The 230784-nt window shown below is 39.4% G+C and overlaps 21 protein-coding genes and 1 long non-coding RNA gene across 27 annotated transcripts; 9 read left to right on the forward strand and 13 right to left on the reverse strand.

Annotated features, from left to right (window-relative positions):
- Positions 1–435: 435 nt before the first annotated feature.
- On the reverse strand, positions 436–13209 carry LOC146488964 (cellular tumor antigen p53-like). Of its 2 annotated transcripts, none has more exons than XM_085115191.1 (14): positions 13119–13209; positions 10611–10686; positions 10423–10522; positions 8358–8419; positions 8006–8052; positions 6857–7202; positions 6200–6313; positions 5761–5871; positions 5565–5670; positions 4252–4553; positions 3316–3419; positions 3114–3214; positions 2401–2488; positions 436–2207 (listed from the first exon to the last, which is right to left on the reverse strand). In XM_085115191.1, the coding sequence occupies exons 3-14, from the start codon at positions 10518–10520 to the stop codon at positions 2067–2069; spliced, it is 1620 nt and encodes a 539-aa protein (XP_084971317.1). In that variant the 5' UTR covers positions 10521–10522; positions 10611–10686; positions 13119–13209; the 3' UTR covers positions 436–2066. The 2 variants fall into 2 exon arrangements, with proteins under 2 accessions (XP_084971317.1, XP_084971309.1); XM_085115183.1 differs by having other exon boundaries at positions 6857–7205.
- Positions 13210–25401: 12192 nt separating this feature from the next.
- On the forward strand, positions 25402–34768 carry LOC146488965 (E3 ubiquitin-protein ligase MARCHF4-like). Of its 3 annotated transcripts, XR_014865766.1 has the most exons (4): positions 28683–28972; positions 29126–29685; positions 32310–32867; positions 32945–34768. XR_014865766.1 is itself a non-coding variant. In XM_085115208.1 (3 exons), exons 2-3 carry the CDS (start codon positions 29158–29160, stop codon positions 32631–32633), a joined length of 852 nt encoding a protein of 283 aa, XP_084971334.1. In that variant the 5' UTR covers positions 25402–25528; positions 29126–29157; the 3' UTR covers positions 32634–34768. The 3 variants fall into 3 exon arrangements, 2 of the variants coding, with proteins under 2 accessions (XP_084971334.1, XP_084971328.1); XM_085115208.1 differs by lacking the exon at positions 28683–28972 and adding an exon at positions 25402–25528 and having other exon boundaries at positions 32310–34768; XM_085115202.1 differs by having other exon boundaries at positions 32310–34768.
- Positions 34769–35004: 236 nt separating this feature from the next.
- Positions 35005–46209, reverse strand: LOC146488966 (von Willebrand factor A domain-containing protein 5B1-like). Its single transcript, XM_085115201.1, has 5 exons — positions 43366–46209; positions 39673–39787; positions 38039–39276; positions 37011–37189; positions 35005–36587 (listed from the first exon to the last, which is right to left on the reverse strand). The coding sequence occupies exons 1-5, from the start codon at positions 44601–44603 to the stop codon at positions 35914–35916; spliced, it is 3444 nt and encodes a 1147-aa protein (XP_084971327.1). The 5' UTR covers positions 44604–46209; the 3' UTR covers positions 35005–35913.
- Positions 46210–50176: 3967 nt separating this feature from the next.
- Positions 50177–52657, reverse strand: LOC146488967 (solute carrier family 25 member 35-like). The gene is made up of 2 exons (XM_085115225.1): positions 52183–52657; positions 50177–51358 (listed from the first exon to the last, which is right to left on the reverse strand). The coding sequence occupies exons 1-2, from the start codon at positions 52570–52572 to the stop codon at positions 50837–50839; spliced, it is 912 nt and encodes a 303-aa protein (XP_084971351.1). The 5' UTR covers positions 52573–52657; the 3' UTR covers positions 50177–50836.
- Positions 52658–52664: 7 nt separating this feature from the next.
- LOC146488968 (uncharacterized) lies at positions 52665–54998 on the forward strand. The gene is made up of 2 exons (XM_085115235.1): positions 52665–52800; positions 53029–54998. Exon 2 carries the CDS (start codon positions 53052–53054, stop codon positions 53655–53657), a length of 606 nt encoding a protein of 201 aa, XP_084971361.1. The 5' UTR covers positions 52665–52800; positions 53029–53051; the 3' UTR covers positions 53658–54998.
- A 658-nt stretch (positions 54999–55656) lies between these two features.
- Positions 55657–82138, forward strand: LOC146488969 (coiled-coil domain-containing protein 150-like). The gene is made up of 27 exons (XM_085115247.1): positions 55657–56489; positions 56882–57128; positions 57407–57450; positions 58477–58569; positions 58699–58931; positions 59559–59643; positions 59766–59858; positions 68243–68311; positions 68426–68518; positions 68998–69081; positions 69755–69805; positions 69968–70024; positions 70663–70725; positions 71511–71639; positions 72132–72301; positions 72724–72817; positions 73143–73312; positions 73630–73759; positions 74826–75032; positions 75384–75452; positions 75888–75964; positions 76919–76982; positions 77116–77202; positions 77824–77903; positions 78826–78934; positions 79970–80104; positions 80708–82138. The coding sequence occupies exons 1-27, from the start codon at positions 55887–55889 to the stop codon at positions 80777–80779; spliced, it is 3408 nt and encodes a 1135-aa protein (XP_084971373.1). The 5' UTR covers positions 55657–55886; the 3' UTR covers positions 80780–82138.
- On the reverse strand, positions 81988–101037 carry LOC146488970 (armadillo repeat-containing protein 3-like). Its single transcript, XM_085115257.1, has 26 exons — positions 100880–101037; positions 98935–99052; positions 97676–97801; positions 97321–97389; positions 96985–97035; positions 96758–96846; positions 95350–95422; positions 95042–95131; positions 94863–94930; positions 94471–94542; positions 94222–94302; positions 93389–93419; positions 92529–92596; positions 91612–91696; positions 91324–91432; positions 90276–90385; positions 89281–89347; positions 89113–89185; positions 88360–88496; positions 87376–87544; positions 86814–86914; positions 85656–85751; positions 84615–84818; positions 83935–84097; positions 82941–83033; positions 81988–82402 (listed from the first exon to the last, which is right to left on the reverse strand). The coding sequence occupies exons 1-26, from the start codon at positions 100925–100927 to the stop codon at positions 82292–82294; spliced, it is 2502 nt and encodes an 833-aa protein (XP_084971383.1). The 5' UTR covers positions 100928–101037; the 3' UTR covers positions 81988–82291.
- Positions 101038–101106: 69 nt separating this feature from the next.
- Positions 101107–107604, forward strand: LOC146488971 (selenoprotein K-like). The gene is made up of 7 exons (XM_085115272.1): positions 101107–101152; positions 101229–101313; positions 101458–101476; positions 104247–104305; positions 105069–105121; positions 105537–105579; positions 107397–107604. The coding sequence occupies exons 1-6, from the start codon at positions 101134–101136 to the stop codon at positions 105572–105574; spliced, it is 273 nt and encodes a 90-aa protein (XP_084971398.1). The 5' UTR covers positions 101107–101133; the 3' UTR covers positions 105575–105579; positions 107397–107604.
- Positions 107605–112439: 4835 nt separating this feature from the next.
- LOC146488972 (uncharacterized) lies at positions 112440–115587 on the forward strand. Of its 2 annotated transcripts, none has more exons than XM_085112731.1 (2): positions 112440–113493; positions 115457–115587. In XM_085112731.1, the coding sequence occupies exon 1, from the start codon at positions 112440–112442 to the stop codon at positions 112911–112913; it is 474 nt and encodes a 157-aa protein (XP_084968857.1). In that variant the 3' UTR covers positions 112914–113493; positions 115457–115587. The 2 variants fall into 2 exon arrangements, with proteins under 2 accessions (XP_084968857.1, XP_084968865.1); XM_085112739.1 differs by having other exon boundaries at positions 112440–113452; positions 115457–115478.
- Positions 115588–119528: 3941 nt separating this feature from the next.
- LOC146488973 (DDB1- and CUL4-associated factor 10-like) lies at positions 119529–122904 on the reverse strand. Its single transcript, XM_085115296.1, has 2 exons — positions 121812–122904; positions 119529–121014 (listed from the first exon to the last, which is right to left on the reverse strand). Exons 1-2 carry the CDS (start codon positions 122779–122781, stop codon positions 120686–120688), a joined length of 1299 nt encoding a protein of 432 aa, XP_084971422.1. The 5' UTR covers positions 122782–122904; the 3' UTR covers positions 119529–120685.
- A 1422-nt stretch (positions 122905–124326) lies between these two features.
- On the reverse strand, positions 124327–127427 carry LOC146488974 (transcription initiation factor TFIID subunit 10-like). Its single transcript, XM_085115302.1, has 4 exons — positions 127180–127427; positions 125496–125560; positions 125110–125221; positions 124327–124502 (listed from the first exon to the last, which is right to left on the reverse strand). Exons 1-4 carry the CDS (start codon positions 127393–127395, stop codon positions 124413–124415), a joined length of 483 nt encoding a protein of 160 aa, XP_084971428.1. The 5' UTR covers positions 127396–127427; the 3' UTR covers positions 124327–124412.
- A 54-nt stretch (positions 127428–127481) lies between these two features.
- LOC146488975 (uncharacterized) lies at positions 127482–146326 on the forward strand. The gene is made up of 9 exons (XM_085115284.1): positions 127482–128454; positions 128935–129118; positions 129658–129733; positions 130333–130439; positions 131488–131622; positions 138247–138943; positions 143091–143515; positions 143873–143949; positions 144680–146326. The coding sequence occupies exons 1-9, from the start codon at positions 127970–127972 to the stop codon at positions 144888–144890; spliced, it is 2397 nt and encodes a 798-aa protein (XP_084971410.1). The 5' UTR covers positions 127482–127969; the 3' UTR covers positions 144891–146326.
- Positions 146327–146445: 119 nt separating this feature from the next.
- On the reverse strand, positions 146446–159369 carry LOC146488976 (uncharacterized). The gene is made up of 14 exons (XM_085115310.1): positions 159241–159369; positions 158384–158561; positions 157162–157336; positions 156140–156310; positions 155634–155747; positions 154579–154689; positions 153974–154070; positions 152737–152958; positions 152286–152665; positions 149366–149533; positions 148173–148289; positions 147461–147583; positions 147082–147172; positions 146446–146661 (listed from the first exon to the last, which is right to left on the reverse strand). The coding sequence occupies exons 1-14, from the start codon at positions 159299–159301 to the stop codon at positions 146654–146656; spliced, it is 2016 nt and encodes a 671-aa protein (XP_084971436.1). The 5' UTR covers positions 159302–159369; the 3' UTR covers positions 146446–146653.
- A 1077-nt stretch (positions 159370–160446) lies between these two features.
- Positions 160447–164149, forward strand: LOC146488977 (uncharacterized). Its single transcript, XR_014865219.1, has 4 exons — positions 160447–160586; positions 161412–161528; positions 162417–162632; positions 163365–164149. It is a non-coding gene; the product is annotated as an uncharacterized LOC146488977 (long non-coding RNA).
- Positions 164150–168121: 3972 nt separating this feature from the next.
- On the forward strand, positions 168122–177282 carry LOC146488978 (UDP-glucose 6-dehydrogenase-like). Its single transcript, XM_085115320.1, has 13 exons — positions 168122–168379; positions 168465–168566; positions 168690–168725; positions 170155–170270; positions 171113–171158; positions 171612–171687; positions 172059–172180; positions 172838–172985; positions 173616–173841; positions 175084–175179; positions 175325–175365; positions 176193–176284; positions 176954–177282. Exons 1-13 carry the CDS (start codon positions 168218–168220, stop codon positions 177140–177142), a joined length of 1452 nt encoding a protein of 483 aa, XP_084971446.1. The 5' UTR covers positions 168122–168217; the 3' UTR covers positions 177143–177282.
- Positions 177283–180287: 3005 nt separating this feature from the next.
- On the reverse strand, positions 180288–193280 carry LOC146488979 (uncharacterized). Of its 2 annotated transcripts, XM_085115327.1 has the most exons (15): positions 192936–193280; positions 192234–192332; positions 190891–191156; positions 190114–190230; positions 189481–189645; positions 188912–189025; positions 188152–188277; positions 186855–186951; positions 184812–185030; positions 183710–184083; positions 182948–183115; positions 182114–182230; positions 181561–181677; positions 181199–181289; positions 180288–180636 (listed from the first exon to the last, which is right to left on the reverse strand). In XM_085115327.1, the coding sequence occupies exons 2-15, from the start codon at positions 192298–192300 to the stop codon at positions 180620–180622; spliced, it is 2055 nt and encodes a 684-aa protein (XP_084971453.1). In that variant the 5' UTR covers positions 192301–192332; positions 192936–193280; the 3' UTR covers positions 180288–180619. The 2 variants fall into 2 exon arrangements, with proteins under 2 accessions (XP_084971453.1, XP_084971460.1); XM_085115334.1 differs by lacking the exon at positions 188912–189025 and having other exon boundaries at positions 192936–193214.
- Positions 193281–193791: 511 nt separating this feature from the next.
- LOC146488980 (uncharacterized) lies at positions 193792–205116 on the forward strand. The gene is made up of 16 exons (XM_085112756.1): positions 193792–193931; positions 194497–194686; positions 195199–195367; positions 196425–196607; positions 196822–196935; positions 197483–197605; positions 198097–198193; positions 198975–199193; positions 199606–199979; positions 200301–200465; positions 201096–201206; positions 201713–201832; positions 202417–202507; positions 202700–203037; positions 203827–203962; positions 204898–205116. The coding sequence occupies exons 1-16, from the start codon at positions 193859–193861 to the stop codon at positions 204903–204905; spliced, it is 2511 nt and encodes an 836-aa protein (XP_084968882.1). The 5' UTR covers positions 193792–193858; the 3' UTR covers positions 204906–205116.
- A 290-nt stretch (positions 205117–205406) lies between these two features.
- Positions 205407–210224, reverse strand: LOC146488981 (uncharacterized). The gene is made up of 4 exons (XM_085112181.1): positions 209610–210224; positions 207996–208249; positions 207107–207227; positions 205407–206666 (listed from the first exon to the last, which is right to left on the reverse strand). Exons 1-4 carry the CDS (start codon positions 209731–209733, stop codon positions 205543–205545), a joined length of 1623 nt encoding a protein of 540 aa, XP_084968307.1. The 5' UTR covers positions 209734–210224; the 3' UTR covers positions 205407–205542.
- Positions 210224–211747, reverse strand: LOC146488982 (contactin-associated protein-like 2). Its single transcript, XM_085112766.1, has one exon. It carries the CDS (start codon positions 211721–211723, stop codon positions 210608–210610), a length of 1116 nt encoding a protein of 371 aa, XP_084968892.1. The 5' UTR covers positions 211724–211747; the 3' UTR covers positions 210224–210607.
- A 241-nt stretch (positions 211748–211988) lies between these two features.
- On the reverse strand, positions 211989–213363 carry LOC146488983 (uncharacterized). Its single transcript, XM_085112778.1, has 2 exons — positions 213041–213363; positions 211989–212293 (listed from the first exon to the last, which is right to left on the reverse strand). The coding sequence occupies exons 1-2, from the start codon at positions 213344–213346 to the stop codon at positions 212162–212164; spliced, it is 438 nt and encodes a 145-aa protein (XP_084968904.1). The 5' UTR covers positions 213347–213363; the 3' UTR covers positions 211989–212161.
- A 2419-nt stretch (positions 213364–215782) lies between these two features.
- On the reverse strand, positions 215783–219342 carry LOC146488984 (uncharacterized). The gene is made up of 3 exons (XM_085112791.1): positions 218868–219342; positions 218028–218142; positions 215783–217392 (listed from the first exon to the last, which is right to left on the reverse strand). Exons 1-3 carry the CDS (start codon positions 219105–219107, stop codon positions 216263–216265), a joined length of 1485 nt encoding a protein of 494 aa, XP_084968917.1. The 5' UTR covers positions 219108–219342; the 3' UTR covers positions 215783–216262.
- Positions 219343–222892: 3550 nt separating this feature from the next.
- On the reverse strand, positions 222893–230756 carry LOC146488985 (uncharacterized). The gene is made up of 4 exons (XM_085112803.1): positions 228187–230756; positions 225547–225800; positions 224329–224443; positions 222893–224238 (listed from the first exon to the last, which is right to left on the reverse strand). Exons 1-4 carry the CDS (start codon positions 228263–228265, stop codon positions 223097–223099), a joined length of 1590 nt encoding a protein of 529 aa, XP_084968929.1. The 5' UTR covers positions 228266–230756; the 3' UTR covers positions 222893–223096.
- Between the last annotated feature and the right edge of the window lie 28 nt (positions 230757–230784).

Consider the following 230784-nt stretch of genomic DNA (forward strand, 5'->3'; position numbering starts at 1 on the left):
ATTTACAGGGCACAACAGATTGGCCAGGCCAGAGAGCCTGAGCACATAAGGTACAAAATTGAGGCCGCGTACAAGCCACTTCATGATCACGTGAGCAGTATCGAGTGATATGAAAACCAGCGATATTTGTCGCTAGTACGATATTACCGGAATAATAAATTGGTATCAGCATAGTCCTATTCTTAAGGCTGGTTTCCATATGATCGCGGATCGCAGATCGCAATAAGGTCTGCGATCATATGGAAAGCAACCTTTAGATAGAACATGGTTCTATCTTCTGCGATCGTCTGCGATCGCGATCGCAGGATCACAGACGATCGCAGAAGTAGTTTCCATATGATCGCAGACGATCGCAGACCTTATTGCGATCTGCGATCATATGGAAACCAGCCTTTAGTCAACTCTCGCTGTGAATAAACAAAGGGAAAAGTGACATGTTTTAACAAAATAATTTTAATTGCACTTTTTTTGCCTTTAGATTACCGTATCATCCCGTTACTAATTGTACCCCCATTTGAGTTGGCACAAAATATCTAAAAACTTTCAGCACCTATAGTGCATGGCGCAGCAACTGGCGCTGTACTTAATGTTAACTGTTAACAAAACATCTTGAAACAAAACCATTGTATTGTACAATTTATACACATCTTGATCAGTTTCTAACCTCGAACGGGTTATGACCTCGTTATTTTAACAAGAAACTAATTATTTTCCTACTTAACGTCTGTAATTGGTATCTGAGGGAGGAAGGCCAACAACAGTCAATATTTGCAGCCCGTTTTTAGCCTAAAATCCTGATACATATTCGCTCGCTCCTGCGCTCGCGTAGGCAAATTATAACTGCAAGGGTATCATTTTACACCAAACTCCTACTCACTGAAAAGAAAGCTACATCTATACCTCTAAAATCGGCCCTGATTTTTTAAAAATCATAAATTTTAGACACAAAACAAAACTTCCTATATGAACCATCATGAACTGGAACAGCACAGCAACAGTACCGGTAATACATTTTGAACTGAAACAGAACTACAGCAATTCCTGCCATCCCAAACAGAAACCTGTTTTTCTAGGATACTGTTTAAACCCTGCAACCCCTAATATCTCCTCACTACTGTCACTTATTGCCTTATGCTAGAGGTTAGGAGAATTTGTTTGCCAATCAAGATATTCTTTTGTGGTCATTTCCCTTATTTTCAAGATCTGTAAGTCTTGAAATGTAAGGAGAATTAAGAAGCTGATCACTACTGGGGCTCAATGGGTTGAAGTAATATTTGCTGCTCTGATAATCTCATTTTCTCAAAGGAATTCTTGACAGTTCTAAATAATTGTTGCCAGAGACTACTGCGTGTTGCATTCCTGAAAGCTCACTACATTAAATACACACACCTTGTTTCAAGGCAATTTTTCGATAACTGTAACCCAACAAATACAAAAATAATCTGACCAGCGACTATGTAGCTCATACAAGCCTTAAAAAACTACTTGACTTAATATTTCACATACTATGTTAGGCTACCTCTCTCTGACAGGGTTTGTATAGAGCTTTGTTTTTAAGTGGTACTTCAAAGTACATTGAAAACAAAATGAACTAAAAAAATAAAAGTGAACAACATGTACGATTGGCAAAATTCCAGATAGTTTTGGATCTCTGTATTTTATAAACTGTTTACATGCATTTACGACTCTGCACAAACCTTAGATTAGGCTTATTATACTCTACCATGAAGCTACATCACAAGTGACCAGCATTTCAAATATATGAATAATTCGAAGTGGCAAAGGACAAGTGAAATTCTAATTGGCAACACTCTAAACATCACTGAATCCGCTGTACTTTAAATTGAACATTGAAAGTTTTTATTGAACAAACAGTGAAGTTCTTCAAACCTATAATTTTGTAGACTCAATATAAATATTTGTCATACTAGTCACATGTGATGTAGGAACAGCTATACATGTAAATAAAAACTCTCTGTAAGATCTTGAAATTCAAAACTACAGTAGCGTTAGCCATCAACAAACGAGATATATCTCTAATTTCCCACCAAACAAATTAATGCACATCAAGTGTGGTCGGCCAGGTGATGGTAACCTTTCTTTTCTAATGACACAGTCCTCCTGAGTGTAAATCTCACGGCATTGATGGAGCCAGAGTCAGACCGTGAAAGTTGTGATGAAGTAGGTGGTGTTCCAGCCAACTCATCCTACAAAAACGCAGAAGAAGAAAAAGACAAAAAGTTATCTGGTTCGTCACACACACACACACACACACATAATGATACATTTACAAGGTTGGTTTGATGACAGGAAGCCCTGAACTGGAAGCATAAAAATATAACAATACAGTTTAGTTTGTGCTAGACTTACAGTAACTTAAAATCAAAGAAGCTAACTTACAGGTTGTGAATCGGTGGAACTTTGAGAATCAGAGTTCTGTGAATTCTGTGAATTCTGAGATGCCTTTAATTTTCCACATGGAGGGCAGCTGTTGGTAACAAGCAAATATAGAAGTCTTTATTAACTCAGTCCCAACATAAGTGTGACTTTACAATCAATAAACCAATCATATCCAGAGGGTGATATCCGACGTCAGCATATCCAAGGCGCCTCTGGCTGCCACCTTAGTCCATATGTGATCTAACCCCACCCTCCCAGACCAACACACACAAAGACCAGACCACAACAGTGGGAACTACATTCCCTACTCTTTATGAACAGTGAGTGGGTTCTTAAACATCCTACAGAACAAGGGTTGTTCCTTATCCGAGAAGACTAGAAAGTCTAACCATGCAGATGTCATTACAAAGGCAGCACATTCTCCTCAGTTATTTTAAAGACACTGGATGGTGGTCCGCCGGGGTTTGAACCCACGACGGTGGTCCCACGACCTCCCGCACGGTAGTCCGGCACTCTACCGACTGAGCTAACCGGTCTGCAGTCTGTTCAGTCAATGAATCAGTGGAAAGCAATCATTAATAGAAGCAGTGGCAAATGGAAAATGAAGACCTTGAGAGCAGTGTTCTTTTGTACATCTACAATTCCTAAGAGTCGGATAATGTCCATTGACTGTCTTTTATTTCAAGCATTACTCCACATGTAAACTTTCTCACCTCGCCCTGTAGTTGTCAATATGTGCCTGAGGCACCATGTCCATTATATCCAAGCTTTCTTTGATCTTTAGAAGCATTTCATACTTCTCACGACCTTTAACCTAACCAGACAAAAAGAGTACAGTACTTACTGATGACTGCAAAAATACCAGTCCCATTTTTATACAAAGGAATGTGAATACCAATGATCAAATAAACCAACCTGTATATTGAAGATTTCTTCATCCTGTGCCTTCAGTTTCTTGAGGGGATTTTTATCTACATTTATTTGTCGCACCTCAAACCCGGAAGACATGTATATATGTGCTGAAAGATGAGGAAAACAAAGGCTTACAATGGGTTGTTATAAAAAAAAAAAAAAAAAATTCAACTGGAATCAAATGAACAAATGGCCTGAAATACTTTAAGTGTGCTTGATAATTACTGTTTATTATTATTATACATGTAACTATTTATGGTGGAAACAATCAGTGTTCCTAAGGAACATCCAGAAATGTTCTTTAGCCAGTATCCAGTACGAAAAGCATCGATTGATCACCCAAATAATTATTGGTAGCCCGTAATTTCTATGATGACACCATTTTCTATTGCATGCCAGGTATTTAAGGGTGTACATGTAGCTAAATACAAGAAAAAAATATCAAGCAAAGCTGATCAAATTTATCAGCCTTACTGCTTAAATTTGGATAACTAAAAGCAAGGTTAAAAGCAAATCTTTGCTCTCTAGTAAAATTTCAGCCAATGGTAACAAGTTACCTTTTGGCTAATGAAATTTGCAGCTTTAAGTTACCTAGTAGCTGTCTGATTTTTCCACATAACGAAGCATCCCTGAAGTCACTTTCATGTCATGTATAGAAATCTTACTTAAGCAGAGGATTCATGAGTTTATTGCATTCAACATAGATAGAACGCACCCCTAACACAGATTGGAGTCGAGATTTTATGGGACAACATTTATTGCCGTGAATGAATGGATCTTGGGACATGTATCTGGCATCCCCCGCAGATTTTGCAGGGGCAGATGACATCATCACCAACTTGGCAAAGGAGAAAGAGCCTGGAATTGAGATCATTGAGTGAACTCCCTAATCATTGATTATTACTAGTTAATATTTAAGGAACTGATTTTCCCACTCACATCTTTTCTTTGTAAGTTTTGGTACTTTAAGGCTGCTGGTTTCATCTGCACCTGCAGATGTTGATGCCCCCTCATGGGGAGACTGAGGCACAGAAGACACCTGGGGGGTTGGGGGTGGGGTGGAATTTGGCGTAGATGTACCAAGTGGCTGCGCGGCGTGAGAGTCTGTGTTTGCAGGTACTACATCATTTGTTGGTTGCTTCTTTGATTCTGCCGCCTCTTTGGCCTCTTTGGTGGTCCTGTCTCTTCCAGGACATGCACATATACGAACATCTTGAACTTTTCGTCCCAGTACTTGATTCCTGAAAGTAAAACAAGTAAGAATCACTTTAAAAGACTGCAATAATCATACTGTAAGTTAAAATGATAGGACAAACATGAATACAACCCAAGTAGCCTAAACTACACTATGGACCAGAAGCCTAACACTGCTTTCATTACGCGGGATGCCCTGAAGGGGCATACCGTGTCTAAAAACGGGTCGATTTCTTTTTTTTTTTTTTTCTTCCTCGTAGCTACAAATCGGTACATTAATTTATTCATTAAACTCACCCCTCTCCTACTCGGGGTGTATTGTTCTGATTGTCTTCAACAGAAGCAGGCCAATCAAAATCCATTCTTGTCACTTACATCGCGAGGGAGGGGACCCACTCACCCCTACCTGTGTGACGTCAACGTATCATTTGATATATTTATTAAAAACCGATTAAATTGTAGCGCCATATTGTTAACATGTTCTGGACTCAAGTGTGCCGTTTTCAAACGGAAATTTCACCATTTTGAAGCGGTAAATCGAAAGAATAACTTCTAAGAAGCATCCAACATTTAAAGCGGTGGAAATTGGTGACTTCATGGCGAAGGAATCGTGCTTTGTTTGACAGTCTTAGACCACGACGCGAGACTGAAAAGAGGTCATTGAGAAGCTTACGTTATCGCAATGGCATTTCACAAATTTCCGAAGATAGTCTGAGTCGCGTAACACAAGAGAAACAACGTAACGCGATCGTCGTGACTCAAACTATTCCATTAGCAAGGATAGTTTTATCAATCGGCGGAGCATACAGTTGGAATAAATGAATCAGCCCCAGCATCACGCGTAATGCCAGTATAGCAGGCATCTTGTTCTGTTCAAAGAGTAACCTACACATAGCACTGACACTGTAGATACCATTCTAACTAATACCAAACCCAGTTCTAGGCAAATAAAGAACAAAAGAAAAAAAATTACAGCTAGAGCAGTCAAAACAGCATACTTTGTCTGTTGTCAAAATACACACAGTAATACATTGAACAGTATGCACACAAATTCTTACGCATATTCCAGCGTAAAAATCACCAGGACGGGACGTCTGTTCAAACCTCCGGGACATGAATTGAAGCACATGAACTGAAACATCTCGGTGATGTAGTCACTTCCAGCTACAGAAAAGAGTAAAAACCATAATTAATCCATTAAATCGGAAAAAACCAAAGGAAAGTTAATGATGGTCTTCAAGGTGTTTTACGTACCTTGAGGTCTAGTCAGTGGTATTTTCAAACTGTGTCTGCCAGTCTCAGGGCATGTCACATAAACTGTTTGTGGATTTTCACATCTAAGCAAATGCTTGGGTGCATGATGACCTGATAAAGAAAACAAATCCTGTTAAAACAACCTCTACATTTAAGGCATTTCTTTAATGTCGGAACTGCGACAATTCACAGCAACACTAGTCACACAAAGATGTCTCTTTACAGACTAAAAGAATTTATATGGATATTTCTGACATTTGAGGGAGGGGACAATTGAACAGCTGACAGCATAACTGTCTTATGTCCAAATTTAGGTTGATTTCTCATTTTGCGCAAATTAAAGTGCCTGAATTTTTGTGGCCAATTATTTGAGGAAGTATGGCATGTTAATTATCATAAAATTATTATAACCGTTACGGTAATTCTATTATAATCTCACCATCCTTGTGTTTGGTAATATGGTTCGGACATCTTTCCACAATTTCACGATAAAATTCTGGCTGTTTGTAGATCACAACGACCCTCACATAGAAACCAGGGGCAGGAGGGAAAACTGCAAGAAATGTTACGAGATTTACAAAGAGTTTTCAGGAGCTCAACAGTTTTGACAGAAGAGAACATTGTTGTGTAGAAAATACAAAAGATTCTCCTAAAACCTTAAAGGAAACTAGGAAAAATCATTACTGTTAGGTAAGTCAATGTGGGTGCTCTAACTACAGGTACTTGCTGGCTACATTTTGCAAACTGTGATTTGTTTATCAGGTGATGACAAACAGGAAGGTTTACTGTAAACTTGGTTGAACCCAGAAGTCATGTCATACACGCCCTGTAAGTATGTACATGTAAATAATACATGTAAATATTATGATCATCCAGGTGAGTGCAGTCCTGAGGTGATGTCCACTGACGTACACTTATGGGCAGGCTCACATCAAACTGAAAATTAAGGTTCCTTTTGCAATGGCAAAAAGATACCCAGGCTTCTGAGGAGTGTATCTTTGGTTAAAAAGCAATTTTTTTTTCAAACTGCTTATTAACGAAACCAGGCTTAGATGGGACCGGCTGAAATAAGGCACATCAACAATGTTGAACTAACCTTGCAGCTTTAATCGTATGGGCACAATAGTTCGCATTTTTAAAAACAGCTTTTTAAGGTAGGGAGAGTATGTCCAATGCACTGACTTGGTTGGAGGGCTCTTCTCTTCCTCAAATCCAATACCAAATCCATATGTTCCTGGAAAATCAGTATTGGACACTATCAAGGGCTGTGGAATGGGTTGCTCTGGAGGAGGAGTAGGCATTGCAGATGGTACTGGTAGGAAAGTGTTATTGGCGTCTGGTTCCTGTTTGAACGCCACTGGCTGCTGATTGAATGGCATGGTTTCTGCCCTGCACATGGATCTTGTAAAGCTCTGTTCTGACATAAAAGGTGGAAACTCAACCTGCTGATACAAAGCAAATCATAGATTCTTAGCACAGTAAATTTGCCTGAAGAAAACGGTAAATTTTGCAAGTTAACAGCTCTTACAGATAGTCAGTGAGCATTTCTCTGATCAGAACACAATAAATATTTTATTGAAGAGGCCGATGACATGGACTGTAACAGACAAGAAAGCTCAAGGAAATCCTATGTAAGCCTAAAGATCGACTGGAATGGAAAGAGGTCTGTGGCCCCATTTATAAGATTGTGCGTGGAGGAGGCAGAAGTGAGGAATGCAAGGAAACCTACATTGGAAAAACAGAAAAATCACTCAAGGCATGTTTCTTAGAACATAGAAGACCGAGCTTCACCTCCTTAGAAGTGTCTGGACACATCAACAAAGACAAGCCAGAACACATCGACGAGGAGCATAATTTATATTGGACAGAGATCCAGACTGGTTTACGAGAGGAGTTCGGTAGGCAATTTACATCAGAGCCCACAAGCCGACCCTAAATAGAGATGGGGGGAGACACAACCTTCCAGCGATCTGGACAAGGCTGGTCAGGTCACATGTCACGTGACCTGACCAAATCAATGTGAACACGACTCAAGCAGGGTTGAACACTTAGAACAATGGGGTAATTGAAACAGAGAAGCCTGCCTGTCTTGCATCCACTCATGGAACACTTAGAATTTTACTTTCATACAGTGTAGAGTCAAAATTTTATAAATTCAACCAAAATTATTTTGATACATGTAGTAATACTGATACATCAGCTGCTGAGCAGTATTATAAGCATAACCATCTAAAGTTTAGTTCACCTCTGGCCTCATAACGCTTATACTCTCCAATTTCAGATCAACGTTTTCTGCAATCAAAAGCATCTAAGTTAGTATTTGGTATGTTCAGGGTAATAAACAGTGTTCCAGATAACTTTCAAAGCCGGAGAGTCAATGAAGAATTGAGGGGTCAGTAGGTGTGGGTATCTCCAAATCTTCTTAAATTTAACATTCATTTCTCGGGTCAGGAATCCAGCCTTCCTGGGTTACTAGCGACCTGTTACTAGCGACTTAGCTAAAAAGTTAATCTCGACCCTGAACATGGAGGAGTCTTGTATTAAAAAAAACACACTAAAAAAATGATGAAATAATGCTAGTGAGATTAAAAACATACCATGTAAATTACTGTCTGTAATCTGAACAGCTGTTGGTGCCATTTGGCACTCCGTCTGAATTCTGAAAATAGACATTTGCAATCAAATCAGTCTACATCTACTGCAATTTAGAGTGTGTATGACTTTGCTTGAATGAATCTGATGGAATCCTGACATGGCTATCAAAATAATTTTTGATAGCAATTTTTTCTTCTAATAAGATTAAATTTGGAAATACGGTTGACTACAAAAATAAGCGAAAAAACGGAACCATGTGTCGGTGTCATCTCTTAGTCTTAATTTAATTTATTCTATTTCACACCTTTACTTTATGTATAAATTATCTTCTCTGTTGCATTCTTTACTTGATAATCATGCTAAGATGACACCGAAACATTGTTCCGTTTTTTTGCGTATTTTTATAGTCAATTTTTTCTTCACTGCTTTTCAGCCCACTGAAAACATGCAATTTTACTTCTGGTTTCGTCAAAAAATGTGGTGACATCAAACTGGGAAGCTGGCCAGGTCCTACTTTCTTTATTTTTGTTCCCAGTGACCTCACAGTCTGACTATCCCAGGGTTTCCCTTTTGCACAGTTCTTAAAGTGACAGGAAGTAAAATTTCACCTTTTTAGCCAGCTGATCATGAAAAGCATAACTCTGTCTTCGTAGAGAAATAAGTTACAATACAATGCTAAGGCCGAAATACTCTTTTCGATAATAAAAGGGTAGAAACCTATAATCTTCCATAATGTATATGTACTGTATTTAAACAAGCACATTAAACTAACAGTATGACTTGAGATAATTTCGGAGTTGAAACTAGAGATCACAAATTGTCAAATTCAAGTTCCGCAGGGGATGTTTTTGCAAACCACAAAATACATAATTTTTAGCTGTCTCATGTTGATTTTCCCACAAAATTTTTCATGGAGATAAAAATTCTGAGTTACTTGTATCTTGCTAAATACAAATCCCTTGATGTGAACAAATGTGAATGAACTTATTTTACAACAAACTCAAAGTTGCCTTGACATCAACTGTTTTTAAAAGGGTCTCTCCAGCTTCCGGTACCACATTAAGGTGGCTTACTACAGTTTTAATGGAGTATAAGGGCACAACTTTTAACTCTTTTAAAAAAGGTTCCAAGCTGTTTTTCCCTTCACTATTTACTGTTTGCTTAAGTCTTTTACGATTCTATGTGAAATTTGAACAATTAAATGTCAACAAATAGCCAAAATGAGCGACCGAGTATCCAATGAGAGACTGGGCACTAGTAGGTTAAGTCACGTTTTTCTCAAATTCTACCCGTATGACCCCACCTGAAAATTTCAGGAATAAGAAATTGGGTCTGATTTAACATTCATGCAAAGTAAAATAAAAATCTGTAAGACAGTTTTTGTGCAAACCAAGAGAATGTGAAATCAAAAATAGCTCAAAATCTGTCTTACAGATTTTTCAAAAATTTTGGCTCCAAACGTGATTCACCCAAACAAATCAACCGTGAAAATTTCATCATAAGTTGTACGGTAAGTTTTCGAGCAATCCTCGATCAAAGACAGGTTTTTACAACCTCGGACGAGAATTGAATTGCGCATGCCCTTTATTTAAGCGCGCGCTCATGTAACGCCATATCTCGCGTGCGAGAAAGGTACCGTAAATTAGAGCTCTTTTACCGAATGTTTATCAAACTATTTTGCCATATTTTTTGGCCCTAGGCTTGATTACATGTTTGAACGGAGTTTTGAAACTATCGCTACATATACCAAAGAGATTTGACGCCTTTCAAGTGCTGAAGTGGTTTTTGTTAGTTCTTGAGGTTACTTGCGTCATTTTTGCACGCGCGACAAATACTGACGTGTGGCAGGCTATCATAGCGCGCGCTACTAAGTCTCGGAAAAACTGTAGTAAGCCACCTTAAAGGCTAAAAAGGAAACTAGGTATGGGAAAAGGACCACTTCTTTCCTGGGCTCTAATACCTGGCTGCTTCATGCTAGCAATCAAACTGAAGCTACATCTGATCAATATTAGTACCTGCAATTGTCTTTAATCTTTCTAACACTTTATGAAAAATCCATTCTTGTACCTGTGTAACTCCTGTTGGGTCAACAAATCCTCAAAGACTGCATTCAAAGTCTCTTGACTTAACATCGGCTCTAACGAGCTGTTTGAGTTTTGAGACATGTCTGAAAAGAATCAAGACCAAGTTAAATTCTGCAAGAAAATTCAACAACAAATATATAATGTACAGTACAAGAAAATATCCATAATTACCTCTCAATGGAAGGTCCCTGGAAATTCCAGGGGGAACAGAGTTAAATTTTCCCAAAGCCCTTTTTAGGATCCAAGTCTGTGGAATTGAACGACAATAGTAAATTAAAACGTTAAAGCTGAAATACACTAAATGAAAAAATTAAAATTCGCCAGGAAAGCACTCGAAAGCCACCTTATGACTATTTCATTTGCTCTCAATGTTTTCTGGTAACTTAATCCACAACTCCCCAGTGCTCTGTGTAAGAAAGAGAGCTGACTTGCAGCTGAGCTGCACAAAGGGATCTGTAACATTTGTTTCTACTATTACAAGGGTGGACTTCTGACCTCATAATTCACCTGTGCTGTCACTTAGGTAGTGATAAGCATTTAGTGTTAACAAATGACACACAGGCAGCCAGTTCGGCTGTCTTGCCTCCCAACACAGAGGTATTTTTCCATGATTTATGACTATGGGGAAAAAGCAGATTTCAATCAGCAACTGCAAGGGCATTTGAAATTGAAAAAGGAAATTGGGGTATAGCCATGGATGCATTTTTCAGAGATAATAATTATTATTATCAAAGCCACACTAATTCCCAAAAAGCTTTAAAATACAGAGTAATGTATATGGTATTTTTTCCATACATGTATTTGAGCTTAATCATCTCTGAAAATGCGTGATTACCTCAATTTTCTTTTTGGATTTCAACAGCCCTCCTTAAGATCTGCTTTTACTGCAGTCATCACTGCGCAAAAATATCTTAGTTTGTATTACTGGACACCATCCTTAAGAAATTCAAGTTTCTTGGACCATTCCGAGAAGCGCAGAACATGTATATGTTCAGTAACGAAAGGAGGAATATTTTCCAAAGGGGTGGGACTAAAAAGGTCCTCCATGGGAGAGGCGAGGATCCACCTAATACTTCCCTGTTTATTAACATCCCTAAAACTTGATCAGCAAAACATTTTATACCTGGTCCAGCTACTATAAGTTGGCTAAATTACAGAATGCTTGTATAGACCAAATACCTGTATCATTTTACTACTAAAGCAAGCTACACTAAATTTCCAATATATGTCCCACTCTTAAATTATATAAACCCAGCGATTTTTAGATTTAGGTTAGCTGTTTAACTCTGATGAAAGTGAAATATATGAAATTCATACAATGTATGTATTTCATCTTTCAGGTGAAAGAATGTCAGAATATTAAGTTAATGACCATAATCTATGTTGCAGTTATGGACGCAACTTATGCAGTTGTGAAAAGGAGGCCTGAAAAAAAATTCAGGATTGAATGGGATTTGAACCCTGTGATATTGGTACAATGCTCTACCAATAAATTATTGAGTTATCAAGCTCACAGAGGTCATAGGTTTGTCAATCCCTTTCAAGCCTGAATTTTTTATCAGGCTTTCATCTTGCAAGTGCATAAGTTGCATACATTTAACTGCAATATAGTTATTTGCTTATTCAGTATTTTCCTCTGTTAGTTTAGTGTTTCAAATTGCTTTTCTTATCAAACCCTAACAATTGCAAAATTCCCTCCAATATTGACTCCAATAATATGCCCTTACCAAAAATAAGTTCCACAGAAAAGTCCTTTGAATGAATACAAGCCTTATGTTTGTATAATTCAGAATTTTACAGTAAGCCAAAAATGTGGGGCATGGCTTCTTTCCAATCCTATATTATCCACCCAAGCTAACAAAGCCTCTTTCAAATTGAATTTCCTTTTTGCCACACAGACTGTTTTAACCACTGCTGGCCAAGTTTCAAGAAACAAAGTGTAAGAATTCAAGTTATCAGAAAAAAGACTTACACATGGCATGCTAGCTTATCTATTTATCAGATAAAAAATGAGAAGAGACAATACTCAGTTTTGAGTTCCCTAGTCCACAATGAAGCTGTTGTGGGTCTTCGTTATGAAGAATTATTGTTAATTATCGTTTGTCGGGTCCATTTATTTCTGCTGTGATTTTGTTCCTGTCAAAATGTGACATTCTCCATTACAAGCAAATTATGGAAGGTATTTACCCCCAAACTTCCAGGCATAAAAATAATTTATCAATATGGCCAATTTTAGGGGGGAGAGGCCAAAATTATATCGAATAAAGAACACTAAGTTGATGGGATCAGCGACACACAAGCGAGCGTAACTTCCGTTATAAACAAAGAAATTCTTCGATCCAAACGAAATCTTGTTTACTCGATGTAACTATTTGTAAGCCTAGGCCAACATCCCGGTATCATTCAACTCTTTTCAAGCCATGAAACTTAATACTGACGTCTATGTATTTCGTACAGTAAATATCCTTAGGTTTAATGTGAGACCGAAAAACTTGAAATGGAGGAGAGATTCATAGAACTTGTTTATCTCGATCATATGTTCTGTCAACTTCTGTGACCCCGAAAATGGCATATCAGAATAAACGCCTTTTTTGCACGTTTCCAGCGCATCAAATCGCTGGATTTCTCGATTATTTCCTAGCCAGGCTCACCATAGATCACTACAAAGGCACTACCTACCTGAACACGGGCAGCCTTAGCAAGATCCAACGCTTTGTTGCCGCATGAGAAGTAACCAGCGACCGTCTTCTGAACCACGCGCGCTCGAACTTGCAAAATCAGCATCAATATATTAAGCGGGAAAACTGGAGCGAACCAATCAGCAATGCGATAAGATCAAACAATTCCATTCCACTAATGGGAAAGCTCCATCTATCGAGAGACATTTTTCCACGTGGTTCAGACCGTGGTTCACGGTTCATGTTTTCTCAAACAAGGCTAATAGAGTTCTAATGGCGGCTAATGCCTGGATAATAACAATCGTATTTTTATTACATTTGATTGATTTGATGACAAAGTCTGCTCTTTACCCTTGAATTCAAGAACAACCTCTCGAGTAAATTGCCAGCCTCAAGTCATTCTCAATTATTGTATAAAAGGGTCAACTGCAAGGCTGATCGGACAGGGGCAAATTTTAGCTGTCCGATCAGCCTTGCATTTGATTTTACGTTTTATTCAACATTGCTGATCCTGATCTACTCAAAGATCCGGCTACACTTTGCTGCTGTTTGAACAAGTGGTCCTTGCACTATTCAAGAGTTTCATTGTATCCCTAAATCACTAATCTACAAACATGGAAATTTGATTTGATTTTGAAGATAAGAGAAGCTCCATGATCCGAGTTCAGATGTCCATGAACCAAAGCTTTGCACATACCGCACCGGAAATTCACCGGGTCAATCATTTTGTCGGCGTCGGTTTCAATCGTCAATTTTGGCGGGAAATCAAGCATGCCCAAACTTGCCCGTCTGTTTCTCACGCATAATTTATGCTAACTTGCTGGAAACACAATGGGTTACTGAATAATTTAATTTCCTGTTGTAACAATGAATTGAGTTACAAAGGAAATCCGAGACATCTTGTCGCATGTGATGAGCCCGATAAGGCCGCGGTAGGAATAAATTTGATCTTTGCGTTGAGATAACAATCCTTGAGTTTTGACCTTGCACGGTTATACCGGTAATCCACTGTAAAATCAAATGCAAGGCTGATCGGACAGCTAAAAGAAATTTTATTGCCCAATATTTTAGCCCGCGAAACGCCCATCGCGGCCGGGAGCGATGAGAGGCGGCTGTATTCGCAGGCTACCAATATTTCGGTTACTGTAATACTAACCTTCTTCGGGGGCTGCAAAAAGCTAAGTAAAAATTGGAAATAAACAAATAAAATAGAATAAAATAATTGGAAATGAAATAAAATAATTATTTTAGCTGTCCGATCAGCCTTGCATTTGATTTTACTTTCTATTTAACATTTCTGATCCTGATCTACACAAAGATCCGGCTACACTTTGCTGCTGTTTGTACAAGTGGTCCCTGCAACTGAATATTCAAGAGTTACCTATAATCCACGAGCACACATCGATTTTTCTGTGGCAAGAAGTGGGATGTCCGGTCCATCATAGCGATACCAGTACCGGGGCGGGGGGGGGAGGGAGAGGGGGGCTGGGACACGTACTCCTCTGTATAAGCTGATATAGTTAAAAGCGGTGGCAAAGCCGGTATACTGGTGGAAAGGACTGTGAAAGAAAATGCTGCTGGTATTTAGGACATGGTCATGGCAGGAGCTGAGTGACACTATACCAGCAGCAGGTCGAAACAGCTGTCCAGACATTGTTTTTTTGGCTTTCAGTTTGGACTCTATCATGTCGCCAGTAAGTAAGGTTGTCTGCCAAAGGGTCATTGGTTTTTGAGCCGTTTTAGTCTGGAATAAGGTATAGATTTTAATCATTTTGGTCTGAAAGTCTGAAAACGGGTATGGATTCTGGATGAACTACAATCTTAGACAATTCAAATGAAATGTTAAGACCACCTTCATCCACCCCCCCCCCCCCCATCCCCCTTCCTCAAATAATCAATGATGGAAAAATGGCGCGTTTTGCTCAGCGCGTTACGAGCGGAGGAAGATTGTCCAAGATTGTGGTCTGAAATGGGTATGAATTTTTGAGGCCGGGTCTGAAAAGGGTTCAGAGTTTGGAAAGTCTGCGAGCAGTCATACTTTTTTCCTCAGATGGTGCGTGCAAAGTGACGATAAAATTATGCAAACAAAACGGAGGACCGAGCCATTTACCCAACCTCGTTCCCACGCCTTTTCACATGTAAAAAGAAGAAGCCATGGGAGACCATGGCGATGGAGTTTTCAGGAGTACCCAACGACACTTTTAGAGAAAATTAACCGCATGTTACACTTAACGCAAGCTGAGTGTCCCTACGTCGATCTTGGTTACTATTTAACGTTCCTGGAAAAAAATAGCCACTCTTCACTGTCAGCGAGCATGAAACTCTGCCAGCTGCAACTGTGGTGTCTGTCGACTAGCCAGGAAGCAAGTCAGCTTGTAGGTACGCAGCATCTTCCCGAGACTTAATTTGTTTATATATCTTTGTGTCATCGGCAAACGTGGCAACATGGCTCGCCAGGACCGAATCGGACAAGCCGGTTAGTTACATAGATGAGAAATAACATCGGGCCTAAAATGGAGCCCTGAGGTACTCCGGAGCTGACAGGCAGAGGATCAGAGGTTTCACCCAGCACTGTTACTCGTTCAGGTAGCGACCCATCAGGTAAGAGCTAAACCACTGCAAGACTCCGCCTCCAAATCCGAACTCGTGCAACTTTTGCAGCAGGCAGCCATGGTTCACCTTATCGAAGGCCTTAGACATATCCATACAGATCATGTCCATCTGTTTTCCGTCGTCGAGTAGGGAGCCCACGTGGTAAAAAACTTCCAAACGGTTGGAGATGGGAGGAGGGCGGGGGTTGTCATAGGCTAAAACTGATGCGAAGTAGGAGTTAAACAGATTGGCTATTTCCCGAGGATTTTCAGCTGAAGATCTTAACGGCGTACGATTACCTGGGTCAGCGAATGTACTGGCCGATATTGGCGTCGAGACTCGATCAGGAATTGCATGCGATTTGGAATTCAGCTTTAATATCGACAAAAAACGCTTTAGGTTTGTCTTGAGGTCAGATTCGACGGAACCAAGTAACTCATCACGGCTGTTCCGCAGCATGCGCTTAACTCAGTGTTTTGCGTAAGTTTTTTTTAACTTCTCCCTTAGGTTTCTCGAGGGAGATAATTTCAGCTATTGTCTTGTAGATTCTTTTTTCTTGATCAAATTATATGGCACCAGACATCTAAGGTATGGGATTCCGTCCCTTAAGTCTCTTGGTCTGTATATATATAGTCAGAGGCCGCTGCAAGAAACGTGTCTTTCCATTGATGCCAGTCAGTATTTATATCGTCATTGGCTATGATCGAAAGTTAATTGCTGACAGCAGACCCTCAAAGTCGCCTTTTGCATAATCGTAGACAAATCTCGGGGTTTTTGGTAGGACTTTAATAAAAGTGTTGAACTGGAAAATAATGACGCTGTGGTCTATAAACAAATCCCGTATCTTTTGTAAACAATCAGTGTCGGTTACATTGACACGGTTCGGCACTGCTCGTGATCATGACAAGGTCAAGTATGTTGATGCCACATGCAAGTGCGTTGTTTATCATTGAGTTGTGTCAAGAGGTGGTCGTGAAGGGTTTCAGTAAAGGTTAGTTCGTTAACAACCGATGCGCTGTCAATGCAGTCCCAGAGGATGTCTGGCAAATTAAAGTCACTCGAAATTGACCATATTGTCGAACTGGTCACAAACTTCATGCAGAAAAATAACGAATATGTCCATCCAACTTGGGTCTTCATTAGGTGGCCCATAGCAAAAACAATAAAATTCTTTGACCAGTAAGAGTAGTAATTTTGGCAAAAATTATCTCAAGCCGTTGCAGCTCGGCTTCCGATTCAGGTTTAAATTCTTTGACAGCTTTGAAGGAGGCTGTTTTGATTGCGATAAGAACTCCATCACCACCTCGATCAGACCGATCTCTCCTAAATATTGTAAAGCCAGAATGCAATATTTCAGAGTTGCTGATTCAGCCATGTCTCATTGACGGATATAACGTCAGAGTTTTCGGCGTACACCAGGTCCTGGAAGCGCGATGGAGGTTACGCACGGATTGCCAGTTTATTGTGTTGTCTTTGTGATAACTTTTTAAGTTTCTGGCATTCATCACGAGGCAGTTGATCTTACCGGCAGTCGAAGCAGAAACCTGTCCAGAGTTAGGATTGATGTCACCAGACCTCAAGAGGCGAAAGGTAGCATTTGAGTTTTTGTAGTAACAAACGTGGCACATTTTCATTACATGGCACAGTAATAAGTGTTGACTTAATAGCCAAAAACAGAAAAATAGCAACGGCTTTCACAGAGCTCTTCGAGTGACGACCTGATTCCCTCAACAATGTCAACAATCCATCGAATGAGCAATCGTTTTCGGGAAAAGGGCAATAAAAAAATTGTATGAATGAAATAAGGTAAAAGGAGTCCAAGACAAGCGGTACCTCCAAGACGGTCGTTTGACCACGAGTCATCCTTCTGTCGTTATATCGTTTTAGCCCGTGTGCATGCTCAAACCTCAAATTAAACGTACCACATGGAAGACAAAATGACTACATTGTCATATATATACATGGCTGAATCTCAGTTTAAGTCAGCAAGGTGGAACTGAGGTGCCAACGAAAGGAATCTGTCTCATATGGTCTGGAGGCCGACTTTTCTCTCCCTCACTGTCTTGTCGGGGACAAGGTATCGGAAAGCAGCACGGAACCATCTCCAGCTGGCATAAGCGAACCTCGGGCCGAAATTTTGTGGTGCATCGTCATGGTACAACGCTCCGGTAAAGTGTCCAGAGGTACCGCTGTCGGCTGTTTTTTTTCTCTCCTTTTCAGCCATTTTGGTATTAAGGCTGGCAAGTCGCCCGAAGACATCGTAGGGAAAGAAGCGTTTCATTCATGTCCCTTGTCATGTCCTTGTAAAATCGTCGACGGGTGTTGTGTACAATTCATAGCCTTTAAGCCAATTCTGCACATTAAACATGTTCCCTTGAAAATAACATAACATCAATAAATACATTTACGAGCAGGGAGGATTGAAACCCTTAGGTGTCCAAAATCAAGGGCCTGTTTCACAGAAAATTCCTCTGCTCGGAGAGGCAGTCGTAGCCCTCAACCTCGGCCGTAGGTTGGATAACAGGGAGTATGAAAGTATTAACATTGAATGGCCACCCACAGTCACAATCTCTTTATACGTACAAACAAATATTCAAAGTTATTTATCGGTGAGCTCGTGGATAGAAAAAGGTTTCACTTGGTACTTAGACGGCTCAGTTGAATACTAAGATGAGAAAGCCCTCATTTGAAATATTTGCTGAAAACATCGAAGAAAATGCATACTTCTTACTAACCGAGTTTGAGGTCCGTACTGTAACTCACGCATCGAGTTTTTTCCCGTTGATTTAGGGAAAAAACAAGGATCCGTCACTTACACTGCGGACCGAGTAAACGAGGTTAGAAAGATATTTATTATATCTCTGAGGTTACTGATCAGGAGCTCGGGAAAGGAAACTTCGTACAATCACAACGCGCGTACTAACAGAGATATATAATAAAAGGAGTATAAATTTAAGCTTAATGTAATATCACATAGCTGTACATAGCAAATTCCTTTGTGTCTAAGTGCTATAAAGAAAAACAGACAAAAAGATTTCCTAAATGAAAAATTTATTCAGATCAGCGTTCATTTACATGTAAAAAGTGAACGCGTACAATTTTCGCGTACCCAAGCGATTTGAAAGAATTGAGAGTCAAATTTGAAAGAAATATATTATTGACCCGTGCAGAGCACGTTTTTCAAATATTTCGCGAAAATTGTTAGGAAAACGAAAAATCAGTCAATCAAAATAGTATTTTAGTAAACGTTGACAATGAAACCTGAAAGCTTTTGTGAGGTGGATTCCCAGCAACACCCAAGCATTTTCGACAAGTCCGCTCTTTTAAAGTGCCCCTAACCCTTCAATTTGTTTTCTTTTGGTAGATTTCCACATCTTTCAAGAACTCATTTTCGAAAAAAAATTTGAGAAATATTGAATCCTTTTTTAATAACGAGCGCTAGAAGTGAATGCAGTTTTGTCGATATTTTCACCTATCGTTCGCATTAGTCCCCCACTCGGCCAAATATTGAGCGTGACGTAAGAAAAGGACATCGTGCAAAAATATCATAAGATTCGCGGTAATGCTTCAATTATAAACAGAGAAAATGGTTGAAAAATGTGTGGTTTTTGGATGCAGCAACCCTCGAAATGTAGGGAAAGGAATCAGCATGCATACGATTCCTTCTGAATCCTTCTGGTGTCCTTTTCTTACGTCACAGCTAAGAAAGTGTCAAATATCGGACGCTTCTCATTGGCTTGTTCCTAATGAGCCCACGAGACAAAAATTTGTCCAGCGGGGCTTAAAGCGCGCAAAAATTTAAAAATTTCAGTAACTTTAAATGCTCGTAAAAAGAAAAGGATTCAATATTTCTAAAAACAAAATTCGAAAATGAGTTCTTTACAGATAGGGAAATCTACCAAAAGAAAACAAATTGAAGGGTTAGGGGCACTTTAAACGAAGAAGAGAGAAAGGGATAGGGAAGAATTGACCGGCCTCGCTCCCAGGCCTCGTCGCTCTTATCTAGCGAGATCGGACACGAGCTGCAAATCAACTCAACGAGTGACGTCACATTCGACCGTGTGCCAGGGAAGACTTGTGACGAGCATTCGACATCATAAAGCGCGATTTAACGCTTCATAGAAGCAAATATCTGAACTAAAACCGGGTCAGTATTGAAAATCATGTATTTTGATCTGAAAGTAGTCTCTCACGTCCTAAAAGCGGGTTCCTTTAAAGCTACAAATGCGAACATTTTCTCGGGCCAGCTCGTTTTCCAAACGACGCTTTAACCTTCAACAGGTCAGAGTTTCAGGGAGTTTAACCTCGTTCGACTATTCAGCTTGGATGGTGAACAGTTGTCAGCCTCCAATAATACACCAATACAGGAGCTCACGACCAATACGTGAGCCATTATCCTTTTCTATACTGAGAACGCTTATCTGTATTTTTTTTATGGTTATATTGCACTGAGAGCTCTACAAGCAACCAGACTGTCTGCAAACTAGAGACGATCCAATCTTCACGAGTCGACCACTTGGAAATGTTATCAAAGCACGCGAATAATCCTGATACGGTTACCATGTGCGCGCATTTCAAAGTCTGTTTTGTTGTTCCGTTGCAAGGGTAACAAAAGACAAGTCGTAAGAGCTGCTTCAAGTGAAAATTTCATAACTAGTTCATAGTATACTTACTTTACTGTTCCAAGCAAAGGAGAAGCAGTACAACATGGTGCTAGGCTTTTGTCACAAGTAACTTTCAGAGTACAGAAATACGTAGTACCCAAAAGCCTTTTATATTCGAGAAAACATACGAAACGTTCCAGTGACTTTGCCATCAAGCATGCAAATTTCTTCTTAATTCGTATAACGCATTAAGCAACTTAAGTACCACACGCTTTTGACACGACTGAAACGTAAAACAAATCAAAGCGAAGTGCGCCGATGTGCTCCGGGGTATTGACGGTGATTCAGCACGTGCAGTGTAATGGAAACCAGTTTCCTTCACGACTCATTGCAACACACCTTGCTCAACATCAGTGTGAAATGATTCCCCGCAAATTCTGGCAAATTTTATGAAGAACATGAAATCCTGCATGTATCTTTAAATTTCCAGTTAAACCAACAATCAATGCATAGTTAGCTAAATTTTTGTCGAGAAAGCTGACAGCATATGAACTAGCAGTCACAATAATGAAGTCATACACCTTCCTGCCGTCAGTTACGCGCAAAAAGGAAGAGCTCTGGAGTTGAGGATGACCGACCAAGTGACAAAAACACATCGCGATAACTCTTTCATTGCGCATGCGCGCATTCACGAGTTAAAAACGGATCAGTGTTGAAAATCGTGTATTTTGATCTGAAAGTAGTCCCTCTAGCTACTTTACTCACGTCCTAAAAGATTCCTCTAAAGCTACAAATGCGAACATTTTCTCGGGCCAGCTCGTTTTACAAACGACACTCTAACCTTCAACAGGTCAGAGTTTAACCCCGTTCGACTATTCAGCTTGAATAGTGAACAATTGTCAGCCTCCAATAATACACCAATACAGGAGCTCACGACTAATACGTGAGCCATTATCCTTTTCTATACTGAGAACGCTTATCTGTATTTTTTTTCATGGTTATATTGCACTGAGAGCTCTACAAGCAACCAGACTGTCTGCGAAGTAGAGACGATCCAATCTTCACGAGTCGACCACGTGGAAATGTTACGAACGCACGTAAAGAATCGTGATACCATGTGCGCGCATTTCAAAGTCTGTTTTGTTGTTCCGTTGCAAGGGTAACAGAAGTGCAAGTTGTAAGAGTTGCTTCAAGTGAAAATGCAAAGAATATAGCGATCTTGAGCAAAGGAACGACAAAAGGTTAATTACTGTCCGCGTGGAAAACCTAGTAAAATGGCTGGTATTGTTAGCAATTTTTTTTTATCTATTTCAGTATTGCAAATTAATTTGACTCTTCTTCTGCAGTTCAAAGTCAGAAAATACATTCCTATTCTATTTTTCATAGTTTAAGATGCTTCTCTTCAATCTTGAATTAGTAATCCGCTGAAAATCATCACCATACCATTACGATACCGTAAACTCACATGTTTATCTTTTTCCAGTGCACTTCAGGTCTTCAGTATCGCGAAGTTCATAAACTTTTCAAGTATCAGCAGTGATTATCTGAAAGTTGACGAAAACCCAATATTCAAGGCCGCAGCCTGCGCGCCTGTAGCAAAGGGGGCGCCTTCCGTTCAGCTCAAATTTTCGGTTGGGAACTCGAACGGTGTCAAATTCAAAGGCTCTTTTCCAGTCGTTCCAAAATTGCAATCTCATTCGTAGATGAAAAAGTTACTTGATAGTGCAGTGATGGCGCAAGAAGACAAACGAGAACGGAAATGGAAATTTTGTGCAGATAAAACAGTAATTTTCGTTCCAACCGGTTGAAAAGGAAAAAAGTAGAGCACTTACAAACTCAAATGCACGCGAGTAAAAGAGTTTGCTTCAAGCCAGAACGAATTCATTAAAAATCAGCGTCAAGGCTAGCCGATAGTCTGATCACAACTTCATGCAAATGAACTGATCCCATTCTTCTCGTACTAAGAGGTCATGATTTGATACGTAATAACAGTGAACTTGAAACTTAAGGAGTACTTTCGTCGAACGTGAAAACTCAACCCTTTTTTCAGTTTTGTTCAGCGATGAGGGACCTACCGTCCCTCTCAAAACTCGTATTAAAATGAGAATTTCAGTTCGCTTTAAAACACTTTTTATTCAATTGTTAAGAAATTTTTACTAGTGACTTTTTAAAATTGGAACTTGCGGCACAATCCACTTATTTATTTTTAAGATGCCATTTGTGATCTTGTATACACTTGTACACGAAAACACATTTCTGATATTTAAACTGTATTTCAAGTTTCACTACCACATATGGATGTATTTATTCAGTTTATCGGAACCCCAACAGTTGCCTCAGCTCAAATAAACTTAATGCAGTCGTTATACTGCGACGATCAAGCTCAGTGAAATTCAAAGTTATGCAGTTAATATTTATGCAATGATCATCCGGACAGATGAAGGGCTCATTCCTGAATTTTGTTCGAATCACGTTCTGAACTGTTATTTTACGTTCAGGACTCCTCAGATATTGACAAATATATCATATCGCCACTCAGCTAGGCTCACGTGTACCGTAATGCAATTGAAACAAACATCACAATATTAAAAAAAAAAAAACATTTTAAGTTTTTACTGAATCAAAATTCCATGGATCGAGTAAAAAAAGAAAAACATTTTGACACCGGATGTTGAAAAAAAAAAATGATATGTAAAGGATATCAATATTGCATAATTTTGTTTTTGATTAGTTTTCTTAAATAAACATGGCAACTAAGGCTTTCAGATTTTTTGGAAAACCACTTGGTGCTATTGTATCGATTTCAAAATATAAAATACAGCTAAAACTATCAGTATTTAAAAGCGTGATGAAGTTAGGAATGTGGGCGTAAAAATTGGAGACGCCAGGAAACTGTACTGAGTTAGAAATCATTGATTTTACACCACTTCCTTTTGCTGGGCTTTTGCCAAGCCTAAAAAAAAAAAAAAAAAAAGAAATCATTGATTTTACACCACTTCCTTTTGCTGGGCTTTTGCCAAGCCCAGTTTTAGGCAAGCCTTGGAGTTACTAAATACGGCAATAATTTAATCAGTTGATATATTGCCATCAATGAAAATGCTTTATTTTTTTCACCGTTCACCGTCGATCACAGTATTATATCATGGGTCAAGACCACGAATATCTGATGTTGTGATTTGTTGATGGTTGTCTAACACTTATTATTTTGTTTGTTGGTTTAAAATGTCGATCACGTTGTTGAACGGAATAGGGCTTCGGCCTGTTTCGCTGATCGATATACAGCACGCGCCATCACTTGAAATAAATAGAGATGGGATCTACTCCTTTCAAAAACGTTCCAAAGTTGAATGTATCCCACAAAATTTGTTGTTGGGCACCGTGTTTGTTTTTGGAGATAAAACTGATTTTTTTTACTGCACTTAAGTGTTGTACAGTTTCTAAGCTTTGTTTTGCTGGTATATAAGAATATCGCGAAAATGTAACTGGGGCGTTTGAACTTTAGAATATTTCAACATTTAAAAATGGCAGAATACTTCAAGCGATTCGCAACGTTGATAATCAGAGGGAGGGAAAGTCAAAACGGGCGAAAACATTTCGGCGAAGAAACTGCTCTGCTTTCGACTTTTCTTCGCCGAAATCAGTTTTTCTCGCGTATTTGGCTTCCTATGGCCCGGCTATCTGTCGTGACAAATGTTTATTTGCAGTGTCTCGTTGGTTTCAATACTTACTAGTGAAGACCAATAAATTATTGAAAACTTTTTAGTGGTTTCTTTGCATGCTTACTGTCTGAGTTCAATCGCTTTACGAACACTTTTCTCATTGCATATCGCCAGGGCCATCAAGAACGACCGTTCATAATTTCTGTTAATGTTCCAGTTTATTAGTTATTTCAAAACCCTCCAGTATAATTATAGCACTAATGGTTTTGTCAATATTCCACTTTAAAAATTAATTATTTTAGCATCGCCTATGTGATAACTTTGTACTATATATTATAGACTATTTTGTAGACATTTAACTGCAAGTAAAGTCTCAATAAACCTCTGGCATCATTATCATAAGTTTAGAAATATCCTCTAGCCACTTCACCCTACTGCGATATTACAGTACAATGACAAATATCATAATGTCAAAATAAACTGACTAAACGTAGAAAACAATCTTTGAGTTGCTGTCTTACAAATGGTTTGAGACTGATGAGACGCGCTGACGTCACAACCCTGGGCGAATTCTGATTGGTCATTAAATCTCGTTAAAGTATCACCAGCGAAAGTGATTAGAAGTGGTCACACTTGCGCGTGGCGTCAAACTATGATATAATCCCTGTTTATGCTATCTTATATAATCAAAACATTCTGGCACGGTACAAATCCTGTATTTTGAATTAATCTTACGTACTATGTCTTATTATGGTGCAGGCTGCTAACAGTTTTAAAGGCTTATTTCATTTGGTTCATAGTTTACGTAATTCACTGTTCCAAGCAATTGGAAAACAGTACAACTTGGTGCTACGCTTTTGTCACCAGTAACTTTCAGACTAGAGAAATACATAGCACCCAAAAGGCACTTTATACTCGAGAAGACATACTAAACGTTCCAGTGACTTTGCCATCAAGAATGCAAATTTCTTCTTAATTCGTATAACGCATTAAGCAACTTAAGTACCACACGCTTTTGACACGAAACGTAAAACAAATCAAAGCGAGGTGCGCCAGATGTGCTCAGGGGTATTGATGGTGATTCTGCACGTGCAGTGTAATGGAAACCAGTTTCCTCTACAAATCACTGCAACACACCATGCTTAACATCAGTGTGAAATGATCCCGCGCAAATTCTGGCAAAATTTATTAAGAACATGAAATCCTGCATGTATCTTTAAATTTCCATTTAAACTGACAATCAATGCATAGTTCGCTAAATTATTGGCGAGAAAACTGACAGTGTATGAACGAGCTGTCACAATAATGAATTGTACAGGTAATACAAGGTGTTTGCATGTGCTTGGTTTTTCCAGTGCTCTCCCCTATTGACACTCCGCGATCGACCATTCATGACGCATGTAGATGCCACCTGTACTCATGACCAACCGCTTCATTTGCAATCAGTAATTTCAGAGCGCGCTAACATCTTGCATACCTTCAATCCAACTTGTTTAAATAACTAGTATTCAACTTCGCCCCTTAAAGCGTTACCACACGGACGGCACTCCAGCAAGGTAAGGATCACTTCTAACAAACACACAGATACTTAAAGCTTTGTTGCCAAGTGCACTTTTGAGTAAAAAAGAAAATATTCGCATACCCTGGTGTACCATAGGTATTTCACTTGGCGCGCGCTTTTGTGCTTAACTACGAAAACAAAAGGAATATCTCAGTAGAGGACACGACAAAAGAGCAAGAAATTACTCTGAAATCCAGGGGTATATGGCAAAGAACTAAACAAGAAGACTGCTATGGTTGGATTTATTTTCATTGAATTAATTTAATATAAAGTTTCTTTCTCCGTATGAATAATTTAATTTGCAACTTGTATCGGTAATATTCTCGTGTAAAATAAGACCATATCGAATTGGCCTAAAATAGCTCAAAATACGGTCATTACCAAACTTTTTTGTTATTTCTTGCCCGAAAAATAATATCTAAAAATGGAAATTCTTTGTTTTGTAGCTATTTTAATTTAGTCTGCGTTAGCGAATGAATGTCTGGAGAATGGGATGGTTTATAAATATATTGGTAAACCGCTGTTACTCCGCCTGTTCGACCGCGAAAGGGCCCCTAAAAATCTCGCCGTATTTTATATTAATGTGTTTGGAGAACCGTAAGTTAAGAAGTTTGTTTGATCGAAAATTCTAGTAACTACAAGGTGAAACTTGGCAACTGTGAAAATGACCGCGTAGACTGCCGGGAAAAATTTACATTGGATAGTTGCATGGAAAATGAAAATTTACGTTTTCTATCGACGCACCTTACTTCAACAGAAAACTCTTTGGTTCGGCAGCGTAAATTTAGAATTCATTGCTTGTTTTAGATTTCCAATATATTGCGGGAATCACTCGACGGCGAAACCCAATTAGAACTGAAACCCTGTTGTTTGCTCCATCTTCGAATTTTAACGCGGAAAGGTTAAGGTGGTGATCTACAGGTAGGGTCTTACACATTATGCTTGAATTTTTTTTTACTATTATACTTATACTTGGTGCTAACAAACTAATCACTATTATGCAAGAAGGCAGCTCTATTATACATTATGCTCACATAAAATCTCATGAGTTTTGCTTTACAGTAACATACTTTTCCGCTTGTTACATTGAAACATGAGCGATGCCTCGATGCAATCCTCCATCGCTCTGGCTTGCTTACCATGAAACGAGTTTTCTGGTAATGAAAAAAAAAAAAAAAAGCCACTCGCTCTCTGATGCATCTGAAGAGGGTTGCATCAGAAAAAGAACTAGAGTACTTAATTAACTTACAGCTACTTGTTTTCTTGCTATGATTCAGGTGTGTACTCTCGACTGGATTAATATTTAGTTTCACTTCCAGTGAAATTGGTAAGCGATCCTCTCGGTTCAGAGCTCACTGAGTAACTGCCTGGACCAAACTGGCCTTGAGAACCCCATTTTGTACCTCACATTACATCTCTTAAAGGTCTTCCCCCATTTCTCTTTTCCTCGAGTGGCGCGTGACGTCACGCGAAGTTTCCATAGCGTGACGATCCAAACAGCGGCGGCGTGGGTAACTGGTAACGAGGGGAGCAAAATGGGGGCAGGTTTTTGGAATTATCTGCGTCTTAAGGACCGGGCGGTTCGTTCTCTAAAATAAAAAATTGTTCCTGATGTTGCTGCTAATATCTAACCAGTCGTAACGACCTGATGATGGCCATATCATAGATGATCATGTTTTTACACCCCCGTTATTTCCCTTGTTGTGGTGGCAAGGTCAAACTTGTGGTTCAGCTGCATTGCAGTGCTGAAACGGGCTTCAAATCGCAGGTAGTTCCTCCAAAACTATCACGGAAGCGTCACTTGCTCCTTGAAGTCTAAACTAGTTGTATAGAATTATTTTCGTGAGGTGTTTGGATATAAAGAATATTTAAAATATCCAATAGTCACTGGGGCTCTAAGCCTCGTTAAAACACTGGTACTTGAGAGATCAAACTTGAGATAACAATATGGTATTTTTACACGGCGTTGCTGTAGTAACATGACGCTATCAAAACACAGAAACACAAGATCACGTCATTTTGTATTTAGTTTGGTTTCAGCCGGCATTAGACGGTTTTATTGACCTCCCCTGAGGTGCACGCGGCTGATCCTGTTTCCCAAAGGAAAAATTCTTTTAAGAAGATAGAATTTAAACAAAGAAGGTATTTCTTTGTCTACGAATGTCTGGAAGACTGTTGATTCTTTGTGTATTGGCATTATTGCCATAATTACAGAACTGATAAGCATCTTTATCCGGTAACAAGCCAGCAACTGAATGTTCGCTAAAAGTTCCTTGTTCTCCCACAGTTCATCCGATCAGGAAACCGCGAGAATTTGAACGCCCTGCTCAGATGTGCTTCGTTGAAAAAAAATATAATTTAACGTTCCCTAGATTTGCTTTTCGTTAATTAAAAGAAGATTTAGCTCCAGGCTAAAAATTATATACTTCTCGCATGATCGGAGAAATACACAGAATAATGATTCACTAAACCTATTAAAATATTAGCTACGATATCAAACGCGAGCTTAAAGTCTTGTTAAGGCGTTAAATTCCTGCCGAAATAGGTTTTTCCTTTGTTCTGCGCAAAACGTGATACTGATGTCGTTTTCTGTTCCACGTTATCCGGCTTTCGAGTGAATTTTTTTGCGATTTGATGTCAAGGCTCACGCACGTATTAATAAATTTCATTTGTTTGGCGCTCATTAACACGTTAATGAAATCGTTCAAAAGATGTTGGAAAAAAAAATGCCATAAAAGCAAAGTCTGTGCACAATCTTAACGCGAAAAATAAACAATCAAAAGTCGTAAACCGAAATATCAGTTTTTTTTGGCTCAACCCACGACGTCGCGTGTAAACCGGAAATGAGCTAGTCGAAAAAACTAGCCATAACTATAAACCTTTTAAAATTTTCCCCCGAGGGCTGAAAAAGACATCTCTTTACACGTGCTGTGAGCAGGTACTAAAAATCACGAAAATTGTATTTTTTCATGTGGAGTTGCTTTGAATAAAATTCGCGGGGTTAGGTTCCCTGTTGGAAAAACTACAACCATCTTTGCAGCAGCAGGACTTCCGATTGCTCCTTAAACAGTCACACAAAGTCAAACGTGTTTTGGAATGGGTTCTGCTCACTTCCGGTCGTCTTTGTTGACATTCGCTAGCCAATCAGCAGCTGTATAAGCGTGTGAATTTCCCGCCTAGGCGCGCAATTCGCAAACAAAAGTCTCTTGAGTCTTGAACACGTAAGAATCCTTAGGTAGGTTCTTTATTGACACTACTCTACAAAACTCAAAGAGAGTCTTTGGCAACTGAGCATAAGTTTGATGTGAAAACATGCTACCCTCGCTTATCGCTGTATTATTAAACATCATCATTTGGATGATATGTTGAAAAAGGTGATGGTTTTTTAACAAGCAACAAGCGCTTGAAAGAACCTGGAGTGACAATCAAAGAAATACAGGTAAAATATAGTTAAACGACCCGACTGTCTAAGCGTCGTGCAGTCTAGATTATTTACTAAATATATGCCACCATTACGCGCTCATGTCAGCCTCTTTTATTGGCAAATGGACAATTTCTCAACCATCATATGGTATTCATTTTCTCCGTCTAGGATAACGGTCTAAGTCATTCGACGGGTAAGACATGGACGTATCTACTTGTGGCACGAGGTCGACTGAAGGTATCTTCACAGATAACTGTTCGTACGAGATGATTGTTGCTGTACCGCGTGACAAAACTGATATAACAGATGCAATTGGGTTGAATGAGCCGACTGTACACCAAGGACTTGAATCAACAAAGGAACATCATTTACAAATTGCCATATCACCAGAAAACGGCGAAATTTGTGATACTGACTCAAGGGACGATCCCTGCGTGAAGTCGACCGAAAACCGGAAATGCGACCGCTATGAGAATTTAGCGCAGAGTTTGTCCTCAAACGGCCACGAGCAAAAAGCCGGCCGGTACACATTCATCTCCGAAGACGAGTGCCGTATTTGTCAAAGTGGTGGCGAAGAGGCCCTGATCAGTCCGTGCAAATGTTCTGGGTCTGCCAAATGGGTTCATGAAAGCTGTATTGTGAAATGGTTCCAAATTTCTGAAACCTCTTCATGCGAACTATGTGCTCACGACGTGTCGATCAAGAAGAGAACAAAACCGCTCCACCAGGTAAGCGTAAGAATTATGAGCTCGGAACTTTTATTATCGATTAAGGCACATGGGTGCCACGTTTTTTACTTTGTTTGTAAAATTATAACCATAACATGGTATCAGAGTGAATATCATTTATTTTTATTTTATCTTGTAAATTTCATTGTTTACACTCTCACGCCTGATTGATTTCATTTCAGTCGTTCGCAAAACGTGGGAACCAATGACCACTGTTGAATGTAGCCAATTTGTGGTCAATTTGGCAAGGAAAAACGGCGGAATACCATATTTCCGGCCATTTTTTTGAGGAAATATTTTCTATTTCACCCACAAAAATCTCCGCGATCCTCAGTTTTATATTACTGGTTATTTATAGAATTCATCCCGAGTGGGGTGATGTTTCTGCCCGATTTCTTTCATTTCAATCGTCCACTAGCTAGCGACTAGCAAGTTATTGTTTTCATTTTGTTTGTCACGGATCTGCTTTAAAAACAAATAGATGAAATAATATTAAGATGATATTAAAACGACTGTTGCGTTTTGCGACCTTTTGCTTTGAGCTGCTTATTCAACCACAACTGGGTAGTATCGATTGCACGGTTAATGCTCAGCTATTTATCATACTGAAAGACGATAATCGGTTACATAATGTTTCTTTTCAAAATAAAATGAAGACCTTTTTTCATGTTTGGCGAAAGGACAGATACGTCGCGAAAGGCAAACAAGAAAATAAATTTGTAATCATGCCAATAAAAGATAACAAAGTTGAACAAACGCGCCAGATAGCCTCTTGATATATATTCTGATATAAAGCGTGACGAGTGTTTGAAAGCATTAATCAATGGCATTTGGAGCCAATGAACAAAGAAGGCTGGTCCCTTCTCTTGTAATTTATCAACTTTCGACAAAATCGAACGGCTTCAAAGCAATAATTTGTGTCGATATGCCTAAACACTTAATTTGCATCAGATAATTATCTTGTTAAAAAATTCATAAAATTGTTGCCAATTTATTGTTCGAGAAACATCAAAGACACAACAGAACACTCCCGTTTTGTTTTTACTCGTCCCACTTCTCGCTGGAGGCGAATTTTGCGTGCGTTCTCCATTTTGACTCCCTCTTCTATCGCTGAGAAAAAAATATGTAACTCGCATTCTAGTGAAATATTCGTGTATTATATCAGTCCTTACTTGGAAAATTTCCACAGTTCTTCGCTTCTGATGTTTTTGTGTTGAAAAATAATCATAATATTATTGATAAGACTAAGAATATTGAAATCGGATCACCAATCCACAGAGCAGACCGGACCAGACTTGTATCTTTAAGCTCCCAAGGTGTTAGGAAAAAAATAACTACAAACGAGTATCAAATTTACAATCTCATAAAAACAATATTTTGGTATCCAATTTTAGTTTAGCATTCGCAACGAGTTTCTACAAACAATATTATTTATTTATTTATTTTCTAAGCGCTTATAGAATGCTCCAGTCATAGCTAGTAAAATTTTTCTGACGGTTGATTGGTTAAGATCGGTCACGTGGCAGATCTCTTCTGCCAAAGGTCACGCGACGTTTTGCCAGGTGCCCGAAAGTTTATTATTTTTCTTTCGCGTAACGATGATCTGGTAGTTTCTAGCTTCCATTGCGATCGTTCTTTCCACGTGTTTGATTTGGATTCTCGCGTCTTTGCATCAACGGTATAATCTCATCATCCAGTGATATTGCGCAACCGAACTATCTACGGTTCACGTGATTTTGCTTAAGGCCAAGGACAGAGTTGTCGCGAGCCCATCCTCCTTTGAACACAGAAATTTTGTTATGGAAAATTATTGTCTAGGCACGGCAGGGTGGGCATCTGTAATTACAAGTTCACATAAGCTTGAAAGAAAAGTCTGTCTTGTGGGTGCACACAGCAGGCGAGTCTGCCTACATTTCGGGTCTCAGACTGTTGCTTGGCAACAAATGTGCAAATGATATATTGCTTATCTGCTTCAAAACGTCTCGACCGAGAGATTGCTGAAAGTTTGCTTGTTATTATATAACGCGTGAAACCAGTCGGCTAGGAAATAATTAGATGAAAGATTTAACTTGGTCTGGTCGGAAATAAAAATGGTTTGTCGCCATCGCGTGCCAAAGAGCCTGTAAATTAAAGTGAAATCAACCATCCCAGTTTTTCTAATTTCTTGTCGCTTAGAAACATGATTCAGAGCAGACAGTATGTCGGCAGAATTGGTTATTTATACACCTCTGTTCGCAGAGAGAATACGACAGTTTGCCAAGCAGAAACCTTTCCTCTGTCGACAAGCATAATACGTCGACATCTTACGAGCAGAATTCGTCCTCTTAGTTTGCAAGCATACGGCATTAGTTCTAATCGATAACCTATTTTCACTTGCCTGCGATTGGTCAACACGTATCCGCTTTTATTTTATCGCCCTGAGTCGGCTTCAGTGCGATAAAAGACGTTTATTTGAAAGTTCCCTGAAAGCTCACACTGTTCGCTTCTCGAAACAGATAAACGTCCGCGGAGAAGTATGTGGGATCGAATTAACAGTTTGCTATAGGCCGATTCTTTTACACAGATCTACAAATAATCAATGAGATTTCAACCAGTAATATCTGTTCTTCCTTCTTACGTAACAGTGGCGCCTACCCCGCGGTGACCTGGGACCGTGCAGCCGAGTGGACCTGTGGTATCTGTTTGTTACGATCTTTAGTATTTCCACCGTAATCGCCTTTGGAATATTTCACCTGCTTGTCAAGTCAAAGGAACCTGAAACGACGGCCGTTTTCTGTGCTATCTATGCTCTCTGTGGTGTGATGATCGTGTTGCGGATTCATTACTTCTACGTGTGGTTTACGCGTCGGAGCGGCTTTTGGCGAAAATGGAAGAGAATGAATCGGGTTTGGAAAGTGGCTTCACCGGGGACAGTGCTGAATCTCAACGAGGCAGCCACGATGGTTTAGAACTAAACGGGTTTAAAGTGCTTTTAGACTTAGCTACGAAGAATAATTACTTAGTTCAGGAGGGAATAGTGCTTTTTTCAATTGATGGTTACAATCCCAAATCTGGCCAATCACAACAGATGCAATACAATACAAAGAAACAATGAAAACTCGATGCGGATACATGTAAAAGGCATCGTTGTGTATTTTCTAGCGCTTGGTTGCTCGGCAAATGTTTTCCCGCGCTTGTTGCATGTTTTCCCGCGTTTGGCACCGGTTGCATGTTTTCCCGCGCTTGGCACCGGTTGCATGTTCTCCCGCGCTTGACATAGGTTGCATGTTTTCCCGCGCTTGGCACCGGCTGCATGTTTTCCCGCCCTTAGCACCGGTTGCATGTTTTCCCGCGCTTGGCACCGGTTGCATGTTTTCCCGCGCTTGGCACCGGTTGCATGTTTTCCCGCGCTTGGCACCGGTTGCATGTTTTCCCGCGCTTGGCATCGGTTGCATGTGTTCCTGCGCTTGGCGCCGGTTACATGTTTTCCCGCGCTTGGTACCGGTTGCATGTTTTCCCGCGCTTGACATCGGTTGCATGTTTTCCCGCGCTTGGCATCGGCTCAAAGCATTTTTTTGTTTCAAAGCAAAAAATGCGAACATTGGAAGCACCGGAAGTCGGTTGTACCAGGTCACGCTTGTGTTTGATTGGCTGAGAAGACAGCCTCGCTTTGATTATTAGCATCCCGTACGCTGAGTTCCTTGAATCAACTGAATCGATATTTATTAGAATAAGTAAACTAATTTTATTGTTGCAAAGTTCCTTCGCGCCTATAGAAGTTGAGAAGGTAGATCATACAGTTACAGAAATTATAGCGTTGCTAGGCAGTTTTGTTGCAAATAGATTAACTTTAAAAAGTCATGTTTTGTCGTTGTTGTACATTCAACTACAGGAATTTGATTAGAACTTTGCAAACTTTACAAAAGAAATATATTTAAAAACGAATCCTAGGATACATTAGTAGTGCATTAGTGTCGGTCATAAAATGCATCCAGACTCATGTACTTCGTTCTGGGACACAATAGACGTTTTTCGCAATATATTGTCTATTTATTCAACAAATTTTATTATATATACAATTGAATTTAAAGCTTTAAACTGACGAAAGGTCCTGTGTGTTCATGATGTGCCAGAAAATTTTCTAGTTTGCAACTTACATTACTATTCTTGCCTTTATAATCAGGGGATAGTTGCAAGATATCAATGTCACTAATTCTAAAAGAAAGTGTGTGAAAGTAGTAAACTGGCTACACCGATTCTCCCTTGGCCATAAATAGAAAATTTGTAAATAGTTCCACAGATTTGTTTCGCAATGGCATTGCACTGTAAGTTGCAAACTGGGAAAAACTTTCATCAACAGGACTTTAAAAGAAATGACAACGCTGTTTATTGGCTGAGCGGAACAATTGAAAGAAAATAAAGAAATCATACAATTACCGCAATTAAGGCTGCGCTCTATGTACAGCAAAGGAACTTTAAAAATATAGCCACATTAGCTGCGCAGGCAGAGTTTATTTTACATGGCAATTGCCGGATAGAAATAAAGTTTTGTTAACTTTTTCTGAGCTAAGACTACTACTTGTAGTACTATACATATACGGTTTCAGAAGACTACCGAATGATACGTTTTGTCTTGAGCGCACCATAAGTTGCCTTTTGCATAAAAAAAGTGGGTCGTTCCGCGTCTGCATCGCAAAATGAAGACGTGCTGTGCTTAGAACGCTCGTCTTGAAAACCGGGCTGCGGTCTACTTCACTTCCTTAATAGAACATTTAGCATCGCGTTCTCAGCAAATTAATTGAAAACGTCGACCTGCAGTTTGCCTTATGAAACTTAAAATTTGGTTTTAAATCCCCTTACAACTAAAATACAAGTTCTTTTTGCGTTTCAATCGCGAACGACATAATGACTTGGTTATTTCTATCAACCGCGTTTGCGGCGATCGTGATTCTAAAAATCTCCAATAGGTTTAATGGCTGGCCTCTGTACCCAGAATCAAGTAACTAGCTGATTTAGAGCGCGTTCTTTTGGTCTCTTCTGGAATGAGATTGAACGGAATAGGAATGAGGAGAATAAATGGAATATAAACGAAGGAAAAAAAAACCATTCCGAAGTAAGAATGAATGCTCGTCTGCCGCAAATAGTAGAATTTGAGGAATGGCATGGACTACCAAATAACAACACGGGACAAAACGCCATACCAAGTATTCTCAGACAAGGATGGTCTCCACAAGAACTGCCCTAATTTAGTTCCCAATCCTTATTGCACGGTTGTCCTCCGAAAATTTCTTACGCGGGGCTCGCGATGTTGCACAGCAGACCCAAAAATACGAAAGGAAATTAACAAAACAGTTTATTTACTCCCGAACATATTTTACGGGTTAATTAAAACCACCCTAACTAGATAAACAACAAGGATATCTTTACCAGCGACGCTAGTTTAGTTATTTAGTTATTATACTCTTCATTAAAAAAACTAAGAACTTAAACACGCTCTCCAACATGAACGTCTACACAATTAGAAAGTGAAAAGGTTATCGTCATATTTACTCGACAATTAAAGCTCGCGGCGCTCATTAAATATTTCAGTGACTTCTCTATTCGGGGCATATCCGAGGACGGCGTTTATTCGAGGAAAGGGCTTATTAAAACTACTTACAAAGCATTTTAAACTAAAAAAGTAACTGCTGGTTCTCTTTTTCTTTTTTACTAAACTAAAAACAACGACAACAACAAACTCAGTTTAAAATGTGAATGTCAGTCTCCCTTGCAGGTGGTTTATACTACAAAACAGCTCTCTTGCGTTGATCCGTCATAAGGACGCGCGTTGCCTTCGAACGATTTAACAAGGGGAGGCATTTTCTTGAGTAATTTCGGTATCTCCAAGGCTTTCGTCCTGCTATACTTGTTTGCGAAGAGCATGAAATTGTAATGTCATGGAGATTTTAAAGTTCCTGGGCCAAAACTGTACAAAGATTCAGTAAGTACTATCTCTTGTATATAAAATATACAAGAGATATTCCTGCTACTAGATCACAAACAGGAAAATATCAACTGATTTTTTCAAAGGGCGAACTGGCCACATACGTAATCAGTTAAGACAAAAAAAGGCCAATTTTTCAAGCGGCAATCCATTTTCAAGAAAACTAGTTTACAAAAATGAACTATTATTTAAGTTTGCACTGATGAGGCTTTTGGCTGCTCCAAGGGTGAAAACGACCAGCCGACATTGTCTCTTTAAGCTGCTCACTAGTCGCGAAACCCGCGCCAGTCGCAGCCTCCAAATTTATCCTGAGGTGTGACGCACATTGAACCTGCAATGCTTGTTCTACGCGTTTCTGCTTCGAGTAACAGCAGTGCTTGGTAAGCGAGTGCTTTCATGTCCTCGGGTAAAAACCCGCGGGGGCACTGGATCCCGCGCATCCAGTCCTCCGCCTTCTTAGCTGCGAGGAACCACTCAGCTTCGAATTGTGGCCTTTTTCGATAGAACCAGCTCAGTGCAAGCGCAGTAGCCCACAGCTGCGAGCTGCTGTCGCATTTATCTGAATTCATCAACTCTTGAAGATCATCTGTGACGTACACCGAGTTATCGGCCAGTGGCGATGCTAGTTGTATACCGGTCAGCGGTAAGCCGAGCACTTCCGCGAAACAGTAATCCAGATTCCAGTTTCCTTGAGCGGATTGTAAACTAATCATGCGTACAAACGACAAATGCTTCCTGGTGCCAAACGTCAAGAAGCTATCGAGGCTGTTGGACGTGAGCAGCTTCGCTCTAACCTTGGACGGGTTTTGCTGCCTCTCACCAAGGACGCACCTGGTAGACAAGGGTGGAATGTGCTTACGAGGGCTTTTGCTCGGGGAATTGGTCGAAGACTCACAGTCTTTCCGCCATCCTCCGTCCTCGTTTTGGCTCTCTGGGGTTCCTTAAAAGAGACGCGTGATATAGTGTTAATAAATCATTCTACACATCCATGAAACTTGTCGTCATAAAGGCAGCCTGAAGTTGTTGGTTATTCAATGCGTTCGTTTTACAATAATTCGCACAAGCATAACCGCCGAGCAAAGCTAAAGTAATTGACTGTTTTCCGCGTTTATTTTGGTTTTGCTTTGATTGCTATGCTATGTGATTGGTTGGAAAACTCGCGCCACTTTCCCAGCTAATAAGAATAAAAAGCAAACTTGCTCGCACACATTTTCCCGCGCTCGGCGCTGGTGACACGCATTTGCTTCGAATTCTGATTGGTTTATTACGCTGTTTGTGTTTGTTGCGATTGGTTAGAGTAATTAGTTTTGTTTTGGGTTTTACGACACACAGTAGGCTTCATGCTTTTAATATCATTACGTACCCGTCCTCTCGAGGCGATAAAAATCCACTGGCTCTTCCCCAGATTCCTGGGCTGGATCATTTCCGCCCTCGGCAGAATATGACGACATATCATGGTCACTTCCATCTGGACTGGGGAGACGCCGGCCCAGGCCCACCGTGAAGCCGGAGCTTCTCTCTAAGACATTTACCTTTCTGTTGCTATGATTAAAGAAACGGAAAATGTAATTAGATAATAATGTCTCTGAGCTGCGGAGTTTAAAGTGTCGGTTTTGTCTCTTACACTCTTCCAAACTAATGGTTATCAACGGTCCTTATCGGCTCTATGAGATACACTGGAAAAGCCTCGAATATTAATATAATTCACCTTACAGAAAAAGATGGTGGCTGAAAAATTTACCACAATTGCGAATCTCATACAGCCAACGAATTAGGCGCATAGAAAGCCACATTTTTGGCTAAGTTCGTCCTTGTACTAACAACAATGTGTATGCTAGGATTGAAGTTTTTAGAACTTTTATGTGTATTTTTATTCGGGTATTTTGGGTTTTCGTACGCAAAGATGGGTAAATGTACCAGTCTCTCTTATACGGGCACCAAAGGGACACAGCCAAGTGTCCGTTATAAAAAGGAGCCTGTGCCCGTCGCGGCTCAGTGAGGTCAGTTATTTTAAACCCTTCACTGACAGCATTACGCATGTCATTTCCAGCTTTTCCCAACATCCCCGGTCCGATTCCCTGGCATTAGGATTTTTTGAAAATCAACCGGCAAATGCCCCACGGCGGGAACAAAAGAGCTGTTCAAATGCCCCATGGTACAGTTAAAATTAAATTGATTTCTATGTGTCTGTGCTTATCATCATTCTAATTAAAGTTAATGCGCGCCAAACTACGTCTCAAATCAGTTTTATTTTTCATTATCATTGCAGTAACCGTCTGTTCTGCGCATTTACCATCTCATTTCTGTCCTCCTTTCGTCCAACTTTAAATGTTGACTTAATATTTGTAATCAAAAATAGCTAAGCAAGAAAATGTGCCACGTTAAACTCACCCCAAGGCAGGGAGATTTTCCTTCTGAGGAAACTGCAAAGCGCTTAACACCTGGTCGTCATAGCAATACTGGTCACATGCCACCCGTGCTGTGTATCTAGAGTGGATGTTTGACAGCTGACTGATCCTCTTAATAATCTCAACAGTCTCAGAATTCTTAGAATCAAGCGACGCCTGCAGTTCTCTGATAAGCGATCGCGCTAAGAGCTGGTGGATTGTGGGACGCTTTGACGAGCCACCACTGCGATTCACCGGAAATGGAATCACTTGTTCAACTTCCTCTTCTCCAACATATCCCCGAATGTTTACGGCACCGAAGTCGTCGGGTACGCCGAGCTGGGAGAGAAATTCGCTGTTCTTGTAAATATGGACGGCGACTTTTCTTGTGTCCTCGAATTCCTCAAAAGTTGGGCTATCGTTACCCTTTTCCCTGTCTTTTGTTTCGTCTGCCAAATCTGTCTGCATTTCAGCCATGGTTTTCTTGCTCTCATCTGGACTCTTATCGTTTTCCTCCATGCTGAATCCAACGCCACTGTCCCGTTCGTGGGCTCGCGCGAGTTTTGGTGATCGCTGGCTCTCTTGGGAATTACTATCGCGTATGAAGTCGTCTTTGATGTCATTGAAAAAGCTACCAAAGTTAATCTCGAAAGAAACGTCGTCTCGCACTGGGGTACCGGGTGGTTTGAAGTTGTCGGAGTACCTAGTGTTGTTGTTCGCCTCGAAAGGATCGCCGTTTTCAAGTTCACTTTCGCCAGCGGTTTCTTCCTTATACCCCCCGCACATGCGCAGTAGAAGCCCATCGGCAATGGCTTCTATCGTATCTGGCTCAGGTACGTTCGCCATCTCGGCGTCAAAGCTGTCTTGCGCGGTAAACTTTGCTTCGTTGTTCTCTTTCTCAGACTTGTCTTCACTCAGCCGTTGCGTTTCACCATCCGCTTCCATCAACAACTGGTCTTCAGACAGCAGATCGCATTCGTCTTCAAACCAAAACACTTTAACAGAGCTGTTAGAGAACGACCGCATGCTCCAATCCATTTTTCGTTTTAACGGTGTCCTTGGGGACTCCTTTTCCTCACCAGGAGGGCGATATAGAATCCCATAGATCACCAGCCGGTTATTATTCTGCACAAACGGCTGAAGCTGTGGCGTCTGTATGACGTCATAGCCTTCAGGGAGGTGCCAGCTGACCTCTATGTCTGCGATTGCGGGCTGAAGCGCTTCTGCGAGAGCTGACATTACCTGGATAAACAAGTCAAGTCAAACTGTCAGAATTACCAGAAATGGCTTAACAAAAGCACACTTGAATGATAAAAGCCCACTGCGTCAAAGTATAACCTTATCCGAATGCTATGCAGCCAAACTTCTTTGAAATAGTTAACGCGTTTTACAAGCTGCAAACTGCAATAAACGTCAACAGTTATCCCAGGAAAGCAGCCGAATCTGCACGTGACAGACGTATGGATGGAAATACAGTCGAACGCAACCCATTCTAGGCCGCTAAACATGTTGCCTTTCCAACTTGCTGGACCTATTGTTTTGTGGCGTTCTCGTCGTTACTTAATATTCATGGGGTTTACTGAAACACAGTTTGGGGAGAGGAGTTAAACCATTTATCTAAAGGAAGTTATCCTTTACCTTTACAGGCATCCTTTCATCATCAGCTATGAAATGCGCCTGACCTCTCCCAGCTCCTGCCACGCCCTGTACTAGGTTGGGACATGCTTCAGGTCCAATACCAAACGTGTAAAACCTAGCAAACACACACAAAAATAACAAATCAAGGTGTTAATATCGTCTAATTCGGATTCTTGTTCACATCATGATCAAACGAGTTGAGCCCACTTGAAATTAGCCTTGCAGTAGGCACAACAGCGTAGGAGCAGTACTTACCTGTAGTGCTGTTTATTATGCTGTACAAGGTGGTTCTAACTCGTGAGTCTATGAACGAAATCATAAAGTGTGACCATTCAAGTGAAAGCTACTGGGCAGTACTTTCCTGTGGTGCTGTTTGTTATGCTGTACAATGTGGTTCTAACTCTTGAGTCTATGAACGAAATCTTAAAGTGTGACCATTCAAGTAAATGCTACTAAGCAGTACTTTCCTGTGGTGCTGTTTATTATGCTGTACAATGTAGTTCTAACTCTTAAGTCTATGAACGAAATCTTAAAGTGTGACCATTCAAGGGAAAGCTACTAAGCAGTGGTTTCCTACAGTGCTGTTTATCATGCCACATACGGCGGTTCTACCTTTTGTGAACGCAGATAAAATCCTAAAGTGTGACCATTCAAATGAAAGCTATTGAGCAGTACTTTCCTGTGGTGCTGTTTATTATGCTGTACAAGGTGGTTCTAACTTTCGAGTCTGTGGATGAAATACCTCAGTTCTGTGGTGCTGTACAAGATTCTAACTTGTAGTCTCAAAATGAATTGATCCTAATTGTGAAACCGCTACTACGCAAAACTTTACTCATCGAGGTACTGTTTATTATGTTGTGCAAATTTAAACGTGGCTCTAACTTTCGAGTCTGTTGATGAAAGCCTTAAAGTGCGATGTTTTTAAAATGAAAGTTCTATCATGTGGTCCACTTGTTTTTTTTTTTTTTTTTTTCAAAATGCAAGTTGCATTTTGTTTTCAAAATTTTAGGCTACCTTTACTCAGAGTGAATGGCAAATAGAAACTAAGAAATGACGAAAAACATAAAAATGTTGAGCCGATTTCATTTTATTTAGCCGAAAAAAGGTGCTCATTGATATCCGCAATTCGGTACCATTACCTAAATCTGTTTGCAGCTGGTTTTAGCTTTTCAACTCGCTGTGAAAATTGAGAATTTGTTCCGTGCTGAATACGTCACTTTCCTTTATAAATGCGGCTTTTGAAGGTAGGTGATGGAAGACAGGCCTTACAAGAATAGTTCAATTTAAACCATTAAATTTACTGCCTTAAAACTGCCATTGAAGCGGCCGCCTTTAATGACGCCGTCTGATATCTTTATGTCGGTTGTTGTAATTTTTTTTATTGCGCCAGAAACACGGAATCTGAGTTCAAAACTGGCTGATTCCCAGCGTCATTCGAATGTGATCGAAATTCTTACTATTTCGCGCCTTCGTCAAAAACGGAACCAAAACAAGCTCACGGATCGAAAGTTATAAAGGAAGAGTAACATATAGAATTTTGGCAAATCATTGCAAGCAGAAAAAGATCCGTGCTTACAAAAAAAATCGGATTTGGCCGTAAAGTCAATGCACGATCACGATTTTGAGACAGTTGCAACAACTCGGAAGTTGTGGAGGAAAGAGGAAATGCAGTGTAAAAAGCAACTTTTAGAAAGTTTATGAATAAGTTCATTTTCTTTTAAACACGACAGATAAGCAATTGCGACAAGCATCTTAGCGAGTCGTCTTTTCATGTAAATTAGCACTTCCGGAGTTTCACTTCTATTTTTTTGCTTGAACTTTGAAATTACCACCTGTCTTTGCTTTCTTCCTTTGTTTGCATTAATTGATATGCTAGTGACAGCATCACCTTATCCGACGAAAATTTCCCCCTACCAAGAACTGGAAATTAGTTTTATTTCGAAACGATGGCAACACACAGACAGAGCACCGTAGAAAACTTCTCAGGCCATTTAGAGTAAACAAACTCCTATTCACCATCCATATCCAATATATACACCCGACGCAGTTTGTAATCCTACCGAAATATATGCGAAAGTGCATAATACACGTGTTTCATTAACTGAAAAGTCATCCAAAATTATTTACATTTATAGTGCTGGCCTGCTTATTGGAGTTTTCGAGATGATTTGCAGGCTTTGTGTATCCGAAATTGCTTTAAAATTTTGAAAATTATTTTTTATCTATTCATCGGCGCTACATTTTTCATTACTTAGATAGTGAGCGATATCGTTTAATATTTCTGTACCAGTAAGTGTTAATTCAAATTTGCGGCAGTAAATTAAACGCCATGAAAAAAATTCAAAGTGTTTGTACGTTGGGCTTTAAGTTACGCTTTAAACTTTGGCCGCATAGCGACTCCGCTGAATCAAGCTTTCAACTTGTCATTTCAACTATCTTTTGTTTCAATTTTCCGATTAAATATACCCTGAGTAAATGAAAAACTGCTTCAGATACGCGACGCCTCTTCAGTTAAATTTTCTTCAAATCCTTTTCCGGCTAGAGCGCGGCGAGTAATTACCCAAATATAAAAGCATAAAGTTATGGATGTCGAAAGAAATGACAGACACTTTGCTTCAAGTCTGTGCTTTAATTTGAAAATGCCAAAAACTAAAATCCTACGTTCAAACCCGAGTTTAATAGGTTTTTAATCTAGATGGACGAAAAATGAAAGAATTTAGAAGATATATTGTTCAACAAATGAACAGAATGGACTTTTCTACTTCAAAACATGTAGTAGATTAACAATACTTAGTAAATTTGTATTTTAAATTCAAAGCAAAGTTGCTGTTTTTTTTCTGTTGACGGAAAAGGGCAAATATTAAAACCAAAATTCTACTCGAGTTTTCAAAACAATATCTTGCGTCCGTAGCTTGAGAGGAAAACTATATCAACATCAGATTACAATTGGCCTCGAAGAAACTATCAAATATGAATATAGACTTTGAACAATCTGTAAAACGCCAAGTTAAGGATCTTAGCAAAATATTGCGATATGTTTACCCCAGCATAATGAGAAGTGTATATTGATTTGAGAATCGAGCACAATGTACAGGAAATAAAACTTTTATCCATAGTCAAAAACATGAATGAAGATGTTTAACAGTAAACATTGTTACTTCTTAGAGCAACGGGATGAGTTTTCTACAAAGAATTTTTAACCGCGCAAATTTTGTTTCACTGAGTGGAAAGTTATAGTCATGCACGGAAAACAGGCCATGTTTTGCGATTCTGTATACATCGAGAAACGCGGCTTTATTTTGAACAGAGGAATATGTTGGGCTTTTCATTTCACCAGCTAATTATTTTTAAGTTTGTAACTATATCAGTAGAAGATCACGTACCGATAATTTTCCAATTCGAGATCTATGCACAGGCGAGGTCAACTGACAAAAATTGCCCGCCAGAAACGCAAAACACTCTTATAACCTTGGCAACACTGACTCGGAACAAAATTTTAGACACGCACGGCAACACAGATTTTCGCTAAAAAACGATAAAAAGTACCACATTATATTCTGCCAATAACTATAAGAATAACCGTTCTCAGAGTTTTTTTCTCTGCCTCGTCAAAAACCCACAAGCATGTTGCAGAAAGAAATGAATTTATGACCAAAGATGTTTTCATAAAACGAATGAACATTGACAACTTACCGAGTTGTATAGGAATTTCGGCGGACAAAATCCACAACTTCAACAGTGTTTGATACTCCACCGTCAGTCAACATGAATACTGTTCTGCCTGTCCCGGGTCTGATGGGTTTTTCAAAGATGAACTCCAAAGGGAGCAATAGATTCGAGCCACCGAGATCCGCTCTCATTTTGTGAACGTAAGCGCAAGCCTTTCCTAGCGTTGTTTCGTTGTACGGCTGACTTTCTTGGAATAGACTTCGATAATATGAACCGAATCCGATGATATTAAAGTAGCAACTCGTGGGTAAACTCTTGAGAAAAAGTATCAACGTTTCTTTGACATGAAAAATATGATCTCCGCTCATACTTCCACTCCGATCAACAAGAAAGATGTATTCCCCGACAGCAACAAGGTTGGAAAGTCGCGGGGTGTAGTTTATCATAATGGCAGCTTTCTTGTGAAAATCTTCGATAGAATCCGACTGGCTTGCGTTATCCATTTTGTCTTCAGCCGTCGACGAGTTGAAATCTTTCTTACCTTCCTCGATCAGGACGTAGGGATCAAATGGATGCGACAGGTGAAGAACAACTTCTAGTTCGCGATCGTACGTGTGCGCTTCAGCGATTGTAATGTGAATTCGAGAAGCGTTTACAGCTCGACAATCAGCGTCAACTTGGATAGCGTGCGTCCGAGATGAACACCCGGCTAATAAACAAGGCGCGGAGACTTCCAGTTGAAGTTCAAAGCTGTAAGGTTCTTGCGTCTTGCGTGGATGGTTGGAAATGAGCATTTGCGAACCGTAAATTTCAGATTCAACGTCTTCCTCGCTTGCCAGCCGCGGCGTGAAAACGGACGGCAGAATAAACAGAGAGCCACCGGTCGCTTCGTCAGTTCCGAGTTCTGTAATCAAAGTCACTTGAACAAATACAGAGGTAAGTGGAGGAATTCTTCCCAAACTCAAGGAAAATAGATCATCGTCTCGCTCCTCTAAAGCGAACGTGTGTTTCTCGGTATTTCGAGTAATGATCTCCGAGACTTGTGAGCTAACATGTCGCTCTTCTATAGTCGCTTCGAATTCTACCACAGTCGCCCTCTCATCTTGCGGAAAAATAAATAAACCTTCCACATCGTACTCGCAGTCGTTATAATACGTCAAGGTGGCTAAAACACGCGCCGCAAAACCATTCACTTCAGCAAAAATACTCGAGGCTTTAAGCTGAAGGTTAGAGTTTGTGTGTCGATTCACGAGGCCAGTCATGTTTTCATTTCAGCAGCAGACAATTTCGTTATCGATTTGCTCAAATTCATCAATTCTCTCCTCCAGCAATCCAAGCTGTTTTTCAAATAATTTATTCGCGCGTCGAGTTATTTCGGAAACAAAAGAAAGACAACAAACGCTGAGGCGAATTGCGGCTCTCTGTCGAGTTGGGGTTTATCTCTCCGACTATTTAAAAAAAAAATCCACTCTAATATTCATAAACTCCAGATGTACGTCTTATTCTAATTTCACCGGTGCGCCTAAGGTTTTTGACTTGAACACAATTTATTATCGAAGACTTTGTTAGGCGCAACATCCGTTTTAAACTCACTGACCAATAAATGAAGTTCGCGCGCCACTCAATTAAGGCGGGAATCCTTTAAAATTCACGCGCGTGACGCACGAGCTCACAAATCAGCCAATCAGCGCGGAGAAATTGACCAAAACTATCCCCTTCTTTCACGCATTAGCCAATCACGTTGCTGTTTCATCTCCAATTGTGCACGCTTTTTGTAATTGACAAACAGGAGTTGAAACATGATTGTTTCGTTTCACTTCTGAATATATTTTTTATTTTTAGATGATAGCTTATTTTTTCCTTAACACACGAAAAGCAGCGATTTTTTTTCGGCATCGATTGTTGGCGGTTTCGTCTGAATGATTTTGTTCGGGTAGAAGGTGTGCATTTATAAATCAACTTTTACTATGTTATGAATCACAAATTTTTGCGATATTATTTAAGTAAATTGTTTACGTCTACCATAATATTATTCAGAAAACCTACAAAATTAAATCTTCTTTAAAAATTCTAATCTCGATCAACATTCAAAACGTGAAAAAAAGAAAACAAAAGTTGCAAATATTTCTCGCTTTTCGTTTTCGTTCATAATTATTCAGCTTATGTAGTCACTAACTCGTGAAAAACAAAATCATTTCCTCGCCGGTAAAATTAAAGAAATGACTTCGCTTCGTTTTACCACAAATCGGATCCGGCAGAACACTAAAAGTAAAATTGCTCTGGATTTCATTGGTTCTTATCGCATTTTTAACGCATTGACTAGTCAAAGTTTTGTTTCGTGGGCCGGATGAAGGAAAAAAATGGCTGAAAACCAATCAATTTTGTTAAAAAGAAAATTCCTGTCATCTCTAAGTGCCACAATTTTTTTTTCGTGAGAAGCTACCGCGAAAAGCGAACCAGACACCGTCTTGGTCACCGAGCGTCTTCAGTTCGTATCATCATCCTTTTGCTTCAAGGCCGCTCTTCCCAAAGAAAAAAAAAAAAACTCTAACCTCTGGTTCTCACGGTATTTGAACCTAACAAGTAATATTGTTCAAGACAAATCAATGTAGACCTAATTTAAAAACCTTTCAGTCGCGTCGCAATTTCAAGTTCTAGATAAGAATCGCCGGAATCTGCGCTCTTGTCAAATTTTATGCCATTCACGTTTCAAAGTGAGCTGTATTACTTGTTGATGGATTAGGGAATTAACTTTGTAGTGTATGATGGTGTTAAATTGAAGCCATGAAATTCCCACTGAGTATTAGGGGCTGTTGACATGGAGGGAGGAAGATCCTAGTACTAGGAAGATCCGAAAAGGCGGGAAAAACTGTTTGCTTTACATGCAGAAATTTCGGCCGAGGTGGTTACGAAGTGGAGAAAGAAACTAAGAAGAATAACTGTCGGCCTTGAGCAGCTGAACGCCCGGCTGTCGCAATGTTTGTTCTTTTTTGTCCCTTGTGCTGGGATCTTCCGAGCGAAAGTAGTTTACATGGTGCTTGGATCTTCCAAGTGCTAGGATCTTCCTATCTTTCAGCTGAGAAGTTCCTATCACTAGGAAGATCCTAGGGCTATGGCCAAGTACACCTTTTTGCATGTAAACTGAATAGAGAAAACATATGGCGCTAGGATGATCCGCCTTCTAGGATCTTCCTAGTGCTAGGATCTCCCTCCCTCCATGTAAACAGCCCTTAAGTCCTAGTAAGGAAATGGCAGACCGCAACGACCAAAACACTCTTAAGAGTTCAACGTGAAAGCATAAATCCACCGTCAAACGCGGGCGGGAAATTTAGCGGTTCGTTTAACTTCCTCTGATCGTTTTTACTGAAATGAACTCGTTTGTGGCTTCGCCTCGATATTGAACGAGCCTTTTTCGAGCCCCGGTCCACACAGCTGCGGCTCAATCGTTTTTGCCGGGCCTATCATCTGAAGAACACGGACACTGGTAAAACGCTCCAACTTTTGAAAATGTAATCTCGTCAGCGATCGTTGAGATATTTTCAAAAGCCTGGTAGAGTTTTCGATCATTCGATGAGCAAAATCTTATAAGTAGTGTGGGTTTTGAACTGTAAACACCAAAATGTGAACAAAAATATTTTGCTATTTTTGGCCTAACACCGAAAGGAGACTATTCTTAAGAATTTTGAAATTATTGATTGATGAAAAAAAAAAACCTTTCAATGTCAATTTGTGGCTACATACGTGACCAGGTTGACATTAACGAGGTGAAAATTATTGACAATCTTGAAGCACTTCGTTTTGCGGTGTTAATTAGACATCGCTCTAGTTTAATGATTTTTGGTCACATTTCCGATTCAGCAAAAATTAAACTATTAGGCGCGTTCTTCCTACTTCTGTGTTTCAATATATAGAATTGTCTTCACATTTTGTTTGTTTCACATCTTCACATCCTGTTTGTTTTTGAAAACAAACAGGAAATGAGGTCAGTGGAAAACACTGAGTTGAAATAAAAATTAATAAAAATAAAAAGTTATAATCAGAGACTAAGCGACAAGATTAGTACAAGTCGATGGGAAAATTAATACGTTTCTAATTTTGAACTTTTTCAAAGAGACTAAGTAAAGCAAATGTATTTGACGATGCAAGCTACACTAATGGACTCAATTCGCAGTCACTCTAAAATGTTTTCTTTTCAGTTTGTGTTTCAGTTAAAAGTTGCTCTTGAGTATTTCAAATCGATCGTCCCTCAAAACCTTCACCTGTCCTCCTACGGGATTTCACAGGCATCCCACCTTCCCTTTACGCTGGAGCAGGTAGCCCACTTCTCAGGGGGCAAATTTTATAACAAATGAATGAACTATATGAGAATCGATCGGACTCGGTCGAGGCTTTCATGTAAATGACAGAAGTCTCAACTGCAAGGTGACTGGTCTAGTTGAGACTGATTCAATTATAATTTACTGTTAAGAACTGAGCAGAACGTTTTGTTATCAACAAAGTAAATTCTCTAATTCTGACATATTGAAACGTTATCCGACGTTTTCTAAAACAGATATCATCTTGCTTGAGATTAAAAAGCTTATTCTCAGCAACGACTAATATACGAACGCGTGAAAAGTCATTCACTGGCACGTAATTAGAGAAATATGAGTTAAATAACGTACATTATTTCGGTTTCGTTTTGTCTCAAATCCGCTGCTTTAACTGAAAGTAAAATTTTTTGGATTTCATTGGTTCTTATCACATTTTCATCGAAAATGATTCAGTACCGAAATCTTTGTTTTATCATAAACGCGATTAAAAGCAAAAGACGAAGATGAAAAGAAAGCTAGTTGAAAGCCGGACTTTTGTAAAGGGCTTCTTCTTTGTGGCTATCATATGAACCTAAATAATAATGCTATGTTCCGAAAACCACGCATGTCAAGAAAATAAGGAAAAGTCAAATGATGCATGAATTGCAACTAATTTGGTTTAAATTTAGGATGCTCCGTTAAGTAATATCGACCGCTTTTTGCAGTCTAAGCCGGAATTTAAATTTACAACCAGAAAAAGTGCGATGTGTTTTGATTGAAATCCAGAAATTGGAGCAACTGATGTCCAAAGATGCATTAGAAAGAGTTTCGTTAATATTTAATTTAAAAGGTTAAAATAAACATGAACATAACTTTTTTTTCCCAATCAGTAGTACAGTATAGGCTCATGTAAATTTATCGAAAGTCAATTTTGTTCATTAAAAGACAATTCTTGACGACGATCTGGGATGACCAACTCCGCTTTCTTGTCAGTCAAGATGGCTGAAATTCAGTGAAAGCCGCGCTACTTTGCGACCATCTGCCGGACGCTGGAAAAACCTTCAAGGAAGCTCGTCACCTTTGATCAGTCCATCTTCTATCTGCAATTTTATGACTGATAATGAAACGCACTTCTCTGCAAATATACACCTGTCACCGGGCAAATAGGAGATGATATTATGTCACCTTCGATCACTCTCTCTTCACTTTTAACTAATTACTTGTGTAATTCATTTAGCGAGCTTTGTTGTTCTTGTATTGATAATTAAATCTCGTATCTTGCGACATAAAAGGAAGATCGGTAAACAAATATTGGGTTAATGTGAACTTTGTATGGCTTGATTAAAGGGAAAGTGTCTCGGAAAAATAAGGAAATTTCGCTTACGTAATTTCTAAGTTCTATATCGAATTGCAACCAAATGCACACAAATTGGATAAAGAGATTCTACAAACGTAAAAAACAAAAAAAAAAAAGAAAAAAAAAAAGGGGAAAAAAAAGAAAAGAAAGAATTATAATAAAAAATAACACAAACAAACACAACTCTCATAAAATAGTCTGAGGATAAATTGCAGGATTACTGAAAGATGGCAGTAGATTGAAGTTTATAAAATTCAGTTGGTTTCGCGACAAGCAATCCACAAAATAATAGGTAAAAGGTTCAAAGCTCCATTCCGAAGGAAGTTTGTGCTTTTTAACTATATAACTTTTTCTCAGTTTACATTACTTCCCTTTCATCAGTTTTTCCCTTTTTTATTAAAGATATTTGGCTACTGTTTTAAGAAATCACATTATGACAGCCTGCGTTGTCTCTTTACTTGTTTCATAAAATTTCTGAAAGATAAACTTCCGAAGCTTTGAAACGAGTAAAAATGGAAAGAGACGAGTAACTGATTATTGGAACATAGACTGACAAAAGAAAACTTAAGGATCGAGCGAAAGCGAATAACATCGAGATAACTCAGTCTTCGAAAGTTTTCACCTTTTGTATTTAATATCCTGTACAACAGCTGTTACAAGTGCCATTTCTCAGATCTCTCACTAAAGATAGTGATACCACTCTTCAAAATTTGGCTGTCGCCTGTGCATGCCATTCGAGGAAGAAAACTATCACCGGACCGAAAATTTTCTTGTGAAGTTGGTATCAGCTGCTCGCTCAAATGTATTGAAAACTTCAGAACAAAAAACTAATGAACAAAAATCTTCTTTTAGTTTTGATTTGTTTGGGTTAATCTTTGTAACGATTTGCGTGTACTGAAAATACTAGTCCTCGTGAAAACTTGACACAAACGCAGTGCGCGGAAACACATCGCGCGCGGAAAATTCACGTGATTTCGCGCGTTCAGACTCAAGGGTAGAAGTGTGCTTAGCCGCAAAGGACTGTGGACGGTATCCTATCAATTTTTAAGCATCAAACCTGGACAGAAAAAAGGAACTCACTTGAAACATTGGACTGTGACAACACACAGAAAGACCTAGTATGGTCGACGGAGGGAGCAGAATGTCGCTATTCCGATGTCAAATGTTGCATACAGACGAACACGAATTTACGCTAATTTTATTATGTTTTATTGTCATTTATGATTGGAACTTGTCTTACATCTTAATGACATTTTATTACTACTTATTAACACAAGAATACCTATCAGAGTATTACCCGTCAACGGTCACACAATACACAAAGAATCCGAAGACAAAACTTTGGGGCATTTTATGTCACAACAACTCACTGGTAAAGAGATATGTAGCAATCAATTGAGAAAGCTAGCCCATTGAAATCCAATCCACAGCTTAACGAACTTTTGGAAATTCCAAAGATATTGAGAAAGCACAAAAATGTATTTCTTAACCATTTGTATATGTGTAACAAAATGTTCAAATACTTGCTGCATTGACAATAACCAGCAGATCAGCAAAGAGGATGATAAGATGTGCTTGTGCAACCTGTGAAAGGCTGATTATATGTGCATCCAATAGCAGAAGAACTATAAGTTAAAGAAGATTATGCACAATATTATTTTGCTGTCACACTGCTGACAGAAGAACATTTTACCATCCTCAACTTGTAGCTGTGCTTTTGTATTTGCTAAATAATGAATGAGAATAACATTGACCTTAATAATAATGAAGTAAAAAAATCAAAATTAAAACCCTTCACCGTTTTCTGCCATTGTTAATTCCCATCAGCACTGTTGTCACAAAAATACTACATTGAGGAAGACAGCTTCTTTATCTGATCCCAAAAGAGCAAGCTTAAAATGGTATGAGGACCAATTCTAAAGTAGTGTGGCCCTACACCTTTAAAAAACCCAGTCAGTCCTTCTTGCTTAGAAATTTTAATAAAACAGTCCACAAAACCATTGTAGAGGAGGCCCTTGCCACTTGCAGAGGTACCTTGATTATATAGTCGTGTACTTACCACGTCGAAAGGCGTCATGCATGTTACCACGGCAATACTACTGACCATACTTGCCGAGGTTGGAATGAGCCAGCTGCCCTTGTTGAAGAAGTCTTTTTCAGCAATTTTTTCCTTGACTGTGGAAAACGTAGACAACTGCACAGAAGATCCGACCATGACACGAGCCAAGGCTCCAGTAACACCTCTCCAGAGACCCTTGATCCCAAACTGCTGGTAAATTCCACTTAGCGCACTGATAAACCCACTGTGCTTGTGCTGATATCCAACTGCAATTTTGTCTGCTGCTTGTGATTGAAGGTGTGTCTTGACCTGTCATGGAAATAAGGGGTTTATACATGTGCGATTTAGGGATAAAACTGTGTTGTCTGTAATCATATAGGGCATGCAAAAACATCAGGGTGAGTGCATAAATAATCAAACAAAAAAGAAACGTGGTATATCCAAGTGCTTTGGATCTCGAACATGAACAGGAAAAACTACAACATTCCCCCTACCCTGAGCAACTACACAGGAAATTGAACTTTTGAAGAGATTGACTAGTTCAAATTCCTTCTCCACCCCCCCCCCCCCCCTTCCCCACCACCACCAAGTCATTAAGAACCTATTCAAGCTTTGTGGTTTGATCCCTTTCTTGAGTGGCCCATTCCCACACAAAGGGATTTACTCCTCAGGAATGGGACAATAAAGATCACTTACTTACTTTCTTGGTCAAATGCCCAAGGGTATGACTTGGCAGCCAGATAGGGGTGTACTGAGGTTTTAAATTAATTGGCACATTTGTATTAATCAGAGATTATCATTTTATTGACAGCATAGGTGGTTTTCATTGCCGCCATGCTGGTGGACAAAACAAAAGAAAATTTGCTCACACAGTTTGCATAAAAAATGGCAGTTAACTCCCCGAGGAGAAAAATCTTACTGTTCCTTTCCACCAACATGACCGCTATGACGTCACATGCAAACCATCAAGACCTTCTGGCAACTGAGACGCACCGTCGTGACAAATGGCGTTACACCTTAGTCACGCAATATTCGAGGAGAAACAAAACTGCCTGAGTACTTTGTTGAGAAGATCTTTTGCTCCAGGAAGCATTAACGGCACAAAACACTCATATTTAAGTTCCAAAACTCACCATGTACGCAGGACTCCCTAGAAATGCCCCAAGAGCACCGGACACTGCCCCAGCAATCAGACACCGCCAGAAGACGATTTTGCCTTCACTGTTTGCGGTCAGTTCTAAGTTGGTGAAAACTTGATACGATCCTAGTCGGACTCCATTCATCACTGCTTGGTAAGCTAGAGCGGGTGCGAGTCCGCTTTGTATTGATCTAAGGCCGTCATATCTGGCGATCGTATAAAAGGCGTGGAAAGCGTTTCTGTAGTGTCTGGCGTACGTTCCTCGCGCTTTTAGTTCTCCTTGAAGTTGCATGCGTGTTTTTACCACCTCTAAAGGATTTGTGAAAAAGCAAGCGCAACATGCTGCTGTTCCACCTAAGCCGAATTCTTTTAGCTGTGATAGCATTCTTAAAACGGTGAAGTACAAAACAAACAAGCCCTTGCAAGCTACTAGGTTGTACTTCGGTAAATCGGCCGCCGTTTTCAAGGAAAAATGTTTATTCGGTCAGCGGTGAGACAAAAAATGTCAAGATCTTACACACATTTTCATTGGATTGTCACGTTGTAAACCAATCAAAATGCTCGTTTTATCATACTTGTCCGCCATGCTTGATTCATAGAACGTCGCAATCTCGTACCCAGAGTCTTCAGGCTTTTTGGTCAGCGGGGCAACGCCGGGAAGACTCTGGGGACATCGAAAAAATTCAATTTTTTTGATTGGCTGTTCCGAAACGGCTTCCATTGTTTTACCGCAGAAATCCTGCGGTAATAAAATTCGATGTCCCCAGAGTCTTCCCGGCGTTGCCCCGCTGACCAAAAAGCCTGAAGACTCTGGGTACGAGATTGAGAACGTCGTCCAAAGTAGCGGAATAGAGGAACTGAACGATGTTGCAGATCTCGCGACAAATTCTACGCTTTGAAACCCTACAAAAGCTATGTGCAAGATCCATGGGTAAAATGGATCAGTTTAAATGGAAGCGCCCCAAAGATAAACCGAACAGAAGGCCAAGGTTGTCCGTCATTTTGATGCAGCAACATGAGAAGTTAGGCAACGCTGGACAATTGGTTCCAGTGAAGAGAGGATACGCTAGAAATATCCTGATACCCCAGGGCATAGCTGCCTACGCAACGAAAGAAAACATGAGAAAATATCTCCGAGAAGATGAACCTGCTGACGTCAGCCCGGAATCTCAAATATGCCCCAAGTTTATGGAATTTCTGAAAAGAACGAACTTGAAAATTTGGAGAAAGGAAAACGAATTCTTCGAAGTGAATGAACACCAGCTTGCTTTGGAATACAAGAGGCGGTATCAACTGCACGTGCCAGTCCACTGCATCACAGTTAAGCAGCCAATAAGGTCGTTTGGGGAGTTTGAGGTGTATCTTGCTGTCAGAGAAGGTGTTGTGGTACCAATGAAAGTCACTGTGGATCAGTGGAAGCCAAAAGACTTGACCTCTCAAGATAACAAGAGACCATTACAAGCCTTTTAGAAGCTGTAGTGCACCTGTAAATGTTTGGCTGCAGACAGGGGGACTCCCCCTGTCTGGGGGAGGCTGGGCAAAGCCAGGGCATTAAACCCAGCTGAGATTTTTTTGGTCAAAATATCATATTGGATGGTCAAGAGTCACTAAACATCTTTGAAATGTATTAGAAATTATACTAAAACGGTTGAAAGTCTAAGCTGATGGCAAAAATGTTGCTGTGAAATCTCCTGTATCTGCCCATCCTCCCTTCTAAGCCCCCTACCCCCTCCCCCCATACCTAGCAGCAACATGTATAGGTGCATAAGCTAATAATATTGTGGGTGGGGTGGGTACAGGAGGGGGATGCTTGCCATACCTTATACTTCCTTGACACTTTTATCATCTTTGGGCTGGTTCACACTTGTGAGGGGTTAGGAATCATAGTATGAATCAGAAATGTAGGGAGCTTTCTGTTCCAGTGTGAATAAAAAAAAAAGAGATGGAATCACAATTGTAAGGTTGAGGGAATCACAATCACAAGGATCACAATGTTTCCTCTTTCTTCCGATTTCTTTTAAATCGGGTGCTGGCAATCAAGTGTGAACAGTGATCGAAATCAAAAGTGCAATCAGGTGAATCAACCAATCACATAGCTCATTCCCAATCTCTTTATGCAAGATTTAGAATGGTGGCCTTCTGCCAGTTTGAATGTTTCAGTTTCTGCTTCCATCATATGGATTCACATTGGGTCAGAAGAATCTTCTGATTTCGACTCTGATTCCGGTTTTGTCACTTCTGTCGCTAGAATGAACTAGTCCTTACAATGTATATCTCACTAATGCCATTCCCTGCTTGTCCCTAGAACTAAACTGGCTTTATAGCCAATTGACAAACAGTTTGACAGTGTTTGACTTTTGCTTCTCAAGAAATGTTGAACAATGTCTAATATCTAGACTTGTTAGCGTTGTGATGAATTGCTCAATGCTTTCATCAGCCATTCACGATTGATTCAACATGTTGTAACACTGCCATAATACAGACTATAATGTACAAAAGAATGTGCAATACATGACTGTCATTAGTAGGCAACGGCTGGCCAATATTATTGATGGCAACTTCAGTGAAGATAGCCAACTACTTTAGAGTCTGAAAATGGCTTAAAGACAACAAGAATGAGATATTTATATTTTCTACATCTGCCTTCTTTCCTTGTTTAGCGGGTTTCTCCAAAATGTACTGACTGCCTTAACAGTAATTGAGTAAAGATAATCAGCCAGTTTTCTATGGCGCATTTTCAAGGGCCACAATTAAGTGTATAGTTACCACACAAATTGAATAATTTACCAAATAAATTGTCAACTTACATCATTGATGATTTTCAGTTAATGATCTCTGCCATTGTGCTATTTTGAATGGAATCATTTCTTTGTGTCATGACTTTCAAATGTGCACTTCTTACTGGAGTTAATTTGAGAATGGCTACCTACCCTACAGGATAAGCTCATTGACCAAGTTATTTTTGGTGAGTAAACTTGATGGTTTAAATACAACAATTGCTCACCCAGAATGAAGGACTGTGTCGCATATCTGAAACATGCCATTTAGAAATTTTCTGAGGGGGGGGGGACCCCTTCTAAATTTTGTTTGGAAATCAAATGGAATGGTTCGTTCTGACTGGACAACCTTTGAAGGAGGTCAACTTTGACTGAATGGACCAGTCGGTCAAAATTTGCCATTCCATTTTGACAAACCGGTCAGTGTTGCACTACCTCTCTTCAGTAGATTTTCACTTGTGTGGGGGATACAGATAATTTGGGGAAAGGAAATAATTATTTATAGGAAATAGTGAGAGCCTATTCTTCTTGTTTGGCCCGGTTTGATTGAAAACCATTGTTCCATGTAGAACAGTTGGTCAGACTAATCAATCAGACAAAATGCGAATGGAAGTACCCTAGTAGTAGAACTTTGTACAAGGTGGAGGGGGTGGCGGGTCACAGGTGGATACTTTCCCCCTCACGGGACATTTTGGGCAGTCTTACACAAAGTACCACTAGGTGTTAGAGTCTTATTCTGCGCCATCAGTCGTAAACGTCAGCAGCCGTTGGTATCCTAGGTGAATTTTCATTGGTTCAATAAAACAGACTGGCGGAAACTCCAAAATGGCGGACTTCGTTTTGAAAACAAACACACGAATCATGCAAAAGAAAAGAGAGAGGCGACCAATCTACCGGTAGATGTTTAATTACCGATGAAAAAATGAGTCGAAGAGTCATTTCTCCAACCCTACACGCGAGTTCTTCGCCGCAGCACACCTTCGAAGTGATGCAACGTCGTCTGGAAATGGCCGAAGAAGAAACGAAGAAGTTGGTCGATCAACTGGCTGAATACGGCTTTAGCAGAGATCGAGCTGATAACCTCGAAAGTGGTAAAAGTGGAAGGATAGAACCAGTGCAGCCGTTTAAAGCTGCGGGATCGGTTTCCCCTGAAATGGAGATCTTGCAGCGAAACTACGATCAAATGGTTTCTAGGGTTTGTCGCGCCGAGAGCACAATTCAGTCGTTAAAACTTGCGATGTGTAGTCTGGAAGCCGAGAAAAATCTCGCTACAGTAGATAAGGAGCCAGACGTAGTAACGTTACCTAAAGATACTTATGAAAATGAAATTAAAAAGCTGCAGAAGGATCTGCAGCGGTATAAGAAGGAGTTGGAAATTTCCGAGAAAGGTCGCAAAGAAGCCCAGGATATGGTCAAACGCCTTGCCTCGGAGCTGGATAAATCCTCACAAAATAGTGAACAGAATAACTTGAAAATAGATGATCTTAAACTTTCTAAACAAAAATTAACCAAAAAAGTAAACGAGGTAAGTATTACGACATCAGCTTCAGGTTTAATTTCCTTGATTTTTTTAGGATAATAATGATAACGAAGCCCCCCCCCCTCCCCCCCTTCCCCCAAAAAAATTCTGGTTTATGATAGTGTTACTCGAAGCAGCATTTTCTTTCAATGATGTTTCGAGGGATTAGCTCTAGGTCTGAAACGACTTAGCACTTGAATGTCTGTAAGGTGGGCAAATTACCTTATCAATGCTATTGATAAAACCAAACATTTTGATTTGTAATAAAAAAGATCTCTGATTTGATGACTGTTTTATCAACTCTGTTGATCAAACCCTATGTTTGTTTCCACTCTTCACCAGTGCAGCACTGGAGTTTCTTTAGAAACTAACCCCCTTATCCGTTTTTTTATTATAAGCTCAAGGAGGAATTGATCAGGGAAAAAGAGCTCAGAGCAAGCCTTGAAGAGTCACACAATTCACTTCTTCAAAGAGTTTCTGATATGGAAAGGATTGTGGAATCTGAACGTGGCGATGTACAGACGCTAGCACAGGATTGCCAAACCCTGAAAAGAGAGGCCGTGTCTGCTAGGGAGGAATGCGAGAAAGCACGACGGCTTAAGGGTCAACTGGAAGCACTTGTTACACAACTCCAGGAAGATGCAGGTGTGTAAAATATGTCTATGATGAAATTAAGCTGCAAGTGATGATTTGGCCTTAGAATCCAGACTTCTTCAAAATGCTCTTTATTCATTTATTTTATTTTAAATTTCCTATTAATACAACCTGCCCCTCATGCTGAAGATTATTGCAAGAAAACCCCTGCAAAACTTTTAGGACCACCCCTGGTCAACTGAGAAGTGACCACTAGCTGACATTGACTCATGGTTGACTTTGCCTATGGGCCAACTGTTGCTGATTGAAAATTTTCTTTGTTTTAACAGTGAACACTGATTCTCAGTTAGCCACTTTAATAGCAGAGAGAAAGGTGAGTCAGATGTAAGGTTCATTTGGTACCTATTATGCCATTCCTTTAACTAAAATTCCCGTGTGAATCTGCAATTCATCAACATTTCCATGGCTGTGATGTATCGATTGTAGTGCCACAAACAGTACTTAGATATTCAGGTCACAAGTTAAACCCACAAGACCCAGATGGCCAGAGCTTTAGCATGAAGCAACTAGTAAGCTTGAACAAAGACATTCCCTTACCACACCATACCTTGTACCTAGTTTAATGGCCTCTCATAAGTCTCCTGTAGCTCAGTGATAGAGCATCCAATCTAGTGATGAAAAGTTCTCCTGTTGGGAGAACTTGGACTTCTGTTTTCTAAATATTCCTTTTTCACTAACTGAATAATATGGTACAGCATTCTCATCTATTAACCAGGTATGCCACACATTGACATTCAAATCCTAGTAGTATGCAGGGTGTTTGTCCCATGAACCAAGTTAAATGGCCTTAGCTCCTATGAGTCTCCAACCTGTAGCTCAGTGCATACATGCCAACCCACGGAGTTCAAAAATCGGGAGACGTCCAGAAATCTTCAGGGGCAGCCAGCAGAACCGTGTCGGCAACAGCGAAGAGCCTCCGAGGGCTATGGTACTAGGGCTATCTTTAGACCTTCAGTGGGGGGGGGGGGTGGGGGAGTCACTGTTCTACCGTAATTTCAACATTTCTTCATGGTTCAACGGAAACAAAAAAGCCGTTATCAGCATTCAATCTTTCACAAGTATTCAATATTTATAGTCAATGTTAAAAGCGAGAGATTTGTGTACCAAAGTGGGAGAGCGGGAGATGAGGCAAAAAAAAGTAAGTCTCCCGTCAAAAGCGGGAGAGTTGGCATCACTGTCAGTGACAGAGCATCCAAACTAGTAATCGGAACGTCTTGGGTTCAACTCCTGTTGGGGGATAGTACTTCAACTTCTTTTTCATGAGCATGTCTGTGTCACTGGCTGAATAATATACATCATTCTCAATATTTATAATAAATCTGTTTTGTTGTTCTTGAAGACATTAGATGCAGATATTTCAAGATTGAGGAAAGAAAACAACAAACTTAGGCAACAGTTTGAACTTTTGCGAAAGAATTATGAAGGCCTCAAGGTCAGTCTGCATTTCCAAATTAATGGCAAGTTTTATTAATAATTATGTTAATTGACTTGCTTCATTATTTTTATCTCAATAAATTTTAAATATCATCCGACAGTGTAAACGTTTTTGTAAATGTTTTAGGGAGCACATGATAAAGTTATTTTTGAACACCACCGAGCCAGTGATGCATTAAAGACGACAACAGCTGACAACAAAGTTCTAATTACACAGCATCAAAATGCTCTACAGCGTGAACGAGAGCAATGGAATTCCCGCATGGCTGAACAGGAGAGAATGTTGGAAAAAGCTAGGAATGAGATGGCACAAGAAGTCACCAGGGAAAAAGATAAACAACAGTACCTGGAAAATGAAAAGTAAATTAAAATTATTATGTGCTAACTTTAAATACCCGACACAGTGTTGAACATGTCAACAATGGACACCCTTTTGGACCACTACGTTCGAGTAAACACAAACTACAATTGAATTTTGAAAGACTCAGGGTATAACCGACCTACAGTGCATGTTATTTTTGGCTCAGATTTACCAGGTGTTTTGCATGTTGCCTTCAACTCTTTCAGGAAATGTTGCCTCAATGTTTTATTTCCTAATATACACTACACTTTGTTTTGTGATGAGAACAGAAAACTTGACCATAATCAGGAACTGACCAGTCAAAGACCACGTGTAAAGAAACCCAGCAAATTAAGTGAACTAAAACAACAACAATAACAACAACAAAAACAAAAGAAAAGCTAAAAATTAATCCACTTTATGGGTTGGTTATGTTCAGAGCCCTTAAATTCTACAACTTACAACAATATTGAAAATTGTATTCCTTTTTGCTCCTTGATTTTTTTTTAATTAAACACTTGCCAACATCCCATGTAGCATTACTTACCTTCCATGGTTACAATTGTCAATAAATATCCAATGGCACTCACGTGCCTTCTTCATACTGAACTAATATTAATGTTTAAGTTTTGTTTTGCTTCATTCAGATCTATTTTGAGAGAAGACATAAACAAGCTTCACAGGCAGTTACTGGATGAAAGAAGCAAAACTGAGAGACTGAAGCAAGATTTTGTATGTGCTTAAGTGCTATATTCTATACTAACACAATACTTACGTCCCTGCACGTATGTTTTCAGTGTTGAAGTAATGTGTTATGGTTTGAAGATTAACTCTTTGCTGTTGTTTTTACTTAGGATGTAGAAGTTTTAAATTTACAAGCTAAGATAGATGGAATGACAAGAGAAAGAGAACAGCTGTCAAGGGAAAATGATCAGATAGTGAATGAGGTATTGTACATGTGTATAATTATTGAGAACTGGCACATGGTGAACTAAGTCTCACATGGTGAGCATGCAGTACTTAAATTTCATGGACTAATTGAGTAGGGACATGGGGATAAGACCATATAAGATCAGGATCAGCAGAGAGCAAAAGGTTTTTTTTTGACTGTATATCTGGAGTAACTTTATACGGTCAGTTACAGTTACAGTTCAGTTACAATAATGCACAAAAAAGGAATCGTAAAAAGACTATCTTTTCTCTTTTATGCAGAGATCAAACGTTACATGAAGGATCAGGTCTCTGGAATACTGCCGTAGCTCAGTTTGTACAGAGACCTGGCTTGCTGCTGATATTGACAAGTGTGACTGCAAGATCTTTTTCACATATTAAAATCAAAACTATTTTATTCCGAGTCCCTGACGTGGATTGAACCCAAGACCTTTGTCACACTGGTTGGATTCTCTGACCACTGAGCTACAGGGAGACTCATGACGAGCTTGACTGTTTGGGTTCATAAGTGACACGTATCCTGCATACTACTAGGGAAGTGGTCAAAACTACTATACTCGAACAGAGTCCACCAAAACCACAAAACAATGTAGATGGTGGTCTCTGCCTGCACCTGACATCCTGACCCATCTTCAACCTCAAAGGATGGTGTCTTTATTGCATAGCCATCCCTCTATCCAGCAGTAAAAAATGACAGTGTGATTCAAACCTTACTTTCTTGTTTATCTAGTAATGCAGACTCTTGCTAGCTGAATATTTTTCAGGTGTCAATTTGAGATATGTGGTTGTGCACTATCACCAGAGATGGTTGTTGTGGCGACCGCTTTTCTTTCGAAGAAGGGCGCGCGGAAACGACGATTACAAAGGCCAAAAGTCTAACATAATCCGTATCGGCTCTGTTTATTTTAAGTCACTAACTGAGATCAGGCGATCACCGAAAGGCAGAAAATCAACAAACATACATACAGCTTGAGGTAGTCCTACTGTTGAACCGCATACAAGACCGTCAAAGACTGTAAGGCTACTAATCTGCACGGGTTGCGTGAGAAATTACTGTCGCTTCGAGCGAAGCTAAAACCTAGTCAAGACGTTCAGCGACGTCTCTGCTCCACGTGGAGCTTTAACAGTCCCGTATGAAAAGACGTCATGACACGTGATGTGTCTCGTTGTGTAACGCAATGCCTAAACGGTTGAGAGGCCGTTACATGGCTCCCCCAGACATGGTAAAATGTATGAAATTACAGTAAACAAATATGAATAAAACTAAATGTTCTCAGAGTTCACTAAATAAATGTCTCTCTTCCTGAGAATTGTTCTGGCTCCCCGACGGGGTCGTACTCCGGTCATTAAGGTCTACTCCAAATCAACCGTTACTTCTGTCTTCATCTTGTCGGTAAATCAGGATCAACTTGTGGATAGGTCTGTCAAACACCTTTCTGGTACCGGATCGAGTAACAAGCAGACGGACTTTACGAACCAGGCCATCATCGCTGGGCAAAACCTCGGTAACTTTTGCAAGTGGCCACTGGTTTCTGGGGCATGTTTCGTCACGGATCAGGACGACATCACCAACTTGACTGTTAGGGCTGGTTTCGTTCCATTTCTGGCGTTTTTGCTGCAGCATGCAATATTCTCGTTGCCAGCGACCCCAAAACTGTTCCGTCAGGTACTGCACTCTGCGCCACCGTTTCTTCGTGTAAAGATCTGGCCGCGAGAAGTTTCCTGGAGGTGGTAACACCACTTTAGCTTTAAAGGTGAGCAGGTGGTTCGGTGTGATTGGTTCAGGCGCATCTGGATCTGACAAATTGTCGATCGTAAGTGGGCGACTATTTACGATGTTTTCTGCTTCTGTGAACAGCGTTCGTAGAGCTTCATCATCTAATTGGTGGGCGTGGTCTTGCAAAAGGCTTGAGAGAACGGCACGTACGGTGCGAATAAGTCGCTCCCATATGCCGCCCATATGGGATGCAGTTGGCACGTTCATTCTGAACTCGATCAGATCCCAATCTTGTGTCAGGAGAAAGTTCTTAATTGCATCAGTATTGACTTCTTTCAAAGCAGCACTGAGCTCGTTTTTGCCTCCCACAAAGTTTGTTCCTCTGTCGCATCTCAGTTCCCTAACTTTGCCTCTTCGATTGACGAAGCGTCTGAGAGCATTGATAAATGAATCTGTTTCCATTGTATTTAACGTTTCCAAATGAATGGCTCGAGATGATAGGCATGTAAAAATTATACCCCAACGCTTTAGTTCTTTTCGACCCTCTTTGATGTACCAAGGGCCGAAAACATCCATGCCTGTATAAGTGAAAGGTGGGGCAGGAGTAAGCCGTTCTACAGGAAGGTTAGCCATCTTTTGGACTTGAGCAGATCCGCGTAACTTGCGGCAAGTAACACATCTCTGAAGCAGATAGGAGATAGAAGAACGACCATTGATTATCCAGTAGCCGGCTTGGCGAAGTGCATTGTGGGTCATTCCACGGCCCTGGTGGTGCTGGTCTCTGCTGTGGTAGTATCTGATAAGGAGCTCTGTGATATGACTCTTTTTAGGGACGATAATTGGATGTTTCACTTCAAAGGCTAAGGCAGCTTTCTTGAGTCGACCCCCCACTCTGAGTAATCCTTTTTGGTCAAGAAAGGGATCCAGTCTGAAAAGTGAGCTTGTCTGTTTCAACTTTTCGTTTCTGACGCGGGCGCTGTTGCGGTTCTGGAACATGTGATCACCCTCATTTAGCTTTTGGAGAACCAGGATCTCTTTCTCGAAGTAACGTAACTGCACTGACTTGAGAATAACTTCTTCTGCTAAGTGCATTTCTTCCACCGTTGGCGGGCCAGCTACTGGTCGTTTATTGTACTGCTTGTTAGGTCGAATCTTTTCAATCATTCTCTGGATAGAGACGATGCTTCTTTTCAGGCGGTTGAGCGCTGAAGAATGGTTGAAGCGTTCTAGTTCTAGAACTTTGGGGAAGAGTTTCTCTTCTTTCCACTTGGTAACTTCGTGGTTCGCAATGAGAGCCGTTGCTTTGCATTTCTTTACCTCTGGGTCTTCAGGATTCAAATCAGGAGCAGGGTCATGGTTCACCACCGACACTTGATTCTTCCAGAGGAAGTCGGGACCTTTGAACCACAGTTCATTTTCCGAGAGTTGTTTGGCAGTTATGCCTCTTGAGGCAATATCAGCAGGGTTGTCATAGCTGGAGACGTAAAGCCATTGTGTCGGATCTGAGCTGTCACGGATTTGCTGCACGCGGTTTGAGACATACGTATGGTAGCGTCTTGCTTCGTTGCGTATATAACCCAAAACGACGGAGGAGTCAGTATAAAACACCTTCACTAGATCGAAGTAGTTCAAATCTCTGCTAAGCATTGACGCCACATTGACTGAAATCACGGCTGCAGTGAGTTCACGACGTGGAATTGAAATAGACTTTAGCGGTGCTACTCTGGCTTTACCCATAAGGAGGCTGACATGTACTTGATTCGCATTGTTTACAAGGCGCAAATAGGTTACTTGACCCAGGCCTACGTCACTGGCGTCGGAGAAGCTATGCAGTTCTGTGGTGACCGGTTCACCAAAATCGCAGGGTTTGACACATCTTGGGATCTTGATATTCTCTAGAAGGGGTAACTCTGATCTCCACTTTTCCCATCGTGAATGAATGTGGTCTGGTACAGGATCATCCCAATCGATGCCGTCACGGCACAGTTCCTGGAGTAACTGTTTCCCCACTAAAATCACTGGCGCCACAATGCCTAACGGATCGTATACTGAGCTTACGGTTGATAGAATCCCTCGGCGAGTGAGAGGTTTGTCTTTAAGCTGAATACAGAATCCAATCGTGTCAGACTCTATGCACCAGTAGGTACCCAGTGAGCGTAGGACAGGCAGAATATCATGCCGGAGATCCAGATCCTTAAGGTCTTTCGAGCGATCTTCAACAGGTAGAGCTTCCAACACTGTCTTACTATTACTTGCAAACTTGTGTAAGCGCACATTGACGGTTGCACACATGGCTTGAGTTTTCTTGATAACTTTGATGGCGTTTTCAGGCGTGTCAAAAGACTTTAGTCCATCGTCCACATAGAAATCATTTCGTAGGAAATTCGCTGCTTCTGGACCAAACTCTTGTCGCCCAGCTTCAGCTGTCATTCTCAGACCAAAGTTGGCAACGCCCGGCGAAGAGACAGCCCCAAATAGATGGACATTCATGCGATACTCAATGATTTGGCCGTCCAGGTTGTTATCCTTGAACCACAGGAATCTCAGGTAGTCTCTGTGTTCAGGGTTTACGTAGAAACTATGGAACATCTTTTCTATGTCGCATGTCACTGCTACTTCTTCTTTCCGAAATCGTGCCAGTACACCAATGAGGGCATTCATCATGTCTGGTCCTTGCAGAAGGAGTTTATTGAGAGACTGATTGTCGAAGACAGCACTGCAATCGAAGACTATCCGAATCTGGTCAGGTTTCTTCGGATGGTAGATGTCAAAATGCGGAAGAAACCAGACTTTGCCTACTTCGGTCTTAAGTTCCTCTGATGGGACGGCACTGGCGTGATTTCTGTCGAAGAGGTTTTGCATAAATTCGGTGTAGTGGTTCCATAGTTCTCCATTTCTTAGGAACTTTCTCTTAATGCCTAGTAATCTCTTCAAACATTGTTCCCGATTATTTGGCAGAGAAACAGTATCTGTTTTAAAAGGCAACGGCATCTCCCAGTTTCCCAAATCATTTTTGTGTATGCCAGTGGTAAGGATTTCACTGAAGCGCTTGTCTTCTACGCTTTCACCTTTCTCAGTGCCTGGGATGTTTCGGGCATGATAGAGTTCACTATAATCCAACTGCATCATCTCTCTTATTTGCTGAGGCGAGGTAACGTCTTTAAGGTGCTGTCTTGTGGCGAAGGCCACTATGGACTCTTCTTTGAAACGGTTGCTTGTTGGCACAGTGAAAACATTCTGAGGGTATTCACTTTGTACTGTGATGCGGTTTACTGAGGCACAGTTCAATGTTTCTTCTTCTTTGTCGACGCAAACTGGACCAATGATCGTCCAGCCGAACTTGTATTCTTCAGCCCAAGGTTCATTATCGCTGCCATAAATAATGCGCAGTGGCTGGAATGCTGAAGGAATGTTACGGCCAATTAATAAGCCTATCTCCACATTGGGACGATAATGAATGTGACAGGCGATTTCTTCCAAATGCTTCCAAGATCTGGCTATTTCTGGTGTCGCAATGTCTCTTTGACTAGCTGGAATATTCTCTTGTGAATAAGCAAAAGGAATCTTGATGGACTTGTGACGATTTTCGGTGTCTTGGATTCGTAGACCATTGACTTTCTTGGTGCGGACACTGTTCAAGCCTGTGATCGTATTGATTTCAAGGTTCACTTCTTGGCCTTCGACCTTAAGCTTCTCGAGAAGGGGTTCAGTGATAAAGACATCTGTTGACTGATCGTCCAGCACTGCATAGGTGGGTACCTTTACTGAGGGATTGTCTTGGTGGAAGACTTCGATCAGGACTATTCGAGCACAGGATCGCGCTGGCCGTCCTTGCCCGCAAACTTGAGAACAGGCGGAGTTAGTTTGACTGGTGTCCTTTTTCTTATGTCTGGTCGGGTCATGCAGTATAGTGGCGTGCATCTGCTTGCAAATCTTACATTCCAACTTGTCTCTTTTGCAGTCCTTCGAGACACGTTCGTTAGAGCTGACACATTTTAGGCAGATCCTGTTTTTCAACAAGAAATCTTTGCGCTCCTCATAGCTCAGTTTCTGAAACTGTTCACAGTCATTCATAGCATGAGATTTCATCTTGTGATAGAAGCAATAAGTGTTAAGTTCCGCAGGGGTGCTAGGGTCTGGTTTCTGAGCTTCAGTTGCAAAAACATTCGATGTTTGGTTTAACTCGACCGGAGAGGTTACTTCACTATCAAGTTCTGTGCCACGGGTGCTGGTTAAAGCACTGCCTGCAGATCGTTTACGAGGTGTACGGTTGGAGTTCTTAGAGCGGTCTGACTGTGTTGAGCTGCTCGCTCCTGAAGTGAGAGTGATCTGAGGAATGTTTGTCCGTTCAGCATGATAACGTACTTCCTGCACAAAGTCTTTAAAGGAGGGGAAAGCATCTTTGCCATGGCTTTTCTGAAGCTTTAGCACCTTGTCTGACCACTTGTTCTTGAACCAAGCAGGAAGTTTTTCAACGAGGTTTTGGATCTGTGACGGGTAATTGAGAACTCCTAGGCCGCTCATGTGCTGACTTGCAATCTGAACTTGGTACAGAAAGTCACTAAATTCCTCTAAAGCAGCAGCGTCATATGGAGGAATCTTTGGCCAGTTCGCCAATCTTTTCTCAAAACTGGTACTAATAATCGCAGGATGACCAAACCGTTCCTTGAGAATTGTACGTGCTTGCTTGTATGCGCTGTCTGGGTCTTGAACAAGGTACTGCAGTTGTTCGATAACCCTTTTGGCTTTACCATCCAGATATTGGTATAATAAGTGCAGTTTCTGCTGGGCTGTGATAGGTATTGAATCGATTAAGCTGTCGAACGCGTTCTCCCACAGGAAGAACTTTGTTTGGTCTTGCTCATCTCCCTTAAACACATCCGGTTTAGCCTGCGGTAGACGTTGTAGCTGTGTCAATCTGGTTATAGTGTCACTGAAATCTATCAGGTAATCTTGTGGTGGAAGGGTTTGAACTGGATCGGGTGATGGAATAAAAACTGGTGGATTTCCACAAAAGCCTCTTGAAGATGTGAGACCTGGTCTGTCCGTGTGGGGCGTGGCAAAGGTTGTTGCGACATTAGATCCAAAGCTAGCTCTCGTGTTTATACTGGTATAGACCGTTTTGCATGAAGAGGACGTTGTGTACTGAGTTAGGGGGACCTGTGTTCCAAGGCTGAATCTAGTGTGTGGACTAGAATAAACTGTGTTACTGGTTGGAGACGTAAACATTGGTGAGGCACTTGCAGTTGGAAATGCTTGAAAATTCTGCGGTACTGAAGGAACAACTTCTGGTGTTGACGTAAGCCCTTCGTTATTGTCCCTCAGGAAGGCGGGTATAGGATCGTACTGTTTGGTTGGCAGCAAGGGAGATTGGAAATCGTCCGCTTTGTCCTCTTCTTCCACAGCTTTTTGGTACACGGCCTCTTGCGCTCGGACTTCTCCAAGTTTCTTTTGAATTTTTAGCTGTTCTAACTTTTTCTCTTGCTCTGCGATGACTGTTGAAAACTTCAGTTTCTCTTCCAAGGCCACTCTTTTAGCTCTTACATTTATCAGTGTGTCCCTGTGTGAACTTCCGCTTGATAGACTTGACTTTCGCGAGTGACGAGATTTTTGAGAGAAAACAGAGTCAGTGTCCTCTCGAACCTTCTTAATTTCATTTGCAGCTGTAGCACGAATGGACTTCCATGTATCCAGCAAATAGGCTTGCTTTTCGGTAGCACGCTGAATTTCAGTTGGGTCATCTGAAAGCTCTATCCACTCGTCAAAAAATCGTAATGCATCATTTACTTCCTTTGTAACAACGGTGATTTCAGTTTTAATTTTACTTGTGTCTTGACCAGAGTGTACTAATTCTTCGAAGCTACTCAGTCTTGCGTGTAATTCGCGATCTTTGGATAACGCGGCGGTTTTCTTCAAGCCACTTTGATACTCCCGGCCTTTGGCCGTGAGAGTCCTGGACCTAGTGTTTTCTTCCGTAATGTCAGTAATTTTACTCGACGAAATTTCAATTATTTTTGGACGCGGCGACGCATCTTCCAACGAAATAAAAGGCACATCACTAACCTCTGTTCCTGTTAAGGCGACATTTTCTTTCGATGTTGTATTTGGCATGTCTCTAAGGTTGCTTGGTTTGATGAGGAATTCATCTGGTGTTAGTCCGATTCCAGTGTCACTTTGTTGATCTTGGTAATGTTTTTGTGAATCCATGTTTTTTTATCCGTGAGGAATTTCCAGTCTTTGACTGTGGCGACCGCTTTTCTTTCGAAGAAGGGCGCGCGGAAACGACGATTACAAAGGCCAAAAGTCTAACATAATCCGTATCGGCTCTGTTTATTTTAAGTCACTAACTGAGATCAGGCGATCACCGAAAGGCAGAAAATCAACAAACATACATACAGCTTGAGGTAGTCCTACTGTTGAACCGCATACAAGACCGTCAAAGACTGTAAGGCTACTAATCTGCACGGGTTGCGTGAGAAATTACTGTCGCTTCGAGCGAAGCTAAAACCTAGTCAAGACGTTCAGCGACGTCTCTGCTCCACGTGGAGCTTTAACAGTCCCGTATGAAAAGACGTCATGACACGTGATGTGTCTCGTTGTGTAACGCAATGCCTAAACGGTTGAGAGGCCGTTACAGTTGTAACTATGCTACGTTGTTTGTAGGTGAATCAAGCTGTAAGTGATTTTTCAACTGAAAGAGACAAAGTTGTTGGACAACTTAAAGAGGCTCAGGTAAGTGCAACTAGCACAAAAGATCTCTTGCAGAAAGTGTTTTAATAATTTTGTGAGTGTTGAGACAGAGCCATGTTGGATATTTTGTTCTACATCATTTCAAAATTTCCGTAGGGAGAGATTAAAGGTTTGCAAGAGGCAAAGAAGTCATTGGAAGAGGAAAATCAAAAACTTCTGGAAAGGATTTGTACTCTGGAGGACAAACAGGTTGTTATTTAACAGTAGAAACTTTCATTTAAACATTGATATCTTTAACAAGGAAGGTGCCCTCTTTTGTTACTGTGGTCCGAGAAACACGGATTTCTTTAGGACGGTACCTTCCAAAAATATATATATATATTTTTGCGCGGCTTATGACTATGCAGGAAACGCAGACCTTAACCGGCAAGGGTTACTGGAATCCAAAAAGAAAATTAGCGGTAACCACGCATTTTCAGATAATTAAGCTTTAATTTGGAAACAAATGCCAGATATTGTTAAGTATTTTAAAACTTTTTCGAATTGTTGTGGCTTTATTATCTTTGAACGATGCGTCGTAGCCTGCAATTTTCTTTTTGGATTCCAGTAGCCCTAGCTAAGATCTGCTTTTTCCGCATAGTCATAAACGGCACAAAGAACCTTGTATATTAATAGAGCAGGAGGTACAAATTGTTCTAATGTGTTGTAAAGCGTTATTTCAATTTCAGGCAAGCCAAAGCCAAATTGAAGAGGCCATGAGAGGAATGATGGAGTCCAAGAACAGGCTTGCTTTTGAGAAAGGAAGCCTGCAGGTATGTTCTAAGAGAAAATGTTTCATTTGTGAAAGTGGATAACTATGAATTGTACAGGGGAAACGTCTTCCACGTTAACGTACTATACAGCAGTCAGCAAAAAGTAACAAATACAGTCGAAGCTTTTTTGCGACCGCTCTCTATCCCCTGTGAACCCGGCTGTTTTAAGTTTCACCCAAACTTCACTAATTAAAAGGTCCTGTAAGTGACCGCGACCACTTTTCGGGAATTACCAAGTGGTTTTTTGCATTTTGTTAGCTCTTTTAAACGACCACGCAAAGAGTTTGATGTACTTTAGGTAGAATTCAACACTTTAGTGAAAGTTCACATTTCTTGATCCCATTGACAAAATAAAGGTTTGCCATTGATTTCCGCGGGCTAGACCGTTCGACGTTTCAATCTCAGTTGATGCGTGACATTTATATTCACCAGCCTCGCCTGAAAAAAGCCCCCGTGAGAAACCAGCCTCTTTTTTCAGCGCTTGGTTGCTTACGAGAGCTTATTCTCTTAAGCGCGATCAGCTCTAGTTTACGAACACTAACGTCTTTTTAGAATGCCCGAGGTGGTCGCTTACCGGCGAGAGCTTCCACTTTACTCGTTTATATAAATTCAATTTAATAGCTTGTTCTTTCGATCACATCTTCATCACTCACGGATCTTTTTTTTTCCTTAGTCAAAGGTAGAGCATCTTGAGCAGGAACTGAAGTCTTTAGGCTCAGTTAAGGTATTAAGTTAACCAGTGGTTTTGTGTGATGTCATAAGTCTACCACTTAAGAGATACTTTAAGGTTTTTTCAATTTCCTTATTGATTTTGACCGAGCGATAGAAAGAAAAGGGTGCAAAAATAACGGTAAAACATTTGACTGATTGTTGTTGTTGATTTTAGTTAGAGGCTGAGCAACTCAAGAAGATCAATAACAACTTACAAAATCAACAAAGCAAGGTACTTGATCCTATTATAATTGAAACAAACAAGCAAGAGACAGGCAAACAAACAAACAGACTTGTGGCCAAGTAATATGGACAACATTTTCATGCAACTTGTAGCGCAACAAATGTTGCATTGCAAGTTGCGATTGTTTGTTGCGCGTATTACCACCTACGCGTGCGACAAACTTTCATGTTGCAAGGAGTAGAAACAGCCTTTTCTTTTTGCAACATGAAAACAATTTGTTGTGCGCAGCGCAGCGTGGTCGAGGTGGCAATACTCGCAACAAACAATCGCAATTTGTAACGCAACATTTATTACGCGACAAGTTGCAAGACAAGCCGACTAAAAGACAAAGCAGCAGACAGACAGTTAAATGAACAAACTGACAGACACGCAAAAAGCTGACTAACTAACAGATGAATAAACAAATTGCCCTGGTCTGTCTTTTCGGCATCCGCAAAGAAATGTATCTTGTATCTTTTTAGCCTTCTACGAAATCTTGTATTTACAAGTTTCTGGTTGGTAATTAATCCTGTTTTGCGTCCAAGTTAGAATTAGGAACTAGTTAATTGGTACAACGGATTTATTTCTGGGGGATGCTTTCAGAACCATAACCTTAATTATTCATTACTGTTTATGCTTCTTAACAGAGCATAGCAGAGCTTCAGGCTTGTAAGGCCACAATCAAGAAGATGGAAGCACAAGTTAGAGAGGCAAGAAATAAGTTTAGACTTCGCCTTTTATGGGTTATCAGATGATGAGCATTGATTTGTGTCAGCATTTTATAAGACCACTGCTAAACAGTGTGATATTGCGTTTAACGAAAAATTTCATCATCATCATCATCATCATCATCATCATCATCGACAGCAATAAATGCTGAACTGCCCATCATGCCATGCTAAATTTTGAAATAGGTCATTTTAGATTTACCATGATGTTAAAAATGTTGAACGGATTAGCGGTAGGCTCCTCTGTTAATAGATTAAAGATATTTTCCCGCTCTCTTATTCAACGTGAACATTGAACGGCAAAAGAAAACTAAAAAAATAGTCAACTGTGTACCGTCTCTCTCACCAGGCCATATTGAAGTTAATACTGAGAACAACTTTAATTTTAATAGCAATAAAGATGGCGTTGTTGCTATGTAGTTTATGTTATGATAAAACGGCAAAGATAAACATGTTTATGCTTGAAGTTGTTTCTATTCATGTCACACGCTGGTTTCGGGAACAATCTTGCCACTTCATCAATTAACTGTTCACTATTAAAGGGGTTATTTGCGAAACGTCTGAACCGTAAAAGAGACATTTCACCTCATCTTTAATTTTGTCAAGCTGCGTTGAAGTGTCAGTTTTAAAGTCTTACATCGACTTCGTGTGAATTTGACCTCGATCAAAGAACGTATTGATCTACCGAGCCGGCACGCTCACTGGAGCTGAACAAGAATGTATGTACTAGGCTCGAATTATCAAGTTAAAGTTTTCTCCCACTACAGGGTCAGTCCATGGGTAGTCGAAAAGACAATGATTTGCGGTCAGTGATGAAATCAAGAGAAGACGCTTTGAGGGAAGTGGAGAAATTGGTGAAACATACAGAGGCTTTAGAGAGGAAATACACCGAGAAGGTTAGGATGCGAAATTAACACTAGCCACTCTCAAACTCGCGAAATGGGAGGCGATTTCTGAAGCTGGCGAGCCAAAGCGAAATTGATGGCGATAACGTTCGCTTTAGGTTTGAAAAAGGTTTAACAAGGCTAAAAATTGTTAAAGTACTTAAAGAGCATAGGTGTAAGACGTTTTAGGAGTTCCGCCCCAACCCGAATAATCGTTAATTCCCCATTCAATCGTTAATCCTCTCGCGTTCAGAGTACTATGAAGTTATCAAATAGTAATTTCATTGTGTTAGTTTTGTTTTGTTATAGAATTTAGTTTCATCCCAGTGATAATAGATTGTCTACCAAGTGTACAAATTATTTTAAATTGTTCTTTTCATTTTTTTTTTTTATTTTCCAAACAAAATTTCTGCCCCTGCATTGACGGAATTTTTTTGCCATTCTCTGCAAAATATCAACCTGAAACCACCAAACGTTTTTCCCTGCATTAACTTTTATTGTCAGGTCGAGGCCTTACAGCGGTTGCTAAGCGACTCGCGTGAAAACAGCAACCGATTATCCAGCACAATAGAGAGCCTGATGACGTCACACTCAGAGCTTCAGGAGGCAATGGAGCGCTTACAAACTGACATGGGACAGAAAGAAAGTGAATTGAATCTACTGAGGAAAGATAAGTGAGTCTGTTAAAGAACACAAGATCGGTTTCTACTGAAATCAACCGCTTATCGTATAATTAGTAAATTAAGCGGCGCCCCTTAAAAGTAACGAATACCGGAACTGAGCAATGTTGAATTTGGAATGTTGTCATGTCATGTCGTGTGATGAACGGTTAATTTTTTTCCGAGTAGAACACAAGCAAACTTAATCCAACCTAACCAAAAACGATTGACGACAATAGAGGACGATCTAGGTCAAAGTTCCGAGACTTTTACTTTGTAACAAAGCGGAGTTTTAAATCATTTCTCTAAAACGCTTATGCCGTGAATATGTTCATGCAGTATTTGCTGCGGAAGTTTACGATTGTTTTTTCTTTGTTGTCCGAATTTTCATCAACCGCTTTCCAAAAAGCGTGAAAAGTCTTTCTCTTTTTACGCAGGATTTCCTCTCAGCAGCTTATAAAACAGCTTCAATATGAGAACGACGCACTACAAAGTAAGATCATCTCTGTAGAACAGTCGGAGCTTCAGGAGGTAAGCGAAAATAAAAACTACTATAATGACACTTACAGAAGAGAACATCAGATAGGCACTGAGACAAACAGAGGCAAAGATTAGGAGAGGCCAGAGAAACTGACGGATAAGTCAAATAGAGAGAACCATACCAGATATCTGTGATTTCGATCGCTTATTAAATTGTCGTAGCGAGTCAAAATCGGCATCGTAGAAATTATCTAGAAATTGAAAATTGCTCTAAGGTTTTCCTTTGGCTCCCATGCTTGATCTTCTAAATAAATGGAACCCTCAGTATACTAATTACATGTATGTTTTTCTTTTTCCAATATCCGTTTATTCTTAGCTTATCCCATTACGTGAAGCCCTTTCGAGTGCTCAAATTGAGCGAGAGACAATGAAAGATCAACTGGAAAGACTTCTGTCGTCAAACAAGGAACTGCAAGATAACATGGAGGTGCTACAGACAGAACTAGGAAGAAAGCAAGTGGAATATGAGAACCTCTTGGAGGAAAGGTACTTCAAATGTAACTACACTCTGAGATTATAGCCAACTTCCAAGGTTATCGTACTTGTTTTAGCTAAGGCTGTTGAGTTTTTATTAACCTCACAAAATGCTGATGTCAACCGGCGATGGTAAGACGAAAAAAGGGGGAAAGCTCTGACTATCCACTGTTACGGACGCGGAGGTTTGAATTTTCAAGCTTCCTGGCTTTTTTTCCCTGCACTTGAAGAAATCCTGTTTTCCCTTACTTTCCTTTGAACCTGAGTCAAGCGCACGTCTGTGGGCTTTGACCAGAAGTAGATGAATTTTTTGCGTGTGTGTTTTATAGAGATCACGAGATTCGGGAAACACGCCAAGAGAAGGCTGTTGAACTCGAGGAACGAGTCGAAGAGGTTTTGCGGCAAGGACAGAAAGATTTACAAGAGACAAGAACGAAGCATAAGAAGGAACTCGCCAAGGTAAGCGTTCCCACATTTTCTGAACGAAAGATAGCATGAATTATTCCTTTTACGTTTTCACCGTTCAGTGGAAATTATGGTATTAGTGAGGGGAACATTTGTCATGCAACAAACTCATTATAGTTTCGCCAGTCACAACAAATGTTGATAACGAAGTGAGCCGATGAGAGCTTTCAGTGCCACCTTTGCCGAGAACGGGAAAACGTGAAACATGTGCCAATTGCGGATGCCAAGCGCGGGAAAAACATGAAACCAATACAAGCGCGGGGAAAACACGAAACCAATGCAAGCGCGGGAAAAACACGAAACCGGTGTCAAGCGTGGGAACCGTAAGCGCTTACCATTTGCAAACCTTCCGGCTGGAATTTAAGGCGTAAATATTAATGACTCTACTGTAACAGAAGATGGATGAAATAAAAAATGTAGAAAACCGCACGCGGTAAAACGGACATAAAGGAAGTAACTGGTAGCTTTCGTTTTGCACGTGAGTGGTTAGATAACATTGTCGGTATTATTTATCCCATTGAAAACACTTTTCTCACAAACGCGGAAAAGGCAGCACGGAAAGAGAAACGAAAGTGGAAAGACAACGGGAAAAACCTTCCACATCGATTTCCACAGCTTTTTTCTCTCATTCTCTCGTGCATCTTTCGTGTCTTGCTTGACAAGACTAGACAGGGTCCCCACGTTGTCGAAATTGCATTTCTTTTACCTTTATAAAATTGTTAGTGCAACGACAATGGTCGCTATACAATCTTATTGTATGACGGCATAACAATTAGATTTATCTCTGACGTTCTAAAGTACGAAGGACAAGTGATGACGTCAGGCAAATTATAGGCAGGCATTTCGTAAGCGCAAATCGAATAATCAACGTCACAATAGCGCGCTATCATGTTCGAGACGAAAGAGTTTGTTGGCTGCTTTGCACTTTGATGGAGGCTGTTCAGATGAACTAGAGACAGACAGACAATGCCAAAAAAATTTAGCAACTCCATCATTCTATTCTTGTTTATTTCATTCACTATCATGTTGGTTCTTTGTCATTTTGTTTGGATTCTTACAGGTAAAGAAAGACTTGGAAGACGCGAATGTTTACAAGAACAAGATCAAAGAGACGAACAAGAAGCTGGAGGACAAAGTCAAAGACTTGGAAGAGCAACTTACAAAAAACAAATCAAAAATGAAATCTTTGAAGGTCCAGCTGGAGCAATTACGCAAAGCGCAGAAAGCCAAGGAAATTGAAGAGGAAGGAGCTAAGGGCAAAACAGAGGTAAGAAAGAAGTTTGTTCGTTGCACGTTACCCATTCTTTAGTCCTTTGACACAAAGTATGTTTGATGCAATTTTTGTCGCACTTTTATCGTGCTCGAGATTGCGATGAAAATTGCAAGTGTAAAGTAAAACTCAGCTAGCGGCTAATTCAGTGCGTGATTCGGGGGCGATATTTGCCCGCGATGTTTCGAACATGTTCAAAACCTCTGCGGTATCGCGGCGATATATCGCGCCCAAATCGCACTGATATCGATACTAGTTTCAATACTTGCGATATTCATCACGAGCAAGAGCGCGGCAGACGGACCTTTGTTTTGTTTTGTTTACCTGTTTTTCGCGTTATTTGTTTAGCATTTCAAGAAAGAGCTCAACAACTTGGAGAAAGTTAAAAATGAATACATGCGCAAAAACGCCGAGCAGGTATGATGTTTTTATTTATTTATTTATTTATTTATTTATTTATTTATTTATTTATTTATTTTGTTCAAAAAAATTGGTTTTTGAATTCGTTTTTCATTGAATAGTAGCTATATATACTAGGGCCCAGTTGTTCAAACCCAATTAAGCTAATCCTGGTTTCACGTGAACTTCTTCCAAACGATTTTTGGCCCTCCGTTTTGATTTTTTTTTTTTTACCTTTAGCTTGAAATTAGGGTTTAAAACTACTTTTAAAGAGCGAGATGAAAATCTGGATTAACTTTCAATCGTAGATTAGCGTTAATCGGCTTTCGAACAACCCGGCCCAGATGAATATGTGAGCTATGTTCGACCTCCAATAGACCTAAGCTTATATCAGCACGACTTCTTAGCAGACAAAAACTCACGAATTTTTATTGTCTTTTTTTTTTCTTGTAGGCCAAAACTATTGGAGAATTTGTGTCAAAGTTTAGTGACCTTCAAACGGAACTAGAAACGTTGATTCAAGCTCAACGGTGAGTTAGAATTGCATCATACAGAATGAAGTGGTGTTAGCTCATCCCAGTCTGATCATTTACACCTTTAGGCAGAACCCTCAGTGATCGTGGTTTTGAGTCTTAAACTGAAGGGGAAGTATCATGCAAATTTGCTGTCATTTCAAAAAGCCAAAAATGTTTGTCTGTCAGCAGAAACAACAAAATAATCGTCAAGTTTGTTACAAGTTATCACCCCAGTGCAATAAAACTGTCGATTAGTGACCCTGGCAGAGTAGACCGGTATGGATTGAAACTTGAAAAATGTTAGGCTAATGTTTTTCAAGTTCTCGCATTTTTGTGTCCAAAATGCGCTAAAACAGATCACGAGTTGTTTCTTTCAAGAATTGAGTTGATTTCTTTCCTCTCGTCATTCTAGAATTATTTGGCAGCTCATTGAAGGTCTTATTTCATCGTTTTTAACAAAATATATATATATATAAAAAAAACCCATGATACCTCCCCTTTAACCATGGAGTTGTGGTAAAATAAGAACAGGTCTATTTATGCCAGCTGCATAACGTATCAGGGAGGCTCATATTGTGGCGAGCGAATTATGGAAACGGTGAAAGCTGCGTGGCCGAGCGGTTAGAGCTGGTAAGGGCGTCGGACTCGTAATCCGGAAGATCATTCGGTTGGCCTCTTGAAGGCGCACGCGAGGAGCACCATGGGTAACAAAATTTTCTAACCCGTCAATGCCAGAAATTTGGGTATTGGGTATTAATACGTTGGTTAAAATAAAACAGTTTTTGGAGGTTATTAATATGGAGGTTAAAATAAATAGCGCTTAAACCATAAACAGAAATGCTTTTAAAAGGTAATTTTGGAGCTCCGCTTTTAAGCTGGGCTAAATATATATATTACATTATTCTTATTGTCAATTAGTTCTGTGAATTTTCGTTTTAGGATGTACTAATACAATTGTATCATTAATAGGGATAAAGACGAAGAGCTTGAACGAGAAAAGCGCGTACGAAAAGAACTGGAACAACGTTTTAAGGTGAGGACGTTTATAAAAAGTTGAAGAATACTCGCGCTGCACAAATGGTTTTGTAAAGAAACAGACGACTGGTTTGGCTGAGTATGTGGGCTGTTGGCGTATTTATTCTGAAGAAATCTCCATTTCGTTGTAGAAACTGCAAGCACGTGAGAAGGATTTAGAATCATCACGGAAAGACACGGAGAGAAAACTAGCAGAGGCGAACTTTGAAACTCAACAGGTATGTTCTCTCTGTACAGAATAACGCTAGAAGCAAACAAGAATAAGATTTAAAGACGAGATTTTTTTAAAGGGATTTTTCCCATTTCTTTTTGACGGCGAACACAGAAAGTACCATAAAATGTAAATCTGGTTGGATTTTAATCTGCCCAAATAATTGTGATAGCTTGGATGTGGTTCATTCAGCCAAAATTTCTGAAAATTTCGATTTCGAATGGAAGGCTCGGTCCAAAAGGCGTTTTGGAAACAAAGGTCCGCTTTTTGAGGTGGGCCACTTTTTTTTAGGTTGAACTAGACTGATGGGAAATTTGCGGTTCCATTTGACAAGTTCCCGCTTTCTGTATCCCTCTGTCGTATTTTCTGTGTCACTCTGGTGGGATCCGACTTCTCTTCTCTAAGCCGGTTAAAACTCGCGTCGATTTTCCTGAAAATTCGAGCAGATTTTATGCGATGAGAGCTTATCAGAGTTTGCAGTCTAACGAGAGGAAGGTTTGTACCCTCTTCATCCCCCTTTCAGGTTTACCCCGGCTCAAAGTTTAGAGTTGCGTGTTTTTCTGAAGTTATGTTGTTTGCGGGATTTAAATTATTAAGTCTTAGTATTCTTCTTCAACTCTTTTTTCAGGTTTCTGAAAATTTGCGAGAGGCACAAGAATGGTTCAAGACAAAGTTTGGAAACTTGCAGGCTGAACTAGTGAGATCTAGGTACGAAAAACCCGCATTTTCAAATAATTTTCCAACTTGCTCAAAAATAAATTACCTGTCACAAAACAAGTTGTTTCTATTTCGGCCAGTTAAGCCTGGTTTACTCGTACGACGCAAGCATAAGCATAAGCACAAGACACCTTAGTCTGAAATGTCAGCCTTCTCCTCCCCCTAACCCACAGAGGGCGCGAAGGGAAGAAGACGGCTGACATTTCAGACTAAAGAAACCTACGTGTAAACCGGTGCAACGCAAGCATAAGCGCCTTTTGCTTGCGCTTGTGCTTATGCTTGCATCGTCCTTGCGCAAGGAAAGGAAACTGAAAAACAGTGACAAGTTGTCATTGCATATTGTAGTCCGCCATGTTGGAATAAAATCTCGCCCCAAAAGGCAGCCCGGCCGCGCGATTTTGCCAAATTTTTATGCTTCTGCGCTTACGTATGTCACCTTATGCTTATGCTTGCGTCGTACGTGTAAACCAGGCTTTAGTTTATTGCTTTTTAGCCCTTTTTTTTGTTGGCTTTGTTGTCAGTGGTCTTGCCAATCAAATCCGAGCTGTAGAAAAGACTAATTAGTTACGCACGTGCCGGCAATTTCACGTGCGTTGTTGACTATTGAGTGGCTGCTGAGAAGTTTAAAAAACCATTAATACAAAGTTGCTAAATTGGCCAATGACAAAAGTTATGATGCCACCAATGCAATTCATGTCGATGTTGAAGGGAAAGTAGAAGGCGAACTCAAGTTAGGCCCTGTCTACATGGAGGAAGATCCTAGAAGGCGAAACAACTTTTCATTTAATTTACATACAGAAATTTCAGTCGTGGCGGAGAAGTACAGAAGTACAGAAAACAGTGCTAGTCCTAGAGCTAGGATCTTCCTCCCTCCATGTAAACATTCCCGTAATAAGCTGACTTTTTTCTACAGGAAAATACAGGATGCTCTGGAAAAACACAACCGAGAGAACTTTAAGAAAAGAGAAGTGGAGAAGAGAAAAGTTGATGAAGCCACTGAGAAAGCGAAAGAACTCATGAGGGTAAAGAAAAATGAAGTATTTCCTTTACTATTTAACAAATCGACAGCAGTTTTCTATGGTCTATCCTCTTATAGACCATAAAATGACGTCAAAAAATGTTCAAAACTCAAGTGGAACCACGAGCCGCAGGCGTCATTTTATGGTCTATAAGAGTATAGACCATAGAAAACTGCCGTCGATTTGTTTTTTACAATAACATGGAAAAAGGACGAGCGGAATTGGCTATTTCTTTTCGTTGAGAAAGCGCGCGCTACATCTGACGTCATTTTTATTGTCTGTACTCTTATGGACAATAGCTACGAGCCAATCAGCGCGCGGGAATTTGGACAGTTATTGTAAAAATAACTTTACCCTCGATAACTTGAACTCCCGATAACTCGAACTTTTTTCAATTTCCCTTGATGGTTCAAGTTATCGGGAGTCGACTGTATTTGTTAGAAAAAAAGTGTCAACAAATTTTCCAAATTCGCGAAAATTTGGTGTCGTGAGAAAATCGCGAAATTTGCTTGAATTCGTAATTTTTTAGGTACTCTTTGTGGCTTCCTTTCGTAATCGTAGATTCATTAGTGATACAAATTGATAGGGAATCTCGATGCTATTGTGAAGTAGCCGGTTCCAGGATATCAAATGGTGGGGTCGGCGAGCGGCTAAAATCAGGAAGGAAACATGAAAATAAAAAGCCCGTTCGCCGTTCGCGCTATCTGAGAACACGGAACAAGCTGATTTGTAAAAGGGACTATTTAACAATGATCTGGGGAAATCATGCGGAATATCGCCTGATACTTTCCATTCTTCTCCCCGACACACGAAATTACGTATATCGCAGGATATCTGTTGACTACGGACGACGAATATTCAGTGTACCATGACCATATTTGGGCAGCATTTCAATGTATTGAATAATAACGCAGGATATCTGCCCCGGTTGACTACGGACGACGAATATTCAATGTACCATGACCATATCTGAGCAGTGTTACAATGTGTTGAATATGAATCTCTGTTATGTGGCTGAAGAGTACTTTTTCTCGACAGGCCAGTCGCATGACAATAAGCAAGCTTGCGAGTGACGTGGCCGAGAATCAATGGGAAACAAAAGGAATGAAACATGCTTTAGAGGCCGAGAGGGACTATAACCTAATGACCACACAGAAGTTGGAGAGACTTAAGGTACAAAATGTTTACTCACTGGAGTGGGGACAGTGTGTTGGTGCCATGAAACATGATGAACATGTTGGCCGCCATTAGGGACTTGTACATGAACATTTCATTTCGCTATCTAACCTTGTTTCCTGCTGTCATTAGCGATTACAGTGATCAGCATCAAATTTCTCCTTGTAATATCAATGCTTAGTCGACCCCTGAGGTCATGAGAATTAATGATACGATCGCCCAAGGTGAATATCCTTGATAATTTAACAACTTGTCCACAGTACTTTTATATGAAAAGTATGGGGACAATATAGGAGAATTTGTAATTTGATATTAGGATTAAAAGGGTAAATTACCAATATTTGAGATAAGTCGTCTTAATTTCACCCATGAAAAGGAACGCTTTCTCCGAGTTAGAAGGGAAATCGAGGAGAGTGAGCTCGAGTTTGCCATTAGAAAATAACTGGCAGATTTTAAGTAAAACTAGGAGACGCGGTGTTCGGTTCCGGGTCGGTTCCAGATATTGTGGATAGGTAGAGATGTGATATAGATGTGATGTCATACCGTAAGTATGGTTACAAATAAAATGTCTTCTTTTTCAATTTCTGGATTTGTTTGTAGGAATCGACAGCGCGACAGATGGAGGGTCTGGCAATCGAGCTGGACACTTTGCGTCGTTCATCACACAGATGACAGGAGGCGAGGCTTTGGGAATAAAAACTGACATCTGCACCCAACAAGAAGTTTACATGTAGTCGCAGCTCTTAGCACATGGTGCTGCTCTTAACAATATCCTTCCCATGGCCTGTTTCATACGGTGGTTTCTGTTACGTCTTTTTAATGCTGCAATGTCTCTGCTAGCCGTCTTTTAACAATGGAGATTTGGCTAATACTGGCGCAGCAACCGTACACAAACGTCCCACGCACGCGCATGATGCAGATGGCTGCATCCGCAGATGTCTATATCAACGAGTCAGCGGTATACTGTTTACCGCTTGGTCGTCTTTTATTTATGTAAATGTTGTAAATATGCACTTATTTATTTAGGGTTTAAGACTGTCTTATGGGTATGTTGGTGAACCGAGATACAAAAAAACCACGAGCCGGTTTCGAGTGTCATAGGCTAAAGTATAGTTAGTTCGATAGGACATTTTCGCTATGGCGTCATTTTACTACAACTACTAGAATCCTTCTGGTTTTTGTTTTCTCATGCTAATTAGAGCTATTGTTCTTTGCTGTCCACTGGGATTACAAAATTTGCATTTGAAAAGGAAAGCGAAATGAATTCTGGTAGTTGTAGTAAAATGACGCCATCATGAAAATGGCCTATTGACAGAGAAAACAATTTTGAAACCACTTGTTTATACCAGTAACTAGGGATACATGTCCGAGTGTATCGTCATCAAACGTGAGGCCTTATTGCTACTCTAAGCACTATTTATTGACACATGTTCACAAGGAAAATAAATAAAGAAAATTAAAAACAACAGTATAGTATTATGCAGCGCCTTGTCCTTGCGGCTACTCTAATGCGATTTGCCATTTGCTTTCGTTTTATTTTTGGCTTCCCATCACATAAAAGTAGTTTGGTAGAGTACCCTGCCCTATCATTGGTCAAAAAAGACTGTTTTCCGTTGGAATCTTTGTACATTTCTCAAGTTTTATAGTACTTCTCGAACATCGCGGAAATTTCACTTGTAACTTTTGTAAGATTTTCGCGAATTCTAAGCCTCGCGAAAATAAGACATCAGTGTAATTCTGATAGAAATTAAGAGCATGTTAGAGAGCTAAATATTTTTGATAATATAAATCGTTCAAAATAATATAACAGTAGAAATTAAATGCAAACACTTCAGCAACAAAATTTGTTTCCGCCACAAACTGAAAAAAAGTGCAACAGGTGGAAACAAGAAAAAACAAATTTTAATATACACTATGTACAGGAAGATAACATACAAATAGTACTGTAACTAACGAGTATGGAACCCCGACATCCATTAACTACGAGTCCAGCGCTTGAAAGTTTCGCGTGCACATCAGTTCGGTGAACAATTTACGACCACAAATGGTCTCTTTCTGAAGTTCATGAATCATGCTCTAAATACACGGGACCTGATTTGAAACAAATTCAAACGCGAGGACTGTCGCATTAAAACAAAATTTCATTGGTTAACTGATGTATGACAAGGAATTGGTGATCAGCAGCTAAAGCCTTTGGTAGAAAGAGGCCTCGGGCGAGTCAGTGCTCATCAGTCGGCCTGGAATGTGCATGAGATCAACAATGTAGCTTTTAGGTGGAAACTTGGGCTGATCATCCTGAAATAGCAAAAACATTTCCAAATTCCAATTCGATCTGGAAAGTGTGCTCTGTGCTAAACACATTATACACTTTATGTATGGTCCCGAGGGAAACAGTTTGTTTTGTTTTCCCGAGAGTCCTGATCGTCTCGGGAAACATCAGGACTCGTGGGAAAACAAAACTAACTAGTTTCCCGAGGGTCCATACATTAAGTGCTTTGTTATATATTCAGACTTTCTCTTCAACAATCACAACAAAAAAACAAGGAAACAAACAACTGAGAGAGCAACAACTGCGGAATTGTATCCCAGTCGGGATACATTTTTATTTGATCAGGGGCACGTGACCAAGAATCAACCAATCACAGTGCTCGTTTTGTTGAGTGAAAGTCTAGGTATATAACAGTGGTGATTATTTAAGATATACCATTTATTGTTTTTTCTCATCCGAAATAAAATGACAATAGTACCAAATAATGCCCGTACGACACTGAAATGGAGCAGACTAACAAAAAATAGGTACAAAATTCTGAACAAAGCGTTCTTTTTCGCTTACCTTGGCCTCTTCACACAACATCACTTCGTTCCAGGCCCTGTTGTATTCTCCCCGAACCAACGAACAACTCACTGCAATGCGATCAGCCAGAGCCTGAAAACGAGCATGAAATATATAAGCCTTGTTCACACTAGGCCCCAATTACAATCCAACTGTAAATCGAATTATATTTTGAGGGCGTCCACACCAACTAATTACAGTCCTAGATTATAAGCGGATTATGATTTGTTCAAACAACCTCAAGGGTGTTGTTTGAGGTAATTACAGTGCATGATTGACCAAAATGGCGGACATGTGGTGACAAGCCTCATTGCGTTGTGGAGCGAAGAGGCGTGGTAAAACGATTTCAATACTATGCATAACAGGAAACTAGTGTGGGATCAAGTAACCCAAGGAATGGCCAAAGGAGGGCATGCAAGAGGTACGCAACAGTGTCGTATTAAAATTATCAACCTGAAGCAGAAACATCGCAAAATTCGTGACGGCAACAATATATCTGGGAACCTTCCGAGCCATTAATTCTCGCCTCAAAATCGTTATGAGTGTAGTAAAAATTATGGCCGCCAAGCCGCGATTAGGCCCCATTTTGTTTTAATCTCAATTGCGAGGTTACTCTGCTAATTCTTTAAGATGTGAACTGAATCATAATTGAACAAAATTAAATGGAGTATGATAGCCTCAATTATACTTCAGTTGAATAAAATTAATATTGAGTGTGAACACGGCCATGGAATCAACAAATATTACTGGCCAACCCATTTTGTACTGGTAAACATTGTTTACGAAAACGTTTCTTTTCGCTGTCAAAGCGAAAAAACATAAGTCCGACATGGGCCCTTCTAGGTTTCTTTTGCAGTAGAAATCTGTCTTGTATCTCACAAAGTTTACAGTGTATTCTACCAATCTGTATATTTTCCAACACCTTCAAAACCTGGCCACCTTTATTAAAAGCGATGGACTATAAGTTATACAAAAATTTACCGGTAACGGTTACCTTAAAAAGCAAAGCTCTGTGATAAAAGATTCCAGTTTGTATCTTGCCGATAGGAATAATGTTGGAATTCAGCTCGACCTTCAGTTGGCCTATGGGAAGTTCATAGCTGAAGGTGGACAGCGATTCACGGTCCACAGGCCCACCCATCTTATCACTGACAAAGCTGCAAAGAAATAAGAGAAAACAGACTCAGCCAAACTGAAACACAGGTCTACCAGTTCTTTCCATATTTAGGATTTCCTCCACAGACTCAAAAAAGTTACACCCATCTTGTACAGCACATTAACAAACAACACCACAGGAAAGTACTGCTAAGTAACTTTCACTTGAATGGTCACACTTTAGGATTTCGTCCAAAGACTCTACAGCCACCCTGTCCAGCATTATAAACAGCACCACAGGAAAGTGCTGGTCCATGGATTGCATCTGAATAGATTTCGTCCTCAGAAAACAAAGTAGAACCAACTTGTACAACGCAAAAACATCACAGGAAAGTACTGTTCTATCAGTATACAGTGACGAATAATTCAAATGCAAGCTACTGAGCAGTGTTTTACTATGGTGAGCTTTTTTCCCCCACGATTTTTGTTTTTTACCAAGTGGGCATTTTCATAATCTTTTTTAAAACAGACTGGTCTGTACCAGTTGGAACTGCACAAGGCAGTTACCAAGTGACTCACTTTGCAAGAGCCTCTATCTGTTCGCTGTTGCTGCTCAGTGGTTGGATACTGTTCCGCACCTCCTCAATGTAACCATGTAGGACCTCATCAGCGGGGGGCTGCCAGGCGGGTACCTCCTCCTGCTGAGCGGCAGAGGCTTCGGATAAAGCGGCCTCTTCTTCTCTCTGTTTCTGCTCCTCTCGTTCACGCATGATCCTGCTCTTGCTGGAATGAGAGAGAAAAGAGAAGTGGGCTCAATATAGAGAAAAGTCACTGAATCACTGTCATGTTACAACACTCACAAAACTGAGACCGTGGGGACCTATTTGGGTGAGGACCTTTTTTCAGATTTAGAATTTCCGCTGCAAACTACAGAAATAACCACGTGACCACGTTTCAGTTTCTCAGCAAAAATTGAGTAGTTTTACGTTAGCATCAAAGGCCAGAATTGTTTTGTACAATTCTCAACTATGTACTCATTTTTTCAAGAAAAAACATAAACGCGAATCTCACGTTTGCCGTAAACGCGATTCTAAGTCTCTAATATTTGCCGCTTTTCACCAACAGAGTTGATTAGGTAAATTGGCCTCCGTAAAGAGATTTGAGTGGTGACGTTGCGAGCGTCAGCCCTTCGTCGGAGCGAATCGAATTCCAAATGAGGGAGAATAGGTTCACCGTTCCAGAAAACAAATTCAACTTCACTTGTTGCACTGAGTTTGTTTAATCGAAGCTATACTTGAATTCTGATTGGACGGTGCAACGTGAAGCATGCGAATTGATTAGAAACGGTCACACTTGCCACTTCTCGTGCAGTCACGTGACAGTCCTGTACAGCAAAGAAACTAAGTGAGATCACGAGGAGTACAGGCCCACAACAGATCTATGAGACCGATAGCCTGCAATTAACGTCCCTCCTCTGGATCTCAAGCCAGAATGCGACGGGATTTTTTCGGACAACCGAAGCGCCTATCCTCGAAAACAATGATACACGTTGTTTAGTTTGAACCTGTAAGAAACTGTAAGGATAATCCCAGCACAGAATAAAACTTGAGAGAAACAAACCTTTTCAAGTCCTTGCTGGATTTTGTTCCTTTTCCCAGTCTCTCTGTACTTTTCTCTGGCTCCTTAGGCGTGAGAAGAACTGGCGACGGAGTTTTTCTGAAGGAACAAGAAGACATTAAAAGATGAGTAATTTAATGTGTGTAAAACAGTCTCTATTACCTCAAATCACTGGGAAAATCAAGCGGGAACATCGTGAACACCCCCTCACCGTATTACACTCAAGGTTAATTCTTTACATTTGTAACCTCAAAAATCCACTCGTTGAATTTTCCTGGCCTACACAATTCCTCGTATTTATTGCCGCTCACAAAAGCGTGAAGAACTGTGTGTTCTCTGTCTAGAGATTTTTCTAATCCTTTGGGCGCTACCCATTTTCGAGAATTTTGTAAAAAGTTTAACAGCACTCAACTTTTTACGTTTACGCACGCGGCTCATACATCGCTTCTTATTCTATTTACGTACGTAAAGCCAGCTAAATTCACGTCTACATGTACGCCCGTAAAATTTACGCGACAGTGGAAATCCACCTTAACAGAGGGTATCTTCACAAAACATTAAAATGCAAAATCAATATTTACAGGAGATCTCTCTGTTAAAATTACATGAAAATAGTGCAACTGTGTCAGTGTTTTGTGAGTTTTTCTGGATACAAAAAATGGAAAAAATCTAATGAGTGCATTTTCTAAAAATAAAGGAAACCTACCATTTATGGACATTTAATAGTTCGCTGCGATGCCATGGAAACAGTACTTAGCTCAACAAGACGTATCAAAATACATTTCTTCTTAGTTAGTCTTACACCATGCCAATTTTGGGCGTCCAGAAGTACATAGTTTCCAAATAACGTCTTCTAACACCTGTACACTAGAAAACTGTATTCGGCCACCTTAATAGCACCATTTTGTTGCGACAGCGTGTTGCGAATTTTTTTAAGACAGACCAAAAACGTTACGATGCGTTTGCGTAAACAATTACTTCGCTAAAAATTGTCCGCACGCCATCGGTCACGCGACAAGAACTTTAAACGCATTTGAATGTTGCGTAAAAATCGTTCCGTGTAACATCGCCAAAACACATTCTGAAAATGGTATACGCCCTCTTTCGGAGTTCGAAGGACTGGCTTACGACCAGCACCCTCTGTTACATACTCGGTCTTACCTCTCAGCGTTTTTAGAGTTGATCAAGATAATCGGTCGGTGAGCGTCTGTAGACTGGGAACTAAGTTCCTCCAACGTCAAGAACTTGCTATCTGGACGCATCTGAAACAACAAAACCAAAATTCAATAACACGGTATTGACAACAAACTTGTGAAATATATTTTTGCAGACCTCAACAATTTTTATTAATATTTTGAAATACTTCAAAAGCAATGTTGCAGTTTGAAATATTGACGAAATTGAATCGAGCGCGTCAAATTAAAAACGATCGGTAAAAAAGAACAGTGCGCGCGTTAAAGAACGCAGTGCGCGCTTGTGGAACGTTGTAGTCGATTGTTACGTCACGACATCAAGTACAGCTATTCCCATTTTGACTGCGGTCAGTAAGAGACTGTTACGAGGCAGTTCAAACTCGAAAAGTGTGCACGAAACTTGGTAGATTAACGAGAGGGAGATAAACTTTCATCCAAGGTAACTTGGCAGTCAAACTTGTCCCGCAAAAATGTCCTAGTGAATCACATCTTCCACTTAAGTCTAAACTGATTAACAACAGATTGCTTACCGGCCCGCAGTCGTAAAATCCATCCTGTATGATGTTGTTAGAGCTCAGTGCACCCGTCATGGCGTACTTAGCAGGAAGGTTGCTATCCAGGAGGCATTCCATGGCGGCTTTTGCAAACCCGGACTGACGAGATGTGGACAAGGAAATTTCCCCTAGCACATCTAAACCACTGGAAAGATAAGAACGCGCATGGTAAGTTAGACAAAAGTTTTGGCTCACTTGAATCACCAAAATCTTTTGCTAGAACGATCGGTTGGTACGAGAACATGATCAAAGTAAGTATCAAGTAAGTTATGATTGGCCACCAGATTTTAAAGGTTTGAGTGTACGTTAGGCGAACTTTTACATAAGTACTGTAAAAACGAGTTTAGCCTATAGAAATGTTTTACAACGAATTATATTCATTTCAAGGCTAAGAAGATTTAACTTTACCAAACGGTTACAGGCAACCTTCATTAAAAGACAATTTACTTTTTAAAGAGCTAAAAATCCACCTAACGGACTGTCATCTTTTAATTTTTGAAACGAAGTTTTCACGTGTGAGAGGTGGAACTGACGACACTTATCAAAAGGAAGGTTAACTTCAGGGAGAAAACGTTTGAGTTGAACTTTCTTTAAAGGTAAGAGCTTTTCAAATCAAATGAAAAAACAAACGCCATTTGTCATCAGAGGACGCGGAAGGAGAAACGATCAGATCGACTACAAAATAAATTTTCAGCGTTCTGTTCCAGTAAAAGTTGAGTAGAAAGTATCAACAAAGCAGTATCTCTAGGTGAGAGAAAATCAAAGTGCCAAATAATGGTTATTTCAGTGACTTTGATCTTCTATCACCTAGAGATACTGCTGTTTGTACAAGTGCCACGCAGGTCATGACCTTTTCGGTTCACAATTATAGAAAGTATAAAAACTGTTTTCAGACCCATTTGATTTCTAACCGAAGTTTCCAAAGTTTTCACTCCATTTCACTTCAAATCATTCACTCACCCCAGTCTACAGATCTCGGTTGCGGTCGGTAAGTCGTTGCCACACTGCAGTACAGCCCAGGCCACGCTCCGTCTGACATCATCATTGCCTGAGCGCAGAAGCTCCACTAACCGGGGAAGACCTCCTTCCGCACGAAACTGAAAAGAAGACGAATTGATAAGTACAAGCTACAGTTTATCCCACCGGATAAAGGCACATTGTGGGAATTTCAAGATGCAGCTTTGGCGCACAAATGACGCACACGCTCAAGAAAAACGTTACAACATGGATCTTGTCAAATTGATATTTACAGAGAAATACAAAAACAGTAAGTGGACTATAGTCAGTTTGAAAGAGCGTAGCACACACACAAAAAACTAACACAATTTGCTTCTCATTCGCTATCTTTCTCTCTTGTTTCCACACAAGGTGCTTTCGACATCAGCAGTATGTGGCACATGTGCCATATGAACTAGCTTGCCAGGAGACTCTCTGTTAATCTCTGGTTGGAGTATGGCGCATCTGACAGGCGTGGCGGAAAGTCGTGCTTTCGCCGCTGTCTGTAAATGTGGATGTATTTTCTTCACAACTCAACCAAGCCTATCACATTTCTTATCTTTAATTTTTCCCTCATCCCTTTTCATAATCCTCTGGGTGTATGTAACTTACAGTTGAGGATAGGTTTAGGTTTGTTTACAGAAATAACTCGTGCTTAATACATGAAGCTAGTGAACAAGTGCAATGCCATAGTTTTGCTAAGCAATAAGTTTCTACCTCATTTCTGGAGTCTGCGTCGCACACAAAGGCAGCTACTGCTATTCCAGCTTTGCTTTGTACAACAGCGGCACTGAATACAAAACAAACAAAAAATTAAAACCTAGTTGAGCTAATCTTACACATGTAAATACGCACCACAAACATTAATTCATAGTTCTGCCTTACTTTGATTGTAAAGCTTGCACTAGAGCCGGAACAACTCCTCTCTGCTGAATCTCCGACCTCCAAGATTCTGAAATAAGAATTGGAAACAATTAATAATACTTTAACAGTGCTTTTCTGAAGACTACCATATAACCAAAACGTAAAATAATAACATCTAACAAATCACAACAAATGCAAGTAACTCAGCGAGCCAGTCAAAACTGGAAACCAACCGCTGCCAAACATAGCAAAACATGCAACCGGCGCCAAGCGCGGGAAAACATGCAACCGGTACCAAGCGCGGGAAAACATGCAACGGGTACCAAGCGCGGGAAAACATGAATCCAACACCAAGCGCGGGAGAACATGCAAACTGTGTCATTATGCATCAGTCATTTCCAGCTGTGCTCACCCCTCCCCCCACCCGGGCAATAGTGGGGCATTTTCCCACACCTTCCATCCCGGGGGTCGGGCATTAGCCTTCTACCCAATTACTCCGGGGCATTTGACCATCTCACTTTTTTCACCCTACAGCATTGTCGCTTTCTTAATGACAAATTCATCGGCAAATACAGTAAGTTTCTTATTGAATGCGTCTTGATAGGATATAAAATGGGACGCTAGAGCTGTAGAATGACCTATTTTTACACTAACTAGGGGAAACAAGACCCAACTAGGACTTAATTTGGTCTGAATTAGCTTAGATTTTACTGAAAGTAAGACGAGTAACGAAGAAAATAAAACATTTTTGACATGTTTGAGCCACCACCCCGAGGCATTTGAATAACTATTTTGTCCCGGCGGTGGGGCATTTGCCAGTTTATTTTCAAAAAATCCTAATTCCCGGGGGTCGGCCCCGGGGGGGGGGGGGGATGGGCACTGTTGGAATTGACTGATGCATTACTGTGTCATGAGCTAGCGTGAGAATTACGTGAAAATTTTTAAACCTGCTTTTGTTCAATGTTGCATTTTAATGCGATTTGTATATATCATTAGTTAACAGTACTTTTAAATACCTTCTGTGGCCAGGTTGGTGAGGCACACAGCAGCATTGGCTTGTACCAGTGGCTTGATATCGTTCAATAGAGTAATTAGTGGATCAACACCTCCTTTGTCCACCACCTCACTACAAACACACCAAGGACGCACAGTTAGTTTGCTGGGGCTAACACTGCGAGTACAGTCCTATATTTTTCATGGAAGATCAACTATTCTGATTGTTCTTGCTATGGTTTACACAAAGGAGAAACGAAATATCAATTTCAACAAACAAGAACAGTGACCTTTCTAAAAAAAAGCACTCGCGCATATTCGAAATCACAAATGAAAACTAAATAAAGTATAATACATATACTTGTATATTTGAAAAGCGTATAATTCCATGATAAGATGATCAAATGCGCTTTACAGCATGGGGACACTCTCCAGATCGAATTGAAATTTGGAAATCATGATGTTGATTTTTGAGGACAGGGGAAAACCTGAGTACCCGGAGAAAAACCACTCGGAGCGAGGACGAGAACCAACAACAAACTCAACCTACATATGACGCCGAGTCCGGGAATCAAACCCGGGCCACATTGGTGGGAGGCGAGTGCTCTCACCACAGCGCAATCCGACTACTCCCAAACTTTTACCAAAAGAAGGTAATTTTTTCTGTTTCAAGTAATCTGTATTTTGTTCATCCTCCTTTCAGGAGCAAAACATGTTTTAGTTTCATTAATACCCAAAACGAATAGGTCCCAAAACAACACGAATAACTGATCATTCAAAACATTCCATGCAACACCAAAAAAGTCGCAAAAGAATATAGCCCAGTTCCTAATGCATGCAGACATTTTTTTGTCTATGGAACCTAGGAACTTCATTTTTCTCCGTTCAATTCAAGCAGTGCAATGTTTTCGTGTACGCGCGGGCAAACAAATAAACCTTGGATGTGAAAACTAACTAAATAAAGCTTTGGAATGAAATGAAATGTTGAAGTAACAAGGCCCAAAATGACTACCTGTTGGCGAAAAACCACAACTTTGAAAAGGAAAGCACATCTGCGCTACATAACCTTACCCGCAATTTGTGTTGTTAGCGGTAGTGATGTTCGCCAGAGCAAGTGTGGCGCCTTCTTTCACATCAGGATTGTCACTACTGAGTAGCGAAATTAATGACGGAATACCCTCTATAAACAAAAATATAACTGTTAGTTCTCTAGGTTGCCCCAAGTTTCTCTAAATCTTTCACTTGTCTCGTTTACTCTTTCGCTCCCTATTGCACTTATCGCCAAGAGAACAGTTCCAAACTCAGAGGATACATGTAATCAGTAGAGAGCAAGACAAAGGCACTGCAGTAAACTCTTACCCAGTTTCCCAACCACGTCTCTGCTGCTAAGATTCTCGGACATAACAGCCAGAGCTAAAGATGCTGAGGACTGGACTCCAGGATTCTGAAACGTACAGGTGCAAACACAAGAGAACTTTGAGTTTTCCGGTAAATTTAAGTGAAACTTCTTCGCTACAGTAGAAGGGCCGCTGAGCAAGGACTACCCTATTTACTTTCTTTAGGTTTATTTGTAGTTTCAAAACTTGACATAGAGTGATATTTGGTATAACCTCTAAATGTCACTTAAGGACGGTGCCTACTAATACAGAAGTATTTTTGTGTGGTTTATGACTATGCGGGGAAAGCAGATCTTAGCAAGGGCTATTGAAATCCAAAAAGAAAATTGGGGGTAGCCACGCATTTTAATTAGAGATAATCAAGGAACAATTGTTAAAAAAAACCCAGTAAAATACGAAGCAATGTATGGCGTTTTTTCTTTTTTCTTTTCAAATTGAAGCTTTATTATCTCTGAAAAATGCAGGGTTACCCCCAATTTTCTTTTTGGATACCAAGAGCACTTGCTAAGTTCTGCTTTCTCCGCATAGTTTTAAACCGCGCAAAAATGCAGTATCCCTGTATTAGTAGGCACCACCCATAGGAAACCCGAGTGCATCTCCCGATGCGCAGAACGTATGCGCAGTTACAAAAGTAGGCACCGTCCTTAAAAGGAAAACACGAGCTTAGAGCAGAAAGTAAAAAAAGAGCGTTGTTTTCCATTTAATGAAGTTTACAGCCGCATCCAACTCGTTGTTTCTTGTCAACAAAGACTGGTTATCCATAACCAAGTGCTTCAAAGTCGTATTATATTGGATAACGTTTGAGGGTGTTAGCCAGGCACGGTACCTGAGGAGTGGAAGAGTCAGAAGAATAGCCCATAAGGATCATGAAAAACTCACCTCTGAGGACAGCAAGGTTATCAGCGTTTTCTCACACTCTTGCTCGTGGAAGATCTTACGATTTTCACCTAACAACATCATTTAAAGCTTGGTTAAAACCCTGGCCAAACAGAATCGAAAGTCATTGCAAGTTTGCAAACGTCGACTTGCGTAGACAGAGGTGGGCTGTGTGGCCTAACGGAGTCACAAGATACAACTTGCAAGAGAGCCATTTCAATACGACATTGCGTGCACGTCCACACCCTAAAGGCACTGTCACACTACATAATTTGTCTTCCGACTTGTCTCGCAATTTCGTTGCGCGATTGCAACACAAGTTTCACGAAACGTTGCGCAGTGTAACATGCCCTGAAATAAACTTGTCTCGCAATGTTTTGTTGCAATCACCATTGCACGAAATAGAAACGACTTCTGCTGTTGCGCCAACAAACAATTGCGGGACATGTTCATTTCAGGGCATGTTACACTAGGCAACGATACGTGCAACTTGTGTCGCGAGGAAATTGCGAGGGAAGTTGCAAGAAAAATTGTCTGGTTTAACGGCGCCTTAAGAAATAGATAAGAGGGTTTGTTTGCAAAGAAACTGTGATGCTGCGTCGGTGAGAGTGGAAATGAATATCTGGTTTATCAACGGAGTTGATAACTAAAGGTAAATTGGCCACCGTAAAGAGATTTGAGTGCTGACGTTTCCATTCATCAGAGCGAATCCTTCCTCCTACAAAGAGCTAACGCAAAAAGCGTCAGCACTCGAATCTCTTTACAGTAGCCGAATTACGTTATTTACACTGAGCCTCCTTCCACATGTCAGACTGAAAGGCTCTATAAGTATCACAAAACTGAAAATAGAATTTAAAAATTACCATTCTTTGCTGCCAAGGAAATGGCTTTGGCCTAAAAGAAAAAATAGTACGAGTTAACAGCAGTCGTTACAATTTATTTATATCGCATATGCCATAGGCTAGCTCCCAGAATCCCAACGGACTTTTGAATATCCAAGCAATTTAGTAACAACATTCTGCGGATATTTTCAATCCAAAAAAATATAAAATTATTCACAATAAGTAAATCATAACCGTTACAGCTGTTTAACACATAATTGTGTAATAAATAAGAAATGTGGTCCTTAATGCAGAATATAAATACATCAATCCAATTTTTAATATTGAAGCTCAAAAATCAGTGTGCAACTCAACATTAAGTTATATATTAAGCTCTCATACACCGTAAGTTGTATGTTTATCTTAATCATAACTATAACAAAATTCTTGAATCTGATTGGCTGTGAGCAGTCATGGTTGGAGCATTAATAGGACAGTGTACATGTCACGCCTAAGAAGTAATTGAACAGCAAACTCCACTGAGCACAATGTAATAGGACAGTTGCACTTTCCCAGGTCCTTTTTCCCACCTATTTCGTAAATAAAACGGTTTTTTCACATTCTCCGAAATGTCTCATGAGAAGTTTGTTTATTTGTTAGGTCATAGGAATTTGTTCTCGGAAATTGTAGTGGATATGATTAACTGGTAACACTGGTCTTTGTGTTGTCCAATTCAGTCCTTAGTCTGTGCATACTCATGATGAAACAAATCACTCGTATGATTACGGACCGAATTGGACTCCACTCAGTCCTATTACCATTATTAATAGAACGCATTAAAGAACACAGCCGCTAATTTGTAAGCAAATTCTTACTGCATGTTGCTGGACTTCAGGGATAGCAGATTCTGCAGCAAACGCAAGAAGTTTCTGTAATCCGCCAGACGTTTGAATGAGCTAAAACACAATAAAAACTGTTTCAACGTTTTACGTCAGAAAAATAACGATAAATGAAAGTGACCCTTGATACAAGTGGGAGAGATTTCGGCAAATCAATAGATGTATATAGTTGTATACATTTGCTCAGATGAAAGAGAAAACATGCCATTACATTTCTTAAAGTACCTGCATGCTCTCCACATCCTGAAGACAGTTGGACAAAACCTGCAATGCTTGCACATGTAAATCTTCATATTCCTAAAATGAAAGGACTTTTATTGGTTATTAAGCCAAAATAAACACTGAAAATTGCTCCAGTTTTTAGAAAGCAATGTTTAAACTGTATGCAAGATTAGAGAGTATTTGGAGAATGTTGTAGAAATTGCAAACAATGCTAAGTTACGCAAATTATTATTATTTATGATTCTCAAGAAATCCGCTGACCGGAGATGTAAATAATATCATTCATTTAATGAACGAGGTTACATCAAATAAATAAATGATGTGAAGAGAATTTGGAATCTAAGGCCAAATCATCACTCTTTATTCAAAAAGCCCTCCAAATTATTTGTACTAACCTTATTTCCTACAAATTCAACAAGTTTTTCAAGACCTTCAAGTTCACGCAGAGCACCTCTGTTATCAGCTGTCAATTGAAATTAAAGATGGCGTGATACAGTTAGCACCCATACCAATCACAACAAAACAAACGTAAATGTCAAAAGATATCATCACTTGTATGTTGTGAAATAGTTACCATCAAGAGTAATTTGGATCAAACTATCCAATGCCAGTTGCTGAATAACAGCATACTCTGAATCTAACAATGCCAATAGGGGCTGCAGTCCTACAAAGAAAGAAAATGCAACTTAGTAATGATGTATAACAATGTTATTAGTACTTACTCTTGTCAATAAATTTATTAAGAAATAACAAAAAGAAAATAATAACGAGACAACAAAAGTTATTATAAATAAATTATTATTACAATATAATGCCAAGAATCAAGCTGGCAGAAAACACCTTTTGAGTTTGTAAAATGCCAAACTATACTTTAAAACTAACCGTTCATTTCCCTTATTGCCGATCTGCTGTGGTAATCTTGAACTAGTAGTGAAATGGCTTCAACTGAGTTTTTCTAGGGAGCAAATTACACAATATTGGAAGTTCAATATGACTGGTGAAACCACTCCCCATTTTCAATACTTTCATGATTGTGTCTTTTCCTTGGTGGCACTTGACACTGTTCTTATCTTTTCTTTTGTCTTTTATTTTTCTGCTTGTTATTTCAGTCTGCCACAAAATTTCTGTCATTTTTTCTTATTGTTTCTCCAACTTCTTACTCTCATACAAGTGCCATTTAATCTTCATTCCCATCCCATGTCACCTACTTCCCACCACCTTCTCTCCATACCCCCTACTTCTAACCCTCATGTCTCTAAGTTCCCCCTTCTCTCCTACTTCCCACCCCTTTCTTTCCATGTCTCTTAGTTTCAACTCCCTTCTCTCCTAGTTCCCACCTCCTTCTCTCCATATCCCCTACTTCTAACCCTCATGTCTCCAAGTTCCCCCTTCTCTCCTTCTTCCCACCCCCTTCTCTCCATGCCCCCTACTTCTAACCCTCATGTCTCCTAGTTCCCCCTTCTCTTCTACTTCCCACCCCCTTCTCTCCATGTCTCTTAGTTTCAACTCCCTTCTCTCCTAGTTCCCACCTCCTTCTCTCCATATCCCCTACTTCTAACCCTCATGTCTCCAAGTTCCCCCTTCTCTCCTACTTCCCACCCCCTTCTCTCCATGTCCCCCACTTCTAACCCTCATGTCTCCAAGTTCCCCCTTCTCTCCTACTCCCCACCCCCTTCTTTCCATGTCTCCAAGTTCCCCCTTCTCTCCTAGTTCCCATCCCATTCTCTCCATGTCCCCTACCTCTAACCCCCATGTCCCCAAGTTCTCCCTTCTCTCCTAGTTCTCACCCCTTCTCTCCTAGTTCCCACTTCCTTCTCTCCCATTTCCTGTCCGCTTTTAATAATAATTTAATAATTTATTATTTATATAGCGCGCGAATCATAAACAGATGCTCTCCCGTGCTTTACAATAAAGATATCCTAAATAAATATAATTAAAATTACAATGGCAAGGTCAATGGCTAAAGTACAATTCTCAATAAAGGTCAAAGGCTTTTCCCTATGTCTTAGCCCCCAACCCCCCTCCTCCGATCAAATAGCAGGCCAACACCCCTCATGACTTTTTTTCCTTGTATTCCTGGATAGCAGCTAGAGACAATATTTGGAGAAGACTTTTTTCGTAAATGAAAAAAACAATGATCATTCATTTGGCAGAAATCAGCCTAATGAACCATGGACTTCACAGTGACAGTACACTGTGCTCGCCGCCTGATAACTACCACTCATATTCACCAGTCAAGATTAGTCTTTAATTACAGTCATGTAATTTATTTAAGCTACCATGTTTGTACCTGTACATCACAGTCAGTTGATGAGAGCAGTTTTATGATGGGTTCAAGGCCTCCTTGCTCAAAGATCTCCACTTTGCAAGAAAATTCAGCTATGGCACAAAACGTTAAGAACACAGTCAAGTCATTTTACAAATAGAGTGAAGGTTTAAAACAGCTTCATATGAAGGAACATGCAGTGTCTTATAGCTAACAGCTCTGAAGTGTTTATCTTTCTTTAATGTCCTTACCTGCCATGGACGAAAGTGCCAAACTTGCAAATTCATGACATAAAACATCCTCTGAAAAACATAAATTATAAAAGAAACAATATAACATTTGATAATATAATGACAATCTAGCTATATCAAAGACTTGGAACTAGAGAGGCTAAATAATCTACATAATTATATACAATATGGACACCTCAGAAATAATGTGTAAATGGTATTGTACCCACCCACCTAATAAATTATGGACAAAATATTAGCTCTGAATGTCTTTGGTTTCCATATTAAAGAGGTTTTAGCATATTTTGAATACAGTTCAATGACATACACGTATCTTGTGATTTTTTATATCCTTACCATCAGGTCCCAGTAATGTCACCAATGGCTGTATACTCGACAGTTTTCGTAGTTCTTTTTTAACATTAGCTGAAGTGAAAAAAATATAATATTTCCATAAATTTTAACAAATGCAGAATGATTTTTAAAAAAATGTACTTTTCACTTGCTAAATCAAGATCAACGAATTAGCAGAGATTTCAGAATGCAAATTGACTGTAAGCACTCTGCCTTTTGCTCGAAAATCTGTGGAGAAGAATAGAAAAATTCTAATATCGCGGTCACCCAGTTATTTGCATTCTTCCCTGCAGATTTTTGAGCAAGAGAGACTGCTCACAGTCTAAGAATGAAACAAAGTAGGAATTTTTTAACTAACTACTTTGAGCCATGGTGCCAAGACACATTGTGGCGTTTCTTCTGACGACTTTGTCTTCAGATAACACCTGCTTTAACAGAGGCTCCAGGGCTCCAAGATTCAACAACTCCTGTCTGTTCTCATCACCTGAATTAGAATGAGAAGCTGTTATTAACCCTCTTAAAACCTGAAAGTGAATGTAAATTCTTACCACTGTTCTCTCTTTATTTTCTATTTCACTAGGTCAAGTGAATTTGTTTAAAAAATCTTGAGATTTTAACTTTGGTGATCAGTTCCTCTATTCTCATAACCTGTATGTTTGATAAAGTAGTAATACTGTGAGGAGAATTTAGATATTGGTCAGTACCTGAGGTTTAAAGGGTTAAAGTTATGGCAAACTTTGGGTCGCGGGTCACTGACATATCAGGTAATTTGCTCTGATTTCTACAGTGTGATTGACTTCTAATATTATTAATTATTTGTAAGGTTTCCTTTAATCATTACATCATGTAAGCCTAAATAAAAAGAGACAATATGTGGTTCCTGGAGAAAAATATTGATAATTCCCACAGAAAGACATAAGAACACAGGAAATTTGAAAGCTGCTTGTCCCATATTAAAATATTTGTCACGTTCCTGACAAGAACAATGCACTTTAGAAACACTCAGGGACTACTTGTTCTTTAATGTTTGTAGCTTTGTTTTATTGATTGCATGATTACCGAATATCCATTTTTTGGCTCTAGAGCCGCACAAAGCTTTTTACATCATTATTTCCTTTACGTCAAAGACATGTATTAAGATCCTTTTTCTGTAAGCACGTTTCTCAGTTGCGAGGAGTTTTCAAACTGTAAGGAGTTTACGGAGCTATTTCTAACGGAGTCTCTAAGAGAACGTGGAGTAACTTGTTCTCAACCCCGGAGTCAAGATCAGACGTAAGTTACGCTTGTAAAATTCCATGTATTCTTTCCTTTCTTTTTTTACGGCGTGAATTCGTAGTTTTTTTCCGTTTCTTTAGACTTAGACAATTGTATTCTTTTTAGTTTTCACCGCAAGTGTTGTAAATAGACGGCTCAGCCTGATCCTAATAAATGCATTAGTCTTGCTGCCCTTGCCGTGTACTTCACTGTGGTTGACCAAGCGAACTCCAGTACACAACCCCCCGTGTCTGCGGTACTGGGAACGTGACAATATTCAACCCCTTTTCCCCCTCTTTTTCTGTCAATTTTTATATAACCCAGTGAGCAACTGCAAAAAGAGCAGAAATAACCATAACTCACACTTTTCTGCAAACTTGTACAATGCTTCACAAGCTGACTGAAGAACATGTTCCTCTGGAGAATCTAACATGAGAACAACTGTGTGTGGCTTCTTGCTGACAAGTTCCAGGGGATCAAACTGTTTAAACAATCAACACAACAGTCAATAATCTGTTACATGTAGTAATAATTTGTTATAATAACTTTCCTGCTAGCTCATCGATCTGCCATGGCCAGTGTTTCATAGTCCACATGAGAAAGATTCAAAGTTGTACATTCAGAGTTAAGAGAACCCTTGGGTAAACACACTTTGTAGTATGGAGACAGTAAAGGTCAAGTAATACAAGTAACTGGAAAAGGGGGTTTGTCTCTAAAGAAACTGTAGTGCTGTGCTGGTGGGGAGTGGAAATGAATGTTTGGTTTATCAACAGAGTTGATAAGGTAGTTTGGCCACCATAAAGAGATTTGAGTGCTGACCATGTTTCAAGCATTAGCTCTTTGATCACCAGAGCAAATCAAAGAATTATGGGCTGTACAGTGTACAATTGGTTTACATAGTGAGCAGGTAGAGCTTAATGCCATCAGTGGCAGCATGGTAACATGGAAAACAAGTATAAACTAGTTGAATTAAAAGAGCTGGTTGATTCTTTGGTGATTTAGAGTGCTGATTTGGAAGATGAATTCTTGTTCTAAGCTTTTGTGGCTTTCTGTGTTACCATGACGTAGAGAAATGCTACAGTCTGCTATGTGTTTGTGAGAATGGTTATAGGCAAGTTAAAGTACCAAGAGACTGGTTTGATGCATCTTTGTCGTTACTTTTTGTCACAGGTAACATTTTCTTTCCACTTGTTGCACAACAAATGTTGCATAATTTGCGAGTTATGATTGTTTGTTGCCCATATTACTACCTCCAGAAACAGCACCTACTTCATGCAAAACGAAAATTTGTTGTGCGGAGGTAGTAATACTGGCAACAAACAATAAATTATTGCAACTAGCAATACAACATTTGTTGCACAACAAGTTGAAAGAAAATGCTACCCATATTACTGGGTTTTAACTGATAAATTAAAGACAGACATCAGTGATGCTCTCTAGCCCTGTGATGGTCTTGTGCGCAAATATGCAAAAACAAAATTTTATAGATTTACTTAATTAGTAAGAGAATACAAATCAATATTGGCAAACTATGAACATTGGTCTTATGAATCCTTGTGGAATGGTCAAGGCACTAATGATCTAAATAATTTAAAATAATGTCTGTTTGTGTCTGTGGGTTTTTATTTTTTTAGCCTTTGATATAACATAAAATAGTGATGAGCAGAGGATTATAGCAAAAATACAAAAAAAAATTGATTTGAATTTCATGTACAAAACTATATGTCATTAGCAGGATTTTTAGTGTAAATAACTGCCAACCACTGAATGATTATTGTTACTGCAAAAAAAAAATGAAAAAAAGTGAACTCCTTTGAAAAATACCTAGTGACATTTGTTGTACCAAGAAATGCCGCCGCATTTTAAAATTTCCAAGTTGCAATCGTAGTTTTCCCAGTTAATTTACCATGTAAGTTTCTTCAGATAAATCATATAGCAAATAAAATAAATGTGCATCCTGTCAAAAATATTGAATATCGTTCGTGCAAAACTCTAAAATAGGTAACAGATAGGCATATTCCTCAGAAATTTCGGGAAAACTTTCAAAATTATACATGGGCTAACCTGAGAGAAGTGCACCATTTTCTGTACCGAAAGCTTCCTCTACCGCTTGTCAAGTTAGTTAATTTTAAAAGAAATACACCAAAAGCGTTTCGCAACAGTACTTTCGAATTCGATTTAGCCTGATCGTCGTGAAAACATAGATTATTTAAATGGACGCGAAGGTTGGACGAAACTTCAAAAGTCAACTTGTTTTGAGAAAATCTATTGGTGAATTTTGCGCTGACCTTTGTCCAAAAATACCTACCTCATCCTTCGCTGGAGTCTCTGGCTCTTTTGCCTTCTTCTTCCCCATATTTCAGTTAGAATCGTTAAGGTTTTGGGATTAAATTAACGAATTTCTAGTCAACAAAACTGAAATGAAAATTCTACTACAAAATCACCGCCATTTTCCCTCTAAACTCCAGTTGCTATAGTAATTGGACACCTTCGGACTCAGTTTCCGGCTCGGGAGACTCGGGACTCGGGAGGCTCGTTCCAATCCTTTGGTGATTCATCAAAATGGTGTACGTTTCGGGAAGTGAGTGTAAATTTCGGAATCAAAAATCGCTCCTTTTGTGCTGTTAATTCTTAGATGTGATCGTTTCTTTCCATAGGTAACGTCGTAGACAACAGATCAATATGGAGACTGTCAATATTTTCTGACGTCTTTTGGGGAATCGTCAACTTCGTGATTTTATTGTAAGCTTGATTGAATTTTTGCTGAACGTTGAATTTACACGTAAGCTTTTTTATTCGCAACACTTCCAAGGTTTCTTAGATCTGTTATACTGACAAAGCCTTGCCCTTTTCTTTTTTTCATTTCCTTGCATGACGAATAAACAGCTTCCACACCATGTTCTCGGTGAGTATATTTTTTTAACAGGTTTTAGAGACGTCTCGTTGAAAATTTAATTAATCTTAACTTAGCTTGATTATTTAGGAATAAGGTTAAATTTACGCCACCTAGTGGCAATCATTTAACAGAGACAGTTGCTTTCGTAAATTTATAATAACTACTGTGGCATACACATATCGGGTGAAAAACGATGTATTATTGTCTCTACTGTCCATATGCAATTGTTCCCAGTCCTTCATACATGTCAATAAGCTAAGGACAGATCTTTCATCCTCTTAGCCAGTGAGTAAACAGATGACGTGTACGGGTCCCTTCATAGCTATCTTTGAAACAAGGAATGAGGGACAGGGGTAGGGAATCTTTAAAATGGGAATATAAACAACTAGAATCTTTAAATTTAAAGATTCCCCATTTTAAAGATTCCCTGTTCCCCATTCCTCATTCCCAATTTCCCATTCTCTATTTTAAAGATAGCTGTGCCACAACTTATACATTTCGATTGGCTGTACATTTTAATTAATTATACATTTCGTATTTTAGACTCTTATCTATATCTGATTCGTGCATATCTAGTTTTGTATGTGTGAATACACAAATATTCAGCTTTCAGTAGAAACTGTGTATCTATATTTTAGAAATATTCTTAATTAAATGTACTGCAAAATATGAGCTCTATCCCGATGCAGATTTTTAACAAATATTTGAACTACTTTATTATTTAGTGTTATAATTACAGTATTATTGCGGGCAACAAGAGGAGCCCGCAATCCTAATCTCAACGTTGCTTTTACAAACGCATGCGTGGCAGTTATGTAGTTTGGCCCTGACTCGATTTTTTCTCAATTTGTGAGTCTTCCACTAAGAATGTATGGATTATGCAAAGAACGCTATTTTCTCACGCGCATCATGCGTAGTTTGGACCTTAGATCACGTGAAGCCCATGCATAGCAGCATCGCCGACCATGTGGATTAGACGTTTCCGTTCATGTCGTGTCCTCATGGGCTAAAATTTCAACCACGCAAAACAAATCCTTTCTCCCTATCGGCCCCCAAATCTTTCATTAACCAAATAGCCAAAAATGCATCGTCCTCGCCCGCATTTCCTAACCTTTGGTTATTACTAGTTATAATTATATTTTATTATTAGTAGTGTTGGTGTTATTGCTATTTTCTTAATTTAGGTTCCCTTTTAGATATACAGTCAAACTCCATTATTACGGACACCATTGAGACCAGAAAAATTGTCCATTTTACAGAGTGTCCTTATTAAGCGGGTTAAGTTTAAGCAACCTCGTTCCCAGGGTCTCTCTTCTTCCCGCCTTAGCGAGAGAGAGAGAGAGACCCTGGGTGAAGCTGGTCACGTGACAGCACACGACAAACTTCTCCCCAGTAGGGGTACACTCACTCAATTAGTTTATTCGCAAGAGCCGATCAAAAATTTTCAAGCGGGTGCGATTTTATAAGCAAGCGAAATGCGAGAGATTTGGCGCAGTTTCGTGTCTTCTGCAAAAATCGTAAATTAAGTACAATCTAGGGAATTTCAAACGGTCAATGAAGCAGAGGTTGATCATAAATTCTACAACTTGAATCGGAGTAATTTATCTACACTACTGAGTTGGAACTGATTCCATGAATTCTACCAGAAAAAGCATTTATTCAAGCTTAAACTGCGGTAATAAGTACATCTTTTGCTCTATAAAATGAAATGTAGTTCATAAAAAATTCTTTCAGTAACGGCATTATAATTCATCACTCACAAGAAAATACAAATACATTCTTCTTGTTAATAGTAATCTGTTTATTTACCGATGTAATTCGCGAAGCACAATATTGAATATCTATTTGGTCACCGATTTCCTGTGAATAAATACATTGTTTTCGATCACAATCAGCGCTCTGGGCTCAATATTTTTCGTTTAACTGCGTCTTAAAGTCAAGGACATAGGGAATAAACTAAGATGAAAAGTACCTTTGAATTATATTCACACGCGGCTTGTTTCAGTCCGTTGGCATTTCTGAACACTTCGCCTGCTTACATTCTATTGCCAAAAATTCTTGGTATTCCATTTGGCAATACTAAAATTGATCTTCTTTTGCATTCCACCCCATTTGGAGCTCTGTTAAAAGGCGTAAAGCCAGCGATACTTCTGTTCTAATCACCATGCCTGTTTAGGTTTTGACTCAAGCGTCCCCCATCGTCTCCCATCGTCTGTCGGTTTCCCTCTGGCGTCCCGAAACGACTGTTTTTAAAATAATTGTTTTGGATTAACAACACTCTACCTGAGTGGAAGAAACGTGAACCTCTTCCAGGTCTCAAGTGAGTGTGTGATGTAGAAACGCTTGGTTGTAAAACCCCTTGTTGTCGTAAAGTTCGAAGCTGGCTTCTCCGTCCTTCTGAGAAAGCGACAACTGCATACCTTACTACCCCTCCCTAACGACAAATTGTGTCAAGCACCCAGATTTTGGGTGCCACGTGACCAGCTTCACCCAGGGTCTCTCTCTCTCTCGCTGGGGCGGGAAGAAGAGAGACCCTGGGAACGAGGTTGAAGTTTAAGGACAATGTATGGAGCGGGACCAAGAAAATTGTCCGTAATAATGAGTGTCCGTCTTAAGCAGGTGTCCATAAAGTGGGGTTCACTGTATCAGTAACAAATCTCCCTTGATACTTTATTACAAGTTACTATTATTATTTATTACCTGTTAGCACAAACATAAGATGTTGCCTTTGAAAATTGATTTAATTTTTTTTTGCCATCACACCTTTTTTCTTTCACAGCCTGGACTAACAAAGCATGGTAACTCATACACAAGTTCAGATTACAGACCTGGAGGAGGGTAAGGACTTTTTTAAGTAAAGCAATGATAAACTTATGTAAAGTTGAGGATGGTTAATGATGTTCAATAAATAGCTCATTTTCTATGAAATGTTCCAATATACATTACAATGCTGTGGTTGCAGATTGGCAGGCTTAACAAGTTTCATCACAATTTTAACCATTGCAATATTGTAGAATTTGGTTTCATGTATATTTCCCTTGTTTGGCTAGATTTTAACTAATTAGTGTTGATTTCCAAGCTATATCCTTTTGTTGTGGTATTTTTTCATTATTTTAGTTGACTGTAAGTCAGTTAGGCACCCATCATTCTTGAAAGACCAAAGGACTGCACCTAGAATGGCTAATTTAATTGGCACTGGCTGTTAGATAGATAGATAGATAGACAGACAGACAGACAGACAGACAGACAGACAGACAGACAGACAGATAGACAGATAGATAGATTAATGATCACAGGACCAGTCATTAGTTGTTAGTAGTGCCTGCTATGACTGTACAATCCAGTCATTAGTTGTCAGTAGTGCCTGCTATGACTGTATAATCCAACACGGGAGTGCCAGTCTCTGTTGCAACGGCTGCACTTGTAGTTGACCGTACAAATTTATAAAGATATAAGGTATTGAGGCCAGTTGTCATTAGTTTCTTGTTCATGGCATTTGTCAAGTTATGAAAAAGCACACTATACAGCAACTGTCATGAAAATAAGCAAAAAATGGCATGGTATCTGGAGATTGTAAATTTATCTTTACTGTATATGGCAGACCCCCACGACCACCAGGCAGAAGGTTTGGAAGAATTGGTCGAGGAGGAGGTGGTAAGTGAAATTTTATTCATTCAATCTTGTCATTTTCATGCTGACCAAAATACAATTTTTTGTATATTAAAAACGAAGTTTTGGTTGCTTGATCTATGTTCTTTGACACTGAGGTAAAATTGAATTATTGAAAAGGGTGAACAAAAAAATCTGAAATACTAACAACATTTTTCCAAGTAGACTTTTAGTCACAAATATGAAATTGTGCATTAAAAATATTAAAAGGATTAGGTGAATTTTCACTGATTTTCTTCAAAGATGTCTCATTGGCTGGCCTAAAACCCTGATGGCAAGTGATCTCGGGTCCTGGTCCTGGTTAACATGCTGGAATCTCTTAGGTTTTTTTTTCTGATTTTAACTTTGTTCTTCATGATGTTTTTTCGCTGTCCATAACATTTCATTTTGTTCATTTTAGGTGCGCCGTACAATCCAGGGCCCATGGGAGGTGGATGAGGAAGGTATGAGATGTCATGGTTTCTAACACCAATGAAATGTTTTCATTCCCAAATTGGCTGCAAAGCTTTGAAATTTCTACTCTTTCTAGTTCGTTGCAGCTACTGTAATTTCTTATGACTGCAGGTTGGGATTAATTTGGAGTGATAGTAGTTTAAAGTGTAACAAACTGGTTGCTAGGGTCTTGTTGTTTCTTCAGACAATAAAAGAAACATTGGGAGATAGGGTTTTTGAAGCTTCTTCCTATTAAGTTAAAATGTATCCTAAGTATTGTGTGGAGCTACAGTGGTGTTATGGTTAGCACATCAGATTTTCAGTCTGATGGTCTGAAGATTAGAGGGTAGATTGTAGGGGGTTTAAGGCTTCATGGTTGCTCTCTGCATTACTGACTGACTTTGCTTCACGTAGACCTTTGTCACTCGGTGGCCATGTTGAGTCTCTGGAGAATTATTATAAAGCTTTGGTTTTGCACGGTAAGCCTCAAACTGAATTCAAATCTGGGCGAGACTTGCTGTGCAAAACCAACCTTTTTATTTCTCTGAGACTCAACAAGGCTACTCCATGACAAAGGTCTAATGCCTCTCTTCGCCCATGTGTGTGTAAAAGTGGGTACTGGTGGGGTAGCCTTGTGATGGACTAGCATCCCATCCAGGGGAGAGTGGCAATCCTCCTGGTTACAGTACTTCACGCTACAGAAAACAATGGCCAGGAGGTCAGGGCCACTAAGGCTGGAGTAAGACTGTACCTTTACCTATCTTCCCTAAGTATTGTTGCTTTGAAGTAGACCATATAGAGTATTGTTAAGAAACAATAAACTTAGGGATAGGAGCTCTCTGTGAATCTGGCCTCAGGATTATAGACATCATGCTTGGCTGAAGGCCAGATGAACTTGTGTCATGAACTCAGATTTTGAGAATTAAGGGTAAGATTGCATGCAAGACTCTTCTGAGGGAAAACAGAGAAAGATTTTGTCCCCTCTCGCCTCTCTCATTTTTCCATGCACAATATTTTTTCTTTTTGGTCACAATGTTTTTTCTCGTTCATTCCATCTATATTTTTCCACTCGCACACTCCAGCAACTATGGGCAGACTGGTATGGAAGAGGGACGATGGGCTCGCTTGGGAAAACAGATGGAAATTAATAAGACTATTGCATTTCTTGGCAGTCGGTTGTACAGGAATACTCCTTTATTTTAACAAGAGCTATGCTACCCCAACAAAATGCTGAAGAATACATTTCTTTGTCAGTGCTATGTCCATCTGTCCACCCGAGCAATCCCACAATCCCTTACTAGTACCAGTCTTTTCACAGTTAAGGACGGTGCCTACTAATACAGAAGTATTTTTGTGCGGTTTATGACTATGCAGGAAAAGCAGATCTTAGCAAGGGCTATTGAAATCCAAGAAGAAAATTGGGGGTAACCACGCATTTTTCAGAGATAATTTAGCAACAATATTTCCAAAAAGCGCCAAAATATAAAGCAATGTCTGGCAGTTTTTCCTAAATAGAAGCTTAATTATCTCTGAAAAATGCATGGTTACCCCAAATTTTCCTTTTGGATACCAAGAGCACTTGCTAACTTCTGCTTTCTCCGCATAGTTTTAAACCACGCAAAAATATCCCTATATTAGTGAGCACTACCCATAGGAAACCCGAGTATCTCGAGATGCGCAGAACGCATGCGCAGTAACAATAGCCTGAGTAGGCACCGTCCTTAATAGGATTGAGCCTGCGTGATAAACAGATGACAGTCGCCCTTTTCCACTCCCTTCCGTTAGTGCTACCTAACTACTTATTAATCCCTGTATTCTGTGATTGTAGGTAAACGCTTGGCATCCTGGCACTAGCTGGTGATGGCAAGCAGGATTCAAAGGCAGCATAAAGATTCTGTGCGCAGCTGCAGATGTGTGACGCCACCCGGGGAAAACTATCAAAGGAACCTGGACAGTGGCTGATGTTTTCTTGCTGACTTTGCTATCATTTGTATAATTAATAGAATGTAGATATTAAAATATAAACTTACTTCTTACATTGTTTTCTTGTCTGTTATTTCACACATAAATTAACGCTAACAATAGTAACAATCTTTGTTGAGGATAGCAACCTCACAAGAAGTTGTTTATTCAAGGGGGATCAAAATCAAAATGCGCTTAAGATATAGGAAAAACTCTAACAACTAAACTTAACAGCAGTCATAGCATGGCTTTAGATAGACCGCTCTTAAATACAGTGGCACCTCGATTTAACTCGCGAACCCCCTTATCAGGGCCGTACCTAGGATTTTTTGTCTGTGGGGGCAAACTCCGCACACCCCTCACAGGGGTCTACCGTATGTAGACAGGGTTTCTAGTTGAACATTAATTTTGTTTTCACTCCTACACAGAAAGTTGCCTCTACGACGTTTAGAGAAAAAAAACACACCGAAGCTTTCTTTTTTAAATTGCCATGACTTCTTATGGAGTTAACATCTTATTTAGCTTGAAGTAAATATTGTTTCTCATTCTAAAACACGGTCGATACACTGCTGTAAACAAAGGGAGAAAATCACTGAGCTTCCACAATACAAACGCACTATATCAGTGGAGCGAAGCATTTGCAAAAACACAGTCGTTATTTAAATACAATTCAAGCCTTTTCAGTATTACTGTGACACGTTGCATAGCTCTATAACACGCTACAACGATTACTAGAGAACCAGAAAACCAAATAGCCGTGCCAAGAAACACAACTCCTTGTGACAAACACTAATAGTCGGGCCCGGCATTCCAACAATTACAGAATGAAGCTCATTGCATGATACAGGCAATGATTAATTTCTGTCCTAACATTACACAAATCTCAACAAGAAAGGCAGTTAAAACTATCAAGCACTTAAAAGATCCAAGCCAAACCCAGCTGAAATGCCCTATGTGGCATAAAAACACCGTCGTCGAACACGCGGAATAAGAGATCATATTCAAAAGGAAGAGAATTTGTTACAGCGAGTTATAGCTTTTTCTGCGCGCCTAATTTACACCTACTTTTGTTGTATTTGTTTGTGCTACATCTTTCATACCTTTCGCCCCCACACCTTTAAAGATTATTATGTATGTAAAGAGCCTTTCTGACACTCCTTTTACCCTTTTTAAGCCAGTTTTCTTTGCATAAGTTTTTAGTGTACGCGTCATTTTCAGTGTTGTAAAGTTGTGTTTCGCCGTTTTTATGTTAGTCGTTCGTTTTCTATTGTTTCTCAGTTGCTTATCCCATGTCGTTACTTGTAGTATTTTTTAACATCTTTTATTTAATCTTTGTATTTCAAGAACCGTTCTGGTACGGATTTGTTTACCGTCAGGATGTGTTTGGAATGGTGAAGTTTTCGAATAAAGTGATAAAGTAGAGAGCTGAGTGTAATTAGCAGCGGCTACAGAATTCAAAAGAGGAAACTCAAAAATCATTAGGCGCAAATGAGCTGTCGGATGATGAACATGTGATGGTTAAATCCAAACCCGCTACAAATACTTGCGAGCAGGGTAGGCTTTTAAAACCAATTTATCTCTGAAAAAAAAAATACTTGTATAACCTAGATTTAAAAAGACTAAAACACGCGCCAGAAAGTGGCGTAGGCTTGTCAGTCTTTATTTACACACCAAATTCTAAACCATAGGCAGCACAAACTGACAAAATCATTATTTTCATAAGAAAACCGGTACTGGCTTTTGCCTCAAAAGATTTTCCAAAATAATTATTTGGAATTCACATTGAAGAAATATTTTTTCAGTCAATTAGTCGATTTTCTTGTGATCAGTGTGATGTTAGAAACAAATTGAGTTTTCCTGGCGGGGGCAGCTGCCCCCTCTGCCCCCGCGCTAGGTACGGCCCTGTTATAACAGATACAACGAAGTCCTCAGTGTAGCGAATGATAATCTTCAGCCCGGCCAAAGTTACAGGTAAAATGTATGGAACGGAGGAAAGATTTCCACACAGCCCCATTCATTAATCGCATCACTGTCATACTAACCCTCTTTAACAAAGAACGAGCATGCAGAGTTTTGAGTCACAAAATGTAGGCATAATTATCGATGGACTGTGCGGAAATCTTGCCAAAATCCTTTAATCCTGTAACAAGAAAACAACTTCTCAGTCAACGGCTGACTCACAGCTCATTGTATACAGCAGTTTCGACAAAGGTTGTCCAGTAAAAGCGTACGCGACAATGTATTCTGGGAAATACCCCATAAATTTTTTATAATACCAGTTACTATTATTATTATTATTATTATTATTATTATTATTATTATTATTATTATTATTATTATTATAATTATTATTATTATCACAGAATAGCAGCTCCTTTGATCCCCCAAGCCTGCGCCGGATGAGCACGCCCGTAACCCTCTTAGCGAGCTAGGATCTCCCTAGACACTTCCACTGTCGGCAGCCATCTCTGACAACCCCTGCTCTAAATCATAGCTTTCCCACAAGAACGGCAGTGAACAAAGTGATGTTACCTCAGCTCTAAAGAAACCGCGGTGTGCGAATTAACGAGAATAATGGGTTGGGATAATTAACTCCAAATCTCGTAAAGTTCAAATGTGAGCGGCTCTTCTGTCAAAATAATACGACGCCTGAGCATATGAATCTGATTTGAAAAGCTTGAAATTAAAAATCCGGCAGCGATGATAGAATTAATAAAAAAATTTACAGCGGGAAAGTTTTATGCCACACCCATACCCAATCCAATGGTGAATGCACACGTTCTCGTACTGGCAAGAACCCAACCCGGCGTGGTCACGTGACAAGTCAGACCTATTTTCTAACCAATCCCTAATTGACCCGTCCCTTTCAATCCTTTTGTCACATGACACTACTTCCCCTTTCTCTTTCATGATCAAAGCGAAGCAAACAACTGCCCAGGTTTTTTTCACAATCGTTACATGTTTTGGACGAAAGATGGAAAACGCCATCGTGATCGATACCAACCAGCTTAAGATGAAATACCAACCGCTCATAGGAGCAAGCTTCTTTGCCACTTATAAAGGGATAGAACGCCCGATGGCTGAACTCGGAAACGTTAAAGATATATTAGAGGTAGGAGCAGGGAATCCTTTCGCTGTCACACTGCATCAAATTTCAAGCGCTGTGTTGGCACTGAATTATGGTGCAACAATATTGGAAGGTATTACTAGGCATGAGAATGGCAACTATTGGCTGTGGGTAGAGCCTGGATTCGATGATATTCTACAAGAGGGGTTAAAATACAATTTCAAGATAGTAAGTGTCGACGTCTTCCCGTGCGGAATTGGCGGAATTTCTTATGGAGTTAGTCTGAAGGCTGAAGTCGGCATGGTGCCGTGAATGTAATGATACTCTACCATTTGTTGTTGACTGAACTTTTCATTTGACGTTAAACGGCTTTCATTGAGAAACAAAGCTTCCTGATTTGACTTTGAACAATCGCAACGTACCTCTTCGTCAACTTCCATGGAAGGAACACAGAACGCAGCGAAGTGGTGCATTTGAACTGTAGACTGAACTGTCGTACTTTTAAGATTTACACTGAGTTTGACTGTATCGGAAATTAGAATAGAAATCTTTTTTAGCTTTAGTTTAAGGTTACAAAGAACACAAAGAAAGTAAATTCACGGATTTTGGGAAGGAGTAACAGAGCAAGGAGACGACTTGAAATCATGTCACGCTTTCAGTTTATAATTTTAAGGAATGTTAACTTTCGTTTCGCAATTTATGTCCATGGATTTTTAAGCTGAAACTTCAACAACAACGGCCATTTTCTGGCTGTCTTTCGGAAAATCGAAATTTGCAGCCGAACTACCAAAAATGCCATTTGAACGGCGTGAAAGCTGAAGTTAAATGAAAGTTTAACTTGTTGCATGCACAGAATGCAAATTTTGAAATCGCTTCGAGTCCGTAGCTCACACTACATCGTGGTCTCTTTCTTTGTCTGTGTCTTTTGCCCGTCCGTAATTTTCTTTTCACGTTATCGTTGTTAAAACTCCTGGCCGTGATATGCTAAAAAAGAGGAAAGTGTTAGGAAGTAGCAACTGGTGGCCAGGCCAGTTTTTCCTTGTATCAGTTTCAAGGCAAACTTCGTAAGTTTTCTTTGTGTAACCCTGGCTAAATACATCTGATTACTCTCATTTTGGCATGGTTTTTGCTTTTCTAGTTTTGTCCTTCAGCATCAACTGATTATAAGAAACGTTTAAAGCATTAAAAACGAACAAGGCGCACGGGCGTGTATGAATGCTTAAAAAGTTAAAGTGATCATGACTTCCATCAATTACATTTAGACTAATGTTCAAGACAGCAGGTTGATACATTGATGTTCATTTATTTCACGAAAAGCCGTTTTGCAATTAGCAGTAAGGTAATAAAAATGGTAGAGTGTTTCTTTAATTTTTTCGTGTGTGATTGTGTTATCTCAGTTTTGAAAGAAGTGGTGTGCGAATTAACGAGGATTGGGGTTGAATTGTGAGCGGCTGGTCTATCAAAACCGAGCATATTGACCTGATTTTAAAAGCTTGAAGAAAGAGATACAGCAAATGAAACAAAACTCCACCAGGATCACCAGGTATGAGAGAAAAATAAAAAGAGCAGGAAAAATCCATGCAACTTCTCCCACCCCTCCCCCAACCCAATCAGTAATTTAATGGTCCATTCGTTTTCGGATTCCTCGTGTGGTCAGGTAATAAGGCAAACCTATATCGCACATGGAAAAGAAATGAACCAATAAGCGATCGTCTCATAACTGACGTCACTGCTTCCTCTTTCTCTTTCTCTTTGAGAAGCGCGTGTAGTGTGAACCAACAACTGCCGAAGTTTTTTCACACACGGAATCCCTTTTTTTGAAAGAATTCAGTTGCAAGTAAGATGGCAGACCTAGCCACGATCATCAAAGATCTTTCTAGCCTTTACCAACCGCTCTTGGGAGCAAGGTTCACTGCCACGTACCAAGGAATATCAGACCCGTTACCTCAATTTGGAAACCTAAAGGATATCTTAGCGATAGAAGCAAGCAACCATTTCTTCCTAATACTGCAGCAAATTTTAAGCAATGTGGTGGGAAAATATGGCAAAGTAGTATGGAAAGGAATTACTGGGCCACATCAGGGCCTTAGATTCACTCGTTACCAACTGTGGGGAGAGCCTGAATTTAATGGAAAGCTACAAGCGGGGCTCACTACTGAGTTTACCATTGTTGATGTTAACGTCTCTCAGTATTTTACTGGCACATTTGGGTATGGAGTTAAACTGAAAGCTGCAGTCCCTGATGTGAAGATAATGGCACCCACTTTTGGTTATTGTCTGAACTCTTTTAGTGAAAAACAAGGCTTCCTGGATTGACTTTGAACAATCGCAACCTCTTCGTCAACTTCTATGGAAGGAATACAGAACGCTGAGCGAAGTGGTGCCTTCGAACTGTAGACTGAACTATCGTACTTTTAAGATTTACAGTTTGACTGTATCGGAACTTCTTAAATGAAATCTTTTTTAGCTTTAGTTTAAAGTTACATAGAACATAAGGAAAGCAAATTCACGGATTTTGGAAAGGAGTAACAGAGCAAGGAGACGACTTGAAATCATGTCACGCTTTTATTATTTTAAGGAATGTTAACTTTCATTTCGCAATTTATGTCTATGGATTTTTAAGCTGAAACTTCAACAACAGCGTCCATTTTCTGGTCGTCTTTCGGAAAATCGAAATTTGCAGCCGAACTACCAAAAATACCATTTGAACGGCGTGAAAGCTGAAGTTAAATGAAAGTTTAACTTGTTGCATGCACAGAATGCAAATTTTGAAATCGCTTCTAGTTTCTAGTTCACACTGCACCGCGGTCTCTGTCTTGTTTGTGTGTTTTGCATGTCCGTAATTTTCTTTTCACGTTATCGTTGAAAAAACTCCTGGCCATGATATGTTGAAAAAGTGGAAAGTGGTAGGAAGTAGCATCTGGTGGCAAGGCCAATTTTGCCTTGCATCCGTCAGTTCGAAGGCAAACCAAGTTCGCAGGTTTTCTTTTTGTAAATCTTGCTAAATACATCTGATCACTCTTATTTTTGCATGGTTTTCTAGTTTTATCCTTCAGCATCAATTTATTATAAGAAACGTCTTGGTTCCTTAAAATTGATAGCATCTGAAAATGAACAAGGTGGAAGGGTGCGTATGAATGCTTTAAGAGTTAAAGTGAGTTCCATCAATTAATCACATTTAGAGTAATGTCAAAAGCAGATTAATACAATGATGTTCATTTATTTCACATAAGGCCGTTTTCAGTTAGTAGTAAGGCAATAAAAATTGTACAGGTTTTCTTTAATTTTTTTCGTGTGAGGTTGTGCCACCTCAGTTCTAGAAGAATCTGTATGTGAATTAACGAGGATTGGGGTTGAATTGTGAGCGGTTGCTCTATCAAATTGAAAATTATGCATGTGGCATCTTAGCATATTAACCTGATTTCAAAAGCTTGAAGAAAGATTCGGCAAATGAAAGAAAACTCCTCCGGCCAGGACCACCAGGTATATGGGAGGAAAAAAAATGAGCAGGAATAATCCATGCAACTCCACCACCCCTCCCCCAACCCAATCAGCAATTTAATGGTCCACTCGTTTTCGGATTTCTCGTGTGGTCACGTGACAAGGCAAACCTATATCGCACATGGTAAAGGCATTAACTAATAAGCGATCGCTTATAACTGACGTCACTACTTCCTCTTTCTCTTTCTCTTTGAGAGGCGCGTGTAGTGCGAACCGACAACTGCCGACGTTTTTCACACTCAGAACCTCTGTTTGAAAGAATACAATTTCAAGAAAGATGGAAGACCCTACCGTGATCATGTCAAATCTTTCTAGCCTATACAAACCGCTCATAGGAGCAAGGTTCACTGCCACGTACCAAGGAACTTGGGAGATGCCTCAAACGGGAAACGTAAGAGATCGTTTAGAGATAGCAGCAGGGAACCCTTTCGCCGCAACACTAAAGCAAATTTCAAGCGCTGTGTTGGCACTGAATTATGGTGCAAGGGTATGGAAAGGAATCACGGGGCCTGAGGATAGTGATGCCTTTACTGATTACTGGCTGTGGGTAGAACCTGGATTCAGTGGAAACCTACTGGTGGGGTTCCAGGCTTATAATTTCAGCATAGTGAGTGCTGACGTCTTCCTGTGTGCCGGTGGCACATTTTCCTATGGAGTCAATCTGAAGGCTGCCGTCCACTAGGTGTGAAGATAATGATACTCTACCATTTTTTATTGACTGAACTCTGCATTAGATGCTAAACGGCTTTCATTGAAAAATAAGGCTTCCTGATTTGACTTTGAACAATCGCAACCTCTTCGTCAACTTCGTTCCATGGAAGGAATACAGAACGCAGCGAAGTGGTGCCTTCCAACTGTAGACTGAACTGTCTTACTTTTAAGATTTAAAGTTTGCCTGTATCGAAAATTGGAATAGAAATCGTTTTTAGCTTTAGTTTAAAGTTACAAAGAACACAAGGAAAGCAAATTCACGGATTTTGGGAAGGAGTAACAGAGCAAGGAGACGACTTGAAATCATGTCACGCTTTTATTATTTTAAGGAATGTTAACTTTTGTTTCGCAATTTATGTTCATGGATTTTCAAGCTAAAACTACAAGAGATAGCGGCCATTTTCTGATCGTCTTTCGGAAAATCGAAATTTGCAGCCGAACTACCAAAAATGCCATCTGAACGGCGTGAAAGCTGAAGTTAAATGAAAGTTTAACTTGTTGCATGCACAGAATGCAAATTTTGAAATCACTTCTAGTTTCTAGTTCACACTGCATCGTGGTTTCTTTCTCAGTTTGTGTGTCTTGCCTGTCCGTAATTTTCTTTTCACGTTATCGTTGAAAAAACTCCTGGCCATATGTTAAAAAAGAGGAAAGTGTTAGGAAGTAGCAACCGATGACAAGGCCAATTTTGCCTTGCATCAGTTCTGAGGCAAACTTCGTAGGTTTTCTTTGTGTAAATCTTGCTAAATACATCTGATTACTCTCATTTTGGCATGGTTTTCTAGTTTTGTCCTTCACTGCATCAAGTGATTATAAGAAACGTTTTGGTTCCTTAAAATTGATAGCATCTAAAATGAACAAGGCGGAAAGTGCGTGTATGAATGCTTTAAGAGTAAAAGGGACGTCCATCAATCAATCACATTTAGAGTAATGTTAATAGCAGAGATAGCAGATTAAAACAGTGATGTTCATTTATTTCACATAATGCCGTTTTCAGTTAGCAGTAAGGCAATAAAATTGTAGAGGTTTTCTTTAACATTTTCGTGTGAGGTTGGGCTTCCTCAGTTCTAGGAGAAACTGTATGTGAATTAACGAGGATTGGGGTTTCATTGTGAGCGGTTGATCTATCAAAATTATTCATGTGGCATCTGAGCATATATTAACCTGATTTCAAAAGCTTGAAGAAAGTTACGGCAAATGAAACAAAACTCCACCTAGACCACCAGGTATGGGAGAAAAAGTAATGAGCAGGAAAATCCATGCAACTCCACCACCCCTCCCCCAACCCAATTAGCAATTTACATGGCTCTACTCCGAGCCACTCGTTTTCGGATTCCTGGTGTGGTCACGTGATAAGGCAAACCTATATCGCACATGGTAAAGGCGTGAACCAATTAGCGATCGTTTCATGACTGACGTCACTACTTCCTCTTTCTCTTTCTCTTTGAGAGACGCGTGTGGTGCGAACCAACAACTGAACTGCCGACGTTTTTTTGACTCTCGAAACCTCTGTTTGAAAGAATTTTGTCAATTTCAAAAAAGATGGCAGACCCTAACATGACAACTCTTTCTAACCTATACCAACCGCTCATAGGACAAAGGTTCGCTGCCTCGTACCAAAGAATTTCGGAGATGCCTCAGACAGGAAACGAAAGACTTGCCTTAGAGATAGGAGCAGGGAGCCCTTTCGCCGCAACACTGCATCAAATTTCAAGCGCTGTGTTGGCACTGCAATATGGTGAAAGGGTATGGAAAGGCATCACTGGGCCTGAGGATGGCTATACTGATTACTGGCTCTGGGTAGAGCCCGGAGTCAGTGGAAATCTACTGGAGGGGACTACTTATGATTTCAGCATAGTGAGGGCTAACGTCTTCGAGTGCGACACTGACACATTTTCTTATGGAATAAGTCTGAAGGCTGTCGTCCACTAGTGGTATGAATATAATGACACTCTACCATTGTTTATTGACTGAACTCTGCATTTGTTGACATTGAAAAATTGCAAGATTTTGAGGAACGTTTTAATGAAGGACTGCGTAAGTCTACAGAACATGGTCAAGTGCATGTGAGAGTGTTTCTACCTTCGCACGGTGTACAGTGGATAGTGCTACTTCTAAGATAAGTTTGACTGTGTCGAGAAGTAAAATGTTTAGCAGCTTTAGTTTAATTCAGTGTTATCTTTATTTTAAGGACACGGTTCAACTTTCATCGGCTAGCTTTCAGGTTCAGAAGAGATAGGAGCCCTATAAAGACAACTGGAGTTGCTATCGCTATGATAGGAGTAGGTTTTCATGGTACAAAATCTTTCAGTGTCTTTCACGTTCTCGGGCAAGGAACGGTTACCGTAGTTTCCTTGTATCGGTTTAATAAGGTTTCTCGCAAGAACACCTTAATTGCTCGTGTTGATCTAAAGTACTATGATCTCGCCGGTTACAAGCTTTGGTTCCTGAGGTGGTTTACTCGGCTCGAAAATAAGAAGAAATTATGAGTTCTTGAAAGCCAGGACTTGAAAGCTAGTCTAAGATCACTTAGCGCAGTATCTGAAGTAGTTTTTTGGGGGAAAATTTTAGGGTTTGGACATCCTAGATGCGCATTAGTTTCGGAGCTCTGAAATTTTGAAACCACATTTTTGAATAGTGAGATCCTGCATGAGTTCGCAAGCATCCCGCTTGTTCTTTTGCTCATTCCGAATTCTTTTATTAGGTAGCATTTGACTGCCTGCATAATTCTGAGTAAAAAGAGTAAATATTCTGTAGATCTTACAGCACGTTTGCGCTTGTTTACGCTTTTCCTTCTGGTGTGAGCGTCAAAGGAGGGGAATGAAATTCAAGCAAATTAATGCGGCCAATATTTTGCGAAAGCTTGTCGTTTCCCGGAAAACGACTGGAGGAGCGGTTACACAGTCATTTTATTTTTAATTACCCCCCCCCCCCTGCAATTTGTAGCCAAGCTACGAAAAAGACGTCGTTTGAACTGCATGAAAGCTAAAATTAACTAAAGGGTAATGTTTTTCCTTTTGCAATTTTCAGTTAAGGCATGCACAGAACGCAAATATTGTTATGCTTCTAGTTGCCTTAACAATTCACAATAACCCTAAGAATTTTAGTTTATTCTTCTTGTTCTTTTGAACTTTCTCTCCTTGTGTGTGATTTTTTTGTTTTTTTGCCTGTCCTTGACCTTGTTTTTGTTGATAAGGTTCCTGGCTTTATGATAACGAAAGAGGACATTTTAAGAAGTGGCAACCAGTGGCGAGGCCAATTTTTCCTTTGATCATTTCGACGACAATCTTCGTCGGTTTTCTTAACCTGAGTATCAGGCTTTTCAGGAAAGGATGGAAAGACAATCCAACAAGCGAGTGACTCGGTGCATATGACTGCCTGTGTATTTTAGCGCTTTTTTTGTTTTTTTTTTACTCAGTTTGCTGGATTTATTTTGCGTGTGACCTTCAATTCCCTCAGGAAACGTGGCCCCAACATTCCTTCCCTTACTCCCCCCCCCCCCCCTTTTCTACTTCCCTTGGGAAGGCCAGATATTCAGGTTAACGTTTTCTCTGTGTAACTTTGTGTATAACTCTAGCCAACTCCATCTGATTGTTTTCATTTTGCCATGGTTTGTAAGATTTCCTCGTTTTGGGTCTTAAAAATTGGTGTCGTCAAAAACAAACAAGACGGGTGCTTCAGGAGATAACGGGACTTTCACCGGTCTTTGTCAGAGTGTAATGTTTATTGTTAATACCGTATTAATACACTGACGTTCATTTGTTTCACGAAAAGCTGTTTTGCAGTTAACAGTAAGGCAATAAAAATGGTAGAGGTTTTCTCTATTTTTTTCGTGTGTGGTTGAGTTACCTCAGTTCTACAAGAAACTGTGTGTGAATAAACAAGGACTGGGATTGAATTGTGAAAGTTTGGCCTACCAAAATTATATGCATGTGGCACCTGAGCATATGAATCTCATTTTAAAAGCTTCAGTTGTGCTAGAATTCTTTTGTTCAAATTATTAAGGATCAGTGTGGAAGGTAGACGAACGTATTTAAAAAAGGAAATCGCCCTGAAACGTGCAACACACCTACACAAGAAGAGCACCATTGCGGCAAGATGAGCTGTTTCCATTTGGTTTTGTTTTCTGTTTTCTCCAACACAAACGCTGTACATTTCATGCGGTGTTTGCCCAATTTTCAATTTGGTGGATTTTACTGCAACAAGGTGAGGAAAAACTCTTAACTTTCTTACTTCGTCCATTTTCTTTAATAAATTCTAACCCAGTCATTAAGGAGAAAATCAAAAAAATTCCTGAAATTTAGACTTTAAAATGAATTACGTGCCACACTCATTCAATATAACAAATGCAAAAGACGTTCTTGCAGGAGGCCAACCAAACTCGTTATGGTGCTTGTCGTGATCTTACAAAACGCCATTCATCCACGGTAGTGGATAAAAGAATACAAATGTAATAATAATCATAACAAAATAAAAATGTTGTGCAAAGTAATTGTGGGTAGTGGGCGCATGCGCTGTGGACCTGTTCGTTTATGGACACTCACTCTTACATGCCTGACGACATAGTGGATAGAACGCTATACAGTACACTAGCCACAAGAAAAGAGTGCTGGATGGATAATTGAGACCCGATTTTCTGTTTTCAAGGAAAAAACTTCTATTTTTGCTATTGCAAAAAACACAAACCTCACAACAAAGTATTTATCATGATACTCTGTCTGTAGGGGGGAATGTAGAGGTTTATTTGGACGGATTAACTTGCAGTGTTGTAAATGTATAGAAGACACATTTGCACATGCCAAGGTTCTCTTGTTATTACCCTTAAAACAATGAAAAACAATAGTAGCTATGACAATGATATGTGCATGTTGCAAGTAACTCCACCTACGAAAATGTATATATTTTTTCAATAATTATGCAAGTTTGAATTTCTGCACTCAAGGGAGGTTTAAGGTTTAAGGTTCAAATGTATATATATTTTGCCTGATTTCATAAGTCAGGAAAGTCCCAGACCATCAGGGATTCAGCTGATTCCTGGCCATCCAAGATGTAACAGGGTCAGAAATGAGAAAATTTAGATGCAGAGAAAAGTTCGCCATTTTGTGTGTGCTTTTCTTGGACACCTAACTAAGTTTACTGAGGCTAAAGGGACTAAGCTGAACATATTGCTGACAATTTCCTGGACAGTCTAAATTTTTGTTATAATGAAGGAAATGATTGTTGACCATCGCAGAATCTTATCATCTGGGACATGTCCCTCATTTATCTCTGATCATAACAGATGGTACAGGTGCAGTGGAGTCAAATTTGATGTAAATTCCGGCTAAATTCACTGGGAAATTGTGCAGCAAATTGAGTTTGTTTATACAAGAACGTGATCAAACAAAGCATCATGAGATCTTATTATGGGTCTGTTGAAAGATTATATAGCTGTCAATGGTGGCCTGTGGGGAAATGATCATCGCCCTTCGGCGATGTCAGAAAAGCGAAGCTTTTTGAATGAGGTACATGTATGAAGTGCCAAGAGAATAAAGACCAGTTATACGCCCACAGTCATTGATACATGCGGCTTGTGTCTTGGGGATAATCTTGCAACAGATACATAATAAGATGTCATAATGTTTTGTTCCATCACGTTCTTGAGTTTAAATCAACAAACTCAATTTACAACGCAATTTCCCAGAGAATTTATCCGGAATTTACATCAAAATTATCTGACTCCTCTGCACCCTGTCCAGATGTCGGCTTTGTCTTAATGCTTTTGTGTCTACATAAGTTGGCAAAATCTGGGACGGTCCATAAACAGAGGAACCCCCAATAATTATCTGACAATATTCCCCACATATAAAATAAAAGATGCGATTCTGCTGCCTTGTTCACAGCTTAGGTTGGTTAAAGCTTACTCTCCCACCTAAACAGCCCATAGAGAGAAGAGAATGTGTTGGTGAAAACTTGCAAGTCACCACAGCATGTTTGTGACTTATCAGTGTTTTCAAATCACAGAGTTCTGAGGGGGTGTTATGAACACATGATGACAGTTCATCGCACTCTGAACTGAAACCCAGGATCCTCACAGAATTGCCAAATGGTGAGCAAATGATTCTTCCATCGCTGCTAAAGCAATGCTCCTTTATGTAGCCTTTGGCCACGTTAGGCTCTTGTATGCTGTGTGTAAGACGTCTTGAAAGAGAACTGCTTGCTTCACCTAAAAAATAAATTGATAAATAAGGAATTAATTATATGAAAGAGAGCCCTTTTAACCCTTTAAGCCCTAACAATGATTAGCAGTTTGTCAAAGTAAATCAAGGAATTGTAGGAAGTAGAGGAGCTATGCTATTTCAAATTACCATGCTTCCACAAATGCAAGAAATGTCAGCTCTCTCACCAAATATTTATGTCCACTCCCCCAATGATACAGCACCACAGATTGTTTAGAAACTAACCCCCTTGCTGAAGGTCCATGGTGTAAACACATAGCAAAAATTGTACTTAAGTAACTCAGCTACCGTCCAAAGACCTTCATTTACAGAAAAAGTTTGATATGAACCAGACCACAGGCTTTCTTGGACTGCAAAGAGGGGAGAGGAGAGAGAGAGGTGTGAAGGGTGGGGGGGGGGGGGGGGGGGGGACAAAAATCCCTCTTTTAGAATGGATCTCCTCTGGAAGAAAGCAATTCAGGAAAATAAATGCAATGGAAATTTGGCTTGTTTATAAACCTTCATTTTTTAAAAGTGTTCTTAACTCTCTTTGCATTTTAATTGTTCGTGAGTTTGTGGTATTCATTCCCACCTAGTAGCATGTATGGAATCCAGAATACAAATTCCTGGAAATTAAGACAACTGATTCCTGCAATCTGCATGTCCCATGATACTCATTCATTGGTTTCACTATCTCATTATTTTCTGACATAAATGGCTTTTCTAATATAAAAGTCATTCATGCGGCTTTTGAACAAAACCAACTGTCTTCATACTTGAGAGCAACCCCTCCTCCCCTACTTACCACTTCTTGGTTCGGCAATATCCTGAATATCATGAACCACAGTCCACTCATTCCTTGACTTCTTGCACGTATATCGCGCAAGAGTGCACCATCCATGCGGGTGCACTTCCAGCGATGAAATGCACCATGGACTGCACTCTTCTGGGAAATCTTGAATAATTTCCAAAGCATTCCTTGCCTTACTTGGCCAGCGATGACTGGCAAAGCTAGTGAGGGAAGAATCTGTTGCACCAAAGAAAGGGTAGTCATCGCCCTCTACATCAGATTGCAAGTGGTCAAGATCTAAGTTATGGACCACTAGTAAATGACCAGGAATTGCCGAGATGATCAGTTTGTTACCATCGGGGCAGATTTTCATGCGAATTAAATTTGAGAATTGCAGAACAACCTGACTATGGGCTCTCCCTTCGTTTGAGTATCTGTTGATGTCCCACGTCCGAACTGTATCATCAAAAGCTGACGTCACTAACAGCCCAGACGGCCTATGGTACTCTATACTTTTGACCCAATTCGAGTGACCCTCTAAACTCAGAACCTTATTTTTTAGGTTTCTGGAGTCCCACAGAGCTAGAGTAGTATCATCAGAGCAAGTGACGAAGCTTCTACTGTCCAAGAACCGCACACAGTTGACGCAATCACCATGAGCTTCGCGTATGGACTTAATCAGTCTGTGACTGAGTGGATCAAATAAAAGCAAGCTATGTCTTTCACACGCTGCCACTAGAAGATCTCCCAATGGAGAAAACTCCACGTTAAAAATCGCCCCGTGTCCACCACTTTTTGGTTCATCGTCAGGATCCCATATTTTTTTCAGCGAGAAATGTTTATAATACTTGGAGAAGACGGTGTCGCTTGCCATATGCATTCTATGGATTTCCCGATGTTGGAGGTACGAAAGCGAGCTCCATGTTTTGGAGCTTCGCCAGCTCGCTTTGTTGCCGACAGCTGTGTCAGGTTTTGACTCTCCCATGCAATGGAAAACGAAATCTTCTCCTCAGTGAACGGAAATTAAAAATAAATGCAGGTTTTACATCACCGTCGTTGTTTTTCAACAACCTTAATTGCTGGACTCCCCTGCAAACGTGGCAGACTGGGACGACTGAAACCAATTTTTTACCAGTCCCTCTCCAAACAGGTGAGGGTATATGGAGTCCCCCTCCCCCCAGGGGGCTGTCTTGGGTGGGTATGTGCCGCCCGGATCTCAAAAATTTTGGAGCCGTTATTAAGTAGAAGGAATTTGCTCTCAAAATGATACCCCGTTCTCGGAAAAAGATTAATTTAAATACCCCGTTTTAGAAATTGTGGAATAATTCCAAATGACTACTGATATTAAAATTTGAGCTTTCTTCAAAACATTATGCCCCAGTCTAAGAAACGTCTCTTAATCCTTTAATCCCTAATAGTGGATCAGCATCAAATTTTTCCTGAGGTCATGAGAATTAAGAATTTGATCACCCAAGGTGAATTTTCTTGATATTTTTGTAACTTCCCCTCAGTAAATTTATATTGAAAGTATGAAGGGAAGATAGGAGAATTTGTTCTTTGTTGTTAGGTGGGGTTAAAGGGTTAATTGGATACCCTGATCTAGATCAGGAGTCCCAAAATCATGACCCCATTGGACATGCGGGTGGCACATACCCATATAGGTATTTTTGGGGAGTAAGTACACTTCCCCCCTCCCCCCCTCCCAAATGTCCTCCCTAGCGTGGAGCCCTGTAACCGCTGATTTTTTATCTTGGAACCCTGCACTCTTCATCCCGGTATTTTTTTTTATCAGTTTGAGGCCATCCATTAAAACATTTCTAAAAAATTGCAATGTAGATTTGTTGAATTGCTTAGATTTCAACCATGTATAATCAATAAATCATTTGTTTAATTTCTACTGTTTATTGGGCATTTAGCTCAGAGACAATTATTAGAAATTACCCATAACTCATTGTGGGTGCAGCATTTTAGTAGAAACAATTTAAATGACATGCAAAATACAGGAAAGAAATGTTCACTGTAAGCTCTCTAGCCTGCAATGCAGGCGTATTTTTGGAGCGGGAGCGCTGAATAATCCTTCGTTGCTGTCATCTTAGGCGAGGAAGCACGAGAGGGCTGGAGCGAGTCAAAAGTGACCCTAAGGGAGAGGACGACTGGCAGCCTCCTTCAAATACGTGACCTAAATTTATTATTCAGCGCTCGCCCATGAAAAACGCCTGCACTGCAGGCTATAAGCTCTCAAGCATAAATTTTAACAAAGGGACCACTCGTTGCCTAGTGAGAACATGAAAATATTATGATAGATGGTACTTTTAATAATTAAATATACATCAATTATTAATGTGCGTGACTGTGTAGATGGGAAAGTGGTTTCCTTCCTCCTATGTATTGCATAGACAAAAAAGAAACATGCAAGCTTCTGTGACAAGTAGCTTTTGCCTTTATATGCATGTTTCCCTCAACTCAACCTCCCTGTGAAACTAAAATGTTTACCACTTAAGGAATATTTTTTTTACTGAAAACAGACAGCTTATGTACAAACTGTAATACACTTTATTATTATTTTTTTTTACAAATTTTTCACAAAGAATACTATTTACATTTGCTTTAATTTCATTAAACAAAGTAAGGAGGCTTTCTGACAGTTATTCCATATTCACTGAGTGCAGGGGTCAAGTCCTCCATGGTCAGCGTATAGCGCTTGTCCTGCAAAATACCAATATCATATGCATGAGCAGAGCTAAAGAATAAACCATTTCTGAGTTGCTTTGAACCTCATTATGAAAGAGAGCTAAGTGCAAAGTTTTTGTTACAAAAATTATTTTTCATTCATATGCAAACAAAACTAATTTTCATATGAAAAGTTTTGCACTTAGCCTCGCTTTAATAGTGAGGTTCACAGCAACTCGGAAATGGCCTATTCTTACTATGTTTTTCAAGATCAAAGGTAAGGCTACTGGGTATTGACTGATGGACCATGCTCTGTACTAAGAAAAATTTTAAAAGCTTAAAATTTTGGTGGAAATGTCATAGTTTCTTCTGTGTCTTTTGCTACTTGGCTCCTCATATATTTATCTTTAAAACCAAAGACTACATCAGTCTGTGTCGACAAGGATTTCATTAAGATTTTGAATAGGCAGGTGACTGATTAGCGCACTTGAGGAGGATAGTAATCTTAGATACATTCTCTTACGGGGAAAAGTTGTTTGAGATGTCAGACACAGCCAGGCAAACTTGTCAGTTTACAGATGGTCAGTTTGCAAGGTGTCTGGCCATTAATGAAACTCCTACACCTATTACAGGTGTGACTTACTTTGCCAGATTTTCGGGAACTTTGCCCCGAACCTCTCATCTTACAGTGCTGAAGGGCATCATTAGCAATGTCAGATACAAACTTTTGAGCAGCAAGGGAAATCATTCTCACCCTACAGGAAAACAGAAATATACTCATCATCAACAACACACCATTCTTCTATTGACTGGGTCAATACTGTCCTATGTTATTGTTAAGTACATCAACCAGTTATATATATATATGTGAAGTCCTTATAGGGCGTACCCCCTCCCCCAGGCTTTAAACTGGTTTGTTGGTTACACTAAATTACATGTATAGTCTAAATTGGTCAAAAATGTATGTACAAAAATATTTCATTCAAGCTATAACAATTCTCAATTTGTAGCTAAGAATCTGAAACATACACTCTTGGATCTGAAGAGTCAAATCCTGAACGGTTTAAATAATATGCTGTCACTGCGTCTGGTATCTGCAGAAATGAAAATAGTTTTCAGTAAAAGGAAATTAATAAATAGAGTTAACTTTCTGTTGGGTGACAGAATTACTTGTTTCCCACATAAACTAGAAATGTCAAATGTTTCAGAAGTTTTAAAATCCCAGCTAGTAAGCTGCTGACCAAGCATAGATGAAGTTAGACATTAAACATGGCCGTCACAAAAACAACCCAAGTTAGTGCTTAGAGTGGATACCAAAAACCTGAGCAAAACCCAGCACCTTCAGACTTTAAACCCTAATCACAGTCTCCAAATAAACGTAATGCTGAAATCCCATATTTTCAGTGTGGCACAGGGCTTTTGGTTACATTCTTGGCATGATTTCTGCACAACCCCAAACAATAATTATGTATACATTTTGTGACTCACAATCTATTCATGCGCTTCATTTTTGGAAGAGGGTTAGTATGACAGTGTTGCATGCATAATGAATTACAGTTAATTCACATCACACATGACCGGTATTCTTGAAATTTGAACGGAGTTTTGAAATTTACAGTCAGTTTTAAACATCGCCAACAAGATTTCAGAGTTCCCGTAGAAATTTCCCCAGTTTGTTGATGGTATAATACTATAAAGCTATGAATTTTTCTCTACATTACAGCATTAAGTATTAATTTTCAAGAATAACAGTTGTTTCCCAAGTATTTTGAATCTTTTTTTTTTTCTGTTAATGCATCTTTTTCGGAAAGATTTCCAGGGAAATGTTCAACATTCCATTCACATGTCGGACATTACAAAGAGAAATTTGAATGTTCACTTCATTCTTGGAAATACTGGTCACGCGTGACGTGAATTGATTGTATGTATGAGGCTGTGCAGAAATCCTTTCTCAAGCTCTAAGAGGAAATTACCCCCACCCCATTTTTCCTGTTACACAGTGTGTTCCAACACATGTAAATCAGCTAGAACAGGTGGCCGTCTATTTTGTGTTTGCTTCAACTTCCTTTTTGATGAAATACTGGATAAGGGAACCCAGTTTACAAGAATAACACCACTCATGCCAACTCTCCCGGATTATCCGGGAGTCTCCCGGATACGGAACGAATCTCCCGGTCTCCCGTACGGGTGACTAAACCTCCCGGATAAACGCGACTTGGCGTTTTATTTGCATAATAGGCTAGTATTTCAACTCAAATGTTCCATAAATTTAATAAATAATGTGTCATGGCTACATTTGCATACCTGTTTTACCCAATCCGCCACAAACTTTGACGGAAACCAAAGAAAATACGCTTTTTTTCATCATTGCAATATAAACGACTTTCTGATTGGATAAACGTTCAACCAATTAAAGAGCAGGACAAAAAAAGCTCTAGTGTTGTGCGAATTTTGTGCCAACAAGGTGGGGGGGGGGGGGTAAGAGCATCAATTTTGCTTAGGGGGGAGGGTAAGGTTAATAACGGGGGGGGGGGGGGTGCTCAGAAGAAAAAATCTCCAGATTTCAGATCTTCAGAGGTTGGCATCTCTGTAACACACATTTAAAAACTAATTGGAATCAATGATTTATGTCTAGAAAAAAACGAAATATATTAAATCAAGAGCAAGGAAATAATGAAAGCAATGAAACGAGGGCAAAGATCAAATTATTCACCGTTGGTGTATAGTCTTCAAGCTGTGTTAAAAATTCTGCCAGTGAAGCTCCAGCATTTCTAACTTTAGTATCCACGTGAGACGCAGTTGCTGTGCTTGTGTTAGAAGTCGTAGATTGAGTTGTTTGTGACTGGCTATTGGGAACGCTTGTAGTAGTATTAGGCTTGCTTTGAACAGAATTGGAAACAGAAGCTGTTGTTTGTGAACCGTCCGCCATGTTTGTTGGTTGCAACTGTTCTAAGCATGCGCGCTCGTTCTACCGCAGATCGCTGCATTATGTATGTAAATCTATGCAAATTCAAACAAACATGGTGGACAGCTGAGGGCGGAATTTTCAAAGTTCTTGTCAATTCTCAGTTTTGACATCTTTCTATGATGGAGAATTCGACTTGTTTGACCAGTACAGGAAAAAATTGTTCCTTTGGCCTCAACTGTGGGTTGCAATTTTGTAGCATCAGGTGGATGGAACCGAAAGAAAGAACGAAAAACTTGACAAGAACGACTTGGAAGTTGGAACGCGACTCGTGGAATATCGAGGATGAATATCTATGGGTTCCGTTTCTAGACCAATATGCAGCTGCATACAAACTTACGTCAATCAATTATTTACAGTGTTTTGGTTTTTCAATAGATCACATACGCGTAGGACTGTAGGTAACTAACGTGTAGCGAGGTAAGATGTTTCAAGAAACGCACGAACAATGAAATAATTTTCGTTCCCTTCTCTGCGCTCCTTTTCCAAAGGTTTTGGATTTCAGACAGGCTTAGGTCGTGCTAAAACACACATATAAATGGTTGAAGCAGAGCGAGCGCTTATTGCAGCAAAAGAAGGCGATCTCCAAACTTTAAGATCACTGCGTCGTTCAGCCCCTTTCGCAGCAGATGGTTTTGGAGCGACGGCTCTCCATTATGCAGCAAGGACAGGACAAATGGATTGCGTCAAATGGCTGGTAGAAACCGTCGGAATTTCTTCGAATGTACGAGGAAGAAGTGGAGCTACACCCCTGCACGATGCTGCCGCACAAGGGCAACTAGACTGCGTGAAATATTTTCTTGGGAACGGTGCAGTTGATGTGGAGACGAGAGATTTATCAGGCCACACTGCACTGCATCTAGCTGCAAGATTTGGCAGATTTGAAACTGTCAAGTGGTTGATTGAGACAGGAAACAGTAACGCCAGAGCCAAGTCAAGGAATCGTATGACTCCGGTACATTTTTCTGCTTCTGGAGGCCATCTGACCTGCCTTGAATTGTTGGTTTTTAAAGCTGGATACAGGTACCTAAAAACATATATTAATTTTATTATTATATTTCCATTTTATACAACACTGCATCAACTTTTGTCTTTTATCCATTACAGTCCCAAAGAGGTTCAAGGCTCCATTTAACTAGCCACAATCAGCATTTTTGTCTGGTCTCCAAATGGATCATTGTATATGAAGTCTTTGGGTTCCATGCATATATTACCATAAACTTTATTTTTACCCAAATTTATCCTCCTCCCCCCCCCCCCCCCCAGCCCCCTCCAACTCCCTTTGGGATCCTGACCTACAGTACCTATTGTATCATGGGTGAATGGCCTCTAATGAATTGTATGCCTACTGCTACAATACAGGGAAACTTTCTTAAAAGTAGAGATTTATATGTTGGCATAAAAGGTAACTGCGAGTTGTCATTATATTCTCTCTTCTTTCTTTAAATACTGGTACTTCATTTCATTTGACTGTAGCAAATCCTCTTGACTGTATCTCTGTAGTTCTGTGAATGATGTTGCTACAGATGGAACCACTCCATTGTACCTTGCGGCACAAGATGGTAATTTAGACTGTCTTAAGTACTTGCACAGTGTTGGCAGCAAGTGTGATGCTAGAGCCAGAGATGGAATGCTGCCAATACATGGTGCTGCTCAAAATGGCCATCTGGACTGCATAGGATATCTGGTGAGGAACAGATCACTTATAATTCATTAATATTAAGAATAAACTATTCTGACTTGTGCAATAGTCTTAAATTCTTGAACTTACTCCCTTTCTATGGTAACTGGCAGGTTTTTGAAAACAGCTGGCTTTCACCTGTTAGGCATTCTTCCCACTTGTTTCTTGGAATTTTTTGACATTGACGTACATGCAGCTAGGGATAAGTCAAGCTGAATTGCACAAAAATGTCAGTGGTTTTATATATTATGTCATAATATTTTAATAATCTTGGCCAAGTATAATTTCCGGTAGATCCCAACCTATATTGAGTTCAGACAATCAATCAATCAATCAATCAATCAATCAATCAATCAATCAATCAATCAATCAATCAATCCATCCATCCATCCATCCATCCATCCATCCATCCATCGATCGATCGATCGATCAATCAATCAATCAATCAATCAATCGATCAATCAATGTTGAATATTATTATTTCACATTTAACATTCACACTTTTAATTAATTTATTAATTTTTATAATTGAAATTTACATTCAGATTGAGAGTGGCCAGGCCAATTTGGATGAGAGAGACACAACAGGTGCCACACCTGCGCATTATGCAGCAGCACAGGGTTTGTGCAATATGCAATATTAATTTAATTTTGTGTTTGAGTGTACATTGTGTGCAGTATAAAGAATACAACTGCCAATGTGTAGGAAGAAACAGAAACACCCATAGAGTGTCTTAAAATTGTGATTTTGAGTGACATTGAGGAATTTTTACCACAATGGCGTGGTGAAGGAACAAAGCAATTAATAAATTTGTTATGGACTTATTAGAAGTTTTTTTCCAAAGTACTGTGAACAGTCCCTCTTATTTTGTTGAATCATTTAAGCAAAGAGAATCTCGGAGGGGACAAAACTACTCTGGATGCAGGGGTAGGGGCCAGTATTCAAGGTTCTCAAGTCATACTTGGGAACAGGTAATTTTTCATCACCTGTATACAACACCATCCCTGTAGCTTTGACTTTAACCACTAAACCTCATGTGAAGGATCAAAAGAATTTTGCGTGATTTCTCCACCTACATGTATTCTTGGGCCAATGGCAGAGCTAGATTTTTTTAAATTACCTTTGATGTGCCTAAGCTTCTGTTCTCATCATAGGAGGAACACAAAGAATTCATTTTTCATTGAATTTGAGAGGAACTTTCATTTGTGTTTCACTATAGGACATGTGAGTGTTTTGAAATGGCTAAATGCCAAAGGTGATATTTCATCCATTGACAAGCTTGGGGGATCACCTCTTCATGATGCAGCAGAACAGGGACAATTTGAGGTTTGTTGATCAGAAAGATGTTTACCGGTATTTCTTTCTTCTTCCCTTATAGAGACAATTATGGGGTAATACCCAACCCCTCCTCCCCCATCCCACCCCTGCCTCCTTTTTAAGGTTGCTGGAAATTTGGAGGGGAAGCGGGGGGGGGGGGGGGGGAGGGGGGTCTCTAAAACCAAACTGAAAGCTTTTAAAGGCAAATTATCATAAACTCAAGGTAAATAAAATTGGAATTTCTAGGGGAATATGGAGTGGTGTGAAAACCAAATACCTTTCTTGCAAGGGGTATGGAGCGACAATGCTAGAATGATTGTTTGGGTGTTAAAAGAGGTTTCTTGTCATATATTTTAGTCTGGTGAAAGCATTGATGTTACATTATGTTAGGCTACAAGTTACATTATGTTGTACATTACATGACATGACATGACATAACATAACATAACATAACATAACATAACATAACATAACATAACATAACAAAACAAAACAAAATGATATATCATATCATATCATATCATATCATATCATATCATAACATAACATAACATAACATAACATAACATAACATAACATAACATAACATGACATAACATAGCATGACATATCACGACATGACATGACATGACATGACATAACATAACAATATTAATATTCTATTCAGGAAATCAACTAATCAATAAAACACTAACTGAAAGAGGAAATTGTGAGGTTAACCGGCTATATATAACCCTGTAAAATTTCAACTTCCAGTCTACAAAATATAGCATATCGTACTCGCTGCTGTGGTATTTTCATCTTCCATCCCACCCTTAAATTTTCTTCTAGAGTATGAATTCCCCTTCCTTGATACCTTTTAATTTGAGACCCACTCCATTTCTGGGCTTTTGTTATCCTGTCGGATGTTTGGTCTGTTATTGTAGTAGACAAGATATGAAATGCTGTAATAAACCTGAAAATAATAGAATGAATTACAGGCTTGTAGCAGCCCAATTCCTGTGTGGCACATAGTTTCAAGGAACCAAAGTTTTTCAAAACTGAATGTTATGCTCAGTGTATTAGGTACCTGGTTGAAAATGCTGACTTGGATGTGAATCAGACAGACGTGGAAGGCCTGACACCATTAGCCTTGGCTGTGAAGAGTGGACACAGAAGATGCATAGATTACCTCAAGATTGCCACCTCAAAGGTATGTGTTGTTTTATATTCTCTAGGCAAGTTTGTTATGAAGCTTAAATTCACTCATCTGATAGCTGCATCAATAATTAATGTCAGTGGAGATCTGGACCTAAATTTAATGTGCCATTAAAGCTTGGCACAATGACTCATCAAATGTTCTGAATTCGGCAGATGCAGCAATTCTCTAAGTTGCATGCACTTTTAAGAGTGTGCTAGTCTAATTGAGTTCTGGATTTGCTCAGACAAAGGGCTAACGCTTGAAACGTCAGTACTTGAATCTCTTTCGTTACGGAGGCCAAATGACCTTATCAACTCTGTTGATAAACCGAATGTTAACTGAGTTCTAGTCTGGTTAATTACTTAGCTTGGGAAAATACATCCCATTCCTTTTTTTTTTTTGGGGGGGGGGGGCAGAGTTGGGGGATGGGCCCTCTATATGACAATAATATCCCCAGAGTGGGGATGGTGGTGAATATTTACTGAGCTGCAGAGCAACAAGCTCTATATCTATCACTATTCAGATGAACCGATACTGAGGTGAATAATTATAAATAATTATTTTAGTATAATTTATGCCATTAACCAATGGATCTATAGCCAATCATAAACCACTTTATTTTGACAAATAATGGAAGAAAATGTGCGCATTCATTACATTACACTCGTTTCACAGCTATCATTACCATGGTACTTAAACTGAAAACAATATAACAGACCAACAAAAAGAACACTGTCTATAAACAAACTTAATAATAAACCAACAGAATAGACCAGCAAGAATTAGACTAAGTCATGTTTAAAACACAAGCAGCAGTGTTTTATCGGGATTTAAAACCACGAGGCGCAGCCTTGTGGTTTTAGACCCGATAAAACAAGTGCCAGAGTTTTTTGAACGGCTTCAAAAACATTCCTGGAAAAGCATGTGTCAAGAGAGTTCATAACAATGATGCTTTTGTGAACGTTGGAAATTAACATACGAAAAAAACATTAACACTGCATACTAATAAGGAGGAGGTTTTATCGGGTTTTAAAACTGCCGCACATGATGCTTTATCGACCATTTGATAGGTCAATGGGCTTATGAATTATTAATGAGTTTTTGAACTCAGTATTACAAACCCAACAGAATTAATACATACATGTAGAATAACAAAAGGCAGAGTGGCAGTAGACTGATATGAAAATTGAACAGTAAAGCAGCAGAATACCTATTAATTACATTGGTCAGCCATTTGACATACATATGAGGTAACCAGGTCATTCTGCGTAGTATTGACTTGTTTGCCTAAACATTAAATATCATATAATTATTACAGACAAGCCTACATGTATATTTAATATATTATATTATATACACATAGGCTCATCTGTAATGATTACAGCCGTTAAATGTTTGTCAGGCAATTGACCAAACAAGCCTAAAACTATAAACCATTAACAATATGCACTTAATGTATGGTCCCTAGGGAAACAATTAGTTTTGTTTTCCCTCTAGCCCTGATGTAACTAGTTTCCTGAGGGACCGTTCATTAAAGTGCTTTGTTTTATATATATATTTAGACTTTCCCTTCAACAATCACAGCAAAACAAACAAACAAACAAACAACTGAGAGGGCAACAACTGTGGAATTGTATCCCGGTCGGGATACATTTGTATTTGATCAGGCGCATGTGACCAAGAATCAACCAATCACAGTACTTGTTTTGTTGAGTGAAAGTCTAGGTATATAACAACAGGTATTATTACCTGACAAATGTTGGAATGAAATTATAACCCAGCAAAAATAAGATTAACAACAAATTTAAACAAACAGGATTTTTGGACTGACAATAAACTAACAACAGTGACCAAGATTAACAATAGAGCAACAACAAATGACAACGTCACATCAGACTAATTATGAATAATGAGATTTTGATTCTTCACGGTGAAAACATCCTGACTCAATTTTATCAGAGAGTTGTCACCATTAAAGAGCAAGGAACTTGTCACTTTAAATACATGTAACAATTTGGATGACATCTGCACAGTTCGTGGAATCTACAGTGACTGACAATGCAACTGTCACCTGGACAATCACAAGAAATGAATCATTCATCATCATTTAATGATTCTTCATTTTGTGTTATAATTTACACAACTGATCTTTATTTTCCAGAACTTTTGTTATGTTTTCAATTGTGTTCCGTTGACAATCAACAGGCAACAAAGCCACATCACAAATCAACAGCAAAACAACAGTAGCTGCTGTTTAATAGCAAGAGACAACAAAGTTAAGTTTTTCTTTGTTCTGCACATGCACTTGTAACACAGAGCTGGAACATTTGAAGAGGCTCAAGTGAAAGAATCTCTCTTTTCATTTATACTGTTATATTTAAATAAAAAAATAACCTTGAATAAACAGAGAGCTGTGGGTCTCTTAGCTTCATTTTTTTTCCTCACCACTTTAACTTCCTCTTAAATATTAAACTTCCATTTAAGGCATATCAAAATGTGGAATTTCACTTTCGGTGGGATACAATACCATGTGAGATCAGAGACTGGGGAAAGTATAGTTGTGACGCCTATACAGGATCATTGCTTCCGCAATGCCTGTATCCCTCAGCTGTTTCATTGTTTAACAATCCCAGTTGTAATTTCGTCCACACAGTTTTCATCCTCCCACACATGAAAAACAACTTAGAAACAGAGAAACTGTGAATTTAGTGATCCTGTATTGATATCACAGCCCTACTATCTCCAGTCTCCAATCTTGCATGGTATTCAATTGCATCCCAAATAGACTGTTCACAGTCCCCCTATTTTCCCGTGGGATTCTCGAAACCGGTACGGTTCGATGGAGCTGCCGCCATCTTGGTAGTTTAGACACTCTCCCCAGATCGCGCTCGCTTTTACAAACCAAGATGGCGGCGGTTCCATAGAAGCGTACCGGTCTCGAGAATCCCACGAAAAAATAGGGGGACTGTGAACAGTCTACATCCCAAACGGAAGAGAAATTTCACGTTTTTTTATGTCTCAAACTTAACAGGGATAATATTTTTCAATACATGAAGATTTGATCAAGCAAATAAGAAAAAATAAAATACACTTTAAACTGATTTGGGTATAGAGTATGATCAATCTAAAAATTTTTGATATTGAATAATTAAAGATATTGTGTATTAGTTTGCAATAATGTTTGACCAATGAATTTTAATTGTATCATTTTGATATTGTTCGAAAAAGCTTGTAATAAAAATAATTTTACTTTCATTAAAATGTGTAATTTGCCATTTTGAAAGTGTATGAGCCAGGGTGTTTTCAATGTAAATAAAAGCTATTTAAAGTAATGCATGGAAGTTTTAATCATTTATTGTCATTGTAATGTTCTTAATTTATTTTATGTTTTTATGTTTTATTTTTTATGCGAAAAATCCTCACGTTTGCGGACTAAGGTGAATCTAAATCTCATTCCCGTAAGTTTTAGCAATGGTGATATAATCAATCTGCTTGCACAATGCAATCTGTTTAAAACACAAAGCTACACTTTTACAAGGGAGTAATTGCTCTTCTATTAATCTTAACTAAAAATATAATATTAGTAACCAATAATAATCACAGATTAGGGAGTGCCATATACCCGTCCCAAGATCCATTTATTCATTCAACGTTGTCCCATACAATCTCAACTCCAAGCTGTGTTAAGCCCTGGTCAAACGGTGATGATTGTTGATGATTGTTGGAACGCGTGCTCTCGTTTGACCACCAACTATCACGCGCAATCATCGACAATCACGCAGTTTGAGCGTGTTAAAATTCTTCATGATTGCTGATAATAGTTTTCCTTGTTTGACCACCCGCATGATTGTTGAGGATAGTTTTTCGGTCAGCTGTTTCGAGATTGAGATTAATATTTTGCTTTTGTCACTCTATGCTGTTTCTTAATTATCTTTTTGGTGAGCTCACTAAACTATCAAACTATCATCAACAATCATGCGGGTGATCAAACGAGGAAAACTATCATCAACAATCATGAAGAATTTGAACACGCTCAAACTGCGTGATTGTCGATGATTACGCGTGATAGTTGGTGGTCAAACGAGAGCACGCGTTCCAACAATCATCAACAATCATCACCGTTTGACCAGGGCTTTAGGAGTGCGTTCTTTTTACATCGAATGCAATTATAATAAACTTAAGGTCAATGGGAAAATCCACAGACTGAATTGGAATTTAGAAATGGTGGTTTTGACGAGGGAGGAAAGCAGAGAACCTGGAGAAAACCCCTTAGAATGAGAATCAACAATGAGCTCAACCCACATGACATCAACTCAGGGAGTCTGCCATACTGCTGGGAGGCAAGAGCTCAAGCTAATGCACCACCTCTCTTCCCTAATAGTATTTAGGCCTATAAGCACTTAAAAATAACTAAATAAGATAGACATAATAAGTAGACGTTTGTATGCGTTTAGTATGGCTTGTACATTAGCGGTCAGAGAGTTGATTTATCATTATAGCTTGAGATTTATCATTATAGCTTGAGGCCAAAAATCTGCAAACTTGTTAGAAATATTTTGAAGTTGAAACGTGTTTGAAGAAATCTTTTGGCAATATCGTCTCCAAAAGAAACTCTTAGGTCGTTATAAACCCTGGCTGTTACCAAACTCAGTGTCAGCATGTGGTCGGTTTGGCGTGATTCTTTGAAAAGCTTCTGAGCGTATTAGACCACAACTGTGTATAACAGCTATAGAAAGTCGATGGGATTCACCAAATGCTGGGATAAGGTGATAATCGTGAAGTTTTTCACATAACGTGTCGATAAAAGATTGATGGTTCCATCTTTGTGTGCAGTACTGGTTTTGTCTGTCTAGCCTGGTGTTTTAATGTACACCATCAAAAGCTCGGAAAACTTTGACTGAAAACCCCTACAGAGGGAAATAGTAATACTTTACATTTCTTTTTTAAATGCTTATATTTTGTTTAATATTGCATGTGCATGAGGCTGACTTTTTCTATTTCAGAAACTTCCCCAAACTTGAGCCGAGCAGGACTTGAAATGATTCTTAAATTTGTTAGTGTCATAAAAAGTTTTATCAGAGTGGTTTTCAATTGAGTGTCGTAAAACTAAAGATGACCAATCACAGTCGACGTAGAAAAACAATGAACCAATCAGAACTGGAAACAAATTCATGTAACCGGCGCCAAGCGCGGGAAAACGGGTGCGAGCACGTTACGATTGGTTTTGGTTTTCTTCTCATTGGTTGAAAAAGTGGCGCGCGTTTTGCCAACCAATCACAGAGCGTAGTAAAGCAAAACCCAAGTAAAGGCAAATTGCCGACGATACTCAATTAAAAACTGCTCTAATGCAAATACTTATTTGCAATCAATTCTCAATGGCACCGTAATAGAATATTGCAAGACAGCACCTTCGAAATTGATGTCAACTAACATGTTCCTTAATAATTCAGCATCACGCCATTTTACAAATTTCACTTTGAAAACGAAATGTCGGTTTTAAGTAGTAAGAGGGGTCGGTATAGTCTGATTGCTTTATTTTGATCACGTGATCGAAATAGGGCTCTCTCATTGGTTACGGATTATATCGACCCTCTTTTACTTCTGTTTTATGCGGGGATTACAACCAGTAGTATTGACTGTCTCACTTCCACGCCTAACCATTCTTAGAAAAGCTACCGAATAGGACTTTCATGTAGTGCTCTGTGGGAGATTGGCCAAACTTTAGATCTGCTGAGCTGGTTCTGACTTTCCAGTCTGACTGAAATCCTACCTTGTGACCATTTAACTACTGAGCAATACTTTCCTGTGGTGCTGTTTATTATGCTGTACAAGGTGGTTCTAACTTTTGAGTCTGTGCATGAAAGCCTAAAGTGTGACCATTCAAATGAAAGCTACTGAACAGTACTTCCCTATGGTGCTGTTTATTATGCTGTACAAGGTGGTTCTAACTTTTTAGTCTGTGGATGAAATCCTAAAGTGTGACCATTCAAATGAAAGCTACTGAACAGTACTTCCCTTTGGTGTTGCTTATTATGCTGTACAAGATGGTTCTAACTTTTTAGTCTGTGGATGAAAGCCTAAAGTATGACCATTCAAATGAAAGCTACTGAACAGTACTTTCCTGTGGTGCTGTTTATTATGCTGTACAAGATGGTTCTAACTTTTTAGTCTGTGAATGAAAGCCTAAAGTGTGACCATTCAAATGAAAGCTACTGAACAGTACTTCCCTTTGGTGTTGTTTATTATGCTGTATAAGGTGGTTCTAACATTTAAGTCTGCAAATGAAATCCTTTAGTGTTACCATTCAAATGAACGCCACTGAGCTGTACGTTCCTATGGTACTGTTTATTATACTATGCACTGTGGCTTTTTAATGAAATCCTACACCTGAGGTATTCTTTGCCGTTAAAATGAAAGCTACAAAGTGCTTCTTTTCTTCGCACATGGTACAGCTTGTACATTGTTTTTCGCAAGTGAAATTCTATTGAGACCAATTGTGAGGTTTGCTCTGCATTCTGGTAGACCAAATTAAAATGAGACCTTTGTTCAAAAATTCTAAATAGCAGCAAAAACTACTTACACCGGCAGAGTTGTCACAATACCACTCAACCTCGTGTTTCCTTTCTCATTCTGCAGCAAGCCAAAGTACAAAAAAGACAAATGAAAATCGAGAAACAGCATGTCGAAGAAGATAGCAACAAGCCGACAAAAGCAAACATTACGATACAAGGAAAGAACTATCAGGCTTCCGAGAACTTTCCTACAAAAAACAGTTCCTCAGCACAGAGAACATCTTCTGACCGAACATCATCCCACCATACTGTGGCTAACAACGATGATGACAGGAGCAAAAACGCTGACAAAGACGGAGAGGTCAAGGTGCAAGCAAAGCGGTTCTTTCCTTCGTTTTCAGTTATAAAAGAACGTTCCGTAGCACTTGGAGAATCGTCCGAGCAAACTTGGAAACAGCGCGCTGCAGCTAACAACAATAACAACAGCAGCATCATCAGCATCTTTGACCACAAGAACAAGAACAACACCAGCAAAGACAACAACAACAGCTGGAATACCAAGCACAGTGGCAACAGCAACGCCTACAATGACAAGAAACGAGAACCAATCCAGGAGATTGCAGATGTAGCTAGTTCCTTCTCCTTAGAAGCTTCACCAAATCTTCAAACTGCAGAGTCGTCACTACACACCACGCAACTGGTAGATTCAAACATCCCTTCTTCTCCCGAGCCGGTCAAACCCTTGAGAGAAAGACAGCTACAGCCTCTGCCACATTTTGGTCACGTGATACCTCCACCGCTGGAGTTTTCTGAAAATTCAGGTGAGAGAAAATTTAAAGTTCTTAAAAGATTTCTTTTTTATTTTTTGATTGATTTGTTTATTTATTAATTTTATTTCACGACACACGTTACCAAAAAAACAAAACAACATATGAGCGGAAGAAAATATATTACAGTTTGAGGAAGCCTTAGGAGAAACCATAGGGCTTATAGAATAAGGCCTCTTCATTGCAGCACTGTTACATATAATGTTTAAAGACTGTGAGACGGTTGATACATTACAGTTGAGACAATCATAAAACGACTATCATCCTTCTTGGCAACAAAGCTGCTGTTAAGTGATGGTAGCTGAAATGAAATTGTCGAGTGAGAAATTAATAAATACGGTGTTTTTTCAAAATTATGCTGTCTTGTTGTGAAAACTGTGGAGTGTGTTAATTTATGTGCACCTTAACTGGGTGGGGGGGGGGGGGGCTGCACTGTTTGCAGCGTCTCACGTTATTGGTGGAGAGGACAAAAGAACGAACAACAAAACAATGCGCCAAGAAACAAAAAACAATGGAGCTGCAAGTTATCTGGGTCCAGAACAGATGCAGGTGTAGTGTAACTTGGACATGCGAGTCTTTGGTAACAATACTCTATCCCAATATTCATGAAAAGATTGATCAATCAGAATTAATCTGTCAAACAATTATTCTCTTGCTAGCTAGTATTGCGACGGTGTGAGCTTCATTCTACAAAAAAATAGTTGAAACTAAAAGGAGCCTTGAAAATGGGTTGTCATACTGGGCCGGTTACCATGACACAGTAGTGAACTTTCGTACTGGTGTTAAGAATCACGATCTGGTGCAGCTCGCAAAGATAGCGGCGTACAATTCGTATTGATAACAAATTTTGGACCAGTATCTTGAAAACGAGTGCAGAGGCACAAAAGGTAAACGGGATGAGCTCATACCAGTCTGAAAATTGCACGTACTGGTATCTTGTAAAAACACTCCCTTAACGGAAAATTCAACAGTGACTTCAAACTCTATGCCTCTCAGCTATAACTAACCAAACTGTCTTTTTTTCTCTTTCGATTGACAAGTTTGTACACGACTGTAATAGCATGCCTGGAAATCGTATTACACGTTATTTGTATCTGGCCAAACATAAAAAAAAGCAGTGGTTTACTAAAAAGTGCATTGTACATGTGAGTACAGATGGAAAACAGACGCATAAAAGCTAATCGATGAAAGCTATGACTACACCAATTCCACGAACAACAAGAACTACAGTGAACAGCTGCAGAAACTACACAAACTTGACGAACCACAAAACTATATGAACTTCACGAACTTGTCTTTGGTTGGTGACAAACAGCTACAAACCAACTGCTTTGTTCCTTTGTACATAACTGGAACAGCATGCCTGGGAATTTTTTCGGACGTCATTTGTACCTGACTAGATATAAAGAATTCCAGTGGACTAGTGTAATGCGGTGTGCATGTGGGAGTAGATGGAAAACAGACATATGAAAAAAGTGAATACCTCAAAGCTGCGACTACACCAACTCCACGAACGACAGGAACTAGCAGAATTTGCAGGAACTATACACAAACTTGACGAACTTCGGAAACTACAGTGACTATACAGTACAATTGCATTTTATCTAGGAGTTAAATGCTTGTTACATTGCGAATCAAACATGATCCTAGAATTATGTCACAAGACAGCCAGTTAGACAGTTGTCTGTTGTTCACAGACCTTCGATTTTCTCATAAAGTCGTCGAATGCGTGAGCAAAATGACAGCCGAGTGGAGTTGGAGTCAGAGTCAACGCGAGGGAGTGGGGGTGTTGTTTGAAGGAGAAAATTAATACTAAGGAAGTAATTAAAGGCTGTGCACAGACAAATCAGACACTCGGTAAATAAACTGTAATCCATACTGGCAATTATCCGTAGTTGGCTTGTGTGCATGCGCATGTTATTTTTTTTTTCTTTCGGATGGGAAATTTAGTTGCCCGTCTGACTTGACCTGCCATCAGGTTCAATCCACCGTTATGAAAAAGATGCCGACTGGTACATTTACTCATAATTCTTAGCGTACGAAAACCCTTAAAACTCTTATAAAAACGCATTGAAAAGTTCTAAAAACTTCAAACCTAGCGTTGACAATGTTGTTAATACAGGAACGAATTTCGCAAAAAAATATGGCTTTCGTTAGGTTCCCCAAGGTATTGTGGTAATATGAACAGCCTCCATCTTTTTCCGCAGGGTTGATTTTAGCAGTGCTCTTATTTCCTCTTACGTGGTTTTACGTTCCCGGGAATGGTTTATCAAGCAAAAGCTGATCGCAGGTTACCATCAAAAGGTCTTAGCGAATGGCTTCAAAAGTTGAACGTAGTGTAGATTCCATTCTTATCTGTACCCCGAATTGTACGGTGCCTACTAATGCAGGGGTATTTTTGCGCGTTTTATGACTGCCGGAACAGAAGATCTTGGGAAAGGCACCGTTCTTAATGTGTTCAGGCGTAACCAAAATCCTGGCCAAATTGATCAAAACACAGGCCGCGTTTGGGACGGTTTTAGTCATCATGATGACTTTACTACCCCCTCCCCCCTTCTGAAAATGTTGATGAACAAAGAGGGATCAATGCGTGTGATATCTACAAATGCAAATGCTCAACATTGCACAGGGGCGGGGGTGGGGGCGGGTAGATGGGTTAATTTTAATGGGCGACTTACAGCAAAGATGTTAATGCTGTTACGGCAAAGTTAAGTGGAAAAAAATTACTTCAAGAAGAGCCAAGTGTGGATTGTGGCAGCATTGTTTAATTATGAGTTGATAATTGGTTAATAATGAGTTTAGACTGAAACGATTCTCATATCATTCCTTTTTTTGTTTAATCATTCCAAGCAATCCTTTGTTTTTCTTTGTTTTTTCTGCATTTCCGTTTCTTGTTTCTTTTCCCCTAGATTTTTCAAGAAGTTCTATCGTTGCTGAAATTCAACTGGCTCATGTCTGGATTAGAATTTAATTTGGTCGTAAAATTTTCTGAAAAATCTGCTGTCACTGGATGGAAGAAATGACTTTGTTTGTTAGTATACAGCCCAAGCTTAGCTCTGTAAATGCTGAGAATTGTCGAGTGCTGCAACTTAATAAATAGACCTGAAGTAATTTTCAGCGGTAGTGACTTTTGCAGCGTTGCACACATTTTATGTAGCCTGCGTAGCTGGTTTAAATTGATACGCGACGAAGAAAAATTCGTAAGCAATAAATGGAGCATTGTAGAGAAGAAACTAAAGTAAACCATTGTGTCAGAGAAAGCGGTTTCTCTCTCCTCCGCCTAATTTTCTCTCGGCTTGTCGCTCGTCGATTTTTGGCCGTCGGGTATCGCCTCAAACCGCCACTGAGCTGTGCAAGCGCTAGCTAATTTTTAAATTTGAACATTTTCCTTTACAGTTAGAAGTGAAAGAGTTTTATGCCATGTTATCGCTCCTAGTCGTGAACGATCCTAGCTTTCCTGACCTACTCCTAGAGATGAGACCACAAAAAAGAAATGTGGACTTTTGATTTCTTCTTTTAGTTCACAAAGGCGCACAGTTTCAGTTGACAAGAATAAAAAGAAGTTGTCAGCTAGGCAGCATTAGCTTGATGTACAACCAAATTCTTGAACTACACGTAAACACGGATCACGAGATCTCCCCCCCCCCCCCGCCCCCCTCTCTACAAAAAATATGAATAGTGTACATTGCGTTGCGCACATATAGTTAAGATTTAAATGTGTATTGTTAAACATCCTGACCTCTTCTCAATTAATATTCCTCAATTGAAGTGAGTTTTATTTCCCATGCCACGTTTTTACCAGGCCTCCTATAAGTGGGCTCGAATTCAAGCCGTTTATTCTGGGGAATTAAAAAAAAAATTACATTTTTCGATTGGCTGCCCCGAGGCAGAAATCTTGCGGTAATAAGATTCCACTTCCCCAACATCTCTCCTGGTGACCAACCGCTGACTACGAGATTGGTTTCACAACAGTCCACTTTTGGTTTTCAGTGCCCTCAAACTTGTATTTATCAAAGCGCAAATTTACTGGATTTTCGTTGAAAAAAATGCCGTTGGGTTTAGAACATGGACAGAAGGGTAATAAAAGGTACTAGGTTGGCTGAACTATAAACAAGAATTTTGTATTTCCTGTTTTCATTAGATTCGCCAACAAACAAAGATGAAGACTTGCAGCCACAAAAAGAGAATGTCGAGATCATGGATGAAGGAGATGGCAGTGAGTTTACACACCTTAGTGGACTCTTTGAACCTCTTAGACTTAATCACAAACAAGTGAGATATCAACACACTGATAGCTTGAGCGTGATCGTGCCAATTCAGTCGTTGGAAGACAAAAGCGACTCTTGGCAAATGAGCGAGAATTATCAAGATGGCGAGACGAAATTCATTGGCTCAGAAGACGAGCCGTGTAATACGAGTCATGTGACCAGCAGTGGAAGTCGTCTTCGAAGAGTTGACAAATCAGTGAGCGAGGAATTTGCAAGTGACCTGCCGCCATGGAAACGACAGATCTTACTTAACCGTAAGCTCAAGGAGAAAGCGCGGGAAAAGGCAGAGCGCGAAAAGGTAGCTGACCAAGACTTCTCCCAGAAATTTCACCAGAAAAACATTCTAGTTCTGGTGTTTTGGGCCCATTCACACCAACCTCGTCTCCAGGGTCTCTCCTCTTCACTCTCTCGCTCCCTGGGGACCCTGGGAACGAGGTGTCATTCACACGTAAATCTGAGAACTCTCAGAGGGGCCAAGTGCGGTTATTGTATGTTTTTTTTTTTATAGCATGCGATAGACTGGACTTACCTTACTGCTCTCATTGTACACCAACGACCTGTGTCTTCAATGGACAGACGCGAACAAAAACCTACATTCCTTTTGTAGCTCTTTTTGATTCAAGTTCTTTTGTTGTGTTTTTTCTAAAATTTGCAGAAAGAAATCGAAGAGAGAAAGTGGATCGGTGTTGCCCAATGGAAAATTCCTTTACTGGCTAAACGAGAAGAAGAGAAGTTAGTAAAACTTCATGGTGTAACTATATATAAATTACGGCATACACCATAGATGTTCTCCTGTTCGCCACATCATCAGCGGGCTGCCGACCGCTGAGGACCTCGCTCCCAAGGTCCTCTCTCTTCCTCCCGGAAAGGACCGTGGGGACGTGTAGAGTAGAGTAGAGTAGAGTGTCTCAATGGGGTTAACGGTTAGTCGCAAAATGACCAAAACTTTTAGTCATATGGCGTAAAAAATGGACAATTTTAATTGTTAGTCGTAAAAAAAGTTAATCGTAAAAATTTGCTATCCACAATTTGTATTTAGAGATTGTCAAGATCACTTATGAGGAGTCTTTTGGTGTCTTGTCTAGTTGCTGGTGTACCCTATTTCAGCCTTTTTAATCCGGGAAAGGTCGTTAGAGACCTACAGACCTTAAAATTGTGTTTTGCAACAATGGAAACTAATTTGAACTTTCAGTAAAGCAACTGACTTTTTTCAGATGTCCATTAACCCTAAGGGAGACAAAATAGTAACCGTTAGCCGTAGAAAAGCCAATATATTAGCCGTCAACCGTAAATGCCACCACCTCACTGAGACCCTCTCAGTACTGAATGGCTTAATCTCGGATACCGAAGCTTGCAAGATAGACTTGCATACATCAACTATAGCAAACAGCCGAGACTTTATTTTATCAACCCCTGTATAATCTCATAAATCTACTTCCGTTTTCTTTCTTTCCTTGTTTAGATTAAAAGAGGAGCAACGTTGGGTTGGCATGCCTGAATGGAAGAAACATCTCCTGAGTAGGAGAGGGACGGGGCAGATTTATCGCGACTATCATTCGATTGACTCTGGGAATTTCCTCAGGCGCACAAGGTCAGCGGAACCACATAACACGGCCCAGTCTACAGAGTTCGATTATGTTACTCGGCCAAGAGGAATCTCTTCGTTAAATTAGAGACTCTGTACTCAAACACGAGACTTTTAAGGCATATTAATTTGTTAATTGTCGATCTTTTGTGGTTTGGGTTTTTTTCGAGAATTAAACTTTCTGTAGTACGGTACGGCATGTGTCTAACAAGCTAACCCATTGAAAAATAAACCACTTGCTAGGTTGACCTCAGATATGAAGGTTGCCTTAAATTAAACAAGAAACTCCGCCCTGAGTTGTCTCTGCTCACTGAAAAGTAATGACCCCTAATGCAATATCACATTTTTGCGACAAATATAATAGTGTAAGAAACGAAAGAAAAAAAACTGACAAGGGACATGAATGAAACGCTTCTTTCCCTACGATGTCTTCGGGCGACTTGTCAGCCTTAATATCAAAATGGATGAAAAAGAGAGAAAAATACAGCCGACAGCGGTACCTCTGGACACTTTGCCGGAGCGTTGTACCATGACGATGCACCACGAGATTTCGGCCCGCGGTTCGCTTATGCCAGCTGGAGATAGTTCCGCGCTGCTTTCCGATACCTTGTCCCCGACAAAACAGTGAGGGAGAGAGAAGTCGGCCCCCAGACCATATGAGACAGATCCCTTTCGTTGGCACCTCAGTTCCACCTTACTGACTTAAACTGAGATTCAGCCATGTATATATATGACAATGTAGTCATTTTGCCTTCCATGTGGTACGTTTTGAGGTTTGAGCATGCGTACGGGCTAAAACGATATAATGACAGAAGGATGACATAGGTACCGCTAGTCTTGGACTCCTTTTACCTTATTTGATTCTAATCTTGCAATTTTTATTGCCGTTTTTCATCTTCCATCTCCATCTCCAAAAGATACGGGGGTTTTTACAGACCACAGCGTCATTATTTTCCAGGTTAACGCTTTTATAAAAGCCCCACCAAAAACTCTGAGATTTGTCTAGGATTATGCAAAAGACGACTTTAAGGGTCTCCGTACGGCTCTGTCAGCAATTAACCTCTCTTCAATCATAGCCAATGACGATATAAATACTGGCTGGCATCAATGTAAAGACACGTTTCTTGTAGCGGTCTCTGACTATCTACAGACCAAGACTAGAGGCTTAAGGGACGGAATCCCATACCTTGGATGTCTGGTGTCATACTGTTAATTTGATCAAGTCCGCTTGTGGGCCACCGTAGTTCTGAAACATCAAGGCAGATAAATGAATACCAATAGCTTGTCAGGGCTTTTCAACTTTTTCATCTGAAACATCAATCGCGTTGCTGATATTTTCGTTGTTTATGAAGAAACAATGCGATTTCTCTGAGATACTTTTATGATCCATAAGTATTAAATTTAACGTTCTGGAAAATATCGATAACTGTGAGACCTATGATTTTGTTCTGTGTATGTGTAGTCTATATTTTGCTCCTTTGTTAACAAAAGTTTATAGATCCGTTCCCTAGCTCCTAGTACGATTGTTCTGGTCCCGTACGTCTTAAACAGACTTAACACTAAGGATAGAAATGGGGTTTTGCGGCGACGATGAAAAATTAATCGTATGTGTACTCATATAAATTAAGAGACCACAACAGAACGTTTTAAATGCTCATCATTTTATTCATTTTAACTCTGATTTAGAGTGCTTTACAACACTTCGTAATTTACCCGATTATTTAATAAATTTGGTTACAATATTTGATCAAAACATTTGAATGAGATATATATATAAAGCGAAGTTGTCCATAAATCTCTTCCATAGGTATAGTCCATCAAGAAGCTGTCCTTTGCCTCGCGTCGTATTTTTTAGGATCCTGAAAAAAAAACCCGCATTTTCATCAATATGCATTACGGTCTTCATCCCAAATTTAACGGAGAAGTGTGTTTGGGGAAACAACTTACATCTACTCGTTTTGCTGGATTAGTTCAACAATCAAAGGCAAGTTAAGATACAAATATTAATCTCTCTTGTTTCCGTTTCACGGCGGAAACTTCCTCTTCGCACAGTGTGCGAAACCACGGCCACTGTTATGGTCACGTGTTCGCCTCTATTTCACATGAGAAAACTTGACTTAAATTATGTTATAGTATCATATCGAGTTTGTGCAGCATAAAAATGTAGATTTGAGTTCAGTTTTGTTGTTTTATAAGGAAGGTAACCGATGCACGGTCGGCGGTGCTCTTTCTGCAGTCAAATTCCACATACATGATAAACTATTCCATATAACACTCACCAATTATCAGGGCCGTTACTTTGACTGGATCATATCCGTTAGGTTTGTGAATCTCTTTGACACACAGTCGGTAGTCAGTGCTGTTGATAGACTGGAAACAAAAACAAATTACAGGATAAAGTTAACACCAATGAAGGGTATCTTTCAGTCTATTTGTGTGGGACACTGAGATGTGTAAAGTGCAAACGTGGGACGCAGGCTACTTTCAGAGGAAATTTGAGATGAAAACCTTTAGCTAACAGATTCAGCAAAGGACTATTTCAGCTGATCAACGAGGACTTCTCAGTTATTACAAACATGAAATTTCGTTCCACAGCCGACAGTAAGAACTGTCGCCTTGGGTGTTAGTGACGCGTACATGAAGAGTATAATGCTTTACCTCAACCCAAGATGCGATGCTGTTGTACTCAGGAATCAAATTATCGGATGCACCTCCTGACGTGTGACCCGCTGACACAATGACTGTGGGCACTTTGGAGTAAGACTTTCCCAATTTTTCGACCTAAGAAAATAATTAATTTCTATAAGTGGTTTGAATTATAATGTGTTCAGTAGCAAATTTTATAGTTGAGTCTGAATGAAAGCCCAGTGCAGCGTAAACAGTCAAAGGAAAGCTACTGCGCAGTACTTTACTGTCTTGATAACAAAAAACTTTACAACACTTTATTAAAAACAGAGAGTTACAAGTTAGGTATATACCTACCCGCAATTAGCTAAAGCTAGTCGAGGCTCGTAGGTGTGACTATATTAAACTAAATGCAAATAAATTTTGATGTTTACAAATTGACATTGTTAACAAAGTTTAGAAAGCAACAGCAGCAACTAAAATAAAACTTAGTAAGTCTTGATTTTATTGTGTTGAACAAGGTGGGTCTGGATGGAATCTTAAAGTGTCACGTGACCCACTGGGAGTACTTTTCTACGGTGCGTTATATTATGCTTTATAAGGTGGTACTTTCCCGTGCGCTGCTGTATGTTATTCTTTCTGTCTTTTCTTCCACGTCCAAGGTTAATGAAAGCCACAATGATACCCACCCTTTCACAGTTGTTTTCAGGGGTTTAAAGAGAGAGGAGCTAAAAGCTCTTTTTACCTGACAAAAGGCGTTATGATATGCTGCCTTTGGTTGGTCATCGTTTGGAAAGTCCACTATTTGTTGACTGGTGCCGAGTTTTCCAGAGTTTTCCAGAGACTCATAGGCAATCCAGTTCTGCGAGGAACAAAGACAAACAAATTAGGTTTATTTGTAAAATTGTAAAAGGTCCGTCCGAAACATGTTTTTCAAACTTAAAGGGGAAGTATCATGGGGTTTTTGATATCTTTTGTTAAAAATGATGAAATAAGACCTTTAATCACCTGCCAAATAATTCTAGAATGACGAGAGGAACGAAATCAACTCAATTCTTGAAAGAAACAACTTGTTATCTGTTCTAGCGCATTTTGGAAACAAAAATGCGAGAACTTGAAAAACATTAACCTAATATTTTTCAAGTTTCAATCCATACTGGCCCTCTCTGTCTCTGGCCAGAGGCACTAATCGACAGTTTTATTGCACTGGGGTGATAATTTTTAACAAACTTGACAATTATTTCGTTGTTTCTGCTGACAGTCAAACATTTTTGGGTTTTGAAATGACAGCAAATTTTCGTGATACTTCCCCTTTAAAACCGTGTGTCCTTATTTGAAGATTATTTCTTGCCTGCTGTTATTCCGTAAAAATTGTAAAATTGTATTTAAAAAATCCGGATAAAAAGACGATCAAGAGATATTGCAAGAAACCATTGCTTTAAACTTCAACGAAAAACAGCTGCCCTTGCAATTTTTTCTAGCAATTTTGAATTCTTTTAATTTTCCAGTTATCACTGTGGTTTCAAAAGCTGCTTTTCTTTTGTCGAACGGCTTAGTTTTGTGCTTTCTCTTTCTAAGTTATAGGAGACTGCTTCTTTCTCGTAATAGCTACTTTTTTATCCAGTAAAAAGGTTATTTTGAAGTGTGAATATGCAAGGGTTATTTTGTTTAGTAGCTTGTTGCTTTTGCTGTATTTGTAACACTGTGACAACGAGTAAAATCTATATATTGATCAATACTTTCCCGTGTTCACAAGGTTGTGTAAGGCGACTTTAACTTTTTTTGTTTGGGGGTTAAGTCACGATTATGCGCGAGTGACTATTCCTGAGAGAACGAGCAAGTCTTTTCCTACTTTGAGCTTCTGTATACTTCTTAGAGCACTGAAAGAATTTACAATCGGTCTCAGTGCATCAATAACAACAATCTAAGCGCGCTCACCACTGTGATGTTTTCGTGAAGCCCATCGAAATTTTGCATTTCCCTCAAACACGCCTTGAAACCGGCGGAGTTGACGTTTTCCACCCAGACAGTAGCAGCATCGTGTTTTTGGCCCAGCACGGAGTGTTCAGCAGTTAGGAAGACATAGGGTGTCGTCTTAAACAAGTCCTGAAATTTTAAAAAAGATTAATAAATGCTTGGTCTAGCATACACTTCGATATTTTCTCCAATAACGCGGGGTGGTTACTTTCATCAACTCATCCAAAAGAGATGATAATTCAGGGGTTTCTCGCCAACTTAACCAGATTTTCTGTAAAGCAGGTTGGAGCAAATGCGTGATAAAATCTGAAGTGTAAACGTTTAGATGAACGATATTAGGCAACGTAGCCCTGTGTACCCTGTACAATCAAGAGGATTGTGTCTTTGGAGACTGGATGAAATCCTAATTTTTATCATTCAGAGCAGGGGGGGCTAGCAGCGAGGCCTGGAACCGAGTATTGATGATCGCCCCAGTTAAGAAATTTGACCGAGCGAGACTAAGTACCGTTTTTTTGATAAACAAACATGGCGGCGATTTTATGTGAAGGCGCGTCTGTGCGGATTCGCAAATAATTTGGCTATTCGACGTCCAAACATCACAGGAAAGTTTCGGTCTCTCTTTTACCTGAAGTTTGGTCATCAAGAGGGATCACGGATGCAAATTCTGCAGCGAAAAACGAAAATACTGTAACCAACGACTAGCTGACCCACATAGTTCACAGGGCTAGACCAGTGAGACTTCTTCCATTCCACTTTATCGTTACCTTCCCTATAGATTTTTTCATTTAAGTACACTGTAGAATCTCTCCCTTTACAGCAACTACCCACTGGGAGTCAACAAACTGTGGATGCTCTGATGATCTAATTCTCTGTTTTGCTTAAGTTAAAATGTTATTGTCATGCCCATACTCTCAACAACAGATTTTTCTTCTCTAATCTCTTCTAAATGGTGAGCAGTTGAGAGGTGATGTTAGCAGCATTTTGCTCTTCAACTTTGCCGAGTGAGCCACAAATATTGACTTTTGAATTCATTATGTATGCTTGGTAATAAATCTCATCATTTTAAAGAGATGAAGTTATCTTTCATTAATTTAGATTTTGTCTGTCATACCTCTGGGGTGAGAACTGGAACATAAAAGAGGCAGGGCGCAGCAATACTCCAGCCAGTCATTACACTGTGCAAGTGTGCGAAAACGTGCAGTAATTGCATAATTTACAATATGCTAATTACACTTGACTATGTTACACAATATGTACCAATTAAACAGTATTGCAGTATGTTACAGTTCTGATGTATATTGTCATGTTTTGATGACATAATTATACTGCAGAGTAATGTGGTCAGCTGGGTTAATCCTCGAGTTGCTAGAAACACTTCAGTTATCAAGGGGTGATAATTTACTTTTAGATTGTCTTCTTTGAAATGGCTGTTCAATACATAGAGAAACCATGGTTGATTTACCATCCCGGAATCTATTTGGTACTGTATCTCCCTTGCAGTTGGTTGTTAGGGTGTATTCCCAGTGGCCCCATTTTGGCATCCACCAATGGGGGAAAACCACCATACCGATACAGGTGTTCATGGACATCTGTATTGTAAAGGGCGACAGGTAATACAATAATATTTACATGTACCTTTCAAGGTTTCTGCACATGCATGTGGTTTCTGCAAGATCTCAGTGTACCAGTACATTGTTCACCCGGTGCTACTGAACTCAACTTCCCAATTTTTTGCACGAGAGAATAAGGACCTGAATGTCTTTTCACGTAAGTTAATCTCCCCATACAGACAAGAGACAAACACCCTTGCAACCACTCATACAAACCTGGTAGCTCTATTCACAATAATGTTGAGCAATCTTCTTCTGAGATCTTTATCAGCTATCCTTTCCAGTTGCAAAATTTTCTTATCCAAAAATTTCTTAAGGACTCAAGCCGTTTTCCTTGTGTATGCATTTAAACAATTTTTTGTGCATTAAAATTAAACTTACAGGAATAACTGTCGTCACGCAACATTTAAACAGAGGGAGAATTCCGTAAAATAAACATGCTGTTTCATTCGTAACGACGCTTTCAACAGTTGATACGCATAAAATGTGGCGCAAATACTTTTAATACGCTTACATTAAAGTTCCAAGCCGATCTTGAGAAATAAGCTTACATTCTGGGCTTTCGCGATGACAGTCGTGAAACACTGCGTGGCTTCTAGTTTCTTCAGAACTGAAGAACAATCGAAATTGAACTCTACTATTTTGTCGACGTACAATATCTTCCTGAGACGACGAAAACCATAATCGTTCGCTACACTACAAATCATATTCTTCACCACATACACTCGCTGAAAACATGTCGCTCGCAATTTCATTGCTGACGACTCTACTAACCTAAATCAAAGCTGGCACCTCATTCCAGCGGTCTTGATTAATCGCAGTGTTCAAACTTCGTACTACCGCAAAATAACATGCTAACAGTAAAGTAACAATGACTTAATACGAATGCGTTTTCCTCCGTCGAGTCGCCACAGACAAAATAGCATGAATCCTTCGCATTTCGCGCATGCTCGTTACGGTTTCCGATTGATTGACAGATTTCTTTACTGGGGCGATCATCACTTTCCGAAAAGCGGCAAGATCAAAGGCAGCTGCCAGCCCCCCCTGATTCAGAGATTAAAGCTATACAGGAGTGCGTTACATTGGCGCTGTACAAGGTACCTCTAAATTTTCGGTCTGTAGATGAAATCTCAAAGTGCGACCATTCAAATGGAAGCCATTGAGCTGTACTTTTTGTGGGGTGTTGAACAGCAGTTTTCTTTTTTTGTATGTACTTGTGATATTTCTCAAGAATTTTGAACTCAGGGATAAAGGCAGGAAAAACATCTTACGTTTTGAAAGGTAACCGAAGCACATTTGGTTCCATCCCACCACTTGGACGGCATACGTAGTTGACCCGAGGCAGCTCCAGCTGGCGACTCTTGGATGGCAATATAATCCACGAAAGTGAGCCCATCGTCAGGGGTGATTCGTTCTGCTCGTCCCGCTTTCAGCGCACACACCTCAAATTTTAGATTCGTGACACTCTCGACCCAGGTCACTGCCGCGTCATGAACGAAGTGCCCGGTGCTGTTAAAGTAGTTGATGGATGTTTGCACGTTTATTCTGCCCTCGGAGATGTTAAAACTGTCGGCTTTAAAGTGAACTGTCTTGCATTGTACGTCGGTTGTGTTTAGACGGAGAGCCACACGTCCTCTTTCGAGAACAAATGCTGAAAAATAACGTATTCAAATGAGATCAACAACCTTTGTCGAAACAGCCGAATATGAAATTCGTACTCACGTTGACAGGGTCCGTTATGCTTCCAAGCGGCATTGGTCTCCTGCCGGCAGATCTGGTAGTCGAGTTGGCATCTGGCTTTGTGAGTGACTCCGAGGGTGTCGCATACTTGTTGTGCAAATTCTTCAGAAGTGCACGTCGTGCAATTGCAGAAATGAGACTCGGGACCAGTCACTTCACAGTGTTTATTGGCTCCACAAGTAACCTGATAGCACGGATCAATGTCTACAAAGGAAAAAAACCGCAAATATTAACGTCAAGTCCCAATTATAACGGACTACCCGCAGTCCAGATTGTTCAACAACTTTGAAACAACTAATACACTAGAGGTGAATGGCCTGAGAGAATCGAACAGAGCGCAGATTTGATACATATCTGCAACTCCAATCGTATTCGGACTCGACTGAAATCCGAGAAGTAGATTATTCAAGTGATCTTCCCAGAGGAGGATAATTTTGAAGTCATAAAGACGATTCTAATATCATTTATACTATGATTAAAAAGTAGCATTTTTCTATCGACCTTAATTATACGCGATACTTAATTAGTTCGTAAGCTATTAAGTTGTTTGAATGAGTGCTGCTCTCGAGAAAGTTGCTCATGCGCGAAAGTGATTTCACCAAGCCCCCGAATAGACCATTTGACAGAAAAGGTAACCCTTGTATATACCTTTTATAGGAAATGCTACCCCTTTCACATACCGTCAGTAGAAACACAGCATCCCTTTTCAAAACCCTTGGAATGAACTTAATGAAAGGGTTTAAAAACACCTAAATTACAGTTATCCCTTCCCTTTTGTATCTCTCCGGTCTGAAAAAGATATCCCTTTCTTACGGAGCCTCCCTGTATGGCTTACTATAGGAAGTATCCCCCGAGACTAAGTGAATGAAAAGGCGATTCTGTAGTCAAAAATCATTAAAAATATAGGTAATTGAGGGTTTGAGGCTAAAAGTTCTCACCGTGAATAGAATTTGAAAAGAAGGTTTCGCACAATAAATGACCATTAACTCGTAATTCTCCTTCTGCAGAGGTCAGTTACTGATTTACATTCAGGCCATGTTAAGAGATAAATGATTAATTCTTCGGCCTTCTGGTGCAGAGAGTGGTACTAATGATGATAATGATAACTCATTCCAAGTTGAACGTAAACTATTTTAATTCAAGACAAACTCCTTCTCATTTGGCAGTTGATTTAAACCTTGGGTATGAGATATCAAAAGTATTTTCCGGAAATACTCACATCCTATGGCCATATAGTTGATGGTGATTGGATCATGATTCGCATCATATCGCTGGATGTCCTTTAAACAAACCTCAAGCTTTTCTATGCTCACCGACTGAAAGTGAAAAACGTAGTCTTTTAGATTTATGAATGCGAGGAACTGGGACGTTTTCAGTAATCAAGTCGAAAAAATATCTGACGAGTGACGTTTTTAAAAAATAGGTACGCATTGTGTACATGTTGGTATTACTGTGCACGCGCTGCGGACCTGTTTAGGGCTCACTCTTACATGCCTGATGACATAGCGAGTAGAGGACTATACATTGCACTAGCCACAAAAACAGGGCAGGAGCAGACTCAGAAATCAAATCGTTTTTACGTTCCAGGGTATACGATTAGTCGGCGATTTACATTTGGTAAATTTCTGTCTTTTGTAGCGAGTACTTTTTGCAGGAAAAATCAATGCAAGAAATGATTTTTCTTGGACTTATTTATGTAGGAATCGCCAACCAAATAATAACCAGCAAAAGTTAAAACAACTGTGGGGTTCAAATATCTGATCCATAGAGTGTAAACACAGTCACTTGAAATCTCTTCAGTTCTCGTATACAGCTTCAACTCACCTTGACCCATTCAGACACTGCATTGTTATCCGGTTCAATGGTATTTTTGTCATGCGCAGCTGTGGTGACGATCTTGGGTACTTCGTAGAACGGTTTGGGAAAGTCGATTTCCTGAATATGAGAAAACCAAAAGGACACATTTTCTAGAGCATTTTTATCGCTTATTCTTTGTATCGTAGTTATATTTAGACCATTTCGGAATTTCTATTGTCGAATTTCGCTCCGGGCTTTAGTGCTTCCAAGCAACCAGATTGGATAATTTATTTGCATTTTATTTTAAAACGCTTTTATTATGTTGAGCCTGTTTTAACGTGCGTCATCTAAATGCATCCTTAATTTCAAGCCAGTATTAGTCTTTTATCTTGGAATATTATAGTAACACCATTGTTGGAACGTTATTAGGGGCTTTGAATGGGGGTACGAGATTTCAAACCAAGATACTCCTATTTACACACAGACCTCATAAAAAAGATTAAGGCTCCCGTCATAGCCTTTTTGATTGGCTCGTTTGTCAGCAAGAAATCGAAAAGAGAAAAAGCCTAAGAAATGAAATTCTGTCAAGGTAATCTAAAGTTAATCGATCTGAAGCTTAAAAGTGATAGACCGTACGCATAGGAAAAGAGAACCCCCTCTCTTCCGTTTTGATGAAAACTAATTTCTTGGCTAGGCTAGAGATGAAATCTGTCACAACGTCTATGGTATGGATTTATTGCTAATTTTCACATATTCCTAGCCCTTTTCAGCGAGGAGTGGAGTACTGAAAACTCAGACTTCCTTGAAAGTTGAGAGTCATGCTAAAATCGGCTGCTTATTCTATTTCTTAACTTTGAGGAAATACAAAAGAGAATCTGGCGTTTGTCATTAGCCGTCAACGCAGTGCTTAATCTCCCTCTTAAGCTCTTTCAACTCAAAGAAATACAGTGGACAGTATTCGAGGATTGGTAAGGGCCTGTACCGGACACTATACACTGATCACCGATATAACATCAATACTGATCTGAGATATTTAAAGTGAGGGCATCGTTCGCCTCTTATACGGAACTGCGTTAGCTTACCTTACAAAAGCTGTAGCCTTTGGAATCGGTAGGGATAACATTGTTAGGGAAGTTCATTTCTGTTCCAAGTGGTATTGGCCAGCTGCTTGGCATCGATGACATCGCCAACACATTCTGAAATAAATTCCAAACGATTAGTCGAACTGCTTATCACAATTCCAAAATCAAAAGTTAAAACCACCTTGAACAACACCTCAGGAAAGCACTGCTCAGCAACTCATTTGAACATCCACAGAATCAATAAGTAATTACGACCGGGTATCAAGTGTATTCAGTAGCCGCCAGATGGGACAATAGGAATCCTAATAGCTGCCCGACTACGAGTACGGAACGACTTTCAAACTAATCTCGTTCCGAAGACTCTCGGACCATAGAAACAAGATTGGTGTAACAAGTGGTTATCACTGATATCACGCAAACTGGATTTGAAAAGTCATGCCCTAAGTTCATAGGTCCATGGTATCGAATTTGGATGTATACGCGCGAGGTACATATTCATGACTTACCACTTTGATGTTGTCGTGAACCCCGTCAAAGTTCTTCAATTCTCGAAGACAGACTTTGAGATTTGAGTTGGTGACTTCCTCTGCCCACACGCTGGTCGCATCATGGACGTTCCTTGGCGGATCTGTATGGACCACGGTCATGAACACCAATGGCGCGGACTGAGAAGTGAACTGAATAAAAGAGCATGTATAGTGAGCGACTCACCAGGGCCCAGTTGCTTAAAGCCCGATTAAGCTAGTCCTGGATTAAGGAGAATTTTGATTCGAGTTTAATTACTAAACAATAAAAATTTTTCAATTTCAAAACTTTTCCGTCCCTCAGTTTTGACTTTTCTTTACCATTGGCTTAAAATTAGATTGAAAACATTTTTAACGAGCGAGCTGAAAACCTCGGTTAACTTTTAATCATGGATTAGTGTTAATCGGCTCTCGAGAAACCGGGCCCTGGGGTATAACGACTTTAAACATTTATGTCAAAGTTTAGGAACCCAGCAGGAAGGCCGTGGTGACCTGAAATGTTCATGTGGAACTCGAACTGACTGAACCTTTGTTTGATACTTTGTCTCCTGGAACGGTTTGTAGTTAGGAGCTAATTTCGTTATCATAAAGACGATGCTGGCAATGAATTACTGCACACATCCCTTTTGTTGCATAAGTGAGAGAATGACGTATAGTCTCAAGCAGACTGTATTGCGCTATTTGAGGAGAGGTGACACGGACTCTCAAAACTTTATGCCGAAAAAGGGTAGTTAAGCCAGGATGATTTACCCATATCAAAGCACCTCAACATATATAGTTCTACAGTTTGAAACTTTAAGGCCACAGCAACTCTCAGAACAATATGATGTAATGCATTCCAGGTGATCTATTCGGTTTGTAATCATGAAGATTGAGCCTTCACTAAAAATCGGAACGCAATGACAATCATTTGTGAATATCGGTTCGAGTTAATCCCAGACTGCACCAAGTTGATTGGAAAAAACCTTACTTTTTTATTCAAGTTCTCATTGAAAGTTCCTCACCTTGCTGCCAGTGTTAACTGTCACGCATTTTGTGCCTGTGGTCCACAAAGGAATGTTTGTTACTCTGACAAGGCCAACACTGCTCACGTCAGCAGGTTCAAAAGCTACATACGTCATATATATTTTAAGAGAACCTCCACTGATGGGTCCAGAGATGGTAACACATCCATTAAAACTAGCAAAAAACAATCAACAAAATTAGCTACTTGGCTGTATGGCTCGTTGTGGCGAAGGGCCAACGCTACGAATGTCACTTTGTTGCCCTCTTTATAACGCAGTTAATTTATTTTGACAACTAAAGCCCCGTCTACACGAGCAATTTTTATGTGGCAATTTTTATTTGCCCGAGTAGATGATGAAAAATGACCAATTTTTATGTGACAACTGCATTTGCTGAAAAGCTGGCGGGTTAGTTTTTATGTGGCAAATAAAAATTGCCACATAAAAAAATTGTCGGTGTAGACGAGATGCCACATAAAATGTGACAATTTTTTCAATCTCATCTATAGAACCCAGTCTCTACAGTCCCTAACATTTGCGCATCCAGCATGGCGCCATCTTGCTTTTTGCCTTTCCATGGACATCTCCTCTGTGCGAAATTATTACTGACGCAAATTAACAACAAATATTTGTCGAGCCATCTACACGGGCAAATAAAAATTGCCACATACAGTTGCCACATAAAAGTTGCTCGTGTAGACGGGGCTTTAGTAACCGAATCATTTTTTTGCATCATATGGTGCCTCGTTTTTCGTCAGCGATATAACGGGTGGCAAAAAAGGGGTTTAAAAATACACGCCAGGTGTCAAATTTTTACCCGACTTGCGGTATCGATTTTTGGCGCGAAGCAGTCTCGGAAAACGCCGGGTGAAAAATTTTAATTACGAGAATAAGGAGCTGTATTGCTCAACCGAAAGACCGAGAATATGTGGCCTATTGTTGTTGCAACCGTGTTCACACGCCAAATTGTATTTACCAATCCTTGGCCCAGGTGTTCAAAGCCGATTAAGATAACCCAGCGTTACTATGGAGTTAATGAAGTTGTTGTAAAAAAAAATCCTAAATAGTTTTGCCTTCAGCTTTGCCTTTAACCTTTAACTTAAGCTTAAAATAAACTTTTAGAAACATTATTAACAAGTGAGATGAAGACCTCGGTTAGCTTTAATCGTGGGTAAGCGGGCTTCAAAAAGCGGTGCACCGAAATGCGTCTTAAACAACTTACCCATCGTTAGAAACTTTCTCTATCCACGATACCGCGGCTTGGTAAGCGTTTAGTTTCAATCGTAACTGAACATGTACGTCGTTGGTAGCTCCAGAATTGCTCTCGAATTGAAAGTATTTACAAATGTAATCGTCATTCGTAGTGAAGGTTATATGCTCTTCTCCGTAATGTAGTTTGCCTATCAAAGAAAAAAATCACAAGTTTCGTTTATGAGACACATTACTTTACAAGCGAGCTATAAATTTGCTAAATGGCTTAGTGTAGGACGGTGTTTGACCTGTTCTGTTCTTTAGCTATTTTTTTTTAATTGGTAGACAGCTTTAGTAAAACTTGCAAAAGAATCAGTCTTTGCATCAACGGCATAAGCAAGGCAAAACATATCATTCCAAAACTTTTCCGGGATAAATTCAGCTTGTGAGAGAAATACAGAAATATATTGTACTGTAAGACACTCGTAGAATTTTGAAAGCTTCGTAACAGCGCAAAAGGAAAGGGACATTTACAATTCAAACGCCGACCAAAAGTTCGAACTAGTGCGGAACATATATTGAATGAAATATTTTGATTTACTCAAAAAACCTACGATAGTCCAGTCAAGCACGTTTTCAGTGTCTGGAACGTGCGGAAAATTCTTGAACGAATTTTTCTTCAAAGCACAAAATAATGCTGAGTTACAGTACGAAAGATTGCAAACCAAATAAGTACGAGTTTAAAATGAACTTAAAGCGTTCACCGAAGACGGGAAGTTGGAAAGTTAGACTAATTCGCGACCAAAGGCTTCGCGGTTAATTCAAAATACAGTTAGTTGTTGCTCGTAGGATTCTTCAAGAATTTGCACAAAACATAACAAGGTTTACCTGATATCGGCGTTGAACATAGTGCGAGAGAAATAAAGCACAAAATGACCAGACTTCCCATGACTGAAGAAACTGCTTTGACTTTCCACGCAACCACAGCAAGTGAAGGTAGAAACTGTGAAACGCAAACGATGGGCAGGCTATTTTATAGCAGGAAAACAATAGGCATTGTGATGTTTAATTTGTGTTGTTTTGAACGCGTGGGTGTGTCAAGGAAGTGTGAAATGCGCGAGAAACATTACAAACAAATTATACCAAATTGGTATTGAGAAATTTTGTTGTGAAGTTGCCTAACGCGTTGCAACTAACAGGACAAAAACCAACAAATATTCAAAGGGCAAAAATACTAATAAACGGTGTAATGACATACTGTATGAAGAAACGAAAAAGATTATAGAATATTCTGAAGCTAATTGTAACACATTGTAGCAAATTGTGGTAATTAATTATTTATTTATTTATTTATTTATTTTCGTTTTTTTGACAAAAATAGGTGAGACAATATTATAACTCTGACACCTTACATTTTTGTTTTCTCGTGTCAGGTTTTTATTCGAGAAAATATTAATGTTATTTAGTCAGAGGGGTACCAAGAAACATCACATTGAGAGTTAAATATTGTATTCACACGGAAATGAACAGCGTGTTTTTCTGTGCCGGTTTGGAATAAAACTTCTCAAAAAAGGCCGTTTTAGTTCGTTCTTTTTATCTTTTTTCGGTCAACAATACAAATAATTAGGATTCTTAAAATTTCACTCTTTTCAAACAGCTGCATCGTTTGCGCCATTGCCCAGTAGTAAAGCGCAAATTTACCGTTTATACAGAGACAACTTTTAAGGACGATTTTTAACGCAACATTTTGTTGTGGCAACACGTTGAGTGGTTTTGAAGGCCGATCAAGACAGACGCAAGACAGTTGCTTGTTAAAAGTTGTCCGCGCACTGTCACACGATAACAAAATATTGTATTGTTTTCGAACATGTTTCAAACATGATGTAAATTTGAAGGATTTCGCAGAAAACGTACAGCGATGTCACATTGGAATCGCACTGAAAGCGCAGCTGGATTACACGTGCAACATGAATTCGCAGCCTTGGGTGAGAAAAAGTGCAGTAAAGTGCGACAAACGTTGCGTCAAAAGTCGCATTTGTTAACGGGGAAAATACATGTGCGCGAGCTTGAATTCTTATTATGTCACAAGACGTCTCTATGGCAACTGTTCAAATGTTTATGCACTTCAACCGCCAAGTTGCGTGAAAAGAAGACGATTGTTTTGTGCGGAAAGCAGCAAGCTGGGTTATTTAGACAAGTCTTGGTGGTTGTTAAATTGTATATCCTTATTAAAGGTGAGATTGTTTGCTTTATGAAATAGTCAGTTCGCATTTTCTCAGGCACGGGAGATTTTACCGTTAATTTTATCCTCTCTTCAGTTTAGTTTTCTGAATGCAACGAGTTTCGTTCGACGCAAAGGCGGCAATTTGAGTGATCACGTGAACTTCGTTTCCAAAGGCTATCCTTTCATATGTCAAAGAAAAATTGCTCTAGGGCACAGCTGTTCATGGCTGCTTTCTTGTCTTGATCGCTAATAATAGAGATTTAAATCCGCGTTTACGGCAAACGGCACACGTGAGATTCGCGTTTACGTTTTCTTGAAAAAATTAGTACATAGATGAAAATAGTGCAAAATAATTCTGATCTTTGATCTCAATTTTACTGAGAAACTGAAAACAGCGAGCGCCAAATATAGGGTAAAAATGGTCGCGCTTGGTCATTTCTACCGTTTGACGTAAACGTAATCCTAAATTTGTCTAAGATCAGGTTTCACCTACGCTAGACCTATATTGAAAGAGACTTTTGGTACCCTACAGTGTTTTCTTTGATATCATTTCACGGACTTTCCTTAAGTTAGTGTTTTGTTCGTTTTTAACCTTCTTTGTTCAGGCGGATGGTGATAATTACGCAGTAAGAATGGTCGCATGCCGATTCATAAAGTGCAGGCACGATTTTGTGTTCTATGATTGACAGAGAAGATTGAAAGGCGAAAAAATGTTACCTAAAAAAGTCAAATGTTGCCTTGAATATTTTCCGGCTAGTTTTAGTGTTCTTTAAAGTATTTACTATATGGAACTTGTTTTCTTTTTTTACTCCTCTTTCTTTTTTTACCAAACAAGGCGGAAACATTTGACTTAACAGGCAATGTTGTCCGAACATTGCGCCTAAACAATGCACGACATACACGGAGTAGTCGATGAGGAAACACTCCTAAAATAAAGACCCAGTGGGACACGGTAGGAAATATTTCAGTTTTGCCTTATATTCATAGTACTATTTTCAAAAAACGAACAACCACTTTGAGTTTGAATTGTGACAGGACATATTTCGATCGTTCAACGGTCATCATCATTTGTGAGTTCGTTTACAGCTGTGATTCGAATTTATGCCAGCAATGGCGTAACATATTTTACATGTACAATTAACGGACAATATTTAAACATGCCAACTTAAAAAATTTCATTTTGATGTAATTTCTCTTATTCATTAGTGTCCTGTCGTTTAATTTTGTTTATTCATACAATGTTATGTGATAGCTGTAATTATTTTAGTCGGTTACACTATGTTTTTCTTTGTATTTTCCGTTTTGTGAAATGTATTGTTCCTTGTCTCGCGCGCTTATTTAACGTGGGATTTTCCAAGCGGATATAAGCAGCTAATTCTTTTAAAATAAGCTGTAGTCTACTGGGTGCAGAATCCACAATAAAAAGAATCTCTTTGACTGAGTTTGCGGCTTGTCTCAGATTCTTGTAGATGTCGGAATATTCAAAGTAGTGCTCACTTTAACTTAAGTTTAAAAAGGCATAAAAAATATATGATTTTGTCTGAAAAGGAGAGTGGTGGTCCACTCGCAAATAACGAAAGTACCAAGAAGTACCCCCTCCCTCCGGGTTTTGCAAGGAACATTCTGATGCAGCGCCATTTCTTCAAACTGAGTTGTTTACGAGTTTATCGGTTTGCTTTTAGATAATACGTGGAATGCTAAAACTGAAATCGCCTGCGTTGCAGCCGGGGTGAACTATTCCTCTAGTAAAATGATTAATAAGGATTTAAATTAATGCAGTGAATGACAACTTGGATTATCATTTAAAGTGTGGCATTGTCGCCATTTTGTTTTATTTTAGAGTGACAGCAAAATGGAAGTGCAAGCTGAAATTCATTGGGTTCCAACAAAGAATTGCCCCAGTCTTGCGCGTCCAAGCCCTCTCATGAGGTCACATGACAAGAACAGTGCAAATTCTGTACGACTTACCATGGTCAATAACAGAGAGTTACTAAACTCAGCTGAAAAAATAGAAATCGTTGATGAACAAGGAGCAGTAAAACCAGCAATTTGTAAGGTAAGAAAGTTCCCTTTCATTTTTCCTCAAAGAGTGCTTTTGTGGAATCCAGTGGAAGGTCATGGGAACTGTGAATTGAGGTTGTATTTATCGAGAGACTACTTTATTTTTCGAACGCACTATAATTATCTATCACTTACGGCCACCCACATTGTTTGCAACGTCTCGCATAATTGGCCGAGAGGAGAAAAGAACGAACAAAAAACAATACGCCTAGACACAAATTAACAATGGAGCTGCAGGTTATCTGGGTCAAGTGAAAATAGAGTTAGAAAAGGTGCAGGCCTGCTCATCACTTATGCCATCTTAAACTGGCTATACCAATCAAATTTAAGAAATGGATTCCAGTTCATGTATATAGCTATTTCAATTAACGTTGTCGGATCAAAGTATAAAGCTATAAGACAAGACCTCAAGATTCTGTGGATTTTTTATGAAATCAGCTATGCCTCGCCCGTCCAGTGAAGATATGATGGTGAGCCATTTGGATGAAAGAAATGTTAGGATACAGAAATGGATGAGGTGGCAGCCTCTTTAAAGATGTCGTTAAGTTTTTAAGCTTCGATCCGACAACGTTAATTGAAATAGCTATATGTCGCCTTGAATTCGTAATCCTGAAAGTGGTTGCATAAGCGACTCTAGGTATGGAGATAAGAATGGTATGAATCGTCTCGCGCCGCAAATGCAGTGTTCACTGATTTCTTCCTTTTCCCTTCCTTTTTTCTTCCACAGAAAAAGAAAGGATTCCTCTCAGGCTTAAAGAAACTTTTATGAGAGAATGGAAAGTTTTCCAAGAGGGGCGTCCGTTCGAACTATCGGCGCTCGTAGGCAGAGCCATGAGAAATTCAGATGAAACAGTCCATACACATTTTGAATGTATAAATCAAATTTCAGAAACGAAATAGCCTACCTAGATTTGTAAATATGTGTTTTCAGGATGCAGCCAAAACACAGATATTATTTTTCGATATTATTATCTTTGTAATTATGAATTAACCCTTTAAGCCCTGACAGTGATCAGCATCAATTTTTTTCTTGTAATATCAATGTTTATTCAACCTCTGAGATCATAACTGAGTAAGGATATGATCACCCAATTGCAAGGTGAATTTTCTTGATTTTTTTATAATTTCTCCCCAGTACTCTTATAAGAAAAGTATGGGGACACGATAGGAGAATTTGTTCTTTGATATAAGGGTTTAAAGGGTTAAAAACATTTTCAAACAGAGAAAAAATTTTTTTCGAAGTAATTGTCTACTTTTCTGTAATCGATCCTAGTGTTTACCGTCTCCCACCCCCACAGTCTCCGCCAGAAGGTCCAAACCCTCACCCTCTTATATACAATTTTTGACAGAAAAGGTAACACCATAAAACATAGTACCCGTTTCACATACCTACAGTAGAAACAATGCATGTCTTAAATTTTCGGTAGGTCTGTGCGAGATATTTTAAAAGGCCCTTTCCTATACCTCCAGCCTGAAAAATCGTCCCCATGTACATTCAAGAGAAATGAGTGGAGAGAGAGATGGAATTCCCAATAAACGAGCCTGTATCAATGATGGTGTTTTCAATTCCATTTTAGGACAGGTTTATCCTGATTGGATAATTCTCATCACGTCATGTAATTTAAGAATTGGCGGCTTTGTTGAACTCTTTTTAAAAATGTCTGCGTGGGAGTCATAAACCAGATATTGTCCTCCAAGAATTCTTTACGAAGTCCCGTAGGGCAAAATCTGGCTTGCGTCTTCCAACGATTTCCTAATTGTCCTAAAAAATTCTTAAAAGTGCCCCTAACCCTTCAATTTGTTTTCTTTTGGTAGATTTCCATATCTTTTAAGAACTCATTTTCGAAAAAAATTTTGAGAAATATTGGATCCTTTTTTTTTTTTTTGCGAGCGCTAGAAGTGAAGGCAGTCTTGTCGATATTTTTCACCTATCGTTCGCATTAGTCCCCCACTAGGCCAAATGTGTCCAAATATGGAGCGTGACGTAAGAAAAGGCCATCGTGCAAAAATATCCGAAGATTCTCGGTAATGCTTCCATTGTAAACAGAGAAAATGGTTGAAAAATGTGTGGTTTTTGAATGAAACAACTCTCGAAATGTAGAGAAAGGAATCGGCATGCATAAGATTCCTTCTGAATCCTTCTGAATCCTTCTGGTGTCCTTTTCTTACGTCACAGCTAAGAAAGTGTCAAATATCGTACGCTTCTCATTGGCTCGTTCCTAATGAGCCCACGAGACAAAAATTTGTCCAGCGGGGCTTAAAGTGCGCAAAAATTTAAAAATTTCAGTAACTTTTAGCGCTCGGCCAAAAAAAAAGGATTCAATATTTCTAAAAAAAATTTTCGAAAATGAGTTCTTCACAGATAAGGAAATCTACCAAAAGAAAACAAATTGAAGGGTTAGGGGCACTTTAAGAATTTGTGTTGGAATAATTCTAGTTTTTGCCGTCAAAACAGTTCCTAGTTTAATGTGTAGTGCGAGAGTTCAATGACTTCTCAGTGGCAGTCGGGTTAATTGGTGACCATCTGAGGCAGGAACTTTCGTTAACCTGATGACATCTACTCGACCAGTGGTTCCTCCGAGGAGCTTCACGTGCACCTGTTTTGGTATGGTTTAGACCTCGGTAATCAGTCTCGATACATTCGTGTACCACGATAAGCTAAGGGACCTCATGATGGGTGGTGACTTATAGATCCTTGGGTGCCACGACTTCCATACGGGTGAGCCACAAACCAGATATTGATTGTCCTCCAAGAATTCTTTAAGAAGTCCTGCAGCACAAAATCTGGTTTGTGCCTTCAAAAGATTTCTAGTTTAATCTGTAGAGTTCAGTGACTTCTCTGTCGCAGTCAAGTCGGGGACCGGCCGTCTGAGGCAGGACATTTCGTTAACCAGATAACATCTACTCGAATGGTGGTTTCCTCGAGGTTCTTCACGTGAACCCATTTTCTTCGGGTATTGTTTAGACCTCGGTTATGAGTCTCGATACATCACTGCACTGCGTCTGAAGAGATGGGGATTTATATATTAGAGAATGTAGGGCGAGACAAATTTGTTGTGTTCAGGTGTGTCTTTTCGTAACGTTACTAGCTGGGTCAATATCCTCCACCTCAGCATAATGTTATGTTCTATGCTTTAGCCAAATATGCAACATCTTATCTATACAATTTTACAATGTAATCGTACAAATTCAATATATAAAAATTAAAATAATATGGTACCGGATTTCGAAGGCCCGGTTTAAACGTCGAATTTCACATGTGACATTGTTGTCTTCGAAAACAAAAGTAACTAATATCCCGTCCTTTTACCCAAGTTTGAGGCGTCATCAGCACTTTCGTTAGCTTATTCATCCATATTGTAAGTAAACAAAGCAAAAGGTTGTACCCTTCGTGCGCTTCCAAGATCTAATGCGACATCTTTGCCACCGCCACGATCTTTGAAGCCAGTTGCATAGTTTCATAACCCTTTTTTCGACTAACTATGATCCGGCTACCTTTAAGAGCATCAAAAATTGACATTGCCAAAGAAACGATTCAAGTGCTTATCTTGAAATGAATTTATCTGAATTACGGCTGAGAAATTTGCATAACGTTTCTGCCTTTATGAAATTTGGCGAAATGTATGAGCTGTTGCTGTAAAATTTTAAAGCTCTAGCCGACAACTCAAGGCTGTACGTCCCGCACTAAAATTTTCGTACGGAGTCTACTGAAACTGCAATATATGCAACCTGACCTTGAAAGTCAGATGGTACTTAGGCTCAACTGGTTGGGGAGAATTGTATTTTATCTTTAGTGATCATTTCCCTTCTTCCCCCGACCTACATGTTTTACAGGGTTAACTCGGCTAGACCCTCACCACATGTAATTTTTTTTTAACTTGAAGATTTTTAAGGAGAAAAGATGGGACTTGGAAGGTAACTAAAAAGGGATGATTTTTTGGCACACCAACAGTAAGAGGGTTTGTAGACGAGAACGTTAGGAATTCCAGGCCAGAAATGGCTCATCTCGATGCACTCTCAATGTGCCCCAAGCGGAGATCTCATATCCCAGGGGTGCGAGTTGTAACGGGTAGAGATTCTCTTGTTTCAAAAGCCCTGTCCGGATAATGAGGGCGATACCCGTTTTTCAAATCGATCCGATACCGTAACATTTGCCGATATCGATTTTGATTTTCAAAGGAGGCGGTGTGCCTGGTAAAATCCCGAGGTCCCGGGTTCAAGTCCCGCCTCGGCCACGCTTGTAAATAGCCAGCTGGTTTGCCTCCTGCCAGTTGGGATTTTTAACATGTTATGTTTGATTTGATTATTGTTTGTTTCCCGTTATTTCTGAGTGGAAAGCCTGTAAACTAGCTTTGGGTAGCTAAGTGCATTTCCACTGAGACAAAGCATTTATTTTTATTTTATTTATATCGATAATATGAGGTTATCTTCTGTTTTTTTTTTGTCATGTCATCACCTAAGGTCGTGTTCATGCTCAAACTAGAAGCTACATATAAACAAGTGGAGAATGCGATTCTTGATTACAGTACTGTGTTCGAGTAAAATACAAGAAAACAGGCTTGAAAAAAGAAACAGAAAAGTTATACACATTAGTTTTCGCTGGGAGAGTAATTAAGGGTTGCTAAGCGGTCAGAAAATAGTTCTGAGAGAATTTTGCCTAAAAATGCTCTTACGGATTTTAATTAAAATGATAATAAGCGATGGTGAAAACTAACAAAGTTTCGACATCCACATGTTTCTCAAAAATCGTTATTGATGTTAATTTAATTTGGAAAAGTAAGTATGCAGAGGGAAAAGGCATATCTGATGCTGTGACACTTTCTTTTGAATTTTTTATTAATTTTATTGAAGTTTGTACACATTGATTAGTATATGTTGATTCTTCTTTCTTTTGCATCATTCTGAACCTTGCTCTAGGCCATAAAACCCGTGATTTGCTGTCATTTCACGAAGAGCACTCAATTTTTCAGCGGCCACCTTTTTCCAAAATTCGGTTAGACATAAAAATTCTATAACAAAATAAATAATAAATTTCTTTAAGAAATGCTCCGGCAAATTTGATTGTCTTCTGTACGAAATGTTCCTTATTCGTGAGCACCAACTGTGTCTAAATGTTCAAAGTGACTCGATAAAAGCAAAACTTTTCACCTAGCCTCAAGGGACTAAGAACTTGAACTTGAACATTGAACATTAATATTCTTGTTATCTGTTGGATATTATATTTTGACCTGACGATGGTGTCATGAGGACACCGAAACGTTGTCTTAAATATGATTCTACTCGTAATTATCATGCCTGATTGAAATAAATAAATGAAAAATAAAAAAAAAATAAAAAAAAATGTAAACCCTGCTCCAGGCCTCGCTGCCTTGTCCCCCTCCCCCTCCCCCTCCCCCGACTTTTTAGCTAATTGAAAGTAACCAATCACGGCTTAGCAAAGGAATACCCCCATTGAGTGCCGCTGACCAACAGACTGTGAAAAGCTTGAATAAACACAAAAGGAACTGAATGAACTGAATAACATCAATCTGCGACGCTTCACTTTGGAAGCATCAGCCGGCGATTTACTCTTCCAGGGAAATGAATACTATCAAGGCAATTTGTTGTATAGGCGCTGGATATGTTGGCGGTCCAACATGCAGTGTTATCGCGCTAAAATGCCCCGAGATAAAAGTGACCGTGGTTGATCTTAGTAAGCCGAGAATAGACGCTTGGAATTCTGATAAATTGCCGATCTTTGAGGTAAGAACTTACCGCCAAGGCAACGTAATACCGTTATGTTTAATTGTGGGTGATTTGAAGCTTCCTTTGACTTATCTTTTAACAGCCAGGACTTGATGATGTTGTAAAGCAATGCCGTGGAAAAAACTTGTTCTTTTCAAATGATATCGACTCTGCTATTCGCGAAGCAGACCTGATATTCATCTGTGTAAGTAAGAAGTTTTTTTGTATCCTTTGATCGTAGTTCATTTCAAGTCTTCCTTTTCTCATTTGTTTTCAGGAAGGTTAAGCTTATGGCAATTTCATTGAAGCCCTTTAATATCTCTTCCAGGTTAACACTCCGACAAAAACCTTTGGTTTGGGAAAGGTGAGCTGGCGCAGTCTCTAATATATATCCGCCTCTTCTTAAACTAAATGAATTAAGAACCTCAAAAATAGTTGTAAGAATACAGAAACTGTTTTAATCGAAAACAAATGGACTTATGTTAGCTTTTAGAGGTAAATTAAATATGTATGCGGTGAGACGTGTTCAATCTTAAAATATGACCAGCCAGTTCACTGGTTAGCCGGTTCACTCACAGTTTAATAAAAGTCTAGATGTTTTCCTCACATTTTTGTCGTTATAGCGATGGGTAACTTGTTTTGTAAAGCTTTTTCTGCTGATATTAGTAAAGTCATATAAATAATTATTAAGAAGGTTATATGAGATCTTTTCCCGTTTGCAAATTACAAAATCACCATTGTAATCTTTTTTAAAGATTAAAAAAGCTCATTGTTATGCTAAATTTGTAAAGCTGACAATTGTTCTCTCACAGAGGGATGTCGGGTTGTTGATACTTCATGAGCGCTGTACTTATCTTTTGGCACATAATTGTCTCTTGGCTTTGAAAACAGCTAAACACACACTTCAATTCACACAATCAGTTTCTTTCTGAGGGTGGGTGAGGGAGGGGGTGAGTCAACTCCCTGCCCCTCTTAATGATTTGAACACAGTTTATAAGAAATTTCAATTGGATACAAAGTTCGAGGTTGGACAGAAATAAAAATTCCAGAAAAAATGAGGGCACTCTTACACTCCCAGGGAACTGTTTCTTGGCAATGTTAGGACATCGATGTTTGTTCAGTCATTTCTTTAGAATCCCTTGTTTTATGTCACTTGTAAATTATGCGATCATAACAGCAAGATATTGAGAATTCAGGACAATAAATAATTTTGTGGAGTTTTGCTGTATACAGAATAGAAATTATATCTCTGTATATCTTGGTTAACTCTCGACTTCTCAGTATTTTGAATCAAGAGAAATTGACCTCCCTCCCAACTAATGACAATGATTAAACTGCTGAAGAAACTTTCATAAACTTGGGCAAGCTTGTGGCTTCCATAGTTTAACTTGCTTTCCCAATAAATATATAAACCCTTTCTTTAAAGCTGCATCAAATTCCAAACAATAATTATTATCAAGCAGGCACGTTGAGCATCATTGATATCTGAATACATGGTGCTTTGAATATGTTGTAGTTTGAATTTGTTTCTGGTTTGAAATTAATTTACAAACCAGTTTGATTTTCGCTAAAAGGTAAAATAAGGACCATAAGATTTATTAACCTCAGGCCTTAGCAGTTACTTCCGATGTTAAATTTTATGCAACTCACCCCAGTGGGGTCCCTGTTTTAAAAAAAAATGGCACCAAAAACAAATTGAGATAAATGGCCTATACAGATCAACTATGATTATTTTTATGAAGATGCTAACCAAACAGTTTTAATTATACCAGCATTGATGATTCATGTTCCAGGGCCGTGCACCAGACTTAAAGTACATAGAATCGGCTGCTAGGCACATTGCTGTGGTTGCTGATGGGGAGAAGATTGTTGTGGAGAAGAGTACAGTCCCTGTGAGGGCAGCAGAAAGGTATTGATACCGTTAGCATCAGTCAGTCAGACATAAGGCAGTCAGGTGTTAAGTCTTTCACTGTATGGAAGACAAGTGCATTCACTTTCAAATCTGATCTTTAATTTGCCGGAATTTTTCAAAAAACAACCAGCACCACAGAGAAATTTTACTTGATATTTACCTTTCATTGGAATGGTTCTACTTCAGGATTTCATCTACATACAGATTCAAAAGCCAGAACTGCCTTGCACAGCATAATAAACAATACTTCAGGAAAGAGCTCATGACAGTTGAGGGTTTCATCCATGGCAGACCCAATGCTTGAAATGCTTAATTGTACAGCATTAGATAATAAACAGAGGCACAGGAAAGCACTGTTCAGTAGCTTTTATTTGAATGGTCACACTAGGATTTCATCCACAGATTCAACAGCTAGAACCACCTTGTACAGCAAAATAAACAGCACCACAGGAACGTACTGCCTAGTAGCTTTCATTTGATTACCGTAGTCACCCGAGGTATTCATCCACAGACTCAAAAGTTAGAACCACCTTGTACATGTACAGCATAATAAACAGTACCACAGGAAAGTACTCCATAGCTTTCGTTTCAATGGTCACATGATTTTAAGGATTGGTCCTCTTACTCAAATGCTTGAACTGCACAGCGTCACTGGAGGTTCTTCTTTGGCAGTGAAAGGGCTTTATTGCTGGCAGTAAACATGTGAAACTGCAGCAAGTATTTACATGTAACATTACTTTAATTATACTGGTTACAGTTGACTGTATTTTTTAAACAGTTATGCATGCAGTATAATAATTATAATATTTATAAATTATATTTATTTATATTCTCTGCAGTATCACAAGAATATTTGATGCAAATGGGAGCAGAGGAAAATTCCAGGTTTGCATTTTCAAACTAATGAAACTAAACTAATTTATTGGTATAAAGTATAGCTAGCCAAAGAGGTACTCCAGTTGAAATTAGAAAATCTTTAGAAAACTTCAAGTTACCACTCAAGTTATGATTTAGAGTGGATGCAAAAGTCTCTACTGGCAAGTAAATTAGGTTTCTACTGACAAGATAGTCAGAACATTAAGAGTTATTTTCATTTTACTTTTATATTTTATAAATTAAAGTTTGACAACTTAATTGGACATTCATGAATTTAGTCACACTTGTACTCAACCCCAGTGAGGTTTGAGGTTTTTTTTTTTTTAATTAAGAAACTTAGCTTTCATTTCATAACTATTACTAGCATTAATTATATTTTTTCTGATTTTTGTGCTGGGCTGTACAATCATGTGGTTTGGTTGCACATGTACTGATCAGTAGCTCTTGCTTGATATCTTGTAGGTTTTGTCAAATCCAGAATTTTTAGCCGAGGGCACTGCCATGAAAGACTTGATGGAACCTGACAGGGTCTTAATAGGTAGGTACACCTTGGTTTCAAAGAAAGGGATTGTACCTTAGCTTGACCAAACTGTGTGGTCGCAGAAAATATCCACACCTCCCCTGTGGAAGGGTGCATTGGAAGTTCCAAGGGGGAGGGGGGCTCAAAAGTTGAGTATAAAGCTAAATTGAAATTCCCATAGGGGTGGTGTGGTTGTCCAAAAATACATTCAGTGGGAGGGGTACAGATATATTGGATATTTTCTGCAACAGCACATTATGTGTACAGCTGTACATGACTGTTCTATGCAATTTGGTCAAAACACAGTAAAACATGTGCTGTGGACAGCATCCTCTTAACTGTATATTGCAAATTATGTTTATATAATTTTTGTTGTATTTCTTTGATAGGAGGTGAGCAAACTAGAGCAGGATGGAAGGCAATTGAAGCACTGTCATCTGTTTATGAACACTGGATTCCCAAAGAAAATATCATTAAAACCAATACTTGGTCTTCAGAACTCTCCAAGTTGGTAAGAAAGATTAAGTCTCTGTTTCATTTACCAACAATCTGCCAATAACAAATATGCAGATTTAAAATGACCTAAGTATTTGGTTGAGAAAGCAGCAACTGGATTGCGATTTTTAAAAAGATCACAATATATTTTTATTTGGTGTTCACATAGTGTTACCAACATTTGGTCTCTACAAACTGAATGCCCTATTGCTACATAATCACAGACAAGTCAGTGAGTCACTACTGATTGGGCTGTCTATTGTCTTTAGCCACCTGTACCTCATTTGTACCTCAAGTTAACTGCAACCAAAGTCTTATGTTTTCCTGCCGCCACAGTGTACATGTATCTCTTGTTTTGCACAGCAGGCCTGTTGTGGATGTCTTTTATCACGTCTCTGTTTTTTTTTGCCCTGGCAACCAGTCATTCTTGTGGGGTAAACCCTGCAATGAGTTTCATCCCAGCGAGTAGAGGTTGTAGAATCAATGATACATGTACATGCAAGTTAGATCACCACATAAAGATGATCTGCCTATATGTATGTTACCTAGAAAATATGTTGGACTTGGATGAAAATCCCTGACTATGCTATTGTTGTGACCATTAGATAGTTACTTCTTTTAACAAGGCAGGCACTTCCTTACTCAGTTCTGTTAAATTTTTTTTTGTTTGCAGGCAGCCAATGCTTTCCTTGCCCAGAGGATCTCCAGCATCAACGCCATGAGTGCAATTTGTGAGGCAACTGGTGCAGATGTGTCGGAGGTAGCAAGTGCAATTGGGCGGGACTCCAGGATTGGCAGATGCTTCTTGCAAGCTTCAGTTGGTCAGTTAGACATACATTGTAGATTCTTTAACTCGAAAAAAAATGCACCCTGCCAATCAAGCAGATATTTTTATTTCCACTACTTTACTCTGACTGGCATAAATGGTTCAGCTCAATTTACTTCCCTTGGTGACGCCACATGTACATTTACACACAATGATAGAAAATAAATAAATAAATGGTGATGGTGTCTTTATTGCATAGCCACCCCTTTATTCAGCAGTAAAAGAGGACAATGAGATTCAAACCTCCCTTTTCTTGTTTATCAAGCAATGTTGACTCTTGCTAGCTGAATATTTCTGTGTCAACTCAAATTTTAAAGCCAATAAAATTTTGGCAGTAATGTTCATGAGGTACATGTAGGTGGTTTCTTCTTAACCGCCCCCCCCCCCCCCTCCACCTACCCCAGACAAGGTGGGTCCTCTTTGAACAAACTTGTCATGACTAGTTTCCTTAGTGAATGCCTCTCACTTTTGGTCAGTATGGCTCTTGATAATATGAAGCCCTCCAGGTGAGTGTAGTTTTAAAAGAGTTGCTCTTTACTAGTCATTGTAAAATTTTCTCAGTGAAACTTTCAGAACAGTATGAAACTTGGTTATTGGTAGTTTATTGAATTGTTTCTTCCTACAGGTTTTGGAGGGAGTTGTTTCCAGAAGGATGTGCTTAATCTTGTGTACCTTTGTGAGGCTCTTAACCTTCCCGAGGTGGCAACTTACTGGTACCAAGTGATTGCCATGAATGAGTATCAGCGACGGCGATTTGCAAACAGAATTGTCAACTGCCTTTTTAACACTGTGACGGACAAGAAAATTGCACTGTTTGGATTTGCCTTCAAGAAGAACACAGGGGACACAAGGTGTGAATGCTGATTTTTAAACTATCAGAAGCCAGTAAATAATTGTTTCTTTTTATGTGCATTATGATAATTTTGATGAAGAGAACAAGACTTTTAAATTTTAAAGATATGTTTCGGCAACTCCTGTGCCATCGTCAGTTTACGGATGGAATTACAATGATGATCAATATATAGCGGAAAATTAGAAAAACAATGGTATGATACAACAACTAATTACAAAGAAAGATTAAGATTTACATAAAACAATTGTTGATTTAGGGAGGGTTTCTCCCAGTGAATATGCACTGCCTTGTTGAATTTTAATTGTGTCCGTGTTGTTGCTTGATCTATGACAACAAAGCACTCGCTCGAGCAATTATGATAATTAAAAGGATTATGTACTTATACTGAGCTACCCTAATTATCTGCAAGTGCATGTAGGTATGGAAAATAGTGAACATTGCAGTTCAGCCGCACTCACTGGGTGTCCACAGCCTGGTTCAAATCTCTCAAAGATATTGAAGGATCTTTGAAGATTTGTAAAACTATCTTATAGGATCTTGATAGAGATCCTAAAGGATCTTTGCTTCTACATGTAATCCTTAGATCTTGAAGGATCTGGCATAATCTTACAAGATCCATGAGGGCCCTGCAAAGAGCCTGCAGGATCCTTCACAAGTCTTAAGGGAGTTGTAGTAACCTGCACAGATTTTGAAGATCTTCCTGGGGTCCTGCATTCAACCTTGGTCCCTCTAGCATAAATTAACTAAGAGTCCATTACAAAGTTCCCCTCATCATCAACCATTGACAATTTGACACCTGTGCAGTGCTGTGGAGATTGGAGTCTTGGACTTTCAAACAGAAGATTGGAGGGTCAGTGATTTACTCAGGGGGTGGGAGCGGGAAGTGACTACGAGTTCCTAGGTACTACATTCTACAGAAACTGGAGTTACTGCACCTTTCAATAACATATGGACTCCGAACTTCAGCCCCAACCAACGATTTGCGTGTTTGACTGCTGTCAATCATAAGTGTATCGGCGATCGGCTCACCATAAAAAATACAGAAACTGGCAAAGTGGATTGAAATCCACCAATCACAGTGCACAGCCAAACGTTTTGGTTTTCGTAGAGGTCCACTGCAGTGATCGACGGTAGTGAAAAGCGTAATGGTTAGTTGAATCTTGAACTTAAGGGTCTGCATGTTATTAAAAGGCACAGTAAATGCCACTGAATTTTAATGTCCATTTTCTTCTTTTGATAGGGAATCAGCAAGCATTTATATTTGTAAATATCTAATGGATGAAGGAGCTAGAATAACAGTGTATGACCCCAAAGTTGAAAAGGAGCAAATCCTCTTGTAAGTTAAAGTAACAGTAATCTTGCTGGTGTTTAGCCTTTTATTAATTATTATTTTTTTTTTTGCTGTTTTGAATGTTTTTTCCCTTGCCATATTCTCTTTCACTCTACTCATTAATTTTTTTTATACTGTGACTTCCACTCAGAGAGCTGACACATCCATCCATTTCCGAAGACCCAGAAAGAGGTACTTTTCTGTATTCTCCTACTAGAGGCATATTTTTATACTGCTTGCCAATAAATAGGGTTAAATGTAATTTAACTTAGTTAACGACTTGGAGCAAGTTTGCTCCCCGGTGGCGTGGCGTAGCGTGGCGTTAGCGTTTATTGGCGTATAGTTTGGGCACTGGTGGCGCGTTAGCATTGGGGCGTTTGTTGTTGCATTACTGTTTGGGCCTAATTCAGGTCCGCGGGCATTTGTGCGGCCAGCGGTATTCTGTTGCGGTTTCGGCGTGCTCCTTTGCACGTGCTCGGAATTTTACTCTACTCAGTGTTTTTCGTGACGTGGTTGGTTTATCACGTTTTGTAGGGCTTTGCTTTCCCTCCCTTCCCTCCTGGTAGTGTTAGTTTGTTATTGTTTGGGATTGGTGTTTGTGTTGGGGGTTGGTTAGCGTTAGGGTTAGTTCTTTGTCTTGTATACTTATTATTTTTCCACTGAGCTTCTAGTCTCAGTGTGACGGGTGCTAGGGCTGTGGTGGGTTGCGGGTGGGGCTCAAGGCTGGGTTGTGGGTAGGGCAGGCTTATGGGGTGTTTAACCTACCTGGTTTTGGGTTGGCGGTACCAGCCCTTAGCTTCTGGGCACCCAACCTCCATTTGCGACATAGGCATTAATTGGGAATACCTTTCGCTCATCAATGGGCAGGAGCGAAGCAAAAAATGTAATAGCCCGCGAGACATTGTTAACCTTGTTCTTGCACCATCACACGTCTGTTTGTTTGTTTTTTGTTTTTTGTTTTTTAACGAAAACAAGCAATTAAAAGTAATTCAAACTGTTCCTTTTATTCTTTTCTCCAGTTGATCGTCTGATAACAATTGCGAATGATCCTTACAAAGCTGTGGAAGAAGCTCATGCGCTGGTTGTCTGCACTGAGTGGGACGAATTCAGGGTGAGTTTTGATATGCGCTTTCTTGACAAGCTTTGACACTTCAAAACATGTTTGCCTAAAAAAGCGCCCTTCGCAGTGCACAGCTGTCATGTGAGGAGAGAGAGAGCTCCTTTTAACTTTATCACGACTAAACTAGAAATACGTGACTCGCAAAACCTCGCAAAGGTAGAGCTGGGTGGACAGTTGATTCGGAGTGATGTTGTCTTTTGTCTTTGCTCTGTAGTTTCCTGATGTCTCCTTCTTCTTCGCTGCTCGCGCTGAGTTTCGTTGTTTAATCTCCCTCGGCGAATCTGTCTTGTCCTTTGTGCGTCCTTTTGTGGTTCATTTGCATCACAATTTGGTCGTGTGTCATTCAATAGTTAACATTTTTCACTACTCGATGAATAAACACGTTCAGCACTGAATGAATAAACGTGGGTTGCGTCTGACGCCAGCCTGTCTTCTAACCTGTTGCTGCCTTGCAACCTTCCCTTTGTCTGACGTCATTCAAACTTCGTTTGCACTGTTGCCAGGCAACAGCACGGACACCTTCAACGATATATATAAATACATTTTTTGCTCTAATTCGCGCGGCTTAGCTCCGCTCAGGCCTTCGGCCCGACAAATTTATTAACCTCGCTTCAAGAGGAATCAATTCTGATGTTAAGTTTTAACTTTTTTTAATCACAGATGTACGACTACAAACGCATTTATGACAGTATGCTGAAGCCAGCGTTTGCGTTTGATGGTCGCATGATTTTGGATCACTGTCATTTGCACGAGATCGGATTTCAAGTTGAGACGATTGGCAAAGTTGTATCTTCTGGGTATATGCTGCCACTGACGCCCCCACTAGCACCCCCAAAGGAGGAGAAATAAACTGTTAGCACCCTACTAGTGCCTCCTAAGAAGGATAATTTAACCATTGGTACTTTAAGCACCTAGAAAACTAGAAAAAGAAAAATTAAGCATTGTTCACTTCCATCTTTGAAATGAATGATCCAACTAGACGAATTATTCACCTATATGTAGGTACATGTATAAATCTACAAACGGATTCGTCTTTGCCCGATAATCTTTGCGTCTAAAAGCAGATCTTCAAGCTGTGTTGTCAGGCGGATAATCCCAAGGACCCGGTTCATCGATAGCTGACTAACACTAATCCGCGATTAAAAGTTAACCTGGTTTTCGAGCTCGCTCATTGACAATGTCTTAAAGCTAATATAAAGCTACATGCAATTATAAAGAAAAGTGTAAGTCAAAACTATGGGACGAAAATTTTGTGGAAAACTCTTTATTAACTCGAGTCAAAATTTCGGGATTAGCTTCGTTGGGCTTTGAACAGCTGGGTCCTGGAAAATAATGATCCACTGTCCGTCACCAGTTATCCATCTGTCGAACAAATGATTGGTCCTGTACACAAATTCATCCAGGGTCTGAATTCCAGACGCATAAAGGAGTAAGTTTCTAAAAAAAAAACTATGATGCTGTATACGTCATTGAGAAAGTGAAACTCGAACCATTTGGCTGTATCAAGTGAGTGGATAAGTTAAAGAGATTCAAAAAGAGATTCAAAGATTCAAACGCAGACGTTTCAAGCGTTGATTGATTCCCCCTTACGAAGGGATAACGCTCAAGTGCCAGCTTTTGAATTTTTGTAAACAAATTTAAGTTAAGTTTCAAGTTTCAAGTTTATTAAGTTTTTCAAACAGTTACTTACAATGAACAGATAGAGTATAGAGTGTTTTCACATGAAGTCACAACGGCCATGTTGGTGTCCCAAAAGACAGAACGGAAAAACGTCGCGCACGCGCGAGGTTTTTCCGTTCTGTCGTCCCAAAACAAAGAAACGGGTGTCCCAAACTAAACCTCGGGTAATTGAACTCTATTCTTATGCAAATACTTTCTTTTGTTTCAGTAAACCAATATGGCCAGTAGTCACTTGAATGAAAACGCTCTATAGTTCACTTAGCTAACTCAGGGATAGTGTTGGTTGTATATCTTCTGATCGAGGGTCTTGGTAACATTTTTAACCTAACCTTACCTAACGAGTGCCGTTAAGTTCAAGGAAACGAGAAAGCTCGAAGTTAACTTAGTCTTAGTCTTAATGTTGTAGGAAAACACAGGAAACGAGAAAGCTCGAAGTTAACTTAGTCTTAGTCTTTATGTTGTAGGAAAACACAGAAAAACATACGATTGTAAAGAAATACTTAGATTCAATGCAGTCTTCTAGGATAGGAATAACCAGGGGCGCTTTCTAGTCCATTCGCAAAAGTTCCGGTGTGAAGTTTCTAACAATTTAGGTGCTGAATGGAACGGCATTTTCCGATTAATAGCAAGCGACTTGAAAACAAAACTGTCTCATTCACTAGTTTTCTGCACAGACTAAAATAACACAATCAACTTTAGTCAGAGAGACTGTGCCATGAAGGAATGTCCGAATAGAACGGAATTTGCCAGTTGCTCCGATTTTCCGGAATTTTTAGTCTTTTTAGAGTCTAAAGCTCCCCAGGTATTCCGGTTTGAAAATCCAATGGTACCTTTCCTTCCGTTTACAACGTTTTAGATCGAATATTTAATGGTAAAGGTAATATAGATAGTTCATATTCCATTTCAAAGGGGTATCTACCTAATTTAATTTTCTGTCGAAATTATCGTCTTCGAGAGTTTAGCCTTATTTTCGTCAGAAAAAGTCAAATTATATTTTTTCAAATATTAACTACCGCGTGAAATATATATTTTTGAATCAGTGGAAAATACCGTTATCGATATTTATCCTCTGAACCAGAAAAAGTACACTGTAAAGTTCAAGAAAATAGAAAAACATTAGTAACAAACAATTACATGTATCCTCTCCTGGAAAAATTATTTTAAAATGTGGGAGGAACTACAAAAGGTCCTGGAACTTAGTTTCATTCCCAAAAACAAAACAAAAAACATTTTCAAAAATTTTATTCCTGTCTTATCAGGTTTTAAGTGGGGCCATGAAATTTAAGTTAAGCGCCTTGACGCTGGAAGGAGAAAAAATTTTATGTATTTTTGTCGTTTAATATTGAATACTTATCCATTACGCAATATATATGTGTATTACTTATTTGTTCGCGGAAGTACCGATCGCTCGCTATTTTCTCTTTATTTGTAAGTGTAACATACGAAATACACTAAAACTGCAGCCAGAATTCATGACTAAAATACTTAAAATGGTTTGACACTAGCTTAAAGAAATCTTTCAGTGTTATTACAAACCGTTTATGTCAAACCATTTCACATATTTAAGTGTAACGTATTTCAACTCGTATTTTATTAGACTAGCCATTATCAGTAAAATGCCACGCCTAGTAAGCTGTACAAGTAGTAAGTTATGTACCATTTGTAAGCAACAGGTTAATACTGTATTTTACTCATTTCGTTTGCGTAACCTCTTTACGATTACTTTAGAATGGTTTCGAAACTTTAATTATCTTTATTGCTTTGTACAACTGTACAATGCGTTTGCTGATCTCTAAAATGGCAGTATATGTTAAGTTTCTGCCAGTTACTGAGAGATTTGAATCCTTAACAGCAAAGCAAGTCTTAATCTCGAACAACTGCTGCTGCAGCTGACGAATAAACATAAGAGTTGTATTTCACTGTTGTGGAGGTGAATTTCCACTGATAATTGTGCGCGCACACGGACTGTTTTATCCCTCATACAAGAGTGGAAATCCAGCGTGTTGACATTTTTCTTATAGATTACAACAAGCGCCCCTTTGTGAAATAAACACTCGCCTTTCTTCAACGAAAAATATTTAGACAGTGCAAGAGGGTGGAGAAGATTTGAACTGTTTACACGTATACTGCCACGGGTCATTAATTGTCCAAAAATCAAGAGATAATATGTTTGGAAAAAGCGTCTACTTTAAAGGAACGCGGCACCTATTTTTCGACCAGCTTACTTTTGTCACGTAATAATCTTCGCTTCATTGGAGATGTGTGGCGATTTGAAAGGGGTTTGATGGCAATAAAGTAAACTTAAAGATGGTTTGAGTTCTTTGTTTTATTAATTTATTATCCTTTGAAAGTACCGCATTGCACACGCAGTATCATACAGGTGTATTTTAACTCGAAAAGGATTATTTTGATATCAATTTTATATACTTGTGTGAAAGTTAAGATATCAAATTCCACCTGACAGTAGAATTTGTACCAAAACAGTTTTGTGACGACTTGCTTCCTTGGGTTTTCCACTCTGTCACGTGACAACTTTATACTTCATTAAAAGTAGGTTGACTTAATTCATCAAATTAAAGGTATGTCTCGACCATGAAAAAATCCAATTCCTTATCTCATATAACTTCCCCCCATCCATCCATTGCTTTATTTGCTGCTGGAACCTAAAAGAAAAATAACAAAAAAGTTGTTTTAAAGTACTTTATTCTGCAAAGTTGAGTTGAGTTAAATAAATTATTTGATGTTGATATTGAGTTTTCTTTAAGATCTAGAGAAAGATCTTCCCCAAGAAACCGGGCTCTAGTGGCTGGCTCAAATAGAAATTCCAATGAGTCTGGAGTCTTACTCAAGCGTGCATGGAATGCTACAAGGAGCGGACTCTTCATCAGGAGAGTCACTGTGATCAAAAGCTAAGAAGAACTGGGAACGATTCTTTTTTCTCTCTCGTTGGTTTGATCTGTGGACCCCCACTTTTCCTCGGTTAATGTGGTGCGCTCTTACACAGAATTGCGACTCTTGTGTGCGTGTCGAGCGCACTTTGAACTAAAAATAAAGATTCTGCTCGCATTTTTATCACGATTGTCGAGTTACTGACTCCTTTATTTCTCTTACGATGATCTCTGGTGCGCTAACAAAGCCTCAGAGCTTTCGTCGAGTCCCAAAGTTCTTCACTTTACTTCAAATCGTTTTTACTTTAGCCATTAACCACCTATGTTTTAACCGTACCGATTGCTAACATTGTGACGGATACGGGATCATAACCATAAGGGGAATGCAGCTCCTTCACACACACACGGCACCGGAATAAGTTGATATTCTACAACAAGAAAGAAAATATTCATAGTGAATCACATACATGCATTTGTGTATTGGATTGTACTATATTCAAGCCGTGAGAAACACGAAGATCTGTCAGCCAAATGTGAACCCCAATTTATTATATTTCAAAGCCACTTTTCTTTCACATATACCACTCATCGACATTCAAAATGGCTTAGAACGTGGTTTTGTTAAACACCGTCTAAACTGTCTTTTAATAACTGACCCTAGAAGTGTGCGTCTCACATTTTCTTTGATTTTCAACTCACCTCAACCCATGTTGCAATGCTGTTGTGGTCTTGAGGCATGTTGCCATGGTGACTGCTGTGACTGGCCGAAACGATGACGAATGGTGCATCAGAGAAGGCTAAGTTAAACGTCACCGTCTGTTGAAACAAACAAAAAAAATCTCGAGTTGTGCGGCGAAGTAAATATGAAAGTATACTTGGTTCTTCTTAACCCCCTTTCAGGGCTCATTACAGTAAAATCACTTTCAGATGTTACTGTACAGATTCTCCGTAACCAGATTGATTTGAGATTTGGAGATTAATGTCGTTTTCTGTTCAAAGAGGACCACCCGTACGCGTCCTCTAAACCACCATTGGGAAGCTTCTTAACATTTTGCCACATACACTGTACAGGACAAAACACGAACTCGGAAAGTCAACACGCCCTTATACCTAATACTTACTGTGACAATTGCTCGAGGATGTGCGTGTACATATCATATTCAGATTTGTTAATTACAAATCGGGAGATCTTTGTGTCTTTTTACGAGATTTTCTCGAACACAGCCAACTGTGTTTGGCAGCTGCCTCTTACCTCACAAAATGCATAGTTAGTTCCACTTAATGACTCCATTCCCTGGCTGTTATTGAAAGTCACGTTATGCCAGTCCACGTTCATCTCGGCTGGAAGTACCAGGAATGCCATCCAGTCCTGCAGTGGAAAGTAAGGAAAATAAAAAAAACATGGGACAAAAAGATCTAAAAAAAAGGCAGTCAATGGGTAAAACGTGGAAGCGTTTACAAAGAGTTACAAACCGACTTTAGCATAGTTCAGGTAGACCAACAGAAAAGCAATCTTTTTGACGCCGCCAACACCTATCGAACTCTTGTATAACTTGGATCCCGTTTATCCTAGAGTCACCCAAAAACTTTCATATCACTAGATTTAGAGTCAGGGGAATTAAACCACTCCATATGATTATCAATTTCCTTTTTACAGTTTCTGTACTCCGCCGGACCTGGCCTGGAGTTGACTCTGTTTTGATTCAAACCTGAGAACTTTTACATTTAAATACAAATTAGTTTACACAAGGACATCATTTTCATATGAAAAGCAGTGAGGTTCGTTTCAACTTTAGAGTCAATTCCAGCCTCGCTTTCACTCAAGGCCTATTTACCCTCACTAGGGACCTTCTGAAACCATTAATAATTCTTGGAAAAATTCAGAGCAAAAGTTAACAAAATTTTAGGATAATTAAGATCACACTACCAAACCTCCTTCATGGTGGTGATTTCCTCTGTTTTGTCTTTTTGAATTATTAATGAGTTTGAAAAATTATTATCAGTTTGACGATCGTTTAGTTTGTATAATTGCAGTAATCATTAACGATCCTTAGTGATCTTATGGAAACTAACATTATTTACTTACCACAATAATACTTTCGTGTAATCCGTCAAAATTTTGCATTTCTCGAAGACACATTGTAAACTTCCCCGATTCAATATTCTCGGCCCAAACTGTTGCCGCGTCATGTTTGCGTCCCAAAAAAGTATGTTCAGTGGAGACTAGAACATACGGAGGCTGAGAGAACTTTCCCTGAAAAAATACACACAAACTGGGTTTAACTGTTTCTGACAGAAATAAGTTGGGGGAGGGATTAAAGAAATCCCCGAGGGAGTTTGAGTACTACTTTAAGCCAAAATTTTTAATTTTGCCTATGATCAAAACATAGAAGTGTAAAGACATACTGCAAGATCTTGAAGTTATTTTAGTGTAAAATATTTTCCCAGAGAGTCAAGGCAGAGAGTCAAGTCAAAGAGTCAAGTTGTCGCTTCCATACGCACTTTAACCTGGAATGAGACAGGTTTATATTGTACACACAGCTAGCTTGATTTTAATAGTTATTTAAACAGTTTGGTTGGTTTTCTGGGCAGCCAGATGCGAGACCGTAAACTCTTGGCTGCTGTCCCGGTATCCATAGATCTGAGCAGTTTTTGATTTCTACATTTGGCAATGTCACGCATCTGATCTACCCAGAAAATGAAGCGTGTTTGATTGGTTCATCAACTAAAGGTAACCAGTGATACATATCTTTTTCAAAGTTAAAATTCTCTATCGCTGGGTTCTCACTCCGGCCACTGCCAAAGCTATACATTTCTGCAAACATTTTAAACTAGAATTCGTTCAAACCTGAGGCAAGGTAATCTCCTTACAAGTCGTTCCATCCCACCAGCTTGGCAAAACTTCGTGACCCGTGACTGAACCCATGGGATTTCCTTGATACGCTATAAAATCTACGTAGGTGAGCCCACCGTCAGGAGGTAAGCGGTCCAGTCTCCCAGCAGTCAATGCGCAGATGACAAATTTTGAGTGTGAGACGTCCTCAGTCCAGGCTACCGCGGCTTCGTGCGTGAATTGTCCGGATGTGTTGAAGTAATTGACAGCTACGTGCACATGAATGGGTTTGTGTGCGAGGAAAATGGAGTTAACAAGTGTGACGTGTCTGCAATGAGCTTCAGTGTTACCAAGGTAAACATACGTACGGCCGCGAAAGAATAGAAAGGCTGCGAGAGAGAAGAGCAAAACAGATTTAAACGTTTGGGAAACCAACTTGCCGGCGAGGATATATAAAGGCAAGCTCATGATGTTATTACTGTCTCAATAGTTTATGGTTTATTTTGAGTTTATTTGTACTTAGTTTTTATTCTAGTTTAGTATTGTAAGGTACTGTGGACAACTTATGGATTTTAGCTCTATATTACAGTTAACGGAAATATTGAGCTACAGATCATCGGGAAACGACAACCCGGCTTCTGAAATTTTACGCTATCAAAGCAAAGATGTTCCTTTTTTGAGAACCAATATTACTTAGTTTCCTCACATTTCTCATACTTTTGTCAAATGCCCCAGTCATCCAACCCCCTTCCCACCGCTAAGCACCAGAAACAACTTTTCTCTCGCGTAGGAACCGGCTGGCACGTTCCCTCGAGCTTCCAGTACATATTTACCGGTTGGCGTCCTTAACAGCCGTTACATGCCTTCATACGTTTGTTATAGTTGAATATTTTGGCGCTCGTTGTTCGTGGTTGCATGGATGGTTTCCCGCGTCTGATACCAGCTGCACCTTTCCCGCCCTTGGTAATGGTTGCACATGTACATTTTCCCGCCCTCGACAATGTTGTAACACTTGCCGCAGTTGGCAACCGTTGCATACTTTCCCGCGGTTTTTACAGTCCAATCCAAGTGTGACTACTTCGGTCTTTTCTTTTTGGTAATCACTTCTATAACTTACGTTCACAACTTCCGGGTTTCTTAAAGACGATTTTTGTTTGTTTCAAACATGAATCCTTCTGTAGAGAGAACGCATTCTGGTAGGTGACGTCGTCCGTGGAGCAGACCTGGTCTTCATAGTTTGGAACGGTTTCATTACACACGCAGGTGCCGTTAAATGGACTAAAGGCTTTACACGAGGCATAGTATGGGCACTGCACGTTGTGGCATGGATCAATATCTGAATAAAAAAGTCAACGTTTTACAGTCCAATCTTCCCTTTGAAACATGGTGTTAATACTTTTAGAAGACATATCGAATAAAGAGTTACCTCCCTTCCTCTTTTAGAAAATGCCTGCCCCAAAATTTTTCCAAAGATTAACCTCCTCTAGGAAGACAGCATCTATTGGGGGACAACTCTGGGAATATCTGACAACTTAAGATTCACTTTCAATAAGGGGATACTTATGGGACGTCTCCTCCCCTTCCCTCCCCCCAGGAAAAAAGAACACCTGGTTATTTTGTGCAAACCTTGCTCACGGTGACGACAGCTCTCTGAACACGTCGATGAGAGTTAAAAAATTATCAGCACCAACAGTGTCTCCATGGCGAGCCGCACGCCTTAGCAACCGATTTTGCCACCCAATTTTTCCTCGATCGCTACAGGAGGCCTATTGTTTACGGGAGTGCTGTTGACAGTTTAAAACCACATTTTCGTGCAATACGAGCCCCAGTGCGTTGTAAAAAGTTTACAGCTAGCCTGTTCCAGGCTCCTAGAGAGAAGCGCGAAGGAGAGGGCGAGGGGACGAAAAACGGCTAGTTTACAGCAATCAACATTCACTCACTGCGTGCAGTCGAATATTTCCGGTTCAGTCAAAAACCTCCGGACAATTCAAAAATCCGGAGAATAATAAAGTTATCGTCAATGTGCAGCGAGTATTAAACATGGCAAAGCAAAGGCGACACACCCGATTGCTCGTCCTTATCAGTCGACTCACCCGAGATAAGAACGGCCGAGTTCAAAATCTCTCTGTGAAGAAATTTCTAATATTATTATCAGAGTTAGCTCACGAAGCAAAGGCGACGCACCCGACTGCTTATTGTTCTCAGGCGACACACCCGAGAGAACAACTGTGACCTAACTATGTCTTTTACCTCTACATAATAAAACCGTGAATATTTAGCCGGTAATTTTGGACACTTTTGTCGCACTCAGTGTGGTGAACATTGATTGCCAGTATCTATCTTGGTCTTACCGTCTGAAATACTAACACGGTACCGCAACAATAAAATCATCATAGGTCATCATAAATATACAGTTTGTGTTGACTCTGATTCTAAGAGTTCCTACACACGTGGAAAATGGAAGCTGGTGATCGACGCCGTTACACTTTTTCCCAAATCACGAAATCGCGAGTCCTGATCAAATATATAACGTAAACATAAAAATCGCACTTACCTTTGCGGACGAATGAAGGATGACGATTGATTTTATTTATCATTCAGTTATTGGAAAATGATGCAGAAAATTAGCTTGCCGAAAAATAAACTATAAATTTGCATCGTAGAGACGATGGGCGAACAAATCATTGATGTTATGGTTCGTCGATTTAGGACCATTTAACGCGCCAATTAAATTGGCGGGAAATAGAAAACCTTTAGTAAAAATTGTCATTTTTTCGTTTCCGACGGTCGATGTGTAGCCAGGCTTCTGGACAGATCGGAGGAGTTTTCGTTTCCAGTTAACTGTGCGTTTCCACAAAAGCCAAGCTTTCTAGTCACAGACTTCATTGCTTTGCGGCAAGCTCGATCTAGACATTACACGCGACTGAAAAAGATTCTTTACTATACTGTTGATAGCCGAGTTGCTCCTTTAGAACTCCGGAATTCGATCATAGCAACCGTCACTCAACCTAATTAATTTTAACACCTCTACGCGGCTCCTCATGTAAAAAGAGAAAATGACAACAGAAATATCATGTATAACAAAAGGCTAAAAGATTACTTGTGTTTGATTTTCAGTACCCATATGGTATGTTTTGCCCTCTTGACGAGATTACCTCACCTCCAAAAGCAATATACTGTACAGTTATAGGATCATGATGTTCTTCAAATGGCTGCAAGTCTTTCACGCACGCTGTAAAGCTAACCGTGTCAAGATTCTAAATAACAAAAGAGAAGAAAGCAAGCTGGTAAATTCCTAAATGTCAGTTTTGGAACAGGATTTCTCAAACTCATTAATAATTCATAAAGACAAAACAAAGTAAATCACTACCGTGAAGGAGGTTTGGAAATGTGATCTTAATTATCATAAAATTTTGTGAACTTTTGCTTCGAATTTCTCCAAGAATTATCAATAGTTTGAGAGGCTATATCGGGCACTCGAAAGAGTGTTTCCTCCTATTTCCAAACACCTGGAAGTAGGTTAAAAAAACTCGGCTGCGCCTCGTTTTTCCAACCTACTTCTCGGGGTTTGGAAATTGGAGGAAACACTCTTCCTCGTGCTTGATCTATTACAACACACACTATCATCTAAAGTTTACACAAGGCAGCCTTACCGGCTAACGACACGGCATGATCACACATTTGACTTCCGATTCGTGACTTATCTTTTTGAGCTAAGAATGCTGGTTGAAACATTTTTGGGACGTCCCTTTACAGGAGTTCTGGAAAAGATGGTGCAGACGCTTCCAAAATTTACTGGAAAGTGAATTTTCCTATTTTGGCTAGAACAGAGAAGTACAGTGAAACCTGTCCTTGGTTTGAAAGTCGCACAAGCCGCTGATTTACTGGTTGTTAAACACTCGTTGTATTCCTTGTTGAAAGAAGGACGACTCAATTTGGAATTGTAATGCATCACGTTTCGGCTAATCGGAGGGGAGGGGCTCACATTTAAGCCCATGTGTATGAATCTAAATGCTTTTTTCTCTTTCTTATCAACTTTATGGGCTTAAAAATCTCACTCACATGTACTTCAGTAATCACATTCTATAATTAGTCCAAGCAAAATGACTAATGATCAAAATTCACAGAAAATGCTAGTGGATTGTACTCATATTGTCGATATTGAATTTATGGTTGACCCGTACAATTTAGTCGACGGTTGATGTGTTTACAGTTATTTGCATGCGAAAAAACGCAATCATATGAAAAAATTACCACCCGAGTTATTTATTCCCTTCCAAATGGTTCATAAACAACGAAGAAAATTAAACAGGCATGGGTCATATTGAGCAAAGGCGAAAAAGTATTTGGATTCATGGACATGCGCAGAACCGTGAACCCCTCCCCTTAAAACAGTGGAAGACTAGAAGAGAAAGGGATAAAAAATGTCTGTCCTATGTTATACCTCTTGTACATACCTCCACCCACGAGGTGATTGCATTATTTTCTGGATTAATTGAAATCCTATTTTCTTTGTTCCATTTGTGACTTGGACTAAGCAGAAGAACAGGGGCCTGGTAAAAAGGCTTCTTGAATGACACATCCTGCGATAAACATTATGAGAAACCAATTAGATATACATGTTTCTAAGCTGTAGGCACAAAATGCTTACTGTTGATAATTTGATACTGTTAAATAAATAAATAAAATAAATAAAATAAACAATACTTTATTCATAAAATCAATAACAAATATCAGAGGTGCCAGAGGTTAGCCCTATCGAGAGTACCTCCCAACAACAAGCCAATCAGCGTTCGACGATGGCCAAGCAAGTAAATTCAAGAATTCAAGTAGACTTTCGTTTCGTACAAATCGGCAGCCATGTGACGTCATACAATCAAGAGGATTGAGCGCGGAAAATTTAAATCAAAACTGAGACAGTTATCATTTCCAATTATTTCAACAATTGAATGTTTTTTCCACGTGTTACAAAGGAGTTAAAATTTAGACTTCACTTTCCACAAGTTAGCGTCAATTTATGGCAAAAATGGAGTTCCTTAAAAGGATTAAAGAAAACAAAAACAAAAAACAGAGAGCGCCGTGCAGTAAACAACAAGATTATCAATCTGGAGGGAACCATAGGGCTCTACACACTGCAATGAAACAAGGAGAAAACAAATCCTTCTACAAAGTATTCCACGAATATAAAATTCGTATCGTTACAGTTAAGTCCTTCACCTCGCAAAAACTGTATTGCAGGCGTTTTTCTAGTGGTCCTGTGTTTTTAAACTTTATCTTTGATTTCTCGGGCATTTTCCAACCTTTGGGTGTTGTCACGAGGGCGATCCATTGCTACAAGAAAATAAAAAAGGATTTATTATTTAACACTATTCATTTAGACGATGCACGTTTATTGTATTTGTTGAGTGTGGCTCTTGTATTTGGGTAGTTTTCAATAGGCCATTTCCGAGCTGCTGTGAACCTCATTATGAAAGCGAGGCAAACGGCAAAGCTTTTCGCACGGAAATTAGTTTTGTTTGCAGATGAAACAACCTCGTTCCCAGGGCCTTTTCCCCCAAGCTAGGGAAAAGGCCCTGGGAACGAGGTTGCAGATGAAAGAAAACTAATTTCCATACTGAAAGCTTTGTACTTAGCCTCCCTTTCATAATGAGGCTCAAACCAACTCGGAAATGGCCAATTATTGGTTAATATTTTTTTATTTCACGCTTTGCTGCCAAAACCAGGACCGGTTTACCTCACTTCCCAAGTTAAAACCAGACAAGTTAAAACATTCAAAATCTACTCACCATTCGAATGTGTTTGTGTCCTCCACTAAAATTTGTCAATTCTCGCAGAAAGATCTTAAATCCGGCACTTGTGACGTCTTCGGTCCAAACCGAGGCGGCGTTCTTTCGTTCTTGCGGGAAGCGATGAATTGGTGTGACAAACACTTCTGGAACTGGCTTGAGACTCTGTTGTTATAAAAAGAGGCAAATAAACAAGGGAGTGAATACAGAGAACAACTTTCTTACGCGTGTTGTAGATTATGTGCACGCCATTTGTTTGACGCAGGAGTCGACACGTCGCACTTGACGCGATCTTTTCAGCAGATTTGAACGACCGTCCTAAGCGGTACTCCATTTAGTGGGGTATACGGAGGGAGGGGGGAAGGGTCTCCACCCGAAAGAGGTGATTTGTTACATTGGTATAGTAGTGTACTAAAGGATAGTAACAAATTAACAGACTTCCTACCAACGGGGAAGCAATTCAAAGGGTAGAAATTACAGTTAAAGGTTAGCATTGCTGCTGGAACAAAAAAGCAAAAACAAAAAGGTTAACTTATCTTTGGGGTATAAGAATGGGGAACGATTTTTTGTTTATGTGAAAGTGGTGCTATCCAACACGCGCTCGTGGAATAATTGTAACATATAACGGCTTACCGAGAGAAAGGCGATTTCAACATGAGAGGTTCCAGCTGTCCAAAATGGAATCTCTACAATACCTGCAGCACAGCCTGTTGGTTGACCTCGGAACGCGAGCCAATGAACGTTTACTACCTGCACAAAGGAGATATAGTATAAATTAGATTGAGCATTATAAACTCAAGAACTGCCTTGCATATCATTTTAGGCTCAAAAAACACGGTGCAACGTATTCAAATTATTTCAAGAGTGCAACTCAGTAGTCTGCGCTGTAGTCTCCACTTCTGACATTATCGTATACATTGTTTTAGACGAATGTAGAGAAAGATTTGATCACTTCTAAGCTGAACTAGTGTGTAATGCCAAAACGGCATTACCATTGGTTAACCGAGCAGTTATAGTTTGCTGGACCGAAAAGCAGGAAGCTCCTGGCTGATCGATTTTAATTGAATATTTTATCTTTTGTGGTACGTTCACTGTTTTGTGTTTAGTAGGAACCCTTTTGCTCCACGCCTCTCTCGGGCTCAATCTTAGCAGAATGTGCGCGAATACTAATAAACTGTCTCTTAACTTTTGTCTTTGCTGCGCTCGCGGTTTTCACTAGAGACGCACTATATATGCAATGGAATAAAAGATTGTTACTAATGGGACCTTTATTGAAATGCATTCCTTGCTGGTTCGGTCAGTAATTTGGAATTGAAATATTGATCTCATCCCTCTTTTCTGTTTGTACGCATGCTCCGATCAAAATTTCCCAAAATGTTTACCCGTATTTTAAGATCAGTTGACACTTACCCGTAGATAACCCGATGGTCCTGAAGTTTCCACACAAGCGGCAAACCCAGTTGAATTCGCCCACTCGAGCCAGACTGTGACGGCCTGCAGCATGGAGCGAGTCATAACACTGGATCGAGACGGAGCCACCTGGACGAAAATATCTTGAGTCGTGAACGGTGGAAGGAATGGTGCCGAGTTGCACTTGTAAGTTTTGTCTTTGGGGACTTCAAAGGTGACCTTCCCATAACGAAGGTCGGGGGTGGAAATCGGTTTTTGTCCCACCACTAAAATTAAACAGATTCAGGAAAAGGAAACATCATTGATATATTTGATGTAAAATATTAATAGTAGGATCCTGGGCCAGATTCAAAAAGCTCTCCTAAGCTAAGATGTATCCTAAGTTGAACAATATTTCGCATAAATCTTTACTTTGGATAGCTTCGTAAATCTAGTCCAAGATCTAGAAACAAAAACTTGATTTATAAAAACATAAACAATACAATAATGACATCAACTTGGGTCCCTTTGCGTTGAGTGGCCAAAAGGCCTGTTTACACTCGCGATTTTTCTATAACATTTGTCGCGTTCAAGTGTCATTTTTTGCCTTTTTATCGTATACAATCTGTAGCGGAGAGTTCAGCACGATTTTTGGCCTCGATATCGCGGAAGCCTGGAACACACGATTTCTTTGAAAAAGAACTAAATAATTACGTATGAGAGGGGATCCAAATAAAGATCCCCTTACAGCGACATCGCAGTGAAATCGCATCTTGTTTGGACTTGCAATTTGAAGTCGGGAGAAAATGGCGGGAAAACTGGACTGGAAAACCAGGCAAAAGTTGCATAAAAAATCATACGTGTTTATGTGACAAAGTTGAGCCGAAATGCGCGCGAATTTAAATTTAGCTTGAACAAAATGGAGGCTCACCCTCTCAAGTAAGCGGGAAGTGCTAGATTTGAAAGTCGGCCGCGGGTACGGTGCAAAACGAGATATTCTAACCATCCAGGTCACTATCGATAGCGCCCTAAAGACACAGTGAATGCGGAAAATTCAGGGAGGCCCATTTCAGTCGCGGTACCTCATGTATCGTTCCAGGTAGTATGCAGTTGTTTGTAGGTGCTTTTGCGTGTAAATTACTCTTTTTCAACAGATTTCAATGTCGACGGCAAAATCTCATAGTTTAGCAGAGCTTGCTGCATGATACTACATAGGAGTAAAACGTATTTGGTACGGTGCAGGAGAGCTACGGCATCTGAAACGGGCCTACTGTATACTGGCGTTGAAATAAAATCCACAAATCAGAATTAAACGGAGGGAAAAGAAAACAAGGAAAACTAGTCTTTTCCATCGCTATACATACCGATAAAGTCAGTCCCCAAATCCTCTTTCGGTATTAATATAAAAATAATGATCACTACCAGCAACATTAGAAGCAGCAGGAGTAAAGGAATTATCCAACCTAAAAATCAACAGAACGGTTTGTAAACACTCCTATTTAACACAATCACAGAGCTGTCTCCAGGTTCCAGGGATATCTCAGATTGAGCGCAGTGGGGGGTCAAGAACCTCGAGTAACATGGAGGCTTACGGGCAGTCCCAAACTCCGTATGTATTTCACTTGAAAGGGCGAAGATAACTGACTAAAAAATTCCGCACGCCTGTCCCAAGAAGCCCACAGGCTGGCTTGTTCACTCGTAGAGGAAGAGAGGAAACTGCGCGTTGTACAAAAAATACACAGTCACGCGCCCTGGAGTGCGTTTCTCAAACTCCCGGAATGATTTTAGGCCCAAAAAACTGTTTTACATGCACAAAATTCATAACCAAAAAATCAGTTTTGACTCTTTTAAAAGCAAAGATATTGTTACTCAAACTTCAATCCTCAAAAAGAAAATGCCTTGTCCCTTGTTTTTCAAGGTGGTTATAATCTTCCACGCTATGGGTGTCGTTTAAGTTACTGAAAAGGTTTTTACCATTTGTTATCTTCCGTAATTTACTTTTTTTTTTGACGGGGAAAAATGCGAAATTTAGAAATAGCTCTTGTAATAATGGAGTTCGAAAGTACCTCTTCTTCTTCGACGACGACGCCGTTGATAGCTTGAAGATTCTTCTTCGTCGCTTTCGTCTTCCTCGTCTTCTTCGTCTACTCCATTATAGTAATAATCATCGTCTTCTTCGTAATCTTGGTCGGTAGAGACGCTACTGTATTGATTATCAATCAGGTTAGAGGATAAATATCATAGAATGGTCCAAAGAAAATATCAACAAACATTTATCGCAATATTCCTCTTGTAAAACTTGTAGAGAGCCTTAATGAGTTCGAGTTATTCTCTTTTGAAAGTAGAAAATAATCTTATTTCTCTGTCTTTCTGTATGAATTTCACTGAAGTTTGTCTGCAAGCAACGTGGCACCATCAGAAATAAACAAAGCTATTTGTTTGTTTGTTTGTCTCTCGAGTGCGTGATGTTCACACATCGGCGCAAGGAAGTCGTGAACACATTTTGTTCATATGAAAATGTTGCGAATCTGCTTGCTTTATATGCAAATTGCTTCAGCCAATTAAAAACGAAACAAACAAAAAAAGAACCCTTGCTCTCATTTACCATTGTGTGGTTTTAAAATGATCGGCATTATCTTCTCTTTAAAGTTACCTCGATCCTTCAACTTCATCTTTGTTAATTTAGTTTTTGCAAGACTAGTTTTTCTTGGCGCGAAAGGGTTTTTACAATAATTTAATAAATTATCAAAGAGTACGAAAAAGTCTGATAAAATCCACGTTTGGAATATTCATGACCACGGGAACCTATTTGTTCATTATTGTTGAAGAATTTAGCATCGTGCAAGCCCGAGCCGTTGTCACCTCTCAATTGTCTGTTCGTTCAGCTATTTAAAGGATGTGTTTTCTGTTGAACGCACACACTTTCTGTGTTCTTTCACGGAGGTTAGTTGGTAGCTGTTCAGCAGTCTGTGCTTGGCTTGATTCGACCATGAATGTTCTTCGATCGATTCTCGGCGTATTCGTTTGCGTCGCCGTCATTTCATTGTCTGGAGTAATTTCAGGTTAGTTTACTTGCAATTTTGGTTTTGCGAATAAGCATTCACCTCGCTCGAAGCTTAGGCATCGATTGTTCAAAAGTGTTAGGAAGTAACCCAATTTTATTCTCCGCATGGCATTTTTCGCTGCAGTTTTTCAGTTCACTGCTAATTTTAAGTTGCAGGTTAGTTAACACACGAATTGCCGTGCGCAAATAACTTTTTGGTAACGTATACTGAATCGCCTGAGTTAGACGTTTGCGCTTAATATTATCACCCTGTTAATTCAATGACCAAACTAATTCCACAAGCGAGTAAAATCATCAGTTAAGGTACCATGCAGAGCTAAATCGCTACTGTTGGAGAACTGACAATGAACATAATCGTGAACTTGATCCAGCGATTTATTGGTTAGAGCCAAGTTGTATTTCGAAAAGCTTAACTTCTGTGTACCAACAGTACCTACTCGCCAGACTCTTCTAATTTACCAAATGAATCCTTCAATTGAACATTCGCAGTTCAGTGAACAATCTACGGAATTTTAACGTTCGTGCAATGCCTTTTTTTAAATGTAAGACTTGTTTTGTTTCAGAAACAACTCCCCCATACGGAATGTTATTTGGATCTGGGGAGTTGACTGTTTCTAAAGGAGAGGATTACAAATGCAAGCCTTTCCAATTCATTCCTCCGTTTGCCTCGGGTGAAGTTCGTGTCCAGCTTCGTTTGTGTTCCGAGAAATACAGTGCTGCAGTAACATGGGCTGAACGGATCGAAACGAATGGGTAAGACGATAAATTCGACTGTCTTGTTCCTTGTGATTTAAGCCAAAGAAAGCTTATGCGTGGTCTAAGGACGAGTGTTCGCTCATCGAGGATCTGAAGCCCAGCAGTATTAAATATCCTTGATCCAAATTAAGAAGAAGTTAAATGTTGGAATATAAAACAGTAACGCGTTTCAGAGACTAAATTTTAACATCCGTGTGCGGGTTTGACGCATACAAATGTTTTGGGGGCGTGACCACGGAGCTTTTAGAAGGCCTCACAGGATTGGCTGAAGAAACGATAGCGAAGCAATGAACAACGAAAATAGAGGTACTAACGTGCTATGTGCTATCTGATTGTGTTTACCTGTAGTTATCGATTGAAAAATTACATGGCGAGGTTTCGGTGAAGTGTATTCAAATAAAGTTACTTCTATTTTGGGTGATCTGTTTATAATAGAGGGATGCTTGATCTTTTGGGGAAATAAGGTTACAGATTTACAAAAGACTCTGCTTTTTTTAATAATTTTACAGATTTAAAGGCTGTGTGGCTACAACTTCAGCGATTTCAGCGAGCAATAGAACAATATTCCTGCAGTGGATGGCTTATCAAACTGTTAAAGCCAGTGATGGATATGCAGACAGACGGCTTATTCCACTCTATACGACAGGAACAAAATGCATACAACAAAAATACAATCAGGTGAGAATGTCAACATACTAGCACAGTCTGCTTCTCTCTCGGTCACTTTTTCTATGTAAAACTTTTCTTGAAAGCATTGTCTCGCTAAGCGTATCAGCCCACACTAGCGTTGATCAATGTACTAAAGCTGTATATTGCTTCTATTAAAACACAGTGTTGAGCAGTTATACTGTTGAAGTTATCTACATTAAACTGACTATTCATGAAAGCTACTGAGCAGTACTTTTTTTGGTGCTGTTTAAAATGCTGTTCAAGGTGTTTCTAACTTTTTGAGTCTGTGGATGAAATCCTAAAGTGTGACCATTCAAATGTATGCCACTGAGCAGTGCTTTCCTGTTATAATTCTGTTCAAGGTAGTTCTAACTTGAGTTAATCCTAAAGTGTACCTGTCATGAAATGAAAGCAACTGAGCAGTACTCTCCTGTGGTGCTGTTAAAATGCTGTGCAAGGTGGTTGTAAGTTTTGAGTCTGTGGATGAAATTCTAAAGTGTGACCATTCAAATGTATGCTACTGAGCAGTGCTTTCCTGTTATAATTCTGTTCAAGGTAGTTCTAACCTGAGTTAATCCTAAAGTGTACCTGTCATGAAATGAAAGCGAGCAGTACTCTCCTGTGGTGCTGTTAAAATGCTGTGCAAGGTGGTTCTAAGTTTTGAGTCTGTGGATGAAATCCTAAAATGTGACCATTCAAATGAATGCTACTGAGCAGTGCTTTCCCGTAGTGCTGTTTATAATTCTATTCAAGGTAGTTCTAACCTGAGTAAATCCTAAAGTGTACCATTCATGAAATGTAAGCTACTAAGCAGTACTCTCCTGTTCCTGTGGTGCTGTTGATAATGCTGTACAAGTTTGTGGATAAACCTGCTAAAGAGTCACCAGTTCAAATGAAAGCTACTGATCATGAGCTGTTCTATAGTAACGACACTCATTTCACTCTCAATACATACAGGCGTTTCTTTCTATCGATTTTAAAAACACGCAGTGTAAATGTTACTTCAGTTGGTTTCAATGACCAAACCGTACTAGAGCCCAATTTCTGTTTCTTTTATTGTTTTCAGGTGTATCCTACTCCACCCTACGTGTTTGTGACCGCCGTTCACAAGCAAGACGTGGAAAACCCTAAATCGGAAAATAAACATGACGCAGCGATTGTTTGGGCAGAGGATGTCACTCACGAGAACTTTAAAGCCTGTGTTCGAGAGTTGAAAAATTTTGATGGCATTCACAGAAACGTTGAAGTGGTAAGCAAAATTAAATCATCTCTAAAAACAGCCAAACAAATAGAGACAAAAAAGCAAACTAAAATAGGAAAAACATGTGATTGATATGAATAGACAATTGGCCGGCTAAATTTTGGTTAATGAACATCGATTAAATCTGCAATTAAAAAGATCCTTTAAAAACGACTTCGCCGTCTTTGCTAAAAAAAATTATAAAATTCATTTTTCTTTTTAGGACATGTTAGTCTTGGCTAATAAGCCCAGTGGATGGAATGTACCATGGCGTTCAGAGGTGTATTTTCCTAATACCGGAACTCCAACCAGCGCAGAAGGGTACAGCTTTTGTAAGGTAAATTATTGTCTGCCATAATAAGTTATAGCTAAAGTGAATTTTGTCGTTTTACCAAAAAGTGACTTATTTCTACAATCTACATCTCGGGCTGACGATTAGGACACAAAATGAGTGAGCGGACAGAAATGGGTCCGATTTATACAAGTCTGTGGCAGAGCTACAGATTATTTTAAATCGAGGCCGATTATCACCGAGCGCTACGCCAACAGAAAATGAAATCGGCCGACAAATTGTAACGTGTACTAAATTATCCTATACGATTGAAACAACTAATCGGGACGATACATGAAATTGGTGAGTGTAAACTAGCCTTAAGAGCGCATTTAATTGACCATAACATCACAAGATTATTAAAAATCCTTCGTAAGCGAGAGGTTGGAAGAGTTACCTGAATAAAAAATGGCTAGCTCTTGCGGAATACCGCTTGAGTAAAAGCTTAATTTGAAGACGTTTCTTAGCAAATTTACCGAAAAAATTCTGAAACTCTGTTATTTCAGCCAATCGAACAAGACCTAAATTAATATTTGAAAGCGCTTTCTTTCAGACTGTCAACTTTGCCAACGAGTTTTACAGACCACCCACCATGATTACAACTGCCGAGCACCACAAAGACAACATCAAAGCTACGATCGACGCTGATAATAACGCCATTCAAGAGTGGGTTACGGTGAGATTAAGACTAATATTTGGTTAAAATGTTGGTGCAAAGATGAAAACCGTCGCCGAAAAACTGTAGCAAACAGCCTTGCAAACAAATCGCGATAACTGAAATGCTAGCGTATCCGTTGCCTTCGTCAAATGCGCGCGAAAAAATGCCTCGTTTTCGATATTTTACGGCCCGTTTAGTGCACAGCTTCGCTCTGCCACAGAGTCACACATCCTCTCTGGGGATGGGTAATGTAACCCTTAAGTACAATTTTTAATGGAAAGGAGGCCAATAGCTTATTGTTGAATCGCGAAGACGTTATTAGCAGAATGATTCAGTTTTAATACATACATATTTCATTGCCATTCAGAGACGAAAGGAGTGCTGGTACATGTATTACATTAATTACATTACTGAAACGCAGACTAAAATGTACAAGGTTTGAGAAATGCCCGCGAAAATGTTTAGTCGAACTCTGAATTGAACATTTTGTGCAATTCCCCTTAATTTAGAATGTAACCAAGACGGACTTTCAAGTGTGCTTGAAAGATATCCAGCGATTTGATGCTCCTCACGACCCCATCACTGTCAACTATATGGCTGTTGGATGTAAGTATATGACGTCATTCACCTGGTCCGCCATCTTGGATTGATTCGTGAACTTAGATTTTGAAATCTTCTGCGAATCTCAAAGCTAAACCCTAGATTAAAGAGTTCTTCGACGCAGTTGCAGACTTAAAGACAAATCCAAAATAGTAATAAAAAAGAAAACAATTTTTTACTCCATTCAAATGTCCTTAACGAAACGGGAAGCGTCCTCAAAATTACCCACTCTTTGGCTATATACTTACTAAAATTTATTTTTAAATACCTTTCTCATAAATCTTAACCATGGATGAAATGAAATCAATTCTATTTTCAAAGAATAGATGAGTCACAATTAGTATAAATTTTATCAAGCACACGAGAACTTTAATGTTGGCCGAACGTTTTCAATAGTTTGCGTACTTGTGCAATAGAATAGCGATTTAATTTCAGCCTGTGTAAAGGAAAATTGTGTTTTTAATGTTTTTTTTTTTCAAGCGTGACCAAAATTAGATGTGGCTGTCCTTTTAATGACGGCCATAAAAGCGAGTAAGATTACATTCGAAGGTATAATCCCCGTAGCTACTCTTTTTCGTTGCTTTTTATTTGTGGACATCGAAAGATGGAAAAAATATTTTTTGCAACAAAAAGATACCACGCTTTAACTGTAGACGCTTACATAAACCACTACCGCAATTACAACGAATAAATGAACTGGGACATCTTAGAACTTAGGATCAGTGGTTCAGTTGTCTCTATAGTCGTCAACGTTTTGGAACTGACATGTAACATTTTATTCCTGCAGATTATAATCCGTGTATTAACGTTACCTGTGCGTATTATGGAGTATGCAAGGCGAAAAGTGAGACGAAGTACTCCTGTGTCTGCGAGCCGTGCACCACTGATGAATCAGAGCCGCTGTGCGACAATAAAGATTACACTCACCAAAGTATCTGCAAGTACAAATACAAGGTCTGCACAGACAGAGAGGAGCCTGGTATCAAGCATTATGGAGGCTGCAAACGTGAGCGTTCTCAATTTTAGAATTTAAAAGAAATGTTTTTCGTGTTTTTCCGCCGTTCGTTTTAATGGTAAAATATTTTAAAATTATGTAACAACTTTAACAATAACAGAGAAGCACACAGGAACTTCATCTCGTTTACTCGCGTTTTATGTCAATACTGGTTTTAACTGATTAGCTAGGCGCTCTGATATAAACTTGAACAAGGCGTTTGAACAAGAATACACGCGGAGCTTATAACTATTACACAAAATATCGTGTACCCGTGAATGTGTGAACAACAAAGCAATAACATAAAATGCATCGACGTACAGGATAAATAAAACCAACCTCCGTTACTGGAGCAATGTTTCTGAAAACGTTCCATTCACAGTGCAAGAACAAAACCGAGCAATATATTCCTTTGTGTTTGCAGCATTTGTCATTCAACGAGGTCGCGTCGCTCTGCGTCTCGATAAAGTCGACGTTCAATGCAGACTTGTCAAGTTCAAATCAAGTTTCGAAGCCGCCCGAGGAACACTTCACTTACAAACATCCATTAACTACTTCAATTATACCGGAAGCTTCGTACACGACGCCGCGGTGACCTGGGTCGAGAGTGTCAATATGACATCCTTCGAAGTGTGCGCACTCAAGGCAGGGAGGGCTGAGCGTGTGACACCAGATGGCGGGCTCACATTTGTGGATTACGTCGCGTTCCAGGAAGCTCCGGTGAATGCAGTGGCTGGTCAACAAGTAATGACAGATTGGTGGGTCGGAACTAACTGCCAAGACGTTTTATTCTCCTCGGTTAGTTTTTATTAACTGTCTTAATGTTAAAAAACAAGTCTAAAACGTGTATAATTTCACTTTGAAGTAAATAGGAATTTAGCGATCCATAAGGAATTTTGGGATAGTATTGGTGGATGTAGAAAAAAAAAGAACAAACGGCAAAAAAGCCCTAAAAACGAAAGATAAAAAAGAAAAAAAATGAAAAACAAACAAGCGTCAGAGAAGACAAAATGTTCTAATAATTTTATCACTGGCCATTGTATTGCACGTTTGATTCTATTGCATATGTTCATTTGTGCATTAGAAATATTAAACCTGATTAGTATTATTTCTTTACAGAACTTTAACACTACGCCACACGTGTTAGTGACAGCTGAACACACAAGACGAAATGTAAAACACGACGCTGCCACGGTTTGGGTAGAAAATGTCAAGACGAACACATTTAAGGTGTGTTTAAGGGAACTGCAGAACTTTGACGGCCAACACAAGGACATCAAAGTGGTAAGTGGCACAACTCTTTGGCAAAAATTAGAGAGCCTACTCCTCAGTGAGCTAAACGTAAAACAAAATTGGAAAGGAAACATTATAGGCTGATTTTATTTTGCCAAGAAAAATTCCATTGACTAAAACTGGGCTCATGATAGCCATCCAACGTAAAAGGTTTGTTAAATGAAAACAGTCTTTAATCCTTCTTGACATTTCCCTTCTATAGTTCATGCTCTTACCAGTGAGTCAGCGCAGTAAGGTCAAATTGCCATGGTAACCAATAAGAGGGAAAGAAGACGGAGAGAAAAAATTCAAGAAATTTGAATGCAACCGTCACCTACCCCACACCCGTAGATAACCTAATGTACTGACCATGTGTGACGTGGAGTATAAATTTTCAAACGTTTTCCTCAGTAGATTCAACTGGAAGATGTATATACAGCCCTCTAACATCACCTTTATTAAAACAAGAAATCCACAATCGAATTTGAAGCGGCAGATGCACCCCCTCCCCTACCCGTTCAAAATAGTCAAATACTGGCCTCTAACATGAAGATAAGTTACTCCAGAGATTATTTAATTTTAACATGCAGTATGAGCATATTACAAAGGCCTTTAACTTCCATTTGTTTCCTGTTTTTACAGAACTGGATGGCGTATCAAACTCTACCAGATAACCTTCTTTCAAAGCAGCATACACTGTCTTTTCCCAATAGCGATCTTCCTCGTCTTGAAGATCACAATGCTTATTGCAAGGTAACATTTTCTTCATTAGTCCTTTAATATATTTTTACAATTTGAGCTCCCTTTTCCTCTGATGCGCATGAAAAGCAAAGTTGGCAAACAATTTATGTTCATTTTAGGCCTAAGATCAGTGTTTTTTAACGATCTGTTGCTTGAGGGATGACTAAGGTACCCTGCATGTACCCAATCAATCCTATTTACCCCCCTATGGTCCTCTAAATCTCCCATAAATATATCGAGGACATATAAGGCATCTTCAGCTTCCTTTCTTACAATAACTCGAGAGTATATGGTACATGGTGTAGGGTAATACTCGTTTTATAAGCCAATTGTTTCTTGTTTTCGTTTATGGTGTTTGCATCTCGAACTGGCTCGAGCAATTCATCGCGAACTCCTTCCCTAAAGGAACATATCCTATTTGTCCCCATGTTTATCGACCAATTCTCGTCCCTATTAGTGAACATGTGCCCCAAAGTTTTCAAACTCAACTAAAAGTTAACTTGTCTTTTATTTTACAGACACTGGGATTCCAAAAAGGTTATCATTCTGCACCCACCGTCATTGTGTCAGCAGCTCACGATAGCGCCACTAACTTTCGTATGCGACCCGAGTTTAACAGCATTGCCACATGGGTAGAGGTAACGAGATAACCAACTGCGCACATGCTCATTAGCTTTTGAATTCATTTGGATGCCAGTTAAGAAAGCTAGAAAGCTAGAACCAACTGTTCAGCATATAAGAGCATCACATCATCATCTGATGATTTCACTCACACACTTAAAAGTAAGAAACACTTTGTACAGCATAATAGACAGCACCACAGGAAAGTACTGTTCAGTAGCTTTCATTTGAGTGGTCAAACTTTAGGATTTCATCCAGAGACTTGCGTTTTGATGCAATTTGCACAACGTGCGAATATCGTTATTCTAGGAATTGATTTACACTCAACTTTCCGCGGTAAAGTAATGTACCACACAATACACAACACAATACCTTTATTTTGCGTGGTAAATGTTCTTAGCTAATCAGCTACTTTACAGACATACCACGAAAAAATAAATAAGTAAAAAAATAAACCAAAAATGATAACAAAAAGAGGGAATGGACTAAAATTGTATGTACAGTTTAAAAAATTATCAAAACTAAGAACGGATCACAAGATCATTACATAGTGATATTACAACTAAACTTTTAATAAGCAACTGTGATTCTTATCTTTCAGAAAATTAATGCGATCAACTGTAGTGTGTGTATCAAGGAACTTAACAACATCAATGGCTATGATCCTGTCATTGTGTCCATGTTGGTAATCGGTGAGCTAAGTTGTTTCTTAGCACATTTTCTGCCGTCAAGTTGCGAGCTTTCCGCACTTTCTAGAGCAGAGACACTGTTTATATCATTTAATTACTGAACAACTCGAACTGCTGCGTTCTCAAAAACATTGCCTCTCGCAAAACTGTGCTGCAAAACTGTAAATTGACACGATATTGTTGTAACTTATACAGGAGCCCCCAGTCACCAGTGCAACGGGGCCACAGCTCTTGGGGTTGCAAATCAAAGCCGTATCCTCGACAGTCAGATCACTGCTTCATCTCAATCGAGTGCTATTGCCCAGGCCAGTTACGGTCGACTAAATGGTCAGAGAGGGAATGGATGGTGCGCAAAGACAGCTAACAATAGTCACGACTGGCTGCAGGTGAATCTCGGCAAAACGTTTCAAGTGTGTTCAGTGGCGGCTCAGGGAGAGGTGAATGGCTTCAGATGGGTAACAGACTTCAAACTTCGCTATTCGACTGACGGAATCACCTGGAAACCTTACATGGATGCAAATGGTGCTCAAGTGGTAAGATTTGAATTTTAACTCGTAGAGCTAAGTGCAGTAGGTTATTACTCGGATTAATGGAAAATAGACCCTATTTAGACTGGGATAGGTAGATTCAGCCCGCAGTAGTGACTCTTTCAGAAATTTATCTAGGAACAATTTGATAAGTTTGATTAGTATTCATTGCCTTTTCCTTGGGAACCAATTTGTGACAGGCCGTTTGCTTTTTTTCTGAAAATGTAAAATCTCATTTTTAAATAAAGAGAACTGACTTTTCTTGCAATAACTTAAATGTTTTTAGTTTATATCAGTTTTTTTTTAGTGGGTTTGATTATTGTTCAATTTTGGCACTTTCCTGAAGTTTTGAAAAAAATTCAGAAATCCAAGATGGCGGTGGCCGCAATTTGGCTATCATGACGTAATTTCCGTTATTTGACGTCATCATTTCTCGCCGTGGACTTCAAAGGAAACATCTTCGGACGTGTTATTTACACTCCAAGAGCATGCCAGTGTCATAGCTTTAATCGTCCCGAAGTTATGGAGGAGAGAGTTGAAACTGCCCCCCCCCCCCTCCCACCGCCCGGGTCTAGACAGTGTTAATATGATAGATCATTCAGAATGCATGTAAGCCGCGACACCATAGCCGCAAGTTCAACTTGCATATGATAAATGGTCTCATAGAGTACTCCTTCCAGTTGCTTTTGAGACGGGCCATAGATTAGGTCATAACATCGCCTCGCCAGTAAACGACTCTTATTTGATTCAAAGTTGCTCAAGCTGATTGCCTTTGCTTTTTGTTGCATAATACAGGAATTCCATAGAGCAGGAGTCATCAGGAGTTCAACGATTACCACCCACAAGTTACCTGTGGCAGTCTCTGCAAGATACCTTCGGTTTAGTCCAACAAGGCAAAACAACTGGAACTGCCTCAGAGTGGAGGTTTACGGTAGGTAACATCATATCTTTTAAACATTCTTCTGGATGCATGAAGACGATTTTTGATGAGGATTTAGTTTAGGCCCGTATGTACTGGATGACAACATAATTATATCACTTCACTTAACTGAATTGTGACAAATTAGTGAAGTTGTATCTGGTGAACTGATAACTTGCATGCTTCAGTCGGAAGACTTTTCAGCAATGTTTGCATTCAGGGGGTATTCACTACATACCCGCCTTTCTAGTTTGCCCGTGTTTACTGTTTCAAAAGTACAGAATTTGCATCGACTGTCAAACCCGCAGAATTTTATTATCAGATTTCCTGACATATATCATGTGAAGTTGTAACTTATATTTCTATGATAGAAGGAATATTTATTCGTTTCCGATTCGTCATACATAACTAATAAAATATTATAAGCATAACACCTACAAAGTAGGTTTGGTGATGGGGAAGCCTGAATTTGAGGAAAGTGGTTTACAAGGTCCAGTCTCCCCATAGCTTAGGATATGGAGTGACAAGGGGCAAAATTTATGATACGTCAGTTAATTACAAGGAAGGACGATACAATAATTACGTTAGTTACAAAACATCTTATAGAAAAGGTACAGGCATAAAAACTGAAACTACAAATACAATAAACAATAGTATATTGTACAAAAGCTACAGTAAGAAGGATGTAGTAAGAAGGAAAGAAAGACAGAGGGAGAGGTAATATTAACATCTTGAGTATGAGATAACAATTCTGATTTGAGCAAAGATTTGAACTAAGATGATTATTTACATAACTTAGGCGACAACCAAGAGAATTCCAAAAACCTTGGTCTATGATTGGGAAAAAACACAAGTAAAACGAAGTAAGCTATCTGGTGTACAACGAAATAAAACAGAACTTGTAGGCTAGAAAGACAACTAATTTATGTTTTTTTTAACTGTATTAGGTTACTGAGAAAAGGAATAGGCGGACTTGAATGCGCGAAACAGAAGAACGCCTCATCTTGCACAACTGCCAAAAGGAAACATATATTGATTTACCAAATTTAAAACCATTATAATATAACATATGATTGCACTGATATAAATTATTAAGGTCATTAGTTCCTCAAAGTGTTGTAAGCACTCTAAATAAAGTATAGATTGAATAAAATTATGAGCATCTACTCTTGTGTGCATGTTCCGTTACAATCATATCCGGTTCCTCCCTATTTCCTTATAGTGGTGATACAGACTCACTCAAAAACCATTCGCTCAATCAGATTTGGAAACTGGCAAGCGAGTCACCCTACCAAAAAAAAAAAGGTCACCTTACCATTGCAACATCCTAAAAATCCAAGATTGACGCTATGACGTAATATCAATTCAAATGACGCCATTTCTCGAATGAAACGTCGTTGCAATTCAAGTACTGTCTATCGTCCAAGTGTCATAGTTCTAATACTGTTGGAGTTCTAGTAATAGTTCTAATACTGTTGTTCGAGGGGGACAGACTATCCCCTCCCCCTTCCCCATCAGAGAAGACGAAAAAGAGGAGCGATCCAGAGAGGGTTAATTAATTCCAATGCACTCCGGGTTTCCTAGCGTGTGAATTATTTTAACCCATAGCACTTCAGGTTCCCCAGCGTGTGATATCCTTCCTCTGGATCTAAGCCAGTGTCTCCAAACCTTAGCTGAGAGACTGGAAGATGCGACTTATTGGTCAAAAGACCACTGTCCTCACGCCAAACATTATCATTAATATCACAATTGCAAAAATGTTGAGGATTAGCACACGAACAAGTCGCTCTACACGCACAACCCTGAATAGCTTCACTCGCGTCACTCCAGTAGGTCATAACTTTCCCGTCATGTGTCACCCACCATCCCCAAGCTTCACCATTCCAAAATAGCAATACACCCTTGCATTCGAATTTGATAAACTGTTCACAGTTGCTGGAAACAGCTATCAGCTTTTGGATCTGTGAGGCACTTGCGCTATACTGGATATCACGTGAATAACTACCAGGTGGTTCAAATCCCGCTACATGAGTTCTGTTCTTGCTGTTATGAGTGACAGCTGTCACGCCAACGCCTCCTTTGTCTGTCATATTACAGTAAACGGTAAACGGTGCCATTCCTTGTCCACCATCAGGATCTATGACGTAATAGCGACTGACGTCACAGATGTGTTGTTTTACTGTAGTACATGTTTCAGGATACTTGACAGAAAGATTGATGTTTAACAAAAGAGAATTTCCTGATGTACAAGAAAAATTCCCTGCATGATCCTTGCTGAGTGGCGAAATAGTTAATGTGTTTTGTGACTCGTTCAGTGCTCCCTGAGGCAGTGACGTAGTTCCGTTGTGCATCCAGACCACTGCATCAGTTGAAGCAGGACATGAAAGATGTAGCACTTGGCCAACGTACAATACGACTGTTGAGGCGGATTTGTTGATGGAAACAAGAGAATAAAACACGTACAGTCCGACAGATGAGGAGTTTGTCCCAACCGTGTTTGTGGCGTTACACACATATGAACCACTGTCTTCCATCCGGACATTGAGTATGGTCAGCGTACCTTCACCGCTAACACTACTTGAGGCAGGCAGACGACCTTGAGACTTACTCCACGTGATCAATGATTTTGGTGTACCAGTTGCATTGCACGAGAAAGTCACGTGATTTCCAGGTGATGTTAAGATTATTTGGGGATAAGCTGCCACCATTGGAAAAGCTGGAAATTAAAAAAATAATAACGATAATAATCAAGAGAAAATAATCTAAAACAACTAAAAGATGCAAGACTGATGGAATAGCTAAAAGTTTTATTAATGAATTTGCCCATCATTTTGGTTACATTTAACTAATCTTCATGAGGAAGCGTGATCTCTTACAATTAAAAGTGTTGAATAGCCCTGTCCAATTTTAAATCGCTTATGCTTTATATAAAACACGGTGGCTCTAACTTGTGAGCTTTGCAAGTGAAATCCTAAATTGTCAACATTTACTACGATAAAATATAATTAAAAATAATACTAATGCTATGCAAAGTTAAACTTATCTTCTTTTACAATTCTTTAGCATTTCGAAAAGGATGAAGATTTAATCGATACATAGAGGAACTACACTGTAGTTTGGGGATTTTCCCGGGCGCTTCTCAGAGTTACTGTTTACCTTCGTCACAGTTGTCGCCTTGGCGGCCAGCTTTACACACGCAGCGAAATCCCCTTTCTGAAAATCCACTCTGGCAAGTCAATGTATTTGTTGGGTTACAGGAATTAGACAGGCAGAAGTTCTGTTCATGCATAGAAATTTGAGACAAATCGCAATTAATAACAACAACAACAATTTTATGTAATATATTAAGATCTTTTACAGGAATACACAATTCTAGTATGGTAAAGAAAGAAGACAAAAATAGAGGGAACGTCAAAAAAGAAGGGATTTTTAAAATAAGCAAAACGATGGTTGTACACTTGCGTTATAAAGTTTAGCACATTTTTTTACAATTTTTTTTGCATCTGCAAAACAACTTGAAATGGCCAAATTCAAAGGTTTAAGAAGAATGTGGACACACGACCGCTTCCTCAGAGTGAATTTCTCTCTCCTTGTGAAATTGAACGCTGTTGTTATACTATTAATTATTTATGTCAGTTCTGAATCATTCAGCCAGTAGACCTGAACCATTCAAAAGCTCTATTTTCACTGGACCTTGATAACCTGCAGCTGCATTGTTTTTTAGGGTTGGGAGCATTGTTCTGTTGTTCGTTCTTTTGTCCTCACGACGAACCGTGTAAGACGTTGCAAACGGTGCAGGTCGCCCTTATTCAGCTGCATTTTTTAATTCGGAGCGGGCCGATTTTTGTCCACTCATCCATTTTCTTTGTCCAGTTCAGCCACTGAGAATTCAATCCCCCAATTAATCGGTGCGTGTGCTGAGGCTAAATTGATTTATATGATAGGATCTATAAATGAACAAGTGTCGAGATAAATGAATGAACGGACATACGAAGGAATGACAGCTCACTGAACAATGGCGTCCACATAAATTATTGCTTGTTACCTGCTTGGTGGGCCAGTAGACGTACCCCTTCCTGGTGATCAGATCTCGAGGATGAATGTGATGATCTGAGTCACTTAACTCACACACGTGTTTACCATCTTGCAAAGGTCCAGTGTTGACAGAAACACAATTTGCTTCGAAGTAACAGCTTAATTTGCATGAACTTTCTGCTTCAACTTTTAAATTCCTGATTATGTGTCCTGCAAGGGTGTTCCCGTTCATCGGCTTTGTAAAGCGCAAGGTGCGACAAGCATCTAAGAGCATAAAGACTGTGTTATTATAACTTATCAAAGTTTAATAGACCATTTACTTTGAACCTCATTATAAAAGAAAGGCTAAGTGCAAAGTTTTTATTATGAAAATTACTGTTTGTTCATATGCAAACAAAACTAATTCTGATATGAAAAGCTTTCACCTTAACCTCGCTTTCATAATGAGGTTTAGAGCAACTCAGAAATAGCATATCGCTTGTTTTTATTAGAGGCCTTACAACATGGAAATAGTGGCACTTAAACCGGTTTCTTTAGCATGAGGTTGGAATTCTAGTCGATAGCCTCCGTGCCAGGCACACGAAAGGCAATTATAAAGAGTAAACGGAGGATTACACCCAAGCATTGAGCGAGGTTTCCATTACGGTTCACTATGATAATACCTGAGTAGCTGAATCAAACCAGGAACGTCAGAGACCACGGATTAAATTTGGGTTCTAAATATGAAATTTAATATTTAGGGTAAAAAAAAAAATAGAATAAAAAAAAGCGGTAGGGACATTTCGCAACATGTTTACTTTGGACAGTTCTATGACAACGTTTCCTCGCACGCTGGGGGTTTGTGAATGTCAAACCTCGAAGAATCAGCCACCTTTTGTTGTTGGCGTTTAATTTGAATGGCAGCGACATTTTAATTTAGTTTCTAAAAAAATGACATGATTGACCCCTAGAAACAATTAAAACAACTATTCAGATATTCACTGGTTTCAATTTCACCAAGAACACGGCGCATTTAAGCAAAACATAATTAACTCACTGAGTAGCTGGCCTCCAAAAGAAAAGAGGAACGCTGATGATACACTTTAATCAGTAGACATGCAATTAGCGGCAAAAATGCTTTGGTTTCTTTTTCTTTCAAAGGCACTTGGATTCTAAAGCAATATATGTGTGCAGAGAATCATTTTGATAATTAGTTATTATTTTGTCAACAATGGATGTTTGCTAAATTGTTCGCGGCAGGTAACCTTTGATTAAGTTTCGTCGACAATATTTTTTTTATCTGTATAGAACAAGATCAATTCTTCCGCTGAAGAGCTCTCTATCTTTTTTATTTAATAACTAAAAGCTCACCTTGTGGATGCTAACCACATCTCAATGAATCTTTCCGAGAAAAACTAAGGGCTTTTGAAAAAAGCTCAGAAAGTGTTGTACATGAAAAGACCAAGATATACTGGAGTCCAGTTAAGCCAGTTTCTGCCCAGTGCTCCATAAAGGAAACTAAGCGTTAGATCAACTCGTGATCAATCATCGATCACGATGGTTCTCCACCCCACAACCTTTAACTTTTCAATGCAAAAACAAAGTAATTTAACTTCATAAGCTAGCTGCTGTTTCAACTCCCTACCTTGTTGAATTCCAACGCAACTTCCCACTAGAAGCCATATCAGGAAAATAAACGGCATCTTCGCGTATGAGAGAGCTCTCGATAGCAAACGATGAACCTCAAAGTGTATCGTAATTGTGATCATTAGTATAAAACGAAGAAATGTTGATTTAGATCGCTTGCATTGCTTTGAACATTAGCAATCTTTTTAAATATTGATGAATAGAGACAGTGAGAATTGCCAGCGTGACATATAGCTTTGAATTTTAATGTGTATGCTCTGAAATTCATTGGCGGAGAAAGGCCTTAGTGATGATGTATCAGAAAAAAAGCGAGTGAGCGTAGGAAACGATAAGCTTTGCAACATTAGCCATTACCCTGAAGTACGTAAATGCCGTTTTGTAGAAAGCACTTTTTATGCAATATATTGTGTTTATTTTATACATACTAAGAGATAAATGAAGCTATATATTACAGCAAGTTAGTAAACGAGAATTGACTCAGCAGGTTTTCATTCAGTGAATCTCAATACTGAACTTGTTGTAAGGTGTTTTTGAACACGCTCGTGTCTACCGTAGACAAGTATTGTCTATCATCCAAGTGTCATAGTTCTAAGTGTTTGAAATTTTAGTAGCCCTGATTTTTATGAACAAAAATTGACTTTCTCACAGTAATTTTATGTTTTAGGTCATTTTAGTGTTCTTCTGTTGATTTCGATTAGTGATTAATTTTGGTGGTTGTCTGAACTTTTGAGGACATCCAAAAATCCAAGATTGCCGCCATGACGTAATCTCAAGTCAAATGACGCCATTTCTCGATGCGGGCCTCAAATGAAACGTCATTGCAATGCAAGTACTGTCTATCGTCTAAGTATCATAGTTCTAATACTGTTGGAGTTATCGAGGGGGACGGACCCCCACCCCTCCCCCTTCCCCATCAGAGGAGACAAAAAAGAGGAGAGATGCAGAGAGGGTTAATTAATTCCAATGCACTCCGAGTTTCCTAGCGTGTGAAATATTTTAACCCATTCCATAACACTTCAGGTTCCCCAGCGTGTGATATCCTTCCTCTGGATCTAAGCCAGTGTCTCCAAACCTTAGCTGAGAGACTGGAAGATGCGACTTATTGGTCAAAAGACCACTATCCTCACGCCAGATAATATCATTACTATCACAATTGCAAAAATGTTGAGGATTAGCACACGAACTAGTCGCTCTACATGCACAACCCTGAATAGCTTCACTCGCGTCACTCCAGTAGGTCATAACTTTCCCGCCATGTGTCACCCACCATCCCCAAGCTTCACCATTCCAAAATAGCACTACACCCTTGCATTCGAATTTGATGAACTGTTCACAGTTGCTGGAAACAGCTATCAGCTTTTGGATCTGTGAGGCACTTGCGCTATACTGGATATCACGTGAATAACTACCAGGTGGTTCAAATCCCGCTACATGAGTTCTGTTCTTGCTGTTATGAGTGACAGCTGTCACGCCAACGCCTCCCTTGTCTGTCATATTACAGTAAACAGTAAACGGAGCCATTCCTTGTCCACCATCAGGATCTATGACGTAATGGCGACTGACGTCACAGATGTGTTGTTTCACTGTAGTACATGTTTCAGGATACTTGACAGAAAGATTGATGTTTAACAAAAGAGAATTTCCTGATGTACAAGAAAAATTCCCTGCATGATCCTTGCTGAGTGGCGAAATAGTTAATGTGTTTTGTGACTCGTTCAGTGCTCCCTGAGGCAGTGACGTAGTTCCGTTGTGCATCCAGACCACTGCATCAGTTGAAGCAGGACATGAAAGATGTAGCACTTGGCCAACGTACAATACGACTGTTGAGGCGGATTTGTTGATGGAAACAAGAGAATAAAACACGTAAAGTCCGACAGATGAGGAGTTTGTCCCAACTGTGTTTTTGGCGTTACACACATATGAACCACTGTCTTCCATCCGGACATTGAGTATGGTCAGCGTACCTTCACTGCTAACACTACTTGAGGCAGGCAGACGACTTTGAGACTTACTCCACGTGATCAATGATTTTGGTGTACCAGTTGCATTGCACGAGAAAGTCACGTGATTTCCAGGTGATGTTAAGATTATTTTGGGATAAGCTGCCACCATTGGAAAAGCTGGAAATTAAAAAAATAATAACGATAATAATCAAGAGAAAATAATCTAAAACAACTAAAAGATGCAAGACTGATCGAATAGCTAAAAATTTTATTAATGAATTTGCCCATCATTTTGGTTACATTTAACTAATCTTCATGAGGAAGCGTGATCTCTTACAATTAAAAGTGTTGAATAGCCCTGTCCAATTTTAAATCGCTCAGATGCTTTATATAAAACACGGTGGCTCTAACTTGTGAGCTTTGCAAGTGAAATCCTAAATTGTCAACATTTACTACGATAAAATATAATTAAAAATAATACTAATGCTATGCAAAGTTAAACTTTTCTTCTTTTACAATTCTTTAGCATTCGAAAAGGATGAAGATTTAATTGATACATAGCGGAACTACACTGTAGTTTGGGGATTTTCCCGGGCGCTTCTCAGAGTTACTGTTTACCTTCGTCACAGTTGTCGCCTTGGTGACCAGCTTTGCACACGCAGCGAAATCCCCTTTCTGAAAATCCACTCTGGCAAGTCAATGTATTTGTTGGGTTACAGGAATTAGACAGGCAGAAGTTCTGTTCATGCATAGAAATTTGAGACAAATCGCAATTAATAACAACAAAAACAACAACTTTATTTAATATATTTAGATCTTTTACAGGAATACACAATTCTAGTATGGTAAAGAAAGAAGACGAAAATAGAGGGAACGTCAAAAAAGAAGGGATTTTTAAAATGAGCAAAACGATGGTTGTACACTTGCGTTATAAAGTTTAGCACATTTTTTTACAATTTCTTTTGCATCTGGAAAACAACTTGAAATGGCCAAATTCAAAGGTTCTGAAGAAGAATGTGGACACACGACCGCTACCTCAGAGTGAATTTCTCTTTCCTTGTGAAATTGAACGCTGTTGTTATACTATTAATTATTTATGTCAGTTCTGAATCATTCAGCCAGTAGACCCGAACCCTTCAAAAGCTCTATTTTCACTGGACCCTGATAACCTGCAGCTGCGTTGTTTTTTAGGGTTGGGAGCATTGTTCTGTTGTTCGTTCTTTTGTCCTCACGACGAACCGTGCAGGTCGCCCCTATTCAGCTGCATTTTTTAATCCGGAGCGGGCCGATTTTTGTCCACTCATCCATTTTCTTTGTCCAGTTCAGCCACTGATAATTCAATCCCCCAATTAATCGGTGCGTGTGCTGAGACTAAATTGATTTATATGATAGGATCTATAAATGAACAAGTGTCGAGATAAATGAATGAACGGACATACGAGGGAATTACTGAACAAAGGCGTCCACATAACTTATTGCTTGTTACCTGCTTGGTTGGCCAGTAGACGTACCCCTCCCTGGTGATCAGATCTCGAGGATGAATGTGATGATCTGAGTCACTTAACTCACACACGTGTTTACCACCTTGCAAAGGTCCAGTGTTGACAGAAACACAATTTGCTTCGAAGTAACAGCTTAATTTGCATGAACTTTCTGCTTCAACTTTTAAATTCCTGATTATGTGTCCTGCAAGGGTGTTCCCGTTCATCGGCTTTGTAAAGCGCAAGGTGCGACAAGCATCTAAGAGCATAAAGACTGTGTTATTATAACTTATCAAAGTGTAATAGACCATTCCATATCCGAGTTACTTTGAACTTCATTATAAAAGAAAGGCTAAGTGCAAAGTTTTTATTATGAAAATTACTGTTTATTCATATGCAAACAAAACTAATTCTGATATGAAAAGCTTTCACCTTAACCTCGCTTTCATAATGAGGTTTAGAGCAACTCAGAAATAGCATATCGCTTGTTTTTTTTAGAGGCCTTACAACATGGAAATAGTGGCACTTAAACCGGTTTCTTCAGCATGAGGTTGGAATTCTAGTCGATAGCCTCCGTGCCAGGTACACGAAAGGCAATTATAAAGAGTAAACGGAGGATTACCCACAAGCATTGAACGAGGTTTCCATTACGGTTCACTATGATAATACCTGAGTGGCTGAATCAAACCAGGAACGTCAGAGACCACGGATTAAATTTGGGTTCTAAATATGAAATTTCATATTTAGGGTAAAAAAAAAATAGAATAAAAAAAGCGGTAGGGACATTTCGCAACATGTTTACTTTAATTTGGACAGTTCTATGACAACGTTTCCTCGCACGCTGGGGGTTTGTGAATGTCAAACCTCGAAGAATCAGCCACCTTTTGTTGTTGGCGTTTAATTTGAATGGCAGCGACATTTTAATTTAGTTTCTAAAAAAATGACATGATTGACCCCTAGAAACAATTAAAACAACTACTCAGATATTCACTGGTCTCAATTTCACCAAGAACACGACGCATTTAAGCAAAACATAATTAACTCACTGAGTAGCTGGCCTCCAAAAGAAAAGAGAAACGCTGATGATACACTTTCATCAGTAGACATGCAATTATAGGCAAAAATGCTTTTTGTTTCTTTTTCTTTCAAAGGCACTTTGCTTCTAAAGCAATATATGTGTACAGAGAATCATTTTGATAATTAGTTATTTTTTTGTCAACAATGGATGTTTGCTAAATTGTTCGCGGCAGCTAACCATACATTAAGTTTCGTCGACAAAATTTTTTTTATCTGTATAGAACAAGATCGATTCTTCCGCTGAAGAGCTCTCTATCTTCTTTATTTAATAACTACTTTTTGAAAATAAATCACCAAGTAAAAGCTCACCTTGTGGATGCTAACCACATCTCAATGAATCTTTCCGAGAAAAACTAAGGGCTTTTGAAAAAAGCTCAGAAGGTGTTGTACATGAAAAGACCAAGATATACTGGAGTCCAGTTAAGCCAGTTTCTGCCCAGTGCTCCATAAAGGAAACTAAGCGTAAGATCAATCGTGATCAATCATCGATCACGATGGTTCTCCACCCTACAACCTTTAACTTTTCAATGCAAAAACAGAGTAACTTAACTTCATAAGCTAGCTGCTGTTTCAACTCCCTACCTTGTTGAATTCCAACGCAACTTCCCACTAGAAGCCATATCAGGAAAATAAACGGCATCTTCGCGTATGAGAGAGCTCTCGATAGCAAACGATGAACCTCAACGTGTATCGTAATTGTGATCATTAGTATAAAAAGAAGAAATGTTGATTTAGATCGCTTGCATTGCTTTGAACATTAGCAATCTTTTTAAATATTGATGAATAGAGACAGTGAGAATTGCCAGCGTGATATATAGCTTTGAATTTTAATGTGTATGCTCTGAAATTATTGGCGGAGAAAGGCCTTAGTGATGATGTATCAGATCTAGAAATCTAGCGAGTGAGCGTAGGAAACGATAAGCTTTGCAACATTAGCCATTACTCTGAAGTACGTAAATGCCGTTTTGTAGAAAGCACTTTTTATGCAATATAGTGTGTTTACCGTATTTACTCGAATAAGCGCCGCCCCCGAACAAGCGCCGCCCTCGATTAAGTGCCGCACATGGAGCGGAATGGTTAATAAGCGCCGCCCTCGAATAAGCGCCGCAGCACCGGTGCGGCGATTATTTGAGTATTTCCATAAGATGATAAAAATACACTGTAATCGCTGCAATGCGGTTCTAAGCCAACAATGGGAATTTATTTTCATCAATAGTGATGTTTTCAGTTCGAAGTGAGTATATCTTGATGCTCTTTCATTTAGTTCTCTCTTCAAAATGTTCGCGTTCTTCAGTTTTTGCGTGAAGGCTGCAAACTTTGCCGGTAAGAGAAGCCCAACCTCCCTCTTTCTCTGCCCTGTAACTGTTGCAGTAAGGAGATTGTCAGCGTTTGCTTGTACAATCAAAATGTTTTGGCTTTGTGGTATGAGCCTTTTAATAAGCGCCGCCCTCAAATAAGCGCCGCCCTCGAATAAGCGCCGCACAGGAGACACCAAAAATTAAATAAGCGCCGCGGCGCTTATACGAGTAAATACGGTATTTTATACATACTAAGAGATAAATGAAGCAATATATTACAGCAAGTTAGTAAACGAGAATTGACTCAGCAGGTTTTCATTCAGTGAATCTCAATACTGAACTTGTTGTAAGGTGTTTTTGAACACGCTCGTGTCTACCGTAGACAAGGGGAATTTGATAGCTTGCAATGCAAGTACTGTCTATCGTCCAAGTGTCATAGGTCTAAGTGTTTGAAATTTTTGTAGCCCTGATTTTTATGAACAAAAATTGACTTTCTCACAGTAATTTTATGTTTTAGATCATTTTAGTGTTCTTCTATTGGTTTCGATTAGTCTGATTAATTTTGGTGGTTGTCTGAACTTTTGAGGACATCCAAAAAATCCAAGATTGCCGCCATGACGTAATCTCAAGTCAAATGACGCCATTTCTCGATGCGGGCCTCAAAAGAAACGTCATTGCAATGCAAGTACTGTCTATCGTCCAAGTGTCATAGTTCTAATACTGTTGGAGTTATTGAGGGGGACGTACCCCCACCCCTCCCCCTTCCCCATCAGTGGAGACGAAAAAGAGGAGAGATGCAGAGAGGGTTAATTAATTCCAATGCACTCCGAGTTTCCTAGCGTGTGAAATATTTTAACCCATTCCATAACACTTCAGGTTTCCCAGCGTGTGATATCCTTCCTCTGGATCTAAGCCAGTGTCTCCAAACCTTAGCTGAGAGACTGGAAGATGCGACTTATTGGTCAAAAGACCACTATCCTCACGCCAAACATTATCATTAATATCACAATTGCAAAAATGTTGAGGATTAGCACACGAACTAGTCGCTCTACACGCACAACCCTGAATAGCTTCACTCGCTTCACTCCAGTAGGTCATAACTTTCCCGTCATGTGTCACCCACCATCCCCAAGCTTCACCATTCCAAAATAGCAATACACCCTTGCATTCGAATTTGATAAACTGTTCACAGTTGCTGGAAACAGCTATCAGCTTTTGGATCTGTGAGGCACTTGCGCTATACTGGATATCACGTGAATAACTACCAGGTGGTTCAAATCCCATTACATGAGTTCTGTTCTTGCTGTTATGAGTGACAGCTGTCACGCCAACGCCTCCCTTGTCTGTCATATTACAGTAAACGGTAAACGGAGCTATTCCTTGTCCACCATCAGGATCTATGACGTAATGGCGACTGATGTCGCAGATGTGTTGTTTCACTGTAGTGCATGTTTCAGGATACTTGACAGAAAGATTGGCATTCAAGAAAACAGAATTTCCTGACACACAAGAAAAAGTTCCAGCGTGATACTTGCTAAGTGACGGAATCAATAGTGTGTCTGGTGACTCGATCAATGCTTCCTGAGGCAGTGACGTAGTTCCATTGTATATCCAGACCACCGCTGCACCAGCTGAAGCAGGACATGAAAGTTGCAGCGCTTGTCCAACATACAAAACGATTGACGAAGTGGGTTTGTTGATGGAGACAAGAGAACAAAACACTTTTAGCTCCACAGATGAAGAATTTCCGCTGATGGCATTTGTAGCATTGCACACATATGAGCCACTGTCTTGTCTGGTAACATTCACAATGGTGAGCTTTCCACCACTGACAACATTCCTTAACACTGGGAGGTTTCCTTGAGACTTACTCCACGTGACCACAGGTTCTGGTGGACCAGTTGCACTGCATGTGAAAGTCACGTGTTGGCCTTGTTGTGTTGAGATTGATTTTGGAGAGATGGTAACGCTAACTGGAATCACTGTTGGGAAAAAGCGAAAAGCCAAATGACATCCATATGTTTTGTTAATTTCTTCTGCCTTTTCTAAGGAGGGTGCAAACAATTGGTAAATTCCTGAATTTCCTATCAGTGCCTACTCCATTAACTGTGGGGAGCCCGGACATCATTGTAAACCACAGGAGCTATGATTTCTGTGGTGGACAGGAGAAAGCAACGAACATCAAACAGAGCAACCAATGGATTTGCTCTGTTCCCAGTAACACAGTCGATTGAAAACTGCGTTCATGTAACATTTGGTCTTGGTAAGGAATGTTGAAAGTCCCACTTCCTCCCAAACTTTATCTTACAATACCTCATGGAGCCGAGTTTTTGTTCCAAACTCCAATTTTAGTTTTGTTGCATTATCCATGGTTTTAGTCAAGTACTCTCAACTGATACGAAAGTGGTGCAAGGTCGTTTTTGTTGCCACAAAGAAAACCTAGGCAGGGACGAATTACTTGAATGAATTGATGAATGAACGGACGAACGAACGAGAGAACGCACGCACCCACGCACGAATGAATGAAGGAAAGAATGAATACTAACTAAATGGACAAATGATGTGAATACAATGATATGAATAAGAAAGGAGTTCGAAATGCTCAAATTATAAATACCATTGCTGCAGTCTTCTCCGGTAAATCCAACTGGACAAATACAGCGATAACCTTTGGCTGTGAATCCTGTTTGACATCGACTGCTAACTGGACAGGGATTACTGGAACAATGATTCTACAACGGAGAAAGTTAACACAGTCACCATTGCTATCCTTCAACACTACCTAAGCGGCTTATTTTGGCCTTGCGTTAAACATTACGAAAGTACGCTGTAGCTAGGCTAAAATATTCCAATTTATAACCCTTCCGCACGTTCACAGCGGACGAAATATATCACGTGGTACAAGGTAGGATAAAGGATCAGGAGGAAATGCTTCATCTGGATTGACAACCGTCGCCTGACTTTTAATATTCACGAGTAAAGAGAAAGAAAGAAAATCGCATTTTCAGTCAGCCTCCCTTACGGTCGCACAATAGTCTTTAAAATGACCGCGTGAAGAAAACCACATTTTCTGTTTAATCAGCCTGTGACCATCATTTGTTGCTCTTTATCAATTAGCCACACATGTTGTGGAGGGCGGGGGAGAGGGGGGGGGGGGGGGGAAGAGGTATATCGGTGGTGGTGGTGGCTGGTGGCTAGCTGGTATATCGGGTGATAACGTCTTTGACTGAAATCTGTACCTCAGAGTTTCTCAGTTGCCCTTAAAGCTTCGTTTTTCGAAAAAAATGATCATTGGTCGCAAGCATAAAATTCCAATTTGCCATATCATCATCATCACCATCATCATCATCATCATCATCATCATCATCATCATCATTATCATCATCATCATCATCATCATCATTATTATTATTATTATTATTATTATTATTATTATTATTATTATTATTATTATTACCACAACTGGTGTATACGTTGCTTCAGCTTCATAGATCATGTCCGAAGAATGTTGTCTGTGATCTGAATCACTCAGTTGACACTGATGCTTTCCATTTTGTAGCGGTATGACATTGAATGACGCACACTCAGCTTCTGTAAAACACTGGATCTCGCAAAGATCCGGGGTTGTGATTTCAATTTTCTTGATCACGTGACCAAAGAGAATGCGGCCGCGGATTGAATCATTGAACTCCAACATTCGAGGGCAATTTTCTGTGGATGATACATCGATAATATAATCTTTTCGTGTATTCAGATTACGTGTTTCTAGACAAATCTAAGATCGAGCGATGACTATAAACAGAACGTTTAATGGACCGGAAGAAAAAGCAGAAATGACCCAAATTTTGAAACAAAACTGTACGTCAAATTTGGACCCAGAAAAGGATATTGATAATCAGTATATACTAACTCAGCAATCTTGGCGTTTAACGCAATCTTGATTGGTCCGTTATCTCGAAAAATTCAGCATTGTCCACCTCCTAGGTGGTGAATAATGCCTTTGCTCATAATTCTGTCGCACAAATCATTAAATTCACGAAGAAGATACTCCTAAAACACAAAGGGGACCACTATCTTTTGCTTGCTTTCGCTTCAAAGATCTTACTTATTATTCACCTCGATTTCAGATAATAATTGTTAACTATGATATGACACGTACTGTCCCCCGCGCGCTTTCTTTGCAAACCTATCGAGGAAATTCCCGTATGAGGTCCGGATCCACGCAGTGTAATTTGACCAATTTTATCCCACGCAACTAATCTGAATTTTGTCTTAAAACAATAGAATGATAACAAGCAACATTAAAGTTATTTATTTGTTTATCAATTTTTGGAAATTGACAACTAGTTGTCATAATTATATCATCTATAACAACTATGAACAGTTTTTAGTGAATTCTTTTAAATCCTTGTAAATGCTATTTTTTTTATCAATGATTTCTGAAGATCATTTTTCAGTTTTGCCCCAAACATAACACAGCAAGTAAGATATCACAGCATTCAAACCAAAACGCGTGTGGGTCAATCCGCAAACGGTCGTAAATATTATATATTCTCATTCCTTATATCTATCAGTGTTAAAGGGGATTGGTCAATTCAAGGGATGTTTTTCCGGTTTGAGTAAAAGCAGTGTAATTAAATGCTATAGTTGGATTGATTGTTATCCTCTTTAATTATACATAAATTAAAGTTGTTTGATGATACATGTCGAAAAATTCTACAAACAACCTAAACTTTTAAAAACCGCAATGGAGAAAAAAACTTTTTTCGGCTAGATCTGAGATTTAAAGGTGGCACACTGGTTTCAGAAGTCTAAAAAGAGAGAGGCGAATGCTAAGCCAAGCTGACTGAGTAAAAATGTCAGCAATAGTTATATTAAGGTGTGTGTGGTTTTGAAAAGAATGTTGAATATAATACTGACAACGCTCTTATAAGCGAACATACTGGCTTTTAGTTTTCGTTTAACCATATTTATCAATTGTTGTTTCTTAGTACTGAAGCGCAACAATGTATGAAACTGAAACATAAACAAGAAAAAAAAACCTAATCACAAATTTCACGACATACAAAGGCAACAACACACAAACAAAAATCAACAAAAACTGACTTTTTAAAGGCTGACTCAGTGATAAAACACTGACTTACCTTCTTGCGTTCCTTTGCAAACGCCAATCAGAACACAACTCAGAAATACAAAAAGCATTGTATCACTTAATTCTTTACACTAGAATCACATTCGAACTATATTTAATCGAATGTTTTTGCGGTCGTAATCACACAAGAGAAAAAAACACTTTATACAATGGCAGCAGTTGATTAGGAATTTGTGAGTTGAACTGAGGAACATAATATTCACTATGGACCCCCGACTAGAGAGTTAATTCATACATAGAAACAATAATTGTAGCTAGCGTGTGTTGTTTGTAAATGGGAAAAATGAGGAAAGTTCGGGATTAGGAGAGTTGTTTACAAACTTTCTCAGTTATTGTTTCGCAACTGCCTCTCGTCTTAAGTTTATTTAGTCATTGTCACAGGTACATTATTAAATGGCAAAATTAGATAATGTATTTGTGAATTCTAACGCAAGCGCCATAATTCCTATGTTGGTAAAGCCCCACGGGGCAGGATTCACCAAGCTATCATTGTTTAGAAAACAATACTAGGGGTATCGCAAAATTTGGCAAAATTTGGCCTCTGCTCAAATTGCTCGCAAAAATTACACGGGTGCTCGCTTGCTCGTGCTCGCAAAATTTTTGCAACTGCTCGCATGCTCGCATTCTCGTTAACATGTGCTCGATTGCTCGAAATTTCGTTAATCCTCCTTTGTAGTTATTTTTTATACATAGATAAACGAAAAATCAGTAATGATATGGCTAAGAACAAAAAGGCTGAGACATCCTTACCTCTGGCTTCAGTCTTTCTTCAACTGAGTTTAGCCTGTAACTATTGTTCTGTTTTGGAGGTGTCAGCCAGATTATTGGCTATTACTTGGCGCAAAACAACGTATCCTGTTTTAAATAAAAGAGAGATTCCGGCTAACGGAAAATTTACGAAGTACTCGAACTGTTCGCTGCTCGCCATCTGTATTTTTCTAAAGACGCTCGTCATCTGTATTTTCTAAAGTGCTCACTGCTCGCAAGAAAAATTTGTCAACTGCTCGTGCCAGCAAAAATAAACATACTGCTCGCATGCTCGCAAATGCTCGCAAATGCTCGCAAAGACCATTCGATAGTCCTAATACTGAGGACAGATGTATCTTCAGTTGACTTTGGACAGTTTCATGAATCAAAGCCCCGGGCATGTGCAGTTGGTTCAATAGACCTGTACCTTTCAAAAGCTCTATTTTCACTGGACCCTGATAACCTGCAGCTGCATTGTATTTTAGGGTTAGGAACATTGTTCTGTTGTTCGTTCTTTTGTCCTCTCGACCAACCATGTAAGACGTTGCAAACGGTGAAGGTCACCCCAGTTGGATAAATCAACTCCCCACTTGAGCGGTTTTCAATTAACTATCGAAAGTGTTTCGCGTTTGCTTTGGCTTTGATTTACTAAGTTGTTTTATTGATTCAAAGAATTGCTATCTCTACCAGTGAGAACCAAAACCAAATTGTTCACTTGCGAACCCGTTTTCCAGGTTACATAAAGTTGCTTCGAATTTCAGTTGGTTCATTGCGCTGTTTATATTTGTTGTGATCGGGCAAAGTAATTACAGTAGGTTTTTGCGACAGTCGATTAAAAAACTCGCTATATGGGCAAATTACATGGTAAAATACCCCACTGGATGGAACGCAATACTCCCCTCTTTCTCTGCAGAAATTTTCTTCGTTTTTTCCATCTGTAAATGTTGTCTATGGCAAAATAAATATTGTATTATTGTATTGAAACAATTTTGAAGTTTTGAACGTTTTTTATTCAAATTCTTCACTTAAACTACATCCGTTAATAATTCAACTCAACCTCCAGATAATGAATAATAATTATAATAGTAACAAATACTTTATTTATACTGCAAAGATAGATCAGCTCAGACCAAAAGAAAAACAGATGGCATGAGCCTATGATATAGTCAGTTTCTAATTCACCTCAAAAGTAGCCTCCTGATTTCACGAGATTTTTTCCGCTAATTAATAAAACTGAAACCGACTGGGGCCGTGTGGCTGGCTATCAACTGCCTTGGTATACTCTGTGAGGTAAATATCTACATTATTGATCGACATTGAGGTGAATAATTATAAGAATAATTACATAAACAAGTACTTCACTTATGCAGAGTATAAATGACTCAATTGTATCAGTACTCAACCAGAAGATTAAATTTTTAAAAGAATTAAAAAAACGGGATCCAACGCACGAATTCTGGTTAGTTTCAAGTCCATATTCTGTGAGAACAAAAATTACCTCCAGTGTTGATCAGTCAGAAATGAAGACAAAACTAATGTCTTCGCGCTTTAATAATTCTTTAAAATACCATTACACTGAACTAATGAAGGTTTTCCTGAAATAAAAATCCCTGCTCTAGTGTTCCCTGTCCTTACTAATTTTTTATTATTTCACAAACATTCTACTTTTCTGATCATGTCATATCTTTCTAGTCTATCCTGAATCAATCTTCCTTTCACTGGGTATAATACTTGCGTTGAGACATTTTAAACAGTTCATGTACGTTTACTGTAATAGAACGCCTGTCTTAGTTCATTCCATAGCATTCTAATTTTCCCAGCGTATGGTATCCTTCTTCTCCATTATGCCCTGTGTCACCGAATCTCAGCTGAAGTACAGGAAGGTCCAACTTATTTGTCAGTATGCCACGGTCTTCCTGCCAATTAGGGTCATTCTTATCACAGTTACAGAGCTTCTTAGGATCAATACAGGAGCTCGTTATTCCGCATGTGCAACCTTGACTTGCTTCACTCCAATACGTCATCTGGCGACCGTCACGTGACACCCAGCAAGCATATTGGGTGTTGGAGTTATGGGAATAGAACATAGACCCCTTGCACTCGTAACTGATAAACTGCTGACACTTCTTCGATTTTTCTATCAGTCCTATGATCTGCGGGAGACTGGCGCCGATATACTGGATATCACGTGAGTAACTCCCAGCACGGTCAAATCCTTTAACATGGGTTCTCCCTTCACTGTTATGACTGACAGCTGTCACTCCAACACCTCCTTTGTCGTTCATGTTGCAATAAACAGAAAATGGAGCCTCGCCTTGTTCACCATCAGGATCGATGACGTAATTACCACTGACGTCATTGATGTTCGCTTTTACGCTGCTGCAGGTTTCTGGGATTTTGACGCGAACATTAACATTGGCCTGAAGGGTGCTGAGTGAGTTCGTGGCACTGCAAGTATAATTGCCACCATGATTGATGCTAACTGGCATAATGATCAAGTTACTTGAGGCATCAGTATGCGCGCCTTGCGGAAGTGACATGATGCCATTAAACGCCCACGTGATCGTTGTTTCAAGATCACTTGAGGCAGAGCACGACAAGTTCAACGTCTGACCAGTGTACACAAGCACAGAGGATGGGGGCCTGGTGGGGAACTTGAGAACTGAGTAAACTTGAAGCTGAGCCGATGATGAGTTGGTACCCACAATGCTTCTCGCGGTGCATACATATGAACCACTGTCAGTTGTACTAACATTCAGTATGGTCAGATTTCCTTCATTCACGATGCTCCTTAAGGCAGGGAGACTCACTTCAGACCTGCTCCACGTCACATCTGGCAAAGGATGCCCTGTCACGTGACACATCATAGTGACATTACTGTCCTCCTCTGTGGTGAGGACGTTAGGAAACACTTGCACTGATGGAAACACTAAAAGGCAACAGCTAACATCACTCACACGAAAAAAACCAGCTGGTGTTAATCTTACTATACAGATTTTCTAATGATAGAGAAATTTACCGTCGGTGCAGTTTTCGCCAGTGAATCCACCTGTGCATAAGCAGCGATAACCTTTGGTAGTGAAGCCTGTTTGACAACGACTGTTCACAGGACAGGGATTGCTGTAACAATGATTCTACACAGGAAAAAAGGCAGTGTGTATATAGGTTAGTAGTGTTATATATATAGAGAGCCCTTTAGATTCTAGTACAAGTACGAGTTTTTTCCAACAGAGAGAGTGCGCGCGCATAAACCAAGTGCCATTTTGGCGGGAAAACGAGACAGCCGTCGTCATTGTACTACGAGTTTTTGTGAGAAGGGCTTAGTGACAAAAACAATTTCTCGAATCGTAGCTGATCTAGTCTCTAGTAAAATTAAGCTTCCTGAGATATATCTGTTCTTAGTACTTCGCTAAAAACTTGAAGTCAATCTCGTGTTCTTAGTCGTTCTCTTACTCGAACACTAGAAACGTCTCTTATCGTTTATCAGTACAACAACAGAAAAACCAACAACAAAAGACAAATGTAAGATGAAATGGTTTGTCGAGAAAGCAAAGTTCACGGAATGCTTGAAATAAAAATAAGTGTAATGTATTATTAAAACTTCTTCTTTTATAATTATCCAAGAAGGAGAAGATAAGAATAGCTTATTTAAATTATTTCACATTGAAAGTGTTCCGAATTAAACAGCAAAAATAACCTGACAGAGGTTTAAAGGGATCGAACTCTAAACGGGCTCCTATTAATCTTCCAATCAACTTAGCAAATCTTGATGTGGTGATAAATTGAACGTCTTCGTATAATGAACATGAATTAACTATCACGATCCTCAAAATATTCTGGCAATGTTCGGAACCTTAAGCATCTTGTAAAATTTTCTTATTTAAGCAACAATAAAAAAAATCCTGTAATCTTTACTTTAATGGACACCTACGACTTGGTGTTACCAACTAGAGGTTGCTCTGGGTTGCACTTTGGAGTTGTATTGTCCTCTCTCAGCTAATCAACGCACGAGAGTTGGTTCATTGACATTCCGTGATTTCTAACATAGCAGTTTGCAGGATGTTTGGTCATATGAACCTTAGCCCCCAAGTGCCTGTTGCAGCTCAGTGGTAGAGCATCCGAACTTACGGGGGAATGAGTTCGACTCCTGATAGGGTCACTCGGATTTTCTTTTTCCGCGTAGGCGTGTGTTAGTCACTGAATAATAATACATCATTTTCAAGAGTGGGATACTCACCACGACTGAGATGTAAATTACTCCAATTTCATAGACAAAATCATGGGGATGCTTTCTGTGATCTGAATCGCTCAGCTGACACTGATGCTTTCCATCTTGTAGTGGTGCGACATTGAATGACACACAGTCAGCTTCTATGAAACAATGGATCTCACAAACATCCGGGGACGTGACTTCAACTCTCTTGAACACGTGACTTACGAGGCTGTGGCTCTCGACTAAATCTTGAAACTGTAAGATTCGACCACAGTTTTCTGTGGATAATTCAAAATGTCATTCAGGATTCGAATTTGTTATCATGTTCATATTATATAATCTCGTAAAGATCGTGATAAGCTATCATACTGAGTGATTTTCAATATGTGTATATATACGTTGGCGTTAGTTTTGTAATGCAGCTCGCTGTGACTGACTTATCGCAAAGATATTTAAATGTATTTTTGTTAGTCGCACGCGTTGTCATGCTTCGTTTTCTTGTCAAATGATTGGGAAGTTTTCTTGTTTTCTTTTTCTGTGATCGCGAAGAATGATTTCTTTGGTTTATAAGCTTACATGCAATATTCAACCCTCTGGATGCAAACTAAGTCATATCTCCATGATCGTGGTACAAGAGGGGTGGGATTTTGCTGTGCTATTTTCATTCATTCATCATTCATCAGCTTCCAAAACATTCTTTTGAAAAAATAACTGATAAAAACCTTACAGGGGTGGGGGAGGGAAGGTTTGGCATCCACCCCCTTTCCCCTTGTACGCCATAGAGTTAACAGAACTAGAAAAAAAAAATAATGCTCTAAACGATCGAGATTTAGTTTACTCATGAAAAAGCAACGTCTTTTGTACTACTGAAATTTTTATATACCTTAATAGCAGAGAAGAAAATCTTCGACAAGCCGAATTCTAAAAGTGTTTGAATTCGACCACCGGCATTGTTTTCCAGCTTTTGTGATTAACATCTGCAGCTGGTTTTGTAGAGAACCGTAACCTGCTAATTATAATTTTCCATCTCATATTAAGAAGTTAACTGTACATAACGCTTGCTAAAAACCTGCCTAAGAAATGACGTATACAAGAGCCCCTATTATTGGTTTTTGCATTTTAAAAAGAATATTTCGTAGTTAATGTTGACCTTCTTATAACTTATTTTGAGCCTGATAAGGTCAGATAGCGTTTGAGCTTCATTAGAAACTGACAAGCTATCTGGAAGCTTCGCCCAGTCAGGGGCCAACACATCGCAAAATTTCAGTATGGACCAGAATCACGGCTCAGTTTTTTTATTCGTTGAGATCATTGCAGAATGATTTGCTCGACAAAAGTATGCCCCAATTTCAGGTTCGTTTAAATTTCTAATGGCCTGATGCCAAAGTGTAAGAGAAGAACGAAACAAAACGCAAATCGGTAAGCTATATTATGATCCAGTTAGTTAAAATTAAAATTGGTGTCGACGTCCTCACAAAGATATCACAGTCCTAATCTCAGTTCACAATTACTAAAACATGCAAATTTAGTTGCAAAATTTTAGCTTTGTTTATGTTAACGGGTCATGTAAAAATATAATACACAAAACTAAAAATATTACAAACTACACAGTGCTATACCGAGCTATAAGAGCTAATTACCACCTTATGATTCTGTTAAGGCAAGTAAATTTTTTACGGTACGGGTTTGATTCTCACGGACTTAAATTAGCGTGGTGCGAGTACGAAAGTTACTAAAACAGCAATTAAATTCACGCGAAAATAAACGGCATTAGGGTTGCAGGAATAATATTTTATAATGTTTGAAATACCAACAACATATCGTATTTACTTGAATATTATTGCGCTCTTTTTGTAGCTGCATGATGTAACGCTCATTTTGGAGCTTAGCGACACTGCGTGTTTTCACAACGTTTAACAAAATATTCGTTTTTTTTTTTTACTTTTGAAACACTGTGTATTGTACGATATCTCTGAAAAGTCTGATCAAACGTTGCAACGGTGGAACAATGATAATGTATTGCGGTTTTAAGCCGTGAAACTTGATCAAATGTTTGTTCAAGATTATATATATCGTAACAGCGAACCGGTGGCCATTTTGACTTATGGGGAAGAGCTGATATTATTTGCTATCATGTAAATAGCCTTGATAGTAGCAGGCAAGTCAAAATTTTAAAGAAAACGACAAGATCTTTAAGTTTGCAAAACATGTTCCGAAAGAGACTTCTGTCATCTTCAGTTAGTTGTACAAAGCGTTGGAAGTTGAACTTCTAATAAGTAGACAAAAATGCGTCAACTTCCAACGCTTTGTACCTCAAATAATTGAAGATGACAGAAGTCTCTGTCGAAACATGTTTTGGAAACTTAAAGGTTTTGTCGTTTCCTTTAAACTTATCATGTAAATGTTTTCTCATTTAGAAAGTAAGCTGAAAAAAATGAAAGGCCTTACCAAAGTTTAATTGGCCTGGGGTATACGCACGGTCTAAGTGGATAGTGTAACGAATTATCTTAGCCACACACTACGAGTGTACTGTGTAACCAACTTCGGCTCTAAAAAGATCGTTTGGTCCTTTTTAAAGTCTAATACATCATTGAAAGGGAAGAAAAAATGCACGAACAAGTTTAACCGTATTATTTACAAATTAGGCAATTTTCAAACATTTACCTTCTTGAGATCCTTTGCAAACTCTCATGAACCTGTAAAACAGGATCAGATATGACAGAACCTTTAAAAAATTTCCCATTTTTACAGAGATCCAACCTGGAAGCTAGGCTTTCTCAAGCCCGAAGAATTAAGGTGACATAGCGATCACGCCGCTTCAGTTTCCCTCGAAGAACCTCTGTTAGTTCTTGTGTTGGTGCAAATGATAGATTATAAATACAGCGCCTAGCTATAGCCCAGGGAAATGGCAAGAAGGACATGCGAGGTTTGTACACGGTTTTGTTTCTAAAAGTGGTTCTTAGCCAATGCTAGCTTAAAAAACGAACCGCAAATTAAACATTGATGAGCAAGCTCATTAAAGTTAGACAGCACTGAAAGATCTGAATATTCATTCTTGTTTAGGGTGCTCATAGCATAATGCTAGCAACAAAGACGCTACCGATACTGATCGTCACAATTACTGACCCCACGGGGCCGTTATATCACCCCAGTTAACGTATAACCCCGCAGGATACGATGTTTGAGGAACACGGAAATGTCACGAAACAAAGATAAGTGCATTGAAAAGTACGATATGGTAATTTGACCACCGTAAAGAGATTATGTGCAACTCGTCCAGGAGCTTAATAAATTGGTCCGTACGATGTTCAAAATAAGAAAGAAAATTATAAATTCACCGTCATCTGGCTAAGTTCTCCAGAAAACCTTGCATTTGACGATTTCGCGTAACTGCTTTGTAAAGGACGTCCAATAATCTACCACAATTAACACGCTTGTGGAGAGCTATTGTTTTGCTCATTAAACCTCTTCACGAAAGCACGACGAGAACGTCAACGAAAACGTCACTTATCCATACTTATTATATTCACGTTAAACGGTTTCAAAATTTGACCAACATTCGTTCAACAAAAGTTGAATGGATGTTGGACAAACTCGTTGAACGGAATGTTCAAACGGCTTCAACATCATCCAACATTTTCGAGAACAAACGAAACGATGTATGGATGTTGAATAAAACTTTAGACCAAGTTAAATTTGATTCAACAAGCTTTCAACATCGTTTACGCTTTCAACAATGTTGGACGCCACTGTTTAAACACCCCCGACATTTGGTTCAACAAAGTATTGAACGCGTGTTGAACCAAATTGCAAATCGGTTGAAGCCGTTAAACGGGCCTTTATCTGACCCGTTCAACAGACTATATTCTCGATATTGAATTGGACCCGGGTTGCAATGGAGTTACCTGGGGAGGGGGTATATATTTGCGTGTGATAAGGTTTCTTTGCTTAAATAGCCAAATTTATGTTTTATTATGAAAACCAATTATTACCTCCAATGTTTCTGAATTTGTTTTTAACAAGTAGCCAAGTGCATAATTCTGGTACCAGAACAGCCAACCACTATCGATCACATTCTCGTCGCACAAATCTTAAGCAATTTACAGTCCTTTACCAAGGTCCCAAAATGGGAACTCTCTCCCAATATCAATTACTTCTTCATCTAATTTTTTCACCTTTAAGGAAAAAATGTTGCATTTTTTGTCTGTAAAATCATGAATTGACCAAGCCGCACTTACGCAGCACCATATTTTCTATTTATTAATGACAGCCGAGGTGGCCTCTCTTATAAGCTTGGTGGTTTCTTGAGGTCTCCTCGCCATTATTGTAAATTAAATGATTTCTTTTTATTTAATAAGGCAAATAAATGATGATGATGATGATGATGATGATGATGAAAAAGCTGAGCTAGTTCCAGTTCAATAGCGAGAATACGAATACGATCTACTTGTCCAATATGGCCTAATTATCCAGCAATATGTAGCAATAGCGGGGTCAATGCCACAAAGAGAAAGTTAAAATCACCGTCGTGTGCCCACATTCTCCCTGAAAATTGTGAATTTGGTCATTTTTCATGTTATCTTGCAAAGGACGTCCAAGAAAACTACCAAATTTTAGCAACGTACAGAGACACTGTTTAGCTCATCGAAGCTTTCGTTTTTCGACGTTCTCGTCAATGGACTTCTTAGTCATGTCGGGCGTTCTTTTGTTTCTAGGGAAAACACTAAGGTCATTTTAGTAGAACCAGGGGAAATCAATGCAATTCGGAGTCAATACGGTTTTAAAGAAATCGAGAAATCCAAGATGGCGGCTGTGTAGAACACATGACGTATCCACGTAAAATAACGTCATCGTCTCAGTATGTGGACTTTCAAAGAAAAAGTTCTTGAACGTTATACTTAATCCTTAATGGTCTTAATAGTCTTCTCCATTGGCCTAGGAGGTCGAAAACAAACCCAAGCTAAAAAAATGTTAAAAACATTGCCCTTTACTTAAGTGTCAGCCTTGCAATCAGTTTGTATTTGTCATGCTGTGAGCGCAAGTGCAGTTAAAATTATAATACCTGTTATAAAGGTTCAATTTTGTCAGCAGTAACACTACTAGTGCACAGGACCTAATATTTATTATCTTTGGCTGCAGCTGAACAGCATGGAAATGGATTGTAATTTGAAAAAGGTGACCAATTTTTCAAGTTCTTCCTGCGTGTTTTAAAGAAATCTTCCCTGGAGGAGTCACTTAAAATTTTGCCAGGTGCTAAAAGAA

This window comes from Pavona decussata, unplaced genomic scaffold (genome assembly GCF_977016875.1).
Source record: "Pavona decussata unplaced genomic scaffold, jaPavDecu1.1 SCAFFOLD_8, whole genome shotgun sequence".
Taxonomy (NCBI): Eukaryota; Metazoa; Cnidaria; class Anthozoa; order Scleractinia; family Agariciidae; genus Pavona; species Pavona decussata.

Excerpts from the sequence above, each read along its gene's own strand:
- LOC146488964 (XM_085115183.1), bottom strand. The coding sequence starts at position 10,520 with ATGTCTCAAAACTCAAACAGCTCGTTAGAGCCGATGTTAAGTCAAGAG. Across the intron at positions 3,215-3,315 it reads AAGAAATCTTCAATATACAG|GTTAAAGGTCGTGAGAAGTA; the intron begins GTTGGTTTATTT and ends TTGTCTGGTTAG. Across the intron at positions 2,208-2,400 it reads GTTCCACCGATTCACAACCT|GATGAGTTGGCTGGAACACC; the intron begins GTAAGTTAGCTT and ends GCGTTTTTGTAG.
- LOC146488983 (XM_085112778.1), bottom strand. The coding sequence starts at position 213,346 with ATGGTCTATTACACTTTGATAAGTTATAATAACACAGTCTTTATGCTC. Across the intron at positions 212,294-213,040 it reads TCTACTGGCCAACCAAGCAG|AACTTCTGCCTGTCTAATTC; the intron begins GTAACAAGCAAT and ends ATGCATGAACAG.
- LOC146488965 (XM_085115208.1), top strand. The coding sequence starts at position 29,158 with ATGGACGTATCTACTTGTGGCACGAGGTCGACTGAAGGTATCTTCACA. Across the intron at positions 29,686-32,309 it reads GAACAAAACCGCTCCACCAG|TGGCGCCTACCCCGCGGTGA; the intron begins GTAAGCGTAAGA and ends CTTACGTAACAG.
- LOC146488966 (XM_085115201.1), bottom strand. The coding sequence starts at position 44,603 with ATGACTGGCCTCGTGAATCGACACACAAACTCTAACCTTCAGCTTAAA. Across the intron at positions 37,190-38,038 it reads GAAAATCTCCCTGCCTTGGG|CAACAGAAAGGTAAATGTCT; the intron begins GTGAGTTTAACG and ends CTTTAATCATAG. Across the intron at positions 36,588-37,010 it reads TTATCGCCTCGAGAGGACGG|GAACCCCAGAGAGCCAAAAC; the intron begins GTACGTAATGAT and ends GTCTCTTTTAAG.
- LOC146488979 (XM_085115327.1), bottom strand. The coding sequence starts at position 192,300 with ATGTTGCTGGTAGTGATCATTATTTTTATATTAATACCGAAAGAGGAT. Across the intron at positions 188,278-188,911 it reads TGCAATACAGTTTTTGCGAG|GATGTGTCATTCAAGAAGCC; the intron begins GTGAAGGACTTA and ends TGTTTATCGCAG. Across the intron at positions 181,290-181,560 it reads GCATTGCAACATGGGTTGAG|AATATCAACTTATTCCGGTG; the intron begins GTGAGTTGAAAA and ends TTCTTGTTGTAG.
- LOC146488974 (XM_085115302.1), bottom strand. The coding sequence starts at position 127,395 with ATGGCGGACGGTTCACAAACAACAGCTTCTGTTTCCAATTCTGTTCAA. Across the intron at positions 125,222-125,495 it reads GACTCTTCAGATCCAAGAGT|GGTGAGAATGATTTCCCTTG; the intron begins GTATGTTTCAGA and ends GTTTTCCTGTAG. Across the intron at positions 124,503-125,109 it reads GTTCCCGAAAATCTGGCAAA|GACAAGCGCTATACGCTGAC; the intron begins GTAAGTCACACC and ends GGTATTTTGCAG.
- LOC146488978 (XM_085115320.1), top strand. The coding sequence starts at position 168,218 with ATGAATACTATCAAGGCAATTTGTTGTATAGGCGCTGGATATGTTGGC. Across the intron at positions 168,380-168,464 it reads ATAAATTGCCGATCTTTGAG|CCAGGACTTGATGATGTTGT; the intron begins GTAAGAACTTAC and ends ATCTTTTAACAG. Across the intron at positions 175,366-176,192 it reads TTCCGAAGACCCAGAAAGAG|TTGATCGTCTGATAACAATT; the intron begins GTACTTTTCTGT and ends TCTTTTCTCCAG.
- LOC146488975 (XM_085115284.1), top strand. The coding sequence starts at position 127,970 with ATGGTTGAAGCAGAGCGAGCGCTTATTGCAGCAAAAGAAGGCGATCTC. Across the intron at positions 129,119-129,657 it reads TGGACTGCATAGGATATCTG|ATTGAGAGTGGCCAGGCCAA; the intron begins GTGAGGAACAGA and ends ATTTACATTCAG. Across the intron at positions 143,516-143,872 it reads AAAAGGCAGAGCGCGAAAAG|AAAGAAATCGAAGAGAGAAA; the intron begins GTAGCTGACCAA and ends TAAAATTTGCAG.
- LOC146488972 (XM_085112731.1), top strand. The coding sequence starts at position 112,440 with ATGGCAGACCTAGCCACGATCATCAAAGATCTTTCTAGCCTTTACCAA.
- LOC146488980 (XM_085112756.1), top strand. The coding sequence starts at position 193,859 with ATGAATGTTCTTCGATCGATTCTCGGCGTATTCGTTTGCGTCGCCGTC. Across the intron at positions 197,606-198,096 it reads CCATTCAAGAGTGGGTTACG|AATGTAACCAAGACGGACTT; the intron begins GTGAGATTAAGA and ends CCCTTAATTTAG. Across the intron at positions 199,980-200,300 it reads AAGACGTTTTATTCTCCTCG|AACTTTAACACTACGCCACA; the intron begins GTTAGTTTTTAT and ends ATTTCTTTACAG.
- LOC146488976 (XM_085115310.1), bottom strand. The coding sequence starts at position 159,301 with ATGGGAAGTCTGGTCATTTTGTGCTTTATTTCTCTCGCACTATGTTCA. Across the intron at positions 152,959-153,973 it reads CAACTATATGGCCATAGGAT|ACATTGATCCGTGCTATCAG; the intron begins GTGAGTATTTCC and ends TTTCCTTTGTAG. Across the intron at positions 147,173-147,460 it reads GCATCGCATCTTGGGTTGAG|TCTATCAACAGCACTGACTA; the intron begins GTAAAGCATTAT and ends TTTTGTTTCCAG.
- LOC146488982 (XM_085112766.1), bottom strand. The coding sequence starts at position 211,723 with ATGGTGGCAGCTTATCCCAAAATAATCTTAACATCACCTGGAAATCAC.
- LOC146488970 (XM_085115257.1), bottom strand. The coding sequence starts at position 100,927 with ATGGGGAAGAAGAAGGCAAAAGAGCCAGAGACTCCAGCGAAGGATGAG. Across the intron at positions 88,497-89,112 it reads ACGCAGACTCCAGAAATGAG|TTTCGTGCGGAAGGAGGTCT; the intron begins GTAGAAACTTAT and ends TCTTCTTTTCAG. Across the intron at positions 86,915-87,375 it reads GATTTTACGACTGCGGGCCG|ATGCGTCCAGATAGCAAGTT; the intron begins GTAAGCAATCTG and ends TTGTTGTTTCAG.
- LOC146488985 (XM_085112803.1), bottom strand. The coding sequence starts at position 228,265 with ATGGGAAATTTTTTAAAGGTTCTGTCATATCTGATCCTGTTTTACAGG. Across the intron at positions 225,801-228,186 it reads TTGCAAAGGATCTCAAGAAG|AAAACTGTGGTCGAATCTTA; the intron begins GTAAATGTTTGA and ends AATTATCCACAG. Across the intron at positions 224,444-225,546 it reads TAATTTACATCTCAGTCGTG|AATCATTGTTACAGCAATCC; the intron begins GTGAGTATCCCA and ends TTTCCTGTGTAG.
- LOC146488971 (XM_085115272.1), top strand. Across the intron at positions 104,306-105,068 it reads GATTACAGACCTGGAGGAGG|ACCCCCACGACCACCAGGCA; the intron begins GTAAGGACTTTT and ends TGTATATGGCAG. Across the intron at positions 105,122-105,536 it reads AATTGGTCGAGGAGGAGGTG|GTGCGCCGTACAATCCAGGG; the intron begins GTAAGTGAAATT and ends TGTTCATTTTAG.
- LOC146488967 (XM_085115225.1), bottom strand. The coding sequence starts at position 52,572 with ATGCTATCACAGCTAAAAGAATTCGGCTTAGGTGGAACAGCAGCATGT. Across the intron at positions 51,359-52,182 it reads TAGGGAGTCCTGCGTACATG|GTCAAGACACACCTTCAATC; the intron begins GTGAGTTTTGGA and ends TTTCCATGACAG.
- LOC146488968 (XM_085115235.1), top strand. The coding sequence starts at position 53,052 with ATGTTGCAGATCTCGCGACAAATTCTACGCTTTGAAACCCTACAAAAG.
- LOC146488973 (XM_085115296.1), bottom strand. The coding sequence starts at position 122,781 with ATGGGAGAGTCAAAACCTGACACAGCTGTCGGCAACAAAGCGAGCTGG. Across the intron at positions 121,015-121,811 it reads TATTGCCGAACCAAGAAGTG|GTGAAGCAAGCAGTTCTCTT; the intron begins GTAAGTAGGGGA and ends TTTATTTTTTAG.
- LOC146488984 (XM_085112791.1), bottom strand. The coding sequence starts at position 219,107 with ATGTTGGAGTTCAATGATTCAATCCGCGGCCGCATTCTCTTTGGTCAC. Across the intron at positions 218,143-218,867 it reads CAACGTATACACCAGTTGTG|AATCATTGTTCCAGTAATCC; the intron begins GTAATAATAATA and ends TCTCCGTTGTAG. Across the intron at positions 217,393-218,027 it reads CGGAGAAGACTGCAGCAATG|TGATTCCAGTTAGCGTTACC; the intron begins GTATTTATAATT and ends TTTTCCCAACAG.
- LOC146488969 (XM_085115247.1), top strand. The coding sequence starts at position 55,887 with ATGAGTCGAAGAGTCATTTCTCCAACCCTACACGCGAGTTCTTCGCCG. Across the intron at positions 75,453-75,887 it reads TGCGCAAAAACGCCGAGCAG|GCCAAAACTATTGGAGAATT; the intron begins GTATGATGTTTT and ends TTTTTCTTGTAG. Across the intron at positions 80,105-80,707 it reads AGAAGTTGGAGAGACTTAAG|GAATCGACAGCGCGACAGAT; the intron begins GTACAAAATGTT and ends ATTTGTTTGTAG.
- LOC146488981 (XM_085112181.1), bottom strand. The coding sequence starts at position 209,733 with ATGATCACAATTACGATACACTTTGAGGTTCATCGTTTGCTATCGAGA. Across the intron at positions 207,228-207,995 it reads TCTACTGGCCCACCAAGCAG|AACTTCTGCCTGTCTAATTC; the intron begins GTAACAAGCAAT and ends ATGCATGAACAG. Across the intron at positions 206,667-207,106 it reads AGGCGACAACTGTGACGAAG|CTTTTCCAATGGTGGCAGCT; the intron begins GTAAACAGTAAC and ends TTTAATTTCCAG.